We start from the raw sequence: 208,704 nt of genomic DNA, 5'->3' as shown, positions 1-208,704 counted from the left end.
CCCCATGCTGTAGTGCAGTGGCACCAGTTCACCTCACTGTAACTTCCACATCCTGGTTTCAAGCAATTTGTGCCTCAGCCTCCCAAGTAGCTGGGATTACAGTCATGCCACCATGCCCAGATAATTTTTATATTTTTTCGTAGAGATGGTGTTTTACCATGTTTCCCAGGCTGATCTCAAGCTCCTGGCCTCAAGTGATTTGCCACCTTGGCCTCACACATTGCTGAGATTACAGGCATGAGCCACCACACCTGGCCAATGGGGCGTTTCTTAAAATAGCTACTAGACTGTGACGTTTATCCTAAGGTTTGAAGTCTATCATCTTCCTTACATATCCTTCATTGTGGTATCTGGGAATGAATCAACAAGATGAGAGGGCCTCCTTCATTCAGTGTGGCTCCTTCATTTCCATGCTTCCTGAAGATTAAGGTCACTGAATTTTAAAATTCAATATTCTGTGAGTTACACACCATGGAGTAACTGGGAGAATAATGTAAGTTTATGATGTAAGTTGTGCTTGTGTTCCAGGTGTCCATTAACACGTAGAGTGCCACTTTGGGTTGTAGGAAATAATTGCACAACCAACTGACTGAAATACCAGTGAGGACATTGATGGAATATTAAGGGTATTCATGAGAGGCAAGTGATAGGTTCCTAGGGATGGATTGTGTGGGAGAAATAATGCAGAGGAAATGAAGATCATCTCCATTGAATGACAGCTGTTATATTATAGCAAAGATAAATGTAAAATTAGTCTTGGAAGTGGAAGATAGCAGTTATCCGAGGGGAGAATTTAATCAAAAGAATCAGAATAGCATATTCACAAGCCAGATTCACATTGAAGCATTTACTCTATATTTTACTGCTGTTACATTCAAAATGTATCAGAAGTCTCATGGTTCAATTAATAAAACGTTATTCGTTTTCGTAACTCAGTGACGTTCCTTTCACCAACACAGATTTATCCCACCTTAGTAAAGAACTTCTAACAGACACTGCATTACACTCTGCTGGTTAAAATAATGTGCGACAATTGTTTTCTATGGCGAAATCAAACAACATAGATTTTTGCCCATACCATAGTCCCCCTTTAACCCACGAGATGCCTTCCAAGTGTCCTCTGGTGGATACCTGAAAGTGGATAGTACCCAACCATAAATATATAGTTTCAGTCAAGTTTTGAGGTGTGACAGCGAAGCTAGTACTGATTATTTTTATTCACAGTTGTGCAGAAGATTTATGATAAATCTTAGCACCTTCATCTGTATTTTTTTCTTATTAAATCAATAACCTTTCACTTTTTAACTTAAAGGAGGCGCTTTACAGCTTTCTTGCTTTCTCTCTTTTTTTTTTTTTTTTTTTTGTTAGGGGGTTTTGCTATGTCACCCAGGCTGAGTGCAGTGGTTATTCACAGGTAAGATCTTAGCACACTGCAGCGTCAAAAAGTGGTCCTCCCACCTCAGCCTCCAGACTACCTGAGACTACAGGTACATGCTATTGTGTCTAGCTTACAGCTTCTCTGAGATATCAAGTTGCAAGCCTCACTACTTTTGTGCTTTGGGGCCATAATTAAGTAAAACAGGAGATACTTGAGCACAAACACCGCAATACTCTAACAACGCTAACTGAGATGACTAGTAAGTGACTGAGAGATGGGTAGGTTATTCTGTGTGGCTACCCTGTATAAAGGGATGATTTATGTCCTGCGTGGAACAATGTGAGATTTCATCACATTAGTGAGAACAGTGTACAGTTGAAAATTTCTGAGTTATTTATTTTGGGAATATTCCATTTAATGTTTTTGGACCACAGTTGCCACTGGTAATTGAAATCATGGAAAGCGAAACTGCAGATAATGTGGGATGCCTGTACCAATGTCTTGGGGGGAGGGAGCCAACTGATTGTGAGATGTAAGTTTGTGATTCTGAGACAGCAGCTTTGCAAAAAACTGCAATTTGTCAATTCACCAATATTGATAATGTGCAAGCTTGGTGAGCTGAGAATATTCCTGAAAACCTTTGTTCCCACTGCGAATTCCTAGGGACAGTTATGAGTTCCTAATGACGTCACCACAAAGACATTCTGGAGTGTTTGGTAAAGGCTGTTTCTTTTCAGTGATTGCTGGAAGCAGATGGGATCAAATAAAAATAGAACATTGTGGGCTCCCAAGGCTGAGGTGGAGCTGGAGGATGCCGGCCAGACTGCGGAGCAGCAGTCTTCCTTGTGCACATGCCTGAAGTCCGCGTGGGTGTTTGAGGAAGTGGGGATACAGCATTTAATGAAAAATTTATGCTTAAGAAGTAAAAAATGGCAGTCTTCCTAGATAATTTTCAATGGCCAGAATGTGAATGTATTGACGAGTGAGAGAAGAAATGTGGCATCTGTTGTGACAGGTATATTGTTTTTTACAGGCTGGTGGATAATGACGCAGCTGTGGTATTGTAGGCCACAACAGTTGAACCATGCCTTTCACACATGTGGTGTATTTCCCACATTGGCTTTCTTCATGATAAATGCTGTAGCCAATGCTCAGGTGAGAGGTGATAGCTATGAAAGTGGCTGTTTAGGAAGAACAGGTCCTTGAGTTTGGCTTTTCGTTGGTTTCATGTTGATGTTTGGGGTACTTATTGCTTCCATGTGGATTCTTTTTGGTGCATATGTTACCCAACCACTCTGATCTACAAATTTGGAAGAACTGAAGAGCTATGGACCTGAGATCACTTCTTAAATCACATTTTCTTTGTGTTATATTCTGTTTGTAGATAAGTTTTTATCTTAGTACATGTTGCCAAATGGAGTAGCTTGTACATTAAATGTTTTCTTTCTTTACATTTTTTATGTTGTGTTATTTTGTCTTTTTTGTTGTTGTTGTTGCTGTTGTTTTTGAGACAGAGTTTTGTTCTTGTTGCCCAGACTGGAGTGCAATGGTGCCATCTCGGCTCACCACAACCTCTGCCTCCTGGGTTCAAGCGATTCTTCTGCCTCAGCCTCCCAAGTGGCTGGGATTACAGGCATGCACCACCACACCCAGCTAATTTTGTATTTTTAGTAGAGATGGGGTTACTCCATGTTGGTCAGGCTGGTCTCAAACTCCCAACCTCAGATGATCTGCTCGCCTCGACCTCCCAAAGTGCTGGGATTACAGGCATGAGCCACCACACCCTGCCTGTGTTGCGTGTTTTTAAAGTTTTATGAAATTTCTGTTCTTCATTTTTCATTGCATAGGCTGTTAATATGTATATAATACAAGACTATATGGATTGGATAATGAGTATCTTTTATTCCTGAGATTTAGAACTTGATCTGTTCCCTGAGCCAGGGTTATATCATCATGTCATTTTAGAAGTAACCACTCTCTCTCTGGCTGGGCGCAGTGGCTCACGCCTGTAATCCCAGCACTTTGGAAGGCCGAGGTAGGTGGATCACCTGAGGTCAAGTTTGAGACCAGCCTGATCAATATGGTGAGACCACATCTTTACTAAAAATACAAAAATTAGCCGGGCATGGTGTCGGGTGCCTGTAATCCCAACTACTTGGGAGGCTGAGGCAGGAGAATCATTTGAACCCTGTGGGTGGAGGTTGTAGTGAGCTGATATTGCGCCACTGCACTCTAACCTGGGTGACAGAGTGAAATTCCATCCCCCCCCCCAAAAAAGTAACCACTCTCTCTCAGTATCTCTAATTTCTGAAGATGTGCAAAAAATATAGTTTCATATAGCTGGAATGAGCACTGAGCCATAAAAGGTATTTCAGCAAGTTGTAATTTATTTTGGCCTAAAAATGAGGTTTTTTTGTAAAGGAAAAATGTTTGTTCTTATGTATTGAAGAAGTGTACGTTTATATAATGATTTTTTAAATGCCCAAAGGACTAGTTTGAAAACCTCTTCCAAGAATTCCTCTAATATGACCTTATATGAAAAGGGATAATACATGATCAAATAAACTCAGTTTTTTTATGGTTACTGTAAAAAGACTGTGTAAGGCAGCTTAGCACCCTGCTTCTCATAAAAGCAGCTTAAATTATCCGCTGGGGTTATCTTTTGACAACCTGCCATTATCTGGTGTTACACAATTCAATAGCAAGCAAGTTTGAGACAACTGCAGTTTAAAAGCATAAACCATATAACAAAAAGTGGAATAATTAAAGATAAGGCACTTCTTCCCAAAGGGAATTATCACCTAGTGAAAAATTACGCATTTCATCTACTCAGTTACTGACTGCAAGCAAGTCTCTCTGCTCTAGCTCTCAAGCTTTGGGTGGATGTCCCTGCGAAATGTATCTTCAAGTTGAAAGTTCATACTCCAGTCAAAAACTCCTTTTACTGAGTTTGCAGTACTGTATTTGCATGTGTGTATTTCTCTGGACCTTTATTGCTACTTTTGCTTTCCTTTGTTACACAGATTTTGTGTTGCACTTTCTTCTCCAGAGGGGTGATACAGAGCCTTGGTTATATGAATAATACCAGTGATAGTGTCCACAGCTCAAATGCAAGCCCATTTGGCATCACTCCTTTCATCTCTCTGAGAGGATTTATTGTGTGCAGAGTATGAAGCAGTTGTGGAGCTCTGTGCCTTTGTCAAGATACCATCTTGTTTGATGACTTCTTTCTTTGTCGTTTTTCCTTGAAAATGTCAGTAAGCTCTGTTATGCTTCTAGCAGATTGTAAGACTGTTTGTTTCCACCCTCATAACCTGTTGCAGTAAATATTATTTCTCACACATTTTAATATTGTTAAGTTTGTTGGAGAAAACAAACCATAAAAATTCATTTGCTGTTCAGTTTTCAATGAAGATAAAGAAATAGAACATTGTTAACTTCTGAGACTTGATGGACAGTAATATGGAAAATCTTTTCGTTTGCCTATTTGTGCATCTGCATCGGTGAAATTTCTCCTCATATTTTTAACCTATCTTCTAATTCAATTTTTTTTCTATGATATACTTTACTTTGTAGAGCAATTTTTGGTTGCCAGCAAAATTTAGTGGAAGGTACAGGGATTTCTCATATAGCTTCTTCCCCCACATATGCATAGCTTTCCCCATTGTCAACATCCTCCACCAAAGGGGTAGATTATCATCCAACATCCCTAGTTCATAGTTGGCTCACATTTGTTCATTGTGTGGGTTTGGACAACTGTAAAATGGCACATATTCACATATTATGGTAACATACAGAGTACTTTGACTACCCTAATAATCCTCTTTGCTCAGTCTAAATTTGTGTATTTCTTTCACTTCTGTCACTTGTTGCTTCACGTTTTGCAGCTGTTTTTTAGTGCATACACACTGATGGTTCTGAAATCATCTTTGTAAGTTGACGTTTTTATCATGTAATCTCCCTGTTTTTCCCTGTTATTTTTATTTTCTCTGAAGATTACTTCTTTTGTTCCAGTCAATTTTGCAAGTTTATTTGCCAAAGTTAAGGATGCTTGCCTGTGACACAGCCTCAAGAGGTTCTGGCCACATATACCCAAGGTGGTTGGGGCGCAGCTTGGTTTTATGCACTTTTAGGAGATATCAATTAATGTGTAAGATGCACATTGGTTTGGTTTGGAAAGGCAGGGTAAGTCCAAGCAGGGAGGGTGCTTCCAGGTCATCCGGTAGATAAAAGACAAAGGTTGCATTCTTTTGAGTTTCTGGTAAGCATTTTCAAAGGAAGCAATCACATGCATTTATCTCAGTGAGCAGAGGGATGATTTGAATAGAATGGGAAGCATGTTTGCCCTAAGCAGTTCCCAGCTTGACTTTTCCCTTTGGCTTAGTGAGTGTTGGGTGCCAAGATTTATTTTCCTTTCACATTTCCCATTTTCTCCTTTAAAAATCTTTGGGAGAGGCTGGGCGCGGTGGCTCACGCCTGTAATCTCAGCACTTTGGGAGGCCGAGGCAGGCGGATCACGAGGTCAAGAGATCGAGACCATCCTGGCCAACGTGGTGAAACCCCATCTCTACTAAAAATACAAAAATTAGCCAGGCGTAGTGGCACATGCTTGTAGTCCCAGCTACTCAGGAGGCTGAGGCAGGAGAATCACTTGAACTTGCAAGGCAGAGATTGCAGTGAGCCCAGATTACGTCACTGCACTCCAGCCTGGGGACAGAACGAGACTCCGTCTCAAAAAAAAATCAGGTTTCATCTGATCCTTCATGGCTAGGACAGTTTATTTTCAGGCGGGCAAGTCCCATGTTATTCGGAAAGCTCATTTTTAGCAGTTTATAAAGTGTCGTGTCCTGTGAAGAGAAAATAGCAGGAGGAAGGAAGAAAAACAAAGAACAATCCTGGAAAATAGATACAGGCCATATTACTCTGAAGTCCATACATCAGTAGATAGGTATGAAAGTGGCTTATGTATGTGAATAGGTTGCTGTTATTTTCTTCTGAAGTTTAAGTTGTCTAGCTTCAGTTATCAGGGCTTCAAGAAAATACAGTTTAGTTTTCGGTGATTTCAAATTAGAAAATATGGGGGAAAAAAGAAAAGAAAGAAGAAAAAAATGAAAACGTTATTTCAGAGGCATGTAGCTGGAAAAAATTAGAATTCAGTCCAAACTGTGGAAAGTCATAAAAATTGAAAAACATAAGCTGGGCGCCATGGCTCACGCCTGTAATCCCAGCACTTTGGGAGGCTGAGGCAGGCAGATCACGAGGTCAAGAGATCAAGACCATCCTGGCCAACATGGTGAAACCCCATCTCTACTAAAAATACAAAAATTAGCTGGGTGTGTTGGCACGTGCCTGTAGTCCCAGCTACTCGGGAGGCTGAGGCAGGAGAATCGCTTGACCTCGGGAGGCAGAGGTTGCAGTGAGCCAAGATCGTGCCACTGCACTCCAGCCTGGCAACAGAGTGAGACTCCATCTCAAAAAAAAAAAAAAAAAAAAAAATTGAAAAACATTAGGCAAGACTAGAATCTAACAACAGGTGTACCATAGTTTTTGAAACATAATTTTTCTCCAGTTTCCCATTTTTACTAAACTTAAATCATGGAAGGACTGGTTTACTTTATTATACTTCGCCAGATTATATGTATAAAATGCAGCAAGTATACTTATTTTTCTTAGAGGCTTTTAAAATTGGCTTTGATGGAACTTTGTTCCATAGAAGGAATCTCAGATAAGACTTTTAAAAAGCAGAGCCCAGCCATGGCTTTGTAGCACCAAATATCAATGAGTTGGGTAAATTCCTCTCCTCTTGAGGTCCCAAGATAACTTGGGGCTCCTGGGTCTGTCAGAAAGTGGCATTCTTTACTTGCCACAGGTCAGGAACCTTGTACAGGGACTGTATTCACAAGGTATGAGGCCAGTTTTCCCGAGAGGGTTTCATTGGCTGTGTAAGTGAAGTTAGATTAGCATGCCATTCCAGTCAAAGCCTTGGTAAAATTACCAGTTTCTCTGATGGTTCCCTGTTGCCAAAAAACCAAAGCAAACTCATTGCACTTATGCAAATAACTATATTGCTATAAGTTAAGAATACTCAGGGCTGGGCATGGTGGCTCAAGCCTGTAATCCCAGCACTCTGGGAGGCCGAGGTGGGCAGATCATGAGGTCAGGAGATCGAGACCATCCTGGCTAACACGGTGAAACCTCGTCTCTACTAAAAATACAAAAAAATTAGCCAGGCATGGTGTCAGGCACCTGTAGTCTCAGCTACTTGGGAGGCTGAGGCAGGAGAATGGCGTGAACCTGGGAGGTGGAGCTTGCAATGAGCCAAGATCGCACCACTGCACTCCAGCCTGGGTGACAGAGCGAGACTACGTCTCAAAAAAAAAAAAAAAAAAAATACTCAGAAATAGTTTCCAAATTCTGGAGAAAGCAGGTAGAGAGAGAAACAAATATGTTCCAAATTTTGTTCACAGCAGTATACTTTCCTCAATTGTTAAATGCTGTCGGCTAGGCATGGTTGCTCATGCCTATAATCCCAGTGCTTTGGGAGGCAAGGCGGGCAGATCACCTTAGGTCAGGAGTTCGAGATCAGCCTGTCCAACATGGTGAAACCCTGTCTCTACAAAAATACAAAAATTAGCTGGGCATGATGGTGGGTGCCTGTAATCCCAGCTACTTGGGAGGCTGTGGCAGGAGAATCGCTTGAACCTGGGAGGCTGGGAGGCAGGGGCTGCAGTGAACACAGATCATGCCATTGCACTCCAGCCTGGGCAACTGTCTCAAAAAAAAAAAAAAAAAATTGCTGTCAATAGCTCAAAAGAAAAGTTTCCTTGACTCTGCAAAACAAAACAAAGGATCAAAAGGAAAAATCAGAAAGATTACTTTAGACTCCTATTAGTTCAGTCCATGCAGTTAATGTGTGTTGTGTTTGATATTCATGAACATTTTAGTTATCCATGAAAGTTTTGAAAGTTCTTTCCTCTATTCCTCTATTCTAATGTCACATTTTCCAAAGTTATCAGAAACTTGCATTCCAGAGCACCTATCAAAGCCCTGTAGCTGATTATAAACCAACTTTTGAAGAGGATCCAGACAAGACAACAATTGCCTGTGGCAACAAAATGTCTCAGGACAGCTGTTATTAAAACCACAATTGACTATAATGGAAATTTTGGTTACTTCTGTGACATACCACCATTTTACATAATAGTCAATAATAATAATTATTATTATTATTTTTTGAGACAGAGTTTTGCTCTTGTTGCCCAGGCTGGAGTGCAGTGGCAGAATCTGGGCTCACCACAACCTCTCCTCTGGGGTTCAAGCGATTCTCCTGCCTCAGCCTTCTGAGTAGCTGGGACTACAGGCATGGGCCACTACACCCGGCTAATTTTGTATTTTTAGCAGAGATGGGGTTTCTCCATGTTGGTCAGGCTGGTCTTGAACTGCTGACCTCAGGTGATCTGCCTGCCTCGGCCTCCCAAAGTTTTGGGATTACAGGTTTGAGCCACCATGCCCAGCCAACAATTATAATTATTAATAACATGTGGCTGGGCACTGTCACTCACATCTGTAATTGCAGCACTTTGTGAGGCTGAGGTGGGTTGAGGTCAGGAGTTCAAGACCAGCCTGACCAACATGGTGAAACCGCATCTCTACTAAAAATACAAGCATTAACCAGGTGTGATGGTGCACACCTATAGTCTCAGGTACTCGCGAGGCTAATGCAGGGAAATTGCTTGAACCCAGGATGCAGAGGTTGCAGTGAGCCAAGATGGTGCCACTGCACTCCAGCCTGGGTGACAAAGTGAGATTCCATCTCAAAAAATAAAATAATAACATATAGTAAGTCATATCAGAATTATAAGAGTTTTCCATAATTTTGGAATACATGCCAATTTCATATTTATACAAGTACAGCCCACAGAAAGCCAAACACCATTTTGTATTTGACAATGCTTCCTGTATGATTTTTATACCAAATAAGCCAAATATATCTCTTCTGGATTTCAGGGGATTAACGAAAGTTTAATGAGGACCCTAGTTAAAATGCAACTTTGGAAAGCTTGTCAAATATCAAAAGTTTAAAACACTTGATATCATAAAATAGGATCACAGGTCATTATAAAATAAGTGATTCATTTAACCAAAGTGGTATCGCAAAGATTTCAAAAAAAGGCGGCAACCTTTATTTTTTGAGAGAAAAGACTTAATTTCCCAAACAATATTCCCTAGTAAAAATGGCACAAGGCCAATTAAATTGGTTTTTCAATATTTTATAAACAAACTATAAAATTTTAATAGTCTTGACTGTAAGTATAATTTCCATGAGCCTTTTTATACACTATATAATCTTTATTAAATAGTGGGCTAGGCTGGGCACGATGGCCCATGCCTGTAATCCCAGCACTTTGGGATGCCAAGGCGGGTGAATCGCCTGAGGTCAGGAGTTTGAGACCAGCCTAACAAATGTGGTAAATCCCCATCTCTGCTAAAAATACAAAATTAGCTGGGCATCATGGCACATGTCTGTTACCCCAGCTACTTGGGAGGCTGAGGCAGGAGAATCACTTGAACCCATGAGGTGGAGGTTGCAGTGAGCCCAGATCGCACTTTTGCACTCCAGCCTGGGCAACAGAGTGAGACTCCATCTCCAGAATAAAACAAAGGTGGGCTAATGCTCCAAGACAACCTTGTTAATCTGACACAGGGGCTCATATGCTGGTCTTGCAACAATTGGCCTTTGAAATTGATAGTTAATTTATAGAGAAAGCAAACTTATTTCAGCTCTAAAAATTGACCCTGACAATCTCACATGTCCACTTCTTTCAGTATAACCACTGGTACTTGAAGAGTTGAATAGTTTTAATTTCTTGCCCTGTGTTTCACAAACACAGTTTATTTTGATTAGGAACTTCTACTGGGTCTGAAGATGAGGCTTGAACTGCTGTCAGTGTTTAAGATTTAGCAAGACTTGGTGTCCTTTTTAGACCCAGGAGTCAAAGCCCTTTAACTGAATGGAACAGGGACTTAAAAGCATATACGGGAAGTTATATGGATATAATAAACTTAATTTAAAAAATTTTAATTTAAATTTCCTTGTAACCAAACCAAACTTAGTAATACTGACACAGGAATTACTTTGATAAAGTGTGAGATCTGTTTAGTAGGCCAGTTTTCCAAAGGCAAAAGAAAAGCCCTTCTACAGTGTGACTGCTGTTCCCTATGGGAGATATTATGTTTGGAAAGAAACATTTCCTTTAGACCTCAAAAATAAAACATTTTATAGTGTCAGGCCACAACAGTTAGAACCCAAAGAAAAAAAGGTTACAGGAGCTGAAAATTAGGTGAAAAAGTTATGATTTCAGGCCTTTTAAGAGGGGACAGAAAGCTGAAAACAGTGAGATTCCATAAAACTTGAACTTTACATTGAATAAATTACGTTTCATAATTTATTTAGAGTAAAGCACCGCTTAAGAAAATTTTGTAGTTTGAACCAATTCTTTAGTGTATAAGTGGTGTTTTTTAAAATCGAAACCCAATCTCTAGAAAGACCATTATAATTTCCCTTTAATTATAGTGAATTTGATCACATAAAACTTTTTTTCATAAATCTTATTATGACTTACACAGACCATTCATGACATGTGTGGGATTTCTTGTTTTTCCTGAACATTCATCTTTCTTATACAATCAATCATTTTATTCCAGGACAAAATTTCTGATACAAGATTCTTTCTCATATAGAATTATTTTTCTTTAAGCTTTCCTACCAAAAATATTTATTTATTTATTTTTGAGACAGAGTCTCTCTCTGTGGCTCAGGCTGGAGTGCAATAGCTGAATCTTAGCTCACTGCAACCTCCATGTCCTGGGCTCAAGTGATTCTCCTGCCTCAGCCTTCAGAGTAGCTGGGATTACAGATGCACACTGCCATGCCTGGCTAATTTCTGTATTTTTAGTAGTGTTGTACTTTTGAGACTTCTACCAGTCCATAGTATTTTCTAAAAACAAAACTAAATATAGATTTATAATAATCCTTTGGATGGTAAATTTTTATGGGAATGAAGTAGCTGGGTACTCTGGAGGCTGAGGCAGGAGGATCACTTGAATCTGGGAGGTGAAGGTTGCAGTGAGCCGAGATAGTGCCACTGCACTCCAGCCTGGGCAACAGAGCCTGTCTTAAAAATAAATAAATAAATAAATAAATAAATAAATAAATAAATAAATAAATAAATAGAAGTAGCTGGAGAAAGGTGCTTACTGCACAAGGAAGGCATACTTTCTGATACTGTATTAGGGATGTCATCAGGTGAAGTCAAGAACAACAAATCACAATGGACTGGAAACATTCTCAGGAGAACTGTAGCCATGAAAAGGACTGTTGTTCATTCTTGACCTTGTGGAATCAGTCCCTGACTCATCTTCTCAGCAACATTGCACATTTGCTGTGAGACAGAAACTACGGGGTACCTTCTTTATTTTCCTTTTCTGGATGGGAGGGTTTATTCAGGTTTCATTTTTCTGTTCCACAATGAAGTGTTGTGAGTGAGGAGGACTCTATTGGGCTCTCAATGAAAAGAAGTCTCATGAGACTGTCATGAGATCCTTGCTTGTGACTTGAAGTTACATTTTGGCTTATTCTTTTATATTTTTTAGAAGTGGGGGTGAATATTTGGTGTGAGCAAAAGAGGAACAGATTATTTCTGATGGAAGCTGCACTGTCACATATTATAATATTTTGAGACAGGATCTTGCTTTGTCACCCAGGTTGGAGGGCAGTGGCACAGTCTCAGCACACTGCAACCTCCACCTCCTGGGCTCAGGTAATTCTCCTACCTCAGCTTCCCAAGTAGCTGGGACTACAGGTGCATGCCACCAAATCCAGCTAATTTTTGTATTTTTTTGTAGAGATGGGGTTTCACCATGTTGCCCAGCCTAAGAGTAATATATTTTAAGGTATAATTAGCATGTTGTGGTTTTTTGTTTTCTTCTTTTTGAGACCGGGTCTCGCTCTGTTGCCCAGGCTGGGGTGCAGTGGTGTGATCTTGACTCACTACAACCCCCGCCTCTCAGGTTCAAGCAATTCTCCCAAGCAGCTGGGATTACAGGCGCCTGCCACCATGCCTGGCTAATTTTTGTATTTTTAGTAGAGATAGGGTTTCACCATGTTGATCAGGCTGGTCTCGAAATCCTGACTTCAAGTGATCCATCCACCTTGGCCTCGCAAAGTGTTGGGATTACAGGTATGAGCCACCACACCCTGCCAAATTAGTATGTTGGGTTTTTAAAAATCCCACTGATATAGTTGTACATTAGCAACAGAGCTCTTGCTTTTACATTATACAATTTTAGTTCATTATCTTGTATCATTCCAGTTCTTTCACTGAACTTTAAATGTAAGGGACCCTCCACATACTGATAGAATACATCCTTTACATCTGTCAGGTCTCCGTATATTTTTTTGCCACACAAATCTGAAACTACCACCTTGATTTATGAATCCTATAAGTTTTTCACTGAAGTACAAGGAAAGAAATGTAAATCTTTAAATTGGGTTAAATCATTTCTAGGAAATTGTATAATGATTTTAAAAATTACTTTTAAAATTACATTTTTGGCCAGGCACAGTGGTTCACGCCTGCAATGCCAGCACTTTAGAATGTGGGGGTGGGGAGATCGCTTGAACCTAGGAGTTTTAGACTAGTTTGGGCAACATGGTGAAACCCCATCTCTATTAAAAATACAAAAACTGAGGTTGGGGTATCGCCTGAGCCTGGGGAGGTGGAGGCTGCTGTGGGGTGTGATTACATCGCTGCCCTGCAGCCTGGGCAACAGAGTGAGACCTCATCTCAAAAAAAAAAAGAAAAAAGTTTTGCTACAGCTGTGAAATCATTAGCCTTTGAAAAATAATTCTTTTATTACATAATTTAATATTTATTGTCTGTTAGATATTAATTTTATAGTACAGGTGTAAAAATATAGGTAATTTGTCTAAACAGTATTTCAGAAACACTTCCAACAATTATATTGTGTGAAGGGTTCTATGTATGCATGAAGAAAGGACATGTATAAAGTTTTTAGCATGGGGAAAATTGAGTTTTTATCAACTTAAACGTCAGGAGTTTCAAGAGTAAACATTCAGTGTTGAAATAAAACCTGTCTGAATCTATCTATCTATCTATCTATATATGTTTTTTTTTTTTTTTTGAGAGAGAGTGGTTGTGTTGCCCAAGCAATAGTGCAGTGGCGTGATCTCAGGTCACTGCAACCTCCACCTCCCAGGCTCGAGCAATCTTCCCACCTCAGCCTCCCGAGTAGCAGAGACTACGGGTGCATGCCACCACCCTTGGCTAATTTTTTTTTTTTTGTAGAGATGGGGTTTTGCCATGTTGCCCAGGCTTGTCTCAAACTCCTGGGTTCAAGCAATTTTCACACCTCAGCCTCCCAAAGTGCTGGGATTACAGGTGTGAGCCACTGCACCCTGCCTTGTTCCTTTACTTTCTTAAAAAACTTGCTGTCACTTTACTCTCTGGACTCACCCCTAATTCTTTCTTGCACAAGATCCAAGAACCCCTTCTTCTGGGTTTAACTGCCTAATATGTTCTCCTTGCCTGCTGCCTAGACAGAGTCAATTCATCAAGACAGGGAAATTGTAATAGAGAAAGAGTTTAATTCACGTGGAGCTGGCTGTACAGGAGACTGAAGTTTTATTATTACTCAAATGAGTCTCCCTGAAATCTTGGGGATCAGGGTTTTTAAGGATAATTTGATGGGTAGGGGCCAGTGAGTCCAGAGTGATGACTGGTTGTTCAGAGATGAAATCAGAGAGTTGACACTGTCCTTTTGCACTGAGTCAGTTCCTGGGTGGTGTCACAAGACCAGATGAGTCAGTTTATTGATCTGGGTGTCAGGTGATCCATCAAGTGCAGGGTGTGCAAAATTTCTCAAACACTGATCTTAGGTTTTAAAATACTGATGTTATTCCCAGGAACAATTTGGGAAAGGTGACAATCTTGTAGCCTCTAGCTGCATGACTCCTAAACTATAGTTTCTAATCTTGTGACTAACTTGTTAGTCCTACAAAGGCAGTCTAGTCCCAAGCAGAAAGGGGATTTGTTTTGGGAAAGGGCTATTAATGCCTTTATTTTAAAAGATAAACTAAGTTCCTCCCAAAGCTAGTTTGGCCTACACCCAGGAGTGAACAAAGGCAGCTTGGAGGTTAAAAGCAAGATGGAGTTGGTTAGGTCGGATCCCTTTCACTGTAATAATTCTCAGTTATAATTTGCAATGGCGGTTTCAGGTTCTGGATCAGGACCCCTTTCTGGCAACACGAGAATGGTTATGAATGCATCCAGACATCCAAAAAGCCACCTCTGAGAGCTAGAGATTTCCCTTTCCTATAGGTTCTTCATCCCTTGTATGTCAACCCAAGGATTCACTGGGGATCTAGAACTGTGCAGGCCAGTCTAGGAAGAGAGAGACAGGAAAGAGAAGAAGAGGAGGTGAATTAGTTTTGAAGAAAAGAAAGAAGGTCCCATGCTACCTCTGTTTTTTTTCTGACAAACTTTTCATACTGGGAAATAGAATCCTGGTTTATTTGTAGTAAAACTAGGAGTCCAGGGATTTTATAGGAGGGTGAGAAAAATGCACTTTTATGGCACAGTCTGTGGAGACCTAATTAGGGAAAAGGAGTCAGCCTGGCAGGACCAGGGGAAAGCAAAGAGATAAAGCAAATAAGCTATAAATCTGCCTTTCTAGGCCAGGTGCGGTGGCTCACGCCTGTAATCCTAGCACTCTGGGATGCCAAAGCGGTCAAATTGCCTGAGCTCAGGAGCTCCAGACCACCCTGGGCAACATGGTGAAACCCTGTCTCTACGAAAATACAAAAAAAAAAAAAAAATTAGTTGGGCGTGGTCGTGGGTGCTTGTAGTCCCTGCTACTCTGGAGCCTGAGGCTCGAGAATTGCTTGAACCCAGGAGGCGAAGGTTGCAGTGAGCTGAGATCATGCCACTGCACTCCAGCCTGGGTGACAGAGGGAGACTCTGCTTCAAAAAAACAAAACAAAACAAAATTTAAAAAAACTGCCTTTCTTCGTGGTCCAGGACATATAAACAAAATACAGGAAGCAGATAAGCTGTAGGTCTGTTTTTCTTTGTGGCTTAAGCCATATAGCCCCTCTGCGCAGATAACATACATAGCTCATAAACTTTCTGCTTCAATTTTTCATCAAACACCTAACAGAAGAAGGCAAGTTAGCTCCCTGCTTCCTTGGCGTTATCTTTCATTTATGTATTTGTTTATTTATTGAGACAAGAGTCTCACTCTGACTTCCAGGCTGGAGTGCAGTGGTGTGATCTTGGCTCACTGCAACCTCTGCCTCCCAGGCTCAAGCAAATCTCCCACCTCAGCCTCCTCAGTAGCTGGGAGTACAGGTGTGGGTCACCATTGCCAGGTAATTTTTGTATTTTTAGTAGAAACAGGGTCTCACCATGTTGCCCAGGCTGGGCTGGAACTGCCCAACTCGGCCCCCTAAAGTGTGGAGATTACAGGGGCAAGCCACTTTGCCCAGCTGAATCTCCTCTTCTTATAAAGAAATCAGCCAGATTGGATCAGAACCCACTTTAACAAGTTTATTTTTACTTGATCACTCCTGTAGATGCCATATATCCAAATACAGTTATATTCTGAGGTACTGGGTATTAGGACTTCAAGATAGGGTTTTTTTTGTGTGTGGAAATTTTTCTGCTCATAACACACTGTGTTCTGGACTCCTAAACTTTATGTCCTTCTTACATGCAAGATCCCTTCACTCCCATCAGAACAAAAATCTTTTATTTATTTCTTTGAGATGGGGTCTCTCTCTGTCACCCAGGCTGGAGTGCAGTGGCGTAATCATGACTTGTCACAGTCTCGACCTCCTGGGCTCAAGTGATCCTCCTGCCTCAGCCTCCCAATAGCTGGGACCACACATGCAGGCCACCATGCCTGGCTAATTTAATTTTTTGTAGAGATGGGGTCTGACTATGTTGCCCAGGCTGGTCTCAAACCCTTGGCCTTAAGTGATCCTGCCACTTCAGCCACCCAAGTAGCTGGGACTACAGGAGTGTGCCACTAAGCATGGCTAATTTTTATATCTTCTGTAGAGACGGGGTTCTTGCTATGTGCCCAGGCTGGTCTTGAACTCCTGAGCTCAAGTAATCTGCCAGACTTAGCCTCCTGAATTGTTGGGGTTACAGGCCTAAGCTACCTTGCCTGGCCCATCTGAAAAGTCTTTATCCATTTCAGTATCAACTCTAAGGCCCAAATATCACCTAAATATTATCTGAATCACATATGGGTGAGACACAAGGTGTGGTTCATCCTGAGGCAAAGTTTCTGCCCAGCTGTGAATCTGTGAAGCCAGAGAAGTTATCTGCTTCCAAAATACAATGGTGGGACAGGCATAGGAAAGACCCTCAGCCCTGGAAACGACCCTTCTACTTTGTTACTCTGAATTTGATGTTTGTACTTAGCACATGTAAGTAAGTGCATGAAATATGTTTCTTTGTGTGTGTTGGGAACGGGTGCTCAGTGTCGCAAAAATCAACACTGAGACAAAGGATCTCTCAGCAAGGCTAGTTTACTTTCTGCAGAAAGGGTGCTGCTCACTAGCAGTCTTGCCACGAGAGTACACACGAACAAAAGAGAAGGGTCATTTATAACCTGACGCATCTGGCCGGGCACGGTGGCTCATACCTGTAATCCCAGCACTTTGGGAGGCCGAGGTGGGCGGATCACGAGGTCAGGAGATCGAGACCATCCTGGCTAACGCGGTGAAACCCCGTCTCTACTAAAAATACAAAAAATTAGCCGGGTGCAGTGGCAGGTGCCTCTAGTCCCAGCTACTCGGGAGGCTGAGGCAGGAGAATGGTGTGAACCCAGGAGGCAGAGCTTGCAGTGAGCCGAGATAGCGCCACTGCACTCCGGCCTGGGCGAAAGAACGAGACTCCGTCTCAAAAAAAAAAAAAAAAAAAATAATAATAATAATAATAATAACCTGACGCGTCCACCCTACTGCTGTGTCTGGTTTCCATTGGCTGGAATCGGACCCAATTCTGTGCTTGACCTGATTGACTAGCACCTTAGAACTTCCCAAAAGAGGCAAAGGCAGAGGAGAACAAAGGAAGAGAGGAAGTAACTTGTGGAAGGCTGAGAGAGGCAAAAACACTTCCAAATAAGGAAGAGGCATAGGCTGTGACCTAATGCTTGCTTGGAACAATTCAGGCATGCCAGGGCAAATATCTAGGCTAAAATGTGGGAGCTAAGAACACAGAGTATATTGATTTATCTATTATGGCTAGCAGATATTTAAGAATATTAGCACAGATCTTTGAGTAAATTTTGCTTCTAAGAGAGGTTACTATCTATTCTCAATTAGACTGGGAGGAAAGTCCCTTTGAAGAGGAACCTCTACTTATTTCATTTTCTACACTGTGTCTAGCACATTTCGTTTGGCATAATGTCTTCTGGGTTCCTGGATCCAGTCACTGCTCCACATCCGATCCCCACCGAGATCCCAGTTCCCTGACTACTGAGTAGCTTCAGCTTTTCTGGTAAGACTGGATGGAGTCCACCAGGCTCGGAAAAATCGGTTTTGACTTAAATCAGTTCAACTTGTTAAGAATAAATCATCTTAGTTTCCAGTATGAGTGGACCACAACTTTAAGATTCAACCTTAAATCCTGAAACATTAATTTAAAATGGGCAAGGAGCAGCGCTGCTTCACAGGACAAGAAATAGTCACAAATACTCCCAAATCTGGAAAACAAAATCCTGATGGGTGAGAGGCGGAGTGGAGAACAGGCCCCGCCTCGGCCCCGCCCACCCCTGGAGGCCCCGCTTCATCCCAGTTTTCGGTCCAGCCAAGCCCCACCTAGTCACGCCCCCTACCGCCCTGGGCCTCCTACCACCCTTTCGGGCCACTCCCAAGTCAGGCCAGTCTTCCCGCCCAGCCCTTTCCTAGTCGCGCCCCGCCTAGGCCCCGCCCCCAGGCCGCCCAGTTTTTCTTTCTGCGCCCAGTTTCCTGCACACCCGGAAGCAGATCGCGCTGGGGAAAGGCCACGTCGCTATGCGTGTGTTTCAGTTTACCTGGATTAAACGTTTGCTTCTCTTCGTCTACCTTGGTTAAACGTGCACTTCGCAGTCCTCGGTTCTCCTTACCCGTGACCTGGGGATCGCTACGGACCTTAAAATACCCGCAACAGCCCCTTCGTCCCAAGTAAGTAGGAGAATTGCTTCCCTTTCGGTTTAAAATCTCTCTGAGGCTGTTCGTTGCTCTCTGCCTTTCTTCCTTAGGACCATGTAGACAACGCCATTCAGGTAGTGTTCCTGCTTAAAACCCTCTGCTTGGGCCCCGCGCCAAGTCGAGTCCTCATTCGGGATGTGGACTAGCGCCCTTCGCGATCCCCGAGCTCCTCCCTCGTCTGTCCCTGGAGGGGAGCGCCCACTGTCCGGCTCCTGAAGGAGCCGCTTCTCCTCCCACGTCCTGGGATTCTGCAGACCCTCCCTGTCGTGAGACACCGTCCTCCGCGCCACCTTGTGTCGTCCTCACGCCGGGTCCTTCCGCTCCCCAGGCTTCCCCTTCACAGCCACTGCTTTTCTTGACTCCCCGTTGGGACAGGTTACCTGAGTCTGTCTTGTGACACCCAGTGTTCTTCCTTCCCAAATTTTACTCCACTGGAAAATGTGCTCTTCCGGGAGGTGGGCATCCTATTCCTCCCCTTTCCTCCCGAATGTGTGGGTGAGAGGGATCAGGAGAGGAAAAGACGGGGAACGACGGAGCAAAAGGAAAAACTGAGGAGAAAAGAATGAGGGAGACCCATAAATACACGGCAAAATGGATGATACTTTAGGGACTTGCAAAGAGAGCAAGAGTGAAAGAGAACGGATGGAAAAAGTAGCAGGGGGAGAAAAGCACACAGAGAAATTTAGAAAAAAAAGGGGACCTTCACAGAGATGAAGGGCAGCAAAATAGAGTGGGGCGGCAAAGGAGGAGGCACTGCAGACAGACAGTGGGGAGAAGGTGAAAGAGTTGGAACCGCGGCTGACAGAGCTACGTGGTGCTGGAACTGAAAGAGAGGGAGAGAGGGCAGTGGGTGACAAGCAGAGTAGAGGGAGAACCACAGCAGGGAGTAAGCCTAGGAAATTGGGGGTGCTAGAGAGTGGCAACAAAGGAGATGTAACAGGGAAGAGGGAATTTAACAAGGAGAGCAGAGAGGGAGCTTAGATGGGGGAAAAGAGGCAGAAATACGTGGAGATTGGGGGCAATCGGAAAGATTGGGGAGAAAGAGCTACGAGAAGTGAAGTAAGTTGCAGAGCATTGGGCAGAACAGACATAAAAGAGGGAATAAAGAAAGGGGTGCAAAACAGAAAAGGAGAAAAAAAAGACGCGCAGAATGAGAGAGGGAAACACATAGCCGTGAAGAAAGCCGGAGAGGACCCCATCCAGATGAGTGACAGTTGATTGGATATGGATGGTGGTTGTAATATATTGATTTGTGGCTTTATACTCTGATTTGAAATATGTTTAAGTTGTACTCATGAGGATGAAAATCACCAAAGTTTTTTCTATAAGCCTTGTGCATTTTGTATTTATTTGTATCAAAAGATATTTGGAATTCCTATTTAGCCAGAGGGCAGTGACTTGATCCAGTTATTTGTGGTAACTCTCTTCTTCCCAATGATGGAGTAGAGGATAAAGGAGGGGAGAAATGGGGCAAGAAATGACTGACTGTCACTACAAGATATGTCTTTGGTGGTTTTTTTTGGCTTTGTTCTGTTTTGTTTGTTTTGGGGGGGACATGGTCTCTCTCTGCCGCCTAGGCTGGAGAGCAGTGGCATGATCTCGGCTCACTGCAGCTTCTACTTCCTGGCCTCAAGCAGTCTTTCCACCTCAGCCTCTCAACGCACTGGAATTACAGATGTGAGCCACCACACTAGGCCTACAAGGTATGTCTTCGCAGAAGCATTGAAAGTCTTGTTTTTTTGTAATGAATTTACTTTTTTCTTTGTAGTTGCTTTACAGTTAATTCATTGTTATTTTGGAAGCTTGAGATACATTTTATTCAATTGCTTCTTTCCTATAGTTGCTAACTCCAGAAATAAGATTTGGTGGATCCAATAATCAACTGATCTCATTCATTTCTGAATATTAAGTGCCATCATTTTTTGAACTTTTACCCCATAATTTATTAGATTTTTCAAAAACTTTCCAAACTGTTAAAGTGTCCAATATAGTATAGTCACCATGGTGTACATTAGCTTCCTCAGAACTTCTTCATTTTATAACAGAAAATTTCTACCCTTTAACCAACATTTTCCATTTTCACCCCCCAGCAGCCTGTGGCAACAACTGTTCTACCCTGTTACTATGAATTGGACTTTTTTAGATTCCACTTGTGAGGTCATACAGTAATTGTCTTTTAGTGTCTGTCTTATTTCACCTAGCGTAATGTCTTCCAGGTTCATCCATGTTGTTGCAAATAGCAGGATTTTCTTCTTTTTATGGTTGGATAATATTCCATTATATATATGTACACATGAACACTCTGTATATGTCTATATACACACATATTTATTTATTCATGGATGGGCACTTGGGTTGTTTCCATATCTTGGCTGTTATGAATAATACTGTAGTGATCATGGGGGACAGATATTTTGTAAGGTTTTTTTTTTTTTTTTGAGACAGAGCCTCACCCTGTTGTCCAGGCTGGAGTGCAATGGTGCAATCTCAGCTCACTACAACCTCCACTTCCTAGGTTCAAATGATTCTCCTGCCTCAGCCTCCCGAGTAGCTGATATTACAGGCACCCGCCACCACGCCCAGCTTTTTGTGTTTTTAGTAGAGACGGGGTTTCACCATGTTGGCCAGGCTGGTCTCGAACTCCTGACCTCGTGATCTGCCCGCCTTGGCCTCCCAAAGTGTTAGGATTACAGGCGTGAGCCGCCACACCCAGCCGTTTTTTTGTTTTTGTCTGTGTTTTTTCAGCAGATACATGGTCTCTGCTATGTTGTCCAGCATGGTCTCTAACTACTGATGTCAAGTGATCTTGTTGCCTCAGCTTCTCAGAGTGCTGGGATTACAGCCATGAACTACTATGCCTGGCCTAGCTGTCTCTTCAAGATACTGGTTTCATTTATTTACTTTGGATATATACCCAGAAATGGGATTGCTGGATTGCATTGTTGTTCTATTTTTAATATTTTGAAGAATGTCCATAGTGTTTTTCATAATGGCTGTACTGATGTGCACTCCCAGCAACAGTGTACAAGGGCTCATTTTTCTCCATATCATGCTAACACCTGTTATCTCTTGCCTATTTAAAATAGCCTTCGTAAGAGGTATGAGGTGATAGCTTATGGTGGTTTTGATTAGCATTCCTCTGATGATTAGTGATCTTGAGCACCTTATTATATACCTGCTGGTCATTTGTATGTCTTATTTGGAAAATGTTCAGGTCCTTTGCCCATTTTTATTGAGATTATTTGGGGTATTTTGCTGTAGAATTGTAGGAGTTTTTATATATTTTGGATATTAACCACTTATTAAATATATGGTTTGCAGATACATGCTTCCATCTTACAAATTGCTTTTTCATTTAGTTCATTGTTTCCTTTGGTGTGCAGGAGCTTTGCCCCTCCCCCACCCCACCCCCAAAATGGAGTCTCACTCTGTTGCCCAGGCTAGAGTGTGGTGGCGCAATCTCAGTTCACTGCAATGTGTGCCTTCCGAGTTCAAATGATTCTCCTGCCTCAGCCCCCGTAGTAGCTGGTATTACAGGTTGCACCACCACTCCCAGCTAATTTTTTAGTAGACACAGGGTCTCACCATGTTGGCCAGGCTGGTCTCGAACTCCTGACCTCAAGTGCTCTGCCTGTCTTGGCCTCCCAAAGTGCTGGGATTACAGGCATGAGCCACTGCGCCTGGCCAAACTTTTTAGTTGGACATAGTCCCACTATTTAGTTTGATGTAGTCCCACCATTTGTTGCCTGGGCTTTTGGTGTCATATCCAAAAAAATCATTGCCAAGATCAATGTCAAGGAGCTTTTTTCTGTTTTCTGGGATTTTACCATTTTAGATCATATATTTAAATCTTTAATCCATTTTGAGTTTATCTTTGCATATAGTGTGAGATAAGCGTCCAGTTTCATATTCTTTTGAATGTGAACATACAGTTTTCCCGACAGGATTTATTGATGAGACTGTCCTTTCCTCATTGTATATTCTTGGTGCCCTTGTCAAAGGCTAGTTGTATATGTGCATGTTTATTTCTGGGCTCTCTTGTGTTTGATTGTTCTCTGTGTGTTTTTATGCCAGTATTATACTGTTAGGATTGCTGTACCTTTATAATATAGTTTGAAATCAGAAAGTATGATGCCTCTAGCATGTTCTTTTTCAACACTGCTTTGGCTCTTTGGAGTTTTTTGTGGTTGTATAAAAGTTTTAGGGTTTTTTCTTTTTTTATCTGTGAAAAATAGCATTGGAGTGTTGATAGCGATTGTGCTGAATTTGCAGATCACTTTTGGTAGTATGGACATTTTAATAATTTTAAAATATTCTTACAATCTATGAACATGGGATAGCTTTCCATTTCTTTGTGTGTTCTTCAATTTTTTTTTTATCCTTCGTTGCAGCCCCAATGCCTGTTGGACTGAACAAAGGGGGACGAACACAGGAATAAAGACAAAGACAAAAGAGTATATTTGGAAGAAGGGGTCAGGGGCTCCTTGCTTCTAGTGAGCAAGAGTCCTGAGCTTTTAGAGCCCTTCATATTTATTGAGTAAAGGAGATAGGGAGAAGTGGGTGGTTGTCAGTCAGCTGCTTGACTCGGTGCAGGCTTGCACGACTGCATTCTCTGAACAGTAGCCTCCAGATGTTCCAGTAGATAACCTCAAGGAGCATGGCGCCAGGGAGTAATTGCACTCAGCATACCTTCTGGTGGCAGGGCAGATGTGAGTTTGCCCACATCCTGCATTCATGATAAACAGTTTGCTGTTTAATCATATAGCCTTCAGTGGAATGCAGAGTTGGTCATGACCCTTTGGCTTTCGGCTCTCTACAGTCCTTTCTTTCTTCTTTCTTTCTTTCTCTATCTTTCTTTCTTTCTTTCCTTCCTTCCTTCTTTCTTTCTTTCTTTCTTTCTTTCTTTCTTTCTTTCTTTCTTTCTTTCTTTCTTTCTTTCTTTCTTTTTCTTTCTTTCTTTCTTTCTTTTTTTAAGAGACCAGCCTCACATTGTTACTCAAGCTGGAGTGCTGGCATGCAGTGGGGCGATCATACCTCACTGCAGGTTTCAACTCCTGGGCTCAGGCAACCCTCCTGCCTCAGGCTCCCAGGTAGCTAAGACTATAGGTATGCACCACCATACCTGGCTGAAGGGCTAAGACTACAGGTATGCACCACCATACCTGGCTAATTTCTTTTCTTTGTAGAGAAAGAGTGTCACTATGTTGCCCAGGCTGGTCTCAAACTCCTGACCTCAAGCAATCCTCCCACCTCAGCCTCCCAAAGCACTGGGATTACAGGCATGAGCCACTTTCCTGGCCTCTTCAATATCTTTTATCAGTGTCTTAAGAGCTTTCAGTGTACAGATCTTTTACTTCACTGGTTAAATCTATTCCTAAGTATTTTATTCCTTTTGATGCTATTACAAATGGGACTGTTTCCTTTATTTCTTTTTTCAGATATTTTGTCTTTAGTGTATAGAAAGATTTAGGGCCCCTCTTCTGAGACATCCTCACTGAACTTAATCTAGCCAATGCCCAGCTGCCTTTAAACTAGACTTAATATTGTCAGCACTTGCTGGCAAGTTTTCTCAGCAGGCCCAACTTTGTGGTCTTCATACTGAAGGCCCAGGGTCCTTCAGTTTGCAGTTTGTGTACACTCCTGCTGTGTTGCATGTGCCCAGAGATCCTGTACCTTTTAGCCTAGTTTGTTCATGCATGCATGGAGGAGAGGTAGAAAAATGGGGGAAAATGGAGGGGAGTCCATAGAAGGCTCCAAAGCAAGGGTGGGCCTTCAGATGAGCCATGGTATGGTGTGTGCACCTGTCCCAAGTGTGGTTATAAGAGCAAGGGGTATGTGGAACTCTTGGAAAGGAATTTCTTAGGTCTGGCAGAAGCACTTGGAAGTGGGATTATGAGTGGTTGTGAGAGTGCATGGATCATTTTGGAATGCCACAGTTTCTTTATTTTTTGCTCGGTTGCTCAGGCTGGAGTGCAGTGATGTGGCCTCGGCTCACTGTAATGTCCGCCTCCCAGGCTGAAGGCATCCTCTCACCTCAGCCTCCCGAGTAGCTGAAACTACAAGCGTGTGTCACCATGCCCGGCTGTTTTTTTTGTATTTTTTAGTAGATTCCGGCTTTTGCCATGTTGCCCAGTCTGATCTGGAACTCCCGGGCTCCAAAGACCTGCCCACCTTGGCCTTCCACAGTGCTGGGATTACAGGGGTGAGCAATCATGCCTGGCTCATTAATGATTTTCTTCATAGCATTTGAGACCCCATCTACTGCCTCTTGGTTGGAGTGGCTGCTTCTGTTATCTTGATATTTTTTAAGCCAAACTTCTTAAATTATCAGTCCATATTTTGCTGGCATCAAACTCTCCAGCTTTAGATCCTTTACCTTCCTAAAGTTGTCATAAAATAACTTCCCTTTTTCTCAAATCATATTAGAGTCTACAGGTATGCCTTCATTATAGTGATTTTGCCCCTGTATAAAGCTGCATTTTCAATATGAGATAAAAAAGGTATTTAGCAAAAAGTACATTGTTTTCGTGCCTACTGGTGTAGCTGCAGTGACGGCTTCATGAATTTTCTCTTTTAACAGTGGTCCTTACACCAGATTAATTTATCTTGAAATGGCGGGCAACTGAATTGCACACCTCAATCTATGGTATGTATTAAGCAATTCAACATGTTCTTGTAATGTCATGACTTTTCTCTACTTCTTGGGAGCATTTCCAGCATCACTAGTGGCACTTCAGATGGGTCCTGTGTTGTTATTCAGAGTTTATCGTATTGCACCAAACAATGAAAAATGTGCCAGAACCACAGAGGTCAATTTTTACTGCGGTCTGCAATTTACTAGAGAGATTAACAGTTCACATGGAGATGCTTAACATCACGGGGCACATTGAGCAGGTACTTGAGCTCACCACAATAGCAATGGGAGGTGGCTATGAAATTATTATAGAAGTTCAGTATGTACTACAGTTCATTAATGCAGTTATGATTGAATACTGCGTCTTTACATTTTTTTACATTTATTTTGACTGCAGATGGAACCATATACAGTCTAGAGGTGTTTATATAAATTTGGTACATTTTAACTTAGAATAGATTTGTGTGTGTTTTATGGTACTAAGTGATAAAATAGACTAATATTTACATATATTTTATGCATTTCTGGCATACCTTTTTCTTAATTAGGGTATATGGTTCATCTGTGAGTTTTTTCAAATTGTTGCAAGTCTTCAAAATATTTTTCAGATGTTTATTGAAGTAAATTCTTTTATAAATGGACCCATACAATCCAAACTCATATTGTTCTATCATCAACTGAAGTGAGAAGCAAGGCCTAAGTTGAGTCCACAGGGAGGTTGGGCAGCTGGAGAGTTGGTTCGTTGGTCTTGAGAGCGTGGAACCCAGAGCTGTACTGCCATAAGCACTTTTCATGGTGACTTCTGCGGGGTCTTTTGGGAGTGCAGGAATCATGCAACTTACCGAAGTATTATCTGGAAAATCACAGAGATCATTTAGGGGGCTACCTTTGTTTTTTTTTTTTTTTGGAGTATTTTGGGCTGCACGTTAAGATGGTTATAGATGCATTTTGGATGCATTATCTAAATGTCAATATGGATAGTTTCCTTGGAAGATGTTGGGGTCTCATTGGGGCATGTGTGCATCATTGAAGACATCTGTTTTAGTAGATAGTGGTGCCAGTATTCGGGGGTGGGGTCATTACAGGCATGGACCACCATGCCCAGCTAGTTTTTGTATTTTTGGTAGAGACGGGGTTTCACCACGTTGGCCAGGCTGGTCTCAATCTCCTGACCTCAGGTCATTCGCCCACCTCGGCCTCCCAAAGTGCTGGGATTACAAGTGTGAGCCACCGCGCCGGGCCTCTCTGTTTATTTTTTGGAGTTTTTTTTCCCCTAAACCTGGCCCATTTCAAGGTTCAGTTTGATAATGTGGCACTCAGCACAAGAGACTTCATTCTGGCTTGGTCTGGTAGTTCGGGAGGCTAGTCCAAAACAACAGCCTTCCCATAAAAAACAATGAGATCATGTCCTTTCCCAGGACGTGGATGGAGCTGGAGGCCATTATCCTTAGCAAACTAACACGGGAACAGAAAACCAAATACTGCATGTTCTCACTTACAAGTGGGAGGTAAATGATGAGAACACATGGACACATAGAGGGAAACAACACACACTGGGATCTACCTGAGCGTGGAAGGTGGGAGGAGGGAGATGATCAGGAAAAATAACTTATGAATACTAGGCTTAATACCCGGATGATGAAATAATGTGTACAACACATCCCCATGACCCATTTACCTATGTAACCAGCCTTCACGTCCTGCACATGTACCCCTGAACTTAAAATGTAAGTTAAAAAGAAAACAACAAAAATACTTTGGGCTTCCATAAAATTTGTTTAACTGTGTCATTCATTTTTACTTCTACAGAATTACTTTAAACAGTGTTTACTGATGGTGGTGTATTGCCCATTAAATGCATGCACACACACAGACCCTAAAGCCTCTAGTTTCCTCCCACTGTGCCCTAATTAAAACAAAACATACCATTAACTGTGTTTCTGCCTGTAGTGAGTACCCCTCTTCTGTGCTTCATTTAAGAGCATAATACAATACAATCTTGTTCAGAGTCTCTGTCTTCACTTGTTGCCTCCAATTGTGTCGTGAATGCATTGGATGAAACTTGCATATCCACCATTCCACTGATAACTTTATTTTTCAGAGTCACCAGTGACCTCCCCATTTCTAAATCCAATGTATTTCATTTCCTGCTTTACTCTTTCTTTGCCTGTCAGGAGCTATTTGATTTTCTTGTCACCTCCCTGACCATTTCACACTTTCCTCTGCTGCTGTGTCCTGATTCTGAATGTTTCCCAATGTGGGAATGACTCATGGCTTAGTCCTTGAACCTCTTCTTGTTTCTGTCCACACCCACTGTCTTTCCTCATCATCTCATCTTATGAATTTAAACCCCACTGTATTAGTCCATTCTTGAATTGCTATAATGACATACTGGAGACTGGGTAATTTATAAAGAAAACAGGTTTAATTGGCTCACAGTTCTGCAGGCTGCACAGGAAGCATAGCGACATCTGCTTCTGGGGAGGCTGCAAGAAGATTCCAGTCATGGCAGGTGAAGGAGGAACAGGTGTCTCACATGGCGGGAGCAGGAGCAAGAGAGAGTGAGGGGGGAGGCGCTACATGCTTTTAAGCAACCAGATGTCGTGAGAACTCACTATGATAAGAACAGCCCAAGGGGTGGTGCGAAACCATTCAACACAAATCCACCCCCATGATCCATCCACCTCCCACCAGGCCCCACCAGTAACAGTGGGGATTACAATTCAAAGTGAGATTTGGGCCAGGGACACAGAGCTGATCCATATCACCCACCTACCCACCTACACGTCTCCATGTCCCCTGCGGACCTGTCCCCTGAACTCTAGAATTCTGTGTCCTTTTGTCCTCTCCTCTCTCTGCTCAGCCATCTAACAGGTATCTCCACCAAAAGTGATTGCCTGAACTCACCAAGTACATTCCCCTGCGCTCCTGCACATCTCAGATTATGGTGACCCTGTACTTCCTGGCTTTAGCTTTACATGTCAGCATATATTTGAAACAGAGAAAACATGACATTAAAAAGAAGTGCTTTAATTCATGTGATAAAGAAAAGTTATGTTTACTTAAAAAGGGTGAGGAAATGCAGTTTCTGCGATTACTGTGAGCTGTGGGAGAAAAATGTTGGAATACCTCGTCTCTACCTAATCTGCTCCCCAGAACCTCTCTGACCTCATCTCCTGCCTGTGTCCTCCCTGCTCCCTCTGCTCCAGCCACACAGGCCTCTTTCCTGTTCTCTGGGCTGAGGTTGCTCCTGCCTCAGGGCCTCTACCTGGGCTGTCTGGCCCCTCACCTGCAGGTGCAAACATCCTTCCTTCTTGAGGTCTTTGTTCTGATACCACCTTCTCCATTGGGACTTCTGTGCCTCACCCTCCTCTCACCATTTAACACTCCAGCCACACCCTCACCCCACCCCTGGTGCATATTATGTGTCTCTGTGTTTCTGGTCCATTGTGTTCTACTGTCTACAAACTGGTAACAATGAAGCCCCAAGGGGAGAGCAGAGCTGGGAGGATGGGGCTGTGCTAGTCTTGCCCCCTTTAAGATGTGCTCAATCCTGGCTTCACATTAGCGTGCTGAGGCAGTTTGCAAATACACGTTTTGTGCCCTTTTACCACAGATTCCACTTCCAATAGGTAGGATGGACTCAACCTCCATATTGTTTAAGGTACCCAAATTGATTCTAATTTGTATCCAGCATTGAGCATCCAGCCTTTGTGTCTTCTGTTTCTGAGAGCTGAGCTCAGCCTGTGATCCACAGGGAGGTGAGGGGGCTGTGCTCTGTATGGGGTTTGATCAGGGATGGGTCTGTGTCCTGAAGGGAAGCATAGTCCAGCCCAGCTCCCCACTGTTGCAGGGTGTGTGGGGGCTTCTCTGGGAGGGGAACAAGTTCTGAAGAAAAGGGTGAAAAACTTACTTAGTCTTTGTGTAGGAGTTTATTATCCTTGCATCCCCCTGGTGCACTGGGCTGTCTCTCCACATGCTGAGGCCTTCCCTGTGGGCATGGTTGTGGCACAGAAAGGAATGTGTTGTTTCCAAGGATTAAACAACATATTTTCGACTTTCAGATTTGACTTTTAAAGAATTAATTATATTGACTGAGAGAGAGGCCCAGGAGAGAAAGAAGAAAGAAAAGGAGCCAGGGATGGCTCTTCCTCAGGTAAAGTGATAATCTTGGTGGATTGTTCTGTCTCCTCCCTTTTTGAAATGCAGGGCATTGGAGCTGCAAATCTTCTCTGAGTCTGAAGCATCCTGCCTGACACATTTGCTCGCACTCACCCATGCCTTCCTTCAGTCCCTCTCATCTGCACTTAGATTCCAGATCTCACGGTGACTCAGTGACATAAGCTTGGGAAGAGGCTCCACTGGGCATGGTCCTGGGAAGGGCTCACACCCAGACATGGATGGAGACAGGGTGTGAGTCCTGTGGTGTCAGCTTTTGGGCAGCAGAGATTGTTTACGGGCAACATCTGAATGCACTGTCAGCTCTCAGTAGACCAGGAGTAGAGAAGCTGTATGTGGAAGTCACATGTTAATATGCAAAAATACCTCATAAATTCTTGAAAAGATGCCTTTACGGGGAGATCTTTTCTGCCTGATTTTATACCACATTTGAAGCTATAATGAATCAGTCACTCTTTCTAACTCCACAATCTTAATGACCGGGAATGGAATGGAAAACTAGGTACAAACATCAGTGATAGAGGTTTTTTTATTCCATCATTGATTTTAAAATATGAAATCAACCTGAATGTCAGATTAATTTAGCCATTCTCAGCATATCCATCCCACAGAGAATGCGGTGTTCCTGCTGGGACTCTTACCGGCAGTTGTTTTTTGTAAAACGGTTATAATTTTGCTCAGATGTAAGAGCCAAACTTTTTTGATGTCAGAGAAGATGGAGCCAAATTCTGTCATTCCACCAATTATTATTAAATATTACATTTATTTTAAACATCACATGATATATATATTTGTTTTGTGGTAAAAGTCCAAGCAGAGATGGAATTTAGACATTAAGAAGGTGATACAACATAAGGATGGTAGGGAATAACGTGTTATTATATGTGAAATTTATGCTAAATGAGATTTTAGCTGTTTTTGCCACAAAAGCAAAAAAAAAAAAAAAGGTAACTATGAGATATGGATATACTAATTTGTTAAACTGTCGTGAGTTTTTTACTATCTATACCTTGCTATATTGTGTACCTTAAATATACACAATAAAATTTGTAAGCAAACAAGTAAAAAACAGGGCATCAAGAACACACTTCATAACCTAAAAAAAGAACATCAAAGCATATATATTTTAAAACTTTTAACTACAGAACGTGAAATAGCTCCTAGAATGCAGTAAAAGAAAATTGAGCATAAAATGAAAATTATTTTATTTTGATTTCCACAAAATAATGAAATGTCCTCACAGTCCAAGGAATTGGAAAATGGAAATACAAAGAATTTTTATTTTTTTTAGATCCTCAAAGAGAAAAAAGAACATAGTAGTATTTTTTTTTTTTAAGAGTGGGACATGTCATGTGTTGTTGGTGGGAGGGGGCACCCTTGAACTTGGGGTAGTGGGGAATCTTGCCAGATTCACCAAAATAGGAAATGCACTATCCTAGAAGAGGCAATCACTCTTTCAATTACCCACCCGGAGGAACCCAGGTTCCTTTTCCCTGTCACATTCTCCACCATGCCTCTTGTTTCATTGAGGAGCTACTATTGTAAGTTCTGTGGCAAGAGTCAGTGAGAGGTGTCAAGATGCATTTACAAGTCATTATGAGATTTTAGAAAACAATTCTTCAGTGAATGTTCTGCTGTATTTTGCAAGTTTTTGAAATGTATATGTTTTTATGTTAATAAACACTAATAGCTTATTTTGCATCCTCTTTGGAGCAATTTCTAAATGAAGACATATGGATCTTTTACAATTTTTCACTTTTGCAAAGAATGTCACTGTGGCTTCCTCTGTGCATGCTGTCTTTACCACAAGTGTCTGAGGGTTACTTCACTGGCAGTTCAAAGAATGATTGCTTCTTTTAGGATGGTATACCACAAAAGCAAAAATAAATAAATGTTTGTTTTATCTTTTGGAAGGCCTGGCTCACGGTGTCATTATAAAATATGAAGTTTCTTTAAAATCTCATGTTTCTTGCTTACATTTTCTTTGCATGAATTTTTTTTTGATTGAATCTTTAATTTGAATTTTTGTGTATATCTTTTTGTAGATTATATTTGATTGCTTTTAAAGTTTCAGATTATAAATGTCATAATAGGTTCATATGAAGATTGGCAAACCCCTCCATTTTCTTTCCAAAATTTTGTTGGTTCTTTTTTTATACAACAGTCACATTTTATTAAATTCCCACATATTTTGTTTGTGTTTGAATGGCCATGAATTTTTACAGTTGCAGGTCTTGTCACCATCACATCTTCCTATAAGAATTGAGTTTGTCAGTCAGTGATCATATCTTTATTATGTCTTTCAGTAAAGCTTGTTTGTTTGCTTACAGTTCAGTAATGTTAGGTATATAATGTGGGCAATAAATAAAGCCCACATTATTTATTGGGCTTTCAGGATACATACGTTCTTGGTGCTTGATGGTTTCCCCATAAGCCCTTTAGACTCTGTTTATTTTTCTTTATTTTTTATAGTTTTTGTTTTCCTCCCTGTCAAAATCCCCTTTGAGTTCACCGATTCCTTCTTCTGCCTCATTAAGTCAGCTGTTGAATTCATCTAGCGAATTTTTCAACTCAGTTATTATATTTTTAACTCGACTTTTTTTCTTTCTTTTGTTTTGTTTTCAGGCAGGGTTTCACTCTTTCCCAGGCTGGAGTGCAGTGGCACGATCTTGGATCACTGTATCCTCTGCCTCCCGGGTTCAAATGAACCTCCCACTTCAGCCTCCTGAGTAGCTGGGACTACAGGCATGCACCATCACACCTGCCTGATTTTTTGTACTCTTTGTAGAGATGGGATTTTGCCGTCTTGCCCTGGCTGGTCTTGGAACTCCTGGGCTTAAGCAATTCCCCCATCTTCGCCTCCCAGAGTGTTGGAATTACAGGCGTGAGCCATGGTGCCCAGCCTTAGAATTTCTTTTTGATTCTTCTTTATAGCTTCTATTTCTGTTGATATTCTTCTTTGCATGCATAGTTCATATAGTTTTCCTGATTTCGTGAGCTTGTCTGTGTGTGCTATCTTTTAACTCATTGAGCATTCTTGTGTCTGCTATTTCATATTCTTTGGTAATTCACATATAGTCAGCCCTCTGTATTCATGGCTCGTGCAGCCATAGATGGAGCCAACTATGAACTACAAATAGCCAGAAAAAAATGGATGGTTTCATCTGTGTTGAACATGTACAGTCCTTTTTTTCTTGTCATTATTTCCTAAACAATGCAGTGTAACAACTACTTATGTAGCATTTACATTGTATTAGCTATTATAAGTAATGTAGAGATGATTTAAATCATATGGGAAGATATAGGTAGGTTATATGCAAATACTATGCCTTTTTACATAAGGGACTTCAGTATCCATAGATTTTGGTCCCCTTAGGGAATCTTGGAACCAATCCCCTGCATATACTGAGGGTGACCCCTATTTCTTTTTAGTTCTTCAAAGCCAAGATGTAAATCACCATTTCTTTAGTGTAGGTTTGTAGAGACTTAATTGGTTTCTTTTTATGGACCGTATTTTCCTATTTCTTTCTAAGTTTTATTATCTTCTTTTGGCACTTCCCTATTTTAAAAATCATCTACCTCCCCAGTTTTTGGTGGTTGCTTTGTTCAGGGAGGACACTCTGCAGTCAACTCAACTAGATTGTGGAGACTTTCCACACCTTTTCTGGCTGGGGATTTTGTCCTCTCTGGGCCTTTGCTTGTCATCTCTTCATTGAAAATGTTTGCTAGTTTCTACCCAGAAGCTCCCCTGTTGTCTGTCTTTGATATTGCAGACTTTGGTGCTACAATAAGCTGTAGTACTAGATATTCACTTAGCGTTTGTCTGTATTACTGCACACACTGGTTTATGTAAATCATCCTTTTTCTCAGTGACGCCTAACCTTTCACCTTGTTCTTGTCGGTGCTTATATTCAGGAAGAGAGAAACCAGCCCATCAGTTGGTCATCTGAAAAGTCAGGATGTTGGACAGATATTCTGCTCCTTTCCATCCCCTAGATGATCTTGGGAGTTGTGGGTTTCTTTTCTGTTACCCCACTGCATGGCAGGGACTGGGTCTCTGTCAAGTGGATGCTTCAAATTTTCCTTCAGAGCTTCTATACTGTTTGCTTTATGTCAGCCTGAGGTGTAGAAACCTCGTAACTGTTTTCTGGATTTATCCCTGAGGCAATTAGTCCATGAATTGTTAAAATCATTTCACTGTGGTGACTGGAGAGTTTGGGGATTCTTTTTCCTTTATCTTGCTGACATCACTCAGTGTAGTTTTATAATTTGTTCACATAATTCTGAAAATGTTTTGTACTTAAGTGCCATGGTATATATGCTAATGAAAATTTAGAAGTGTGTGTGTTGTTTTTAAATTAGTGTTACTAAAGTAGGAAGATTATTTCAGTACATTATTAGCTTGTTTATTTAAACATTCTTTTTCTGGGTTGCAATCATGTTATCTCTTTTTTTTTTTTTTTTTTTTCTGAGATGGAGTTTCGCTCTTGTTGCCCAGGCTGGTTACAATGGCGCGATCTCGGCTCACCCACAACCTCCGCCTCCCAGGTTCAAGCGATCCTCCTGCCTCAGCCTCCCTAGTAGCTGGGATTACAGGCATGTGCCACCATGCTCGGCTAATTTTGTATTTTTAGTAGAGACGGGATTTCTCCATGTTGGTCAGGCTGGTCTTGAACTCCCGACCTCAGGTGATCCTTCCGCCTCGGCCTCCCAAAGTGCTGGGATTACAGGCATGAGCCATCGTGCCCGGCCACAATCATGTTATCTCTTAATTTTAGTAGATCTAACTCTTTGGCTCTACCCCCTCCTTGCCTTTTTCCCTCCCACCTTTTCTCTTTGCTCAGACATCCAGTGCAGTGGTGAATGACAGGAAGTCTGGCCAACCCCTTTTCTCTTAATTTAGAGGAAATGAAAAACCCCCTTTTCTCTTACTTAATTTAGAGGAAATGAATCCAGTGTTTCACTTGTTGGGTGAAATATTTTTCCTTAACAGTTTTTGGGTTTTTTTTTTTTTTTTTTTTTTTTCCGATTTCCTTTTTGACATGATTTTTAAATTTTCTAATAATTTATGCAAGCATATACTGCTGCAATACATATTGTTTCTATCTTAATCTGTTAAATTTTAATGTATTACACTTATAAACCACCTAATCTTGAATCACTGTTTTATTTATTGGTGGAATAAACTAATAAACTCCATTTGGCTTTTGTTAATGCATAAGTAGCTAAATTTAATTGGATAAAATTGCACTTAGATATTTAAATATAGGCATTTAATAGTAATTGTAATAAAAGTTTATATACTTTTAAAATTTTGTACCATTTTCTCCAGCCTAGTATTGAATAAGTACAAAATAAATAAGTAAATGAAGTACTAAGTACAAAGTAAATGAAATACAATTTATACATTTTCATTGTCCCAAGCATGCTAAAACATACATGTCTAAGAATAATGATTTAAAAAGTCATCCAAAAATATGTCATTGAGAGATAGCTTCTTATTTCAGTTAATTTAAATGTTTGTATGCATTGGTTTTTATTTACAACATCATCATTTCATAAATCAGCCTATTATCTTTTCACAGTTGAAATTATTTACTTGGTTTTATTTTAATTTTTTTCTTTTCTCTACATAAGATACAGGCTTGGGAACACTATTGAAAATTATATCTTAAATGTTTCTATGGCCTTAAAATGTTTTTTCTTTAAAAACTTTTTTTTTTTTTTCCGAGATAGAGTCTTGCTCTATCACCCAGGCTGGAGTGCAGTGGTGCGATCTCGGCTCACTGCAAGCCCTGCCTCCCGGGTTCATGCCATTCTCCTGCCTCAGCCTCCCGAGTAGCTGGGACTACAGGCGCTGGCCACCACACCCGGCTAATTTTTTGTATTTTTAGTAGAGATGGGTTTTCACCGTGTTAGCCAGGTTGGTCTCGATCTCCTGACCTTGTGATCCGCCCACCTCGGCCTCCCAAAGTGCTGGGATTATAAAAACTTTTTTACATATTTCTTCGTCCCAGTGATTTGCTTAATTTTTAAAATTTCCTTCTATATTATCATGTGAATGGATTAGTTTTATGAATAGTAATGTATTATGTGCGTGCTTCTGTGTGCTTATATGATGATATTTTTTTTCTTTGTTTTTGAGATGGGGTCTCACTCTGTCTCCAGGCTGGAGTGCAGTGGCATGATCTCGGCCCACTGCAACCTCCACCTCCCAGGTTCAAGTAATTCTGTGTCAGCCTCCCCAGTAGCTGGGACTACAGGTGCACACCACCACGCCCAGCTAATTTTTGTATTTTTAGTAGAGATGGGGTTTCACCATATTGGCCAGGATGATCTCGATCTCTTGACCTCATGATCCACCCATCTTGGCCTCCCAAGGTACTAAGGTGCAGGTGTGAGCCACCACGCCTAGCCTATATAATGATCCTTTATGCGGTTCCAAGTTAATCTTGAACTTGCTTCAAGTTTTCTCAGGCAACCCTCTGTCAGTATACTGCAGCATTCGTCCCCTATGCAGCAACAAGACCATCTTTGAAGCAGGGATTAGCCCTCAGCGACATCAGTCCTGATGACACCTTGATCTTGGATTTCCCAGCCAGCAGAATCATCATGAGAAATACATTTCTATTGTTCATAAATTAGTTAGTCTCTCTTATTTTGTTATAGCCACACAGAAAGACTAGGACATACTCTGTAATATAACTGTCGGATTCTGTTGATTCAACTCTAATTTTTAGACATCTGGGTTCAGGTGCTTGCTCTGCTGTTTGCAGGTTGTTGACCTAGGTGACTTTCTTAGCCTGTCTGTGACACAGTTGTCTTCTAGTAAGATGGGAAGAAATATTTCTGTCATAGGTGATTATGTCATCATTTGAGTTAGAACATGTAAATCCTTTGGAGCAATGCCCGGTACATGGGGAGTGTTCCAAAACTTTAGTCCTTGCTGTTACTCTTGTCATCGCTGTTTTTAGTTTCTGACCTTTCTTTAAAGCCACTAAGAACGTTGTCATCTCTGAAGACACCACTTGTATTCTAGCTCATCTGGACACCTCACTTGGTGTAACAAATATAATATCTAAAACTTTCATAGGGATAACCATGTGTTTATTTCTTGTTTTGTCCACAAAAGTGAGAAATGTGCACCGATTTAGATAATATCCTAATCTCCTATTGAATTTTATAAAACCCAAAATCAGGGAGAAATAATTATCTCACAGATGCTTTTAATGGATATGTCAAAACACACTTCAATCAAATTGATGTGACAGTTCTCTCCTCTTCTCATTTTATGTAAAGATAAGAGCTCACCCATTGCTCATATTGAAATGTGTTTTTCATTTCAGGGATCTTTGACATTCAGGGATGTGGCTGTAGAATTCTCTCAGGAGGAGTGGAAATGCCTGGACCCTGTTCAGAAAGCTTTGTACAGGGACGTGATGTTGGAGAACTATAGGAACCTCGGCTTCCTGGGTGAGGATAATTTTCCTCCAGAAGTTAGGAGCTTCCCTTGTGCATTTTTGTACTTTCCTTATTGTGTTTCTTGTGAGGCCCTACATTATTTGACAGAGACTGAAGCCTTGTTGATTCACAAATAAAAAGCTTCATAATGCTGCATCTGGCCTTTAACTGTCCCATTTCTATGGATATTCTGCTTCCTTCTTTGTACATTAGTGGTGATTCCAGAGCTGAGGTACGTGTAAAACCTTATGGCGGAGTTAATATATCCAATTCCCTGTTCTTCCTGTTTTCTATCCTTGTGCTTTTTTTTTTTTTTTGACACAGTCTCAGTCTGTCACCCAGGCTGGAGTGCAGTGGTGTGATCTTGTGATCTTGGCACACTGCAACCTTAGCTTCTTGGGATAAAGCCATCCTCCCACCTTAGCCTTCCAAGTAGCTGGGATTATGGGTGTGCAACACCATGCCCAGGTAGAGACAGGGTTTCACTCTGTTGCCTAGGCTGATCTTGAACTCCTGTGCTCAAGTCATCTTCCCGTCTTGGCCTCCCAAAGTGCTGAGATTACAGGCTTGAGCCAGTATGCTTGGCCTATCCCTGTGTTTTTGATTCAGTATTTCTTGGGAGTGAGCTAGATATCTTCATCTTACAGTGTTCACTAAGCATTCAGAAGGAGGCAATCAATGGATGAGTTTGTGAAATATTTTGTAGATTCAACTGCAGCGTTTTCTCTTCTACCTAGACATTAGGCTGCGTTCTGGAAAAACCATGGGACATCTTCTTTCTTTTTTTATAAGCAGGACTCTGTCTTCCTGACCTGAATATTATCTCCATGTTGGAGCAAGGGAAAGAGCCCTGGACTGTGGTGAGCCAAGTGAAAATAGCGAGGAACCCAAACTGTGGGGAATGCATGAAAAGCGTGATCACCGGTAAGAGCTCAGATGGGCACAATGGAAGCGGTACCATGAAATTGTGTGTGTAAGACTCTGCAAGTGGGAGAGTTCTGTGGGGAAACAAATTTGATTTTCTGTGAGCTCCAGAAGTTTTCTTCTTTCCTGTTTATCACTTTGCTCTCCAGACACGTATAACTTTACCTTTCACTCTCCAGGGGTTGCTGCAGCTCAAACAGAGCAAAGTACAAGACTGTTATGATGGACCACAGTGTCATCTGTATTGTGTGAACTCTGATGCTTTGACTCTGTGGCATGGGAAGGGCCTTTTCAAAGAAGTCTCTTTCCCGTGTGGTCTCTCCTCCTGTTCTTGATTCCATCTGATCCTCAGTTCTCTGATCCATATAGATTGGAGCTGAGGGCTCCATAGTCCTGGTGCCTGGAGCTTTTCTGGTTCCACCCCATTTCCTATACTTGAAAGTGCTGGTCAGGAGATGAGGAAACATTGGTTGCCCTTCCTTTGAAGCTGGGGTCCTAGAACTGGACTATCTTCAGCCCTCTCTGCCTGTTCAGGTCCCTCAGCCATTTTCTTAGTTCTTCTTTGGACACTCTTCTTGGGTTTGTGACACGGGAATGAGTTGGGTCTCCTGAGATTGTTACATATAAGAATTGTAAAGACAGTTGACACAAAGGTCCTCTCTTTATTCTTAGTCCTACACAGGGAGCGTATCTCTGTCTTCACACTCTTAGTTTGGGATCTGTGGACAGAGCACTGTCTCATTTCAAGATCCCTCACAATCCAATTCCTGTGTTTTTCTCTGTCTTGTTTATGCCTTGGCTCTTTCTGATCTTGCATTCTCTTTTATGTTTGTGTGATTTTTTGCCTCTGAGACTTGCTTTGGATAAATGCATTTCTAGGGTCTGACATTTTATGCTTTTTTCCTGCTGTGATAACCCATCTTGGGGTTATGAATATCTTGTGGACTATCGTATGGAGTGAGTTTACTGGGTAAGAGAAAATTTTTGAAGGAGAGCACTTTGAGTAATGAGTTTTAACATCATCTTGCTACATACAGAGGTAACTATTAAAGCCAGAGTAGAATGATCAGCATTTGTCATGATATTCAGATAGAGACCATCACAAGAGCCTGGTTTCTGAGAAATGTCACAAAAGTATCTCTCAAGGGTACTGTGGCAATGTTGATCTCATATACTAATGGTCCTCTTTTTTGAGCTAGCAGTGAATGGTGTAGGAATTTCTCCCATGCCGGGCGTGGTGGCTCAACGCCTGTAATCCCAGCACTTTGGGAGGCTGAGGTGGGTGGATCACCTGAGGTTAGGAGTTCTAGACCAGCCTGGCCAACTTGGTGAAACCCCGTCTCTACTAAAAATACAAAAGTTAGCCGGGCGTGGTGGCAGGCACCTGTAATCCCAGCTACTCGGGGGGCTGAGGCAGGAGAATCTCTCAAATCCGGGAGGCGGAGGTTGTAGTGAGCCGAGATTGTGCCATTGCACTCTAGCCTGGGGAACAAGAGCGAGACTTTGTCTCAAAAAAAAAAAATTTCTCCCGGGAAGAACATTGTCCAGGTTCACAGCTTCATCTCTGCAGGGCTGTTGCCTGAACCACTGCTCATGCCACACTTTTCTTCCCCAGTATTTTTGTTTACAGTGAGTACGACTTTGATCTTGAGGAAGCTAATGAAGTTGAATGAGGCTTATCTTTTTTAAGTCCACAAAATTCGTTTTAAGCAACCATTGCTTTCATCTGATGCATTTTCATGTATTATAAATGAACTTTGTTTTTATTTATTTAATCAGTTCCATATTTTTGAGGATACTCAGTTTTCTTTGTTTTATGTTTCTATTGTGGTAGTGTTGTGTTGGGGAATGCATATTGTTTTATGTATTTTACAAGATTTCCTTCTTTAGTACAGATGGTATAGCTCAGCAGCAGTTTCCCTAAAACTTACAGAAACTCCATAATGTTGTGTTGATAGTTTCAGTTATTCCTTTTACTTCTGTTTCACCTGACTTAATTCCTACTATGAAAGTATATATTTGTCAGTTAAATTGATTACAGTTTTTAAGTTGGAAATCTTTAATATCTTGAGCATAATTTTTTAAGTTACTATCTTAATTGTGGAAATACCATTTAATAGATTGATCGTTCTTTGTTATATAACATACATTGCTTTTCTGTAGTAAGTTTCAGTTTCCTAAATATAGCTTGCTGGGTTTTGTTCAAATTGCACTGTTTTTTTCTTTCTTGGAACAAATGCTATATTATAATAACTATTCTCCTATCTACATTCATGTCCATCATGTTATACTGAATCATTATTTAAAAATCTAACTTTATTTTAAACTTAGCCCATTTCTTACACTTCAGGGACTTCTCTTCTATTTATAAAACCTATATATTTTTTTCATGATGCTCAAGCAATGAAGAATAAATTCTCTTAAAAAACTTGTATTGGGCCAGGAGCAATGGCTCATGCCTGTAATCCCAGCACTTTGGGAGGCTGAGGCAGGCAGATCATTTTGAGGTCTGAGGTCAGGAGTTCAAGACCAGCCTGACCCACATGGTGAATCCCTGTTTCTACTAAAAATACAAAAAAATTAGCCGGGTGTGGTGGCGCATGCATGTAATCTCAGCTACTTGGGAGGCTGAGACAAGAGAATTGCTTGAACCCAGTAGGCAGAGGTTGCATTGAGCTGAGATCACACTGCTGTACTTCAGCCTGGGCGACAGAGCAAGACCCTGTCTCTAAAAAAAAAAAAGAAAAAAAAAACAAAACTTGTATTTTGTCCAGAAAAGTTTTTCCTAGATTTTCTTCTAGAATTTTTGTAGCTTGAAGTCTTAATGTAAGTCTTTATTCATCTTGAATTAATTTTTGTATATGACAAGAGATAGGAGTCCAGTTTCATTCTTCTATATATGGCTAGCCAGTTTTTCCAGCACCCTTTATTGAATAGAATGTCTTTTCCCAATTGTTTTTTTGACTATCAAGTATCAGTTGGTTGTAGGTGTGTGGCTGTATTTCTGGGTTGCCTATTCTGTTCCATTGGATATCTTCTATTTTAATGTTAGCATTTATATCTGCAGATTTTCTATCTTAGCACTGTTTTTTCTGCATTCACAAGTTTTGGTATGTTCTATTTTCATTTTCCTTTGTTTTGAGATTTTTAAAATGTCCCTTGTGATTTCTAATTTGACATATTGGCTGTTTAAGAGTATGGTTTTGTTTGTTTGTTTTTGTTTTTTGAGACAGAGTTACGCTGTTGTTGTCCAGGCTGGAGTGCAGTGGTGCAGTCTCGGCTCACTGCAACCTCCACTTCCTGGGTTCAAGCGATTCTCCTGCCTCAGCCTCCCGAGTAGCTGGGATTACAGGCATCTGCCACGATGCCTGGCTGAGGGTTTCACTATGTTGGCCAGGCTGGTCTCGAACTCCTGACCTCAGGTGATCCACCTGCCTCAGCCACCCAAATTGCTGGGATTACAGGCGTGAGCCACCACACTGGCCTAAGAGTATGTTGTTTCCACATATTTGTTGATAATCTAATTTTCTTCTGCTGTTGATCTCTAGTTTTATTTTATTATGATGGGATAAGTTATGCTTTACGATTTTAGTCTTTAAAAAGTTTAAAATTTTTTTTCTTTTCCGATATTTCTTTTGAAAAATGTTTCATGTGCAGTTCTGAGAAATTTGTATCGCACTGTTTTTGGGTGATGTGTTATGCATATATAGGTTAGGTTCAATTTGATACATAGTTTAGGTTCTCTAGTTCCTTGTTTTTCTTCTGTCTGATTGTCCTATTTATAAGTAAAAATAGGCCATTGAAGTCTCTTATTATTACTGTGGAACTACTTCTCCCTTTAGTTATGTTAATTTTGCTTCACATATTGAGGATCTCTATATAGGAACATATTGTTATATCCTCCTAGTGAATTAACCTTTTAATCATTATATAATGCCCTTCTTTGTCTCTTGTACCAGTTTTGACATAAAGTCTATTTTGGCTGACATCAGTTTAGCCACCTCTGATGTCTTTCGGTTAACATTTTTAGGGGATATCTTTTTTCATCCCTTCAGTTCAGCCTATGTGTGTCCTTTGAATTAATGAGTATTTTCTGGATAGTGTGCAGCTGAAGCCAGTTTTAAAAATTTATTCAGCCAGTCTCTGTCTTTTGACTGTGGAGTATAAATACACTTACATTTAATGTAATTACTGATAGAAAAGGACTTATATTGCCATTTTGTTAAGTGCTTTCTATATCTCTTTTAGATTTTTTTGTTCTGTTTGTCTTACTGCCTTCGTTTTTATGTAGTTGATTTTTTTTTTCCTGAAATAGTTTTATTTCCATTGTGTGTGTCTTCTATACATTCTTGGTGGTTACCTTTGCAATTACAGAAAACACTTTAGATTTATAACATCCTATTTTAAACTAATAACAGCTTAACTTCAATTACATACAAAAATGATTTTTTTACAGATCTGCTTCCATGTTGTGTTTTTGATATCCCAGGATACTTTCATCGTATATACTGTGTCTCCATTAACATATATTTAAACCTTGACAAGAGTCTCCTGCTTTCTTTGTTTTCTCAAATCTTCGCCTGTTGTGCCACGGGTCCTCATTCTGCACCCCATGTCTCCTTAACGTTCTTGTACTATCAGTAAAGTTTTATGGTGTCTTTATGTGTGTGTACAAAATGAATTCATCCATCTCCTCTTCATGGCCATTTTCAGGTTTTTTCTTAAGGATTGAATTGTAAGAACAGTCTTTCACATATCTCTTGATATGTAGGGTTGTTGAGCATGTATCTGGAAATAGAACTCATGGGACATTCAGTTTGATAAATTTCATAGCAAATATTATAGAGACATAAATCTGTTTTCTTCCCATATCATCACACCACCTCCTTTTTAATTGTCTTCCCTTGTTGTCCTGCACCCATAGTATAATTCTCATGTTTAAGTATTAGTCAGTACAATGCTACCTCTACATTAGTTTCTCTTTTCTTCCAAAGCCAGGATTTTAGCTGTTTCTTGTGCAATTCTATTCCCACAGCTCTGCAAGCACAAACCCTGCTGCTTCATGCTCATTACTCCTTGATCTCCCCTCTTGCCCTTTGTCCTCCTGGGCCTTTCCTAACATATTACTTTGTCCAGATGGACTACCCAGTTACTGACTAGCATATTAATTTTATACTCCCATTATTGCAGAACTCCCTCGCCTCCCATGCTACTCTCACTCTGTAAGGGGTAACCCCTACTCATTCACTTGACCACTGTCTGATAACACTGCGTAAATCAATATATGCAGGGGATGATGACTCAGATACCGTTCGTTATTCATGACGGATGGCTGAATAATGCTTTTGGCAACACAGCATTGCAGGGAGCCAAGGCCTGTGGGACGTGACCAACTCAGCATTCCACTGGAGGCTATATGATCAAACAGCAAACTGTTTATCATGAATGCAGGATGTGGGCAAACTCATGACTGCTCCTGCTGACAGAAGGTTTGCTGGAGGCAATCACTTCCTGGTGCCAGGGTTATCTACTGCCATATCTAGAGCCTGTTGTTTGAGGAATGCAGTCTTGCAAGCCTACTCTGGACTGCGCAGCTGACCCCTTCTTCCACCCTCCTTCTCACGATCTCTCTTGCCTAATAAATACGGAGGGCTGTGTAAAGCTCAGGGCCCTTGTCCACTACAGGCAAGGTGCCCCTGACCCCTTCTTCCAAATATACTCTTTTGTCTCTTGTCTTTTTATTCCCGCATTCGCCCCCTTTGTTCAGTCCTCCTAGGTCCGTGTGGGTTACATAGTGGCACCCCGAACAGCGACAGAATCAGGTGCTCTACACAAAATGGCTCTTGAAGTATTTCTACACTCTTGATATTTGGGTTGACCTGTTATCTGCACTGCTTGTTTGGGAAGTTGTTTTTAAAAAACATGTTTGATCTTGCAAACCCAGGTTCTTGTGTCTTACTTTCTTTGTAAATTGGGTATAGATACATAAATCCGGTGGGCATATTTAGTGTGCTTGTTTGTTAAATAGTGATAATTTACCTAAAGACTTTTTAAACAAGTTAGTGCTGTTAGCTAGCTTAGAATATTGCATGTTTTATAGTACAGACTCACAAATTTGTTTAATAACGTGTATCAACATTGTTTCATGTTTATAATGAGATAGCATATTGGCTTTACCTTAGTCAGCATGACTAGCTGTATCAGATACCATAGATAGGGTGGTTTAAACAGCAGAAATTGACTTGTCACAGATCTGGGCGCTGCGAAGTTCAACATGTCAGAGCCAGCCACTTTGGTTCTTGGTGTGGACTTTTTTCTGGTGTGCCATGGCTGACTCTGTGTTCTCATGTGGCAGAGAGATTGTCATGCAAAAAGCAGAAGCTTTTTCACGTTTCTGCTAATTGCATTCCTGAAGTTCTATGCACCATCCTGACCTAATTGCCTCCCAAAGACCACACTTCCAAATACTATCACATTGAGGATGGGGCCTTAACATAGGAATTTTGGCAGACATAAGTCTTTATATCAGAGCAGTCTACATTGTATCTGTAAGTTTTCATTTTGCAGTTTGGTCCAAACGGTGTTGTCTTTTATCTCAGTTCATGCATTTTCCAAGTACAATCTCTGTATCATATATATTTTGTGGCCAATGAACTGGATAATAAAGACAGTGAATAGGACTGGGCACGGTGGCTCATGCCTATAATCCCAGCACTTTGGGAGGCAGAGGTGGGCAGATTGTTTGAGCTTAGGAGTTCCAGACCAGCCTGGGCAACATGGCAAAACCTCATCTCTACCAAAACTACAAAAAAATTAACCGGGCATGATGGCATGCATCTGTGGTCCCAGCTCTCAGGAGGCTGAGGTGGAAGGATCGCTTGAGCCTGTGAGTTGGAGGTTGCAGTGAGGTGGGATCATGCCACTGCACTCCAGCCTGGGTGACAGAGTGAGACTCCATCTCAGCCAAAAGCAAAAAAAGACAATGAACACATAGGGACTTGCTCTATTGTTTGTTACATAGTTGTAGGCATGAAATCATAACTGGGATTTCTGATTTCCTTTCCCAAGTTTTATTCTTTTTTTGAGGCAGTCTCTCTCTGTTGCCCAGGCTGAAGTGAGGTGTCGTGATCTTGGCTGACTGCAACCTCCCCCTTACAGGTTTATGTGATTCTCGTGCTTCAGCCTCCTGAGTAGTTGGGATTACAGGCATGCATCATCACGCTTGGCTAATTTTTTATATTTTCAGTAGAGATGAGGTTTCACCATGTTGGTCTGGCTAGTCTCAAACTCTTGGCCTCAAGTGATCTGCCCACCTTGGCCTCTCAAAATGCTGGGATTATAGGTCTGAGCCACCATACCTGTCTCCATTTTTTTTTTTTTTTTTTTTGAGACTGCTCTGTCGCCCAGGCTGGAGTGCAGTGGCGAAATCTTGGCTCACTGCAACCTCCGCCTCCTGGGTTCCAATGATTCTCCTGTCTCAGGCTCCCGAGTAGCTGGGATTACAGGCACGTGCCACCACACCCGGCTGATTTTTTTTACTTTTAGTACAGACGGGATTTCACCATGTTGGCCAAGCTAGTCTTGAACTCCTGACCTCGTGATCCACCCACCTCGGCCTCCCAAAGTGCTAGGATTACAGGCTTGAGCCACCGTGCCCGGCTGACCTGTCCCCAATTTTTATTCTTTATTATGTTATATATTTACCTTTCTCTCATCCAAGTACTAACCAGTTCTGACACTGCTTAGTTTCTGAGATCAGACAAGTTCAGATGCATTCACGGTGGTATGGCCATAGACATATTTACCTTTCTTTTATCTTTAAAAGCCAGTGATCTCAACATATTTTCTAGTTATATGCTGCCTCTAGAATATGAGTTCTTGCTTATTATTGATGGAGAATTGTTTAGAATTTCATACTATAGATTTGTATTTTGTGGTTGTTCATTATTTACCTGCTGGTTTTATCACAGGCTATTAGAATGTTTTATTTATTAATTTATATTATGATTATTTATTAGTTAATATTTACCATTACAGTGTATCTTGCTGTTGCTTGGCATTCATTTGTATGAAATAAATATATGTAACTTTTTTCTCTCCTATTATGAGGGAGCCATATGTTTACTGCCAATTGGTGTGTCATTTGGGGTCAGCGATTGCAAAATACTTGTTTTGGTGCTCATATATGTTTGCATAACATGAGTCTTCTGGTCGAAGGCTGTTTGAAACTAGGCCTTCCTAAAATTGATTTAAATTACATGTAATCACTTTTTCTTTACTATAGAATTCTATTCATTTTGCATTTCTACAAATAGAAGATCATGGTAGAAAAGTCTCACAACTTGCTAGTATAAACATTATGTTTAGCGCAGTGTGTTTTCAGTATAAAATAATATTTACCAATAATAGTTATTTTAAAACCCCATGTTCATTATATTTTGCAGGTATCTCTCCTAAATGTGTGATCAAGGAATTGCCACCAATACAGAACAGTAACACAGGAGAAAAATTCCAAACAGTGATGTTGGAAGGACATGAAAGCTATGACACTGAAAACTTTTACTTCAGGGAAATCCGGAAAAATCTACAGGACCTTGACTTTCAATGGAAAGATGGTGAAATAAATTATAAAGAAGGGCCGATGACCCATAAAAACAATCTTACAGGTGAAAGAGTTCGACATAGTCAAGGGGACGTAGAAAACAAGCATATGGAAAATCAGCTTATATTAAGGTTTCAGTCCGGTCTGGGTGAATTGCAGAAATTTCAAACTGCAGAGAAAATTTATGGATGTAATCAAATTGAGAGGACAGTTAATAATGGTTTTTTAGCTTCACCACTTCAAAGAATTTTTCCTGGTGTCCAAACCAACATTTCTAGGAAATATGGGAATGATTTTTTGCAACTTTCGTTACCTACACAAGACGAGAAAACACATATTAGGGAAAAACCTTACATAGGTAATGAGTGTGGCAAAGCCTTCAGAGTGTCTTCAAGTCTTATTAATCATCAGATGATACATACTACAGAGAAACCTTACAGATGCAATGAGTCTGGTAAAGCCTTTCATCGGGGCTCACTACTAACAGTACATCAGATAGTCCATACAAGAGGGAAACCATACCAATGTGATGTATGTGGCAGGATCTTCAGACAAAATTCAGATCTTGTAAATCACCGGAGAAGTCACACTGGAGACAAACCCTACATATGTAATGAATGTGGCAAGTCCTTTAGTAAAAGTTCCCACCTTGCAGTTCATCAGAGAATTCATACTGGAGAGAAACCTTACAAATGTAATCGATGTGGGAAGTGCTTTAGTCAAAGTTCCTCTCTTGCAACTCATCAGACAGTTCATACTGGAGACAAACCCTACAAATGTAATGAATGTGGCAAAACCTTTAAACGGAACTCAAGCCTCACTGCACATCATATGATCCATGCAGGAAAGAAACCATATACATGTGATGTATGTGGCAAGGTCTTTTATCAGAATTCACAACTTGTAAGGCACCAGATAATTCATACTGGAGAGACACCTTACAAATGTAATGAATGTGGCAAGGTCTTCTTTCAACGTTCACGTCTTGCAGGGCATCGGAGAATTCATACTGGAGAGAAACCCTACAAATGTAATGAATGTGGCAAGGTCTTCAGTCAACATTCACATCTTGCAGTGCATCAGAGAGTTCATACTGGAGAGAAACCTTACAAATGTAATGAATGTGGCAAAGCCTTTAATTGGGGCTCATTACTAACTGTACATCAGAGAATTCATACCGGAGAGAAACCTTACAAATGTAATGTGTGTGGCAAGGTCTTTAATTACGGTGGATACCTTTCGGTTCATATGAGATGTCATACTGGAGAGAAACCTCTCCATTGTAATAAATGTGGCATGGTCTTCACTTACTATTCATGCCTAGCACGTCATCAAAGAATGCATACCGGAGAGAAACCTTACAAATGTAATGTGTGTGGCAAGGTCTTCATTGACAGTGGAAACCTTTCAATTCACAGGCGAAGTCATACCGGAGAGAAACCTTTCCAGTGTAACGAATGCGGCAAGGTCTTCAGTTACTACTCATGCCTAGCACGTCATCGGAAAATTCATACCGGAGAGAAACCTTATAAATGTAATGATTGTGGCAAAGCCTATACTCAGCGTTCAAGCCTCACTAAACATCTGGTAATTCATACTGGAGAGAACCCTTACCACTGTAATGAATTTGGTGAGGCTTTTATCCAAAGTTCAAAACTTGCAAGATATCACAGAAATCCTACTGGGGAGAAACCACACAAATGTAGTGAATGTGGTAGAACTTTTAGTCATAAAACAAGTCTGGTGTACCATCAGAGAAGGCATACTGGAGAGATGCCATACAAATGTATTGAATGTGGGAAAGTCTTTAACTCCACTACAACCCTTGCAAGGCATCGGAGAATTCACACTGGAGAGAAACCTTACAAATGTAATGAATGTGGCAAGGTCTTCCGTTATCGCTCAGGCCTCGCACGTCATTGGAGTATTCATACTGGAGAGAAACCTTACAAATGTAATGAGTGTGGCAAAGCCTTTAGAGTACGTTCAATTCTGCTTAATCATCAGATGATGCATACTGGAGAGAAACCTTATAAATGTAATGAATGTGGTAAAGCTTTTATCGAAAGGTCAAACTTGGTTTACCATCAGAGAAACCATACTGGAGAGAAGCCATACAAATGTATGGAATGTGGCAAGGCGTTTGGGCGGCGGTCTTGCCTCACTAAACACCAACGAATTCATTCTATTGAAAAACCTTATAAATGTAATGAGTGTGGCAAATCTTACATTAGTCGCTCAGGCCTCACTAAACATCAGATAAAACATGCTGGAGAGAACCTTACAACTAAACTCAACGTGGAAAGGCCGTTAGATGTTGTCCTAGCTTCTGGGATCCCCAAATAATTTATACTTACTCATATAGCTTGTATATTTGTCCTTTCCCTTTAAAGTCTCATGTGGAATTGTAATCTCCAGTATTGCAGGTGGGGCCTAGTGGGAGGTGATTGGATGATGGGGGTGGCTTTCTCAAGAAAGGTTTAGTACCACCCCCTTGTTGCTGTCCTTGTGATAGTTCTCATGAGGTCTGGCTCATGCCTGTAATCCCAGCACTTTGGGAGGCCGAGGTGGGTGGATCACCTGATGTCAGGAGTTTGAGACCAGCCTGGCCAACATGGTGAAACCCCGTCTCTACTAAAAAATACAAAAATTAGCTGGGCGTAGTGGTGGACGCCTGTAATCCTGCTACTTGGGAGGCTGAGGCAGAAGAATCACTTGAATCCGGGATGTGGAGGTTGCTGTAAGCCGAGATTGTGCCATTGTACTCCAGCCTGGGTGACAAGAGTGAGACTCTGTCTCAAAAAAATAAAAAAATCAAATGTTCATGTTTTTGGAGTTTGAGAGAATTTATACAGGAAAAAAGTCATATCAGTGTGCTTAACGTGGAAGGACCTTTAATCAGTAGTGTGTCTTCAGGCTTTACCAAATTATTCATACTGGATAGAAACCTTGCAAATGTAATTAACGTGGTAAAATTTTAAACCGTTTCTCAGCCAGACGTGGTGGCTCACGCCTGTAATCCCAGCACTTTGGGAGGCCAAGGCAGGCGGATCACGAGTTCAGGAAATCGAGACCATCCTGGCTAACACGGTGAAACCCCGTCTCTACTAAAAATACAAATAATTAGCCAGGCGTGGTGGCACGTGCATGTAGTCCCAGCTACTCAGGAGGCTGAGGCATGAGAATTGTTTGAACCTGGGAGGCTGAGCTTGCAGTGAGCCGAGATTGCGCCACTGCACTCCAGCCTGGGCGACAGAGCAAGACTCCGTCTCAAAAAAAAAAAAAAAATTTCTCAACAGATTCCACGTTAGGTAAATCATACTGTGGATAACTAAGTCTGCTTCTCCATCCAGGATTGACCTGGAATGGTACATACTGTAAAATAACCACAAGACAAAATTTGTTAAAACCCCAGGTAATATGTACATCAAAGGATCAAGAGCATGTGTGGAAATGGCCAATTCAGTATATAAAATAATTGTATTCACTTTGACATTTCTTAAAAAGGCTAGTTGACTATTTGTGATCTTCATCCTAAAGTATGAAGTCTTGCCTTTCCTACACATCTTTCATTGTGGTCTCTGGGAATAAATCAGTAAGTTGAGAGGGCCTGCTTCATTAGGTGTGGTTCCTTCATATCCATGTTTTCTGGAAGATTAAAGTCACTGTACTGTGTGAGTTAAGCAGCATGGAATATGGTGGAGAATGATGTAAATTTACAATGTAAGTCACTGAGCTTGTTGTGTTCAGGGTGTCCTTTGACAAATAGAGTGTTGCTTTGGGATATGGGAAACATACGGAGTACTTTCACTAACCTAAAAATCTGTGCTCCACCTAGATTTGTACATTCTTTTCACTTCTGTCACTTGTTGCTTCACATGTTTTGCAGCTGGTTTTAAGTGCATACAGACAAGATTCTCAAATCATCTTTGTAAATTGACATTATTATCATGTAACCACCCTGTTGCCCAGGCTGGAGTGCAGTAGTAATAAGGTCAACTTTTGGAACCCTTCTGCAAATTTCCTAGGATTTTTAGAGTAGCTTCCTAGCTTTTCCTTACATTGCTGTATATCAGTTATAGAGAAGGGGACCTGCAATAGGACTGGCCATTCGGCTCCTGCTGCTTCCCTACGGGGTAGCAAGGCTGGAGGGAGAGTAGAATATGGTGTTCCCCACTGAGTGTTTGGGGGACTTAGTAGGGTCCCCAGTGTTTGCTCCTGGTTTTAGCCTCAGGAGCACTTGGTAAGGGGGCTATAGGAATGGTCGCTCTTCACCCTTAGAGACAAGTGGCTCTTGTAAAAGGGGGTCATCTGGTTTGGCGTGGTGGCTCACGCCTGTAATCCCAGCACTTTGGGAGGCCGAGGTGGGCAGATCACCTGAGGTCGGGAGTTCGAGACCAGCCTGATCAACATGGAGAAACCCCGTCTCTATTAAAAATACAAAATTAGATGGGCATGGTGGTGTGTGCCTGTAATCCCAGCCACCTGGGGGGCTGAGGCAGGAGAATTGCTTGAACCTGGGAGGTGGAGGTTGCGGTGAGCAGAGATCAAGCCATTGCACTCCAGCCTGGGCGACAAGAGCAAAACTCTGTCTCAAAAAAGAAAAAGTAAGAGGGGGGGGGGGATCATCTATAATATCTAATTCTACCTTAGAACTTTCCTTTGGTGGTGGGGGTGGGTTCTGGGAGTTTGACAGATTGTTAGGTTTTGGTATAGGGTCATAAAATCCTGTGCATATGGGATTTCTGACCATTTGCCCTGCCTCTTGCAAAATAGGTCTAATGGCAGGATGGTGTCATAATTAAGGCTACCAAGACTGCCCATTGTTCCAGGCTGGGCAGTTCATAATGGGGGCAGACAGTAGTGCAAAAAAAATTTTACATTTTATCTTTAGAGTGTCAGGGTCAAATTGATTTCCATGGTTGAGGATGTAGCCAAGTGTGGAATCAGGTGGAATAGGTGGAGAGTTGCCCACAGTGGTTTGGAAAAGAGAAGAGGACTTTGAAAAGTGGAGGGCTCATTAGGTGACCCAAATTTTACCTGGGGCATCCCCCCTTTAGGGCCCCAACTTAGTCTGTCAGACATCTCTGACCTTAGATGGGTGCTGGCACCACTTTGGAATGGTTCCCTCCACCACTGAGGACCTGACTTAAAGTTTTTCTATCTCACTTAAAACAACCCTTTAACGCTCTCAACTTAGGCAATAATAAATTCCTTTTCATGAATTCCCTCCACCACCATGCACCACACAGACCACATGCCCGGACCCTCTGACTTGTGTAACCTTTTGTGCATAGCTAGGTGGGTTTTCTGTCCTTTGCCAGTTGAGTGGGAGAAGGGAAGAATTTAGCATAAATAAAAGAAGCATAAGTCACCTGAAACCTGTGAGTTCACCCTGGACGAGCTGCTGCTGCTAACTGCATCACACATAGGGATCAGGGATTATAACTGAAAAGGACAGAAATGAGTCTTTTCCCCTTCTGGGCAGGGCAGCCATCCCTGTTCACTCCTTGGCCTTCAGAGGATACCAGAGAGTGGCCCCAGTCAGTTCCCCTCAATTACCAACGAGCTACTAGGAAACGGCTGCTGAAAGACTGAAAAAGGAGAAAAGGAAAATAACTCAGAAAAAGAAAAAAAGGAATAGGATTCAGAAAAACAAAAATGAGGAAAAGGACTCAGGTTCCTCACCTTAACCAAGCGGTGGCAGTTAGGCACTTCCACACAGAAACCTTCCAGTTTCACCAGAGAATGGCCCTGGCCAGAAACTTGCAAGTGTCTTCGTGCTTAGGTGCTGTCCACTGAGGGTCCTCAGTTGGAAAGGAAAAGATGGAGAGAGGAAGATTTCCCTGTATGTAAAAGGGGAAAGGAGAAAAAGAAATCCCAAACTTCGGGCCTACCTTCTCTCCTGGCTGGCTCACCAAAATATGTTACCAGTAGAGGGTCTTGACTGCAAGTTGTTTAGGTTCTTGGCATTTTGAACAAAGAATTGGAAAAAACACCCAGCAAAGCAATGAAAGAATGCAGCATCAAAAGAATGAAAACAGGAATTTATTGAAAATGAAAGTACACTCCACAGTGTGGGAACAGGCCCAAGCAGTGGCTCAGATGCAGAATCTTCTTGGGTCCAAATGACTACTAGAGGTTTCCCATTGGCTGCTTGGTGCTGACCTCATGTAAATAAAATGGTGGCCTGCAGTCAGTCAACCAATCAGAGGCTGAAGTAAGGTTACAAAAGTCACACTCCTATGCAAATATCTGATTGGTTGCAGAAAGCAACCAATCAGAGGTACTTTTAATTTCCCATCTGCCAGGCAGAAAAGGTAGAGGTTTGCAAAGGGAGTAGTCTCTGGTCCTTTTGTTACCTAGGTGTGGAAAGTTAGGGTTTTCCCATCAATTTAGCTCAAGGACGTTAGCGTGAAACAGCCTTAGGTTTCCTGCCTCCAGACCCTGTTCTGCCTCAGGATCACAGGCTCACGCCACCATGCCTGGCTAATTTTTGTATTTTTTGTAGAGATTAGGTTTTGTCATGTTGCCCAGACTGGGAGAAATATATTTTAAGGTATAATTAGCATGTTGTGTTTTAAAAATCCTGTTGATATACTTGCACATTAGTAACAGAGCTTTTGCTTCAACATTATACAATTTCAGTTCAGTATCTTGTATCATTCTAATTATTTCACTGAACTTAAAATGTAAGGGACCTTCTACATATTGGTAGAACACATGCTTTGCATCTGTCATTTCTCTGTGTATATATATATATATATATATATATTTTTTTTTTTTTTTTTTTTTAGACAGAGTCTCGCTCTGTCGCCCAGGCTGGAGTGCAGCGGCGCGATCTCAGCTCACTGCAAGCTCCACCTCTCGGGTTCTTGCCATTCTCCTGCCTCAGCCTCCCAAGTAGCTGGGACTATAGGCGCCCACCACCACGCCTGGCTAATTTTTTTCGTATTTTTAGTAGAGACAGGGTTTCACCATGTTAGCCAGGATGGTCTCGATCTCCTGACCTCGTGCTCTGCCCACCTCGGCCTCCCAAAGTGCTGGGATTACAGGTGTGAGCCACCGCTCCCAGCCTCGCTGTACAAATTTTTTGCCACACAAATCTGAAAATACCACCTCGATTTATGGATCCTCCAAGTTTTTCACTGAAGTACAAGGGAAGAAATGTAAATCTGTAAATTGGGTTAAATGATTTCTAGGAAAGTGTATAATAATAATAATTTTTTTTTTTTTTGAGACAGAGTCTCTGTCACCCAGGCTGGAGTGAAACTGTGTCTCAAAATAAATAAATAATAAATAAATAAATAAATAAATAAATAATAGAAATGAAGTTTTGCTATAGTTGAGAAATTATAGAATGCCATGCTTATTATGATAACCTCATATAGAAATTTTTACAGCTTTTTGAAAAATGGCTTTTTTGTTATTCAATTTTTATAGTCTTATAAACATTAATTTTCACAAGACTAGTATAAAAATATTGTAGACAAATTGTCTAAGCAGTATTTCGGAAGCACTTTCAACAGTTATGTAAAGGGTCCTATTTATGCTTGAAGAAAGGACGTGTATAAGGTTTTTAGCATGAGGAAATTAAGTCTTTCTCAACGTAGAAGTCAGGAGTTTCAAGAGTAAACATTCAGTGTTGAATTAAAGAATCTGACTCTATTTTTTGATTGATTACTGACATCTTTTAAGCCACACTATTTGGGCAAGTTGATAATAAAGCCTGAGTGCTCCCTTCTTTGGTATATGCTGGAAGTTCAAGACATGCCTGGGTACCTTTACCCTTGCCCTACTCCTTAACCATAGTCACAACACATTTTCCTGCTCTCACAAGCCACTTTTGAACCAGCTTGGGAAGTCTGCTCTTTCCAGAGTCTCATTATGTAACAGATATTATCATGATAACTTCTACTATGTGACGTCATCAGTCCCAGCATCCAAATCAAAGTGTGGGTGGGGTTCCATTCTGTTCTAGTGGAGTGGCCACAGTGCTAATTAACAAAATATGCTTTGGGTTGAATATATAAAGTTTCTACTTTACCTACCCTGCAGAATACCCCACTATGTATGTTTATTCTTCAGAGGGAACATTAATCTTTTGTTTTCTTTTTTTTTTTTTTTTTGAGACAAAGTCTTGCTCTGTGGCCCAGGGCTGGAGTGCAGTGGCATGATCTCGGTTCAGTGTAACCTCTGCCTACCGCGTTCAAGCGATTCTTATGCCTCAGCCTCTTGAGTAGTTGAGATTACAAGTGTGTACAGGTGTGCACCACACCTGGCTAAATTTTGTATTTTTAGTAGAGACCGCCTTTTGCCATGTTGGCCATGATGGTCTTGAACTACTGACCCCAGGTGATCCACCTGCCTCAGCCTCCCAAAGTGCTGGGATTACAGACATGAGCCACAACCCTGGCCCATTAATCTTTTATTTTTTAATTTTTTTATTATACTTTTTCTAGGGTACATGTGCACAATGTACAGGTTTGTTACATATGTATACATTTGCCATGTTGGTGTGCTGCACCCACTAACTCGTCATTTACATTAGGTATCTCTCCTAATGCTATCCCTCCCCACTCCCCTCACCCCACAACCGGCCCTGGTATGTGATGTTCTCCACCCTGTGTCCAAGTGTTCTCATTGTTCAATTCTCACTTATGAGTGAGAACCTGTGGTGTTTGGCTTTCTGTCCTTGTGATAGTTTGTTCAGAATGATGGTTTCCAGCTTCATCCATGTCCCTACAAAGGATATGAACTCATCCTTTCTTATGGCTGCATAGTATTCCATGGTGTATATGTGCCACATTTTCTTAATCCAGTCTATCATTGGTGGACATTTGGGGTGGTTCCAAGTCTTTGCTATTGTGAATAGTGCCGCGATAAACATACGCGGACATGTGTCTTTATAGCAGCATGATTTATAATTCTTTGGGTATATACCCAGTAATGGGATGGCTGGGTCAAGTGGTATTTCTAGTTCTAGATCCTTGAGGAATCGCCACACTGGTTGAACTGTCTTCCACAATGGTTGAACTAGTTTACAGTCCCACCAACAGTGTAAAAGTGTTTGCATTTCTCCACATCCTCTCCAGCACCTGTTGTTTCCTGACTTTTTAATGATTGCCATTTTAACTGGTGTGAGATGGTATCTCGTTATTATTGGGGGAACCTGCCCCCAATATTTCAATGCAGGTTCTTTCTATTTTCCATAAGTGTCAGTCGGCTGAGAAATAAAGACAATACAAAGAGAGGAATTTTACAGCTGGGCCTCCAGGGGTGACATCACATATCAGTAGGACTGTGATGCCCACCTGAGTCTCAGACCAGTAAGTTTTTTTTTAAGGGTTTCAAAAGGGGAGGGGGTGTAAGAACAGAGAGTAGGTACAAAGATCACATGCTTCAAAGAGCAAAAAGCAGAACCACTGATAAGGGTCTAACAAAGATCACATCCTTCTGAGGGAAAAGGGCAAAGGGCAAAAGTAGAACCACTGATACGGGTCCAACAAAGATCACAGGGCAAAGGGCAAAAGCAGAACCACTGTTAACACAATTATCACAATGGTCCTGAGGTGACGTACATCCTCAGCTTATGAAGATAACAGGATTAAGAGATTAAAGACAGGCATAAGAAATTATAAAAGTATTATTTGAGAACTGATAAATGTCCATATTAAAGTGAAATCTTCACAATTTATGTTCCTTTGCCGCAGCTCCATCTGGTCCCTCTGTTTGGGGTCCCTGACTTCCTGTAACATATTGTGGTTTTGATTTGCATTTCTCTGATGGCTAGTGATGATGAGCATTTTTTCATGTGTCTGTTGGCTGCATAAATGTCTTCTTTTGAGAAGGGTCTGTTCATATTCTTCACCCACTTTTTGATAGGGTTGTTTGATTTTTTTCTTGTAAATTTGTCTAAGTTCTTCGTAGATTCTAGATATTAGCCCTTTGTCAGATGGGTAGGTTGTAAAAATTTTCTCCCATTCTGTAGGTTGCCTGTTCACTCTGATGGTAGTCTCTTTTGCTGTGCAGAAGCTCTTTAGTTTAATTAGATCCCATTTGTCAATTTTGGCTTTTGTTGCCATTGCTTTTGGTCTTTTAGTCATGAAGTCCATGCCCATGCCTGTGGCCTGAATGGTATTGCCTAGGTTTTTTTCTAGGGTTTTTATGGTTTTAGGTCTAACATTTAAGTCTTTAATCCATCTTGAATTAATTTTTGTATAAGGTGTAAGGAAGGGATCCAGTTTCAGCTTTCTATATATGGCTAGCCAGTTTTCCCAGCACCATTTATTAGATAGGAAATCGTTTCCCCATTTCTTGTTTTTGTCATGTTTGTCAAAGATCAGATGGTTGTAGATGTGTGGTACTATTTCTGGGGGCTCTGTTCTGTTCCATTGGTCTATATCTCTGTTTTGGTACCAGTATTGTGCTCTTTTGGTTACTGTAGCCTTGTAGTATAGTTTGAAGTCAGGTAGCATGATGCCTCCAGCTTTGTTCTTTTGGCTTAGGATTGTCTTGGCAATGTGGGCTCTTTTTTGATTCCGTATGAACTTTAAAGTAGTTTTTTCCAATTCTGTGAAGAAAGTCATTGGTAGCTTGATGGGGATGGTATTGAATCTATAAATTACTTTGGCCAGTATGGCCATTTTCACGATCTTGATTCTTCCTATCCATGAGCATGGAATGTTCTTCCATTTGTTTGTGTCCTCTTTTATTTCGTTGAGCAGTGGTTTGTAGTTCTCCTTGAAGAGGTCCTTCACGTCCCTTATAAGTTGGATTCCTAGGTATTTTATTCTCTTTGTAACAATTATGAATGAGAGTTCACTCATGATTTGGCTGTTTGTCTGTTGTTGGTGTATAGGAATGCTTGTGATTTTTCACATTGATTTTGTATCCTGAGACATTGCTGAAGTTGCTTATCAACTTAAGGAGATTTTGGGCTGAGACGATGGGATTTCTAAATATACAATCTTGTCATCTGCAAACAGGGACAATTTGACTTCCTCTTTTCCTAATTGAATACCCTTTATTTCTTTCTCCTGCTTGATTGTCCTGGCCAGAACTTCCAACACTATGTCGAATAGGAGTGGTGAGAGAGGGCATCCCTGTCTTGTGCCAGTTTTCAAAGGGAATGCTTCCAGTTTTTGCCCATTCAGTATGATATTGGCTGTGGGTTTGTCATAAGTAGCTCTTATTATTTTGAGATACGTCCCATTGATACCTAGTTTATTGAGAGTTTTTAGCATGAAGTGCTGTTGAATTTTGTCGAATGCCTTTTCTGCATCTATTGAGATAATCATGTGGTTTTTGCCTTTGGTTCTGTTTATGCGATGGATTACGTTTATTGATTTGTGTATGTTGAACCAGCCTTGCATCCCAGGGATGACACCAACTTGATCTTGGTGGATAAGCTTTTTGATGTACTGCTGGATTCGATTTGCCAGTATTTTATTGAGGATTTTTGCATCGATGTTCATCAGGGATATTGGTTTAAAATTCTATTTTTATGTTGTGTCTCTGCCAGGCTTTGGTATAAGGATGATGCTGGCCTCATAAAATGAGTTATGGAGGATTCCCTCTTTTTCTATTGATTGGAATAGTTTCAGAAGGAATGGTACCAGCTCTTCTTTGTACCTCTGGTAGAATTCAGCTGTGAATCTATCTGGTCCTGGACTTTTTTTGGTTGGTAGGCTATTAATTATTGCCTCAATTTCAGAGCCTGTTATTGGTCTATTCAGGGATTCAACTTCTTCCTGGTTTAGTCTTGGGAGGGTGTATGTGTCCAAGAATTTATCCATTTCTTCTAGGTTTTCTAGTTTATTTGTGTAGAGGTGTTTATAGTATTCTCTGATGGTAGTTTGTATTTCTGGGGATCGGTGGTGATATCCCCTTTATCATTTTTTATTGTGTCTATTTGATTCTTCTCTCTTTTCTTCTTTATTAGTTTTGCTAGCAGTCTATCAATTTTGTTGATCTTTTCAAAAACCAGCTCCTGGATTCATTGATTTTTTGAAGTGTTTTTTATGTCTGTATCTCCGTCAGTTCTGCTCTGATCTTAGTTATTTCTTGCCTTCTGCTAGCTTTTGAATGTGTTTGCTCTTGCTTCTCTAGTTCTTTTAATTGTGATGTTAGGGTGTCAATTTTAGATCTTTTCTGCTTTCTCTTGTGGGCATTTAGTGCTATAAATTTCCCTCTATACACTGCTTTAAATGTGTCCAAGAGATTCTGGTATGTTGTGTCTTTGTTCTCATTGATTTCAAAGAACATCTTTATTTCTGCCTTCATTTTGTTATGTACCCAGTAGTCATTCAGGAGCAGGTTGTTCAGTTTCCATGAAGTTGAGCGGTTTTGAGCGAGTTTCTTAATCCTGAGTTCTAGTTTGATTGCACTGTGGTCTGAGAGACAGTTTGTTATAAGTTCTGTTCTTTTACATTTGCTGAGGAGTGCTTAACTTCCAACTATGTGGTCAATTTTGGAGTAAGTGCAATGTGGTGCTGAGAAAAATGAATATTCTGTTGATTTGAGGTGGAGAGTTCTGTAGATGTCTATTAGGTCCACTTGGTGCAGAGCTGAGTTCAATTCCTGGATATCCTTGTTATCTTCCTGTCTCGTTGATCTGTCTAATGTTTACAGTGGCATGTTAAAGTCTCCCATTATTATTGTGTGGGAGTCTAAGTCTCTTTATAGGTCTCTAAGGACTTGCTTTATGAATCTGGGTGCTCCTGTATTGGGTGCATATATATTTAGGATAGTTAGCTCTTCTTGTTGAATTGATCCCTTTATCATTATGTAATGGCGTTCTTTGTCTCTTTTGATCTTTGTTGGTTTAAAGTCTGTTTTCTCAGAGACTAGGATTGCAACCCCTGCTTTTTTTTGTTTTCCATTTGCTTGGTAGATCTTTCTCCATCCCTTTTTTTTTGAGCATATGTATGTGTCTGCACGTGAGATGGGTCTCCTGAATACAGCACACTGATGCGTCCTGACTCTATCCAATTTGCCAGTCTGTGTCTTTTAATTGGAGCATTTAGCCCATTTACATTTAAGGTTAATATTGTTATGTGTGAATATGATCCTGTCATTATGATGTTAGCTGGTTATTTTGCTCGTTAGTTGATGTGGTTTCTTCCTAGCATCTATGGTCTTTATAATTTGGCATGTTTTTGTGGTGGCTGGTACCGGTCGTTCCTTTCCATGTTTAGTGCTTCCTTCAGGAGCTCTTGTAAGGCAGGCCTGGTGGTGACAAAATCTCTCAGCATTTGCTTGTCTGTAAAGGATTTTATTTTTCCTTCATACAGGAAGCTTAGTTTGGCTGGATATGAAATTCTGGGATGAAAGTTCTTTTCTTTAAGAATGTTGAATATTGGCCCCCACTCTCTTCTGGCTTGTAGGGTTTCTGCTGAGAGATCTGCTGTTAGTCACATGGGCTTCCCTTTGTGGGTAAGCCGACCTTTCTCTCTGGCTGCGTGAAGGGGGCCAGCCCCTCCACAGCCTGTGGGTGTTTCTCGTCAGGTGGGACGAGAGACCGGGAAAAGAAATAAGAGACAGAGAGAAAGTGTGGGGAAAAGCAAGAGAGATCAGATTGTTGCTGTGTCTGTATAGAAAGAAGTAGACATAGGAGACTCCATTTTGTTCTGTACTAAGAAAAATTCCTCTGCCTTGAGATTCTGTTAATCTATAACCTTACCCCCAACCCCCTGCTCTCTGAAACATGTGCTGTGTCAACTCAGAGTTAAATGGATTAAGGGCGGTGCAAGATGTGCTTTGTTAAACAGATGCTTGAAGGCAGCATGCTCCTTAAGAGTCATCACCACTCCCTAATCTCAAGTACCCAGGGACACAAAAACTGCGGAAGGCCGCAGGGACCTCTGCCTAGGAAAGCCAGGTATTGTCCAAGGTTTCTCCCCATGTGATAGTCTGAAATATGGCCTCGTGGGAAGGGAAAGACCTGACCGTCCCCCAGCCCGACACCCGTAAAGGGTCTGTGCTGAGGAGGATTAGTATAAGAGGAAGGCATGCCTCTTGCAGTTGAGGCAAGAGGAAGGCATCTGTCTCCTGCCTGTCCCTGGGCAATGGAATGTCTCGGTATAAAACCCGATTGTATGCTCCATCTACTGAGATAGGGAAAAACCGCCTTAGGGCTGGAGGTGGGACCTGGGGGCAGCAATACTGCTTTGTAAAGCATTGAGATGTTTATGTGTATGCATATCTAAAAGCACAGCACTTAATCCTTTACATTGTCTATGATGCAAAGACCTTTGTTCACGTGTTTGTCTGCTGACCCTCTCCCCACTATTGTCTTGTGACCCTGACACAACCCCCTTTTCAAGAAGCACCCACGAATGATCAATAAATACTACGGGAACTCAGAGGCTGGCGGGATCCTCCATATGCTGAACGCTGGTCCCCTGGGTCCCCTTATTTCTTTCTCTATACTTTGTCTCTGTGTCTTTTTCTTTCCTAAGTCTCTCGTTCCACCTTACGAGAAAGACCCACAGGTGTGTAGGGGCAACCCACCCCTACAAGAAAGTATAGAGTAAGAAAAGGGGACCCCAGGGACTGGCACTCTGCATATGGAGGACCTGCGCAGCTGGCCCTGGTCTCTGAGTTCCCTCAGTATTTATTGATCATTATCTCTACCATCTCGGAGAGGGGGATGTGGCAGGACAATAGGGTAATAGTGGGGAGAGGGTCAGCAGGAGAACATGTGAACAAAGGTGTCTGTGTCATAAATAAGTTTAAGGAAAGCTGCTGTGCCTTGATGTGCACACGCACAAACATTTCAGTGCAATAAAGAGCAGTATTGCTGCCAGCATGTCTCACCTGCAGCCCTAAGGTGGTTTTCTCCTATCTCAGTAAACAGAACATACAATCGGGTTTTACACCGAGACATTCTATTCCCAGGGATGAGCAGGAGACAGATGCCTTCCTCTTATCTCAACTGCAAAGAGGCCTTCCTCTTTTACTGATCCTCCTCAGCACAGACCCTTTATGGGTGTTGGGCTAGGGGACAGTCAGGTCTTTCCCTTCCCATGAGGCCATATCTCAGGCTATCACATGGGGAGAAACCTGGGGCAATACCTGGCTTTCATAGGCAGAGGTCCCTGTGGGCTTCTGCAGTGTATTGTGTCTCTGGGTACTTGAGATTGGAGAATGGTGATGACTTTTACCAAGCATACTGCCTTCAAGCACTTTTTAAACAAAGCACATCCTGCGCAGCCCTAAATCCATTAAACCTTGAGTCAACACAGCACATGTCTCTGCAAGCACAGGGTTGGAGCTAGGGTTACAGATTAACAGCATCTCAAGGCAGAAGAATTTCTCTTAGTATAGAACAAAATGGAGTCTCTTATGTCTACTTCTTTCTACATAGACAAGTAACAGTCTGATCTCTCTTTCTTTTCCCCACAGCTGCCCTTATTATTTTTTCCTTCATTTCAACTTTGATGAATTCAAACAGGATACAATTTGGGGAATATATGCTTATAACTTGCACTTGAGCTATTCTGTCTGAGTATGCCCCAGGACATTTTGTGGAAATACCATGCAGTGCAATTTCAGACTCTGAGCATCTAAAAACCTGCCTCAGTATGCATGAATATTCACTATATGATTATAGTTCTACATGCCTTTGTATGTATAAGATCCATGGCTTGCATTTGCCTTGATTTTTATGTGTGGTAAAAATAAAAATATAGCAAGTGTATACAAATATTAGGAAATGGGCCAGGTGTTGGAGCTCATGCCTGTAATCCCAGCACTTTGGGAGGCCAAGGCAGGTGGATCACATGAGTTCAGAAGTTTGAGACCAGTATGAACAACATGGTGAAACCATGTCTGTACTAAAAATACAAAAATTAGCTGGGTGTGGTGGTACACCTGTAATCCCAGCTATTTGGGAGGCTGAGGCAGAAGAATTGCTTGAACCCGGGAGACAGAGTTTGCAGCAAGCTGAGATTGCACCACTGCGCACCAACCTGGGTGACAGAGTGAGATGCAGTCTAAAAAAAAACTTATTAAAAATATATATTATATATATGGAAATAAACAATAATTAGGAAATAAGAATTTCTTATTTGTGCTTAGAATACACAGTGAAGTAAACAGAAAAAAAAAGAACAACAAAAAAGAATACATAGTGAAGTAATTTGAAAAGATTAAATGTTAAGACAGGCATGGTGGCTTATGCCTGTAATCCTGGCACTTTGGAAGGTCGAGGTGGGAGGATTGCTTGAGCCCAAAAGTTCAAGACCAGCCTGGGCAACATGATGAAACATCATCTCCACAAAACATACAAATATCAGCTCTGTTATATGTGAAATAAACAGAGTTTTCCAAAGATATTTTATAAGATGGGAGAAAGGAGATGAAATAGAAGAGAGATTGACTTGGTCCTTCAGGATTGGAATCTGACAGATGGGACACTAGAGGAAGTTTAATGTAATCTTTTTGTGCTATCTAGATCTAGTTTTTAGGCCCTGGCTAGAAGCCAGTTACTTCCTCTTCTAGAATGGCCAATGAAGTCTACAATGCCGGCCACAGTGAGCTTGTGGTATTTAGCTTGCCCTAATCCTATCCCCATATCCTCAGCTTCAAGGTAGCCTTGAAAAGCAACCACCTTTTAACAATAGTAACAGTGAATATCTGCACCCTAGCAGAATATCTGCACTTGAGGAGGTAGGAATGGCTCTGAAAATGGCAGAAATGGCTCTGAAACACCCAAAAGCCTCCATCCCCACAGAATGTTCACTACTAAGCCTGCTTTGCAGCCTGCCGAATAGGTCTATTCTCATAGTATTTCTCTATTTGGCTTGACTTTATCTATGTGAACACTGCTACCCATAGGGCACTTGTCAAAAACAATCAGCAGCAATTGTTTAACACTAGAGTGTTTAGGGGAGTGACAGTGTGTGTCTGCGTGATAGATGGAATAAGATGGCACAGGGGAAAGGGGCCATACGCATAAGATGATGGAACAGAGAGCCTGGAGGGTGGGGTATAGAGAGTGTAGGGGAAGGGAGAAGGCAGACAGGTAAAAGGAAAAAGAATGTTAAGTGTTGTTCAGCCTCAAGACTGACATGATGAAAATACCTTTATTGTGGTTTTTGTAAATTAGAATGCATGCTTTATTATTAAAAAAAACACAATTGAAAATGTTAAGGACCTTTTCCTCCTTGCTTCTTAGAAACCATCATAAGGCATAACTTGCGGTAATAATTCTGTAGAAATATACATATATAAAAATATATGTATACATATTTTTTTAAATAGTATTTTTTAATTGCAAAATATTCATTAGTGTCATCATATCATAGCCAGATCTACAACCCCAGAGTAATTCCCATGGTTATGTTACATGGCAAAAAGGACTCTGCATTGTAATTAAGTTTATTAACCAGCTGACTTTAGCATTGGGAGATTATTCTGGATTGCCCAAGCACTTAAGAATAGGAGAAACCGGAGAGATGCAGCAGCAATAGTCAGTGGTTTCAAATATGAAAGGGATTTGACATACTATTGTTGGCTTTAAAGATAGGAAGTCGTGGGGGCAAGGAAACTCTCTAAAGGAAATTAATCTGGCAACAACCTAAATAATTCTAGAAAAGGATTATTTTCCAGAGTCAAGAACAGAGCCAGGTGGTTCTTCTCTTCTAAAGACATTTCCATGGGCCAGTTCCACCGCAAGCTTCCCAGAGAGAATATGTTCTGCCGTACGGACACCGAACTTCCCCTAAGATGGCCGCCCCAACGATGCTCTCCCCTAAGGGCTCTGGCTCCGTTACCTGCAACGCACCGCTCGCTTATTTTTTGTTCTAGTCCCTCTTGCTTCAGTTTTTATACGGCTTCTAAAACGCTTCGCATTTACAATAATGATTGAGGTGCCCAGAAGTGGCTTTAATTTTCCACTGAGCTGAGACGTCACAGCCATCATAACCGCTAAGAAGGGATGCCGCGCCTTTGTGGTAATAATGGGTTCTGGCCTTTGAGAAGTTTGCGCCGTTCACTATCCCCTGCGAGGAGAAGACCAACTTATTTCTGTTCCCTGTCTGTTCAGAGGACTTCACCCCCACGCCGTGTGTGCCTGTGTGAACTCAAGCCTCTGATAAGCTCTCCATTTTCTGCCAGGGCTGAGGTGTCTGGAAATCGGACAGTTTAAGAGGCCTCCGTCCACCGCGTCTCCCGGCCGTTGTGCCTTCTGTACGTCACGTACTCAAAGATGGCCGCCCCCAGAGCGGCGAGGCGACGCCGGCGCGGACGCGTCTCCTCCTGAGGAAAAGCCGGAAGGCCGCATTCCGCTCTCCATGGAAACGCGGCTGACCGTCTCTGGAGGCTTAGAGGGGGAGGGAGTTGGGAGAGGGGCCCAGAAGTGGAAGAAGTTTAGGGAAGTAAGTTCAGCTTTTAAGAGGTCGCGGCGATTCCAAGGAGAGTCAGGTCAGTGTGTGGGTCAGGGCGTGGAAACATGGTGGGAGGGAGCTTTCTGAGGGCCTCTGCGTTGTTGGTGGCGCTATATGGTGGAGGTAGCGCGGCGGTTGGGGGAGGCGGGGGCGGGTGTTTCCTTTTGGAGGGGAGCTGGTAGGAGTCCCTGGTGGGTGTCTGTGATAGGATATCTTTGGGGTCCCTCATGGAGGGTCTGGTGGTCAGTGATTAAAGGCCTGAATAGATCAACGACCAAGAGTACAGAGGTCAGGGATTGTGGTCCTCGCGGGTCACTCCCCAGTGGGGCTCAGTGATTGAGAATCGATGGGGTGGCTTTTGTCAACGAATGTGACGTCTGTTTCACATTCTGGATTAATCTGAGGCTCAGTGATCGATGAATCATTAAGGGAATCTAGTGTACGTGTGTGTCTACTCCAGGTTTTCGTATTTTATCTGGCGGGGTGGTGGTCTTTTGTGTAGAGACAAGTGAAAGCTGAAGTCTTTTCACAAGAGCCCTGGCGGGTGTGTGTGTGTGTGTGTGTGTGTGTGTGTCTCTGTGTGTGTGTGTGTGTGTGTGTTGGCGGGGTGTGTGTGTGTGTGTGTGTGTGTGTTGAGCTCAAACTTTGGCTGCTGGAACAGACTTGATGAACGTTAACATTTCCTAAAAGTTTCAGGTCCGAGTACCTCCTCCACGATAAGTTTTCTAATCCTCTGGCTTTCCACAACAACCCATGCTCTTGAACCTGCAGAAAATGAAAGTTTTTTGGGGGTGAAGGGGGGCGGATGAATAAGCTTTCTATTTAACATTATGTTTTTAAATTACTGCGCACAAATTAACAAGAGCCTATTTTTATCCTTCCTCTTGCAAATGTACTGCATATTTTTATGGGTGTTTCAGGTTTTGTATGTTAGTATATAAAGGCGGCTATTTTCCCAGTATTTATATTTTTGATTTGTTTTTTAAATTTGTATTTATAACTCGTATTCCTTTTCTCTGTCTCCCTCTTTTTTTCTGTGTGTTTCTTGTTCTTCATATTGAAGTGTGTATATAAACACTTTTTTTTTTTTTTTGAGATGGAGTCTTGCTTTTGTCGGCCAGGCTTGAGTGCAGTGGCTGGGCTCACTGCAATCTTCGCCTCCTGCGTTCAAGCCATTCTCCTGCCTCAGTCTCCGAGTAGCTGGGATTACAGGTGCCCGCCACCATGTCTGGCTAATTTTTTGTATTTTTAGTAGAGACAGTGTTTCACCATGTTGACAAGGCTGGTCTCAAGCTCCTGACCTCAGGTGATCCCCCCACCTTGGCCTCCCAAAGTGCTGGGATTACAGGTGTGAGCCATCATGCCTGGCCATATATAAACACTTTTAAATATATATAAAGACTTTTAAAGAGGTGTGAGGGTAACATTGTATAAAGGAAAAAATGTAGTTTCTCACCATCCATATGGCCTCATTTAAAAAACTGATATGAGAATTACCTACTGCTTAGGCATAATGCTGTGTGGATTCTCCTTTGTGACCTCCCCTTTCATCTTCATGTTACTTCCACACTTCACCAAAGAAAGGCATTTGGCCTACATTGAGGGTTTTGTGTTTCATTGGTTTGAGAGAACCAAATAAAGAGACAAATATTCAGGGCCACGTGTTAAGGTGAATGTACCCCTGAAAGTTGTTTTGCTCTTCAGTTCACAGGTCCTGGCTACCCTGGGAAGAGACAAGAAGTGAATGAAGAAAGAGGAAGATTCCAGGACCTTCATATGATTTCTGTGGACACCCTTCACTGGTGACTGAGGTTTCTAACTAGAAATTTAAGGCAAATCCAGAGGAGACAAAGACAGAGTATCCCAGGTGTTGGCCATTTCCCACAACAGAAGAAAATGATCAATGCCCAGGTGACTTTTTCTCTATTTTATTCTCTCTTTTATTCCATAGTGGATTTGTAGAGACCCGTAAGAAATCATTTCAGAATCTAGAGAGAAATAAACTTTAAATAAAACTCCAACATCATGGCAAAGTAAGATCAGGAATATAGTGTTTATGTGATTCCTACAAAATGACTGATGTTGGAAAATAATGCCTGACTAGAAGATCCTTTCCATTACCTTAGCTCTCAATTTGCATCTGATGTCTCTGACAGCCAGTACAAGAAAGTCATACTAAGTTATACAGTGACTGTGGGGAGAAAGCAGACAGGTTCCTCAGGAGATTATTATTTCATGACACTTAGATCTCAAGAAAAATTTGCTGTTCTTCCCAGAGGTGATATGGTGAACAGTGTTTTGAACTAGCTTTCTAATAAAGGCAGAAGATTTCTTACTGCTGTTTATTACAGGGTTCCTCAGAGACTCCTATGGAAATAGACCAGGCAAACTCAGTGGAAACAGTTTTTTCAGGGGACGAAAGCAAGGCCACACACTCAAGTCTTGCGTGTCTGTGTGAGCTTATTTAGGAATAAAATCTAAGTGACCTAGGAAAATGGAAGGTGTGCATAGCTTCCATTTTCCTGAACAGGTGGCTGAACTGGCATTAACTGCAGATTTGGCATTAGGGAGTTGTCTGATAAGGTCTTGAGTCATTGGGTGCCATGTTTGATAACTTCACCTCATCTCAGAATATACAGTATCCTTCTGCATTTTCACCTCCAATTCTTGCATACTTATATTGCTTTTATTTTTTGTAATTACATAAATTACTCATGGATTCCAAAGGGAAAAAATTCTTTTTTTTTTTTTTTTTTTTTTGGTTTTTGTTTTTTGAGATGGAATCTCACTCTGTTGCCCAAGCTGGAGTGCAGTGCGTGATCTTGGCTCACTGCAACCTCCGCATCCCGGTTTGAAGGGATTCTTCTGCCTCAGCTTCCTGAGTAGCTGGGATTACAGGTGTGCACCAGCATGCCTGGCTAGTTTTTGTATTTTTAGTAGAGATGGGGTTTTGCCATGTTGGCCAGGCTGGTCTCGAACTCCTGACCTCAGGTGATCCACTCGCCTCGGCCTCCCAAAGTGCTGGGATTACAGGCGTGAGCCACTGCACCTGGCCCCACAGGGAAATAAATTCTGATGATGAAGTACACACTGGTTAAAAAAGTAAATTTCCGGGCCGGGCACAGTGGCTCACGCCTGTAATCCCAGCACTTTGGGAGGCCGAGGCAGGCGGGTCACCTGAGGTCGGGAGTTCAAGACCAGCCTGACCAACATGGAGAAACCCTATCTCTACTGAAAACACAAAATTAGCTGGGTGTGGTGGCGCATGCCTGTAATCCCAGCTACTCGGGAGACTGAGACAGGAGAATCGCTTGAACCCGGGAGGTGGAGGTTGTGGTGAGCCGAGATCACGACATTGCACTCCAGCCTGGGCAACACGAGCGAAACTCCATCTCAAAAAAAAAAAAAAGTAAAAATAGATTCCCTCTTCATAACTTTCTTCCTAATCCTCTTATACTGCTTCAACAAATGTTTGGTAGCACGTACTTGCTGTCACTGAAATGTGTGCATCTCTGTATGTATGTGTATTTATAAATCTATGTGTTTTATGTATGTGTCTGCATATATAAACACATTTATTATGACTTCTTTTGCTTCAGTGGAATCACATTCCACCTGTTGGTCACCTTAGATCAAGCTTGTACAACCTGTGGCCTGTGGGCTGCATGCACCTCAGGATGGCTTTGAATGTGGCCCAACACAAATTTGTAAATTTTCTTATAATGAGAATTTTTTGCATTTTTTTTCCAGCTATCGTTAGTGTTAGTGTATTTTATGCGTGGCCCAACGCATTTCTTCTTCCAGTGTGGCCCAGGGAAGCCAAAAGATTGGACACCCCTGCTTTAGATAGTATAGTTTTAGAATATAAAGGAATAATCACTGCAATTAATTGAAGATGACCGTATAAAATTCCATTTGTCTAAAGTCATACATGAAAACATTGTTAAACTATGTATTTAGATGAGTGCCTGCCAAGATGAGTGCCTGCCACATAGAAACTGATACATGGAGTCCTTTGTGCCTTAAATCTTTGCCAATACTTAAAAATATGACATTATCAAATTATACAATTTTCAATGATCCAATATTGTTTTGTCTTATTTTGCATTTTCCTCATCACAGGTGAGGTTGAAAGCCTTCTTGTGTGTTTCTTGGCCAACTGGATTTTTTTCTCTTGTGAAATGCCTGACTTTATGATTTTTACATTAAAAAAACTTTTTTCTTACTGGCTAATGAGTTGCTTATATCTACTATATATTGATCTTTTGTTTATTGCAAAGTTTTTTTTAGCCTGTCATTTTTCTTTCAGCTTTGTTTATGATCTGTTTTTCAATGTAGAAATTAAATTTTTTTCTCATAAAATTTTTCCCTTTTTTTTCCTTTATGGCTTTGAACATGAATATATTTCATATTTGCTTCTGCTTCCACAGGTTCTTTTGCTTTCTGGCAAGGACTTTAAACAGGAAAAACTTATTTTTGAGTATGAAATTAGGTAGAAACCTACATTTTTTTTTCAAACAGATTTATTTCTCGTGTGAAATAATTCCCGAATGTGATGAGATCAGCAGCATTAACAATTTGCAGACTCCAGCAAGTCTGTTCTTTTCTCTGTGTATTAATCTCTGTGATTATATGGGGATAGATTATCCCATCAATTTGCACCTAGCTCTTTCCTGCCTCAAGTTCCTACTGCCATGTGATTATAAGTCATGTTGAGACGGGAGAGTGGCAGTTTAGTTGACAAGAGGGTCTCAATTTATTTTCCAGTGGCATTCAGGGCTAGGTCATACCATACAATTTGCCCAATTGCCGCAGAATCAAGACATTGAAGACATTATTCTGCACTTTTCTTGCTTCTTTTGTTTCTGTGGAAGTCAGTTGTTAGGACATTTTATCTTTCTTTTGATGGTAATGCATCTTTTCCTTCTATTAACAGTTGTTTGCATAATGTTATATGTGCATCTGATGTTCAGTAGTTTCAGTCTGATGTGTCTAGATGCAGATTTTCTGCCTGGCTTTGTTGATTTATTAAATTTGAGTTATAGGATATTTAATCAGTTCTGAAAATTTCTCAGTCAGATATTTGGAAATTGCTTCTCTTATTTGAATATAATATTTCAAAAACTGTCTATAGGCATATGTTAGGCCTCACTCTGTCTTCCATATTTAGTAAACTCTCCTTCATACTTTCTGTCACTTTGTGTCTCTGCTTCATTTTTCAGTTATTTTAATTTTTTGAGATAGGGTCTCACTCTGTCACCCAGGCTGGAGTACAGTGGCATGATCACAGCTCACTGCAGCCTCAACTTCCTGGGCTCCAGCGATCCTCCCACCTCACCCTCCCAAGTAGCTGGGATCACAGGCGTGTGCCATCGCACTTGGCTAATTTTTGTCTTTTTGGTAGAGATAGGATTTCACCATGTTTCCCAGGCTGATCTTGAACTTCTGAGCTCAAGCTATCCACCTGCCTCAGCCTCCCAAAGTGCTGGGATTACAGGTGTGAGCCACCACACCTGGCCCTGTTATTTTTTTTACTGTGAATTCCAACTCACTAATTATCTCTTCAGTGTATTTAATATAACCTGTTAATAGACACACATACCTGTGACTGTATACGTATATATACATAAACGTATATTTATATGTATGTGTGCATACATATATATTTAATATATGTTTCCAAGAATAAGTTTTCCCAATTTGGTTACTCTTTAATAGTTTCTCATGTTTTCTATACATTTCTATTTTTTAATCCATTTAATAATTAAACATGAATGTAGTGCCCTGTGGTTCTAGCATCTGAAGTCTCTCCATGTCTTATGCTAGTATTAGCTGGGAAGGCTTACAGTGAATGAAACAATTTATATCAGATATCTAGATGTCAGTAGCATATACTTTCTTGACTGGTCAATAGATACCAAAATTAAAATTTATACATAAAACCTGCTTTTACTGAGAGGATTTGATATAAAACCTTAATTTTTGTTGAGCAAATGGCGCACTGTACAATTATAGAATACTTGGAGATTCTCTGGCAATATTAAAAAATACAATAGACTTATAGATGGATGCAGTCTATATGGTTAATGTGAGCGGGACAACTTCCCTTCACATTCTTTTCATGTCAGTAAAAGATAAACACTTCCTATTAAGCAAGGCTCTGTTTTCTTACAGGAATTGCTGACACTGGAGGATGTTACTGTGGAGTTCACCTGGGAGGAGTGGCAGCTCCTGGGCCCTTTTCAGAAGAATTTGTACCGGGATGTGATGTTGGAGATCTACAGCAACCTGCTATCAATGGGTGAGGACAGCTGCTCTGTGTCACCTGGAGGGTGCCCAGTCTGTGGCCTTTGCTTTCTCAGTTGCTTACCCTTGGAAGTTACTGCAGTGCTCTGAATATTAGATTTTTGGCACATCCTCTGGCTTCTGATAAAAGGATATACAGTCACCCCTCAGTGTCCAAGAGGGATTGGTTTCACAACTTTCCATGGATATGAAATCCACAGATGCTCAAGTCTCATATAAAATGGCATTGTATTTGCATATAACCTACACACACCTCCTCCTGAATACTTTAAATCATCTCCAAATTATGCCTGATACTTAATACAATGTAAATGCTATGTACATAGTTGTTATACTATATGTTTTAATTTTTTTTTTTATTGTTTTTTTTTCTTTAGAGACAGTGTCTCGGTCTTTCGCTCAGGCTGGAATGTAGTGGTGCCTTCATGGCTCGCTGCAGCCTTGAACTGGGTTCAAGTGTTCCTCCTGCCTCAGCCTCCTGAGGAACTATGCCTACAGGTGCAAACCACCATGCTTGGCTAATTTTTTTTTTTTTTTTTTTTGTAGAGATGGAGTCTATGTTGCCCAGGCTGGTCTCCCACTCCTGGCTTCAAATGTTGGTTTCATGTCAACCTCCCACAGTGCTTGGATTATAGGCAAGAGCCACTGCACTTTGTATTTTTTTTAATTATTGTATTTTTTTTATTGTTTTTTAAAAACTATTTTCAATCCATGGTTGGTTGAATCCCTGGATGTGAAATTTTCAGATATTAAGGTCCGACTGTAATCTGCCCTTTCCTGAGAGAGAAGCCTCTACTTTCAGATGTGAAAACTGTCTAGTTACTTAAATGCAACATTCTCTCACATTACCTACCCCAGCCCAATCCAGTGTGTCTGTCTTCTATCATTTCCCATAAACAGGTTATCAAGTCAGCAAACCAGATGCACTCTCCAAGTTGGAACGAGGAGAAGAACCATGGACAATGGAAGATGAAAGGCACAGTCGAATCTGTCCAGGTACGTGAGAAGCAGCAAGATGCGTAAGTCATATTATAGTCAGTGAAAGAAGGCTGTGTGGGTGTCTGAGGACACAGAAGCAGTGCCTACGTTAGGAATGGGAATCATTTTGCCTCCACAAAAAACCCTTCCCATCTTATTTTAAGGTTGCATTCTCCTTTAGTACCATACATCTGTCCTGGTGTTGTATTGAATGTCCTCTACCTATGGAGTTCTCTTCTTAAAAGTCTCTACTATTTTTGTTTACTGTTTACCTAGAAAGGACTGTTTTATGTCCTACATCAGTTCTAGACCAAACCAGGTCATAACTTATGTCTGTCTCAGAGTACTTCCTTTGTACATTTGATTTCTGCTTTTCCTTTAGTTCATCTTAGACAGTAGCATTGTATTCATTTCCCTAATGTGTTTTTCCCATTATAGATTTGTTTTTTCAACAGCTTAGATAATTTACATACCATACAATTTTCCAATTTAAAGTTTATTTTTCAGTGCTTTGTAGTGTATGAACAGTTATGTAACCATCACCATAGTCAATTTTGGAAGATTTTCAAAGTATCACTTAAAAAAAAATTGTTTCCAAGCCCCCAGCCCTAGGCAATCACTAATCTACTTTCTTTTTCTTTTCTTTTCTTTTTTTGTTTTTTGAGATGGAGTCTCACTCTGTCACCCAGGCTGGAGTGCGATGGTGTGATCTCGGCTCACTGCAACCTCCACCTCCCGGGTTCAAGCGATTCTCCTGCCTCAGGCTCCCAAGTAGCTGGGATTACAGGCACGCACCATCATGCCCAGCTAATTTTTGTGTTTTTGTAGAGACAGAGTTTCACCATGTTGGCCAGTTTGGTCTCGTACTCCTGACCTCGTGACCCACCTGCCTCGGCCTCCCAAAGTGCTGGGATTACAGGTGTGAGCCACCGTGCCTGGCCTCTACTTTTTATCTCTATAGATTTGCCTGTTCTAGACATTTTATATAAATAGAATCATGAAATATATGGTCTTTTGTGTCTGGCTTCTTTCATTTAGCATAATGTTTTTGAAATTCTTCCATTCTTTAGCATGTATCAGTGCTTAATTTCTTTTTATTGTTGAATAATATTCCATTGTATGGATATACCACATTTTATTTATCAATTCATCTATTGAATTGACATTTGGGTTATTTCTACTTTTTGGCTTTTATGAATCATGCTGCAATGAACGTTCATGTACAACTTTTTCAGGAACTTATGTTTTCATTTTTCTTGAGCCTTCACCTAGGAGTAGAATTGCCAGGTCATTTGTAGTCCAGGAGGGGGTCCAAGTACAGAACTTCTGGTCCTCCTCTCACTGTGGATGTTACATCTCTTCCCAGCCACAGTGTGTGACAAATACAGAGTATTGACAACTAGGGAAGTTCACTTGAGCCTTTGGTGGCCAGAGTTTTGGTTAGGTTTCAGTCACATACAGCCCACATGGCTTTTAGTCTTCAGCCTCTCCCAGAAGTCAGGCTAATACCTAGAGTGTCTAGTTTTTCCAAAGGCTGGAACTGATATGGCATGGGCCAAAGCCCCTATCACAAATCATATTGTTAAACTGTCCAGTGGCTAAAGCCACCAGGCAAACAAAGACACTCCTATGGGCCAGGACATTCCAGGGGCCTAGAGATCATTTCCTAATAGCTAAGAACAAATGCTAGATCTCTCTTTGGATGAGGTTATAGCTAGATCCTCACTACACAGAAGATTACCATAAAAATTAACAATAAAGGGGTTAATTAAGGAATACAGAGAACATAGAGCATATGGCAGGATAGTCAGAATTGCAGCAAGAGTATGATGTGCACAAGGTATATCTAGATTTTGAATTAGGAAGATGGTGACATGAATTAAGAATGAAGGCATGGGCCAGGTGTGGTGGCTCATGCCTGTAATCCCAACACTTTGGGAGGCCTAGGTGGGGGTATCACCTGAGGTCGGGAGTTTGAGACCAGCCTCACCAACATGGAGAATCCCCGTCTCTACTAAAAATACAAAATTAGCCGGGCATGGTGGCACATGCCTGTAATCCCAGCTACTCAGGAAGGCTGAGGCAGGAGAATCGCTTGAACCCGGGAGGCAGAGGTTGCAGTGAGCCAAGATTGTGCCATTGCACTCCAGCCTGGGCAACAAGAGCACAACTCCATCTTAAAAAAAAGAATGAAGGCATGAAATAGGAATTGTGCAAGGCCGTGGGCCTGACTATCAAAAGATTGGCCTCAAGTTGGCCAAATACAGGTCAGTGATAGAAGCTGCTTGTTGGAGAAATCGTGGAGCAGAAACGTGGTAATATTCATGGTAATGTAAACTTTTTTTTTATCAGGATGACTTTTGATTGTATATATGAGTAATTGAGGTAGCATGGTTGAGGGTTGGTTAATTTTATATTTTTGTCTTTTCACAAAATATCTTGCTAGTCTGACCTTTCACTTGGATGACAGCAGTGTAGCAATAATAAGAAACAGCTAAATATCTTAAGAAAAACTGAAGGTGAAGATGCCACAACCTTTGTCTAGAAGAAGTTTATCCTTTAGTACAACTTAACCGATGCTGAGACATAAATGTAGCCTACTGAAGTAGATGTTATTGGTGGCAGATGAGGAAACAGTGTATCGGGGACATTGAAATGGGAAAAATTGGATATGACCTTTTTTTTTTTTTTTTTTTTTAAGGTAGGGTCTCACTTTGTTGCTCAGGCTGGAGTGCAGTGGCACGATTTCGGCTCACTGCAGCCTCGACCTCCTGGGCTCAAGCGATCCTCCCACCTCAACATCCCAAGTAGCTGGAACTACAGGCGCATGTCACCATGCATGCCTGGCTAATTTTTGTATTTTGTGTTTCACCATGTTGCCCAGGCTGGTCTGGAACTCCAGAGCTCAAGTGATCTGCCCACCTAGACCTCCTAAAGCGCTGGGATTACAGGTGTGAGCCACCATGCCTGGCCTTGATATGACTTTTCTACTGCATGCAGAATGTGATTGAAGAAAGTGACAGTTTTCATATCCCATGCAGCAGCACATTTTCTTCTGAAGGCAACTACGTGGTACACTGGCCAGTTGCAAAATTCCCTATCATTGTTTTCCTGTTTCATAATTAATGGAACATATGATAACGCAACACAGCTAAACCAAAGGGTGGAGTGTTGACTATAGGAGTTGTTCATTAAACGTGATGGATGTTTTTGGAAAGTTAGATGGTAGTCTACAGACTGAAGAGGGGCAAATTTAGTAACGATTACCACACAAGAGTCTATCTCAGTTGACTTAATTTCAACAGATGGAGATTTCCAATTCTTACTTGCCAGGCAACACGTATGTGAATGTATTTATTCTATATATCTCAGTAAGCATATTACCCTGATCTTTGTATTCACAGTTTGGTTCCTCTAACAGGGCTTAAATAATCCCAAAACCAAATGTTGGAATGTCTACAACCTTGGTTCTGTACCTTCATCTTTCATTCTACATGTCTTCTCAACATGGTATCCTGGCTCAGTGCCTTGGCTCACACCTATAGTCCCAGCACTTTGGGAAGCAGAGGTGGGCAGATCACTTGAGTCCAAGAGTTCAAGACCAGCTTGGGCAATATGGCAAGACTCCATCTCTACAAACAATACAAAAATCAATCAGGCGTGGTTGCATGTGCCTGTAGTCCCGGCTACTCAGGAGGCTGAGGTGGGAGAATTGCTTGAGCCTGGGAGGTGGAGGTGCAGTGATGCAAGATTGTGCCACTGCATGCCAGCCTGGGTGACAGTGAGACCCTGTCTCAAAAAAAAAAAAAGTCATTCAGTCCTTTTTTCTCAAATAATATGTATGTACTGATTATTTCCATGCTGCCTTCTCCATTTATACCTCCAACCAGATTCTTGATGTCTGTGTTACATATTTGGTAACCATTTCAAAGTGTGTTTCACAGTATATACTTTACATGTGCTGGACTGCAGTAATATTTGCCATCTCATTATCAGATGCTGTCATCTAGCCAGTGGCTCAAGCCATATAGTTAGTAATCTTTGAGCCCTCACTTTCCTCACTCTCCCCATTGAATTCATCATTTAACCTTGTCTTTTCTTTATACAAAAATATCCTGCTTTTCTCCAACTCTCATCGTCTACACTGCTCCATCAAACCACACTTAACATCACCAACTCCCTTCTTTTTTTGTTCCTTCTTATTGTTTTTCCTAATTAGAATTCAGCATGAGTGAAAAGAAGGCATATTTTGTATATCCCAAATGCCAGCAGAGTGCCTTGTCTATAGCAGTCATTTAACAAATAACTAGTGGAGTGAATAAATACAACCCTCAGAATTGTGAATCAGTTGCCTTTTCCACCTTTGTGGTCTGGTGTCTCCCAAAATTTTGTGGAATGGTGTTCCTCCAAGCCCTGTTGTTTGCTTGTAATAATGACTTGCTTGTATTTTACTGTGTCCGCATGTTTTGCAAGGTCCTGTTTAGAAAGCTGTCAAATCGATATAGATTGTCAACTGCCTCACCTTATTTGCACACAGACTGCTTTTACTTTTTGGTTTGTTTATATTATTATGTTTTTACCAAAGTGTATACATGAAGTTGCTTTTATACTATTATCGTAGTATTGTCATTAAATAGCGATATTTAAAAACACCTGGCCAGGTATGGTAGCTCATGCCTGTAATCCCAGCATTTTGAGAGGCCAACGTAGGGGGATCACTGGAGGTCAGGAGTTCAAGACCAGCCTGGCCAACATATTGAAACCCTGTCTCTACTAAAAATACAAAAATTAGCTAGGCATGATGGCACATGCCTGTAATCCCAGCTACTTGGGAGGCTGAGGCAGGAGAATTGGTTGAACCCAGGAGGCGGAGGTTGCAGTGAGCTAAGATCATACCACTGCACTCCAGCCTGGGTAACAGAGCTAGACTCTGTCTCAAAAAATAATAATAATAAACAAAATAAAATACCAAGGGTTTTTTTTTTCTAAGAAAACAGTTTTATCCCCAACAAGATTATAAAAGGATTCATTGTTCTCTTCTTTCCTAGAAAACAACAAAGTTGATGATCATCTGCAGGATCACTTGGAAAATCAAAGGATGCTGAAGAGTGTGGAACAATACCATGAACATAATGCATTTGGAAATACTGCCTCTCAAACCAAAAGCCTTTGTCTTTTCAGGGAAAATCATGATACATTTGAGTTATATATAAAAACTTTGAAATCAAATTTAAGTTTAGTCAACCAGAACAAAAGCTGTGAAATTAAGAACTCTACTAAATTTAATGGAGATGGGAAATCATTTCTTCATGGTAACTGTGAAGAACTTTATTCTGCAGCTAAATTCTCTGTAAGTACAAAATCCAATAGCACTAAATCCCAAGTCAGTAAGCATCAGAGAACTCATGAAATAGAAAAAAACCACATATGCAGTGAATGTGGGAAAGCGTTTGTCAAGAAGTCTCAGCTCACTGATCATGAGAGAGTTCATACAGGAGAAAAACCTTATGGATGTACTTTGTGTGCAAAAGTGTTCTCCAGAAAGTCCAGGCTAAATGAACATCAAAGAATTCATAAAAGAGAGAAATCTTTTATATGCAGTGAATGTGGAAAAGTCTTCACCATGAAGAGCCGTCTGATTGAACATCAGCGAACTCATACTGGAGAGAAACCCTACATATGCAATGAATGTGGAAAAGGCTTCCCAGGCAAGCGTAATCTCATTGTACATCAGCGAAATCATACTGGAGAGAAATCCTATGTATGTAGTGAATGTGGAAAAGGCTTCACTGGGAAGAGCATGCTTATTATACATCAGCGAACTCATACAGGAGAGAAGCCCTACATCTGTAGTGAATGTGGGAAAGGCTTTACCACAAAACACTATGTCATCATACATCAACGAAATCATACAGGAGAGAAACCATATATATGCAATGAATGTGGGAAAGGCTTCACCATGAAGAGCCGTATGATCGAACATCAACGAACTCATACAGGAGAGAAACCCTACATATGCAATGAATGTGGAAAAGGCTTTCCCAGGAAGAGTAATCTTATTGTACATCAGAGAAATCATACAGTAGAGAAGTCATATCTATGTAGTGAATGTGGAAAAGGTTTTACTGTGAAAAGCATGCTCATCATACATCAGCGAACTCATACTGGAGAGAAGCCCTACACATGCAGTGAATGTGGGAAAGGCTTCCCCTTGAAGAGTCGGCTGATTGTACATCAGCGAACTCATACTGGAGAGAAACCTTACAGGTGCAGTGAATGTGGGAAAGGTTTCATTGTGAATAGCGGACTGATGTTACATCAGCGAACTCATACTGGAGAGAAACCGTACATATGCAATGAATGTGGAAAAGGTTTTGCCTTTAAGAGCAATCTTGTTGTACACCAGCGAACTCATACTGGAGAGAAACCCTTTATGTGCAGTGAATGTGGAAAAGGCTTCACCATGAAACGCTATCTCATTGTACATCAGCAAATTCATACAGAAGAGAAATCTTGTATATGTAGTGAATGTGGAAGAGGCTTTGCCAAGGAAACTGAGCTTGCTTTACATAAGCAAGTTCATACTGGAGAAAAACCTTATGGATGTAATGAATGTGGTAAAGGCTTCACTATGAAGAGCCGTCTAATTGTTCATCAACGAACTCATACAGGAGAGAAACCCTTTGTATGCAGTGAATGTAGAAAAGCCTTCTCCTCAAAGAGAAATCTCATTGTACATCAGCGAACTCATAATGGAAACAAACCCTAACAATGCAATGGACATGTTCATGCCTTTGGGAAGAAAATCTGTCTTGTACAACATCAGAGATTTCACAGTATAGATTTTCTACATGTGTACTGAGTATGAAAAATCATATTTCAAAATCCAGTGTTATTCACTAGGATGAATGCTATCAATGTCAGAAAGGCTTCAACATGAATTCAGGCTCTGAATTCTTTGATGTACCAATGTATAGAAAATTACTCATCTGAGAGAGATTCTGTGGATTGGGGGTAACCTTTCATTTGTCAACCTTCATTAAACTGTGACATCGTCCACATGACAAATGTGTAAGGTACATAGTCCTTTTGCAGAGAATCTGAACTGATTACATACAAACAAATTCATGCAGAGAGAAAACCACGTTAGTAATGTGAACTGATTAAACAGCAGTGTGCTCCTAGCATACATGCATATAGGCAGTGTAGAGCAGCCTGTTGCTAGATTTTCACCCTTGGAAGACAATGCAATTTGCAGGAGTGAATTTTAATGAATGCAGAGAATGCACTAGTGCCTTCAGTGATTAATTACCTCATATTTTATGTCACAATAAACATGTAGGAAATAAACTTGATACATCCAATGCAGAAAAGTCTTGAAAATTTTCTAAGTAACTATGTCTTGAAAAGTATTTACTGAGATAAATCTTACAAAGGGGGAGGCTAGGAAAGACTTCTATGGGAAGAAAGACCCCATCTCTTCAGTGATCATAATAGATCATCAATGAACTTACACATACTAGCAGCATTATCATGGGAAAGCCTTTGCCCAGAAATAAAACCTTAACAGTTGGCAGATATATTTCATATTGGAGAAAAAGTTTCAGATGGCAGTGAATACACTAGGATTTCAGTGATACATGCTGCCTCATCATCATTACTTCATACAGAAATAAAACTTATGTGAAGAGTAACTTTAAAAAGGATCAGGAAATTCATGGAGTAAAAAAGTCTCATGAAAATGATACATAATGCTGGGCACGGTGGCTTGCACCTGTAATCCCAGCACTTTGGGAGGCCAAGGTGGGTGGATCACTTGAGGTCGGGAGTTCGAGACCAGCCTGACCAACATGGTGAAACCCCCCTCTCTACTAAAAATGCAAAATTAGCCGAGCATGGTGGCTCCTGCCTGTAATCCCAGCTACTCTGGAGGCTAAGCCAGAGAATCACTTGAACCTGGGAGGCAGAGGTTTCAGTGAGCCTAGATTGCGCCATTGCATTCCAGCCTGGGCAACAAGAGCGAAACTCCGCCTCAAAAAAAAAAAAAAAACATATTTGAGGACTGTCACAAATCTAAACTCATGATACACTTGATATCTATTCTGTGACAGCATACCTTGCATCATATTATCAATGATTCCATAATTGTAAAGCGGGCTGTTCTTATCACTGATTAAATTTTAATGCTATATATAACACAGGTGTTTTCTGTGCCAACCTGGTGTTATTTATTAGTTCTTACATATTATAGGCCCCAAATTTATTTTTTTCAATTTACTGATAAATGTAATTCAGTATATTTGGATGTGTTTATCCAAGTTAGTAGGTACCATTATGTAGTTTACAAAAATGCCTTAAATATTATTTTTCTAAAATTTGTTTTGAAATAATTCTAGATTCACAAGAGATTACAAAATATACAAAAGTTTCCTGAGTATTCTTTGCTTAGCATCATCAATGTTATCTTACATAACCATAATAATAAAAACCACGGAGTTCTGCTCTTGTTGCCCAGGCTGGAGTGTAATAGCACGATCTTGGCTCACTGCAACCCTGCCTCCCAGGTTCAAGAGATTTTCCTGCCTCAGCCTCCTAAGTAGCTGGGATTACAGGCACCCACCACCACATTCGACTAATTTTTGTATTTTTAGTAGAGATGGGGTTTCACTATGTTGGCCAGGCTGGCCTTGAACTCTTGACCCCAGGCGGTCCACCCGCCTCAGCCTCCCAAAGTGCTGGGATTACAGGCATGAGCCACCACGCCCGGCCTCCTCTTGCTACCTCTTTATACTCACACTGTCCTCCCAATATGACCCATGGTAGCCACTGATCCCATCACCCTAATTTTGTCATTTCAAGAATGCTATTAAAATGGAATTGTAAGGTACGCAAGCTTTGAGATAGGGCTTTGTTCACTCAGCAAATTACCCTTAAGATCTATCCAAGTTGTTAGGTGTCTAAATAGTTTTAATTTTTGTTACTGAGTTAGTATTCTTTTAAATGGATGCACCAGGGTTTGTGTATCCATTCACTGTTGATGGACATTTGGGTTGTTTCCAGTGTTTTGCTGTTATAAATAAAGATGCTGTGACTATTTGTGTACCCGATATTGTGCGAACGTAAGTTTTTATGTATTTGGGATAGACACTGGGGGCATGACTGCTGGTGAATATGGTAAATGTGTTTATAAGAAACGGCCAAACTCTTTCCCAGAGTGGCTGTACTAGTTTACATTCCCACCACCAATGTGTAAGCATTCCATTTGTTCCATGCCCTTTCTAGCTCTTGGCATTGCCAGTGTGCTTTAGCTTTCCTATGAGGTGTGTGGTGGTATATGATCATGGCCTCAACTTACACATCCCTAACACAAAATGATATTCAGCATCTCTACATCCACTGAGAACCATATCAAGTAAAATTGTAACTTTTGCTTCCAACCAGCAAACGCAATTTTTAAAACTCAAAAGAATATTATATTTTATCACATTTACCCTTTCTGTTCCTTTTTCTTCATTCCTGATGTTATATTTCCTTTAGTTATTTCCTTTTTGTGCGAACTTCCTTAATCATTTCTCTTTGAGCAGGCCTGGTGGCAAAAAATTATTAGTTTCCCTAGAAACAGGGTTCCTGTTTTCTCTATCCAGAGTTATTTCCGTTGATCTAATGAGATTTAATCCAGTTTATAAATGGTGAGTTCTCTTTATAAAATAGACATTTGCCATATAGTATTGTGGCAGAATTCAATCCCTGACTCCATATTGAGTAATTTACTTCTTTGAAAATATTTTTTGAGCTTCTACACCATGGCAGGCATGTTGTAGGCAATGGAGACACATCAATGAACAAAACAGGCAAAGTGCTGGCTTTGATATGACATACAGTCTAGTGAAGGAGACTGAGTAAGATAAATACAAAATCGAATTCAGTTAAGTGCTAGGAAGAAATATAAAGCCTGGTAAGTTCATAGATTGTAACCTGAGTTATTTTAGGAAGAGTTTTCAGGATAGGCTTTTCTGTGCAGATATAATTTGAACCAAAGCCTAAATATACTGTGGGGAGACCGCCATCATATTTTTAAGTCCAGAACACTATAGAACTTTCTAAGTGTTTTCTTTGGGGTTCCTGCCTCAGCATTCTCTGAGAAGCTTGTAAAAGAAGGCAAATTCTTGAGTCACTCCCCAGACATTCCAAGCTAGAATTTCTGGGGATGGGGTTTGGACTCTGCATTTATAAAAAGAGCCTTCTTAAATTTGAACATCTCTGCCCTAAATTGTGGATTGGTGCTCCCATCACCATTCCCACACTGTAACAGGATGGATTCAGGGCAGATTGTCTCCAGCAATGAATCAGACAAAAGTGCTCCACCAACCAGGCCCTTGAATCACCTTCCTTGTCCTGTGAATCAGCACAGCCTGCCACGGCAAAGTTGTATCAGCCCACTCCTGGAAATGATCAGTGAAGGTCCCATCATGGGCTGCTCATAGTCCTGTGGACCAGGTGCTAAACTTACCTACCAGAGATTAACATTCCAGATGAACGGGGCTGAAATTTAATCCTGGATGGAATATGTTATAACACTCAAGAAATACGAACATGAAATTCTTATTCTCTAGAAATTACAAAACGTAAGTAAAATGAAGAAATTTTAAGTCACCATAATTGTACGGAACAGTCAAATATTATTAGTATATTCTCCAGAATTTTTCAAATGCATGAGTATATTTATTTTCTGAAAGAAAACAGCCTATTTTGCATTTATCATGCCATGAACTTATACATCATCATACCTAATTTTTTTCTAAGATCAGCATGTTTTATAATACATTCATGATTATGATACAAAGATAGTAAAATTAAGTATAAATTGGGAATATTTTTCAAGTAAAAACATGGCATTCTCTACCTATGAACACAAACAATATTAATTCAAACTAAATGTCTTGTTTAACCAATCACAATTTTCCAAAAGATGTTTATGATTTCTTCCAATAACAAGACCATAAAATATATACTATCCTGCAGATCATTTTTTTGTCCTCTGACAAATAGTTTTCTTTTTTATAAAACAATTGTAGCATATTCTTTTAAATTGATATATACTCTTACAGTTCAGCAGATGTCCCATAATTTACCAAAGTATTCATCTCTCATTGTAATTCCCTTTTTTTGTAAATTACAAAAGTTGTGGTTAATATTAAGACAGCTTTTGACCAAATAGCTTTTAGAATTGCTGTGTCAAAGAAAACGAAAAAATTAAATTGGCTCTAGGTTGCCTTCCAAAAATACAATATTTACTTAAATCTTCTACAGTTACAACGCCAACATCTGCAAAAATAGAACTAATATTTTTTAAGTGTGACTTTTAAAAAAATCTGGAAACATTGCAAAGTAGGATGATCGCATTCTAATAATTTCATATTCTTAAGTGCCCCACTGTCATCTTCCTTTACTTCTGGAAGGAAACATGTAGATATTAACACAGTTGCACCTTCATCTCCTCATCCCCTTCCCCACTGGCAGTAGTTTTAATAGCAAGCCCCATGTGGGTATTAGCATTTAATGGAGCATCACTCCTGTTCTCGGCTTCGTCCATTCAGTCAGTCTAATCTAACCCACAAAAGCCTTACCCAGTCCACAACCCCCGCCCTATCCCCAAATCTAACACTTTCAGTGACCACTGGTTTTGGCAACTCTGTGACCGCTTCCTGGCCAGCACCGTGACTTCTTCAAACCTTGTTTATTTTTCCAAATTGTCTTGGATATGAGCATCTTCTCTGCCGTACGGCTGCTGCCTTCCTCTAAGATGGCCGTGCCCATGGTGCTCCAGCTAAGGCTCCACTCTCGGCTATAATGGGCACAAAGGGCGCCGCCATCTTTTTTCCCCCACAGCAGGCTGAATAGAATACCACTGCGCCGTGTTGGCCTTGGCTGGGCACCCGACTCTTGAGTGTCCCTTGCAACGAAGAGAGAAAGGCACTGAGGTGACTAAGAGTGAGTCCCACAGCCATATGGCCGCTCCTGTCAGAAACGCTGCGATGGGCGCAGCCCTGTGACCTCATAGAGCGGCGCCCGCAGTCTGAACTCGCGATCCCGGGCAGGCTCTGTGGTCCTCGCCTCACTTCACCGCCTTCACCGCTCAGCTTCCCGGAGGCCGCGCAGGGCGCGTCTGAATAGGAAGCGTTTTCGGACGTGGATGCGGCGTTTTGTCGCTGCCAGTGGTGTCTGGAGAGGTTCGGGCTCGGGTGAGTCGAGTTCTGGGCATGGACTCGCGGCCTGTGGGTCTGTGTACCGATGGTGCGTGGAGCATCCTGATTGGGGCTGTATTTGAACGCAGTCGCTGAGGAAGCGGGGCGTTAATGACGGGTCCTTTGGCTGTAGGGATGAAGAGTCTGAGGAAATCAGCGACGAGTCCGACTCTGTCTGGGTTTGGGGCCCTTGTGAGTCACTTGGCTTGTGGGGCTCAGTGATTGGGAACTGGAGTGAGAAGTTTGTACCCGTGAACGCGGGGGCCTCGTTCAGGGTCGCGATTTAATGTGGGGCTCAGCCTTAGAGATGTCTGGGTTGGGGAGATATCCTCTCGATTTCCTAGACGTGTTTGGGGTTTCATATGGGATTTAATATAGGGCTGAGTCACGGAGAAGCCTGGTAGGGACTGTCAGTGTGTGAGGAGGTCCAGGGCCCCTTGATAATTGGTTGAAACCTTGAATGCGGGGACAGACTTGAAGGTTGCATTTCCCCTGCTCAAATCCACTTCCCTCCATCAAGTTCAAGTCCGTCCCCGCGGGCCGTACCAAAACTTTTTTGTCTTTCCACATCGCCACTCTTCTCATAGGGAGACAGAGATCTGTGACGTAAAATTCATGACGTCACTTCATAAGCTGTTTAAGTTTTGTAGAGTCAGCAGTGATAGTGTTACATCTTACATTCCTGATTGTCACTGCTGCTGTGCACTTACCTTAAATAAAGGACCCTAATATTTCTAACAGTTCCTTTATTTATTTGGTGCCTCGGAGGCTTTTACACCCTGGGGCAATAAAATAAGGTTCTAAATGTGTGAAAGCTATGCCTTTCTTTAGACACAAGGAACTTGTGTCTTTTTTCCTTGATCACTCTAATTAATAGGTATCAATTTTATTGATCTTTTCAGTCACTTTTCGTATTCTTCGTTGGGCGCTTTTTAAAAAAATGTGTTTCTTTTTTTTTTTTTTCACCGATTTCCACTTTCCTCTTTATTTTTTCAGTCAAATTGGTTTGTGTTTTAATTGCTCCTCGTTTTGTTGTTTTTCAGTTTGGACAATGAGTAATCATTTGAGGGTGTTTTCTGATACAGTTTTTTTTTTCTTTTCTGATTTAAAGTTATTTTTTTAAAACAACTCCTTTAGGGACAGCTAATTAATGTTTATGTTGTGTTTTTGTTTCCAGTCAGTTCAAAATATTGTCCAATTTCCCATGTGATTTTCTTTTTCCTCTCTCCTTTTTTTTTTTTTTTTTTTGTTTCCAGACAGGGTCTTACTCTCGCCCTTGCTGGAGTGCGATGGCGCTGTCTCTGCTCCCACCTCCTGGGTTCAAGTGATTCTTCCATCTTGGCCTCCTGAATAGCTGGGATTACAGGCGCATGCCACCATGCCTGGCTAATTTTTTGTATTTTTAGTAGACGCGGGGTTTCACCATGTTGGCCAGTCTGGTCTGGAACTTCTGGCCTCTAGTGATCCACCCATCTCAGCCTCCCAAAGTGCTGGAATTACAGGTGTGAGCCACACCGTGCCTGGCTCATGATTTTCTTTTTAACCATGGTTATTCAGATCTGTGCTATTTTATTTCCAAATATTTGGATATTTTCTAAATTTCATTCTGATATTGATTTATAATTAAATTGTTGTGGTTGGAAAATATATTTAGAATTTATTGACACTTGTTTTATTCCCAGCATATCCCAGTAAAAGAGGCCTTCCTCTTTTACTAATCCTCCTCAGCACAGACCCTTTACGGGTGTTGGGCTGGGGGACGGTCAGGTCTTTCCCTTCCCATGAGGCCCTATCTCAGGCTATCACATGGGATATTATCTTTCCTGAAGAATATAACATGTGCTCTTGAAAAAAATGTTTATTTTACTGCTGTTGAGTGCAGTGTTAAATGTTAGTTAAGTCTAGTTGGTTGATAATGTTGTTCAAGTTTTCGGTATCGTTGCTGAGTTTCTATTTGTTTTCTTTATTATTGCGAGTAGGGTGATGTAGTCTTCAATTATTATTGTTGAATTGTCTAATCCTCTCTCATTCTGTTTTGCTTCATACGTTTTTAAATTATCATATTCTTATATATACACCCTTATATTATTATTGCCAGCCATTGTAACCATTGTTGCCACTCACCTAGGCCTTGGTGTCCAGAGTTTTATTGGATATCAGTTAACATACACACAATTGACTGCCTATGAGGCTGACTTCAATCTCCAGCTCCTCCAGATATCAAACTAATACCACGTGGTCCAAGGCCTCCCACAGTAAATCACATTATTAGGATAGACAATTTGGCATGGCTTAAATTGCCCTGATAACCAAAGACAGTTTTATCAAGCAGCGTATTCCAAAGGCTTAGAGTTTGCCTCATAGGAACTGTGGGCAAAGGACAAAGCTCTTTTGGGTAAAGTTACTCCTTTAGCGCATAATGTGAAATGAGACAGTTCTTGTGATTTGCTTAGTACATTGGTCTTGACACGAGGTATGTATACCCAAAGAGCTTACAGAGACTTTCGAACCAGTACATGGGCACACATGGTTTTTAAAGACATTCTTGGAGCCTTCCATGTGTTCTCTTTCCTAAAATTGATCTGTCTGAGAATTCACCTTGAAGGGGGCCACCCCTCCACAACCTGTGGGTGTTTCTTGTCAGGTGGGATGAGAGACTGAGAAAAGAAATAAGAGACAAAGTATAGAGAAAGAAAAGTGGGCCCAGGAGACCGGCACTCAGCATACGGAGGACCCATGCCGGAGGACCCACGCTGCACTGGTCTCTGAGTTCCCTCAGTATTTATTGATCACTATCTCTACCACCTCGGAGAGGGGGATGTGGCAGGACAATAAGGTAATAATGGGGAAAGGGTCAGCAGGAAAACATGTGAACAGAGGTCTCTGTGTCATAAATAAGTTTAAGGAAACCTGCTGTGCCTTGATGTGCATGCACACAAACATTTCGGTACAATAAAGAGCAGTATTGCCACCAGCATGTCTCACCTCCAGCCCTAAGGCGGTTTTCTCCTATCTCAGTAAATAGAACAGACAATGGGGTTTTACACGGAGACATTCCATTCCCAGGGATGAGGAGGAGACAGATGCCTTTCTCTTATCTCAACTGCAAAGAGGCCTTCCTCTTTTACTGATCCTCCTCAGCAGAGACCCTTTACAGGTGTCGGGGTGGGGGACAGTCAGGTCTTTCCCTTCCCACAAGGCCATATCTCAGGCTATCACATGGGGAGAAACCTTGGACAATACCTGGTTTTCCTAGGCAGAGGTCCCTGCGGCCTTCCGCAGTGTATTGTGTCTCTGGGTAGTTGAGATTAGAGAATGGTGATGACTTTTACCAAGCATACTGCCTTCAAGCACTTTTTTAACAAAGCACATCCTGCACAGCCCTAAATCCATTAAACCTTGAGTCAACACAGCACATGTCTCTGCCAGCACAGGGTTGGAGCTAGGGTTACAGATTAACAGCATCTCAAGGCAGAAGAATTTCTCTTAGTACAGAACAAAATGGAGTCTCTTATGTCTACTTCTTTCTGCATAGACACAGTAACAGTCTGATCTCTCTTTCTTTTCCCCAGACACCTGCCTCTGAGGCATTGTGCTGTGCTGGTTCTGCTTTCCCACCTTCTCTATAATAGTCATGCCACTTCTACTTCACAAAAGAAAGGCATAGCTTTCACACATTTAGAACCATGAAAACCTCTGAGGCAGCAAATAAAGGAACTGTTAGAAATATTAGGGTCTTTTATTTAAGGTAAGTGCAGAGCAGCAGTGACAATGTCTGGACCCAGGGTTAATGTACACTTAAAGCCATTTTGTTTATCAGTCCTCAGGTCCCGGCTCCCAGAAGCAAAATAACTCAAGTGAAGCAATGAAGGAAGAAGAAGGAGGTTGCTGGCCTTGGATATGATAATTTCTGGGGACAACTTTAAGTGGACACTAATATTTCTGACTAGGAAAACTTCAAAAACTTCATGGCAAATGCAGAAGAGACAAAGATATATAGTCCATGTTATCCACTATTTTCTGAGCACAGAAGAAAATGATCAAGACCCAGGTGATATTTTCCCTTTGATTTTTTGATAGATTTATGGTGGCCTGAAGAAGTCAGTTGAACTTAAGGAAGTATATACTGGGATAATTGTGTTCTAGGGAGAAATTAACTTACATTGCTTTTGGGAGTAGAGGTGGGGGTTCATTCTGCCTTAAGAAGTAGATTCTGGATCGCTTGAGCTCAGGAGTTCAAGACCAGCCTGGGCAACATGGTGAAACCCCGTCTCTACAAAAAATACAAAAATTAGCTGGGTGTGGTGGTGCACACCTGTAGTCCCAGCTACTCGGGAGGCTAAGGTGGGAGAATTGCTAGAGCTCAGGAGGACGAGGCTACAGTGAGCCATGTTTGCACCACCGCACTCCAACCTGAGTGACAAAGTAAGACCCTGTCTCAAAAAGAAGGAAAAAAAAGTAGACTCAATATGAAAGAATCCATGCTTTGTTGGTAGTTCAACTTTTGACCATTACAATGATACATGAATCACCACTCAAGAAGGAACTATGGTTGTCATTTTAATGTACATACTCCAGACCATTTTTGGAATATTGGCATTCTTTGCATGCTGGTGCCTGCCAACCAACTTTTTTTAAATTACTAATTTATTTATTTATTTATTTTGAGACAGAGTCTTGCTCTGTTGCCCAGGCAGGAGTGCAGTGGCGCAGTCTTGGCTCACTGCAAGCTCTGCTTCCCAGGTTCACGCCATTCTCTTGCCTCAGCCTCCCAAGTAGTTGGCAGGAGACAGATGCCTTCCTCTTATCTCAACTGCAAAGAGGCCTTCCTCTTTTTCTAATCCTCCTCAGCACAGACCCTTTACAGGTATCCCCCGGTGTCGGGCTGGGGGACGGGTCAGGTCTTTCCCTTCCCACGAGGCCATATCTCAGGCTATCACTTGGGAAGAAACCTTGGACAATACCTGGCTTTCCTAGGCAGAGGCCCTTGTGGCCTTCCACAGTGTATTGTGTCTCTGGGTAGTTGAGATTAGAGAATGGTGATGACTTTTAACAAGCATACTGCCTTCAAGTGCTTTTTTAACAAAGGACATTCTGCATAGCCCTAAATCCATTAAACCTTGAGTCAACACAGCACATATTTCTTCGAGCACAAGGGTTGGGGCTAGGGTTACAGATTAACAGCATCTCAAGGCAGAAGAATTTCTCTTAGTACAGAACAAAATGAAGTCTCTTATGTCTACTTCTTTCTACATAGACACAGTAACAGTCTGATCTCTCTTTCTTTTCCCCACATCTGACACCAGATATGTGGGGTTTTTCCCACACATCAATTCAATTCTCCATACCTATTAGGTATTCTAAAATTTACTCAATTCTGACACTAATTGCCTAGACTTAAGACAGACTCCACAGGTTGAGGGCTCAGTCCCACAAGACTGCCCCCCTTAAAAGTGCTGGGTCCCCAGTTTACTCACAACTTCTTTTGGACTTGGCTACCAATTGGATGTCCCCACAACCCCCTTCTCAGATATATTCATCTGCTAGAAGGCTCAAAAAATGCAGGAAGACAGTTTACTTACTAGATTACTGGCGTATTATGAAAGGGTACAACTCAGGAACGGCCAGTTGGAAAAGATGCATAGGTCAGGTAATGGGGAAGGGCCTCAGGGCTTCCATGCCCTTTCTGGGTATCCTACCCTCCCAGGACTACCCTATGTTCAGCAGCCTGGAAGCTCTCAACCTCATCCTTTTATTGTTTTGGTGGGTTCGTTACATAGGCATAATTTATTAATTCATTAACTATTGGTGGTAAGCTCAATTTCCATCACCTCTCCCTTCCACAGAGGTCAGGGGTTGGTTGGAGAGGTGAGACTGAAAGTTCCAACTGTCTATCACAAGGTTGGTTCCCCTGGCAACCAGCTCCCTTCCTGAGGCCATGGAAGAGCCCCAGGCACCAGTCATCTCAACAGCATATAAAAGACACTTCAGCAATTCCAAAGATTTGGAGGGCAGAGACCAAATGTATATTTATTTTTCACAGTCTGGTATATAGAAAGTGGCACGGATAAGAAGTATATTTGGTCATTGTTCCCAGTTCATGGCACAGTATGCTTAAAACCCTTGGAATTTCTTCCTGAGAAATAGGTGTGTCTTTTGTTATTCATAAGGAAACCCTGTGATACACCTGAATTTCTGCTCATGAGGTGACTACTGATGAGACCTCTAGATAGTGTCAGGATGAGACTGGTCCCCAGAAAGACCAAGCAATCAGAGGATTGGAACTGAAAGGAGGAATGGACTGGAGAGTAAGTTCTATAAAAACTCTTGAACAGGCCGGGCATGGGGGCTCGCGCCTGTAATCCCGAGCGGATCATGAGGTCAAGAGATCGAGACCATCCTGGTCTACATGGTGAAAGCCCGTCTCTACTAAAAATACAAAAATTAGCTGGGCGTGGTGGCACGTGCCTATAGTCCCAGCTACTCAGGAGGCTGAGGCAGGAGAATCCCTTGAACCCGGGAGGTGGAGGTTGCAGTGAACTGAGATCGTGCCACTGCACTCCAGCCTGGGTGACAGAGCGATACTCCATCTCAAAAAAAAAAAAAGTTTTATTTATTATTATTATTATTTTGAGACAGAGTCTCGCTCTGTCGCCCAGGCTGTGAGTTTTTTTCTTTTCTTTTTTTTTTTTGAGACGGCGTCTTGCTCTGATGCCCAGGCTGGAGGGCACTGGCGTGATCTTGGCTCACTGCAAGCTCTGCCTCCGGATTCATGCCATTCTCCTGCCTCAGCCTCCCGAGTAGCTAGGAATACAGGCACCCACCACCACGCCCAGCTAATTTTTTTACTCTTGAACAAGCTTCAGGTTGGTGAACATAGCAGGGTGCTGGGAGGATGCCACACCCAGAGAGGAATGGAAGCTTGGCACACCCTCTTCCATATCTTGCCCTATGCATTTCTTCAGTCTGGCTGTTCCTCAGTTGTATCCTCTATTATTAACTAGGTACCATAGGTAAAGTATTTCCTGAGTTCTATGAGTTGTTCTAGTAAATATCAAACCTGAGGAGGGGTTTGTGGGAGCCCCTAATTTATAGCCAGTTAGTCAGAAATACTGGTAGCCCAGGACTTGTGACTGTCATCTTAAGAGGAGGCAGTCTTTTTTTTTTTTAATTATATATTCTCCAATTTAAAAATTTTAATTGAAAAGTAAACTTTAATGTCGAAAATGCAAACTTGGGGAGGGCAGAAAGATCACACACAAGGCTGTCACTTCACACTTGGAGGGTCGCACAGCAGCCGTGCAAAGGCGCTCCTCACTTCCCAGACGTTGCGGGGGCTTGGCAGAGGCACTCCTCGCTTCCCAGATGGTGGCGGTGGTGTGAGGCGGCCGGGCGGAGGTGCTCCTCACTTCCCAGATGGTTGGAGGCTAGGCAGAGGCGCTCCTCACTTCCCAGACAGTGGGGCGGACGGGCAGAGGAACTCAAGAGGAGGCAGTCTTGTAGGATTGAACCCTTAAATCTGTGGATTCTGACAAAGATAGTGTCAGAATTGAATTGAATTGTTGGACATCTAGTTTATGTTTAGATAACTGGAGAATTGGTTGTTAGTGTTGGAAAACACTGCACAAAAACATCCAGTGCTGCAAATCTTGCCAACACTTACTATGTTATCAAATTGTGTATTTTCCATGATGTAGATGATCCAGTATTATTTTGCCTTATTTTGCATTTTCGCATTCACCAGTGAGGTTCAGATCCTTCTCATCTCTTTGTTGTTTCTTTGGATTATTTATTCTGTCATAAAGTGTCTTTAGTCTTTGTTCATTTAATTTTTTTGTGGTCTTACTGATTTATAATTGTTTATCTTGACTGGATATTGATTCTTTTATATGTTGCAAATATTTTTCTAGAGTTTTACTTCTCTTTTAGCTTGTTCAAAATATTTTTTCCCATGCAGAAGTCATTTTTTTAAAGCTTTTTACTTATATCATGAACATGTTTTCATTTATTCCTTTTTTTTTTCTTTATTTGAGACAGGGACTCGCTCTCTTCCCCAGGATGGAGTGCAGTAGCACAATTATGGCTCACTGCAGCCTCAACCACCATCTGCCTGCCTTAGCCTCCTGAATAGCTGAGACCACAGGCATCCACTACCACACCCAGCTAATTTTTTGTTCTTTGTAGAGAATAGAGACAGGGTCTCACTGTGTTGCTCAGGTTGGTCTCAAACTCCTGGGCTCAAACTCTCCTCTGGAAGTACTGTAATTACAGATGTGTGCCCCACTCCTGGCCTCATAAGTTCTTCTTAAGTTTACATCTTACATTCATTGTCTATTAATACCTAAGAAATTACTCCAAAATGTAGTGACTTGAAACAACACTTAAAAAAAAATCTCACACTTTCTGTGGCTCAGGAATAAGGGCATGGCTTACCTGGCTACTTTGATTCACAGTCTCTCATGGGGGTTGTCGTCAAGGTGTTAGCTGGGTTGGAATCTGATCTGAAGGCTGAAATGGGAAAAGATGCAGTTCTAAGCTCACTTATGTGGTTGTTGGGAGGATTCATTTCCAGAATGAGAAATGAGGCAGTTTAGTTGAGGTCCTCAGTTTTTACCTGTCTGTTTGTCTAAGCCCACCTTTAGTTTTTTGTCACATGCACCTCTCCTATGTTCCAAATTGTTTAATCAAAGCTAGAAAATGACAGATTCTGCTAGCAAGATGGAAGTCATATAGAGTGTAATCTTAAAGTGGCATCTTGTCACTTTTGCTGTATTGTTTTCTTTAGAAACAAGCTTTTAGGCCACTTCATACTCAGGAGGATGGTACTGCACAGGGGCAGGAACACCTAGAGTGTAATAAAGAATTTGGCTAGCCTTTGTTTTCGTTCCTGGGAGGTAACCTCTAAACCCTTGTAATTACCCAAGTTATGAGTGTCTCTGTCATTCATGGTGGGCCACTCATATTTGATAGTTTATATCTGTATGTATAGTGGTGACTCATAGTGGGTCCCTAGATAATTTATGACAATGACATGACTCTGGATAGGGGCTGCCCATGCCAAAAAGAGCATTAAGTGATTAGAGAGTTGTGGCTTTGAGCCATGTAATACCAGTCAGGAAGGGGAGGGAACTGAAGACTGAACTCAGCTACATGGGCAATGCTTCAATAAACTGTGCCTACATAATGAAGTCTCAATAAAATCTCTGGACATCAAAGTTTAGGTGCGCCTCGCTGGCTGGCAAGTACTCTTGAATATTGTTACACAATGTAGTCAGGAAGATGTAATGCCACCGAGGATTCCATGAGGAGAGGACAGTCAGCAGCTTTGTGTTTGGAACCTTCCCAGACCTCACCCTGTGCATATTTTCCTTTAGCTGATTCTGATTTGTGTCATTTTGCAATAGTAAAGTGCTAACTGTAAACACAGCACTTTCTTGGGTTCTCTGAGTTGTTCTATCAAGTTATTCAACCTGAGGGAGTCATGGTAGCTCCACACATTTGTAGCCAGCTCGCTGGAGTTGAGGGTGGTCTGTGTAGCCTTAAGCTTGCAGCTCGTGTCTGAAGTGAGGGCAGTCTTGTGGAGGATTGTGCTTTTAACCTCGGAAGTTTGGCCTAACCCAGGTAGTTGATGTCAGAAGTCACTGCAGCTAGAGAATGAGATTATCAGAGGACACCTTAGAGTTGGCCTGCAAGATCTCCATCCAGTAATAAATTCTTTTGGACTGTGGAGTGAGGTAGAAATTTAACTTTACACTTACCCAGTCAATAGACATCTCACATAAAGATTTTGGAATGAGATAACAGGCTTGAGCACTTGCGCCCTCTCATGAGTCTACTTTCTTGACTATGCAGCATCCCACACAGTAATATAGCATAGATTCTCTTATCAGTATTTCCTTGGATCTTAGTTACCTCTACTTCACACTCTGCAGTTCTGTGAAAAGTTATTGTGAAGCAGGAGAATGACAGTTTAGTTGACAAACAGGTCCTTGATATCATGGTTGTAAGACAGCAAGTCATCTGCTATCCATGTGTTTTAATCCCAAATGGCCTTGCAAAATTGGCCTTTTTTGTTGCAAGAATTAGGACTTTGAAGATTGTATTCCATACGTTTCTGGATTCTATTATTGAAATGTCAGCCATCAGTATATTTTGTTATTTCTTTGTAGGTAATCTGTCTTTCGTCTCTTGATGATTCTATAGTTTTCCCTTTGCATTTGATGTATGGTAGTTTCAGTCTGATGTGTCACACCAGTTGTGACTTCCTGCTCTGAACTTGTTGGGATTTCTGAATTTGAGATTTGAGGTATTTAGTCCTGAAATATTTTAGGTTTTGGATATTTATTAATAGATATCGCTTCTCTATTACACTGTTTTCCCTTTTAGAAACCATAAGTGGGCATACACTAGGTCTTGCAACTCTGTATTTCATATTTATTAACTTCTTTGTTACGATTTATCTTTTTTCTCTGTACTGCATTTTCTGCCATTTCCACTTATATATTCCAATTCACCAGTAATCTTCAATGTATCTAATATGCTGTTAATCTGTCCATTAATACACATATGTATATATGTTTTTCTGTTAGAAGTTTTTTTTTGCTGGGCGCAGTGGCACACACCTGTAATCCCAGCACTTTGGAAGGCCGAGGCAGGAGGATCTCTTGAGGCCAGGACTTCAAGACCAGCCTGGTCAACATAACAAGACCCTGTCACTACAAAAATTGGTAGTAGCATCCACCTGTAGTCCTAGTTACTTGAGAGGCTGAGGTGGGAAGGTCGCTTGAGCTTAGGAGTTCAAGGTTGCATTGAGCTATTACTGTGACACTGCACTCCATTTGGGGCTACAGAGCAAGACCCTCTCTCTTTAAAAATTAAAAAATAAATAAAAATCTAATCAACTTTAGGGGCCTTTTGTGCTTTATACAGATATAGTTTCATCTTTCCTCTTACATTTATTTAAAAGCACTATTTTATGAATTCAAGATGTGAAGTCTATTCATGACAGATCCTTATATTGGTTGTGAAGTCATTGGTAATGTAGGGTTGTTTTATTTGTCCTGATGTCATTTGCCTATGTTTAATATTTAGAAATAGGCGCTAAAATGTATAGATAGAGGATTTTGCTCCTACCAAAGTATATTTGAGAAAGGAATATAGATGCAGGCTGTATTGTGAAAATTTTTAAAAAATTATCTTATACTTCTATATTAACAATAGGAGTTTATATCATATTGAATAGGACTTTGTAATTACAGGAATCACTGACCCTGGAGGATGTGGCTGTGGAATTCAGCTGGGAGGAGTGGCAGCTCCTGGACACTGCTCAGAAGAACCTGTACCGGGATGTGATGGTGGAGAACTATAACCACCTAGTATCACTGGGTAAGAATAGTTCCCCTGTGTCACCTAGAGGTGCCTACAATGCCCAGACACCGTCCTATGCTCACCTAATCAAAGCTTTACAGTCACTGTGGTGTTTGGAAGAGTTACATTTTCAGTCCCCTCTCTGACCCCAAAGTGGTATAATCTCTTCTAAGAGAGAATGCTTACTTTGAAATTGTTTTCTTCATCGAATGTATTATTTTTCCATCTTGACATACTGGACTCCAATTCAGGATGTTTGTGTTTGTCTTTCCTTATGAACAGGGTATCAAACTAGCAAACCAGATGTACTCTCCAAGTTGGAGCATGGACAAGAACCATGGATAACAGATGCTAAAATTCAGAATAAAAATTGTCCAGGTAAGTGAGAACCAGCAAGGACAGTGGCTATAGGAGTCTTATTGTAGTCATTAAGGAAAGGTGTCACAGATGTGAAGTATCTGAGGGTACCTAAGCAGCTCCACTATATATTCATCTCCCCATCTGATAACTTTTTTAATGTTGTTATAGCTTTAAAGACTTTTTGTCTTTTCTTGGATCTGATTCTTACTTATTTCAGCTTATATCTTCATAATTTCCTTTTATACTGGGATCATAGAGTTGACAATAAAGAGCCAGCCCCCAGCAAATCATCTCATAAGCTAAGCTTTTTTTTTTTTTTTAAGACTGAGTCTCGCTCTATCACCCAGGCTGGAGTGCAATGGCCCAATCTCGGCTTGCTGCAACCTCGTCCTCCTGGGGTCAAGTGATTCTCCTGCCTCAGCCTCCTGAGTAGCTGGGATTACAGGCATGTGCCACCACGCCTGGCTAATTTTGTAATTTTAGTAGAGACGGGGGCTGGTCTTGAACTCCTGACCTCGTGATCTGCCTGCCTCAGCCTCCCAAAGTGCTGGGATTGCAGGCATGAGCCACCGTGCCCGGCCTCATAAGCATTTTTATCTCATACAATTCTCATGGAAGAATTTGCTACTCTGTTCTTTCTTAGGAATCGGGAAAGTTGACAGTCATCTGCAAGAGCACTCTCCAAATCAAAGACTTCTGAAGAGCGTGCAGCAATGCAATGGACAGAATACACTTAGAAATATTGTACATCTCAGCAAGACACATTTTCCTATAGTGCAAAATCATGATACATTTGACTTGTACAGAAAAAATTTGAAATCAAGTTTAAGTTTAATCAACCAGAAGAGAAGACATGGAATAAATAACCCTGTTGAGTTTATTGGAGGTGAGAAAACACTTCTACATGGTAAGCATGAACGTACGCATACTAAAACTAGATTTTCTGAAAATGCAAAATGTATCCATACTAAATTCCAAGTCTTTAAGCATCAGAGGACTCAGAAAATTGAGAAACCCCATGCATGCATTGAATGTGAGCAAACCTTCCTTAGGAAGTCTCAGCTCATTTACCATGAGAACATTTGTATACAAGAGAATCCTGGAAGTGGTCAATGTGAGAAATTATCCAGAAGTGTCCTGTTCACTAAGCATCTGAAAACTAATACAACAGACAAAATCTGTATACCCAGTGAATATAGAAAAGGCTCTACTGTGAAGACTAGTCTCATTACACATCAACAAACCCATACAGAAGAGAAATCCTATATGTGCAGTGAGTGTGGAAAGGGCTTTACAATGAAGCGCTATCTAATTGCTCATCAGCGAACTCATAGTGGAGAGAAACCTTATGTGTGCAATGAATGTGGAAAAGGTTTCACTGTGAAGAGCAATCTCATTGTACATCAGCGAACTCATACAGGGGAGAAACCCTATATATGCAGTGAATGTGGAAAAGGCTTCACCATGAAGCGCTATCTTGTTGTACATCAGCGAACTCATACTGGAGAGAAACCCTATATGTGCAGTGAATGTGGAAAAGGCTTTACCGTGAAGAGCAATCTCATTGTACATCAGCGTTCCCATACAGGAGAAAAATCTTACATATGCAGCGAATGTGGAAAAGGCTTCACTGTCAAACGCACTCTCATTATACATCAGCGAACTCATACAGGAGAGAAATCTTACATATGCAATGAATGTGGTAAAGGCTTCACCACAAAGCGCACTCTTATTATACATCAGCGAACTCATACAGGAGAAAAACCCTATGAATGCAATGAATGTGGTAAAGCCTTCAGCCAGAAAATATGCCTCATACAACATGAGAGATGTCATACAGGAAAGACTCCCTTTGTATGTACCGACTGCGGAAAATCCTATTCACACAAATATGGCCTCATTACCCATCAGAGAATTCACACAGGAGAGAAACCTTATGAGTGCAATGAATGTGGAAAAGCCTTCACCACAAAGTCAGTACTCAATGTACATCAAAGAACGCATACAGGAGAGAGGCCGTATGGATGCAGTGATTGTGAGAAAGCCTTCTCCCACTTATCAAACCTTGTCAAACATAAGAAAATGCACACAAGAGACGGGTAGAATCAGTCAAGTTGAAAACTCCTGTAATGGAGAGTCACAGCTCCTTCCTTATAAGTGAACTCATGCAGAAGAAAACCCTACTAGTGCCGTGACTATGGAAATGCCTTTTGTGGCAACTCAGACTTCATTAAACATCAGTGTGTTTCTAGCCAGTTGGAACATAAACATGGTGCTGCCTGTTGACAGATGTGTGTCTGTCCTCAGGAGGTGAAATAATTTGCCCTAGAGATCAATTTGATGAATACAGTAAATAAGGTAGTGCCTTTAGTGGTCTTTTACCTCATATTTTCTGTCAGTGAAAACACGTTGAATAAACTATATTAATGTGGAGATGTTTTGAGCAATAATTTCTGCTCATATGTCTGAAAAGTATACAGAGATAAATTCTGTGAATACAAAGACTAGGAAAAGTCTTCCGTGGAAAGATAGACTTTATTATCAGGTTTCATCATAGATTTCAACGTAAGTGAGCTTATTGTTGATAGAAACATGATGACCATGACAAAGTCTTTACTCAGAAATATGACCTCAGTGAGTGTCAAAGTTTACACTGGAAAATAACTTTAAGGTGACAGTATTGATGGCAGGATTTCAGCGACGCACTCTGCTTCATCATTTGTCAGGAGATCACATAGAAAGTAAAATTGTTCCGAACATGCTATCAAATAAATGTGGAACACCTTTAGCAAACTATCAACAGCTCATGAAGGCATGAAATGTGGTGAAAATGATGAATATTTGAGTGCTTTTTCTTAATAAGTATAACCTTAAACATCAGATAATACACCTGGTGTGCATTTTCAGACAGGATACCTTAATCCTCATTTCTAGTTGCCTTGCCAATGATTCCATAATATACTGTCTCATTACTGTTTATTTTTACTGTTGTGTAAAATTGTGGTATAGTAAGAAATACATTTGGTCTTTGTTCCTGGTTCCTGGCATAGAGCTCCTAAAACCCTTAGAATTTCATGAGTGATAAGAGTTTTTTGGTTTGGTTTTGTTTTTGCTGTTGTTGTTATTCATAGCACTGCCCTGTTAATTACACCTGATTATACTACTAAAGTGACTTATGGTTGGTCCCCTAGACAGCCTCAGAATGGGGCTGTTCTCTAGGAAGATCAAGTAACTAGAGGATAGAAACTTTGTGCCCCATTTCTCCCACCTCCTGGAAGGGGAGGGGTGCTGGAGATTAGATTAGACAATGAGATTAAGAGAACTCCAAATAGCCCAGGAGGGTGGTGCACCCCCAACTTCATAGGAATAGAGGCTCCTGAGATTAGGAGAACCCTTTTTAGGCTTTACTCTATGTACCTCTTCATTTGAGTGTTCATTTGCGTCCTTTATAACCAGTAAAACAAAGTACGCTGTTTTCTTGAGTTTTGTGAGCCCTGTAGCAAATTATCAAACCTTAGTAGGGTAGTGGGAACTCAGAATTTATCACCATTCAGAACAGCAGGTTGTCCTTGTGAGTGGCATCTGATGTGGGGGAAGTCTTGGACCGAGCCCCTTAACTTGTGGAGTCTGCACTAATTTGGACTGCACTAACTAACTTGGACTGTACTACCTTGGACTGCACTAACTTGTGGAGTCTGCACTAACTTGGAGAAGTTAGTGTCAGAATTGAATTGTAGAACACCCAGTTGTTCAGAATTGAATTGTAGAACACCCAGTTGGTGTGGGAGAATTAGAGAATTTATTGGTGTCAGAAAATACTCCAGAACAACCACCCCATATTATGATTAGCTCTTTTCCTTTCTTTGGCTCTAAGCTTAATTGTACATTAAGCAAACTTAAGTAGAAAAGAAACTGAATATGTTAAATATATTAACATAACAACATATTTGGACTTGCTTAACTAAGATTATAGAGATGATCAGTTTATAAAACCACCTTCAACTTAAATAAATTTGAACTCAAAAGAAATCGCAAAACCAGTCTAGAGGCTTTGCTAGTATCCTTCAACCAATTTCTAGTAAAAATATCCTATATAACTGTAATTATCAAAACCGGAAAAACAACATTGGTAGGATACTATAAAGTAAACTAATCTTATTTTGGATTTGACTAATTTTTACATGTTTTTTTCTTTTTTAGTTTGTACTCTAAGAAGTTGTATTACATGTATAGATTCGTGTAACCACTGCAACCACATAAAACTAATAAACACAAAGTCCCTCATGCTACCTTTTTATGCTTACACTCTATCCAAACCTAACTCTGCCAACCACTTTTCTCCTATCAGTATAATTTCATCATTTCATGAATGTGATAAAAATAAAATTGTTTTTGTAAATGGTTTTTATAAATTTTATATAAATAAGTTATATGAATTTTTATTGGTAGAGAGTATCTAAGCTTTTGGCATTTTTGTCACTCAGCAAATTACTCCTAAGGTTTATATGAGTTGATGAATAGTTGTTTTATTATTTTTTTTTACCACCATGTATCTAACCAGATGAAAGTTGTTTATATTAGAGAGTAGTATACATATTTGATGTAGTAGTTTGTTTATCTGTTCACCTATGAGATATATTTGCACTGTTTTCCTGGTTTTAAGTGCTATAAATAGATGCTGTGAAATCTACATACAGCTTTTGCTTTTGCTTTTTTTTTTTTTAGGATTTACAATCTTAACCTCTTTTTTTTCTTTTTTAAGAGACAGGGTCTCTTGAGAGGCCGAGGCAGGTGGATCACTTGAGGTCAGAAGTTCAAGACCAGCCTGGCCAACGTGGCGAAACCCTGTCTCTACTAAAAATACACAACAAATTAGCTGGGTGTGGTGCTGGGCTGTTGGGAGCCGAAGGCCCGTGGGATGTGACCAACTCAGCATTCCACTGGAGGCTATATGATCAAACAGCAAACTTTATCATGAATGCACGATGTGGGCAAACTCATGACTGCTTCCGCTGCCAGAAGGTTTGCTGAGGGCAATCGCTTCCTGGTGCTGAGCTCCTTGAGGTTATCTACTGGCAAGAGAATGCCATCTTGCAAACCCTACTCTGGACTGAGCAGCTGACCACTTCTTCCACCCGCCTTCTCACTATCTCTTTTGCCTAATAAATATGGAGGGCTGTGTAAAGCTCAGGGCCCTTGTCCACTAGAGGCAAGGTGTCCCCTGATCCCTTCTTCCAAATATACTCTTTTGTCTCTTTTATTCCCGTTTCCCCCACTTTTTTCAGTCCCCCTAGGTCCTTGTGGGTTACATAGTGGCGCCCCAAACAGTGACAGGATCGGGCGCTCTACAGTTGGCGCCTGTAATCCCAATTACTTGTGAGGCTGAGGCAGGAATCACTTGAACCTGGGAGGCAGAGGTTGCAGTGAGCTGAGATCCTGCCACTGCACTCCAGGCCTGGGCAACGGAATAGGCTCTGTCTGAAAAACAAAAACAAAAACAAACAAAAAAAGAGTCTCTGTTGCCTAGGCTGGAGTGCAGTGGTGTGATTATAGCTCACTGCAGCTTCAAACTCCTGGATTCAAGTGTTCCTCCTGCGTCAGCCTCCCATGTAGGTGGGACTATGTGTGTACACCCTCATGCCTGGCTTTTTTTTTTTTTTTTTTTTTGTAGAGACAGCATGTTTTAGGCCATTCTTGCATTGCTATAAATAAATACTTGAGGCTGGATAATTTATAAGAAAAGAGGTTTAATTGGCTTATGATTCTACAGGCTGTACAGGAAGCATAGCACTGGCATCTGGTCCTGGGGAGGCCTCAGGAAGCTTACAATCATGGTGGAAAGTGAAGAGGGAGCAGGAGTAAGACAGAGTGGAGGGGGTAGGTGCTGCACACTCAAATAGCTAGATCTTGCTAGTACTCACTCACTATTGCAAGGGCAGCATCAAGCCATGAGGGATCTGCCCCCATGACAAACACCTCCCACCAGGCCCCACCTTCAACATTGGGGATTACATTTCCTTTTTTTTTTTTTTTTTTTTTTTTGAGATGGAGTCTCGCTCTCTCTCCCAGGCTGGAGTGCAGTGGGACGAGCTCGGCTCACTGCAAGCTCCGCCTCCTGGGTTCACACCATTCTCCTGCCTCAGCCTCCCGAGTGGCTGGGACTACAGGCGCCCGCCACCATGCCCAGCTAATTTTTTTTTTTGTATTTTTAGTAGAGACGGGGTTTCACCATGTTAGCCAGGATGGTCGCTATCTCCTGGTCTTGTGATCCATCTGCCTCGGCCTCCCAAAGTGCTGAGATTACAGGTGTGAGCCACCACGCCCGGCTGACATTGGGAATTACATTTCAACATGAGATTTGGACAGGGACAAATATCCAAACTATATCATTCAGCCCCTGGTCCCCCTCCCCAACAAATCTCATGTCCTCACATTGTAAAATACCATCATGCCTTCCTAAGAGTCCCCAAAGTCTTAACTCATTCCAGCATTAACTCAAAAGTCCGAAGTCTTATCTGAGACAAGGCAAGTCTCTTCTACCTATGAGCCTGTAAAATAAAAAGTTATTTGCTTCCAAGATACAATAGGGGTATAGACGTTGGGTAAACATTCCCATTCCAAAAGGGAGAAAGCCACAAGAAAGGGCTATAGGTTCCATGCAAGTTCAAAACCCAGCAGGGTAGTCATTAAATCTAGTGCAAGGGGTGGGTTCCCAAGGCCTTGGGCATCCTCTGCTCATGGGGCTCCCTCAGGCAGACATCATGGTTTGCAGACAGCTGTATCCTTCCCAGGTGGCCCTACAGAGGAAGGCACACCCGACTTTTCCAATGTCCTGCAGACCCAGCTGTCTCAACTCTTACGGTGATCCAAGAGTGAGGGCCCCTCCCTACTTGGACACCACCCAAGCTGGCAAGTCCTGCTTGGCTAGGAGTAGGGATAAGCACTTGGATGGCAGATTAGGTGACCCCCACCCACTCATGGCATTATGTTTGTCCACAGAGTTTAGTAACAATCGGGACTGCTGGGCCGGAGGCTCTGGTGGTTGGATTTTGACTGGGGCTGCATGGTCTAAATAGCTTTTTTCACATATTTGGGCTTCTGCTGGAATGGATGAGGCCTTTATTTACACAGTCAACAAGAGGCTAGTCTGGGCTTTCTTACAATGTGTTGGAAGATCTCTAAGAGACAAGCAAGCCTTGATGAGCAAGCTTATTTCTCACCTCCATTTGTGTTACGCTTGCTACTGTCCTATTGGACACATTAGTCAGTCACTATGGAGAATACTATCCAAAGATGTGAATATAGAGATGCAAGAATAAATTTATGCAATAACCACAAAAGTATTTGTTTCCTCATAATTGTCAGATCAATACCATAAATATCCTTGCACATATTTGTTCTCACAAAGAAAAGTTCTATTGAATCAATTCTTAAAATTCATGGCTCAAAGAGAAGGAAAAGTTTAAACTGGGTAATAACAGACTGTACTACAAAAACATTTTACGAATTTATATAGAAACACAATCCTATACCTAGAAATAATGTAATGCTTAAGAACTTTGAATTATGACAGGTATGATAATATCTCAATTCATTTAAAGCAGTATGTAATGGACAACATTATTACCTACCATGCAGAAAAAGAAGACTTAAAGAAGCTTAGCATAACAGAATGCCTTTGTTCCATGGCCTTATAATCTAAATATGATTTGTCATTCAATCTTTACAAATCTTAATAAGGGTTAAAACATTTATATTTCACGTTTACTTTGCACTTGTTTGAATATTAGTAAAACTGGTATTTTTAAAATTGTTTAGGATCATTTACATTAAAAAAAGTGTCCTGTTTATTTCCTTCATCTATTTATAGAAAATTTTCGGGAGCTTTTAAGTTGATCATCTTTTCCTTATTTTTATTTTTATTTTTTTGAGACAAGAGTCTCGCTCTGTCTGTCAGGCTGGAGTGCAGTGGCATGATCTTGGCTCACTGCAACCTCTGCCTCCTGGGTTCAAGCGATTCTCGTGCCTCAGCCTTCCGAGTAAATGGGACTACAGGCCTGAGACACCATGCCCAGCTAATTTTCTTTGTATTTTAGTAGCTATGGGGTTTCGCCATGTTGGCCAGGCTGATCTCAAACTCCTGAACTCAGGCAATCCTCCCGCTTTGGCCTCCCAAAGTGTTAGGATTACAGGCATGAGCCACCGCGCCCATCTTTTTTCTTATTTCTTTTCAGATCTCTTTATAGGCCGGGTGAAGGGTGAAGTGGCTCACACCTGTAATCCCAGCACTTTTGGAGGATGAAATGGGAGGACTGCTTGAGGCCAGTTCAAGACTAGCTGGGCAACATAGTTAGACCCCTGTCTCCACAGAAAATTTAAAAATTAGCCAGGTGTGGTGGTGCCCACCTGTAGTCCCAGCTACTCAGGAGCCCAGGAGTTCCAAGTTACAGTGAGCTGTGATCTCCCCAGGCACTCCAGACTGGGCAACAGAGTGGACCTTGCCTCAAAAAAGAGACCAAAAAAAAAAAAAAAAAAAAAAAGAAAGAAAAACTCTCATATACCGAGGGTGAGAATAGGAAATGGAACACGAACTTGACTCTGAAAAATAGTTTGACAATTTCTCTGTATATTTATATACTGATACCTATATCACACACACAGATTCACACAGGCATTTCCTTTCTCTTATTCTTCTAATATAGGAAATTTGGTTGGATTTATATTTACAGTTCAGCATTGCCATGACTTTGCACATACTACTATTCGCGGTTGGCACATGTAGTATAACGTGATCTCTTTCTTAACCTTTCTTTCTTTTCTTTTTTTTTCGAGACGGAGTTTTGCTCCTGTTGCCCAGGCTGGAGTGCAACGACGCCATCTTGGCCCACAGCAACCTCCGCCTCCCGGGTTCAAGCGATTCTCCTGCCTCAGCCTCCCGAGTAGCTGGTATTACAGGCATGCGCCACCATGCCTGGCTAATTTTATATTTTTAGTAGAGACAGGGTTTCTCCATGTTGGTCAGGCTGGTCTCGAACTCCCGCCCTCAGGTGATCCGCCCACCTCGGCCTCCCAAAGTGCTGGGATTACAGACGTGAGCCACCGCACCCGGTCTCTTACCCAACCTTTTTTTCTCACTGAAGTGGTCCTGTTCCCTTAATTTCTGGCCACTTCTCCTGAGTCCAGCCCTCATATTTGGCTCCACCTGGATCCCAGGCTCTCCCCTCCGCCTTGGGAACTATACTTTCTGGCTTTTACTGGCTTTTCCCCATGCCTTTCACCCAACATAATTTTGGCACATTCCAACCGTTTTCATTACCTAGTCTGTGACTGCTACCCCTGTTCCGTCAGCGTAGCTAACAGCCCTCTTCTGCGTTCAAAAGGCGCTTCAAGCTACTTTCTGTTAGAAATCTGGCTTTGGCCGAAGTGTCCCCTCTCGGCCGGTTCTCCTTTTCCCTCACAAGGAACTGTTTCCTAACCTTTGTACAAAGTGTAAACGTCGCGGCCATCTTAGCTTTCTATTCAGCTGCTGAAAGGGATTTACCTCCACGCCATTTTTGTCTTGTGTAAACTGGAGCCTCTGTATATGGACCCGTATTTATGAAGGGTTGAGGTGCCAGGAAATGGGACAGTTTCAGTCCCGGCCATCCCCGGTCACCCCCGGTCACCCCCGGTCACCAGCGCCAAAACGGGCCCTTTGCCTTGTGTACGTCAGATACTCAAAGATGGCGGCCCCCATGGAGCCAAGGCGACGAGGGCGCGGCCATCTTGCATCTGCGCAAACGCTGGGAACGCCTCCGACCCTGGGTAGTCGCCGTAAGGCACTGAGGAGGCCGAGAGATGAGGCCAGAGCCCACCAAGTTCTGGGAAGTAAGTTCAGTCACTGGGTGGTCGCTGTGGTGACGGGGGAGGAAATTCTGTCCGTGGCTGGGCGTGTTCGTGGACAGTGGTGATGGACTGGTATCTGTCGGCGCCAGCGTTTGGCGACGCCAGTGGAATTCTTTCAGGAGCTTAGCGTGGGTCCGATTCCTATCGCAGGGGAACTATAAGAGGTCCGTGATAGGGTGTGTGTGTGTGTGATCGGGGTACCTCTGGGACCAGTCACAGGGTCCTCGTGTAGTTTGTGGTTAAAGATCTCTAGAGATCAGCTACTGAGTGCCCAAGTCACATTCTGGTGTCTTTGGTGTTGTCCTTTGGCGGGGCTCAGTGATTGCGAACTGGAGGGTTTGTTTTGTCAGCGAATCGGTTTATGGTTCAGGTTTTGTTTGGGACTAAATGATTGAGGAACTGTCTTGGGGGTTAAGGTACGGAGGTTTCTGATCCAGGTTTTGAAATTAATCCGGGTGGCGGTGGTGGTAGCGCCACAGATTCCGATGTGGGCTGCAGCTCTGGAGGCCTGGGAACCATGGCAGGTGACGGGTTAGCCCCAGCCCTGGCTGCTGGAACAGAATTGATGCTCATTAGCATTCCCCTTCTGCCCAAGACCCTTCTCCACGACTGGTTTTTAAATCCCCTTTGGCACCTTCCATCACCCCTTGGTCTTGAATCCTCAGAAATGGAAGTTTTTGGCGACATCAATCATCTAGCATACCTAAAAGTAGTATGTTTTATATTTAAGATGCGGCTTCTACCCTTTGTCCTGCAAGTTTCCAGCGTATCCTCTTGGATATTTCTTTTCAGGTTCTTTCTGACACAAGTAAGTTAACATCTCTGCCATGGTAAGCTCGGTTACTCAAAGATAACCTTTGTCAAATTTTCAGAATATTTCAATTTTAGACGTGTATGTTATGTGCTTAATATTCATAATTCAGATAAATTATGTAAATGGTACTATTATCTTTTTCGCTTTATATTATGTAATAAACATTTAGAAGTTGTTTTTACTGTTTGAGCCGTGGTACTATAAGTGCATTCACATTAAGTTTATGCGTACGTTTGGATAGAAGTGAAATGTTTTAAAATGTTTAGGTATCATTTTTAGGAACATTTTATGATTATCCATTTATCCATGAATTTTGTTTTTCCTGCCTTTAATCTTCAATCTAGACTATTACTTTTATTGCAGTGTATTGCTTTCTGACTCCCCTTTCCTTATAATGTATAACAAAAGATAAATTAATTTTAAATATTTATTTTATATTTGGTCATCTTAATTCTTAGTATTACAATATTTTTCTCTCTGCCTAACATATTATTTTGTGAAAATTTTTGAACCTATGGAAATATCGAAAGAAGTTTAATGTTAATACCAATATGCCTACCACCTAGCTTTTACCATTAACATTGTATTAGATCAGCTCTACTGGTTTTCTAAGTATTCATCCATTCCTCTGTTTGTGAATCATTCCTTATTTGTTGTCGATTTTGGTAAATTTCAAAGTAAGTTACAGACATAAGTACCATTCCTCTAAATAATTCTGTATATGATTAACTAGAATTCTACTAATAGTCCTTTAATTGCTTTATTTATTTACTTAATAGGGAGGCATCTGATTTACAGATAATTTTGGTTCGGTATAAAGTAGAGTAAAAGTGGATTTTGAAGTGAAACAAAAGTGGATTTTCAGCCCTGATTCTGCTTCTTGCTCATTGTGTGATTGGCATAACTTGTGTCGCTTCACTTGTTGGCCAAAAGAGGAGTTAAACATCTTTTCCTCACGATTATCTCTGAGGATTATTTTTGGTTTTGTCTTTTGTAAAATTTGTATTTGTATTCATTTTTTTCTCTCCCTTCCTCCCACCTGGTTTCTCTTTTTTCTATTAATGAAAACATTTAAAGCCGTAAACTTATATTACTGAACTACCATCAGCAATTTTATTTTAAATGTAGGATGCTAATATTTTTCTGTTGTAAACCTGTGTTTTCCCTATGAAAAATCAAGTGAAGAAACTAAAAATGACCGGTCAGATAGCACACTTTTGCCAATATTACCTTCTAAGAAAGTTTTAGGAATGGGGTTTTGGGTTACCAGGTATACCTTTACTGGCAATTTTCAATAGAATGTTAAATTATTCCCAAGAAAGGTTCTGCTCTTAATACTGACTCGATCTGTATATGCTTTAGGAGGATATAGGATTTTTCTATTTAAATTTTGTATCCAGCCACCTGACTAAAGGAATACAGACATATTAGGCAAATACTGATAATTTGCCCCTTATATTCAAAAGTCATCTTTGATTATTTTTTTATACTGCATTCTACTGAGTGACATTCTAGACCCAAATTCTCAACTCTGCCATTGTAATGTGATAATAGTCTGAGACGAGATGTCATGGAATGCATGTAGCTGTGTTCCTATAAGACTTTATTTACAAAACAGGTGGTCCAGGTTCTGGATACTATATTACTGACTCTTGATTTAGGTGACCATATGGCTTTTCTGCACTAATTCACAGTTGGGCAACTAGAGCCCATGGACTAAATCTCCCAGCACCTGTTTCTGTTAATAAAGTTTTGTTGGGACCTGGCCATAATCATTTGTCTATTTTTTTGTATATGGGCATTTTTGAGCTACAACAGTAGAGTTGAGTAGCTGCCACGGAAACCATAGACCTCTCTTTTAACATGGAAATAATTTTTTAAAAATTAGTTTTATTGCTGACACTATTGATTACGAACAACATATAAACTTATTTGTTAATGTTATGGTAATTAGTATTTTATACTCTTCTACTATGCAGATATCTTAAAATACGTTTTCATTTGCTATCCTCCTACTTTATATGTTCTTTCTTTTTTGGATTTTTTTTTTTTTTTTTTTTTTGAGACAGAATCTCACTCTGACACCCAGGCTGGAGTGCAATGGCACAATCTTGGCTCACTGCACCCTCCGCCTCCCGGGTTCAAGCAATTCTCCTGCCTCAGCCTCCTGAGTAGCTGGGATTATAGGCACGCGCTACCATGCCCAGCTAATTTTTGTATTTTTAGTAGAGACGGGGTTTCACCATGTTGGTCAGGCTGATCTCGAACTCCTGACCTCGTGATCTGCCCGCCTCGGCCTCCCAAAGTGTTGGGATTACAGGCGTGAGCCAGCACACCTGGCCTATATGTTCTTATGGAATATTTTAACACTATATATATTAAAACTTCCTGATATATTATTATCAGTATTATTTTTCCAGTCAATACTGATTTAGGCTTTATTAATTACTTACCATTTTGTTCCTCTTCAGACCTTGCTCCTCTGCTTACACTGGAGTCATCTTTCTTTTGCTTGAAGAATATCCGTTAGGATTTGCTGTAATATGTAATTCCTCAAAGATATTTTTGCTGAGTATCCTTTATACATTTATACTTAGAATACTTTGCAAGTATCAAGATGTGGATGGCGGCTGGGTGCAGTGGCTCATGCCTGTAGTCCCAGCACTTTGGGAGGCTAAGACGGGTGGATCACTTGAGCTCAGGAGTTCAAGACCAGCCTGGCCAACATGGTGAAACCCCGTTTCTACTAAAAGTACAAAAATTAGCCGCGCATGTGGCGTGCACCTGTAATCCCAGCTTCTCAGGCGGCTGAAGCAGGAGAATCGCTTGAACCCAGGAGATGGAGGTTGCAGTGAACAGAGATCACGCCACTGGAGTCTTACTCACTCCAGCCTGGGCAACAGAGTGAGTGAGACTCAGTCTCAAAAAAAAAGAAAAAAAGTTAAAGATGTGGATGGTAATGAATAATTTAAATAAGATAGTGCTTATTATTTGCTTAGGACAGTGTTCTCAGATTACAGTATCCTAGAATGTAAAAAGACCTCTGAAAAGGTAGATGGGTACACATGGTTTTAAAGAAAAAATGTGTGCATCTTAACTGTCTATGTGACCTCCTTTCTAAAACTGGTCTGCCTGAGGATTGCCCTGCTGCTGGGCATCACTTTGTGATGATTCTTTTTCCCACATTCTCTTTCACTTACTAGCAATAGTCATACCACGTCAACTTTATATAGAAGGGCGCTGTACCTCCCATATATTCAGAATGTTATATTTTACTAGCCCAGATATAAAAGCTTCTGGAGCACTAAATAAAAGAAGAGATAGATATTTGGGGGCCTTGATTTAAGGTGAGCATATAGGAACAGTGACAACATCTGGGCCTGAAAAGAATGTACCACTCAGAGTAATTTGCTCTTCAGCCCACAGGTGCTGAGAACAAGAGAAATCAAGTGAAGGAAGGAGGCGGAGTTTCCAAGACTTGGGTGTCATCATTTCTGGGGACATCCTTGATTGGAGATTGAAGTTTTTGAACAGAAATTTAGAGCTGATTCAGAAGAGACAAATACAGAACGTCCAAGTTAGCAGTCATTTCCCAAATTTAGGAGACAATGATGCAGGCCCAGGTGACTTTTGGTTTGTTTTATTCTTTCCTTTATTCTCCAATGTATTTTTAAAGTCCTGTAAAAATCAGGGTAATTAATCAGAAAAGTATAAATTGGAAATATCAGGACCTGGAGAAATCTGGGCAAAGAAGGATCAGGGATATATTATTCATAGGATTCATACTACATGATTCATGTTGGAATTTGTGACTGTGTGGGACCCCGTAGGTTACATTTGCTGTAAACTTGCCTCTAGTATCTCTCACAAGCTATACAAGAGAAACATGATAAGTTATATCAACTGTGAGAAAGCAGACCAGTTTCTTGAGGGATGTTAATGTTTCATGGCTTATAATTCTGAGGCTCAAATACATCTTTGATAGTTCTTCATGGAGGTGTTATGGTAGGTGGTGTTCTTAACTGTAGCCTTCTCACAAATGCAAAAGTAGATTTCTTTTAGCTGTTTCTTCATTGTATTTAATGTTATTAACGCTGTCTAATAACATACACATATATATGAATTTGTCTGTGTGCATACATGTGTCTGCATATATATTCTAAGGATTTTTTTTTTCAAAATTTGCTTAATCATGGCCAGGCGCCGTGGCTCACACCTGTAATCCCAGCACTTTGGAAGGCCAAGGCGGGTGGATCACCTGAGGTCAGGAGTGTGAGACCAGCCTGGCCAACGTGGTGAAACCTCATCTCTACTAAAAATACAAAAATTAGCCAGGTGTGGTGGCGTGCGCCTGTAATCCCAGCTACTAGGGAGGCTGAGGCAGGAGAATTGCTTGAACCCGGGAGGCAGAAGTTGCAGTGAGCCGAGATTGTGCCACTGCACTCCAGCCTGGGCAACAGAGCGAGACTCCATCTCAAAAAAAAAAAAAAAACAAGCAAGCAAAAAAACAGATTTGTTTAATCATCTAATAATCTTTGTGCTTTATACATGTTTTATATAGTCTCTTTTATTTCATTCAGAATAAAATAATAATATGGTTAACTATATTAACCATAGTTATTTAGAATGCATTGTCTTGTGATACTAGCATCTGCCATGTCTTCATTACAGAGTTTGATATTGGCCTGAAAGCTCATAGTGAATTTAAGAATCTGAATTATTCATCTACTTGTAACTGGCATATACTTATGACTAGTTTGGTATTGGGAAATAGATGCTATATGTTATAGATGTTCTTTCATTAGCAAGAGGATTGGATAGCTGTGTATTACAGACATTTCTTTGACTTTTCAACATTGTTGAATGAATGGATGACCACACAGTTACAGAATATTTTACTAGGATTCTTATTCTGTCAAAATGTACTAAGAAAAAATCCCATCAGCTTCCTATGTGGTGAAAATGAGCAGAATGACTTCTTTGACATTCTTTTCCTATCACCAAAAGAATATCACTTCATTAAACAGAAGTGTGTTATTACAGGAATCCCTAACACTGGAGGATGTGGCTGTGGACTTCACCTGGGAGGAGTGGCAGTTCCTGAGCCCTGCTCAGAAGGACCTGTACCGGGACGTGATGTTGGAGAACTACCGCAACCTGGTGGCAGTGGGTGAGGACAGCTGCCCTGTGTCACTCAGATGGTGCCCAGTCAGTGGCCTTCCTTTCTCAGCTGCTTACCTGCAGTACTCTGAAGTGGTAGATTCTCACATCATTCTCTTGCCCCACACAAGAGATTATAATCTACCTTCTTGTTACAGATCTGATACTTGTGTAGTTCTTAAAATGTAACTCTCCTTTTTCAATATCGCCAGCCCTGTTTGATTTGTCTAAATCTTCTGTCATTTCCCATGAACAGGGTATCAAGCCAGCAAACCAGATGCACTCTCCAAATTGGAACGAGAAGAAGAAACTTGCACAACAGAAGATGAAATCTACTCTCGAATCTGTTCTGGTGAGTGAGAGGAGCAGCCAGGTGGACAGCCACAGACACCATGTTCTGCCCACACAGAGCCGGCGTCAAAGCAGTGAGGGCATCTGAGGACACAGCAACAGCCCCTCCATGACTCCTTCTTCCCAGGGAAGAGCTCTTTTTTGTTGTAGTATGGAAAATATGCCCCACTTTCTTTTCTTTTTTTTTTTTTTTTTTTGAGATGGAGTCTTGCTCTGTCACCAGGCTGGAGTGCAGTAGCCCAATCTTGGCTCACTGCAACCTCCGCCTCCCGGGTTCAAGGGATTCTCCTGCCTCAGCCTCCTGAGTAACTGGGACTACAGGTGCGTACCACCACGCCCAGCTAATTTTTGTATTTTTAGTAGAAATGGGGTTTCACCATATTGGCCAGGATGGTCTTGATCTCTTGACCTCGTGATCTGCCCACCTTGGCCTCCCAAAGTGCTGAGATTACAGGCTTGAGCCACTGCGCCCGGCCCCCACTTTTTTTTCCTTGAGATTTCATCTTTGTTTATTTTATGCACATCTTGTTTTTGTCTACATAATTATCTTCTTAGGATTTTCAAATCTGCCTTTTCTCGTCCACTGTCACAGTGTCTCTGCTTGTGTATTACCTCTCTTGCTATGAAATTCCATTTTCCAGGCCTCTCCGGAAAGAGAGACCTTTGAACTCATTACTTTTTTCTGACTACTGCATCTTCCTGCCCTAGTAGGAAAATAATAATTTTCCTTCATTATTCCCACTCTGGGAATCATTATTTTCCCTCATTTTCTCCACTCTGGATGCTGTGCCCATGATAACCTGGTCTCTAATTGGCATTTATGTGTTTCTTAAGTTCTCTTATTCCTCCTATACTGAATCCTGAGTTTCTCCATACTTTTTTTTTTGGAAAGAAGGTCTCATCTGTCACCTAGGCTCACTGCAGCCTCGACCTCCTCGGCTCAAGCGATCCTCCCACCTCAGCCTCTTAAGTGGCTGGGACTACAGGCACACATCACCATGCTCAGCTGATTTTTGTATTTCTTATAGAGGTGGGGTTTTGTCATCTTGCCTAGGCTGGTCTTGAACTCCTTGGCTCAAGTAATCTGTCAGCCTTGGCCTCTCAAAGTGCTGGGATTACAGCGTCAGCCTCCGTGCCCAGCCCATCCTTCTTCCATTTTCTTTACTGTTCTCATAACTTTTAAAAGTTTTTTTCATTCCCATGAGTTAACTCTTCATTCTCTGGAAGAGACTACCAAATTAACTTCTGCCTTAATATTATCTAATGTATACTTTATTTCCATGTATTTTACTTGTCTTCATGACAACTAGCCTGTAACTTCCCATTTTGTGTATGAGGAACAAGAATCATCTTCCCTCTAAGAATAATGCTTTTGGCTATCCTTATTTAATTTTATTTTTTTAATTTTATTTTATCTTTTATGTTTTTATTTTAGATTCAGGAGGTGCATCAGGAGGTGCATATGCAGGTTTGTCTCGTGGATATATTGCCTGATGCCGAGGATTCACTAGGAGCTCAATCCTGTCACCCAAGTAGTGAACATAGTACCAAATAGGTGGTTTTTCAACCCTTGCCTTCCTCCCTTCTTCCTCTTGGAGTCCCCAGTGTCTGTTGTTCCTGTCTTGATGTCCCTGTGTTCCCAATGTTTAGCTCTTGCCTACAAGTGAGAATACACAGTATTTGGTTTTCTGTTTCTGAGTTATTTCACCTAGGGTAATGGCGTCCAGCTGCATCCATGTTGCTGCAAATGACATGCTTTAGTTCTTTTTTATGGCTTTGTAGTATTCCATGGTGTATATATACCACAGTTATCCAGTTCACCATTCATGGGCACCTAGGTCGATTCCATGTCTTTGCTGTTGTGAATCGTGCTGCAGGCTGTCCTGTTTAAATCCAGGGTCTCCTTCATTACTGCACATCTTAAATTCTGGCATTACCTTAAGTGTTTTCTACATGCTGAACTCTCTTAAAGTTCTCTACTTTAAGATAATGTTTTGATTAATTAGAAAAGATCTTTTAATATCATATATTATTTCTAGCCTAAACCATCACACATTTATGCCTGCTGCAAATTACTTCCTTCATAGTTTTGCTAATTCTGAACTTTCTTTAATTCATGTTAGATGTTTTGACTGCATTCATTTCTGTATAGCTTTTGCTTTTTTCATCATATTTGTAAACTGTTATTGAGATACAATGCACATATCACATGATTTCACCCATTTAAGGTGTACAAGCCAGTGGTTTTTAATCTATTCACCTAGTTGTGTAACCATACCACAATCAATTTTGGAACATATACTATGTATAAATATATATTCTCAAATAGTCTTGATGATTATGGTTCTATAGTAAGTTTTGAAATTGGGAAGTGGGAGTCCTCCATCTTTGTTCTTTGCTTTGAAGGTTGTTTTGACTATTCTGAGTCCTTTGAATTTCCATTTGAAGTTTAGAATCAGTTGTAAATTTCTACAAAAAGGGTGGCTAGGATTTTGGTAGGTACTGCACTGAGTCTGTGTAACAATTTGGGGGAGCATTCCCATTTTCATCGTATTAAGTATTCTGATCCATGAACACTGGACAGTTTTATATCCTGTTAGGTCTTTGACTTCTTTTGACAATGCATTATCACTTTCAGAATATAAATTTGGTACTTCCTTTGCTAAGTATATTCCTAAGTATAGTTTTCTTTTTGTTTCTGCAGTTAATGGAATTGTTTTCTTGATTACATTTTCAGATTATTCATTGCTAGAATATAGAAATAACATTAATTACTTTTCTATCATATTTTGATGACACCTAGTCCCAGTTAATCATGTTTCTTGTCATATGATTCCTTCCTTTAAAACTTCTGTTTTGGGCTGGGCACGGTGGCTCATGCCTGTAATCCCAGCATTTTGGGAGGCCAAGGCAGATGGATCACTTGAGTTCAGGAGTTCGAGACCAGCCTGGCCAACATGGTGAAACCCCGTTTCTACTAAAAATACAAAAATTAGCTGGGTGTGGTGGTATGTGCCTATAATCCCAGCTACTCAGGAGGCTGAGGTGGGAGAATTGCCTGAACCCTGGAGGCAGACATTGCAATGAGCCAAGTTCATGCTACTGCACTCCAGGCTGGGTGACAAACCCCCCTGCCCCCACCACACACCCAAAACTTGTGTTTTGATAGCCTACTATATTCCAACGCTATCAGCAGTACAAATAAGAAAGAAAAAATATACCATGTCCTTATTCTTCACAATGCTTGTGTTCTCTTAGAAGTAACCATATAACCAGTAATAAGCAGATATATAAATAACATATCTTGGAGTAAAAATTGCTATAAGGAAAGTTAAAGCAGCTGGTGGAACAGTAAGTGTTAGGAGTTGGCACTGTGCTTGTAGGGTGGGAACAGCTCTTTGTTAAGGTGCCTTTGAGCAGATAGATGATGAACATGTGTAGGCTCCCTGGATGAAGAGTGTTCCAGGTGTGAGACAATGAGAAGTTGAAAAATGACCCTGGAGTGTGTTTGAGGAACTTCTAGGAAGCTTGAATGGATAGAGTAGAGTGAGCAAAAGCAAAACTGTCTGGAAATAAGAACAGTGGGGGCATAGTTGGAAGTTTTGGTACAGAGGTCACATACTGCCTGTCAAGGGCATTCATGACCTTGATTTTATTCCAAATGAGTTGAGAACACAGTAGGGAGTTTTGAGTAGAGAAGTGACATGATATAACTAATTTATTTGATAGATTACTTTGCCTGCTACGTAGAAGGTAGACGTGAATGGGGAGGAGAGGGAACTGCTACACTCATGATTACAGTTTGTGACAGTGAAATAATACAAATTAAAATCATCAAAGATAAAAAGTATAGAAAGAAGAATCCAGGAGAAACTAGGTGCAAGCTTTCAGTTCTCCTGTTCTAGTGGAGTTGCACAAAGTGCTGAATTTTCCCTGCAACAGTGTTTGTCAACACATGTGAAGTTGTTGCCAACTAGGGAAGCTCATCTAAGCCCAGTGTCTGTAGCCCCCCAGAGTCAAAACAATACGAATGTGGCCCAAAGCCTGAGACATGCAAAACCAGGTGTCCACCATAAATCACATTGCTAGCATAAACTATCTGATATGACCCAAGGCCTCAGGCATTAAAAGATACCCTTAGCAGGCAGAATATTCCAGGGGCTCAGAGGTTATCTTTTAGAAGGCAGTTAAGACGAGTTCTTTCTTTGGAATGTGTAGGGATGGAATAGCCCAGGCCTACTGAGTTAACACTTTGCTGGAAATCATTGTTCCCTCTTTCTGTAGCAACATGGGATAGTATGATCCAGTTAGGTCATTAGTTGGAGTCTTAAGTATAGAACCTTTCATCTAAACTTGAGATTGTGCTTTGGGAAAATTAGTTTAATGGTGGTACATAGAATGAAGAAGAATAGCAAGTTTGGGGAATGTGATAATCACTCAGCATGTGACACTTTAAATCAAATGCTGAGGATCTCACATTCTTCTGTTTTTTAAATTTATGATTTCTTTTCTTTATTTTTCTACTCTGTTACCCAGGCTGGAGTACAGTGGCACAATCATGGCTCACCGCAGCCTCAATCTCCTGGGCTCAAGTGATCCTCCCACTTTAGCCTAGCTGGGACTACATGCCACCACACCCAGCTAATTTCTGTATTTTTTACAGAGAAAGGTCTCACTATGTTGCCCAGGCTGGTCTCAAATTTCTGGGCTCAAGTGATCCTCTTTGCCTCACCCTACCAAAGTGCTGGGATTACAGACATGAACCACCACACCAGGACATGATTACTTTTTAATTCCTAAATAAAAAATACATATATTTATCATGTAAAACATGTTGTTTTGAAATATGTGTACATTGTGGAATGGCTAAATTGAACAAATTAACGTATATACTACCTCACATACTTACTTTTTTTGTGAGAACACTTAAAATCTATTTTAGCAATTTTCAAGAGGCTATTACATTCTTACCACTCTTAGATGTTTGTTTTGTACACCTGGGTCTCCACTTGTGCACCTGATCATAATAGTCAGCGTATGGTTCATTTCAGTGGACTTAACGAATTCCCAAACTCTACATGTTGGATTGACAAGATCCCTGGCCCTGTGCCTTCATTCTTTTTTTCTACATGTTTCCAACTAAAGTCTCATCCAGTACTCTTTCTTTGAATAATTTGTAAATGTTGGATGTCATCTACATTGCTGTTTCCAGATAAGGCCTTTTCGAGATTTATATATTCAACCAATTTCTTCATGTTTGTACTTGGATATGTGGTAATCGTCTTAAACTTTATGTGTTTCACAAGGCATGCTAAATTTTTCCCTTCATTCCAGATAGTAATATTCCTATTTTCATCACGAGGTTTTTTCTTCCTATCCAATGGCTGAAGCCATATAGTTCTGCGTTTTTTTGTTTTTGTTTTTTTTTTTTGAGACAGAGTCTTGCTGTGTCACCCCAGCTGGAGTGCAGTGGTGTGATTTCAGCTCACTGCAACCTCCACCTCCTGGGTTCAAGCGATTCTTGTGCCTCAGCCTCCCAAGTAGCCGGGACTACAGGCATGTGCCATCATGCCTAATATTTGTATTTTTAGTAGAGACACGGTTTCACTATGTTGGCCAGGCTGGTCTTGAACTCCTGGCCTCATGTGATCTACCCGCTTTGTCCTCCCAAAGTGCTGGGACTACAGGTGTGAGCCGCTGTATCCAGCCTGAAACCATATAATTTTTGGAATAATCTTTGAGTCCTCACTTCCATTAACCCTCTTTCACTCGTCCCGTTGAACCTATTAGTGAACCTTGTCATTTCTTTAACTATATCTTGATTTTCTCCACCTCTTATATCTCCATTGTTCCATTAACCACATTTCACAAAATGCAATTACCTTCTTTATTTTTTTGCTTCCTTCTGATTTCATTTTTTCCTAACTAAAATTAAACCTTCGTGAAAATTGGCTGAGTGCAATGGCTCATGTCTGTAATCCCAGCACTTTGGGAGGCGGAGGGAGGTGGATCTTCTTGAGCTTGTGAGTTCAAGACCAGCCTAGATAACACAGCAAAAACCCATCTCTACCAAAAATACAAAAAATTAGCTGGGTGTGGTGGCACATGCCTGTGGTCCCAGCTAATCAAGAGGCTGAGGTGGGAGGATCACTTGAGCCTGGGAGGGAGAGGTTATAGTTGCAAGTAAGCTGAGATTATGCCACTGCACTCCAGCCTTGGTGACAGAGACCCTGTCTCAAAAAAAAAAAAAAAAAAAAGAAGGAAGGTGTTTGTATATCCCAAACATGAGCATAGTGACTTACACATAGATGTCATTCAGCAAATATTTGTAGAATAAATTAATACAGCCTTTGTCATTTGGGATCAACCTGTGTGGTCTGATATTTCTCTAATTGCTATGGTCTGGTGTCCTGCCAAATTTTGGGGTTCCCTGCAAAAAGTGACCTGTTTATATTTGACTATCTGTGTATTGTATAAAGACCTATTTAGAAAGCAGCCAAATCTATATACATTGTGAATTATCTAGCCTTGTTTGTACAGTTGCTTTTACTTTTAGGTGTGTTTATATTATTGTGTTTTATTTGTAAGAAATGAAGGATATTTATACATGGAATTTCCTTTATGTGTAAGAGATAAAAGGAATCTTACACATCTCTCCCAATGTGTAAGAGATGAGGGATATTTATACATGGAGTTTCCTTTATACTAAAATAGGGTTTTCAACCCCCTTTAGCTGTAATTTTCCACTACCTACCCAAATGCTATAAAACTGCCCTCCCCTTATCACCCTTTTCTGACTCCTTTTTCAGACTCAGTCCGCCTGCACCCAGGTGATTAAAAAGCTTTATTGCTCACAAATAAATAAATACATAAAATAGGGTTTTCACTAAAGAGTCACCTCACACCAAGGCAGTTTTAAAAGATAGTTTAAATAGTTTATTTCAAAACAAGATGATGGAGTGATTGACTATTCTCTTCTTTCCTAGAAATCAGGAAAATTGATGATCCTCTGCAGCATCACTTGCAAAATCAAAGTATTCAGAAGAGTGTGAAACAGTGCCATGAACAGAATATGTTTGGAAATATTGTTAATCAGAACAAAGGTCATTTCCTGCTGAAGCAAAATTGTGATACGTTTGACTTACATGAAAAGCCTTTAAAATCAAATTTAAGTTTTGAAAACCAGAAAAGGAGCTCTGGCCTAAAGAACTCTGCTGAGTTTAATGGAGATGGGAAATCCCTTTTTCATGCTAACCATAAACAATTTTATACTGAAATGAAGTTTCCTGCAATTGCAAAACCTATTAATAAGTCCCAGTTCATTAAGCAACAGAGAACTCACAACATAGAGAATGCCCATGTATGCAGTGAATGTGGGAAAGCCTTCCTCAAGTTGTCTCAGTTTATTGATCATCAGAGAGTTCACACTGGAGAAAAACCTCATGTATGCAGTATGTGTGGGAAAGCTTTCTCCAGAAAATCCAGGCTAATGGACCATCAGAGAACTCATACAGAACTGAAACATTATGAATGCACTGAATGTGACAAAACCTTCCTCAAGAAATCACAGCTCAATATACATCAGAAAACTCATATGGGAGAGAAACCTTACACATGTAGCCAATGTGGGAAAGCCTTCATCAAGAAGTGTCGGCTCATTTATCATCAACGAACTCATACAGGAGAGAAACCCCATGGATGCAGTGTATGTGGGAAGGCCTTCTCTACAAAGTTCAGTCTCACTACACATCAGAAAACTCATACAGGAGAAAAACCTTATATATGTAGTGAATGTGGAAAAGGCTTCATTGAGAAGAGGCGTCTTATTGCACATCATCGAACTCATACTGGTGAGAAACCCTTTTTATGCAATAAATGTGGGAAAGGCTTCACCTTGAAGAACAGTCTTATCACACATCAGCAAACTCATACAGAAGAGAAATTATATACATGTGGTGAATGTGGAAAAGGCTTTTCAATGAAGCACTGTCTCATGGTACATCAACGAACTCATACTGGAGAGAAACCTTATAAATGCAATGAGTGTGGAAAGGGCTTCGCTTTGAAGAGCCCACTCATCAGACATCAGCGAACACATACTGGAGAGAAACCCTATGTATGCACCGAATGTCGAAAAGGTTTCACCATGAAGAGTGACCTCATTGTACATCAGCGAACTCATACTGCAGAGAAGCCATATATATGCAATGATTGTGGAAAAGGCTTCACTGTGAAGAGCCGCCTTATTGTGCATCAGCGAACTCATACTGGAGAAAAACCCTATGTATGTGGTGAGTGTGGAAAAGGCTTTCCAGCAAAGATCCGGCTAATGGGACATCAACGAACTCATACAGGAGAGAAACCTTATATTTGCAATGAGTGTGGAAAAGGCTTCACTGAGAAGAGTCATCTCAATGTACATCGGCGCACTCATACAGGAGAGAAACCCTATGTATGCAGTGAATGTGGCAAAGGCTTAACTGGGAAAAGCATGCTCATTGCACATCAGCGAACTCATACTGGGGAGAAACCTTATATATGCAATGAATGTGGAAAGGGCTTCACCATGAAGAGTACTCTCAGTATACATCAGCAAACTCATACTGGAGAGAAGCCATACAAATGCAATGAATGTGATAAAACCTTCAGGAAGAAGACATGCCTCATACAACATCAGCGATTTCACACAGGAAAGACTTCCTTTGCATGTACTGAATGTGGAAAATTCTCTTTGCGCAAAAATGATCTTATTACACATCAGAGAATTCACACAGGAGAGAAACCGTACAAATGCAGTGACTGCGGGAAAGCCTTCACTACAAAATCAGGGCTCAATGTTCATCAAAGAAAACATACAGGAGAGAGGCCCTATGGATGTAGTGATTGTGGGAAAGCTTTTGCACACTTGTCTATCCTTGTTAAACACAAGAGAATTCACAGGTAGTCATTTTGGGAAAGCCTCTTGGCAGATGTAGGCCCTTAAGATATCTGCAAAGAAGAGTAATTTCATGAAAGCAGACTACGTGGTTGTTTATTTAGTGATCAATTACTTCATGTTTTGTGTCAGAGAAAACATGTACAAAACATTTGAGAAAATATTTTAGGACATTATGTCTAAAAATTGTATACTGAGAAAAATCCTATGAATGTGGCAGACTATAAAAGCCTTTGGTGGGAAGATAAACCCCCTCAGAAGTGATCATAGATCATGAATAAACTACCAATTCGTGGAAATGTAATAATTATAGGAACGTCTTTGCCCAAAATAAAACCTCAACAGATTGAGAGAGTTCACACTGGAGAAATACTTTCCTCTGGCAGTGAATGTGGCAGGGTTTTCAGTAAAATGTTTTGCCTCATCATGTGCTAGGAAATAATGCAGAAAAAAACTTATGAAAACATTCAATGTAGAAGACTTTTAGGAAAACATCAGAGAATTTAATGAAGGAAAGAAGCCTTGGCAAAATGATGGATGAGAGCTTTCTGTCACAATTCTAACCTTAACAGATAATATGCCTCATGTGCATTTGGGAACAGGATAGCTTGAGCCATATTCGTAGTTGCCTTGTCACTGATTTTATACATTTCAAATTGTGACTTCCTCTAATCACGAACTAAAATTTAATATTGTATATAATACCAGAGTATTTTATGCCTGCCTCATTTTATTATATGATTAGCTCCTGCATTTCTTTGGTTCTAAGTTTGTGTTATTTCAGAATAACTAAAGTACTTCGGAATGAAACTGGATACAGTATATTCAATTCATAAGTGTAATTGACCATACTTGAATATGTTTAAGTTTATAAGTAACATCAGGTGTTATGAAATTAATATAAATAAGATGTTTTTGTAAGTTTTTATTTTGAAATAAGTTTAGATTCACAAAATCTTACCAAAATATTCCAGAGTTCTTGAATGCCCTTAACCCAGCTTCTTCCAAAGATAACAACTTACATAAGCATAGTTCGTTACCAAATACAGGAAAGTGAAATTGTTACAATACTGTTAACTACAGAATTTATTTGGAAATCACCAGTTTTAACGTGCATGCATTTTTGTTTGTTTTTTATATGTAGCTTTAAGAAATCTTAACACATATATTGATTCATGTCACCACCACCGTAATCGAGATTCAGAATGTTGCATCAATGCAAACTCCCTCATGCTACTTTTTTATAGTCACAGCCTCTCCTCAGCCCTAACCCTTGGCAATCAGAAATCTTTTCATCTTTAGTTTTGTCATTAGTAGCATGTTATAAAAATGGAATCATACAGCATGTACCCTTTTGGTATTGGCTATTTCAACTAAAGCAAATTAACCTGAAATCCATCTAAGTTGTTCTGCGTATCATTGTTCTGTTTTATTGGCCACTAATAATCTATGATACGAATATACCACTATTTGTTTATTCACCCACTGAAGGACATTAGTTTTGTTCCCAGTTTTTCTCACTGTTACAAATAAAAATCCCATGAACATTTGTACACACAGGCTTTGTGTGAGCACAATTTTTTACTTCTCTAGGATAATTACTGCAGAGTATGATTCATGGGTCATAAGGTAAGTGTATGTTTACCTTTGTAAGATACTAACCAGAGTGGTGTTTCATTGCTCACCAGCAATATATAGAAAGGTTCAGTTGCTCCACATTCTTCCACTTGATGCTGTCAGTATTTTTTTTGTTTTGTATTGTTTTGTTTTGAGATGTAGTCTTGCTCTGTTGACCAGGCTAGAGTGCAGTGGCACGATCTTGGCTTGCTGCACCCTCTGCCTCCCGGGTTCAAGTGATTCTCCTGCTTCAGCCTCCTGAGTAGCTGGGATTACAGGCGCCTGCCACTGTGCCTGGCTAATTTTTGTATTTTTAGTAGTGATGGGGTTTCATCATCTTGGCCAGGCTGGTCTCGAACTCCTGACCTTGTGATCCACCCGCCTCAGCCTCCTGAAGTGCTGGGATTACAGGCGTGAGCCACCACGCAGGACTGGAATGTTTTATTTTACCTATTCTATTGTGTGTGTATTGGTATGAATACAAACATACCAATTGTATGTGGCCTTCCATTTGCACCTCCCTAAAGGCTTTTTTTTTTTTTTTTTAAGAGACAAGGTCTCACTATGTTGCTCAGGCTGGAGTGCAGTGGCTATTCACAGGCACCATTATAGCACACTACAGTCTCAAACTCCTGGTCTTGAGAAGTTTTCTGTCCCAGCCTCCAGAGTAGCTGGGACTGCAGGCATTTGCCACTGTGCGCTGCTTAGAGCGTTGTTTATTAATGCTGGATAAAGATTTTATCCAGCTGGATAAAGGTTTTATATCACTTGCAAATATTTTTCCATAGATGTGGTTCTTTCTCTTTTTTTCTCAGAGAAAAAGATTTTAATTATGATGAAGTCCAACTTTTTTTTTTTGAGATGGAGTCTTGCTGTCTTGCCCACGCTGGAGTGCAATGGCATGATCTCGGCTCACTGCAACCTCTGCCTCCCAGGTTCAAGTGATTCTTCTGCCTCAGCCTCCCGAGTAGCTGGGATTACAGGCACCTGCCATCATGTCCCACTAATTTTTGTACTTTTGTAGAGATTGGGGTTTCACTGTGTTGGCCAGACTGGGCTCAAACTCCTGACCTCAGGTGATCTGTCCACCATGGCCTCCCAAAGTGCTGGGATTACAGGCGTGAGCCATTGCACCCAGTCTTTTTTTTTTTTTAATGGATTGTGGGGTTTTGGCATTACATCTAAGTTTTCCTTCCTTACTGTAATTGATAATTCTTTTTCTACTACCTTTGACAAAATAATGTAGTTTTGCTTCTTTTTTTTTTTTTTTTGAGACAGAGTCTCACTCTTTCACCCAGGCTGGAGTTCAATGGCATGATCTTGGCTCACTGCAACCTCCGCCTCCTGGGTTCAGGTGATTCTCCTGCCTCAGCCTCCCAAGCAGCTAGGATTACAGGCACGCACCGGCATGCTCAGCTAATTTTTGTATTTTTAGTAGAGACGGGGTTTCACCATGTTGGCCAAGATGGTCTCGATCTCCTGACTTCGTGATCCGGCCACCTCAGCCTCCCAAAGTGCTGGGATTACAGGCGTGAGACACCACACCCAGGCAGTTTTGCTTTTTAATATTTAGCAATATCCATTTAAATTCATCTTTGTATATAGGGTAAGGGTTAATTTAAAGTTCAGCCTATGGTTGCCCAGTTGATTCAACAGTATTGAAAACACTGTACTCTTTCCATTAAATTCATTTTGAACATTTGTAAAAATCAGTTGCCTGTTCTTGTGTCCATTTCTTGACTCTATTCTGTTGATGTGCGTGTCTATCACTCCATTAATAATCTACGGTCACTCCCATCAGAAATGACATAATATGCTCTATGAGGTAAAACAGCTATGTTACCTCATATAAAATGTTCAAAGCCAGAACTTGGACTTTGGGAAATGTCCCATATCCCTCTCCGGAAGCCCGCCTCCCAGTCTCTCGGTGTTCTTAGAGATGGCGAAGGATGGGTTGCAGCACCAGAATTCCAGAATCGGAAGTAGGTTCTGATACGTGTTCAGCCTTTGGCAGCTGCTACTGTAGCCTTGAAAGCCTGATGTTGCGTGTGAATCCGGATGGGGAGCTTGTGGGGACCATGAAGTGGAAATGCATGTGAATGTCCGTGTTCAGGGGTTTTATTTCAGTTTAGTCACCGAGGAATATGGGTGTGAGAAAGGGACCCTTGGGATGTCAAAGGTTACGGCTTAGTTTTAAGAGTTTAATGACTGAGGGTCCCACGGACAGAGCTTGAGGTCTGTATGTTCACTTTTCATGAGTCTCAGTAATAGAAAACTGGGGAAAGTGTGTCTCAGTGAATGCTGTTTTTTGCTCAGATTTGCAATTTAATACGGGGCTCAGATACAGAGAAGCCCGAGCTAGGAAGAGGAGTGGCGTGAACGAAAGGTCTAGGAGGAGGAGTGTCAAAGGAGTGCCTCTGTGGTGAGTTTTAAATTGAATTTGAAGGCAATTTTATTTAGGGGAAGACGGGGCTTGTCTGTGTTTGAGAATGTAATGAGGCTGGAGGCTTTGAGGTGTGCAGTTGAAGGTTAGTGGTTGCTTTGAGACTAACTGGATGCTGGAAACACTTCCTGTCAGTCTTTCAAGTCCACATCTGTCCTGAAGGTTTCTATTTAAAAACTTTGTCTTCGTACGTCCACTATTCTCATTGTACCCATAAAAATCAGAGTAATTCAGGGTGATGAAGTGGTGTCTTTACCGAGGAGTCTTGCTCTGTCGCCCAGGCTGGGGTGCAGTGGCGCGATCTCGGCGTACTGCAACCTCCGCCTCCCGGATTCAAGCGATTCTCCTGTCTCAGGCTCCCGAGTAGCTGGGATCACAGGCGCGCGCCACCGCGTCCGGGTAATTTTTGTATTTTTAGTAGAGACTGGTTTCGCTTTGTTGGCCAGACTGGTCTGGAACTCCTGACCTCAGATGATCCGCCTGCCTCGGCCTCCCAAAGTGCTGGGATTACAGGTGTGAGCCACCGTGCCCCACTTCACTTTCTTAAATGTTGTGTTTAGAAGCACAAACTTAAAAAAAAATCAAGTCCACTTTATTCATTTTATTTCGTTTTATGGGTCATCCTTTACTCACCTCTCAGAATTAACTCACGTCCATGAAGATTATCTCCCTTTTCCTTCTCTAAGTTTTATACTTTCTCTTAAACTTAGATCTATGATCTATTTTGAGTTAACTTTTGTGTGTGGTTTGAGGGTCTTAACTCATTTTTCTGGATGTGGATATCCAATTATCCCAGTGCCGCTTGTTGAAAAGACTATCCTTATTGAATTGTCTTGGCACTTTTGTCAAAAACTCTTAACAATATTTTTATACTCTCAATTCTGGTTCTGCTCTTCCCATTGGCACCTTTACTAAAAGTGGCCTTTCTAGGAGGCCCAATTCCTTTAGTCTGTCGTGGCCAGGCTCACATCGTAATTTATTCTCAAAATCTGTTTTCTCTCCTCTCCTCTCCTCTTTTCTCTTCTTTTCTCCTCTTTTCTCTTCTTTTCTCCTCTTTTCTCTTTTCCTTCTCCTCCTCCTCTTCCTCCTCCTCCTTCTTCTTTTTTGTAAATAATAATCATTTTTTCGAGGCCAGGCGTGGTGGCTCACACCTGTAATCCCAGCACTTTGGGAGGCCGAGACAGGCAGATCACGAGGTCAGGAGGTCGAGACCATCTTGGCCAACATGGTGAAACCCAGTCTCTACTAAAAATACAAAAATTAGCTGGGCGTGGTGGCGCGTGCCTGTAGTCCCAGCTACTTGGGAAGCTAAGGCAGGAGAATCGCTTGAACCAGGGAGGCAGAGGTTGCAGTGAGCCCAGATCTCGCCACTGCACTCCAGCCTGGCGACAGAGCAAGACTCCGTCTCAAAAAAAATTATAATTTTTTTCTTTCTTCACCACCCGCCCCCCCGAATACCTGCTATTTTTCTGTTCTTAAAAACCGCTTCCTGCAAGCTATTTTTCGCCAGACCCTTTCCCGTGGGTGTCTGCCTACCTGATGTGTTGCCTTTTCCCTGTCTACCTGATCTGTTACCTTTTCCATTTCCAATTCATTCTCTGGGATACCTACACCTGGCTGCACTGTTACTTGTCTTTTTCAAAACCTTTTTTTTTTTAATTTAACAAAGTGGATGGAAAAGCGCTAAAGGCAATTTAGCTTGCCCCATATTTGCCTGATAAAGCCTGAGTCTCTGAAAATCTGCCCCCTTTCGCAAGACTTTAAGTGCCAGGAAACGAGGCGATTTCAGTGACTTCTCTTCTTCCCTGGCTGCTGGCTCAAAAACCTGCCACTGCCTTCTGTGCGTCCAATTTTCAAACATGGCTGCCGTCAGGAGCCACGGCTATGGGCGCGGCCATTTTACAGAGTAGGAAATGCCGTAAATGCGGTTGTCCTTGCTCTTTTAAACATTTTAGGTTCTCCTCGGCCGCCGTAGGTGGACCATAAACCCGTGCGAGGATTCCAGAAGTAGGAGCAGTTTACGGAAGTGTAACGTTGAGGCCCTTCTTGTGTATCTGGAGAAAATAGAGGTCAGTGTGTGGTTTTGTCCCTGAAAGTTTTTTGTCCTAGTTCAGGTTTTGTCTCAGTGGAAGGTTTGGGAGATCTGAGGACGTGGTGTACCCTGGACCACGTAGTTTTTGGCAGGAAGACTGGGGAGCGCCGGGGTATAGGCATTTGGGAGGTACCTGGTGGGAGTCTGTGATCCCCCTGTCTGTGGTCCGCGTGCCTTTGGTGTGAGTACAATGACTAAGGGTCTGTAGTGATCAACGACCGTGTCCTAACTGTCAAGGTATGGATCACTCTGCTTGTAAAGGATGGAGGTGGCTATTAGGATCGATGCGGCGTCTGCTTCGGGTTCAGGATTTAATTTGGAACTCAGTGATGTTGGAGTCTGGGAGGATGTCCATCGCTGTAGTGTCTGGTCCGTGGTTCGGATGAGTAAGAGGCATGGGGCCAGTGTCTGTGATACAAAGGCTTGTGAGGGCTGAAGCTTTCGAGACTTTGGAGCCCTGGGTCCTGGGTTGAGGTTCGAGGCTTGGTTACTGGGGCGAAAGGCGACACAGCCCCCAGCATTAGTTCGAAACCATATATCTACTCTTCTGATCCTTAGGGTGGCTATTTACAGATCGGGGGGTCAAGTTCAGTCATACCCTCCGATTATATATTGTCTATGGCTGCAAAGGCAGCGGTTGAGTTGTTGTGACAGAGACTTCGTGGCCGGCAAAATCGAAAATGTTGCCAACCTCTGCATTCACTTCTTTTATTTTTTATTTATTTTTTTATTTTTTGAGACGGAGTTTCACTTTTGTCTCCCAGGCTGGAGTGCAATGGCGCGATCTCGGCTCACTGCAGTCTCCACCTCCCGGGTTCAAGCGATTCCCCTGCCTCAGCCTCCTGAGTAGCTGGGATTACAGGCGCACGCCACCACGCCCGGCTAGTTTTTGTATTTTTAGTAGAGACAGGGTTTTACCACGTTGGGCAGGTTGGTCTCGAACTCCTGACCTCAGGTGATCCGCCCACCTTGGCCTTCCAAAGTGCTGGGATTACAGGCGTGAGCCACCGCGCCCGGCCTTCACTTCTTAATATATAGTGAGTGTTGCTTGCCCGCCTTATATTCACACTTTCTTAACAGAATCTCCATTTCGTGAAGTATTCATCCCTGTGGCAAGGCGACCCAAATCCCAGTTTCTTAGTAAGGCCTGGTTGGTCTTAGCCAATCTTGCTGGTTCCAATTGCCATTGCTAGTGATAGGTTTGACATGGAAATGAGCTTAGGCGTATGGTGCAATTCTAGCCAACTATGTATGCGAAAATCTGCCTGGGAGTTTTTGAGGGAGCATTTTCTTTTATAAATATGTAATTTCTTGAATCTCTTTTTCCATGTTCGTGATGATATCGCCTGAAAATAACCTTAATTTTCTGTCTTACTTTGTAATGCTTATAATTCATTCTTATCTTAATGCATTGGCTCAACTTTCCAGTACAAAGTAGGAAAATAGGGTGTTAGTGGACGTTCTTGTTTTGTTACCCACCTGTAAAATTCACCCGTTGTGTTGTCTGGAGTTAACACCTTTCCTGGAGGTAAATTGTTTGGTATGGTTGATCTCTTCCTTTACTTTGTTAATTTTTCTAGATTTATATATTTTAAATGTACAATTTAATTATCATGGAGGCAATATATGTATAAGCAGTCATTGCCCAGGTCAGGAAATAGAATATGGTCAGCACACCAGTGGTGTTCTGTGAGCCTTTTTCCATCCTCACACCGAAAAGTATTTTAGGCTTTTCTTTATATAATTAATCATTATTTATCATTGTAGTTAATACAGTTTTGCCTATTTTAAACTCTGTATATCAGTGGAATTGTACATCACTCTTTTTTTGTGTCAGCCTTCTTTTGCTCATTATTGGTGAGGGTCTTTCCTGTTGCATCTGAGTATATTTTCTTTGCTCAATGACAAGGATCAGGCAAATTTACAGTAAATATTTTAGGGCTTGCAGGCTACATATGGTCTCTTGCATATGCTAATTTGCTTTTTGTTTTACAGTCTTTCAAAAATGTAAAAAGCATTCTTGCAGGCTGGACCAAAGGTATAATAGGTTTTCTATCACATTCCATTATGTAAAATACAGCAGTTTTTTCTATTAATTACATTTGTATTACCTAAAGCTTGTATTATTAAGAATAATGCACCTGTGAAAATTTGTGTAAATGTCTTTTGGTTCATATGTGCTCTCATATGGGGGAGGCAGAAATGTATATCTAGATGTGCACCTCGGAGGAAAATTGCTGCTTCATAGGGTGTGTATAACCTCCGTCTAAATAGATGTCAAACTGTTTTCTAAAGTGGTTGTACCACTTACAGTTCCCCTAGCAGGATATAGTTTGCTTTATAGGGTGCTTTATGTGGCCTCTTTAAAATATCTGGCCATACCCTAATAACATTGAGAGATTCTCCTATATTAATGTTCTTTAAAGCTTTACTGATATGTTTCTACCATTGAAATTGACAGTTGATTCTAAAATGGTTTTTGTGTATGTTGTGAGGGGGGTTTTAACTTTCTGTCCCCATCCCCAGTACCATTTATTGATTTTTTTTTTTTTTTTTTTTTTTTAGATACAGTCTTGCTCTCGTCGCCCAGGCTGGAGTGTAGTGGCGTGCTTGGCTCAACTGCAACCTCTGCCTTCTGGGCTCAAGTGATTCTTGTGCCACGGCCTCCCGAGTAGCTGGAATTACCAGCAGGTGCCACCTTGCCTGGCTAATTTTTGTATTTTTAGTAGAGATGGGGTTTCACCATGATGGCCAGGCTGGTCTCCAACTCTGGCTCAAGTGGTCCACCTGCCTGAAGGGGGCCTGCCCCTCCACACCTGTGGGTATTTTTTGCAAGGCGGAAATGAGAGACTGAGAAAAGAAATAAGACACAGAGAGAAAGTATAGAGGAAGAAAAGTGGGCCCAGGGGACTGGTGTTCAGTATATGGAGGACCCACACTGGCACTGGTCTCTGAGTTTTGTTAGTATTTATTGATTACTATTTTTACCATCTTGGTGAGGGGGGTGTGGCAGCACTATAGGGTAATGGTGGGGAGAGGGTCAGTAGGAAAACATGTGAGTAAAGGACTCTGTGTTATAAATAAGTTTAAGGAAAGGTGCTGTGCCTTGTTGTGTACATAGGCCAGATTTATGTTTGACTTTACACAAACATCTTAGTGTAGTAAAGAGTAGTATTGCCGCCGGTATGTCTCACCTTTAGTTATAAGGTGGTTTTCTCCTATCTTAGTAAATAGCATGTATGATTGGGTTTTATACCGGGACATTCCATTCCCAGGGAGGAGCAGGAGACAGATGGCTTTCTCTTATTTTAACTGTAAAGAGGCCTTCCTCTTTCACTAATCCTCCTCAGCACAGACCCTTTACGGGTGTTGGGCTGGGAGATGGTCAGGTCTTTCCCTTCCCACGAGGCCATATCTCAGGCTGTCTCAGTGGGAGGAAACCTTGGACAATACCCAGGCTTTCTTGGGCAGAGGTCCCTGCGGCCTTCCGCAGTGCATTGTGTCCCTGGGTACTTGAGACTGGAGAATGGCGATGACTTCTACCAAGCATACTGCCTGCAAACACATTTTAACAAAGCACATCCTGCACAGCCCTAAATCCATTAAACCTTGAGCCAACACAGCACATGTTTCTGAGCACAGGGATGGGGCTAGGGTTACAGATTAACAGTATCTCAAGACAGAGGAATTTTTCTTCGTACAGATTAAAATGGAGTTTCTTATGTCTTCCTCTTTCTATATAGACACAGTAACAGTCTGATCTCTCTTTCTTTCCCCCACACCTTCCTCAGCCTCCCAAAGTGCTAGGATTACCGGCGTGAGCCACGGCGCCCTTAGTTCCATTTATTGAAAAGACAGCTTTTATCTACTTCCCTGTAGTGCTATCATTGTCATTGAGTCTCTATATGTGCTTAATTTTGCTTATAAGGATTTTATTCTGTTCCTTTGTCCAATTTGCCTGTTATTGTACTAATATTGTGCTGTCCTAATTAAAGTAGCTTTATAAGTCCTCATAACTGATATGGCAAGTCTTCTAACTTTTTTTTCAAACTTTAAAAAAAAGTTTATAGCTATTTAAACTTTTCATTATCAGTTTGGGATTGTGACTGTGATTTCATTGAATCTGTAGATTCGGGAGACTTGACATTTTTAAAATGCTTTGTTTTCCAACCCATCTTTATAGTACATCTTTGCATTTATTTAAAACTGTTAAAATTTATCTCAGTAAATCTGATTTTAAACATATATTCGAGTTCTTCTAAATGATATCGTTTATGTCAGCCTAAAAGAGGAAACTGCACAAAATACAATTTTAAAGAGTTTACTTGAGCCAAAATGAGGACAGCTGCCTGGGAAAATACTTTCAGGTTGCCTTGGTTAAGTGCTCTGTTAGGATTTTGTTAGAAACAGGTTTTAAAGTCAAAAGGGAACAAACCGTGAGCTGACATAAAGTTGTTTGGCAAGAATTCTCATTGGTTTACAGAAATAATATCAATTAACAATTGGCTATACATTGTTAACTATGGGGTTTTATGAGTTACGATGTCCAGTGAATGGCATTTTATGGCTACTCGGTGTGAGTTAGTCTAGAGCCTACATAGCAAGTGGCTTTAAGAGATAATTATTTAGCTCGAGGGGGAAATGAGATGTGACTATTGTCACATTAAATTTTTTTTTAGTTTTTAAAATTTTTTCTTTTTTCTTTTTTTCAGGGGAACCCCTATCAGAAAGACTGCTGTCACATTTTAATGCCTCTCTAGACCTGATAATTTAAAGGGAGTCACATTCCTCAGGTAAAAGATGCATTTCTTTCTCATTTATACATTTTATTTTGTTTGTTGATGGTCTGTTCTGTCAGTTACTAGGAAAGGTCTGTTAAAGTCTTTAGTCTGAATTCTCTATTTCTTGTTTTTGGTTCTATTTTTTGCTGTATACATTTCAAGACTGTTGTTAGGGGTATACATATGGTGTATTTCTATGAATGAAGAGCCAAATTTCACCTCTTTTCAGTGAGCATTGTTTCTCTTTCTCTCTGTTAATTCTTTAGGATTTCTGGTCAGTTTTGTCTGAGATATAGTTATAACAGATTATCTTTGGTTACTCTCTCTGTGGCATATTGTCTCCAACCTTTTATTCTCAAACTTCCCATATCATTTTGGTTCAGACATATCAACTATAATAACCGCATGTGGGGAGGTTGAGGCGGGTGTGTGATGAGATCAGGAGTTCAAGGCCAGCCTGACCAAGATGGTGAAATCCGATCTCTACTAAAAATACAAAAATTAGCCAGGCGTGGTGGCGGGCTATAACCCACATGGACCTATGGGACTGAACAAATGGGGGTGAACGTGGGAATAAAGACAAGAGACAAAAGAGTATATTTGGGAGAAGGGGTCAGGGAGCACCTTGCCTCTAGTGGACAAGGGCCCTGGGCTTTACACAGCCCTCCGTATTTATTAGGCAAAAGAGATAGGAGGGTGGGGGGATGGAAGAACGGGTCGGCTGCTCAGTTCAGAGTAGGCTTGCAAGACTGCATTCTCTAGATGTCGCAGTAGATAACCTCGGTGCCAGGGAGTGATTGCCTCCAGCAAACCTTATGTTGGCAGGAGCAGTCCTGAGTTTGCTCACATCCTGTATTCATGATAAACAGTTTGCTGTTTGATCATATAGCCTCCAGTGGAATGCTGAGTTGGTCAGGTCCCACATGCCTTCGGCTCCCTGCATATCCCCCTTTCTGTTTATGTATTAATTGAAAGAATGTAAGGCTGGGCTGGGAAGCTCTCATTCTCCAATTGGCGGTCCATCCGATTTTACAGACTATAAACAGAAGACAGAGACAAAACAACATTATTCCAAGAACTACATATAAGATGTTAATGTGGTGCCTTAGATAGGTCCAAGGGTTGAGGCTCTCCAGGCCTTCCTGGAATTCGGTCCAGTCTTCTAAAGAAGGCTGAAATTCTTGAGTTTGCCTATTTAAATCAATAATTTTGTTTTGTAATGCACCAATATCAAAGGTGATGTTGGATGTGAAAGCTCCTTGCAAATGGGCTTTCACAAGGTCCCACGGATACTCACTTTCGTTATATTCTGAGTTAGTTACGCAAATATGAATGTGATTAAAATGATGACGCAATTGCTGCTGCAACTGCAAGCTTTGTACCTGTTCTAACCACAGAACCGTGGATTTCAACATTGCCACTTCAGTTTGTAACTCAGTGTTAATTTTATTCTGAAGTAGCCTCGCTTGGTCAGCTGTGCATGTCCAGTTCTCCACCTACTGAGATGTTTGAATAGAATTATGCAGAGTTACAGAAGATACCACAACAGAAGTTATTAGTTTGACCAAGGAAACAATAGCAAAAATTATGCCTAAGGCTCTACGGAGTAAGCTGAGTTAGAAGAAGTGTTACAAAAATGCAAAGCAGGTGTGGCAGCCCAAGGCTCAGACAGATTAACAGGAATCCATAGCCCAGGGATGCAATCCAACATTATCAAAGTAGAGATATTATGTGTTTGTAATGTGCTATGATTAATGCAGTGATATAACTGGCAAGATTTACAGGTCAATTGGGTATTGCTTACCTGAAGCTGGTCCTTCTTAGCTGCCAAAAAGGCATAAGGATTAAAAACACAAACTGTAAACTGAGTGGTGATATTCTTTACAAATGCAACGTTAAGACTGTGTTGCTTACTATTGCTATTATTAGACAGTGTTCCAATCCAGATGTTGCCATTCATAAATGGGAGTGCTGCCTTCCATATAGTTTCTTGAATTGGTCCTTTCCTCCCCAGATAATGCAACTGAGGAAGAGGTGGGCTAACGCCTGCTCCATGCCAAGCAATCTGAGCAGCAGACTGGGATTGGATTCTGGTGTTGTGTAAAGAAGAAGCATTAAAAGCTTGCCGCCAATGCCAGTGAAGTTTGTGCCATGATTTCTGACTTTCACCTTTTCCATCTAATTGACCTTTAGGTTCCCAATCCACAGTGTCTTCAGTTGACATATACTGTTTACTAGCCAGTGGATCAAGACACTGGGTCCACGGAGTGGGGTAGGAACTATTGAATGGAATCCATTCTGTATAATCAGCACAATTAGGGTGACTGGACTGGGAATGATTGGTTAGCACACCAGTTACATTAATAGAACCAAGACCTAATAAGTACATAATTTTTCCATAGTGACTCAACCATGTTTGAGCTTGAATTGCAAGACAGCTATGGCTGAGCGACGTCTTTGTGGTGATAAACAAAGGGAGTCCTTCCAGTGGAGTGGTATAATTAATGACATTGTTCTGAGAGTCTAACTGTTCTATGTCACGGGGAGTTAGGGGTCCTGGAGCCCACTCTCCCTGATCGTGATAAATCTCAGGAGGAGTGAGCTCCAAAGTATAGGCCATACTGCTGGGGGATTGGGAACATATGCCCAATATGTTTTTGCCTGTGCACAGGGAAAACGTAGCACACAGGACATTATGGCTAACATGGCCAAGAGCATGGAATCAGGGGTTTTTGCCTGTCCCTGACACTCCAGTAGTTTCTCAGCTTCCTGCGTGGTTTTCTTGAGTTGTCCCCAGGTTATGGGGGTTGATGTCATCATGACTCTGGTTGGCCTTCTCTCCATCTTTGCACTCAGGCTCAGCTGACTCATAGCTCGTACAGGAGGGACCAGGCCCATGGTTGGCCACCCTGGGTTCCTCCAGTCTCCCATTCCATGGTTGCATGCACCTTGAGGGCACCCACATGGCTTGTCCATCTCCTGTAAACACACAAGCATACCCTCTTCCCCAGGTCAGTAAATCTACCGGGCCTTTCCATTGTCGTCCTTCTGGGGATTTCCATAACACTTTCAGATAAACTTTGCTTTTTTCCTCTAACACTTGCCAGTGTCTTTCTGCTGGAGTCTTACCATCCGTACCAGGAGTCAGAAAATTTAAAGTAAATAAGGCTAAATGTAGTTTTGATTGAGGTGGTAGTTGGCCTCCTATACCCCCTTTTTGTCTTTTCAACATGCGTTGTAATGTTTGATGTGCCCATCCTATAGATATGACTGACACATCAGCTCCCATGTCCATAAGCCCATAAAATTTCTTTCCTTTAATGTGTACTACACAGGTAGGTCTATTAGAGGCTATGGGTTGGGAAAGATAGATTTCCCGTGTAGTTGTGCTCCCAAACCCTTTATTTCCTCGTTTCTCTTTTCATGGGGAAGGGTGTAATTCACAGGGAATAAGCAATAATTGAGCAACATATTCTCCCAGTTCAAAAACCCAAAGATCTTGTGACATTAAAACTACTTGAATTTCTCCTTCATAATCGGAGTCAGTCACTCCTGGGACTACAGTGATGCCTTGCAAGTTAAGGCAGCTTTTACCTAAAATTAGTCCTGTGTATCCTGTCGGTAAAGGTCCCCAAATACCCAAATAGGTTTGTCTCCCCTAACTAATGTGATTCTTTCTCTGGTGGGTAGCTCTAATCCTGTACTTCCTGGTGTTCCTGGGTTGAGGGAATCAATGTGCCTCCAGGAACCCAACCCTGAAGTGGGGTTGTGGTCTGCATTGGGAATGCCCTCATTGTTTGAGGGGCCCGGGTGCAGGCCCCCATCTCGTTTACCGACGGGGTACCATTCTGATGAAATTCTGAGCAGCACTGGGTAGCCCAGTGATTTCCTTTGTTATGGCGAATACAGAGTCCTGGTGTTTTTTCTGCTAGGGAGTGAACTGCATTGTAATATCCTTTCTGTCCTGAGATCTGGCGGCATTCCTTTTTTAGATGTCCAGTTTTTCCACAGTTACAACATTTTCCCATTTTAGGGTTTGACCCTTGGCTCCTTTTAGATTTGTCAACTGCTAAATTAGCCATTGCTTATGCTAACTTTGCAGATCGATGAAGCTCAGTTCCTACATCCTGACAAGCTCTGAGAAAATTTCCCAAGTTTTTTGTACACCTCACTGGTGCCAGTGCACGTTTACAGTACATGTTTGCATTCTCAAAAGCTATAGTTAAGGTTAGCATTTCTGCAGCCACAGTATGAGGAATCTGACGCCTCACCGCCTTATGTAATCTTGCAAGAAATTGTGCATAGGGTTCCTGCAACCCCTGCATGACATGTAAAAAGGATTGTACTGGGACTCCCTCTTCAGGATTGTGGCCCAGGCGCATTTAGCGGCCTGTGTACACTGCTGATAAGCAGCGTCTGGGAGTGCCATTTGACGTTCTACATCTGAATAAGGGCCATGACCTAACAGCATATCCTCTGTAATGTCTCCGTGTCCAGCAACATGGTTCTGTTTAGCCTGGTCTGCACACATTTCTTGCCAATTTAAATTCCATGTCAGATATGCACTAGTGGACAAGCAAGTGCGCATCAAGTGTCTCACATCAAAGGGTAAAAAACGCATAGCACCAAACACAGATTCTAGCAATCCTAAGGTAAATGGGCTCTGTATGCCGTTATTTACCACTCTCACTTTTAATTCCTTCAACAACTTAAACTCTAGTGGGGTGTGTTCATGAATAACCTGCTGTGGATTGTTTGGATCAGGCCTTATGGAAATAGGAAAAGCACAATGTCCTAAGGGCTCTCCAGCTATGGCAGCAGAGCATTAAATTCTTTGTATTAGGGTTTCTATTTCTGCCACCGAAGGAGGCAGTACAGATGTTTCTGCAACTGAAGGAGGCGGTATAGGCCAATTTTTTTCCTCCCTCTCCTGTTTTTTATTTTTAATTGGAGCTGTGGGTGGGTCAACAGATTCTTTCAGATTTTTTGATTCAGCTTGCTGTCCTGCAGAATAATAATGAGATAATGGCAGAAGTACAGTACAAAGTAAACTCCAAGTGGAGAAAACAGAAGAATCAACTTTAAGACCTTTTTGATGAGCCTGTTTTAATCCTTCTCCTGCTGTATCCCAATTTTCCACATCAAGAGTGCCTGCCTGTGGAAACCATGGGTTATGTGTAATAACCTTTTGTGGCTTCTGCAGGAGGTTAGTGTCTGCGAATTAACCTGAGCTGCAGACTGTCTCAACAGAACTTTAAGCAACTGCACATAATGTTTTTCTTCAATAGACAAATTCTTTCCCTTGTTACCCTGAGTCAGAAAACTTCCCAGTACTTCTTTAAAGCACTGCTCCCAGTACCTCTTTAGGGCACGAACCTTATATCTGCTGCCGGCAGACTCTTCCCAGGGTCCCCTTTCGCCTTGTCAATTTCAGTTCCTCTGCTCCAGCAGACCTTCTTCATTCACGTTCTTGAAGTCCCATGTTTGGATGCTGCTAGTTGGGCGTGCTTGGAGTCCCTGTTCTGGTTGCCATTTGTAACCTGCACGGACCTAAGTGGACTAAACAAAGGGGGGTGAACAGGGGAATAAAGATGAGACAAAAGAGTATATTTGGAAGAAGGGATCAGGGGGCACTTTGCCTCTAGGGGACAAGGGCCCTGAGCTTTACACAGCCCTTCATATTTATTAGGCAAAAGAGACAGTGAGAAGGGGAGGTGGAAGAAGGGGTCAGCTGCTCGGTCCAGAGTAGTCTTGCAAGACTGCATTCTCTAGATGTTGCAGTAGATAACGGCGCCAGGGAGTGACTGCCTCCAGCAAACCTTCGTCAGCCAGAGCAGTCATGAGTTTGCTGACATCCTGCATTCATGATAAACAGTTTGCTGTTTGATCTGTAGCCTCCAGTGGAATGCTGAGTTGGTCACGTCCCACGGGACTTCGGCTCCCTGCAGCAGGTGCCTGTAAACCCAGCTACTTGGGAGGCTAAGGCAGAGAATTGCTTGAACCCGGGAGGCTGAGATCACACCATTGCACTCCAGCCTGGGCGACACAGTGAGACTCCATCTCAAAAATTAAAATAAAATAAAATAAACCCCAGATGTTATTGGATTTTAATTTTTAATCCATTCTGACAGTTTTGAGGCATTTATATTTAATGTAATTAACTGGGATCCATGCTCTGTTTTTACTTAGCATAAAATACTTAATGTAATGTAATTTTCTTAGTACATTTTATTTTAAAACAGCTATCTAAATGCATTGTATTTGCTCTTTTTGCTCTCTGTTTTTGATTCTCTTCTTTTGGATGAATTTCTTGTTATTACATTTCCCCCTTTTGTTGGCATGGAACTTACGTACTTTAAAACAATTACTAGTTTGTTTTTTTTTTTTGGTTTTTTTTTTAGACGGAGTTTTGCTCTTTTTGCCCAGACTGGAGTATAATGGCACAGGCTTGTCTCACTGCAACCTCCATCTCCCGGTTCAAGCAATTCTTCTGCCTCAGCTTCTGGAATAACTGTATTTTTATAGAGATGGGGTTTCACCATGTTGGCCAGGCTGGTCTCGGACTCCTGATGTCAGGTGATCCGCCCGCCTCGGCATCCCAAAGTGCTGGGATTACAGGTGTGAGCCACTGTGCCTGGACTTACTAGTGTTAATTGTAACTACAGATTACATGTAGTGTGCAACCTTTGTCATATTCTTCTGCTAATTAGCACTTTTCCATTCTGCAGAAACCTTAGAGCACGTCAACTTTATTTGCCACCTAATTATCCAGTAAATTATTGTGTATTTTAGCTTTTTATCTATTTAAAACCTCCTAAAATATTGTCAGCACTGTTTTTATGACAATGCTTATGATTTGCCCAGTACATTGGCTTTCAAACTGAAGTACATGTCCTCACAGGGTGTATGTACAAAGACTTTTGAAGAGGTGTGGGAGCACACATGATTTAAAGGAAAACAAAGACCAGGTCCTCTCCTTGCTGATTGTCTCTTTTCTAAAACGAATCTGCCTAAGAGTTCACCGTCTCCTGAGGCTGGTGCTGTGGTGGGTCTCATTTCCTACCTGCCTTCACAGTCCTTCCACGGAAACGTCACAGAGGAAAGGCATACCTCCACCACAGTAAGAATCCTAGACATTATTGGCCACAGGTATAAAATCCTCTGGGGCTCCAAACAAAGGTATATAGTTAACTATATTGGGGGCATTGCTTTAAGATGAGTGCCTAGGAGCAGTGACAGTATCTGGGCCTGGAAAAAATGTACCACTTACATTGAATTTGCTCTTCAACCCACAGGTTCTGACTCCTCAGGAGCAAAAAACATAACCTGAAGAGGGAGGAAGTGGATTTGGACTTCACCATTTCTAGGGGCACACTTGATTGAAGACTGAGACTTCTGAAGAGAAGGCCAGAAGATACAAAGGCAGACCATCCCAGTTGAATGCTGTCTTCCAAGAACAGAAGAAAATGATCCAGGCCCAGGTAACTGACTTTTGGTTTGTTTTATTCTTTCCTTTGTTCCATAATAGATTTGTAGAAGCCTATAAACATCAATTTCACTAATATAAAAAGTATAAATTTCAAAAAGCAGGATCTGGAGAGAAGTAAGCTTAGTTTTTAAACTCAATATCATGCAAAATAGTAGGATAAGGAATATAATGTTTATAGCATTAACACTAAATTATGAATTTTGTGACACCATGCATGGCTGGAGGATCCTGTGGATTATATTAGCTGTCAGCTTGCATCTAATATCTCTGACAGCCAATGTCATGAGAAAATCATAATTTACATGGTATGTCCTGTTTTTGAAGATAAAACAGATTACTTCCTGGGGGTTGCCATTATTTCATGGCACTTTGGTCTCAGGAAATTTCTTCAGTGGTTCTTCCTAGAGTTGATGTGGCGGATGGTGTCCAGAATAGCAGCCTTCTCATAAATTCAGATGCAGGTTTCCTGTGGCTGTTTCTTGAAGGACTCCTTATATACTGTTATGGAATAGACTAAGCAAACTCAGTAAACACAGGGACTAACACAAGTTAATTTCAGCCTTGTGGCAGTCTGGATTTAACTCGGAATAAAACCTAGACATCCTGGGAATATGGCAGGATTCCAAGACTTTCAAATGGTTCTCAATGAACAGATAGCTGAACTGGTGTTTGAATATAGATTTGGAGACAGGGAGTTGAAAGTGATATTGTTTGGACAGGACTTGGATTGGAGTTTACAGATTTCCTTTAGACTTTCACCTTGTAGAAAATGCCAAGTACTTATTGTATAGTAAATAATTGAACAAAGGGAGTTTTGGCCTTTGTGTTCAAGCTAATGGAGGGTGAGCTCTGGGCTTCTGGAATGTCTTGCTAATGGTAGTGTCTTTGTTTGCTTGGGTCCTTTGGCCACTGGACAGCCTAAAAATATGAGCTATGATATTATCTGTGATCTATGATAGGTCAGAAACTTCCAGAACTAGAGGCTAAAGTTAAAACCTGACTTCTGGGAGGGTGTGGACCTAAGATCAGCCACATAGGTCATCTGTGATTGTGTCCCAGTAAAATAAGAAAGTACACATATCAAAAAATAAGATTCGGCTGAGCGCGGTGGCTCATGGCTGTAATCCAGCACTTTGGGAGACTGAGGTGGGTGGATCACGAGGTCTGGAGATCGAGACCATCCTGGCTCACACGGTGAAACCCCATCTCTACTAAAAATACAAAAAATTGGTCGGGCGTGGTGGCAGGTGCCTGTAGTCCCAGCTACTTGGGAGGCTGAGGCAGGAGAAGGGCGTGAACCCAGGAGATGGAAATTGCAGTGAGCCGAAATGGTGCCACTGCACTCCAGCCTGGGTGACAGAGCAAGACTCCATCTCAAAAAAAAAAAAAAAAAAGTTTCTGGCTGAGTGCAGTGGCTTATGCCTACTTTGGGAGGCTTAGGCAGGAGGATTCCTTGAGCCCAGGAGTTTGAGACTAGCCTGGGCAATCTAGTGAGACCTTATCTATATTTAATAAAATTGAAGAAAAGAAAGAAAAAGTTTTCACATATTTTCTTCCTAATCCACTTCTGTAAATGGTTGGTAATATTTACTTCCTGTCACTGTATCTGTTTGTGGATCTATGTCTATATATGTATTAATAAAAGTGTGAGTATATATGAATCTATCTGTAGATATAAACATATACATCCATTATGATATACACATATATATATTTTACATGATAGAATCATATTTCAAAGAATATAGCAGCCAACTTGAAGGGACTCTTCATTGGCCGAAGATGCTACACTTTGAACATCCAAAGACCAATGATTGCAAATGATTGAAGAACATTAATTATAGAAAATTCCATCAGTTTATAGCTATACTTGAAAAAAATGCATTTGTCACCATTGGGGGTTAGGAGAGAATCAAGTATTTAATCTGAAAAATGATAAAAGATCATAAACGTTTTGTGTGTGTGTGTGTGTGTGTGTGGTGGGGGTGGGTTGACTATGAGTTTATTTTTTACTTTTACTTTTCTGCTTTTTTTCTTTCTTCCTTTTTTTTTTTTTTTAATTGAGATGGGGTCTTGTCATGTTGCCCAGGCTGCTCTTGAACTCCTGGGCTCAAGCAATCCTCCTGCCTCCCAAAGTGCTGGGATTACAGGCATAAGCCATTGTGCCTGGCCCTCTTGATAATTTTGTATTACTGACCCATACTCTGCTCCTTGGCTATAAATTCCCACTTGCTTATGCTGTATTTGGAGTTAAGTCCATTCACCCTCTACCACTGCAGAATCCCATTACATTTATCTATATACCTGTCATAATGGCCCTGAATAAAGTCTTCCTTACTGTGCTTTAACAATTCTCATTGAATTTTTTAAAACATGTATAGCTTAATTAAGGAGGTGAGATTCCAACGCCTTTGCTGTATTCTTCTGAATAGAGGTAAGTCACTAGGCCAGTCCCTGCTCAAGGAGAGGGTGTAGAGCACCCAATTCTGTCCCTGTTTGGGCGCCACTTGTAACCTGCACGGACCTAGGGGGACTGAACACAGGAATAAAAGACAAGAGACAAAAGAGTATATTTGGAAGAAGGGGTCAGGGGGTACCTTGCCTCTAGTGGACAAGGGCCCTGAGCTTTACACAGCCCTCCGCATTTATTAGGCAAAAGAGATAGTTGGGGGTGTGCAGTGGAAATAGGGATCAGCTGCTCAGTCCAGAGGAGGCTTGCAAGACTACATTCTCTAAATGTTGCAGTAGATAACCTCAGCACCAGGGAGTGATTGCCTCCAGAAAACCTGTCGGCAGGAGCAGTGGTGAGTTTGCTCACATCCTGCATTCATGATAAACAGTCTGCTGTTTGATCATATAGCCTCCAGTGGAATGCTGAGTTGGTCACGTCCCATGGACCTTTGGCTCCCTGTAAGTGGGAACTACATAAAGGTGTGAACACTGGGAGGGTGGAGTTCATTGAGCCATCAAATCTGCCTGCCATAGATCTGTCATATAGTAAACTATTTTTGAGTGTGGATTGAGGTAAGACTTAACTTTTTTCCAAATAGATAGCTATCTCACATAAATAATTTAGAATGGGTAAACCAACCAGGATTAAGTACTTGTATCATCTACCAAGTGTGTTCACTGGCCTCTGTAATAAAATGAGTATAGAGTGTACCTTCTGCTGTTCCCTGGGTCTTCAATGACTCAATTTCCCACCAGCAGTATCCTTTAAAGCCATCCTGCATCCTGAGACAAGAGATTGACAATTCATTGATAAGTAGTCTTAATTGTCACTATTACAGGGCTGTAGGTCCTTTGCCAGCCATGCCTTTCAGTCCTAAATGGTCTTCAGGGTTGGGCTGTGTTGTCCAAGAGCTGAGGACCTTACATTTATTGTTCCAATATTTATTGGCTATAATGATTTCTGTGGAGCAGTCAGCTGTCAGAAAATTTTGTCTCCTTTGTAGGTAACCTGTCATTGGTCTTTGGATTTTTTTATAGTCTCCCTTTGTATCTGGTGTAATTTAGTTTCAATCTGTTATGCCTACGTGTAGACTTCTTGCTTGAAAAGTTGTTGGATTTCTTGAGTTTGAATTTTGGAGTGTTTAATCAGTTCTGAAAAATTTTCAGTGTTAGATCTTTGGATATTGTTTCTCCATTACTTGATTTTCTCCTTCTTCTTGAGAAATTATCAAACTCAAGGAGGTCATAGGAACCCTCAGTTTATAATTAGTCCATCAGAAAAATAGGAGGCCTGGATTTGTGATATATTGTTGGCCCTCCATATCCATGGCTTCCACATCCATGGATTCAACCAACTGAGGATTGAAAATATATATTTTTTAAGCATCTGAACTGAGCACATACAGACTTTTTTATTGTCATGATTCCCTAAACAATACAGTATAACAACTGTTAACATACCATTTACATTGTATTAGATATTATAAGTAATCTAAAGATAATTTAAAGTATATGGGGCTGGGCACGGTGGCTCACTCCTGTAACTCCAGCACTTTGGGAGGCTGAGGTGGGTGGATCGTCTAAGGTCAGGAGTTTGAGAACAGCCTGGCCAACATAGTGAAACCCCATCTCTACTAAAAATACAAAAAATTAGCTGGTTTTGGTGGCGGGCACCTGTAATCCTAGCTACTCGGGAGGCTGAGGCAGGAGAATCACTTGAACCTGGGAGGCGGAGGTTGCAGTGAGCCAAGATCATACCATTGCACTCCAGCCTGGGAAAGAGGAGCAAAACTCCGTCTCAAAAAAAAAAAAAAAAAAAATTAGCCAGGTGTAGTGTCACATGCCTGTAGTCCTAGCTACTTGGGAGGCTGGGGCAGAAGAATTGCCTGCTCCTGGGAGGCGGAGGTTGCAGTGAGCTGAGATTATGCCACTGCACCCCAGCCTGGGAAAGAGAGTGAGTCTCCATTTCAAAAAAACAAAAATGTATATGGGAGGATGTGCATGGGTTACATGCAAATCTGCAAGTACTATTCCATTTTATTTTATTAGAGACAGTCTTGCTCTGTTGCTTAGGCTGCAGTGCAGTAGCATGGTCATAACTCAGTGTAGTCTCTAACTCCTAGGCTCAAATGAGCCTCCTGCCTCTCAGCCTCCCAAGTAGCTGGGACGACAGGCACTTACCACTGTGCCTAGCTAATTTTTTAATTTTTTGTACAGATGGGGTCTCATGTTGCCCAGGCTGGTCTTGAACTCCTGGGCTCGAGTGACCCTCCTGCCTTGGCCTCCGAAAGTGCTGGGATTACAGGTGTGATCTACTGTGCCTGACCAATACTGTGCCATTTTATATCAGACACCTCAGTATCCTCAGGAGGTCCTGGAACCAATACCCTACAGATACTAAAGGATGGCTGTATATATGTCTTTCATTTGCATGTATCTAAAATAAATATATGTACATATATTCATATATATTTACATATATAAAATGTATAAATATGTTGTTTTTAGGTTAGCAAGATTTAACTTCTACACTTTATAGAAACTTCCAATTGGGTGAATGGAGGATGATTGAATATACAGTTACAGAATATTACATTAGGACTTTACTTCTTCCACATTGTATTAAAAAAAAACTATTTGGTATATGCACACAGCCTGTAGAGTGGAAATGAGCAGAAAAACTTTAGCATTTCTTCCACATCATCAAAAAGACATCACTTTATTAAACAGAACTATTATTACAGGAATCCATAACACTGGAGGATGTGGCTGTGGACTTCACTTGGGAGGAGTGGCAACTCCTGGGCGCTGCTCAGAAGGACCTGTACCGGGACGTGATGTTGGAGAACTACAGCAACCTGGTGGCAGTGGGTGAGGACAGCTGCCCTGTGTCACTCAGAGGGTGCCTAGTCAGTGGCCTTCCTTTCTCAGATGCCTACCTCTTTGGAATGCCTGCAGTACTCTGAAGTGGTAGATTCTCAGATCCTTCTCTTGCTCCCACACAAGACGGTGTAATCTACCCTCTTGTAAGAGAAAAACCTTGATGTTACAGATATGAAACGAAACTTTCATAGTTTCAGATAAGAAACTAAATTTTGGGTATTTTAAGAAACTCAAGTTTCTTGAAACGTAACATTCTTCCTTCTTGACATTGCCAGCCCAATTTGATATGTCTAAGTCCTCTATCATTTCCCATGAACAGGGTATCAAGCCAGCAAACCGGATGCACTCTTCAAGTTGGAACAAGGAGAACAACCGTGGACAATTGAAGATGGAATCCACAGTGGAGCCTGTTCAGGTGAGAGAACCCACAAGGCAGAAGGCTGTGGAAGTCACATTCTAGTCAGTCAGAGAAGGCAACACAGCTGTAAAGGGGGTTTGAGGATATGTAAACAGTTCCTCTACTCATCTGTCTCCCAGTGTGAGACCAGTTTTTCTTTGTAGGAATTTAGAGTTAAAAAAAACAAACAAAACAAAAACTCTTTATCTCCTCAGAGATCTGATTATTTTATCTACATATTGTTTGTTTGCCTGCATAATTTTCTTCTTCCTCGGGTTTCAAATATTTCCCTTCTACTCATGTTGTTCCACCTCTCTTGTTACGAAATTCCACCTTCCAGGCCTCTTTCCAAAGAGGAAACTTTGAAGTCCTCACTGTTTTCGGACTCCCACCCCTTTATGCCCCTTGGCTAATGCTGACCTCCCCTCCTATCACCTCCCCTGTGTTGGATGTGGCTTCCTCAGGGTAAACTGGACTTTAGCTGTGCCTTGGCTTCCTTCGCTTCTCTTTTTCCTTATTCTTAGGTTCTCCAAAGGCCCCGTTCTCCATTTTCTCATCTGTGCCCTTCACTCTTCAAAGTTGCCTTCATTCTAGTAAGTTAAACTCCTTCCGCTCCCTGGAGGAGAGTCCCAAACTGACATCTCCCTGTTGTTATCTAACACAGATTTTAGTTCTGTGTAATTTACTTCATGGCAACTCTCCCCTGAGTTCCTAGTAACTGCAAGGAACTAGAATCATCTTTCCTCCAAGAAAACCATTAAGTTTGGATTTTCGTTTGTTCCTGTACATCCTGAATCTTGGCCATCTGGGTATTACCTGCCTGAAGAGCTCTCTTCTTTAAAGGTCTCTGCTAGTCATGATGAATCTCTAAGTAAAAAAGTTATTTTTTTAACATCCTACATTCTCAACTCCCGCCTACTTCCATTTGGTTCCTTTCTGTATTTAATAATTTGCTTTTGTTTTTTTCCCCATCGTATTCTGATGACACCAAGTCCCAGCAAACCATGTTACCTGTCAAATTTCTCGTTTCAGTGATCTCTGTGATAATAATACCATCTTGCTCACAAAGAGATTTCCATCCTCTTTCCTAAACCCTGCCTGGTATGTTCCACACATATGATTACTTCCCTGACTCATTCCCTTAAAAATTATTCATTATTATTATTTATTTTTATTAATTTATTTTTTTTTAAGACAGAGTCTTGCTCTGTGCCCAGGCTGGAGCGCAACGGTGCGAACTTGGCTCACCGCAACCTCCGCCTCCTGGATTCAAGCGATTCTTGTGCCTATCCCCAACACCAGCACCATACCTGGCACACGGTGATCATTCAGTAAGAGTATGTGGAATGAATGAATCTGTTCTTTGGACGAAATGGGCCTCCGACCTCTGGTCTGCTGGTCACAGTGAATTGCTTGTATTTTAAGGTCTGTTTTGCAAGGCACATTTAGAAAGCAGCCAAATCTGTCTTTATTATTAGTGATCTAACCTTGTTTTATGCTAACTGCTTTCACCTTTTAGTTTGTTTATACTATTATTTTTTGCCAATGTGCAAGGAACATTAAACATGGAGTTTTATTTACACTCAGGTCATAGGGTTATTACTAAGAGACACCTCACATCAAGGCATTAAAAAAAAGAATACTTTGGGGCCGGGTGCAGCGGCTCACACCTGTAATCCCAGAACTTTGGGAGACCGAAGTGGGCAGATCACCTGAGGTCGGGAGTTCGAGATCAGCCTGGCTAACATGGTGAAACCCCGTCTCTACTAAATATACAAAATTAGCTGGGTGCGGTGGTGCATGCCTGTAATCCCAGCTACTCGGGAGGCTGAGGCAGGAGAATCGCTTGAACTCAGGAGGTGGAGGTTGCAGTGAGCCGGGATCATGTCACTGCACTCCAGCCTGGGCTACAGAGTGAGAGTCCGTCCCCAAAAAACAAACAAAAAAAAAACAAAAAATACTTTGGCCGTGAGCCAGGATTGTGCCACTGCACTCCAGCCTGGATGACAGAGTGAGACTCTGTCTCCCAAAAACAAAACAAAAAATACTTTGGCTGAGCGCAATGGCTCACCTGAGGTCAGGAGTTCGAGACCAGCCTGGCCAACATGGTGAGACCCCGTCTGTAGTAAAACTACAAAAATTAGCTGGGCATGGTAGCAGGCACCTGTAATCCCAGCAACTTGGGAGGCTGAGGCAGGAGAATTGCTTGAACCCAGGAAGCAGAGGTTGCAGTGAGCTGAGATCGCAGCATTGCACTCCAACCTGGACAACGGAGTAAAACTCCATCTTAAAAAACAAACAAACAAAAAAAAAACACAACAAACTTTTACCCCAAATCTAAATGATAGAAATCTTTGTTCTTTTCTTTCTAGACATATGGAAAGTTGATCATGTGCTGGAGCGCTTGCAGAGTGAAAGCCTGGTGAACAGAAGGAAACCATGTCACGAACATGATGCATTTGAAAATATTGTTCATTGCAGCAAAAGTCAATTTCTGTTAGGGCAAAATCATGATATATTTGACTTACATGGAAAAAGTTTGAAATCCAATTTAACTTTAGTTAACCAGAGCAAAGGCTATGAAATAAAGAACTCTGTTGAGTTTACTGGAAATGGGGACTCCTTTCTTCATGCTAACCATGAACGACTTCATACTGCAATTAAATTCCCTGCAAGTCAAAAACTCATCAGCACTAAGTCCCAATTCATCAGTCCCAAGCATCAGAAAACACGAAAATTAGAGAAGCATCATGTGTGCAGTGAATGTGGGAAAGCCTTCATCAAGAAGTCTTGGCTAACTGATCACCAGGTAATGCATACAGGAGAGAAACCCCACAGATGTAGTCTATGTGAGAAAGCCTTCTCCAGAAAGTTCATGCTCACTGAACATCAGCGAACTCATACAGGAGAAAAACCTTATGAATGCCCTGAATGTGGCAAAGCCTTTCTCAAGAAATCACGGCTCAACATACATCAGAAAACACATACCGGAGAGAAACCCTATATATGCAGTGAATGTGGAAAAGGCTTCATCCAGAAAGGAAATCTCATTGTACACCAGCGAATTCATACAGGCGAGAAACCTTATATATGCAATGAATGTGGAAAAGGCTTCATTCAGAAGACGTGTCTCATAGCACATCAGAGATTTCACACAGGAAAGACGCCCTTTGTGTGCAGTGAATGTGGAAAATCCTGTTCTCAGAAATCAGGTCTCATTAAACATCAAAGAATTCACACAGGAGAGAAACCCTTTGAATGTAGTGAATGTGGGAAAGCCTTTAGCACAAAGCAAAAGCTCATTGTCCATCAAAGGACTCATACAGGAGAGAGACCCTATGGCTGTAACGAGTGTGGGAAAGCGTTTGCGTATATGTCGTGTCTGGTTAAGCATAAGAGAATACACACAAGGGAGAAAGAAGAGGCAGCCAAGGTGGAAAATCCTCCTGCAGAGAGGCACAGCTCATTGCACACCAGTGATGTCATGCAGGAGAAAAACTCTGCTAATGGGGTGACTACACAAGTGCCTTCTGTGGCCCCTCAGACATCATTAAACATCAGCGGCCTCCTTGCAAACAGGAACGTAGTCCTTGTGGGACAGCCAGTGGTCAGATGTGCAGCCTCAGGAGATAACAGAGGATTTGCACAGGACAGAAACCTTGTGAATGCAGTGAATGTGGTTGTGCCTTCCATGATCAATTATGTCTTATTTTATGTTACAGAAAACCCATAGGAAGAAAACTCAGATCTGTGTGGAAAAGGGTTGAGCAAAAATTTGTAGTTCATTATGTGGCCGAAAAGCATACACTGAGAGAACATGTATAAGGCTGAGATAGCCTGATAAACTCCTCATCCTATTAAAATGTATGCTGTGATACACAGGCAAAATCTGATGTTAACCTAAGCACATACACAGCAATTGCTCGATTGTGTCAATTAAATGAGTAAAGGAAGCCCAAGTACTTTTAAGTGGAGGAAATGAAGTACTGTGAATTTTTAAAAGAGATGAGATAATTGGTGTCGGGAGTGTTGCAGTGACTGAAAAGCTTCATAAGGGGCAGTTGGTGGGGAAGGGCTGATACCGGAATGGTGGAATGTGGGACACATATATGTCAATTCAGTTTCCTTAGACCAGTGCCAGTGTGGAGGATTAACTGAAAACCAGGACCATAAACTTTCAGAACTTTGTATTATGCAGAGGGATCTGTGAAACTAGTCAATTTGTTTCATTAAACAAATATTTTAAAATTATTTCCTTTGTACCTTGTCCTGTTCCAGGAGCTGAGGTCAAAGAAGAAAAAGTTTGTGGTCTCCTGGAGAGTTTGTGGGGTTAATTTTAAGTGGTATCATTACACTCAGGTAATCTAGTCAGGCGGTGCAAATATCTACATTAGGTGAAATGGACATGGAGTAACTGTGTCCAGGGGACATGATAATTTATTGTTCAAAGAGTAGCAGAAGGACTGCTGTTAATGGTACTTAAGCACCTTAGTACAAAAAGGAGAGCTTTTTGTTTGTTTGTTTTTGCCCATGTCTTATCTCTCCAAGAGATTACAAATTCCCTGCTAAGTTTTGTAGCTACTTAAATTTTAGAATTAAAGAAACTGAACACAAAATTTAAAAATTGAGTTCCCTCACTGCTCAAGAGCTGTATATGTGAGTAGAGGCTACTAAACTGGACAGCAGAGTGAACAGAACTTTCAGACAATGAGGACTCTTTGTCATTATTTCCAACATCCCAGAAAGTTATGCTGGAGAGGCTGCTTTGCATGATCTAATATTTCCCAACACAGAGAAAAACAAAAACTAATTATGTATTGATTTGGAGAGAGAATGATTTGGAAAGAGAAGTGTATTTTGTCATTGAAGGGAATGACAGTTGTAAAGAATAGAATTGTCGCTCACAACTTTTGTGTGATTAGAAAGACTTAGCCAAATATAAAAGGGGCAGAGCAGAAAAGGAAAAGGACTCTTAGAATAAGTAGAACACAAAGGAGGAGGAAAATCTTAGTCTTTGAGAATGGATGAGACTGTAACAGATGGGAGGAGGTGGGTTTCTTTTGGGACATCTTAGAGATGACGCTTTTATTTGTCCATAAGACCTATCACCCGCTAGGGTTACCATTTCAGAGATCCCAGCTTCTCTGTGATCTGCTGAACTGAGACGTGATTTTTCTTTTCTTTTTTTTTTTTTTTTGAGACATGATTTATCTTCATCATTCTCACTTTTCTGGGAGTACGTCTCTTGGCCTTTATCTGGTTTTTTAACCTTCATCCCATATGGATACACTGTCCAAGTTACAGTAAGTGCTGCTCATAGGAAAATAAATGGAAATTTGCCTTGTGGCTAGGTCAGAATTGAACAGAAATCCTGGGTTACTAGGTAACCTTTTTTTTGAGATGGAGCCTTGCTCTGTCGCCCAGGATGGAATGCAGTGGCACGAACTCAGCTCACTGCAAACTTTGCCTCCCAGGATCAAGCAATTCTCCTGCCTTAGCCTCCCGAGTAGCTGGGATTACAGGTGCCTGCCATCACGCCCAGCTAATTTTTTGTATTTGTAGTAGAGATGGAGTTTCACCATGTTTGCCAGGCTGGTCTCAAACTCCTGACCTCGTGATTCACCCACTTCGGCCTCCCAAATGCTGGGATTACAGGCATGAGCCACTGCGCCTGGCCACTAAGTAACTTTTATGTATCATCACTGTGCAAGGCACTGTTTTAGATACAGTAGGATGGATCGGTGAACAATACAGGCAAAGGAATAACCTTTATAAACCTTACCATTGAGTGAGGCAGAGAAACAGATTGTACGATGTTAGGAAGGAGAAAAAGACTAGTAGTGGATACTAATGCATACGTAGTGATGGGGGCTTTTAAAAATATGTTTTTTTTTTTCTCCAAGGGAAGGCTTTTCTGGATGTAATTTGAGCCAAGACCTAAGTGTACTGAGGAGAGCCTGTTACAGCATTTGTAAGCACAGAATACTCCAGGAGTATTTGTAATTGTTGTCTGTGAGCTTCTTGCCCCAAGTCTCTCAGAAATTTAAAAGGATGCAAATCCCTGAGTCACCCCTAGACTTCCTAAACCAGATCCTCTGGGGCTGGAACCTGGCACTCTGCATTTGTAATGAGGGCTTTCTGGTGCACACCTAATTTTGTGCATCTTTGCCCTAAATCCTGGATTAGTGCCCCATCATTACCCCCACATTATAATGGGATAGATTCAGAGCAGATACTCTCCAGCAAAGAATCAGAAATGGGCGCTCCACCAACCAGGCCCTATCCACATCTGGCCTTTGTGAATCTGCACATCCTTCCATGGTAAGGTCAGGTCGCTTATGCTCTATCAGGGTCTAAGGATGAGTTGGCCAGGCCTACCCTGAGCACTTGCTTAACGTACCTTTCAGAGCTTGACCTCCCAGATGAAGGAGGCTCAGTGCATACCTAAGCTTGGTACACATCGTGTCTGCTCCCAAACCCAGGATCCTTATGGTTTCAATGAAGATCACCCTTCATCCGCTCCCATGACCTCAGTCCCTCCTGGGCCAAGAGGCAGTCCTGCATAGTGATTTGGAATGTATCCTGAAGTCACACTGCTTAGTTTGAATCCTGCCCTGCCATGCCCAAGCCATGTGCCGTAGAGCAACTAATTTACCAAGGTCTTGACTTTAGCTTTAAAATATCTGCCTCAGGTTTGTTGTGAGAAGTAAATGTAAAGTCCTTAAAACAGTGTCTAGCAAGAAACACAATTAATACAAGTAATGTTATTAGTCCCAGTGAGGGGAAGAGGAGGAATCAAGAGTATAGGTGTGCCTGAACTTAATCAAAACTGTGACTTGATGACAAAAAGGTTGCCATGCACTGAGCCAAGGATTCCTCATATAGCATACTTTTTAAGCTTAATAGAGCTGTGATTATGAAACTCTCTAGCTTTAAACTTTGAAACTTGCAATGACTGTTCTGCTTGGGGTCTGGACAATGGCAAACATCCTTAAAATGGACATCAAGTCTGCATGTTCTGGTTCTTTCTTCCCTCTCCCATACTCCACCTTGCTCTCCCTGTTCTGACACACTGGCCCTCTTTTGGCCCCTCATATGCTGCTGACATCCTTTCATCACCTTCAGGCCTCTGTGCATGCTCTTTCTTCTGCCTGAACTTTTCTTTCCCCCCATTTTCTGCATTTTTCCTCCTTCAGGATCTTCAAACATCACTAATTCAGAGCAGCTTTCCCTCACCAGTCTGGCCTTCCATAGGATCGTGTTCCTCTTCTTCCTAGCACTTAGGGGAATTGCAGTTTAACATTTTGTAGATTTCCATGTGCATTCCCCATCTGGATTCTAAACTTCCTGAAGGCAGAGAGTGTGGGGAAAAGAAAGAGAGATCAGACTGTTACTGTGTCTATGAAGAAAGAAGTAGACATAAGGAACTCCATTTTGTTCTGTACTAAGAAATTCTTCTGCCTTGAGATGCTGTGAATCTGTAACCCTAGCCCCAACCTTGTGCTCACAGAAACATGTGCTGTGTTGACTCAAGGTTTAATGGATTTAGGGCTGTGAAGGATGTGCTTTGTTAAAAAGTGTTTGCAGGCAGTATGCTTGGTAAAAGTCATCACCATTCTCCAGTCTCAAGTACCCAGGGACACAATGCACTGTGGAAGGCCACAGGGACCTCTGCCCTAGAAAGTCTGGGTATTGTCCAAGGTTTCTCCCCACTGAGACAGCCTGAGATATGGCCTCGTGGGAAGGGAAAGACCTGACCGTCCCCCAGCCCGACACCCATAAAGGGTTTGGGCCCCGGAGGATTAGTAAAACAGGAAGGCCTCTTTGCAGTTGAGATAAGAGGAAGCCATCTGTCTCCTGCTCGTCCTTGGGAATGGAATGTCTCAGTGTAAAACCCAATCATAAATTTTGTTTACTGAGATAGGAGAAAACCGCCTTATGGCCGGAGGTGAGACACGCTGGGGGCAATACTGATCTTTACTGCACTGAGATGTTTGTGTAAAGTCAAACATAAATCTGGCCTATGTGCACAACAAGGCACACACAGCACCTTTCCTTAAACTTATTTATGACACAGAGTCCTTTGCTCACATGTTTTCCTGCTGACCCTCTCCCCACCATCACCCTATAGTCCTGCCACATTCCCCTCACCGAGATGGTAGAGATAGTGATCAATAAATACTGAGGGAACTCAGAGACCAGTGCTGGTGTGGGTCCTCTGTATGCTGAGCGCCGGTCCCCTGGGCCCACTGTTCTTTCTCTATACTTTGTCTCTGTGTCTTATTTCTTTTCTCAGTCTCTCATCCCACCTGATGAGAAATATCCACAGGGGTGGAGGGGCTGGCCCCCTTCAAGAGAGCAGGTCTGTTTTTTCCTCATCATTTCACCTCCAACATTGGGCACTAGATCAGGCACCTCGCAGATGCTGAGACAGTATTTGGTTGAATTAAGGAGTGTTGCTCCGACAGCTTTCAAGCTACTTAGCTGCCAAGTGGCAGGCTGTAGATTCAAATGTTTTCTGGCATCTAAAACTTTTTTTTTTTTTTTTGCTTGGAGGGTTTGTTTTATTTTATGATCTCATCCTTAGATTACCCTGTGATCAGCCTCCACTCCTAGGGCGATAGAGACTCTACTGGCTGTTTATTTTTACTCTGAAATAGTTTGACTAGGTCACATAGTCATGCGATTCAAAACTTAAAGCTGTACAAAAAAGCACATTTGTGAATATCTTATCCTGTTCTCAATCCTAGTTTTCCCCTGACCTTCTAGCTTTTACAGGTAAACATGTTTACTGTGGATCCGTCCAGTGTTTCTTTTTATTATACAAGTATATATTATTTATTTGTCCTTTTTTCAAAAGCTGGCATACAGCATACACTCTTTTGCATCTTTTCTATGTTCTGTTTGTTTATTTGTGACGGAGTCTTGCTCTGTTGCCAGGCTGGAGTGCAGTGGTGCGATCTCAGCTCACTGCAACCTCCACCTCCCAGGTTCAAGCTATTCTCCTGCCTCAGACTCCTGAGTAGCTGGGACTACAGGCACGTGCCACCACAGCCAACTAATTTTTTTGTATTTTTCGTAGAGATGGAGTTTCACCATGTTGGCCAGGATGGTCTCTATCTCCTGACCTCATGATACACTGCCTAGGCCTCCCAAAGTGCTGGGACTACAGGTGTGAGCCACCGCACCCAGCTGCATCTTTTCTATGTTTAATTATCACTGAGCAGCAGCACAGCACCTTGAGGGTAAGTGAAGAAGGAAAGACTGTAGCCTGTCAGCCAGATATGGTCATTTGTTCAATAGTCTTATTATTGAAGTGCTGTGTTCCAGTTTTTGTTCTGAGCACTGAGGCTAAAAATAAATTATAGATTTCTGCCTTTGTGGAACTCACAGTCCATTCTGAACAGCAGTTAAGTGAGCAGATGATGATGATCAGGAAAATTGATCTTCAATTATTCCCGGAAGAGAGATGCTTCCTCTATTTCCCTATTGAATGCCTTCTATAGTTCCCTTCCTTAGCCCCACTTAAGAGTTGCAATTTTATATTTAATGATTGCATTATTATAAATAAGACAAAACTGAGAGGCATCCCAGAATGCTGTCTGAAGAAGTGACATTTCAAATGATTCATGAAAGGACAAGTATAGTAACTAATATTCCCTCATGTTTTCCTGTGTGCCAAACACTTCACAAGAAGGGAAAGTACTTGCAAATTCCTGGTAGCGTATCAGACCACAAGATACCTCAGAAGGGGCAGAATAAAAATCAAATGTACAGCATAGAGTAATGGAACCTGAGAATGGAGAATCTGGTGTTTGCTTGTGTACAGCTGAAGGGGGCCAGCCCCTCCACACCTGTGGGTGTTGTAGGGGAGGGTTGCCCCTACACACCTGTGGGTCTTTCTCGTAAGGTGGAACGAGAGACTTAGGAAAGAAAAAGACAGAGAGACAAAGTATAGAGAAAGAAATAAGGGGACCCGGAGGACCAGCGTTCAGCATATGGAGGATCCCGCCGGCCTCTGAGTTCCCTTAGTATTTATTGATCATTCGTGGGTGCTTTTCGAAAAGGGGGTTGTGTCAGGGTCACAAGACAATAGTGGGGAGAGGGTCAGCAGACAAACACGTGAACAAAGGTCTTTGCATCATAGACAATGTAAAGGATTAAGTGCTGTGCTTTTAGATATGCATACACATAAACATCTCAATGCTTTACAAAGCAGTATTGCTGCCCCCAGGTCCCACCTCCAGCCCTAAGGCAGTTTTTCCCTATCTCAGTAGATGGAGCATACAATCGGGTTTTATACCAAGACATTCCTTTGCCCAGGGACAGGCAGGAGACAGATGCCTTCCTCTTGTCTCAACTGCAAGAGGCATGCCTTCCTCTTATACTAATCCTCCTCAGCACAGACCCTTTACGGGTGTCGGGCTGGGGGACGGTCAGGTCTTTCCCTTCCCACGAGGCCATATTTCAGACTATCACATGGGGAGAAACCTTGGACAATACCTGGCTTTCCTAGGCAGAGGTCCCTGCGGCCTTCCGCGGTTTTTGTGTCCCTGGGTACTTGAGATTAGGGAGTGGTGATGACTCTTAAGGAGCATGCTGCCTTCAAGCATCTGTTTAACAAAGCACATCTTGCACCGCCCTTAATCCATTTAACTCTGAGTTGACACAGCACATGTTTCAGAGAGCAGGGGGCTGGGGGTAAGGTTATAGATTAACAGAATCTCAAGGCAGAGGAATTTTTCTTAGTACAGAACAAAATGGAGTCTCCTATGTCTACTTCTTTCTATACAGACACAGCAACAATCTGATCTCTCTTGCTTTTCCCCACAGGTGTTTCGCCTCAGGTGGGACAAGAGACTGAGAAAAGAACTCAGACACAGAGATAAAGTATAGAGAAAGAACAGTGGGCCCAGGGGACCGGCGCTCAGCATATGGAGGACCCGCGCCGGCACTGGTCTCTGAGTTCCCTCAGTATTTATTGATCGTTATCTCTACCATCTCAGAGAGGGGGATGTGGCAGGACTATAGGGTAATAGTGGGGAGAGGGTCAGCAGGAAAACGTGAGCAAACATCTCTGTGTCATAAATAAGTTTAAGGAAAGGTGCTGTGCCTTGATGTGCACATAGGCCAGGTTTATGTTTGACTTTACACAAACATCTCAGTGCAGTAAAGATCAGTATTGCCGCCAGCATGTCTCACCTCCAGCCATAAGGCGGTTTTCTCCTATCTCAGTAAACAGAATGTACGATTGGGTTTTACACCGAGACATTCCATTCCCAGGGACGAGCAGGAGACAGATGCCTTCCTCTTATCTCAACTGCAAAGAGGCCTTCCTCTTTCACTAATCCTCCTCAGCACAGACCCTCTACAGGTGTCAGGCTGTCCATACTGATTTTCTAGGGGCGGCCGATACTGAAGTTCAGCTGGTGGCCAGTATTGATAGGCTACCGGCTGTTGGGTCTTATTTTCTACCGGCTGATATTGTGGGTACTGTATCTGGATTGGCATTGCTGTGACAGAGACTCTGTCTTTTTTTATTTGATATTCTCTTGGGGTTTGTACTTGTCTAACCTGCATTTGAGGTTGTAATGTTACAGGTATCTGAACCACTGGAAGAGGAGTTGGCCATCGTGGTTTAGACTCTGATGGCCCCGCTAATTCTGGACCTTTTTCTTCTAATTTTAATGTTTCAGGATATATTACCTCCTGTAATTGATTGTAGTCAACACTTTGCATTGACCGAGCCATTACAGACTCTGCTACATATTTACAATGTGAACTTTCCATTCCTTTCCAGGATTCTGTCCCTGCCTCTTCTTCACAATCTATCACACAGCTTTCAGGGGCATCAGAAACTGAAACGCTATCTTCTCCTGTTTGAAACAGTTCTAAAGCTGCTTTAATAATGGCCCAATCATTCCATACTGTAAGTGGGATGATTTTACCCTCCCTACTTGCTTGTTTTAATTCTTTGCCAATTTTTCCCCAATCTTTTAGATCTAAAGTTCCCTGTCCTGGAAACCTGGGCAGAATTGTTCTGTTGTTTGAAATGGTGTGATTAAATTTTCTGTAGAGACTCTAACTCCCTCTCTTCTTAAAAGAATTTTAATAAAGCTGAGATAAGAGGCATATTTACTATCAGTTTGTCCCATTTTTACTCTGGGTTCCTCCAAGCGCACAAGCTTACCACAAGGCTGACCATGGATGTACGTGGAAATCTCTCATTGACTTGTCCTCAATGACCACAGTCTAGCATATCTTCACCCTAGAGAAAAGCACCCACGTTGGGCACCAGATGAAGGGGGCCAGCCCCTCCACAGCTGTGGGTGTTTCTCGTCAGGTAGGATGAGAGACTGAGAAAAGAAATAAGACACAGAGACAAAGTATAGAGAAAGAACAGTGGGCCCAGAGGACCAGCACTCAGCATATGGAGGACCCATGCCAGCAATGGTCTCTGAGTTTCTTCAGTATTTATTGATCACTATCTTTACAATCTCAGTGAGGGGGATGTGGCAGGACTATAGGGTAATAGTGGGGAGAGGGTCAGCAGGAAAACGTGAGCAAAGGACTCTGTGTCATAAATAAGTTTAAGGAAAGGTGCTGTGTGTGCCTTGATGTGCACGTAGGCCAGATTTATGTTTGACTTTACACAAGCATCTCAGTGCAGTAAAGAGCAGTATTGCCCCCAGCATATCTCACCTCCAGCCATAAGGCAGTTTTCTCCTATCTCAGTAAATAGAATGTATGATCAAGTTTTACACTGAGATATTCCATTCCCAGGGATGAGCAGGAGACAGATGCCTTCCTCTTATCTCAACTGCAAAGAGATCTTTCTCTTTCACTAATCCTTCTCAGCCCAGACCCATAAAGGGTGTCAGGCTGGGGGATGGCCAGGTCTTTCCCTTCCCATGAGGCCATATCTCAGGCTGTCTCAGTGGAGAGAAACCTTGGACAATACCCAGGCTTTCTAGGGCAGAGGTCCCTGCAGCCTTCTGCAATGCATTGTGTCCCTGGGTACTTGAGACTAGAGAATGGCGATGACTTTTACCAAGCATACTACCTTCAAACACATTTTTAACAAAGCACGTCCTGCACAGCCCTAAATCCATTAAACCTTGAGTCAACACAGCACTGTCTCTGCAAGCACAAGGTTGGGGCTAGGGTTACAGATTAACAGCATCTCAAGGCAGAAGAATTTTTCTTAGTACAGAATAAAATGGAGTTTGTTATGTCTTTTTCTTTCTACATAGATATAGTAACAGTCTGATCTCTCTTTCCCCCACACTACTGGCTTCACATGGAAAGACAAACAATGGACATGGATGATTGTGCCTCAGGAATATACTCAGAGTCCAACTTATTTCTCAGAAATATTGAAACCAAATGTCTTATATGCTGCATTTTTGAAAACTATACTTTAATACAATATGTGGATGATTTCCTTCTTTGTTCAGAAGATGAGAAAGCTGCTACAAAAAGACGGGATTCACTTGTTACAAAAATTGCTTTCAAAGAGACATGGGGTCTCCAATAAAAAATCTTGAGTTCTGTCTATAATGAGTAAAATATTTAGAGTTATCTATTGTCCAAGAAAGGCCTTTTTATTGATGCAAATAGAATAAAACAAATGTTTTCCTTGCTTATCCTAAAAACTAAGAAAACACCTAAGAGGATTTCTGGAACTGGAAAATTATTGCAGAAATTAGATTCTGAATTTTTCATTAAAAGCTTACCTTTCTATACCCTTTTAAAATGAGACAAGCAGACTCTCTGGATTGGGCAGAGAAAAATCAATTAATGTTAGGAACAATTTAAAGGATCTTATAGATGCCCCAGTACTAGGAAATCCAAATTATTTTGTTTACATTGTTTGTACAGGAAGATCAAGAAAATACCCTAGGCATTATGACCCAAAAACATGGGGCTCAAAAGAGACCTATATAATACAACAGTCAGCAGTTGGATTCAGTGGCTAGAGGACTACCAGCCTGCATGGGGTTAATACAGCAATCACCCTACTGGTAAACCTCCTGGGCTCAAGCAATCTTCCCACCTCAGCCTCCTACCTAGGTGGGACTTCAGGTGCATGCCAACATGCCTGGCTAAGTTTTAAATTTTTTTTCTGGAGGCAGGCTGGTCTCAAATTCCCGAGCTCAAGAGAGCCTCTTGCCTCAGCCTCGCAATGTGCTAGGATTATAGGCATAAGCAACCACACCCAGCCTGGAAGCACTTCTAAATTCACTCCATACTCAGAAATATTTAGTTAGCAGGCTGGTCCCTTTAGAAGTCCTACTTCTTTCTTCACCTCATATGAAACTGCCCCTAAATTTGAATGAAATGCCTCGTGATTGCATAATCTTTTTTTTTTTTTTTTTTTTGAGACAGGGTCTGGCTCTGTTGCCCAGGCTGGACTGCAGTGGTGTGATTTTGGCTCAGTGCAACCTCCGCCTCCTGGGCTCAAGCCATCCTCCCACCTCAGCCTCTGAGTAGCAGGGACTATAGGTGCCTGCCACCACCCCTGACTAATTTTTGTATTTTAAGTAGAGATGGGGTTTCACCATGTTGCCCAGGCTGGTCTTGAACTTCTGAGTTCAAGGAATCTACCCACCTTGGCCTCCCAAAGTGCTAGAATTACAGGCATGAGCCAGCATGCCAGCCTGGAAGCACTTCTAAATTCACTTCATGCTCAGAATTACTTAGTTAGCAAGCTAGTCCCTTTAGAAGTCTTACTTCTTTCTGGACCTCATATGACAATGTCTACATGTAATAACCTAAATTCTGCTACTCTTCTCCCCCTAAATTTGGATGAAATGACTCATGATTGCATAACCTTAACTGGTCAGCTTTTCTCTCCTAGGACAAACCTGCAAGAAACTCATCTTAGTAACACTGGTGTGGTTTGATTTACAGACAGATCTTACTTAAAGATTAATCTCAAATTTACAAGCAGGTTATGTTATAATATCCCAAGGGGAAAAAATAGAAAGTGCTTATCTTCTAGAAGCAATCTCTGCTGAACAAGCCAAATTGACAGCATTAATTAGAGCTTGTCAGTTGGCAAAATGAACAACTGCTAATTTATATTACAGGCAACAGATATACCTTTGAAGTCATTCGTGACTTTGTAATACTGTGAAAATAAATAAAGAGGGTCCTGAACCTCTTCCGGCCAGTCCATAAAAAATGGATACCTTATCTCTTTATTATTAAAAAAAATTATTATAAAACTCACTACCTATTATTAAAATCCAAATCAGATACTCCAAAAAATTCCAAATCAGATACTCCAGAAAGTGAAGATAGTCAGCTAGCTCATAAGGTTACAATGAGGACTGCCTAAATACATCTAGGCAATAAAAACAATTCATATTAACTTTGTTTTTTTTTTTTTTTTTTTTTTTGAGACGGAGTCTTGCTTTGTCGCCCAGGCTGGAGTGCAGTGGCACGATCTCGGCTCACTGCAAGCTCCACCTCCCGGGTTCACGCCATTCTCCTGCCTCAGCCTCCCGAGTAGCTGGGACTACAGGCGCCCACTACCACGCCCGGCTAATTTTTTGTATTTTTAGTAGAGACGGGGTTTCACCGTGTTAGCCAGGATGGTCTCGATCTCCTGACCTCGTGATCCGCCCGCCTCGGCCTCCCAAAGTGCTGGGATTACAGGCGTGAGCCACCGCGCCCGGCCATATTAACTTTGAAAGAAGCCCCCAAATTTGACATAAATTAACCCAATCCAGAGCTCTAAAAACAGAATTAGAAAATATAAAACAAAAAGGTGAAATATGGTGTGGACTAAACAACTTGCCTATACTTCCTACTGAATTACAGTCATCATTTTCAACCCTATGGACTGATTTAATTCACCGGAGCCCTGATAAAGTGGTTACTTGAGAAAAATAGTATTTTGAAAAGTTTCTTCAACTATAGCTCATAAAGCATTTAGTTGCTGCCATATTTGCCCAAAATATAATCCAGGGAAACCTTTACATAGTTCCTAAGAACATTTTTCTTTACCTGAGGCCCCCTTTGAGGTGTGGCAGATTTTATTCAACTACCCCATCACAAGGATACAAGTATGTTCTAGTAATGAAAGTCTGTATAGTTTCATTGGGTAGAAGCATTTCCATGCAGAAGAGCAACAGCCCTAACATTAAGTAAAATTCTCCTTGAAAAATTATTTAGACTTGAGGAGTCTTTCTAGAACTTCATAGGGGCAGAGGTACTCATTTCACTGCACATATAATTCAGTCACTATGTAAAATATGGCCAATTCTTTAACACTTCCATTCTGCATATCCCCCTCAGTCATCTGCATTAGTAGAATGCATAAACAAAATAATTAAAATTCAACTGGCAAAATTAACCCAGGCTTTTAACGTGTCTTGGCCAAGGGCCCTTCCACTGGTTTTCCTTAATCTAAAATCCACCCCTTTTGGTAGACATCAGTTTTCCCTAATTGAGATAATAACAGGTAGATGCATGAAATTATCCCCAGGAAAGTATAAATCCATAATGCTAAAAGAGGACATATTATATTTTTCTGACATCTTTATAAAACTAACCAAAAATCATAATTTGAAAAAAGACTCTTTTTATAGTGAACTCCCAGGAAACAAAGAACTTAAAACCCATGAACTTCAGTCAGGAGATTTTTTTCTACTGGAAATGATATCTAAAATGATATTTGGTTAAAGGACTCCGTTTAACCAAACTGGAAAGCACTCTATTAGATACTTTTTACTAATCCTTGCACTAAAATGTAGAAGGCATAGACGTGTGGATTCACATGTCTTATGTAAAGAAAGTTGAGCCTAAAAGAAAATAGTCTGTCTATCGGGGGCGTCTAAAAGTTATTAGGACTTGAAGAAAGTTGACTTTGGAGACTGAGTCATAGAGCTTGACCTCTTAATTACTAACACTTTATTACAGATTAATTTCCTTCCATGTTTCCTAGATCCCAGGCCAGATGTCCCCGATATATAAGACCCTTTCACTGAAATAAAATACTCATTGACTGAGATAAAAGACTTTTTGACTATTATATACATAATGTAAAATGTTAAATATATCTTTCAAAAAAAAAAGAGTCTCTTGACTCAAGCAAAATACTTAGGAGCAAACCTTAATTCCTCACTTTCTTCGTCCCCTTGTTTTGAACTCATCGGTGAGCCTTGTCTTCCTCCATTATATATCCTCCTTTCTAAGAAATATGTAAAGGTGGCATGAGTCTTGGTTTAAAAGGAAGAAGGTGGTCCCTTAGGCCCCTTGTGTGATGCCAACCAAGACATAATTGTAGAATTATAGAAGATGCTATTAGTTACATGACAAGGGATCAGTGTATTAGGGACAATGAAATGGGAAAAATTCAGATCTGACATCTGTGTAGGTACTACATGCCAAATGTGACTGAAGGTGACAGACAACACATGTGGGCACCAGCAGTAGCACCCATTCAGTAACACATCTTATCCTATTCAGAAGCACATCTGCTTCTGGAGAGGTCTACATGGTTCATTGGCCTGTTGCAAACTTTCCAAATGATCATTGTTTCTCATCTTTCCCTCTTTCTTTAGAAGCACAGGAGAATGTGCCCACAGTGAGGCTAAAGGTTGGACACTGAGAATAAGTTTCTCTCTAAATGTGAGATTGGTGCTTTGGGAAAATTAGTTTGATGATACAGAATGAAGAAAAGGGATGCATTTTAAAAACAGGATGACCATCTAAGAGTGTCACAGATACGCTGAAGTCAAAATCTGACATTCTGACTTGCCTCTCCCAAGATATTTGTTTAAAACAAGTGTGTCTGCTTATTTCCCTGATTGGATATAGGCAGTGTGTGTTTTCTCTCATAATTTGCGGCTACCTCATTTTTTAGTTTGCTTGTGTTTTTATTTTGTTTTCCCCAGCCAGAATGTAAGGTGGTGGTTCACGCCTGTAATCCCAGCACTTTAGGAGGCTGAGGCGGGTGGATCACCTGAGGTCTGGAGTTCGAGACCAACCTGGCCAACATGGTGAAGCCCCATCTCTACTAAAAATACAAAAAATTAGCTGGGCATGGTGGTGGGCGCCTGTAATCCCAGCTACTAGGGAGGCTGGGGTGGGAGAATTGCTTGAACCCAGGAGGTGGAGGTTGCAGTGAGCTGAGATCACACCGTTGCACTCTAGCCTGGGTGAAAGAGCAAGATTCCATCTCAAAAGATATATATATATAATTTATATATATATTTATATATGAAACTCTGGCTGTTCCTTATTATTGCATCATTGCTGTCACTGGGTGAAAGATAAGACTACCCATAGGCTAGAAAAATACAAAAGAAACCTACCCTCTACCATGCTACCTCAATTACTAACACAAAATCCAGTCGGCCTGGCAATAAAAGTTAATGTTGCTATGATTACCCCACTTATCCACATTTCTATTCTACTACTTCCCCTACAGACACCTTCTAACATTGGCTTTCATACGGTTGGCTTCAGACCAAATCTTTTGGCATTCTCCCTCATGGCCTGACAAATTTTCCATTTAATCTCTTCATTCTCTGCCCTTCATTATGTTTATTCAAAATTTAGACATGCCTTTTACATATCATGCCATCATTCCCTATGCTCTATATATCACTTTAACCTCTATTTCCTTTACATTTCTACCATATTCCCTATCTTTGCTGATCATTTTTTAAACTGGCTGGATTTCCCCACAGAAATGATGTTAACAGTCTTTTTGAATAAATATAGAAATTGACCCTCCTAGTCTTAAAGCTTGAAACTTATATTCATTTTATCTGAGTTCGTTTCTCATGAAACCAATCATCAGGCCTCCCAGATAGTTCAAGGAACTGAAACTTACCAGATCACTGCATCTAGACAATGTGATGTTGGACACCTCATCCATCATGATTGCCTAACCGACCACCTGATTCCTGTTGGCCAACTCCTCTTCCTTACCCTTCCCTAATTCCTGTTTTATATTCCTTGCCTGTTATATAAGCCACCAATTTTAGTCGGTTGTGGGGAGACAGATTTGATATTTATTTTCCTCTCCCACCTGATGTTACCCAAAAAAGCCTTTCTTCTCTCGCAATACTCATTGTCTCAGTGATTGTCTTTCTGTGTGGCAAGCAACGGGACCTAGACTGAACCCTTGGCATTTCAATAACATCTTAACATGTAACTTCACACAACCTAGAATTCTAACAATACCTTGTGTTTAAATCCTGTATTACATACAGATATTTCATATATTTGTTACAAAAAATCATCACTACTAGAAGATATTTTCTTGTTTCTCACAAAATTCCATCCATTTTAGCATATATTAGGGCTGTGAGTTACCAAGTATGTCACAACAGCATCCCATAGAGAATTTTATCAAAACTCTGGAGGGATTGTACTCCAAATCTATCAAACCAGACTCTCAGAGGGATAGGCCTTAATACACGCATTAGGTACGCATACTCCAGCAAATATTTGGATTTAAGAAATGCTTGGCTAGGAGCAGTGGCTCACGCCTGTAATCCTAGCACTTTGGAGTCCGAGGCAGGTAATGCATCAGGTGGATCGCTTGGGCTCAGGAGTTCAAGACCAGCCTGGGCAACATGGTGAAACCTCATTTCTACAAAAAATACAAAAATTAGCTGGGCGTGGTGGCGAGTGCCTGTAGTCCCAGCTATTGAAGCGGGAGAATCCCTTGAGTCTGGGAGGCAGAGGTTGCAGTGAGCCAAGATCATACTACTGCACTCTAGTCTGGGCAACAGTGTGAGACTCTGTCTCAATTTTTAAAAAATGACTTCCTCTTCTAGAGGAATTATCAAAAAAACCCAGTATAAGTTACTTAAGAATAAATGTAACCATAAGATCTAGGACATAAAAAAGTGAACCACAAATCTTGGGGTGGGAACAGAAGAACTTGAGTAATTGGAGTATCAGAATGTTATATATAGATAGAAAATATAGAAATAGAATTGAATATTTTATACATGTCAATTCCATCCTAATTAAGGCAAACATTTAATGTGACTCCATTTACTAAGCCACTGGTACAACCTTCTGAGGTGATAATGCCATTAAAAAATTTTATATGTAGTCCAGCTACTTGGTAGGCTGAGGCAGGAGGATCCCTTAAACCCAGGAGTTCAAGGTTAGAGTGAGCTGATGGCACCACTGTACTCCAGCCTGGGAGAGAGGGCAAGACTGACTCTCTCTGTATAGAAAGATAGATAGATAGATAGACGATAGATAGATAGATAGATAGATAGATACATAGATACATAGATACATAGATACATAGACAGATGTATATACAGACAGAAACATAGAGATATATATACTATATATACATACATGTATGTATGTTTGTGATGAGAATTTAAGTGATGAAATCAAATATTTACCCAAAGTATTGCAATTGTGAAAACTGTAGGATGAAACGAAAAAAAAAAATGCTCCTAAATAAAAATCAGAAATGTGGGTAACAGAGATTATTTTCTTGTGTTGGAATAAATCTGAAAGAAAATATTTATGAAAACGACATGGTAAAGTTGGGAACTAGAGAGGAAAAAAGCTCGACTTTAGTAGCAAACTCATAATTTCCTCGTCCAGAAATTTGTAGACAATGATATGAATATAGGAAGGGAAATGTTTTTCATTGTTATTTTTAAGACGGACTTGGACTTGAAGAACTGAACTGCATGTAGATCCACTAGGTAAACGTAGCTTTAATCACAACTGTAACCAGCAGTCAATTATTAAGCCTCAACCCATCCACTCTCCAGGGCCCTTGGGCCTCCAAAGCTCCAGCCTCTTCAGGCCCCTAAACCACAGACATGTACAGGCCTCCTCAAACATTGACTCCAAATTAAATCTGAAACCGCAAACTGAAACCTCTTTCACTAAAACATTCTCCAGCCCCAAGCTTCTCTATCACATTAAATTGCAAACCCGGACTGGACACCAAGTTCATTCACTGATACACACTTTCCTACCCCGTTTCTCAACCACTGATTCCCACGGCATTCTCTCAACGACCATAAACCTTGACAGTCGGTCGTTAATATCTTCCAGTCTCTTAATTACTGACCGCCAGGCGCCCTATCACCAAAGCCAGGCTTCTCCATTGAGTAAACCCAGAAAGAACCCCAGGACGCGGGGTCCCACACGGTCTCAGAACAGGGGGCGCCCCTTCACTGACCCCCACAGGCCTTTCACTTGGAGCCACATCCAGACCCCGACTCATCTGAACCTGAGTCTCTCCGGACTCCACCGAACGCTGGGACTAAACACTGAGCCTGCGTCCAAAACGACTTACATTTCCCTCCGCAGCCGTTGCTAGGGACTTCGAGGGCCCTCGGCGTCTGACCGCGAAACCAGCCGTTCCCAGACGACAGAATTCCTCCCTCGGCCTCATATTGTGACGTATCATGGCCACGCCCATCTCGGCGACTCCCACCAGAGAACCCGGAAGGGCTGTTACCACGGCGTTGGAAGACAGTGAATTAATTTCAGGGCACCTCAGTCACTGCGCAAACTGGATAAATTGTCAGAAAATTATAAAAACTTTTAACAGCCTGAGCAAAAAATAAGATGGCCGCGCCCTGTACCCCATATTGAGCCGTTAGGAAGAAGCATCGTGGCTGCAGTTCATCTTAGGAGGTGTCAGTTTCCATTCAGTAGAAAATACAATCTGTTGGGAGTTTAGGGCGGAATGTGGAGTATTTCTGAGGGCCTCTTCAGGACCAACAAGGTGTGCCAAAGGCGAATTGGCTGAAGGGGAATAAGGGGACAGCGGTCACAGAGTGGACCAAATTTGTGGATGTTCTGAATCTCCTTCAACGGATGCAGAAAAGAATGGGCAAGGCTAGTCTAGCCGAGAATTGTCTTGAGGCCAAATACGGGGGCGATCTCTATGAGGACCAATGCCCACGTGCAACTGCATACGGTGTGTGGTTACCTGTAATAAGGAAAAAGGAATGAGGCCTCAAATTTAATCAAATATTTCCGTGAAACACTTGAAGATGGAAATGGAGCATATAAGAGTGTTAAATAACTAAAGAGGCCGGGTGCCATGGCTCAAACATGTAATCTCAGCAATTTGAGAGGCTAAGTCAGGAGGATCACTTATGCCCAGGAGTTGGAGACCAGCCTGGGAAATATAGTGAAACACTGCCTTTACAGAAAAAATACAAAAATACAAAAATTAGCAGAGTGTGGTGGCATGCACCTGTAGTCCCGGCCAGTCTGGAGGCTGAGGTGGGAGGATGGCTTTAGCCCAGGAGGTCCAGACTTCAGTAAGCCATGATCAGGCCACTGCACTCCAGCCTGGGCGACAGAGCACGACCCTGTCTCAAACAAAACAAAAACAAACTTTAATTTTTTTAAAATTACTAAATAATGCAGTTACCATTTGGCAAACTGCATGCTTAATAAATGTCGGCTACCATTTTTATGAAGGCGTGGGGTGATGTGCCTTTTGAAAGAGGCAACCTGGAACTGAGTATCCAGTTAAATTTATTTAGCTGGGATGCCAACTTCTGAAAGGTGATTTCAACACCTGGTCCCAAGGACAGGCCTGGGAAGCCCAGTAGCGCACCCTGATTTATGTGTTCAGGGAGTAAGATGCTACGACTGCTATGATAGGATGTGCAGATTCACAAGGCAAGAAGTAGAGAGAATCTGAAGTCCAGGTTGAAGAAGAGTTCATTTCTTATACTCTTAACTGTAGAGCATCTGTACTGAATCCATCCTGTTACAGGCCACTACTTTGTTTTGTTCTTCAGTGTATCCTGTGTGTACAAGTGTCTACCACAGTGCAGATGCTCAAAAACTATTTGTTGTAATCACCCGATAACCCAGACTTTGGGTTTCCATTGTGAGGCAGCCACTTTATGGCAAATTTCCACTTTATTTTTCCTTGTGAGCAGGACTGTTTCTAACATGGATATATCTTTATTAGATCAAGGGAAGGAACTCTGAGTATAGGAGAGGACAAGGGTCTTAACCCCAGGTGAGAAGGAATGATGAAGATAAATCATATGTTCCAATTCAGCATACCACAGAGGAGCCAGGATCTTTAAAACAGTAGCAACTCTCCAAGGTGACAGGTCTGTAGATAAATTTAAGGGTTCTTATCCAAGATATCCAAAAGGATCTCACCTTTACCCATCTTACATGCTGTCCTTTATTTTTAGAGAATGAAGTTATTTTGTTCTTTTATTGGGCTTATTCTGTGAATCCTATTCCTTGTCTCTTCTGCCCCTCTTATGACAGAAATGAGTCTCTATTCAGAATTTTTTAAAAGTTTTTTTTAGAATAATACTAATCCTTAGAATTTCTTGCCAGTAGTTCCTTTCCTTCAATGGCAAAAGTAATTTTGATCAATTGTCCACTGGGTTATTCATGCACCTTCATTCATCTTCCAAATCTACATGTAATTAATTTCTATTTTGGTATCTGTTAGGGTATATACAATTGCCTACAAACTATCAAAGAATTTATAATTTAGGTAGAGATAAGACAGGAACACTTTTTAGAAAAGTATTCATATCCTGTTCTATGTAAGGAAAATTGAGTCCTTTCCCCTTCCCACTCCAAATATGTCCCTTGAATAAGAAATTATCAGGACAATTTGATCTTATATTGTATGTCTCTTTCAACTGATATAGGCATATGCATTTTTTAACTACAGCTGCTGGAGGGTAAAATAGCTACATGCATATAATCCAGCTTTTTAAAAATGCTGGCTTGAAATTTTGCTTTGTTTCCCACTGCCATCATCCACGGTTCCTAGATAAAGGAAATAGTTTCAGGTAAAGAAAATAGATCATTCAAACTATTCTGAATGTTGTTTATGCCAACAATAAGACAAACCACAGGGTTAGGATGAGGACTACCTTCTAAATTAAGAGCATGGCCAATTGGTTATTCACAAGTTTTGAACTTCATTCCTCTGGGGTGATATTTATAAAGTTAAACACATCCAAACTTGTTGTTACATTATTAAATTAAATACATTTTTCCTTTTGAAGAGCTTCAGTAGTCTGAAATAACAAGTGAAGAAATTTGGAATCAAAGAAACACAAGAGCTAATCATATAATGATCTTGGTTGGGAATAGAAGACTCTTATCAAAAAAGGGGGAAGAGGTACATTGTGCTATAAATTTAACCAATGATGTGTAACACTGACAACCCCTTTTAATTAGTCATTGACATATCAACTAGTGATTCAAGGTATAGTGTCCTAAAATACACAACCTGTATATTATCTGCCATATAATGATGTTAGATTTGTGATTGAAATCTCTACAATATTCCTTTCCACAGGGCTTATTTGCTTCGTGTGTTCTTTCATAATTTGATGAAGATGTTCTAGTTACATTTTCATAGTTTTATTTCTATATGATTCCCTCTGAGGATAAGGCAGAATGTACCACTAGCAACCCTGCCACATTCACAGCCTTCAAAGGTCTTCCAACAGTTTCTCTCCTGTGTAAACCCCCTGATACCTACTGGGGTACTGTTTCTGAACAAGGACTTTTCCATGATCATTATATTTCTACCAACGATAAGCTCACTGAAGATGTGATCTATGGTCACTGATGAGAGGATCTATCTTCCCATAAAAGAATTTCCCAGTCTCCACTTCATACTATTTTTCTCTGAGTATATGCTTATTAGCCATAAGGTTTTATTCAAGGGCTTTCCACCTTGAATATATCACAGTTTGTTCCTCTGTGTTTTTTGTGACATATGATGTAATTGATCACTGAAAGCACTACCACATTCACTGCATTCATATGGTTTTTATTCTGTGCAAATTCTACTATCTGCTGAGACTGAACTTCTGGCAACAGGCTGGCTCACAATGGCTACTTTGCTATCTGCTTGGAACGCACTGTTAGTTAATGAGGTCTGAGCTGCCACAGAAGGCATCTGCAGAGTCACCATGTTAACAGAGTCTTTATCCTGTATGAGATCACGTGTATGTGATAAGCTATGACTCTCTGAGCAAGGATTTTCCAATTTGACTGAACCTACACGTTTCTCTCTTGCATGCAGCATTCCCTTATGATAAACAAGGCATGACAAGTGGGAGAAAGCTTTCCCACAATCAGAGCATCCGTAGGGTCTCTCCCCTGTATGAGTTCTCCGATGTCTGTTGAGACATGATTTATCTCTGAAAGCTTTCCCACAGTCACTGCATGTATAGGGTTTCTCTCCTGTGTGAATTCTCTGGTGGTTAATGAGACCTGACTTGTGTGAGCAGGATTTTCCACACTCAGTACATACAAAGGGTGTCTTTCCTGTGTGAAATCTCTGATGGGATATTAAACATGTCTTCTGGCTGAAGCCTTTCCCACATTCATTGCATACATAGGGTTTCTCTCCAGTGTGAGTACGCCGATGAATAACGAGGTTGCCCTTTTGGATGAAGCCTTTTCCACATTCATTGCATATATAGGGTTTTTCTCCAGTATGAATTCGCTGATGTACAATGAGATTTCCCTTCTGAATGAAGCCTTTTCCACAATCACGGCATATATATGACTTCTCTCCTGTGTGAGCTTTCTGATGTGCATTGAGCTGTGATTTCCAGCGGAATGCTTTGTCACATTCAGTGCATTCATAGGGTTTCTCTCCTGTATGAGTTCTCTGGTGTTCAGTGAGCCTGGACCTTTTGGAGAAGGCCTTCCCACACAGGCTGCATCCATGTGGTTTCTCTCCTGTATGAACTCTCTGATGATTAATGAGCCGAGACTTCTTGATGAAGCCTTTTCCACAATCACTGCATATATATGACTTCTCTCCTGTATGAATTTTCTGGTGTGCATTGAGCTGTGATTTCCAGCGGAATGCTTTGTCACATTCAGTGCATTCATAGGGTTTCTCACCTGTGTGGTTTCTCTGGTGTTCAGTGAGCCCGGACTTTCTGGAGAAGGCTTTCCCACATATACTGCATCCATGAGGTTTCTCCCCAGTGTGAACTCTCTGATGATAGATGAGGCGAGACTTCTTGAGGAAAGCCTTTCCACACTCAGTGCATACATGGGGTTTATCTATGTTTTGAGTTCGCTGATGCTTAATGAATTGTGAATTTGTATTCACAGAATTTCCACCTTTGGGGAAGTTCATTTCATTATGAAATTGTTCATGCTTGGCATGAAGGAAGGATTTCCCATCTCCATTAACCCCCACAGAATTATTGATTTCATACCTTTTGTTCTGGTTGACTAAACTTAAATTTGATTTAGGTATTTTCCCATGTAAGTCAAATGTATCATGATTTTGCCTTAAAGGAAAATCACTTTTCTTCTGACGAATGATGTTTCCAAATGCATTACGTTTATGGCACTGTTCCACTCTCTTCAGACATCTTTGCTTTTGTGAGTGCATCTGTAGATGATTGTCAACTTTCTTGATTTCTAGGAAAGAAGAGAACAATAAATCTTTCCATGACCATGGAATAGAACTATTTCACAAACAGTCTTGTACAGCCTGGCTCTACTGACCACACTATTTCCACCGTTTAAAAAACTCCAAGTAGATATGCCTATTGTCACTTGGTCAAGAATAAACCATTATAATTTAAACAAAGAAAACAAAAAATAAAAGCAGTCAGTGTATAAACAAGGTAAATTTCTCAGGAAATGGCAAGTTAATTCCTGCTCAGACTCATGCCAGAAACCTTACTATCATCTTTCATTTGTATGTTTGTCTCACACCCTTTGTCTACCTCAGTAGTAAATTCCATATGTCCTCCTTTATAAATATACAGTAATCCCTCATCTATGGGCGATATGTTCCAAGACACCCCCCACACCATGGATGCCTGAAACTCTGAATCATACTTAACCCTATATCCATTATGTTTTTTCCTGTACAGTGCATACATACCTATAATAAAGTTTACAAACTAGGCACAGCAAGAGATTAACAATAACAAATAATAAAATAGAAGAATTATAATAGGCCAGCATCACATTCTTGAGCTTTGGAGGCATTATTAAGTAAAACAAAGGTTACTTGAACACAAGCACTGTGATACCTTGACAGTTGATCTGATAACCAAGATGGCTACTAAGTGACACAGGTGGGTAGGGTACACAGCATGCATATGCTAGACAAAAAATGATTCCTGTTCCAGGATGGAGCAAGATGGTGCAAGATTTCATGTTCCTTGGAATGGTGAGCAATGTAATTAAGAATTGTTTATTTCTAGAATTTCCCATTTAACATTTTCAGACCATAGTTGACCACAGGTAGCTGAAACCATAGAAAGAGAAACTGTGGATAACGGGGGACTCCTGTATTCTGAAACTCATTAACACTCACCCCTTCTACCTAGATGGAAGAGAATCACTCTTTCTAGTACTATAGCAATAGCCTCCTAAGTGGACTTCAGGCTTCAACTTCTGCCTTCTCCTGTATACTTTCTACAAAGTAGTCAAAGTGATCCTTTTAAATATAAATGACATCATGTCACTCTTCTACTCAAAACTCCCTCATGTTTCCTCATCTCATAATTTTTTAAAAAATCAAGTCATGGCCAGATGCAGTGGCTCACGCCTGTAATCCCAGCACTTTGGGAGGCCGAGGCATGTGGATCATGAGGTCAGGAGATCAAGACCATCCTGGCCAACATGGTGAAACTCTGTCTCTACTAAAAATATAAAAAGTAGCCAGGAGCGGTGGCTTACGCCTGTAGTCCCAGCGACTTGGGAGGCTGAGGCAGGAGAATCGCTTGAACCAGGGAGGCGGAGGTTGCAGTGAGCTGAGATCACAGCACTGCACTCCAGCCTGGAGACAGAGAGAGACTCTGTGCCAAAAAAAAAAAAAAAATCAAGTCATTAAAATGTCCTTGAAAGGTCATACATGACCTGTCTACCCCAAACTCCAGATCCCACCACACTGTCCTTACTTCCGTATTATCTCCGACCACTGCCCCTCTTGTTCACTCCTCTGTATTCACACAGGCTTCCTTGAAGTTCCTCAAACACACACCTGCCTCGGGCCTTTGGACCTGCTATTTTGTCCACTTGGAAGGTAATTCACCAGAGGGACATACTCGTGTCTGTCATACAGCTGCTCAAAGGCATCTGACCAAACAGCCATTCCCACTCCCAGCATCCCTCATTATACTTTGATCTTCCCAGCATTTTTCACCACAAGACATTTATCCATTTTGATTAATTTCGTGCCTCTTCCTTTTAGCAGGTAATCTCCAAGAAGAATTTTGTTGTTGTTGTTATTGATGTTCACAGCTGTCAGGGCCCATATGTAATAGTCTATCAAAAAATATTTAAGGCAATGAAACAAGGAAAGTAAGGGACATACTGTGGAGACTACTTCAAATGTAGTGCTTTAAATATAGTTGGCTTTGAATTTATGAAAAGGAAAAGGAAAGGAAACTCTGTGTAGGCAAGATGATACCATATCATGGTGATTCAACTAGAATATCACCTGACAGATGAGAAATTTCCATCTTATATGACTGCTATGATTTACTGGGACTCAGTGCCATCAGACTATGGTAAGAACAGAAAAGCTTTAAGGGAATAAGTCCAGCAATATAATTTAAGAGAAGCTAAATAATAGGCAGAATTAATGATTCCAAAAGGAAATTGAAGCAAAGCAGGCATGAGGTGTAGTAATCTGGTTTGGGTTGGAAAGACAATGAGACTACTTCAAAAATCAATTGAAAGAGCAAAGACTTTAAATACGGTAGCTGAGGAGGCAGGGAAGTTTCAAGGTAACCCTATGGTGGCCAGGATCGACTCAAGGAGTTGACATGCAAGTGGGTAAAAAATATGGTACAAACATGTAAGTTAGGAAATATTAAGGGAGATGTCAATCTGAGAATCTCCATAGAGAATAAGAACTTAAGTCATTAGAATGAAGGAAACTTTTAAAGGATATGAGAACAGAGCAAAATAAATGGGAAACAGAACCTCTGGAGGACCTCAGAGTGGGAGAAAAAAGAGAAGCTAAGGAAGCAAATATATGCAAAGCAACAGACCAGGTTACTAAGGGGGCACAGAGTCCAAGATAGGGTGGGAAGACCTTTGGAAAAAAAAAATCAACATTATCTAAAGGGGCAGAAAGGTATAGTGGTCAGGAGAGAGTGCTGATATCCAAGACCACTCTCTGGAGACAGACATGGAAGGAGGAATTTCATAGCAAGAGAAGTAGAAGGAACAGGTAGTGATGCTCTGATGGGGGAACAAGAAATGATGAGATTTGAGAATCCTAAAAAGGAAGAAACCTTGAGAAAAACAAACCAAACCTAGATTAAATAAAGAGTGATGAGGCCGGGTGTGGTGGCTCACACCTGTAATCCCAGCACTTTGGGAGGCCAAAGCAGGTGGATCACCAGAGGTCAGGAGTTTGAGACCATCCTGGTCAACTTGGTGAAACCCCGTCTCCACTGAAAATACAAAAAAATTAGCTGGGCGTAGTGGCGGGTGCCTGTGATCCCAGCTACTGGGAAGACTGAGGCAGGAGAATCACTTGAACTGGGAGGCAGAGGATGCAGTGAGCCAAGATTGCACCACTGGGCTCTAGCCTGGGTGACAGAGTGAGACTCCATCTCAAAAAATAAATAAATAAATAAATAAATAAATAAAATAAAATAAATAAAAAATAAACAGTGATGAAATCCAAGACGTGATAAAGAGGCAGATGTTCCTCTAAATACCCGAAGGAGAAAGAGCTTTTGTGTGGGGAGAGGGTTACATGGAGGCTCTGTCCACACAGCCTCAGATGCCCTGACAGCTCAGACACTGCTGAACAACTATCATATGACTTGCTCAGCCACCCTCCTTGCTGGCTCTCACCCTGAACTCACCTGGACAGATTTGGCTGTGGATTTCATTTTCCACTGTCCATGGCTCTCCTTGTTCCAACTTGAAGAGTGCATCTGGTTTGCTGGCTTGATACCCTGTTCATAGGAAATGATACACAACTTAGGCTCATTGAATTGAGCTGTGGTCTATCAACATGCGACCATGTTCTGTTTTAGGAACTATGTAATTTATGTGTCTGGAAAGCAAAGGGATTTTCCCTCTAAAGGGGGCACATTACACTCTTTTATCTGGGGCCAGAGAGGGTACAGAATCTACCACTTCAGAGCACCACAGGCCCTCCAGAGCTTTTGAAAGCTAAGAAAGCAAAGGCCTTTGACTGGGTACTCTCTGAGTGACACAGGGCAGCTGTCCTCACCCACTGACACGAGGTTGCTATAGTTCTCCAACATCACGTCTCGGTACAGGTCCTTCTGAGCAGGGCCGAGGAGCTGCCACTCCTCCCAAGTGAACTCCACAGCCACATCCTCCAGGGTCAGTGATTCCTGTAATAAGAGAGTCCTGCTTAATATGAAGTATTTCTCTCATTTATATGGAAGAAATGTGAAGAACATTGTTCTGCTCATTTTCACCAAATAGTCTGCATCTATGTATCTAGGTGCTGTGATTTTAAAAAAAATACATTGTCATAGAGGCAAAATCCATCTCCAAAATCTATCTATATTCAAAATCTATCTCTAGCAAAATATTCTGTTATTGTGTAATTATCTATCATTTAACAAATCAGAAGTTTCTATAAGAACCAATCATTTAATCCTCTTGCTAATCCTCTTTTTTTTTTTTAAGCATCTATTTGCCAGGCACTAAATATATTTTAGCAATATCAGGATGAATAAAGCATACTTCTTTATTCATCATGAATCTTCAATGAATCTTCATGTGCACTACCAGAATCAACCAGGAAGAAACCCCAAACACTACAAGATATTACATAATAAATAAGTATATTTTATATGTTAGGAGGAATAAAAGACTCTTTCCAAAACATGTCCAAAGAACAAGAGACAATTAAGTATTATTACCCCCTACTGCTAAATGTGACTGGCTTACAAAATAAATAAATAGGCCAGGCATGGTGGCTCACGCCTGTAATCCCAGCACTTTGGGAGGCCTAGGCGGGCAGATCACCTGAGGTCAGGAGTTCGAGACCAGCTTGCCCAACGTGGTGAAATCCCCATCTTTACTAAAAATACAAAAATTAGCCAGGCATGGTGGTGCATGCCTGTAATCCCAGCTACTCGGGAGACTGAGGCAGGAGAATCACTTGAACCAAGGAGGCAAAGGTTGCAGTGAGCCAAGATCATGCCACTGTACTCCAGCCTGAGTGACAGAGCGAGACTCCATCTCAAAATAAATAAATAAATAAATAAATAAATAAATAAATAAATAATAAAAAAGAAAATACAAAATACTATTCAAAAACCATACACACACATATGGGTTTTGAAGTATTTATATTTATGTTATCAGGCGTGTAAGCAGCATAACTGAAGAGATAGTCAATGAACTGGTAAGTAGATCTGAAAAAACTACCAAAAATGCAACAAAAGGACAGAATGATGCAATATACAAAAGACAAGATTAATAAATACAGAGGATAAGTAAGGTCTAGCATGTACCAATTTAGTTTGTGAAAGAGAAAATACAATAATGGAAAGGTACTATCCAAAGATCTAAGGGCTAAGACAGATACGTCTGTAAATATATATATACATATATATACATACATACAAATATACGCAAACATGTATACATGTATATTTATTTATTCATGTGTCGTTTAATAACAAGGATACATTCTGAGAAATGCATCATTAGGCAATTCTGTTGTTCATCCATCACAGAGTGCACTTACTTAAACCTAGATGATACAGCCTACTACATGCCCAGGCTCTACGGTATAGCCTGTTGCTCCCAGACTATAAACCTATACAGCATATTGCATATATATATATATATATATATATATATATATATATATATATATGCTGTATAGGTTTATATATATAGGTGTATATATTTTTATATATATATATATCCATGTACATTTATATACTTATTTTTTTTAAGGTATTAAAGGATGAGGGTGTAAGAACTGGCTTTGAACATGGAAAAAGAGCATGCACTATCTTAGATACGGGGATGTTGTAAAGCAAACCCTCTGGATCCCAACAACCCATTCCCTTACCAGACAACAGTACTTTCAACTCCCTACTGCCAATCCTGTCTCAAACAGTAAGTCAGCCACCTGTTCATACAGAGAACCTTAGAAAGTCATGCAGTCCCAGCCTGGGCAACATGGCAAAACCCCATCTCTACAAAAAATACAACCATCAGCTGGATGTGGTGGCACATGCCTAGCTACTTGAGGGGCTGAAGCAGGAGGATCTCTTGAGCCCAGGAGATCGAGGCTGCAGTGAGCCATGTTCACACCACTGCATTCCAGCCTGGGTGACAATGTGAAACTCAAAAGAAAAGAAAAAGAAGAAAAATGAAAAAAAAATTTAGAAAAAGAATAAAAAAAAGAAAGTCGTGCAATCTTTCCATTTTCCTCAGCCTTTCAGGTTTTATTCCTGGATTGACCCTACCAGCCATAAGGCTGGGTCCTTGGGTAACCTTGCCTTGGACCCCTGAACTGTGTCCTCTGAGTTCCTTTGGCCTCTTCCCAAAAAGGTCTCTGAGGACCTGTGCTTTGGCATGTATGAGAAGGCTGTGCTTATGGCATTTATATTCGGGGCCAGGCGTGGTGGCTCATGCCTGTAATCTCAACACTTTGGGAGGCCGAGGTGGGAGGATCATTTGAGGTCAGGAGTTCAAGACCAGCCTGACCAACATGGTGAAACCCTGTCTCTACTAAAAATACAAAAATTAGCCGGGCAGTCGTAGTGCATGCCTGTAATCTCAGCTACTTGGGAGGCTGAGGCAGGAGAATCACTTCAGCCTGGGAGGCAGAGGTTGTGGTAGGCCAAGATTGCACTACTGCACTCCAATCTGGATGACCGAGTGAGACTCTATCTCAAAAAAAAAAAAAAAAAAAGAAAAAAGACACCATCTGTCACACCACCTCTAGGAAGAACCATCCAAAAACTGTCCTGGGACCTAAGTGCATTTAATAGTGACACCTCTCGGGAACTGGTCTGCTTTCTCCTGAGAGTCAGTGCATATCCTGTGACCAAGGACTCTCTGGATGTGATGATAGTCAGAGACATTAGACAGAAGGTGACAGCTACTATAACCCACAGGATGCTCCGGTCACACATTAGGTTCCAACATTAGTCATTTTGTGTGAATTCCATTGTGCTGTTTTTACTCACATTTCTGACACCAAATGTGTGGGTTTTTGCTCACATCAACCAATTCTCCAGTTCTCTAACACCCAATAGGTGTCCAACGATTAGATTCAATTCTGACACCAACTCCTGGAAGACCCATAGGTTAAGGTTTCAATCCCACAAGACCAACCTCACTTCAGACACCAGTCACAAGTGTGAGGTCCCCAGGTTACAAAGACTTTTGTCCCTTGGCTACAAATGTGGGGATTTCTGCAACCCACCTTGAGGTTCAATAATCTACTGGAACAATTCACAGAGCTCAGGAAAGCACTTTACTATTACTGGTTTATTTACAACCCAGGAATAACCCAATGGAAAAGCTGCACAGGGCACAGTATGGTGGCATATGGGCATAAATTTCCATGCTCTCTCTGCACACACCAACCTCCCAGCACCTCAATGTGTTTACCAACCCAGCTCTCCAAACCCTGCTGTTTAGGGGTTTTTATGTTACACAGGCATGGTTGAATAAATCATTGGCCACTGGTGACTGAACTCAATCTCCAGCCTCTCTCTGCTCCCTGGAGATTAGAGGTAGTACTGAAAGTTCCAAGCTTCTAATCAAGGCTTGTTATTTCTGGCAACCAGCCTCCATACTGAAGCTACCTAGGGGTCCACTGAGAGTAGTTTCACTACAAAAAAAGAGGACCAGGCATAGTGGCTCACAGCTGTAGTCCCAGAACTTTGGGAGGCCAAGGGAGACAGATTGCTTCAGCTCGGGAGTTAGAGACCAGCCTGTGCAACATGGTGAAACCCCATCTCTACAAAAAAATACAAAAAGTTAGCTGGGCCTGGTGGCACACACTCCCAGCTAGTTAGGAGGCTGAGATGGGATGATCGCTTGAGCCCAGGAGGCCGAGGCTGCAGTGAGCCAAGATTGCACCACTGCACTCCAGCCTGGGTGACAAAGTGAGACCCTGTCTCAAAAAAAAAAAGACCCTTATCATTTAGGAAATTCCAAGGGTTTTAGGAGCTCTATGCCAGACAAAGACCAAATATCTTTCTGTGATACCACATGTAAACAATATAGTCCTGATCCTACTTTGCCTAGATGTTGAAATTAGAATCTAAATTTACTGATGCACAAATCCTAGTTTACCAAATTATACTTTTTGACTTAATTCAACTGACTTTTAAAGTCTTCCAGAAATCAATCATGTGATGAAGGAAAGACTAAAACAAACAAAAAGTCACCTGGGACTTGATCATTTTCTTCTGTTACTGGGAAATAGCCAGTAAGTAGGATGCTGTGTCTGTAGTCTCTCCTTGAGCTGCCCTCAATTTCTGGCTAGAAATCTTGGTCTCTGGTGAATTACATCCCTGCAAAGGATGGTATCCAGGTCCTGGAACCTCCTCCTCACCTCACTTGAAGTGTCTTGCTCCTGGAGTCAGGACCTGTGGGCTGAAGAGTAAATTGATTTGAGTGTACATTCCCTGCAGGCCCAGGTGCTGTCACTGCTGCTGTGTTCTCACCTTAATGCAAGGCCATCTCTAACTGTCCCTTTATTTGGGGCCCCAGAAGTTTTAACCCACCCTGGGGCACAACAAATCCTGGAGCAACAAAACATAAAATTCTACAGGTATGGCCAATACATTTACAAACTGGCTTTCTTCTGTGAAATGGAAGTGAGGTGACTGTGAGAGGGGAGATGGGAAAGGAGAACCAGCACCAACATGATGCTGCAACACCAAGAAACTTCTTAGATCAGGTTTTAGAAAAAGGACTGAGAAGGTGACGAATTGGATATTTATTTCTTTAAAACCAGGTGTGTCCACATGCCTGGTCAAAAGTCATCATATGCCTCACATGTAGTCATGCCTCAGTTTGAAGACAAATGTACTAAGCCAAGCAGAGGGGTTGTTGTATTTGAATTCTCATTACTACCTTCTGCGTTACATCCTTATAAAGTATCAATCATTATTTCCCATTCCAACATTGACCTAAGGCTTACAGATTTGACTATATTGTCCAAAAGCAGAAGTAGAATCTGAACCCACACAGCCTGTCTCCAAGAACATGACCTTAGCCTCTGCTGAATTCCTTTGGACTGCATACCATCATCATACATCTTAGCTCTCTTTGCTACTACCTTGAGGGAGTTTCATTCATCATGGAAGATGGCCACTGTCATAGACATATAATCTGACCTTCTGAAATCAGCACTGCCAACAGTGACACAGGCACAAAGACAAATGGAAAAACTGCACGCTACACCCCTGGCCTGAAAGCAGCAGGTCAAAGAGTGGCGGCCCCAGAGGCTTTTTTTATGCCCAATTCTAAAACTCAAGTAAGAGACTCACATGGTGAAAGCATCAACTGGATGGAGTCACCCTGAGCTTTCCTTCCACCTGGGTGGAATCATTGTGACAAGCTCCCGGTGGCCCTCCTGCATGCTCCAAACCCACAGGGGCTGCACTGACTCATCCTTTAACCCACAGCTGCAAATGCTCCCCTTCCCTCTGCAATCTCAGAAGCACATAATTGTGGCAAGAGATGTTTCACACTTTTCTTCTTAGAACGCCACTAGTGGAAAGGTGCAGAACCCAAATTATCTAACATTCCTGGGCAGGAGGCGGTGGATGCAACATTTCAGTGACATCCAGGGTGTGTATTTCAAACAGCAAGGCTTCCTTTCCCATGAGCTTCCACAGCCCCTTTCCCAGGAATAGGTGAAGAGCTTCTACTTCATTTTTGACCCTTATGAGCTTTCTGGAGAATGTAATCACGCCTGTTTGCTCCAGTGGCTAAGTCCTTTCCCTGGAGGAGTATATTTCCTGAAAACTCATGTATGTATAGGAAGCCATAAAGAAAATTTCCATAAATTCTAAAGCATCATTACCAAACAGGACGTGTTCACAAATCATCATCATATGAAAGAAACAACAAAGAAAAGTATATTTAAAAAATTAAAAAACATAAAATAAGACTATGTATTATTTTTGGATATGTACACATTTAATAAAACATGCATTATATGAAATTAGTTCAAGGGAATAGTTATCTCTAGGGATGGAGGAGAGGAAAGGGGGTGGATTGGAGGATATCACTGAAGGTGCACTTGCATCAGTTTATTTCTTTTTTAAAAGTACCAACAACAAAAAAAACAAAAGCATATATACTGTGGAGGAAAATCTCATTGAGTAAAAATGGCAGAGTAGGTAGGTCCAAGGGTCCGTCCCTCTATCGAAATATCAAAAACTCAAGTAAAAAAACTATCAAAAAATTAAGTAAAAACAATCAAAAAACAAAAACTTGGTCAGAACTCTGAAAAATAGTCTAAGGTTTACAACAACAGAGCAAATGTTGAGTCAAAAAAAAGGTGACTGGCCAGGCATGGTGGCTCATGCTTGCCTATAATCCCAGCACTTTGGGAGGCTGAGGCCAGAGGATCACTTGAGGCCAGAAGTTCAAGACCAGCCTGGCCAACATGGTGAAACCCCATCTCCACTAAAACTACAAAAAGTAGCCAGGTGTGGTGGCACATGTCTGTAGTCCCAGCTACTCAAGAGGCTGAGGCAGGAGAATCATTTGAACCTGGCAGGTGGAGGTTGCAGTGAGCTGAGATCACACCACTGCACTCCAGTCTGGGTGACAAAGCTAGACTCCATCTCAAAGAAACAAAACAAACAAGAACAACAACAACAAAATGGTGACTTAAAAATAGTAGGAAAGTTCTGTGCCATTTTTACCTGTCTTTGCTCCACCCCCTCCCCAGCTCAGTGATGGTCTTAAAGATTGCGGCCAACATTCCCAATGTGGGAACCTGGATTCAGGCCCTGGAGGGGACAGAATAGACTTTATTCACAAATAATTTTGTTTAGCTGAGTGGAGTGGCTCATGCCCGTAATCCCAGCACTTTGGGAGGCTGAGGTGGGAGGATCACTTGAGCCCAGGAGTTTGAGTCCGCGGTGAGCCATGATCTCGTCACTGTACTCCAGCCTAGGTGACAGAGTGAGACCCTGTCTCAAAAATAAAAATAAAAAAATTGTTTGTTGTCTATTCTAACTACCTGAAGGACCTATGCAACAGGCCCCTTCCTGTTTTGGAATTCACTCAGGGAGGAAAAGTAATGGGCATTTCTCAAACACTTTGTGAAGCAGAACAACAACCTTCAGCTGCCTGGGGCAAAAGATTACACTTGAGTCACAGAGGAAAGGTTGTGAGAAAAAGGTAGGAGGAAAGTGTCTTGAGGAAATTATACCATTCAAAAGCACTCGTATAGACTGAGGAATATATAAAGCCACACGCATGCACAGGGGAGGATGTTGGCTGAGAAAAGACCTAAGAAGACTCTAAAACGTTCCTTCTGGCTGATGTCTACAGGTTCAGTGCAAGCAGGAAGTGAACGGTAAGGCAGGTTTATAGATGCCCTGGCTAATCATTAAAGGAGTAGCCCAGTACACAATCCACAACCACAAAAACATTATGCTAAGTGAAAATGTCAGACACTCAGGCGTGGTGGCTCACACCTGTAATCCTAGCACTTTGGGAGGCCAAGGCAGGAGGATTGCTTTGAGCTCAAGATAAACTCTTGACCAGCCAGGGCAACATGAGGAAACCCCATCTCTACAAAAAGTTCAAAAATTAGCCAGGCATGGTGGTGCGTGCCTATAATCCCAGCTGTTAGGGTGGCTGAGGTATGAGAATTGCTTGAGCCCAGGAGGCAGAGTTTGCAGTGAGCCAAGAGTGCGCCAATGTGCTCCAGCCTGGGCAATAGAGTGAGACCCTGTCTCAAAAAAAAAGAAAATGTCAGACACTAAATGTCACGTTATATGATTTCATTTACATAAAATACCCAGATTAGGTAAATGCATACAGACAGCACACTGGCCAGGTGCGGTGGCTCACGCCTGTAATCCCAGGACTTTGGGAGGCCAAGGCGGGCGGATCACCTGCGATCGGGAGTTCGAGACTAGCCCGACCAACATGGAGAAACCCGGTCTCTACAAAAAATACAAAATTAGCCAGGCATGGTGGCGCATGCCTGTAATCCTAGCAGAGGCAGGAGAATTGCTTGAACCCGGGAGGCAGAGGCTGCGGTGAGCTGAGATCAAGCCATTGCACTCTAGCCAGGGCAACAAGAGTGAAACTCTGTCTCAAAATAAAAAAAAAAAAAAAAAGATGTTGGGAGCCGAAAAGGCCAAAGGGATCGTGACCAACTCAGCATTCCACTGGACGCTACATGATCAAACAGCAAACTGTTTATCATGAGTACAGAATGTGGGCAAACTCGCTTCTGTACCTGCCCCAGGTTTGCTGAGGGCCACCATTCCCTGGCGCTGGGCTCCTTGAGGCTATCTATGGGGACATCTAGAGGCTATTGCTCAAGGAATGCAATCTCACAAGCCTGCTGTGAACCAAAAGGCCAACTGACAATTACTCGACAATCACCCCCCCTTCTCTCTATCTCTTTTGCCTAATAAATACGGAGAGCTGTGTAAAGCTCAGAGCCCTTATCCACTAGAGGCAAGGTGCCCCCTGACCCCTTCTTCCAAATATACTCTTTTGTTTTTGTCTTTTATTCCCTCGTTTGCCCCCCTTTGTTCAGTCTACCAGGAATCATGGTCAGTTACAACTGGCGCCCCAAACAGCGACAGAATCGGGCACTCTACAAAAAGAGACAGAAAGCACATGGTTGGTTGCCAGGGTCTACTGGAGGGGAGAATGTGAAGTGACTGCAAGTGGTGGTTGTACAACACTGTGACTGTACTAAGAACGATTGCATTGTTGACTTTAAAATGATTAATTTTATGTCTTGTGAATTTTACCTCATTTTAAAAAAGTAAATACATCCTACAAAAGTTCTAGGAATGAAGAAAAAAAAGTTCTATGAAACTATAAAAGTACATTCTCTAAAGTCAAGAGCAATATCAAAGATGAACAGGATGATTATCACTATTTTAACTATTCTGGAAAGGCTACCCAATTAGTTTGATAAAGAATCAAGTATAAATAATCAATATTAGAGAAGAGGAAATAAATTATATGACTAAGCAAGAGTGACAGTTTTATAGATTCAATAGAACACATATAAAAAATAAGTTTTTAGTCAGATTGATGATTTTATATCTAAAAGTTGCAAGCATTCCAAAATAGACATACTTTTTTCTCAGTATTAAGTGACTAAACAATTTTGGAAATAACACTTTGCATTGAATACTTTCATTTGAGATATTACTAGAACCCAAAAATCCACCTTGGAAATTTTTGTAAAGGAAATAGCGACACATGCATGCAAAGTTGATGTAAAGGATTTAGGTCTATTAACAGGATTAATTGGCTGATTAGAAGTACACACATCCAGAAATGGAGCTATCTAGCTATTAAAAATACTAACAATTCCATATTTAGTAAAAATACATGTACCTCAGTTATGTATATCATAAGTACATGAAAAGTGGCTCAACATAAGTCTCCAGAGAAACGCAAATCAAAACCATGAGAAACCACCTAACACCCACTAGAATGCCTGTAATAAAAAACTAAAAATAACAAGTGTTGGTAGGTATATGGTGGCAATGGACACCCTCAAATATGGCTGGCGGAAATGTTAAATGGTGCAGCCACTTTGGAAAAGTCTGGTAGTCCCTCAAATGGCTAAATATACCATATGACCCAACAACTCCATTTCTAGGCTTATATATAAGAGAAATAAAAACAATAAAAGCTTACACACAAATGTTTATAGCACATTATTTATAATAGCCAAAAAGGGGAAATAACCCAAAAGTCCATCAACTGATGAAAGGATAAATACAAGATGCCATATCCATACCATGAAATACTATTCTGGCATAAAAAAGAATGAAGTACAGATACATGCTACGACACAGACAAACCTTGAAAACATTATACTATGTTGGCCAGGTGCAGTGGCTCACGCCTGTAATCCCAGCACTTTGGGAGGCTGAGGTGGGCGGATCAGCTGAGGTCAGGAGTTTGAGACCAGCCTGGCCAACGTGTCAAAACCCCGTCTCTACCAAAAATACAAAAATTAGCCATGCATGGTGGCAGGCACCTGTAATCTCAGCTACTTGGGAGGCTGAGGCAGGAGAATCACTTGAACTTGGGAGGTGGTGGTTGCAGTGAGCTGAGATCATGCCACTGCATTCCAGCCTGGGTGACAGAGTAAGACTCTGTCTCAAAAAAAAAAAAAAAATTGTGCTATGTGAAAGAAACCAGTCACAAAAGATCACATATTATATTGTAGCATTTACATGAAACGAAATAAGAGTAAATTAGAAGAAAACAGAAAGGTCAAAATAAGCAAATCTATAGAGACAGAAAGTAGATTAGAGATTACTTAGTGGTAGGGCATAGGGAGTGGTAACAAAAGGGTACGGGGATTCTTTTTAAGTGATGAAAATGTTCTAAAATTGACTTTGGTGATGGCCACACATAGTAAAAGCCACTGAATTATACAGTATGGGACTAATAGACCTGTAATTAGGAAAAGCTGTCAGTAGAACTTAATTATGATAAACCTACTGAAATATTCAGGGGCAAATGTATGAATGTCTGCAACTTACTTTGAAATGCACCAAAAAACAAAGCAATATTTTACAAGATGGATAAATGTGGCCGGGTGAAGTGGCTCACACCTGGAATCCCAGCACTTTACGAGGCCAAGGAGAGAGGATCACTTGAGGTCAGGAGTTCAAGATCAGCCTGGGCAACATAGTGAGATGCCATCTCTATAAAAAGAAAAAAAGATGGATTAATGATGAGTAGAAGGATGATATATAGATAGATATGTAATAAAAGAAACACAATAAAATGATGATAAAATCCAGGTGGTAGGCAAACAGGTATTCAATTGTAAAGTTCTTTAAATCATGTTATATGTTTTAAAGTTTTTGTAACCTGGAGAACAGGGAAGCTTGTTCAGTAAGGTGACCAAAAACAATGTAAATATTTTCTAAACGAATTGCTCTTCTATGTAAGAGTAGATTAGAAGAGAACAGAAAGGTCAAAATTAAAAACACACCATTTACAATTGCAAAAAAATTAAAAACTAAGGTGCTGATGAGGGTCAGGGAGAAACATGTTTGGGTAAACATAGAATTGTAACCCATTCTTAAAAGTGATAAGTGAACTTTTTAAGTCTTAAAATTCTATCTAAATATATCCATACACTTAGTGATTCAAGTCACAGTGGTGCAGTTTTGCCTCTTGATGGTATACTATTACAGAAATCTTAAAAAAATTTTTTTAAACAAAAACATGGATGATATGTTTACTATAAGAACGTTCATAATGTAAAATTAAATAAGGCAAATTATACCAATGTTTCAGCTGCTTATCTGCATTGTGAAAATCAAGCATAGAAAACTGAAATTGAAATATACAAAAATCTTATCAAAAGTCATTACTGGGGAACACATTTTGGGATAAGAGAGATGTTTTACTTGTGTCAGAACCTGAAAGAAAATATTTACGTGTATACACACATTCACATAGTAAACCTGAGGAAGAAGAACGAAAATCTTTAATAGAAACCTTATCATTTTCTTCGTTTTGTTTTTTCCTTTTTCTTTTCTCCTTTTCTTTTCTTTTTTTCTTTTTTTTTTTTTTGAGACAGGGTCTCACTCTGTTGCGCAGGCTGGAGTGCAGTGCTCAATCATAGTTCACTGCAGCCTAGACCTCCCGGGGTCACGTGATCGTCCCACCTCAGCCTCCCGAGTAGCTGGGACTACAGGCGTGTGTTACTACACTCAGTTAATATTTGTATTTTTTGGAGAGACAGGCTATGTTGTTCAGGCTGATCTCTAACTTCTGGGCTCGAGCAATTCGCCCACTTTGGCCTCCCAAATGCTGGGAATATAGGCGTGAGCCACCGCGCCAGGCCACCTTACCATTTTAGATTTGATTAATCTTTGATCTTCCCCAGAGCTTTCCTATTTACCAGGATGAGAGAAAGGAGAGATGTGAGAAGTCAAATGAGATTTGTAAACCAGTCCTTGCAGAGAAACTTAAAAGGGACTGAGAGGGAATGTACCGTTGGACCTGAACACACACACCAATCAGGATGGCCTGGCTGCCAAGGCTTCAGCCTTCACAAGCGTCTCCATGACTGTCACATCTAGACCTCCCTAACATGGTCACACCCCCTTAGATTAATCCAAAAACCTGGACCACACACCTAGGTTCACATGAACCCGGGCTCCTCCTCACTGAGTCGCATATTAAATCCTGATTACAGCCTGGAGCGAAGGCTCACGCCCGTAATCCCAGCACTTTGGGAGGCCAAGGTGAGAGGATCCTTTGAGGCCAGGAGTTGGAGACCAGCCTGGGCAACATGTGAGACCCCCGTCTCTGCAATAAACAGATTAGATAGATAAATTAGATAGACAGACAGATAGATAGATAGATAGATAGATAGATAGATAGATAGATAGATAGCATGGTGGCGCTCACCTGTAGTCCCAGCTACTCGGGAAAGCTGAGGTGGGAAAATCACCTGAGCCCCGGGAGATGGAGGCTGCAGTGAGCCACGATTGCGCCACTGCACTCAAGCCTGTGGGACAGAGACCCTGTCTCAAAAATAAAAAATAAAACCCCGAATCCGAAGCAGACACCGTTTTCCTTGACAAAAACCACTCCTCACTCCAGTCCTCAATCACCGAGCCCTACAGAGTGACCCGCAAAGGCACCAAACCCTGATCACGGACTTCCAAGTGTTGCTCTGGACAGACTCTGACCACCGACCACTGGGATCCCTCAGGGCTGACTCCGGAGACGCCCCAACCCCAATACCACGACTCCCACTTGCTCCCGCTTCCCCCACAAACTCCACGGCTCCGCACTAAACGGACGCCCACAGACACCCTCCTCCCCTCATCCTGACAGACAGACCCACACACAGACCTGATTTTGCGGGGAACCCACCGAGACTTCCCAGAGCCTGCACTTTCCCGAATTCTTCCACTTCCGGGCCCTCGCCCAGCCTCCAAGCCGGCCTACGGCGGCCGAGGAAGGTCTGAAGTTGCAGGTGTACGGAGCACGGACGACTGGGAGGTAGTAAGTTCGCGTCCTTTCGTCACGGATACTGGAGGCAGCCATCTTTGAATCCTGCACGTACGGAAGGTAAAGTGGGCCTTTTCTGCCCAAGTATTCAGGGATAGCGCGGGACGGTGAAGAACTCCATATTTTGGCACCTAAGTCCTGCGCCCAAGTTTCATTTATTTTCAGAGGGTCGAGCTTAGCCAAGAGAAACATGGTATGGGCTACGTGCACCTTAGCGGGCTGGGGAGAAAAGTCATCCGCTTTGCACAAAGAATGACGGGAATGACACAATGGGCGCGGCCATCTTAACACTTAGGTGTCCGTACAAGTGAAAACGCTTTCTCCACAGAGGAAAAAGAGCAATCGCACCCTGAGTCATATACCGCGAAAACGCATCTAGCTACATGTGGAGGGCAAGAGGAAGATTTTTGAGGACCAAAAGGGTGTGGAGAAGCAATTGAGGTACGAGGATATTGTTCACCCCGTCAACGGAAAGTGAAAAAACAGCGACCCCTGGAACCTCATTTACATTTGAGGGACACGGTCACTGCCCAGTGCAGGTAAAGAGAGCAGCCACCAGCCAACCGGAAAAGGAATCCAATGCGGGAGGCGGGAATTTTCCTTAAGAGAGAAGAAGGGCCTTCCTTCTGCTGGAGGTGGAGTCAATCTTAACGTCGGGGCTTTCGGAGAACCAAGTGCCTAAAATTCTGGAAGGAATAAATAAGACGACTCTGGGAGAATGAAAATTTGTGCAAGCCCGGGCGCGATGGCGCACACGTGTAGTCCCAGCTACTGGGGAGACCAAGGCAGGAAGATCGCTTGAGCCCAGGAGTTCCAGGCTGCAGTGAGCTATGATCGCACCTATCAATAGCCACTGCACTACACAGCCTTGGCAACCCCTTCATGAGGAAAAAAAGAAAAAAGAAAAAAAAAGTTGTGCAAGAAAAGTAATCACAGGATACTACCTGACTGACCTATAAATATTATTTACATAGTCATCATAATGTAAATTCTAATTCTGATCCAACCTAAATTAAGACAATTCCATTGGAAGAATGAGAAGGAAATTCCTGCATGCAGTGGAGTGTTTATATTTATAACAGAGTTTTCACGTGTCCTTCATGATACATCTATAGAAAATGCCCCAAAATGCAAACTCCATTTCAGAAACATACCATGTTTCTTAAAATATCAAATCTGTGAAGAGTGAAAAGCTTTACAGAACTATATGACTCCTTAGGAGAATTGCAAAATAAAAGCAAGAATCTTATGACTCAGGAATTCCACTCCTGGATACTTATACAACAGTAATGAAATTATATGTCCTCACAAAGACTCACAAGAATGTTCTTAGCACCTTTATGCATAATACCCTGAACAGGAAACAGTCCAAGTGTCCATCAGTAGATGAATGTATAAGCAAATTGCAGTGTAATCATACCCTGGGATGCTACTGAACAATAATAAAAGAACAAATCATAGATGTATGCACCAACATAGATAAATCTCAACAACCTTATGAAGGGGGCCAGCCCCTCCACACCTGTGGGTATTTCTCATCCGGTGGGATGAGAGACTGAGAAAAGAAATAAGACACACGGACAAAGTATAGAGAAAGAACAGTGGGCCCAGGGGACCAGCACTCAGCATACGAAGGACTCGTGCCAGCACTGGTCTCTGAGTTTCCTCAGTATTCATTGATCACCATCTCTACCATCTCGGTGAGGGGGATGTGGCAGGACTATAGGGTAATGGTGGGGACAGGGTCAGCAGGAAAATATGTGAACAAAGTTCTCTGTGTCATAAATAAGGAAAGGTGCTGTGCCTTGATGTGCATGTAGGCCAGATTTATGTTTGACTTTACACAAGCATCTCAGTGTAGTATAGAGCAGTATTGCTGCAGCATGTCTCACCTCCAGGCATAAGGCAGTTTTCTCCTATCTCAGTAAATAGAATGTACAATTGGGTTTTAAACTGAGACATTCCATTCCCAGGGATGAGCAGGAGACAGATGCCCTCTTCTTATCTTAACTGCAAAGAGGCCTTCCTCTTTTACTAATCTTCCTCGGCACAGACTCTTTATGGGTGTTGTGTTGGGGGATAGTCAGGTCTTTCCCTTCCCATGAGGCCATATCTCAGGTTGGGCAGAGGTCCTTGTGGCCTTCTGCAATGCATTGTGTCCCTGGGTACTTGAGAATGGAGAATGGTGATGACTTTTACCAAGCATACTGCCTGCAAACACTTTTTAACAAAGCACAGCCTGCACAGCCCTAAATCCATTAGACCTTGAGTCAACACAGCACATGTTTCTGCGAGCACAGGGTTGGGGCCAGGGTTACAGATTAACAGCATCTCAAGGCAGAAGAATTTTTCTTAGTACAGAACAAAATGGAGTTTCTTATGTCTACTTCTTTCTACATAGACACAGTAGCAGTCTGATCTATCTTTCTTTCCCCCACACCAGTAACATAGTCATGTATATCATTAACAAGAATTACATACTATCCATATTGTATGTGTTGTATTTTATATGACTGGAAGAGCAGTAGGTTTGTCTACACCAGCATCATCACTGACAACTGAGTAACGCATGCTACTACCTTGAGATGGCTACCACGTCTCTAGATGGCAGGAATTTTTCAGCTCCATTATAATCTTTTTTTTATATATATATACTTTAAGTTCTGGGGTACATGTGCAGAACGTGCAGTTTTGTTACATAGGTATACATGTGCCATGGTGTTTTGCTGCACCCATCAACCCATCACCAACATTAGGTATTTCTCCTAATGCTATCCCTTCCCTAGCCCCACAACCCCCAACAGGCCCCGGTGTGTGATGTTCCCCTCCCTTTGTCCATATGTTCTCACTGTTCAACTGCCACTTATGAGTAAGAACATGTGCTGTTTGGTTTTCTGTTCCTGTGTTAGTTTGCTGAGAGTGATGGTTTCCAGCTTCATCCATGTCCCTGCAAAGGACATGAACTCATCCTTTTTTATGGCTGCATAGTATTCCATGGTGTATATGTGCCACATTTTCTTTATCCAGTCTATCATTGATGGGCATTTGGGTTGGTTCCAAGTCTTTGCTATTGTGAACAGTGCTGCAATAAACATATGTGTGCATGAGTCTTTATAGTAGAAAGATTCGTAATCCTTTGGATATATACCCAGTAATGGGATTGCTGGGTCAAATGGTATTTCTAGTTCTAGATCCTTGAGGAATTGCTACACTGTCTTCCAAATGGTTGAACTAATTTACACTCCTACCAACAGTGTTAAAGTGCTCCTATTTCTCCACATCCTCTCCAGCATCTGTTGTTTCCTGACTTTTTGATGATTGCCATTCTAACTGGCATGAGATGGTATCTCATTGTGGTTTTGATTTGCATTTCTCTAATGACCAGTGATGATAAGCTTTTTTTCATATGTTTGTTGGCAGCTCCATTATAATCTTAAGGGACCACCATTGTGTGTGCAACCCATCATGGACTAAAATGTTGTTATGACTGTTTCCCTATTCCAAGTAATCTGTTGCTATATAGCAAGCCAGCCCAAGACCTAGAGATGTGAATTTATTTTTATGATCTGCATGGATTCACTGAGTCAGGAAGTGAGACATGGTGATGGCTTGTGTGTTCTGGGGATCACAAGATCTGGGGTTCCTCAGGTTCAATAATTTGCTAGAATAACACAGAGCTCAGCAAAACTGTCATATTCATGATTTTATTTTATTACATAGACTGGATATAGTTAAAATCAGAAACAGAGAAAGGTGTGTAGGGCAGGGTTTGGGAGATGCTGTGCAGAAGCTTTGAGTTTTCCTCTCTCTGTGGAGTCACATGGACAATGTTTGATTGTCCTAGCCATGATGTGTGACAACAGGCATGATGTATTGCCAGTCCAGGAAGCCCACTTGAGCCTGGGTGTCCAGGGTTTTTATTTGGCTTTAGTTATATGGGTGAGGCTGAGCACGAGTGGCTGACCTTATTCTTCAGCCCTTTCAGAGGCCACCATAACTACAGTGTGGCCCAAGGCTTCCATCATACATTGTTAGCGTTGACGATCTTGTGTGACCCAAGGCTCCCAGTAAACAAAGACCCTCATCAGACAATATATTCCAACGGCTTAGAGTAGGAGTGTCCAGTCTTTTGGCTTCCCTGGGCCACACTGGAAGAAGAATTGTCTTGGGCCACACATAAAATATTCTAACACTAACAATAGCTGATGAGCTTAAAGAAAAAAGAAAAAAAACTCAAAAAATCTCATAATGTTTTAAGAAAGTTTACAAATTTGTTTTGCATTCAAAGCCCTCCTGGAGGCCAGGCACAGTGGCTTACGCCTGTAATCCCAGCATTTTGGGAGGCTGAAGTGGGCAGATCACTTGAGGTCAGTAGTTCCAGACCAGGCTTGCCAATATGGTGAAACCCTATCTCTACTAAAAATACAAAAAATTATCTGGGCATGGTGGCACATGCCTGTAATCTCAGCTACTTGAGAGGCTGAAGTAGGAGAATTGCTTGAATGTGGGAGAATCACTTGAACTTGAGAGTTGGAGGTTGCAGTGAGCTGAGATTGTGCCCCTGCACTCCAGCCTGGGCAACAGAGTGAAACTCCATCTCAAACAACAACAACAACAACAACAACAACAACAACAACAAAACAAAGCCCTCCTGGGCCGTGTGCACCACCACCACCAACAACAAAACAAAGCCCTCCTGGGCCATGTGCACCCCATGGTCCGCAGGTTGGACAAGCTTGGTTTAGAAGTTACCTCCCAGGTATAGGGAAGGGCTGAGCCTTTCTTTGGAACGTTCAGTTTCTGGGTAACCCAGACTCGCTCTGTTAATCCTTTACTGCACAGCTTGTCTTCACACCGTGATGTCTTGAATCTCAACTGGAAGACTCAGAAGTTTGGGGACTGGAATCATCTGAAGGCTTCTTCCTCTCTGTATCTGTGTGCCAGGCTGGGATTACTTGAAAACTAGGCTCAAAGAGGCTGCCAGCCAGAGCACCTGTGTGTGACCTCCACGTGTGACATGGATGGGCTTATCACAGCATGATGCTGGCTCTGAGACAGCCAAGATGCGGCCACAGGGCCTTTTCTGCCTTAGCCTCAGAAGTTATGTTGTGTCACCTCTGTTGCATTCTGCGGCTAGCTCAGTCAGTAGAGCATGAGACTCTTAATCTCAAGGTCATGGGTTCGTGCCCCACGTTGGGCGCCAGATGAAGGAGGCCTGCCCCTCCACACCTGTGGGTATTTCTCACGAGGTGGAGACGAGAGACTGAGAAAAGAAATAAGACACAGAGACAAACTATTGAGGAAGAAAAGTGGGCCCAGGGAACCGGCACTCAACATACGGAGGACCCACACCAACACTGGTCTCTGAGTTCCCTCAGTATTTATTGATTACTATCTCTACTATCTCAGTGAGGGGGATGTGGGAGGACTATAGGGTAATGGTGGGAAGAGGGTCAGCAGGAAAACGTGAGCAAAGGACTCTGTGTTGTAAATAAGTTTAAGGAAAGGTGCTGTGCCTTGATATGCACATAGGCCAGATTTATCTTTGACTTTACACAAACATCTCAGTGAAGTAAAGACAGTATTGCCACCAGCATGTCTCACCTCCAGGCATAAGGCAGTTTTCTCCTATCTCAGTAAATAGAATGTACGATCAGGTTTTACACTGAGACATTCCGTTCCCAGGGATGAGCAGGAGACAGATACCTTCCTCTTATCTCAACTGCAAAGAGATCTTCCTCTTTCACTAATCCTCCTCAGCACAGACCCTTTATGGGTGTCGGGCTGGGGGACAGTCTGGTCTTTCTCTACCCATGAGGCCATATCTCAGGCTGTCTCAGTGGAGAGAAACCTTGGACAATACACAGGCTTTCTTGGGCAGAGATCCCTGTGGCTTTCTGCAGTGCACTGTGTCCCTGGGTACTCGAGACTGGAGAATGGCCATGACTTTTACCAAGCATACTGCCTGCAAACACATTTTTACCAAGGCACATCCTGCACAGCCCTAAGTCCATTAAACCTTGAGTCAATACAGCACATGTTTCTGCAAGCATAGTGTTGGGGCTAGGGTTACAGATTAACAGCATCTCAAGGCAGAAGAATTTCTCTTAGTACAGATCAAAATGGAGTTTCTTTTGTCTTCCTTTTTCTACATAGACGCAGTAATAGTCTGATCTCTCTTTCTTTCCCCCATGCTTTTCTGCCTTAGCCTCGGAAGTTATGTTGTGTCACCTCTGTTGCATTCTGCAGGTACAAGCAAATCACCAAGACTAGCTAGGTTCAAGGGGGAAGGGAATAGGCTCCATCTCTTCGTGTGGGAGTGGCAAGGTTTAGCAGAAGGTTTTCTTTGGAATGTGAGATATTATTGTGGTCATCTTTGGGAAATGCAGTCTACCGCATGGACACAATAAGAAATCGTTTCCTTTTCCCTGAGGAGAAAGCTCCTCTAGAAAAGTGAATATTTCATGTCACTTAAAGAAGAAGAAATTTCTTTCATGGGTCATGATATAGATCATATAGAAGTTAGTGCCCCCAAAGATAAGCCAGTGGTGTAATACCAAAACCAAACTCAGTGATCAGAGTGCTTCAGGGACCCAGAACAGTGTAGCCAAAGTCCACAGCCTCCTGGGGGTCTGTTTTTATTCAGGGATAAAATGTAGAGATTTTTAAGATGGATGGATTCTATGACCATCATATGGTCTTCCACAAAGAGTCCTCAATATTCTGCTTTTTTTTTTTATCAGTGGTTTTCATTTTTTGACCCCAGGTGACATTTGGCAATGTCTGGAGAAATTTTTGATTGTCACACCTGGGAAAGGAGGGTGTGCTAATTGGAGCTAGTGGATAGAGGCTAAGAATGCTGCTAAGCATCCTACAATTACACTACAGTGCCCCAAAATAAAGAATTCTCCAAACCAAAATGTCAATGCCTGTTACAGTCTGTTCCTATGGGATTGAACGAAATGGGACGAATGCAGAAGCGAAGACAAAGACAAAAAGATACATTTTAAAAGAAGGGGTCAGGGGACTCCTTGCTTCTAGTGAGCAAAGACAGCCCTCAGCTTCTACAGCCCTTCATATTTATTAGGTAGAATCAATAGGGAGAGAGAGGTAACGGTTGGTCAGCTGCTTTGATTCATTAGAGGTACACATAATTACTTTCTTTATTCAACAGGCTTCAGATGTTCCTATAGATAACCACTGTGGAGCACCTGATTCTGTCACTGTTTGGGGGGGCCACTATGTAACCTGCCACGATCCCTGGTGGGCTGAACAAAGTGGGGCAAATGCGGGAATAAAAGACGAGACAAAAGAGTATATTTGGAAGAAGGGGTCAGGGAGCACCTTGCCTCTAGTGGACAAGGGCTCTGAGCTTTACACAGCCCTGTGTATTTATTAGGCAAAAGGGATAGTGAGAAGGGGTGTGGAAGAAGGGGTCAGTTGGTTGGTCCAGAGTAGGCTTGCAAGACTGCATTCCTCAAACAACAGGCTCTAGATGTCCCAGTAGATAACCTCAGCGCCAGGGAATGATAGCCACCAGCAAACTTTCTGTCAGCAGGCACAGTCGTGAGTTTGCCCATATCCTGCATTTGTGATAAACAGTTTGCTGTTTGATCATGTAGCTTCCAGTGGAATGCTGAGTTGATCATGTCCCATGGGCCTTTGGCTCCCTACAAACCACAAGGAACACTCTGCGTGGGGTGTGACTGCCCTTGGCACTCCTTCTGGTGGCAGATGCAATTTGTCAGTTTTCCAACATCCTGCTTTCATGAGAACAGTTTTCTGTTTGCTCATATAGCCTCCAGTGGTATACTGGGTTGGTCACAACCCCCATTTTCTCGGCCTCCAACAAATGCAGATTGAGCATCCCCTGTCAGAAATGCTTGGGACTGGAAGTGTTTCAGATTTTAGATTTTTTTTTTTTTCAGAATGCTTGCTTACTTACTTACTTACTTATACGTACTAGTTGAGCATCCCTAATCTGAAAATCCAACATTTGAAATGTCCTGGTAAGCATTTCCTTCGAGCATGACCTTTGTGCATCACCTCAGCCCTAAAAAGAATTTCAGATTTTGGAGCATTATAGGTTTCAGAATTTTGAAGCAGGGATGCTCAACCTGTAGTGCTGAGGTAGAGAAACTCCTATTTACATTGATTAGTAAACAGTTCCAAGTTATGCTGACAGAGTCTTAGAGTTTCCCTTCATAATCTCTTCACACCCAAGAATGCAGTGTTAGCTCTCTGTTCAAAGCCAATACTTATCTACTTATTTTTTTAAAATTCCAATTATATAAATGAAGCTTAAAATATTCACAATGTGAGCTGGGCGATGGTGGCTCACACTTGTAATCCCAGCACTTTAGGAGGCTGAGGTGGGAAGATCACTTGAGCCCAGGAGTTTGAGACCAGCCTGGGCAACATAGTAAGACCCTGTCTCTACAAAAAAATACGAAAGTTAGCTGAGCACAGTGGCACACACCTGTAGTTCCAGCTACTCACGAGGCTGAGGTGGGAGGATTGCTTGAGCCTAGGAGGTCAAGGCTGCAGTGAGCTGTGATCATGCCACTGCCTTCCAGCCTGGGTAACAGAGCAATACCCTGTCTCTAAACAAAATCATCATCATTATAATACTTCTCCAACTTGAATGAATTAAAAAAAAAATTTGCAGTGTCAAACTTTCAAACAATATAGAATTTTATAGTGCAAAACCTGAAAGTTCCCTCGTAATCCTTTTTCACCATCTTTAAAATAATCAATCTTGAAACGTTTTTGTGTATTCTTATGGTTTCCTGTATCAGCATTGACATATCTAAATGTGAATTTGAGTGAATTTTAGTTGAGTGTCCCTTGCCCACCCTCAGGCTCAATGATTCTCTAGAACAGGGCTTCCCAACCCCTGCCACTGGTCCATGGCCTGTTAGGATGTGGACCAGGTCAGTGAGCAAGCTTTATCTGTATTTACAGCCACTCCCTATCATACACATAACTGCCTAAGCTCCCCTTCCTGTCAGATCAGAGGCAGCATTTGATTCTTCTAGGAGTGCAAACCCTGTTATGAACTGCACATGCGAGGGATCTAGGTTGCACGCTCCTTATGAGACTCTAATGTCTGATGATCTGTCACTGTCTCCCATCACCCCCAGCTGGAACCATCTAGTTGCAGGAAAACAAGCTCAGCACTACCACTGATTCTACATTATGGTGAGTTGTATAATTATTTCATTATATATTACAATGTAATAATAATAGAAATAAAGTACACAATTAATGTAATTCACTTGAATAATTCCAAAACTATCCCCTTGCCCCAGTATGTGGAAAAATTGTCTTCCACAAAACGAGTCCCTGGTGCCAAAAAAGTTGGGGACTGCTGTTGCAGATTAAATATTTTATTAAAGGATGTAAGGAGGTTCTGTTTCTCTTTTGTGAGTGAATGATTAAATATGTGAATCAGTGAATGAATGGAAGCACCAAAATAGGATATTTTAACTAAAACATTTTTCCTATATATTATAAGGCAAAACTAGTTACATGGAAGGCAGCCAAACAACTTACTCTGGGAAAATGTATTATAAGAAATTATCATTTATGTTCATAGCATTACACAATGGTAATCCTTTAGAATTGAGTAGGAATGTTCTATTACAGGGCTCACTGTCATTCAGGGATGTAGCTGTGGGTTTCACCTGGGAAGAATGGCAGCTACTGGACCCTGTTCAGAAGAATCTGTACCAAGATGTGATGTTGGAAAATTATAGCAACCTGGTATCACTGGGTAAGCACAGTTTTTCTGGGTAGTGTAGGCAATCAATTGCCCTTCCTTTCTGAGTAATTAAAAAGGGTGGGGCCTCACAAATACTTTACTTTTTTTAGACTTCAGTTTAATACATCATAGATTTTTAGTACTTTTCTGGCCTCTAACAGAGTGTTTTTCTCTCATTTCCAATGGACGTTAAGGCCTTTACTTGGCCCAGATGCAAATTATTTAACCCCTTAAATGTAATCTTCGGCCAGGCATGGTGGCTCATGCCTATAATCCCAGTACTTTGGGAGGCCAAGGGGGGGTGGATCTTGAGGTTAAGAGATCGAGACCATCCTGGCCAACATGGTGAAACCCCATCTGTACTAAAAATACAAATATTAGCTGGGTGTGGTGGCTCACACCTGTAGTCCCAGCTACTTGGGAGGCTGAGGCAGGAGAATCACTTGAACCCGGGAGGTAGAGGTTGCAGTGAGCTAAGATCACACCACTTCACTCCAGCCTGGTGACAGAGTGAGACTCCATCTCAAAAAATAAAAAAAGAAATCTTCATCATTTTTCAGAAGTCTTGTAGCCCTGGTATTTGCATTCATGTGTCCTTTATAATTTTCCTTGATACTTTTCTAGGCTATCAAGTTACCAAAGCAGATGCATTATTCTGGTTGGAGCAAGGAAAACCATGGATACTAGAGGAAGAAATCCACAGTCAGGTTTGTCCAGGTAAGTGAAAAACCAGTCCTATAGGAGAACTTAAAGTAATATCCCAGTTGAACAGAAATAGGGGGGCATCTCTGAAATGCTGTTTGGAGAAATGTTTTTGAAGTTCTTAAAGTTGTGAATGTGACTAAGAACAGCTGACATAAGCTCCTCACATACCTTAATACTGCCTCCACTTTTTAGTCGCTCCATATTAGAACACTTTTGCTTGGCTTTTAAAAGAATCCATGTTCTTCTTTTAGGTACTCTGATCAAATCCCTCTCTGGCTCATCTCAGAACTTGCTTTCCTGGTTAATCTTTCTCCCTGGCATCTTTAGTTTACTTGCTTTTCCCTGTCTTCATCCCCCTAATTCATAGTCATAGCCCTATTTTCAAGTATTCCTAAATTTTCCTCCCTTATCTTCATTTTGTATGTGTTTCATACCTCTCATAGTTTCTTCTGTTTTTTCTTCTTCCATTTATAAATATCTCAGACTTTCATTCTCTACCCACAGTTTCACTTCCTCTTCTCTCCTTGGCCCTTGCTGTGAGCTTCTACTCCTTTTATTACATGATCACAGTGGATTAATTGGTCTCCTTTCTAGAAGATGCCTGGCAAGTCAATGATCACACAGAATGGCACCGAGAAAACCAAAGCAGCCTTGAAACTATGGACAGACACCACAAATATCATACATTTGGCAACATAACATCTCATCTGAGCTCAAACCTTCATACCCCTTTTATACTTGGGAAACACCTGAATCCTAATCTAGAGTACTTTATTCAAAACAGAAGCTATGGAAGAAATGAAGGTGAATGTAATGGATATGATAAAGTATTTCTTTATCCTAAGCATGAGAAAATTCATGCTGAAGAGAAATACAGTGAATATGATGAACATGTAAAGGCTTTCAGTCATAAGTCACAGCTCATAAAACACTGGAAAACTCAAAAACGAGAGAAACAGTATGACTGCAATGACTGTGGGAAAGCCTTTTCCCAGAAGTTGGACCTCTTTAAGCATCAAAGAACACAAAGAGGAGAGAAGCCCTATGGATGCAGTAGATGTCAGACAGCCTTCAGCTGGAAGTCCTATCTCATTTTACACGAGAGAACCCATACAGGAGAGAAACCTTATGAGTGCAATAAATGTGGGAAAGCTTTTACTGATAAGTCATGCCTTAATAAACATCAACGAACTGACACAGGAGAGAAATGCTTTGAGTGTCATACATGTCAAAAAGGTTTTAGTGATAAGTCAAAACTCACTTTCCATCAAAGAACTCATACTGGAGAGAAACCCTATGGATGCAGCAAATGTCAGAAAAGCTTCAGCAGTAAGTCACAGCTCATGATCCATCAGAGAGCTCACACAGAAGAGAAACCCTATGGTTGTGATGAGTGCGGGAAAACATTCCCCCTTAGGTTTAACCTCATTTTACATCAAAAAATCCATACCAGGGAAAAATCGTATGGGTGTAATGAATGTGGGAAAGCCTTCATCCAGAGATCTGAGCTCAGTAGACATCAGAGAACTCACACAGGAGAGAAACCATATCACTGCAGTGAATGTGGAAAAGGCTTTAGTGTAAAGTCATTCCTCAATACTCACTGGAGAACTCATATGGGATAGAAACCCTATGGATGCAACGAATGTGGGAAAATGTTCTCCATCAAGTTTAGTCTCATCCTACACCAAAGAACTCATACAGGGGAAAAACCCTATGAATGCAGTCAGTGTCAGAAGACTTTCAGCCAAAAGTCACACCTGAATATTCATCAGCAGTCTCACACTGGAGAGAAACCTTATGAATGTGGAGAATGTCACAAAGCCTTCAGCCGGAAGTCCTATCTCCTGATCCATCAGAGAATTCACTCAGGAGAGAAGCCTTACAAATGCCTTGAGTGCGGGAAGACTTTCTCTCGTAAGTTTAGTCTCACTACTCATCAGAGAATCCATACAGGAGAGAAATCCTATGGATGCAGTGAATGTGGGAAAACTTTTCCCATCAAGTTTAGCCTGGTTTTACATCAGAAAACACATACAGGAGAGAAACCCCATGAATGCAGCAAATGTCAGAAATCTTTTGCCCAGAAGTCACATCTTATTATACATCAAAGAACGCATATAGGTGAGAAACCTTACGAATGCACTGAATGTTGGAAAACCTTCTTCCGCAAATTCAGCCTCATTCTACATCAGAAAACACACAAAGGAGAGAAATCATAAATGAAGTGAACATCTGAAGTTGGCAGTGAGAAGGACTAGCTCATTATACCACAAGGTTAATGTAAGAGTGAAACCTCAAGGCTGCAGCAAATGTGAACAAACTTTAATTTCAAGCTTACACATAATTTCTTATCAGAGAATAGTTCTGGGCATGATGCCAGTCAGGAGGTAATACCTGTTTCAATAAATGTCAATTGAATATAAGCCAGAGGGAACAAACAGGAAGGAACATCTGTGTATTACTGATTATGGGGATGTTGTTGGCATAATATGCAGTTACATCAGTTTCAGATAATTGACACTAAAGAAGAAATTCTGTACTTTAGGTGAGGTGCAGTGGCTCACACCTGTAATCTCAGCACTTTGGGAGGCCAAATTGGAAGGATCGTTTGAGCTTAGGAGTTCGAGACCAGTGTTTTCAACATAGGGTTCCATCTCTACAAAAAAATACAAAAATTAGCTGGAGATAGTGCTACTCAGGAGGCTGAGGCAGAGAATTACTTGAGCCAAGAGGTGGAGGTTTCAGTGAGCCAAGATTTTGCCAGCCTGGGTGACAGCGTGTCTAAAATAAATAAATAAATAAATAAGGAAAAGAAAAAACAAATTTGTAATTTTGTATGTTAATGAATCTGGGAAATCATGCTTTCATCTGTATTTTTTTCCTGCTCTTGTTATATAATCAGCATTATAGAAAGTATTGTATTAAATATGTAAATAAATATGCTTGTCAGAAAACAAAGCAAAAAATATCAGAACAATACCAAATATTTAAGTGTTTTGTGCCTATTTTTATTGTAAAAATGATTGCTCATATTTGGGAACTGCATGTGTTAACATCACAATTGTGAATTTGTAGTATGTATGATTAAATGTGCATAAAGCCTTCCCATAGAATATCTGCATCGAATCTTTGTATAATGCTACGTAACTTATAATTGAACTGTGCCACGGACCCTACTGGACTGAACAAAGGAGGATGAATGTGGGAATAAAGACAAACACAAAAGAATATGTTTGGAAGAAGGGGTCGGGGGCTCCTTGCTTCTAGTGAACAAGGCCCCTGAGCTTCTATAGCACTTCATATTTATTGAGTAAAGAAAACAAGGAGAGGGGGTGGTTGTCGGTCAGCTGCTTGATTTAGTGCAGGTCTGCATGACTGCATTCTTTGAACAGTAGGCTCCAGATGTCCCAGTAGATAACCTCAAGGAGCACGATGCCAGGCAGTGATTGCCCTCAGCATACTTTCTGGTGGCAGGTGCAGATACGAGTTCGCCCACATTCTGCATTCATGATAAACAGTTTGCTGTTTGATCATATAGCCTGCAGTGGAATGCTGAATTGGTCACGACCCTCAGGCTTTCGACTCCCCACAGAACCGCAGTGGTTCATTGTTTCAGTAAAAAACTCAATACAATACTGTTTATCTTTATCTCCATAGTGTTTGCTAGTGTTTGTAAATGGTCTGGAAGATGTTGTGCCACTCTTGGGTAAAACTTTATCTCATCAATTCTAAGATAGACATTTTTCCAACATATTACCACTGCTAAAATTTAAGTGTGGCATACTTATTTATATATGTGGCTTAACACATTTAAATGGAGAACTTGGTGTGTAAAAGTGTGGTGTGCCATACAACCAAAGGTATCTCAGATTGGATGAAATATAGTAGAAGCCGTCATCTTTATACAGGGTTTTGTTTCTTGTAAACCAACGAAATACTTGGGGATTGAGGAAGATGAGTCTTCACGGGTTTTATGCCACTTCTGAATTCTGAATAGTTTGAGAGATAGTCCCTGATATCAGAGAGATGGAAATTAAATAATTTTTGCAGTCCTGGTTTTATTGCATGAATAGATAATGTGGCTTGATCCTATAGTCAAATAAAATAAGCCTCTCTTTCCTTCATAGCCACAAGGTGTGCAAGATGTGTTTCCCTTTGAAACCACATAAGCCAAATGTGAGATATGTTTTTATTAATCCCTCTCTAGAATGTAGCAGCAAAGTCTCCTAAACGGTTTTCTTAAATTGAGAATAAATGATAAAATACACTGAACTTGACATTAATTTTACAAAAATATGTTTCCTTCTCAAGTACAATGTTTTTCCCTAAAATAGGTGACTGCAATTATAGCAGTTACTCAGGGTAAGATGTTGAACAGTCTCACATGACTCCACAAGTTATACTTACCTAAGACTCCAAGAAAGACAAAGTACAGCATGAAAAATAAAATCCAATGAAATAAAATACATGTAAATATGATGGTGTTCTGAGACACACAGGCACAGATTCCAGGGATCTTTTTCAGTCACACAGGATACTATTTGTCTCCAGATCACCAACCACCAAATATAGGTGAGGTACCTGTTTCAGGGGAACCAAGGCACAAGATTGCTGAGAAGTCTTTTATATACACAAGTTGCAGCCAAAATCAGGCTTTTAAAACAGAGTTAGATCATCCACCTATTTTCAAAAGACAGGCCAGGTGCAGTGGCTCACACCTGTAATCCCAGCACTCTTGGAGGCCGAGGCGAGTGGATCACTTGTGGTCAGGAGTTTGATACCAGCCTGGACAACATGGTGAAACCCTGTCTTTAATAAAAATACAAAAATTAGCAGGATGTGGTGATGCACACCTGTAATTCCAGCTACTTGGGAGGCTGAGGCAGGAAAATCACTTGAACCCAGGAGGCAGAGGTTGCAGTGAGCTGACATCGCACCACTACACTCCAGCCTAGGTGACAGCAAGACTGTCTCAAAAAAAAAAAAAAAAAAAAGATATTGTAGGCAAGCTGGTATATGCATCTTAAGGGGAGTTTTGGGATTTTTTTTTCTTTTCTTTGAGTTGGAGTCTCACTTTGTTGCCCACGCTGGAGTGCAGTGGTGCAGTCTCCACTCACTGCAACCTCTGTCTCCCAGGTTCAAGCAATTCTCCTGCCTCAGCCTCCCAAGTAGCTGGGATTACAGGTACCACTTCATATCCTACACAAATCAATGTTTCGTGTATTAGACTATAAAAGTCAGCAGACTATTTTGGTGCAAGACCAGATAGTAAGTATTCAGGCTTTGCAGGCTACATATGATCTCTGTTGTATATTCTATTTATTTTACTCTTTAAAAATATTAAAAGCCAATCTTAGCTCAAGGGCAAAGCAGGCTGTGGACTGGATATGTCTCATGAGCAGCAGTTTGCTAACCCCTGGAACCCTGAATTGAACAGCAAAACTCTAAAAGTGTTAGAAGGAAATATAAGATAATGTTTTTATGATCTTAATGTGGGGAAGGATTTCTTTAAAAAGATTTAGCATAAACTATAGTAGAAAATATTAAGGCCAAGCATAGTGGGTCACGAGATTGCAGTGAGCCAAGATCGTGCCATTGCACTCCAGGCAACAAGGTGAGACTCCCCATCTCAGGGGGGAAAAAAAGAGAGAAAATGGGGAGTTGTCTGTTTTGAGTTCGCAACATGTACAGAGCACTCTTGACATAACTAACTCCATTTTGCAAAAAGACTTCATCTTACATTTCAAAAGAATTCAGGGGTCCCACAGTGATGTTAGATAGCAACTTTTTTTTTTTTTTTTTGAGATGGAGTCTTACTCTGTCTTCCAGGCTAGAGTGCAGTGGCGCAATCTCAGCTCACTGCAACCTCCGCCTCCCAGGTTCAAGTGATTCTCCTGCCTCAGCCTCCTGCGTAGCTGGGACTACAGGCACGTGCCACCATGCCCAGCTAATTTTTGTATTTTTTAAAAATATACTTTAAGTTCTAGGGCACATGTTCATAACATGCAGGTTCGTTACATAGGTATACATGTGCCATGTTGGTTTGCTGCACCCATGAGCTCGTCATTTACATTAGGTATTTCTCCCAATGCTATCCCTCCCCCAGTCTCCCACCTCCGACAGGCCCCAATATTTGATGTTCCCCTCCCTGTGTCCGTGTGTTCTCATTGTTCAACTCCCACTTATGAGTGAGAACATGCGGTGTTTGGTTTTCTATCCTTGTGATACTTTGCTGAGAATGATGGTCTCCAGTCTAATTTTTGTATTTTTAGTAGAGATGGTGATTCACCATATTGGCCAGGCTGGTCTCAAACTCCTGACCTCGTGATCCGCCTGCCTCAGCCTCCCAAATTGTTGGGATTACAGGCATGAACCACTGCACCCAGCCTTTGATAGCAACTTTTATTGAAGTGGCAGTGCACAGCAGCAGCAGAGGTACTACTCCTTGTGGAGCAGTATGCCAAGAGTAGCAGCTCAGAGGCAGCCCTTCAGTCATATTTCTATGCACTTTTAATTATATGCAAAGTAAGGGGTGGATTATGCATAAATTTCTAGAAAAAGGTGGTAACTTTCAGGTCATCAGCTTGTTGTCATGGAAAGCAGCAATAACTCCCAGGTGTTACCATGGAAATGGTAAACGTGACATGGCATACTGGTGGGTAAGTCTTATGAAAAGCTGCTTCTGCCCTGTTGCTGTTTTAGCTAGTCCTTAATTTTGTCTGGTGTTGGAGCCTGGTCTCTTGAGTCAAGTCCCACCTCCTACCTTGATAGTGGCTTTTGTATCCAGTTTTTTCATAGAACACAATTTCAAGTTTCTACGCTTGGTGTTTTCCAAACAGCCTGAAGCAAAAAGCAATCTTTAATATGAATATACATATTGATCCTCACAACTGAAGGTGGCCAGCCCCTCCACACCTGTGGGTGTTTCTCCTCAGGTGGGATGAGAGACTGAGAAAAGAAAGAAGACACAGAGACAAAGTATAGAGAAAGAATAGTGGGCCCAGGGGACTGGCGCTCAGCATACGGAGGACCCATGCCAGCACTGGTCTCTGAGTTCCCTCAGTATTTATTGATCACTATCTCTACCATCTCGATGAGGGGGATGTGGCAGGACAATAGGGTAATGGTGGGGAGAGGGTCTGCAGGAAAACAAGTGAGCAAAGATCTCTGTGATAAATAAGTTTAAGGAAAGGTGCTGTGCCTCGATGTGCACATAGGCCAGATTTATGTCTGAATTTTCACAAAAATTTTAGTGCAGTAAAGAGCAGTATTGCCACCAGTATGTCTCACCTCCAGCCATAAGGCAGTTTTCTTGTATCTCAGTAAATAGAACGTATGTTCGGGTTTTACACCGAGACATTCCATTCCCAGGGACAAACAGGAGACAGGTGCCTTCCTCTTATCTCAACTGCAAAGAGGCCTCCCTCTTTCACTAATCGTCCTCAGCACAGACCCTTTACGGGTGTTCGGCTGGGGGACAGTCAGGTCTTTCCCTTCCCATGAGGCCATATCTCAGGCTATCACATGGGGAGAAACCTTGGACAATACCTGGCTTTCCTGGGCAGAGGCCCCTGCAGCCTTCGGCAGTGCATTGAGTCCCTGGGTACTCGAGATTAGAGAATGGTGATGACTTTTACCAAACATACTGCCTTCAAGCACTTTTTTAACAAAGCACATCCTGCACAGCCCTAAATCCATTAAACCTTAAGTCAACTGTGGGGAAAAGCAAGAGAGATCAGATTGTTACTGTGTCTGTGTAGAAAGAAGTAGACATAGGAGACTCCATTTTGTTCTGTACTAAGAAAAATTATTCTGCCATGAGATTCTGTTAATCTATGACCTTACCCCCAACCGCGTGCTCTCAGAAACATGTGCTGTGTCAACTCAGGGTTAAATGGATTAAGGGCGGTGCTTTGTTAAACAGATGCATGAAGGCAGCATGCTCTTTAAGAGTCATCACCACTCCCTAATCTCAAGTACCCAGGGACACAAACACTGCGGAAGGCCGCAGGGACCTCTGCCTAGGAAAGCCAGGTATTGTCCAAGGTTTCTCCCCATGTGATAGTCTGAAATATGGCCTCGTGGGAAGGGAAAGACCTGACCGTCTCCCAGCCCGACACCCGTAAAGGGTCTGTGCTGAGGAGGATTAGTATAAGAGGAAAGCATGCCACTTGCAGTTGAGACAAGAGGAAGGCGTCTGTCTCCTGCCTGTCCCTGGGCAATGGAATGTCTTGGTATAAAACCCGATTGTACGTTCCATCTACTGAGATAGGGAAAAACCGCCTTAGGGCTGGAGGTGGGACATGCAGGCAGCAATACTGCTCTGTAAGGCATTGAGATGTTTATGTGTATGCATATCTAAAGCACAGCACTTGATTCTTTACCTTGTCTATGATGCAAAGACCTTTGTTCACGTATTTGTCTGCTGACCCTCTCCCCACTATTGTCTTGTGACCCTGAGACATCCCCCTCTCGGAGAAACACCCACGAATGATCAATAAATACTAAGGGAACTCAGAGGCTGGCGGGATCCTCCATATGCTGAACGCTGGTTCCCCGGGTCCCCTTATTTCTTTCTCTATACTTTGTCTCTGTGTCTTTTCTTTTCCAAGACTCTCATTCCATCTTACAAGAAACACCCACAGGTGTGGAGGGGCAACCCACCCCTTCATCAACACAGCACATGTCTCTGTGGGCACAGGGTTGGGGCTCAGGTTACAGATTAACAGCATCTCGAGGCAGAAGAATTTCTCTTAGTACAGAACAAAATGGAGTTTCTTATGTCTACTTCTTTCTACATAGACACAGTAACAGTCTGATCTCTCTTTCTTTTCCCCAAACAACTTTTAAAGTCAGTAGCTGAGATGCAGGGACTTGTCGTGAGCCTTGTCTACCCAAGCTAAGTGGCCTATTTTTTCCCCCTTTCTCAAGGCATATTCTCTGTTGTAGGGACACCTGAAATTCCTTTAAGATGGCCATGCTCAGTGGGCTGCCTCTTGACAGTTTCCTAGTAGTCAGTCAATAAAGAGTGCAGTCACCTCTCCGCAGCTCACTGAGGTGGACATACTTGGCACTGTGCTGGCCTTGTATCGGGGGACCTGCCCCAATAATCACGTAGGTTCTTTTCTATTTTCCTAAGCGTCGACTGGCTTGAGAAATAAAAGGACAGAGTACAAAAGAGAGAAATTTTAAAGCTGGGCCTCCGGGGGAGACATCACACATTGGTAGGATCCGTGATGCCCCACAAGCCACAAAAACCAGCAAGTTTTTATTAGGGAGTTTCAAAAGGGGAGGGAGGATACGAATAGGTGTGGGTGACAGACATCAAGTACTTAGGGTAATAGAATATCACAAAGCAAGTGGAGGCAGGGCGAGATCACAGGACCACAGGACCGAAGTGAAATTAAAATTGCTAATGAAGTTTTGGGCACCATTGTCATTGATAACATCTTATCAGGAGACAGGGTTTTGAGATCAACCGGTCTGACCAAAGTTTATTAGGCGGGAATTTCCTCTTCCTAATAAGCCTGGGAGCGCTATGGGAGACTGGAGTTTATTTCACCTCTGCAATCTCGACTATAAGAGACAGGTACGCCCCGGGGAGGCCAGTTCA

At 41.5% G+C, this 208,704-nt stretch overlaps 9 protein-coding genes and 1 long non-coding RNA gene across 57 annotated transcripts; 7 read left to right on the top strand and 3 right to left on the bottom strand.

Annotated features, from left to right (window-relative positions):
- Positions 1–18,434: 18,434 nt before the first annotated feature.
- ZNF841 (zinc finger protein 841) lies at positions 18,435–49,282 on the top strand. Of its 7 annotated transcripts, XM_055370292.2 has the most exons (8): positions 18,435–18,632; positions 20,297–20,362; positions 24,764–24,861; positions 25,240–25,305; positions 29,358–29,449; positions 36,819–36,945; positions 37,726–37,857; positions 46,302–49,282. In XM_055370292.2, exons 5-8 carry the CDS (start codon positions 29,435–29,437, stop codon positions 48,803–48,805), a joined length of 2,778 nt encoding a protein of 925 aa, XP_055226267.1. In that variant the 5' UTR covers positions 18,435–18,632; positions 20,297–20,362; positions 24,764–24,861; positions 25,240–25,305; positions 29,358–29,434; the 3' UTR covers positions 48,806–49,282. The 7 variants fall into 7 exon arrangements, with proteins under 7 accessions (XP_055226267.1, XP_055226269.1, XP_055226263.1 ...); XM_055370294.2 differs by lacking the exon at positions 20,297–20,362; XM_055370288.2 differs by lacking the exon at positions 24,764–24,861 and having other exon boundaries at positions 20,237–20,362.
- A 14,552-nt stretch (positions 49,283–63,834) lies between these two features.
- LOC101141033 (zinc finger protein 432) lies at positions 63,835–81,240 on the top strand. Of its 2 annotated transcripts, XM_055370312.2 has the most exons (6): positions 63,835–64,888; positions 65,948–66,063; positions 66,556–66,762; positions 71,026–71,152; positions 72,058–72,153; positions 77,184–81,240. In XM_055370312.2, the coding sequence occupies exons 3-6, from the start codon at positions 66,748–66,750 to the stop codon at positions 78,902–78,904; spliced, it is 1,959 nt and encodes a 652-aa protein (XP_055226287.1). In that variant the 5' UTR covers positions 63,835–64,888; positions 65,948–66,063; positions 66,556–66,747; the 3' UTR covers positions 78,905–81,240. The 2 variants fall into 2 exon arrangements, with proteins under 2 accessions (XP_055226287.1, XP_018871879.1); XM_019016334.4 differs by lacking the exon at positions 65,948–66,063.
- A 451-nt stretch (positions 81,241–81,691) lies between these two features.
- LOC101140649 (zinc finger protein 614) lies at positions 81,692–100,506 on the top strand. Its single transcript, XM_004065296.5, has 5 exons — positions 81,692–84,377; positions 88,201–88,431; positions 95,639–95,765; positions 96,030–96,125; positions 96,751–100,506. Exons 2-5 carry the CDS (start codon positions 88,417–88,419, stop codon positions 98,208–98,210), a joined length of 1,698 nt encoding a protein of 565 aa, XP_004065344.2. The 5' UTR covers positions 81,692–84,377; positions 88,201–88,416; the 3' UTR covers positions 98,211–100,506.
- On the bottom strand, positions 91,265–105,772 carry LOC129528670 (uncharacterized). Of its 2 annotated transcripts, none has more exons than XR_008673945.2 (3): positions 105,424–105,772; positions 92,814–92,888; positions 91,265–91,908 (listed from the first exon to the last, which is right to left on the bottom strand). It is a non-coding gene; the product is annotated as an uncharacterized lncRNA (long non-coding RNA). The 2 variants fall into 2 exon arrangements; XR_008673944.2 differs by having other exon boundaries at positions 105,649–105,772.
- A 110-nt stretch (positions 105,773–105,882) lies between these two features.
- On the top strand, positions 105,883–124,581 carry ZNF615 (zinc finger protein 615). 15 transcript variants are annotated; one of them, XM_055370305.2, is made up of 8 exons: positions 105,948–105,974; positions 106,785–106,800; positions 109,404–109,710; positions 110,226–110,429; positions 111,850–111,976; positions 112,223–112,318; positions 113,753–113,785; positions 119,304–124,581. In XM_055370305.2, the coding sequence occupies exons 4-8, from the start codon at positions 110,415–110,417 to the stop codon at positions 121,259–121,261; spliced, it is 2,229 nt and encodes a 742-aa protein (XP_055226280.1). In that variant the 5' UTR covers positions 105,948–105,974; positions 106,785–106,800; positions 109,404–109,710; positions 110,226–110,414; the 3' UTR covers positions 121,262–124,581. The 15 variants fall into 15 exon arrangements, with proteins under 15 accessions (XP_055226273.1, XP_055226275.1, XP_055226279.1 ...); XM_055370304.2 differs by lacking the exon at positions 106,785–106,800 and having other exon boundaries at positions 105,900–105,974; XM_055370306.2 differs by lacking the exon at positions 109,404–109,710 and having other exon boundaries at positions 105,934–105,974.
- A 2,702-nt stretch (positions 124,582–127,283) lies between these two features.
- LOC101138952 (zinc finger protein 350) lies at positions 127,284–149,656 on the top strand. Of its 19 annotated transcripts, none has more exons than XM_055370326.2 (9): positions 127,296–127,381; positions 129,970–130,095; positions 132,117–132,197; positions 139,087–139,305; positions 139,481–139,666; positions 144,870–144,996; positions 145,328–145,423; positions 145,930–145,998; positions 147,778–149,656. In XM_055370326.2, exons 5-9 carry the CDS (start codon positions 139,652–139,654, stop codon positions 149,136–149,138), a joined length of 1,668 nt encoding a protein of 555 aa, XP_055226301.1. In that variant the 5' UTR covers positions 127,296–127,381; positions 129,970–130,095; positions 132,117–132,197; positions 139,087–139,305; positions 139,481–139,651; the 3' UTR covers positions 149,139–149,656. The 19 variants fall into 19 exon arrangements, with proteins under 19 accessions (XP_055226297.1, XP_018871977.1, XP_055226304.1 ...); XM_063701878.1 differs by having other exon boundaries at positions 129,970–130,364; XM_055370323.2 differs by lacking the exon at positions 139,087–139,305 and adding an exon at positions 129,400–129,442 and having other exon boundaries at positions 127,312–127,381.
- Positions 132,781–157,614, bottom strand: LOC115931547 (endogenous retrovirus group K member 25 Env polyprotein-like). 3 transcript variants are annotated; one of them, XR_008673941.2, is made up of 3 exons: positions 157,596–157,614; positions 137,562–137,744; positions 132,781–133,221 (listed from the first exon to the last, which is right to left on the bottom strand). XR_008673941.2 is itself a non-coding variant. In XM_055370345.1 (2 exons), the coding sequence occupies exon 1, from the start codon at positions 134,803–134,805 to the stop codon at positions 133,777–133,779; it is 1,029 nt and encodes a 342-aa protein (XP_055226320.1). In that variant the 5' UTR covers positions 134,806–137,555; the 3' UTR covers positions 132,781–133,221; positions 133,568–133,776. The 3 variants fall into 3 exon arrangements, 1 of the variants encoding a protein (XP_055226320.1); XR_010132151.1 differs by lacking the exon at positions 157,596–157,614 and adding an exon at positions 145,065–145,290; XM_055370345.1 differs by lacking the exons at positions 137,562–137,744; positions 157,596–157,614 and adding an exon at positions 133,568–137,555.
- Positions 157,615–169,233: 11,619 nt separating this feature from the next.
- On the bottom strand, positions 169,234–189,496 carry LOC101138219 (zinc finger protein 613). Of its 5 annotated transcripts, none has more exons than XM_055370314.2 (7): positions 188,462–188,689; positions 188,012–188,111; positions 186,124–186,288; positions 179,788–179,995; positions 175,620–175,746; positions 175,246–175,338; positions 169,234–171,823 (listed from the first exon to the last, which is right to left on the bottom strand). In XM_055370314.2, exons 4-7 carry the CDS (start codon positions 179,800–179,802, stop codon positions 170,205–170,207), a joined length of 1,854 nt encoding a protein of 617 aa, XP_055226289.1. In that variant the 5' UTR covers positions 179,803–179,995; positions 186,124–186,288; positions 188,012–188,111; positions 188,462–188,689; the 3' UTR covers positions 169,234–170,204. The 5 variants fall into 5 exon arrangements, with proteins under 5 accessions (XP_055226289.1, XP_063557946.1, XP_030859711.1 ...); XM_063701876.1 differs by having other exon boundaries at positions 188,483–188,689; XM_031003851.3 differs by lacking the exon at positions 188,012–188,111 and having other exon boundaries at positions 188,462–189,496.
- On the top strand, positions 188,541–202,202 carry LOC129528667 (zinc finger protein 613-like). 2 transcript variants are annotated; one of them, XM_055370343.1, is made up of 5 exons: positions 188,541–188,680; positions 197,764–197,821; positions 198,269–198,395; positions 199,008–199,100; positions 199,683–202,202. In XM_055370343.1, exons 2-5 carry the CDS (start codon positions 197,819–197,821, stop codon positions 200,711–200,713), a joined length of 1,254 nt encoding a protein of 417 aa, XP_055226318.1. In that variant the 5' UTR covers positions 188,541–188,680; positions 197,764–197,818; the 3' UTR covers positions 200,714–202,202. The 2 variants fall into 2 exon arrangements, with proteins under 2 accessions (XP_055226318.1, XP_055226317.1); XM_055370342.2 differs by lacking the exon at positions 188,541–188,680 and adding an exon at positions 188,947–190,320 and having other exon boundaries at positions 199,683–202,072.
- On the top strand, positions 200,716–201,310 carry LOC129528668 (zinc finger protein 300). The gene has a single exon (XM_055370346.1). It carries the CDS (start codon positions 200,744–200,746, stop codon positions 201,308–201,310), a length of 567 nt encoding a protein of 188 aa, XP_055226321.1. The 5' UTR covers positions 200,716–200,743.
- Positions 202,203–208,704: the final 6,502 nt, after the last annotated feature.

The sequence above is a fragment of the Gorilla gorilla genome, chromosome 20 (assembly GCF_029281585.2).
Source record: "Gorilla gorilla gorilla isolate KB3781 chromosome 20, NHGRI_mGorGor1-v2.1_pri, whole genome shotgun sequence".
NCBI lineage: Eukaryota > Metazoa > Chordata > Mammalia > Primates > Hominidae > Gorilla > Gorilla gorilla.
Note: the sequence above shows the minus strand (reverse complement) of the source record. Positions and strands in the feature narration are given on the sequence as shown.

What these genes read in the sequence shown, in the direction of transcription:
- ZNF841 (XM_055370294.2), top strand. An exon ending in TAGGAACCTCGGCTTCCTGG is followed by an intron (nt 36,946 to 37,725) that starts GTGAGGATAATT and finishes TTTTTTTATAAG; the next exon opens with CAGGACTCTGTCTTCCTGAC. An exon ending in CATGAAAAGCGTGATCACCG is followed by an intron (nt 37,858 to 46,301) that starts GTAAGAGCTCAG and finishes TATATTTTGCAG; the next exon opens with GTATCTCTCCTAAATGTGTG.
- LOC101141033 (XM_019016334.4), top strand. An exon ending in CAGCAACCTGCTATCAATGG is followed by an intron (nt 71,153 to 72,057) that starts GTGAGGACAGCT and finishes TCCCATAAACAG; the next exon opens with GTTATCAAGTCAGCAAACCA. An exon ending in GCACAGTCGAATCTGTCCAG is followed by an intron (nt 72,154 to 77,183) that starts GTACGTGAGAAG and finishes CTTCTTTCCTAG; the next exon opens with AAAACAACAAAGTTGATGAT.
- LOC101140649 (XM_004065296.5), top strand. An exon ending in TAACCACCTAGTATCACTGG is followed by an intron (nt 95,766 to 96,029) that starts GTAAGAATAGTT and finishes CCTTATGAACAG; the next exon opens with GGTATCAAACTAGCAAACCA. An exon ending in TCAGAATAAAAATTGTCCAG is followed by an intron (nt 96,126 to 96,750) that starts GTAAGTGAGAAC and finishes GTTCTTTCTTAG; the next exon opens with GAATCGGGAAAGTTGACAGT.
- ZNF615 (XM_055370296.2), top strand. Translation starts at nt 106,510, where the DNA reads ATGGCAGGTGACGGGTTAGCCCCAGCCCTGGCTGCTGGAACAGAATTG. An exon ending in CTACTCTCGAATCTGTTCTG is followed by an intron (nt 112,319 to 113,752) that starts GTGAGTGAGAGG and finishes TTTTTATTTTAG; the next exon opens with ATTCAGGAGGTGCATCAGGA. An exon ending in ATCAGGAGGTGCATATGCAG is followed by an intron (nt 113,786 to 119,303) that starts GTTTGTCTCGTG and finishes CTTCTTTCCTAG; the next exon opens with AAATCAGGAAAATTGATGAT.
- LOC115931547 (XM_055370345.1), bottom strand. Translation starts at nt 134,805, where the DNA reads ATGGCCTATACTTTGGAGCTCACTCCTCCTGAGATTTATCACGATCAG.
- LOC101138952 (XM_055370325.2), top strand. An exon ending in CAGCAACCTGGTGGCAGTGG is followed by an intron (nt 144,997 to 145,327) that starts GTGAGGACAGCT and finishes TCCCATGAACAG; the next exon opens with GGTATCAAGCCAGCAAACCG. An exon ending in TCAAAGTTGCCTTCATTCTA is followed by an intron (nt 145,999 to 147,777) that starts GTAAGTTAAACT and finishes TTTTCTTTCTAG; the next exon opens with ACATATGGAAAGTTGATCAT.
- LOC101138219 (XM_031003851.3), bottom strand. An exon ending in TAGCAACCTCGTGTCAGTGG is followed by an intron (nt 175,339 to 175,619) that starts GTGAGGACAGCT and finishes TCCTATGAACAG; the next exon opens with GGTATCAAGCCAGCAAACCA. An exon ending in CCACAGCCAAATCTGTCCAG is followed by an intron (nt 171,824 to 175,245) that starts GTGAGTTCAGGG and finishes CTTCTTTCCTAG; the next exon opens with AAATCAAGAAAGTTGACAAT.
- LOC129528667 (XM_055370343.1), top strand. An exon ending in TAGCAACCTGGTATCACTGG is followed by an intron (nt 198,396 to 199,007) that starts GTAAGCACAGTT and finishes ATACTTTTCTAG; the next exon opens with GCTATCAAGTTACCAAAGCA. An exon ending in CCACAGTCAGGTTTGTCCAG is followed by an intron (nt 199,101 to 199,682) that starts GTAAGTGAAAAA and finishes TCTCCTTTCTAG; the next exon opens with AAGATGCCTGGCAAGTCAAT.
- LOC129528668 (XM_055370346.1), top strand. Translation starts at nt 200,744, where the DNA reads ATGTTCTCCATCAAGTTTAGTCTCATCCTACACCAAAGAACTCATACA.